This window comes from Chiloscyllium punctatum, chromosome 19, assembly GCF_047496795.1.
Source record: "Chiloscyllium punctatum isolate Juve2018m chromosome 19, sChiPun1.3, whole genome shotgun sequence".
In the NCBI taxonomy this organism is placed as follows: Eukaryota; Metazoa; Chordata; class Chondrichthyes; order Orectolobiformes; family Hemiscylliidae; genus Chiloscyllium; species Chiloscyllium punctatum.
The window spans coordinates 44,017,414-44,279,253 of record NC_092757.1 but is presented as its reverse complement, the minus strand read 5'-3'; the positions used below and the strand labels follow the sequence as shown (position 1 = coordinate 44,279,253).

The window sequence follows — 261,840 nt, the reverse complement described above, 5'->3', positions numbered from 1 at the left end:
AGATAAAACTAAAGTCATGCCTTTATGCCCATGATTATTTTAAGAAGTGACATCTCTTCCATACCAGCATCTTGTTTTAGCAGTCAATCCAGAAAACACCAAAATTAATGTTAAGAGCTTTCTTGCTCCAGGAGTAAGTGTGAACCTATCAGAAAACGTCAGTGACATGATGCAGGGTGATATTGGGAACCATCAGCTTCACTCACTTTGATTCCACTTTCTAAAGGTGCTACGAGTGGTTTCCAGCAACTTGGATATAGCAAGAACTGCAGATCCTGGAGAGTCAGAATGGATAGCAAGTTGAGCTGGAGAAAGCACAGCAGGTCAAGCAGCAGAGGAGGAGCAGAGTCAATGTTTCAGGTCAGAACCTTGCGTCAGGACTCAATGATGAAGGGTTCTGACCTGAAATGTCGACTCCCCTCCTTTGATGCTGCTTAACCTACTGGTAGTCTTCACCAACTAGGATTAGACCATTTTAAGATGTGCAAGTAGGGTTGTGAGATTAGGTAAAAGCTAACTTTTCCAGGGTAAAATGAAAGTGTTATCAAATATAGAAACACAGATGGCTAATTAAAGCCTCAAGTAGCTGCCTCCATGTCACAGATGAACAGACAACCCCAAAAGGTACAAGATGTTGGCCAGATGTTGACAGGAATCATACCCAACAAACTCCCTGAAGTGGGGCCTCTTGTGACAGATATAACCAATCCATCACTACTCTGGTGATCAAAGTGAATGGGCTATTTGATACAGCTAGGTAGAAACATAAACTGTGTGGAGGATACAAAGAATTTGAAATTGGGATATAGACAAATTAAGTAAATGGGCAATCATCTGCAGATCAAGTATAATGTGATTAAATGTAAGGTCATCCAGTTTGGAAAGAAGAATAGAAAAGCAGGAAATCGTAAGACTGCAAAATGCTGCAATCTCTGTGTCCTTGTACGTACATTGCAAAAAGTGATTATACAATTACAGCAACTAATTAGAAAAGCATATAAAATGTTGGCTTTTGTCACTTGGGCATAGAATATGAAAGTAAGGCAATTTTGGTACAACTATAGAGACCATTGGTGAGAATGATCCTCCACTACTGTGGACAATTTGGATCTTTTTACTTGAGGAATTTAATTGCACTGAAAGTAGTTCAGAGAAGCCTCACTCAGCTGTTTCCTGGGATGAAGGGATTGTCCTATGAGGAAAGATGGAACCGATATTCAGAGTTTAGAAAAATGTAATGTCATCTTATAGATTCTGAGGGGGCTCAATTGGGTAGATGGTGGGGAATGTATCCCACCAAGAGGCAAGTTAGAATGAGGGTACACAGTTAAAAATAATAGTCTCCCACTTGAGACTAACCTGAGGGAGGTTTCTTTCTGTTAGACAGTAGTTGGTCTTTGGCATTGTTTCATAAACAGAAGTGGAAGCAGCATCATTGAATATGTTGAAGGCTGAGGTGGATTTTCATATGTAAGGGAGTTGAGGGTTATGGGAATAGATAAGAAAGTTCAAGAACTTTTATCTCATGGGCACAGGAATTACACAACAGCAATGTTTGAGTTTCAAAGCAAGGTTTATTATCTGGACTTGAGGACTCATCAGCCTTCAATTGTTGGGAGTTAGGGGATTGAAGGTGTGAGTCACACGCTGCTTAATTTTTTTTGGGGGGGGGGGGGTCCAAAAAACAGTTCTCTTATAAAACACAGGATGAGAAATGTAGAGGGGCATTCATGCAAGAGACAGAGCTTGTAGTGGAGGCACCCTTGATAAATTGCATTGCCTCAAACTGATTTTTATAGTCCAATATAGGATAAATCCATCCAAGACTACTGATGTCTGAAAAGCAAATGATTACAGGCCAAGAAACAAAATTATCACCATCTACAGTTGGAGATGGACAAATCAGTTGGCCATCAAATGTACAACTGTTTTCCACAGCTGCCATCCTTCAGGAAAAACGCAAATCAGTGACCCTTCGACCATCTCAAAAATCCTATGGCTCTCATCTAACATGAGTAAGAGAGACCTGGCCAATAGTAATACCTCAACCACTATTAATAAAAATAAATTTATCTGGTCAGTTTGTGGCATCTTACTGAGTACAAATTGGCTACCATATTTCCCTTCCACAATGACAACACTTGCAATGCCTACCAATTGTTTTGAGCCCTTCGAGGGTTCCAAAAAGTGTTGTGAAAAGAAAATTCTTTCCTTTGGAGAAAGCCTGTACTTGACTATCTCCTATTGCTCTCTAATTTTAAATTCTCTGAAGAGTAATGGACACACCCTTTTGAAGTAAATTCCTTGTGGAGTGATTTGGCATTGACAATTCTCCCCTCCCTTTGGCACAATTCCTATCCAAAGATTTGTGGTCTTTTGATAATACGAGTCTTTGTAAATTCATCCCCAACTTCTTTCAGTATTGGGTTCCACATTCAGAGTAATTTTGTTTCAATCTAAGTGGAAACCCCCCCCCATGACAGTTGCTGGTTCTGCAATTTCATTTCCAATGTGATAGTGAAGGAAGAACGTGTATTAGAGCCCATATTTTCAAATAATAATCTGAGTTGCAAGGTGGATTCCAATGATCTTCATTGTGATTTAACGCTCAGTCCCAGCACAACAAAAAACGGTACACAAAGCTTCAGAATGTCTGAACTTATACAGTTTAAATTTAGAACAGCTTGATTAAATAATTCTAGAGAAACAATAAATTGTTCTTTTGTATGTAAGTAATTGCAGCTGCACATTATTTCTCATTTAAGTAACCTTGATTATACAGAGTTATTATTGTTCTATGTGCGGAGACGATATGAAACACATACTTTCCCACACGATTGAACTATTACCAGCCATGTTCAGCATTAGCCATTGAAGGCATTGGTCGTTTGTACTGCTCAGTCATGGGCAGCCCTAATGATCCTGCCTTTGATCACTTCCTTAAGCGAAACAAGTCCTTGATGCACAACTGGTTACATCCTGCCAATTGACTACCTACCCATTATCTCTACTTTCTGTCGCCTGCCACTCAAACAATCTCCTAGCCCTGTCAGGAATTTGCCCTCAATTCTCTTGGCTCCTACCTACTTAAGTGGACTTTGTCAAATGCATTCTGGAAGTCCATGTAAACAACATCTATGGACATTATTCCCTGACAGCTACCTTAGTCCCCTCTTCAAAACCTCTGCAATGAATTTGTCAGGCACGACCTACCTGTCATGTGGCTCCCCTTGATTAACTCAACAATTTGAGGTGCTCATTTATCCCAGCCTTGACGAGAGATGCCAACAAATTCCCTGCCAGAGGTGCTAGGCACCATGGTCTGCAATTCCCGAGTTTTCCGGGTTCTCCTCTCTTAAAAAGCGCGACTGACACGTGCAACAATCCAATCCGGAGGGACGACTCCTGGATCTCAGGAATTCTGAACGATTGCAGTTCGGGCTTCTATGAGGCGCATGTCGATTTGTTTTAACACCCACCGATGGAACCCGCCTAATCCCAGGCATTTGTCACCCTTTGATTCCAGTCATTTCCTCATTATCGATGTTTTATTCACCTTCATTTTATTCGGTTGCTTTTCCCGATCCACTTTTCATTTCACCGGGACTTCTGGCAAGCTATCCTCCTTTTCTCCTGAAAATTCCGAGGTAAGGGGAATGATGGAACATCTCGACCATTTACAATGTCCCCACCTTCTCCTGACCACCCGCTTTCCCTTTAGGGCAGCGGAACATTTCTTCTCGATTTTGATGTCCCTGGAAAGATTCCGATCAAAATTCCTTTTGGGAGCTCTTTTACACTGCTTTGTGTCTTTCCTGCTCTCTGGATCTTTCCCAATCAGCAGGATCTATGCTGATATTTTTGTCCATGACTGTTTTCTTCTGTGAAGCAGAGCTTTCCCTCTCAGGGGTATCAACTGGTTTCCTATTGTCTTCAATGTTTCTTTAAACATCCTCCCGTCATCTTCAGTTCTTTTAGCCATCAGCAGATTTTCCCACCTTATCGTGGAAGGTCTCTGCCTCATCTCGGTCAAGGTGGCTTTACCGAACTCTCCAACTCCAGCAGCATAGAACATAGAACAACACAGCACAGAACAGGCCCTTCGGCCCACAATGTTGTGCCGAACATTTGTCCTAGCTTAAGCACCTATCCAATTACCGCTTAAAGGTCACCAATGATTCTGACTCTACCCAGAGAGTGGTGGGGGCATGGAATGCACTGCCTGTGGGAGTGGCAAAGAACCTACCCCTGACATCCCCCCTACACCTTCCACCCTTCACCTTAAATTTATGTCGCCTTGTAACACTCTGTTGTACCTGGGGAAAATGTCTCTGTCTACTCTATCTATTCCCCTGATCACCTCATAAATCTCTATCGAGTCACCCCTCATCCTTCACCGTTCCAATGAGAAAAGGCCTCGCACTCTCAACCTATCCTCGTATGACCTATTCTCCATTCCAGGCAACATCCTGGTAAGTCTTCTCTGCACTCTCTCCAAAGCTTCCACATCTTTCCGAAAGTGAGGCGACCAGAACTGCACACAGTACTCCAAAAGTGGCCTAACCAAGGTCCTGTACAGCTGCAACATCACTTCACGACTCTTGAACTCAATCCCTCTGCTAATGAACTCTAATACACCATAAGCCTTCTTACAAGCTCTATCCACCTGAGTGGCAACTTTCAAAGATCTATGAACATGGACCCCAAGATCCCTCTGCTCCTCCACCTTACTAAGAACCCTACCGTTAACCCTGTATTCCGCATTCTTATTTGTCCTTCCAAAATGGACAACCTCACACTTGACAGGGTTGAACTCCATCTGCCACTCCTCAGCCCAGCTCTGCATCATATCTAAGTCCCTTTGCAGCCGACAACAGCCCTCCTCACTATCCTCAACTCCATCAATCTTTGTATCATCTGCAAATTTATTGACGCACCCTTCGACTCCCTCTTCCAAGTCATTAATAAAAATTACAAACAGCAGAGGACCCAGAACTGATCCCTGTGGAACTCCAGTTGTAACTGGGGTCCAGGCTGAATATTTACCACCTACCACCACTCTGACTTCGACTTGTTAGCCTAGCCAGTTCTCTATCCAACTGGCCAAATTTCCCTCTATCATACCTCCTGACTTTCCGCATAAGCCTACCATGGGGAACATTATCAAATGCCTTACTAAAATCCATTTACACTCCATCCACTGCTCTAACCTCATCCACATGCTTGGTCACCTCCTCAAGACCTACCCTTCACAAATCCCTGCTGGCTGTCCCTAATCAAGCACTGTCTTTCCAGATACTCATAAATCCTATCCTTCAGTACCCTTTCCATTACTTTGCCTACCACTGAAGTAAGACTAACTGGCCTGTAATTCCCGGGGTTATCCCTATTCCCTTTTTTGAACAAGGGCACAACATTCGCCACTCTCCAGTTCCCTGGTACCACCCCCGTTGACAGTGAAGACGAAAAGATCATTGCCAATGGCTCTGCAATTTCCTCTCTTGCTTCCCACATAATCCTAGGATATATCCTGTCAGGCCCGGGGGACTTGTCTATCCTCAAGTTGTTCAAAATGTTCAACACATCTTCCTTCCTAACAGGTATCTCTTCTAGCTTACCAGTCCGTTTCACACTCTCCTCTTCAACAATAAGGTCCCTCTCGTTTGTAAATACTGAAGAAAAGTACTCATTCAAGACCTCTCCTACCTCTTCCAACTCAATACACAGTCTCCCACTACTGTCCTTGATCGGACCTACCCTCGTTCTCGTCATTCTCATGTTTCTCACATAGGCGTAAAAGGCCTTGGGGTTATCCTTGATCCTACCTGCCAAAAATTTTTCATGCCCTCTTTTCGCTCTCCTAATCCCTTTCTTCAGCTCCAGCCTGGCTATCCTGTATCCCTCCAACGCTCTCTGAACCTCGTTTCCTCAACCTTATGTAAGCCTCCTCCTTCCTCCTTACAAGACATTCAACCTCCCTCGTCAACCAAGGATCCCTCACCCTACCATCTCTTTCCTGCCTGACAGGTACATACATATCAAGGACAAGTCGTATCTGTTCCTTGAAAAAGTTCCACATTTCCACGACATCCTTCTCTGACAGCCTATGCTCCCAACTTTTGCTCCTCAGATCCTGTCTTACAACATTGTATTTACCCTTCCCCCAGTTGTAAAACCTACCCTGTTGCACGCACCTATCTCTCCCCATAACCAAGGTGAAAGTCACAGAATTGTGGTCACCATCACCAAAATGTTCACCCACTAACAAGCCCATCACTTGTCCCATTTCGTTACCAAATACAGCAGATACATGCTTTGTGCTTTCAAACACTGCCTTGAACTTGATAGTGCTATCATCGCTCTATGATAAGTGGCCATGCACATCTAGCTCACTCATTAATTCCATCTCATTACTCATTAATAAACCAAATACTGCTTGTCCACATGAAGCATATAGGACATAATGCAGTGAGAAACAGTACCGGCAATACACCAGACATGCACTACCTTTCTGACAAATGCTTGACTCCCTCTAAATCTGTGTTCACGTTAAAATCCCTCATGAGTAGCACTCTGGCTTTGTTCCATATTGGATGCTGCCTGAACTGCTGTGCTCTTCCAGCACCACGAATCCAGTATTTGGTTTTCAGCATCTGCAGTCATTGTTTTTACTTTGTTACATATTGCCTAGTTTTGTGCATTTTTACCATCCAGGACTTCAGAGCTGCTACCAGGCGGTCTGTACATAACACCTATTACAATTTTTGGATTTCGACTATTCCTCAGATCCACCCACACGGTCTCCACTGAATGCGTTTCCTTCATTATGTCCTCCCTCATCATTGACAGAATTTTGTTTCTCATCATGGAGGCTACTCCACCACCTCTGCCATTTTCCATATCCGTCCTATACCACTATCCTATAACCTCGGTCTTCACAATTATCCTTCTGGAGACCACCTTTCGCTTTGCTCGATCTGCAGAACACTCTCCGCGGTCAATATGTCACACCAGAGAGCTCCACCATTCAAACTGATGACCATCGATCCACCTCAACTGTACCTCCCTTTCAGAATTCCCTCAGATATCAAAACCCCATCCACTGACACTGAAGTATCCTCAACAGTAGAACCCACACCACACTCTGGAGAATATTATTCTAAAGATTAACAACACAATAACTGTCGAAGGTTCACCTCATCTCAGTCTGAAATTATAGGAAATACAGTCTGAAAATCCAAGTCATTGGCACCGATTGCTTCTGCTTTATCCACCCGACTGTTAATGAACACAACATTCTCTTGCATTTGGTCCAACAGGAGTTCCCTTTCTTCAAAGCATCTTGACAGTGTCTTCAAATGGTATGATTATCTTAGTGCACGGTTAAGATTTCCAAAGTAATATCCTTACTCACTAATGTCCTTCTGTCATCCTTAATTGTCAGGGGCTACTCCTCTTTCCAAATCCCACCTTACTATTGTTAATAGTCTGCACTCTGGAAACGTTATTTCTCTACTTTGGTCAACTTGTAACTAAGGCACAGTGATGTCAATTAGATCGAAATATTCATCACCATTTGTGCCATTATTAGGCCGATCTGTTTGTGAAGGCTTCGGATGTTAGAGAATAAGCCTTGATTTTTGTACCTGGCATTTTAAATACTCACTCTTTACACTTATCTTATTATTTGCTGCTGATGTGTAATAATAATCATTACAAGGATTGAACTTGCTGTGTTTGCTGACCCATTCTTCCTGCCGTAACCATATCGATCCACCGTTGTATGAACTCGACCGGTGAGTGCAGATATTGTAAAACACCCTTCACCTGACAAGCCCTCACCACAACGTTGTTGCTTTCAGACCCTATCCACACCACTAGTTAGACGATTGTTAGAAAACAGGGGAACGCTGACATCGATCAGGGAAGTGTGATCATCGAAAGTGAGGCATCACTTAACAAAAACCACGGTTTGTGCTCTTCAATAAAATACTTGCTGCTTTGGTGTTCCTGGTGCGTTTGCTCCAATCTCAAGCAGTAATGATGTGTTTGTGTATTGGGGGAAGAAGCTGAACAATGAAATTGTTCAAGAAAAAGTGAGACCGAGAGACTGAGTGAGTAGTTAAAAGGACGTTGCTTGATGAATGGGAGTGTGAGAGTGCGAAGCTGTGAGCAGCCTCTGGTGGCTGCAAAAGCCTACTGCACCTGGTATTCCCAGGCGGTCTCCCATCCAAGTACTAACCAGGCCTGAGTCTGCTTAGCTTCCGAGATCAGACGAGATCGGGCGTTTTCAGACTAGTATGGCCGTAGGCACAGACTGCTTCCATTTCTGCTTCCTTAAAGGCGCACACTGCTACATTTACAACAACATTTTGCCATTCAATCATACTGCACCAAAACATTTCTTTTTCCTTTGCCTTTCTATTCTCCCATCTCCATCTTCAGTTCCTCTACTTCACCCTAGACACACACACACACACACACACGTTTATTACACAACAGGATCAACTCTTTCACACTCACTCCACTCCATTTCATTACATGCCCATCCAAACTGCTTCACAAATAAACTCCTTTCCAAATTATAACCACAGCAACATACACACACCACAACGCTGTTTAGCCCCTACAACCTCTGCCTCCATTCAAACATCATGGCTCAGCTCTTGCCCAACTTCATATACAAGCCTCTGGCCCTTCGTACTGTGAGAAACAAAGCTCACACACCTCAATAATTGCAGTCCGAGACAAAATCTGAATCAGCAGTGTCCTTTATTTTACACTTGCAAGTGGGTGAGATGTCCAGTGCCTATAAGGTAGAGGACATACACACCAAGTTCAATTCATACATAATATTTATATGATTTGATGTCTTTTGTTTTACATTGCTCCTCCCCTGCTTACATCGTCCACTTCCCTAAGACCAGCCCCCCTTACCCCTGTTTATCTCTTGCCTTATCCAGCCTTGTCTGTGACAAAATGCTTATTTCTGGCCTCACAAGCCTGTTTGACCTCATCCTGCTGTAGGTCATTGTTAGGCATATTCTTTCTTCATCATTATCTACCCCCTTCATCTGTGCCTTTCCCGAGGCTGTTCCGATCCCTTTGACCCTTTTAATTGGGGTTTGTTTCTGTGTTTTTGTAAAAGTGGGAAGCAGATGTTTATACCTACTGTTTGTACAGGCGTATCTAGCTTAACTTCATCCCCTCACAACATCTTATCTATTTGCCCGTAATGTCTACCATTGTTTTACTGGCACATCTCATTCTAACATATAATTGTTTTTGTATTAGCTAAAATTGTATATTTCCTCCACATCGCTTCCATTCTTGTTGACTCAGCTCGTGGCTAAAACAATTACACACAGGTGTGAGTTCATTTTACTTTGTAAAATGGAATTGCAGAATTGCAGAAGTAACATTAATTTACCTATATCCCACAATTTCCCCCTTTTCTTTAATTACCATTTGTTATCTTCTGCATTTTTCTTTTAGGGGCACCTGTTTCAATCAGTCTTTGGGTAGGCCCTCGTATACAGGGTATGATACAACAGCCAATGGCTACCAATACCCCGACTACTACTATCAGGGAAGGAAGGATAGAAACCACCATCCCCTTCTGCCTTCCAATCCAGGACTCAAGCCATCCTGTGAGAGATGTGTCTACTCTTGGATTCTCAACCAATTCCTCTGCTAAGGTAGTCAATCCTCTTAAGGCCCAAGTAATTGAACCATCAGGTGCAGTGTTATTAGGAATAAAGGTACAACAACTTCCTCCTAACATCACACACACACACACACACACACACCCTTTTTCTGCTAAAATCCTATCAAGGGCCATTCTATTTTCCCATGCCATCCTACACACACACACGATGTGTGATTTCCAACTGCGGCAGAAAACGGGGGGGGATCTTTTGCATCTGTCTTCTCCAAGGGAGGGAACATCAGAGATAGGGAGGTACAGTTCCTATCATTCCATGCAGTCTCATCCTGATACAGGGCTATCATACATTTCATGCCCTTCCTGTCTCCCTTCCACCCGAGCGGAAACGGAACCCCCTGGGCCACTGGCCGACCGGAGGCACATGCATAGCAATTGCTTTTGTTCAGACTTTTCACAGTATACTTTACCCATTCAACCCAGGCATTTGCATCCCTGTACCCAGTTTCTATTTCAATGGTCTGTTTCAAGTCCTTTACCTCTATAAATTTTACTACTTTAGAATCATCGGGAGGGGTGAAAGATTGTATCTTATTACCCAGTATTTCTACCCGTTTTCCCTGTCCTACGCTAATTCGAAAACAATAGCCCAAGAAATCCTTCCCATTTGCTTTCATTTCTATCCCAAACGTTTCATTTCATTGTATCTCATAGGTGCCCCCCCCCCACCAGGATTGTTTCGTGCCATGTGGTTTTCCTTATCGTTAGGTATATTGGGTTACACTTTTTATCAGGACAATCACGAGCTGGTCGGAAGGGGGCCCGGTGTACTGTGATGAAACCATTATACCAAGTACCATCCCCAAGGCCATCCCCATAGGACTTAAGATGTACCTCAGAGCTGCGGTACTGTCTCTGATTATCTACATCCCCACAATTTACTAAGCTGCATACATCAGCGTCTATTACTTGTGGATTATCAGATTCAGGAACCGTTAATAATACATATGAAAATGATATTTGACGAAATCCCAATACTAAAAGGGCTAGCATCATAATTTTAGCAGCATTCCCAGTATTCTAAATATCATGCTGAAGCACCAAAAAGACTTAATATACAATCTTACAGAAATAATCCCACGCTCGCGTCACCACTGTATAATTAGTTACTCAAAGTCTCTTTGAGTAACTAATGAAGGTAGGCTAGCCAGTCATATTAGAAATAATAGTAAAAGTTTCTTTCAGTACATAAGAAACAAACGACAGGCAAAAGTAGACATTGGGCCACTTCAAACTGATGCAAGAAGCCTAGTGATGGGAGATAAGGAAATAGCAGGAGAACGTAACAAGTACTTTGCATCAGTTTTCACAGTAAATGAGTACATGAGTAATATCCCAAAAATTAAGGTGTCACGGGGCTGAGTCGTAATGGTTGCCATTACGAAAGAGATAGTGCTAGAAAAGTTAAAAAGTCTTAAAATTGATAAATCTCCTGGCCCCGATGGGATACACCCTAGAGTTCTGAGAGAGGTGGCTGAGGAAATAGCAGAGGCATTGGTTGAGATCTTTCAAGAGTCACTGGAGTCAGGAAAGGTCCCGGATGATTGGAAGATGGCTGTTGTAACCCCCTTGTTCAAGAAAGGATCAAGGCAAAAGATGGAAAATTATAGGCCAATCAGCTTAACCTCGGTTGTTGGTAAAATTCTAGAATCCATCATTAAGGATGAGGTTTCTAAATTCTTGGAAGATCAGAGTCTGATTAGAACAAGTCAACATGGATTTAGTAAGGGGAGGTCATGCCTGACAAACCTGTTGGAATTTTTTGAAGAGGTAACAAGTAGGTTAGACCAGGGAAACCCAGTGGATGTGGTCTATCTAGACTTTCAAAAGGCCTTTGATAAGGTGCCACACGGGAGGCTGCTGAGCAAGGTGAGGGCCCATGGTGTTCGAGGTGAGCTGCTGGGATGGATTGAGGATTGGCTGTCTGACAGAAGGCAGAGAGTTGGGATAAAAGGTTCTTTTTCAGAATAGCAGCCGGTGACGAGTGGTGTCCCGCAGGGTTCGGTGCTGGGGCCACAGCTGTTCGCATTATATATTAATGATTTGGAGGAGGGAACCGGGGGCATTCTAGCGAAGTTTGCTGATGATACGAAGTTAGGTGGACAGGTAGGTAGTACTGAGGAAGTGGGGAGGCTACAGAAGGATCTAGACAGGTTGGGAGAGTGGTCCAGGAAATGGCTGATGGAATTTAACGTGAGCAAGTGCGAGGTCTTGCACTTTGGCAAAAAGAATAAAAGCATGGACTACTTTCTAAATGGTGAGAAAATTAATAAAGCCAAAGCACAAAGGGATCTGGGAGTGCTAGTCGAGGATTCTCTAAAGGTAAACATGCAGATTGAGTCCGTGATTAAGAAAGCGAATGCAATGTTGTCTCTTATCTCAAGAGGGTTGGAATATAAAAGCAGAGATGTACTACTAAGACTTTATAAAGCTCTGGTTAGGCCCCATTTGGAGTACTGTGTCCAGTTTTGGTCCCCACACCTCAGGAAGGACATACTGGCACTGGAACGTGTCCAGCGGAGATTCACACAGATGATCCCTGGAATGACAGGTCTAGCATATGAGGAACGGCTGAGGATACTGGGATTGTATTCGTTGGAGTTTAGAAGATTAAGGGGAGATCTAATAGAGACATACAAAATAATACATGGCTTGGAAAGGTGGATGCTAGGAAATTGTTTCCGTTAGGTGAGGAGACTAGGACCCGTGGACACAGCCTTAGAATTAGAGGGGGTCATTTCAGAACAGAAATGCGGAGACATTTCTTCAGCCAGAGAGTGGTGGGCCTGTGGAATTCATTGCCACGGAGTGCAGTGGAAGCCGGGACGCTAAATGTCTTCAAGGCCGAGATTGATAGATTCTTGTTGTCTAGAGGAATTAAGGGCTACGGGGAGAACGCTGGTAAGTGGAGCTGAAATGCGCATCAGCCATGATTGAATGGCAGAGTGGACTCGATGGGCCGAATGGCCTTACTTCCACTCCTATGTCTTATGGTCTTATAGTCTGAGTTTCAGCGGGTCTTGCGTTGATTCGGCTGTCCAGACTTCTTCCTCAACTGGAGATTCCACTGGCCCTTTGATCCGAGTGTAGTGAGTCCAGCCTTTCCCCACCGTCCTTATTGCCGTTTCGGTCGTCAAAAGAGCCTGGTACGGCCCTTCCCAGTCCGGCTGCAATTTAGTCTCTGTCCATGATTTTACTAAGATTCAATCGCCCGGCTGGATGGGATGAACGGTGAATTCAAGGGGTGGAGTCTGTGCCAATAAACCCTGTTTCCTGAGGAAAGACAAAGAGGAGGACAAGCCCAGTATATACTTCTTTAAGAACAACTCTTTAGTTTCGGGAATTGGCAATTCTCCATTCGTTCCAAAGTAAGGTAATCCAAATAAGATTTCATCGGGGGATAGTCCCAAATCTTTCCTTGGGGTTGTTCGTACTCGCAAGAGAGCTATAGGTCAACATTTGGTCCAAGGGAGTCTGGTTTCTATTATCAATTTAGAGAGCTGTCGTTTGAGTGTTTGGTTCATTCTCTCAACCCTTCCCGATGATGGCGGGTGCCACGGAGTATGGAACTCCCAGGAAATTCCCAACCCTTTCATTACCCCTGTAACACTTTAGAGGTAAAGGGAGTTCCTTGGTCGGAATCAATATGGTTCACGAGCCCATATCGGGGAATTATGTGCTCCAATATTGTTTTCGACACTCCACTCGCAGTGGTGGTAGCTAGGGGGTATGCCTCAACCCAACCAGATAGATGATCTACTATGAGTAGCATATATTTTAGTCTCCCTACCCTGGGGAGTTCAGTATAATCTACTTGTATACTCTGGAAAGGTCTCAATCCTGGGTCTCTTCCAGCCGGGGTCTGTTTTCTCAAGACTTTCTTATTTACCTTTCTGCATATGATACATCCCTCACATATTTGTTTAGCAATTGTATATATTCCTTTACATCCATATTCCCTAAGAACTAAATCACACATTGCTTGTACTCCCCAATGGCTGCCTTGGTATAGGACAGCCATAATCTCTCACATCATCATTTTGTTTAACATTTCCCTTCCATCAGGTAACCTCCAATGCCCGTCTGCTGTTTTTACAGCTCCTAAATCTCTCAATTCATTTTCTTCGCTTTCAGTAAATATAGGAGTTTCCCTAGGACCTGGGACAGTAGGTATTAGGGAATGGATCACCACTTCTTGTGGGTTCAGGGCTGCTTCCTTAGCCACTTCATCGGCTAATCTATTTCCCCTAACTTCTAGTTCATTTCCTTTCTGATGACCATTTACATGCACTACTGCTATTTCTCGGGGGAGTAATAGGGACTCCAAGACTCGTTTAATCAATTCTTCATGTACTAATTCTTTCCCTCGGCTATTGATCAGCCGTCGTTCCTGCCATATCTTACCGAAGGTGTGCACAACACCAAATGCATATTTAGAGTCAGTGTATACTGTTCCCTCTTTATTCTCTAATGCCCCAAGGGCTCTTTCCAATGCATAGAGTTCACAAGTCTGAGCTGACCACCCATTTGGCAACCGTCCTGCCTCCACCACACTACTGTTTGTCCCGTCTCTACGACTGCATACCCATTATGTCTTTTCCCTTCAGTCACCCGGGATGATCCGTCTATAAAAAGTCTAGCCCCTGCATGAAGTGGAACATCTCTCAGGTCCATGCGGACCTTAGTTTGGTATTCTATAATGTCAAGGCAATCGAGCCCTGGATTCTGAGGAGATTCTCCTTCCCCTTTCCAAAGAAAGGCAGCTGGATTTAAACAATTGTCAGTGACCAACACTAGATCATCCTTTTCTATTAATATTGCCTCATGTTTCAGAATCCGCGAGTCTGTCAACCATCGCCCAGCTTTTTGGTTTAGGATCGTTCTCACTTGGTGTGGAGTGCTTACTATTAGGGCTCCCCCAAATGTAAGCTTTCTGCTTTCCTCCACCAACAGTGCAGTGGCAGCCACAGCCTGCACACACTCAGGCCACCCCCGGGATACTGGATCCAGTAGCTTCGAAAGATATGCTACTGGTTGTCTCATTCCTCCCCACCTCTGGGTCAATACTCCCAAAGCCGCTCCCTTATCCACGGTAGCAAAGAGGTGGAAAGGTTTATCTAGAGAAGGGAAGGCTAACACGGGGGCATGGGTCAGATCTCTCGAGTTTCTCAACTAGTTCTTTTTCCTCATCATCCCAACATAGACATTTTGGTTCCCCCTCTAATAGTTTGAGATATAATTTCTTAGACTTCTGTGCATAGGAATCAATCCACAATCTGCAATATCCCATTAGACCCAAAAATTTGCGTAACTCCCGTTTAGTGCTGGGCTGTGGCATTCCCACTATTCCCTCTATCTGTTCCGGGCTTATCTTTCCCTTTCCCTCACGAACTAAATGTCCCAAGTATTTCACTTCTTGCTCCACATATTGTAGTTTGTTTTTAGATACCCTCAGTCCCTGCTGACCCAGGAAATTCAATAATTTGTTAGTGGCTTCTACTACTCTCTCTCTTCTTTTTCCTGTTACTAAGGGGTCGTCTACATACTGCAACAGGGTAGTCCCCTTGCGGCTGCTAAATTTCTCCAATATTTGTTCTAACATCTGTCCAAATAAATTCGGGGATTCTGTAAACCCCTGGGGAAGCACAGTACACCGGTATTGCTGTTTCTGTCCTGTCTTAGGGTCTTCCCACTCAAAGGCAAACAAATTCCTACCTTCCTCTGCCAAGGGACAAGCCCAAAAGGCATCCTTTAAATCTATCACACTAAACCATTTGTCGTCATGAGGGATCTCACTTAATAAGGTATAGGGGTTTGGCACCACTGGGTGCCTGATCTGTACTATTCGATTTAATGTTCTCAAATCCTGCCCCAATCGATAAGTTCCATCGGATGTCCACACTGGTAGTATTGGGGTATTATAAGGAGACATACATGGCTCCAACAGTCCATCTCTAATCAATCCTTCAATTACTGGCTGCAGTCCTCGTTTACCTTCTATGGAAATGGGATATTGTCGCTCACAGACAACGTCCCCTTTTCCTTTTTTAAAATTTACTTCAAAGGGAGGGATCTGTAGTTTTCCACGATTCCCTTCCCTAGCCCATACAATAGGGTCTATCTCTCTCTCCACATCCTTTGTCAACATTGCCTTTGTACAACTAATTCCTTTTCCTGAATTCCAATCCCCAGTCCTAAGAGGATAATTAAATCTCTCCCTAATAAGTTACTTCCGATATCAGGGATATACAACAGTTCCCCTGTGACCCTATCCTTAGGACCTTCTATCATCATAGGTTCAAATACTGGAACAGTAAATCCTTCCCCTTTTACCCCCGAAACAGTAATTGACCATGTTGACATTCCTACTTTCTTTGGTTTAACATTCAGCGATGACCGTGCTGCCCCAGTATCTACTAGGAAGACGACCTCTTCCCTACAGGGTCCCACCTTCAGGTTTATCAAGGGTTCCTGGTGGGTCCCCGGGGGCAGGAACCCCTGACACCCCTATTCTTCATCAAAATTCATAAGCGGAATTGCCCTCTCTTCCCTTTTCAGAGCAGGACATTCCTGCTTAAAGTGCCCTATCTTTCCGCAATAATAGCATCCTGCCTGTGGAGTCCTCCAGCTCTGCCCCTGTCACTCGAACCCTCTATCAAACGCTCCCCCTTGTCCTCTCTGTCCGACATGCTGCCACGCACCGCTCCGGTTGGTCACTATCGGTTCCATTCTTTTCTTAACTATCTCATCAACCGCAGCTACCATCATTTTCACCTTCTGTTTCTGTCTCTCATCCTCTCTCTTTACAAACACTTTCTGTGCCTCTCTGAACAATTCATCTAATGGCTTTTCACTCCACCCTTCTATCTTCTGTATCTTTCTCTGTATGTCTGGCCATTCCTTTGTCACAAAATGTACTTTCAAAAGACCCTGTGCCACTAGGTCGTCAGGGTTCATTCCAGAATATTTCCGCATTGAGTCTCTTAATCTTTGCAAGAAAGCTGAGGGAGTCTCACCTTTCTCCTGTCTAACTTCAAAGGCTTTAGTCAAATTCTGTGACTTTGGAACTGCCTCTCTTATTCCTTTTAGAACCAGGTCTTTGAATTCCCTCATTTCTTCTCTATGCTCCGGATTTTGATTTTCCCACTGAGGGTCTCTGAGGGGAAACGTCACCTCTCCCTGTCCAACATCCCCATCTCCAATCGGATGTTCCCCGTCCCATATTTTAATGGCTGCTCCCCATATAAGTCCCCTTTCTTCCCCAGTAAATAGTATATTCAAAATAGACATTAACTCAGCCCAGGTATACAGACTGGGCCCAAACATTGATCAATTTGTTCAGACAACCCGACCGGATCCTCAACCAGGACCTTCATTTCTTTTTTAAATGTTCTGACCTCCCCACTGCTGAGGGGGACACTTACAAACCCAATCTCTTTGTCCCCTATTGGTACCTCCCAAAGGGGATAAGTCATTACGTTCTTCCCCTTTTTCTTTTTTAAAGAAATATTGCAGTATTTCTAGCTCCCCATAACTTCAAACACCAATTCATCAATTCATGCTTGACTAACTTTAAAGCCTGTTCCAAACTTGTAAATATATTTATATATTTACGTTCATTTATTCAGTATTTAATATTCAAAATGTAAAATGCATACAGTTCTCAATTTTGAAATCCATTGTACTCACCCAGTTTTAGTCCCTTAATTTAAATCCAAAATTAGTGTTCTTAAGTAGTGCTGACCAATCATTGCTCAATTACAATACTATAGGTTGTGAAATAATCAGAGCTGCCTTAAAAGAATTTGTCTATTCAAGTTAAAAAAAAACCTCTAATGCATGAACAATGGCCGAATCCAAGGTCACAGATATTAACCATAGAATTTTATTTTTACTACAATCTAATGTTGAACTGAAACTTCAACTGTCCTCCATAAATCGCTTTTATGTAAAGATAAAAGAAATTAGTTAGAAACTGATAGTAAGGCAGTTATGACCTGTGAGAAGAACAGGAGTTATCATTCTTTTTTTTCATGATCTCTATAGAATCCTTCACCTTTAAAGAAATCATGTTAAGTTTCCATAATAAAAATCAGATTCAAAACAGTCCCGGAACTCAAGCTCCAGGGAATAAAACGCAAACATTCAATCACCAACAAACAAATGTGCATTCAAACCAAATCACAAAGGGTTAAACTTTCTACCAGCTGTACAGCTCTTTTCATTCTCTCTCTCTCTCTCTCTCTCTCTCTCTCTCTCTCTCATTGACAAATAAATTCAGATATTTACAAACCCAGTCTTTGTCCGACCTGTATTTTGGCCAGAAGAGGCGGGACGAAGAATGGATTCCTTAGTCCATACGAAGCAACAATATTTAATCATCTTTTTCCCCTGTACAAATATTATTTTGCCAATTCCACAACATCCTCCCCAAAGGACTTTCTGGAGGTATGTTGTAAGGGACCCCGCCTCCATTTCCATTGCTTTTTCCTTCTTTTGTTTTCCCGGAGGCTTTTTCCTTACCCACGGCACAACCCATATTGAGTTCCTTCGTTAGTCCCTTATTAACTACTAAAACTCAATCCCGGCCACCAAGGTAATACTTAAAAGTCAGGTTTCTTACCTTGGTCTGTGCAGAGAGTTGCCTGGCCCCTTGTCGCCGTATTTTCTATCGAACGCCTATCCCTGTCTGATTCAGACGTCTCTCTTGTGGGATTCGTACCAGTCGCCCAAGGGAGCAGACCAAACCAGGACACGAGACCGCTCCTCAATGGGGAACGGGACGCGTCTTCCCAGTGTCCAAGGCCAGCCACTCCCCCCGGTGATGGAAGAAAATCCCGCACAGCCCCCAATTGTGAGAAACAAAGCTCACACACCTCAATAATTGTAGTCCGAGACAACATCTGAATCAGCAGTGTCCTTTATTTTACACTTGTAAGTGGGTGAGATGTCCAGTGCCTATAAGGTAGAGGACATACACACCCAGTTCAATTCATATATAATATTTATATGATTTGATGTCTTTTGTTTTACATTGCTCCTCCCCTGTTTACATCGTCCACTTCCCTAAGACCAGCCCCCATTACACCTGTTTATCTCTTGCCTTATCCGGCCTTGTCTGTGACAAAATGCTTATTCCTGGCCTCACAAGGCTGTTTGACCTCATCCTGCTGTAGGCCATTGTTAGGCATATTCTTTCTTCATCATTATCTGCCCCCTTCATCTGTGCCTTTCCCGAGGCCGTTCTGATCCCTATGACCCTTTTAATTGGGGTTTGTTCCTGTGTTTTTGTAAAAGTGGGAAGCAGATGTTTATACCTACTGTTTGTACAGCCGTATCGAGCTTAACTTCATCCCCTCACAACATCTTATCTATTTGCCCGTAATGTCTACCATTGTTTTACTGGCACATCTCATTCTCACATACAATTTTAGCTAATACAAAAACAATTATATATTTCCTCCACAACGTTTCCATTCTTGTTGACTCAGCTAGTGGCTAAAACAATTACACACCGGTGTGAGTTCATTTTACTTTGTAAAATAGAATTGCAGAAGTAACATTAATTTACCTATATCCCACAAGGATCAACTCTTTCACACTCACCCCACTCCATTTCATTACATGCCCATCCAAACTGCTTCACAAATAAAATCCTTTCCAAAGTATAACCACAGCAACATACACACACCACAACGCTGTTTAGCCCCTACAACCTCTGCCTCCATTCAAACATCATGGCTCAGCTCTTGCCCAACTTCATATACAAGCCTCTGGCCCTTGGTACCTTTGCTTCACAAACATTTATCTCCCTCACATTTCAATAGAACAACTCCTCCAGCATCAACTGCTCTTTGTCAGAAAATGATGGGTAAAATCCACCATCCGATGTGTGCACGATGGCTTCCTCACATCTCTACGCAACCCTCTGGCCCTAAGTCTCACGCTATGTCCCTTCATTCTACAATCCCCAACCAGTAGAAATCATTTATCGTTATCTACCTTCTCTTTTCCTATTCATGTCTTCAAGACTTTCATCACACCACCCATTAACATTCTCAATTCTACAGACCACAGCCCTAAATGATATGATCTCTCCTTCCATCTTAACCATGCAAGTCCAGGTATCATTCTTGTCAATCAATATTCTACTCCTTTCAGAAGGTGTGCGGCCCAGATCCGCTCATAGTACTCCAAGTGGGGTCTATCTAACCAGGGTTTTGTAGAACTGCAGCATAACTTCGCCATCCTTCTACTCCAGTCCTCTACTTAAAAAGGACAGCAATCTGTTCGCTTTCTGGATTATTTTCTGTACGTGTCCGTGACATTTTAAAGTTGTGTGCACCTGAAACCCCAAGTTTCCTTGGACATGCACTTCATACCATCCCGAAAAATACCTTGATCTGTCCCTTCTTGATCCAAAAATGGATAGCCTCACTATTGCTTTCATTCTAATGCTTTTGCCACAGTTTTGCTTATTGACTTAAGCAATTTTATGCTGTCATCTACACAGTCTACAATGCAGCCTAATTTATGCAGCCACAAATTAGGATAAGACTTCCTGTGCCATTATCCATTCCCTTAACAAATAACATCAATAATTGAGGCCCTAACACAAGTCCTTGTGAGACACAACTGGTTCCATCCTGCCAATTGACGACCTACCCATTATCTCTACTTTCTGTCACCTGCCACTCAAACAATCTCCTAGCCCTGTCAGGAATTTGCCCTCAATTCTCTTGGCTCCTACCTACTTCAGTGGACTTTGTCAAATGCTTTCTGGAAGTCCATGTAAACAACATCTATGGACATTATTCCCTGACAGCTACCTTAGTCCCCTCTTCAAACCCTCTGCAATGAATTTATCAGGCACGACCTACCTGTCATGTGGCTCTCCCTGGTTAACTCAACAATTTGAGGTGCTCACTTATCCCAGCCTTGATTAAAGACTCCAACAAATTCCCTGCCATAGGTGCTAAGCTCCATGCTCTGCAATTCCCGAGTTTTCCGGGTTCTCCTCTCTTAAAAAGCGCGACTGACACGTGCAACAATCCAATCCGGAGGGACGACTCCTGGATCTCGGGAATTCTGAACGATTACAGTTCGGGCTTCTATGAGGCGCTTGTCGATTTGTTTTAACACCCACCGATGGAACCCGCCTAATCCCAGGCATTTGTCACCCTTTGATTCCAGTCATTTCCTCATTATCGATGTTTTACTCACCTTCGTTTTATTCGGTTGCTTTTCCCGATCCACTTTTCATTTCACCGGGACTTCTGGCAAGCTATCCTCCTTTTCTCCTGAAAATACCGAGGTAAGGGGAATGATGGAACATCTCGACCATTTACAATGTCCCCACCTTCTCCTGACCACCCGCTTTCCCTTTAGGGCAGCGGAACATTTCTTCTCGATTTTGATGTCCCTGGAAAGATTCCGATCAAAATTCCTTTTGGGAGCTCTTTTACACTGCTTTGTGTCTTTCCTGCTCTCTGGATCTTTCCCAATCAGCAGGATCTATGCTGATATTTTTGTCCATGACTGTTTTCTTCTGTGAAGCAGAGCTTTCCCTCTCAGGGGTATCAACTGGTTTCCTATTGTCTTCAATGTTTCTTTAAACATCCTCCCGTCATCTTCAGTTCTTTTAGCCATCAGCAGATTTTCCCACCTTATTGTGGACGGTCTCTGTCTCATCTCAGTCAAGGCGGCTTTACCGTACTCTCCAACTCCAGCAGCATAGAACATAGAACACAGCACAGAACAGGCTCTTCAGCCCACAATGTTGTGCCGAACATTTGTCCTAGCTTAAGCACTTATCCAATTGCCGCTTAAAGGTCACCAATGATTCTGACTCTGCCACTCCCACAGGCAGTGCATTCCATGCCCCCACCACTCTCCGGGTAAAGAACCTACCCCTGACATCCCCCCTACACCTTCCACCCTTCACCTTAAATTTATGTCGCCTTGTAACACTCTGTTGTACCTGGGGAAAATGTCGCTGTCTACTCTATCTATTCCCCTGATCATCTCATAAATCTCTATCGAGTCACCCCTCATCCTTCACCATTCCAATGAGAAAAGGCCTCGCACTCTCAACCTATCCTCGTATGACCTATTCTCCATTCCAGGCAACATCCTGGTAAGTCTTCTCTGCACTCTCTCCAAAGCTTCCACATCTTTCCGAAAGTGAGGCGACCAGAACTGCACACAGTCCTCCAAATGTGGCCTCACCAAGGTCCTGTACAGCTGCAACATCACTTCACGACTCTTGAACTCAATCCTTCTGCTAATGAACGCTAATACACCATAGGCCTTCTTACAAGCTCTATCCACCTGAGTGGCAACTTTCAAAAGATCTATGAACATAGACCCCAAGATCCCTCTGTTGCTCCACCTTACTAAGAACCCTACCATTAACCCTGTATTCCGCATTCTTATTTGTCCTTCCAAAATGGACAACCTCACACTTGACAGGGTTGAACTCCATCTGCCACTCCTCAGCCCAGCTCTGCATCATATCTAAGTCCCTTTGCAGCCGACAACAGCCCTCCTCACTATCCACAATTCCCCCAATCTTCGTATCATCTGCAAATTTACGGACCCACCCGTCGACTGCCTCTTCCAAGTTATTAATAAAAATTACAAACAGCAGAGGACCCAGAACTGATCCCTGCGGAACTCCACTTGTAACTAGGCTCCAGGTTGAATATTTACCATCTACCACCACTCTCTGACTTCGACCTGTTAGCCAGTTCTCTATCCAACTGGCCAAAATTTCCCTCTATCCCACGCCTCCTGACTTTCCGCATAAGCCTACCATGGGGAACATTATCAAATGCCTTACTAAAATCAATGTACACTACATCCACTGCTCTACCCTCATCCACATGCTTGGTCACCTCCTCAAAGAATTCAATAAGACTTGTAAGGCAAGACCTACCCTTCACAAATCTGTGCTGGCTGTCCCTAATCAAGCAGTGTCTTTCCAGATACTCATAAATCCTATCCTTCAGTACCCTTTCCATTACTTTGCCTACCACCGAAGTAAGACTAACTGGCCTGTAATTCCCGGGGTTATCCCTATTCCCTTTTTTGAACAAGGGCATAACATTCGCCACTCTCCAGTTCCCTGGTACCACCCCCGTTGACAGTGAAGACAAAAAGATCATTGCCAACGGTTCTGAAATTTCCTCTCTTGCTTCCCACATAATCCTAGGATATAGCCCTTCAGGCCCGGGGGACTTGTCTATCCTCAAGTTGTTCAAAATGACCAACGCATCTTCCTTCCTAACAAGTATCTCCTCTAGTTTACCACTAGGTTTCACACTCTCCTCTTCAACAATATGGTCCCTCATTTGTAAATACTGAAGAAAAGTACTCATTCAAGACCTCTCCTATCTCTTCCGACTCAATACACAGTCTCCCACTGCTGTCCTTGATCGGACCTACCCTCGTTCTCGCCATTCTCATGTTTCTCACATTCGCATAAGGCCTTGGGGTTATCCTTGATCCTACCCGCCAAAGATTTTTCATGCCCTCTCTTAGCTCTCCTAATCCCTTTCTTCAGCTCCCGCCTAGCTATCCTGTATCCCTCCAACGCTCTCTGAACCTCAATTCCTCAACCTTATGTAAGCCTCCTTCCTCCTTACAAGACATTCAACCTCCCTTGTCAACCAAGGTTCCCTCACACGACCATCTCTTTCCTGCCTGACAGGTACATACATGTCGTATCTGTTCCTTGAAAAAGTTCCACATTTCCACAACATCCTTCCCTGACAGCCTATGCCCCCAACTTATGCTCCTCAGATCCTGTCTTACAACATCGTATTTACCCTTCCCCCAGTTGTAAAACCTACCCTGTTGCACGCACCTATCTCTCTCCATAACCAAGGTGAAAGTCACAGAATTGTGGTCACCATCACCAAAATGTTCATCCACTAACAAGCCCATCACTTGTCCCAGTTCGTTCCCAAATGCAGCAGATACATGCTTTGTGCTTTCAAACACTGCCTTGAACTTGATAGTGCTATCATCGCTCTATGATAAGTGGCCACGCACAACTAGCTCACTCATTAATTCCAACTCATTGCTCATTAATAAATCCAATACTGCTTGTCCACATGAAGCATATAGGACATAATGCAGTGAGAAACAGTACCGGCAATACACCAGACGTGCACTACCTTTCTGACAAATGCTTGACTCCCTCTAAATCTGTGTTCACGTTAAAATCCCTCATGAGTAGCACTCTGGCTTTGTTCCATATTGGATGCTGCCTGAACTGCTGTGCTCTTCCAGCACCACGAATCCAGTATTTGGTTTTCAGCATCTGCAGTCATTGTTTTTACTTTGTTACATATTGCCTAGTTTTGTGCATTTTTACCATCCAGGACTTCAGAGCTGCTACCAGGCGGTCTGTACATAACACCTATTACAATTTTAGGATTTCGACTATTCCTCAGATCCACCCACACGGTCTCCACTGAATGCGTTTCCTTCATTATGTCCTCCCTCATCATTGACAGAATTTTGTTTCTCATCATGGAGGCTACTCCACCACCTCTGCCATTTTCCATATCCGTCCTATACCACTATCCTATAACCTCGGTCTTCACAATTATCCTTCTGGAGACCACCTTTTGCTTTGCTCAATCTGCAGCACACTCTCCGCGGTCAATATCTCACACCAGAGAGCTCTACCATTCAAACTGATGACCATCGATCCACCTCAACTGCACCTCCCTTTCAGAATTCCCTGAGATATCAAAACTCCATACACTGACACTGAAGTCTCCTCGACAGTAGAACCCACACCACACTCTGGAGAATATCATTCTAAAGATTAACAACACAATAACTGTCGAAAGTTCACCTCATCTCAGTCTGAAATTATAGGAAATACAGTCTGAAAATCCAAGTCATTGGCACCGATTGCTTCTGCTTTATCCACCCGACTGTTAATGAACACAACATTCTCTTGCATTTAGTCCAACAGGAGTTCCGTTTCCTCAAAGCATCTTGACAGTGTCTTCAAATGGTATGATTATCTTAGTGCACGGTTAAGATTTCCAAAGTAATATCCTTACTCACTAACGTCCTTCTGTCATCCTTAAATGTCAGGGGCTAATCCTCTTTCCAAATCCCACCTTACTATTGCTAATAGTCTGCATTCTGGAAATGTTATTTCTCTACCTTGGTCAACTTGTAACTAAGGCACAGTGATGTCAATTAGATCGAAATATTCATCACCATTTGTGCCATTATTAGGCCGATCTGTTTGTGAAGGCTTCGGCTGTTAGAGAATAAGCCTTGATTTTTGTACCTGGCATTTTAAATACTCACTCTTTACACTTATCTTATTATTTGCTGCTGATGTGTAATAATAATCATTACAAGGATTGAACTTGCTGTGTTTGCTGACCCATTCTTCCTGCCTTAACCATATCGATCCAGTGTTGTATAAACTCGACCGGTGAGTGCAGATATTGTAAAACACCATTCACCTGACAAGCCCTCACCACAACGTTGTTGCTTTCAGACCCTATCCACACCACTAGTTAGACGATTGTTAGAAAACAGGGGAACGCTGACAGCGATCAGGGAAGTGTGATCATCGAAAGTGAGGCATCACTTAATAAAAACCACGGTTTGTGCTCTTCAATAAAATACTTGCTGCTTTGGTGTTCCTGGTGCGTTTGCTCCAATCTCAAGCAGTAATGATGTGTTTGTGTATTGGGGGAAGAAGCTGAACAATGAAATTGGGCAAGAAAAAGTGAGACCGAGAGACTGAGTGAGTAGTTAAAAGGACGTTGCTTGATGAATGGGAGTGTGAGAGTGCGAAGCTGTGAGCAACCTCTGGTGGCTGCAAAAGCCTACTGCACTTGGTATTCCCAGGCGGTCTCCCATCCAAGTACTAACCAGGCCTGAGTCTGCTTAGCTTCCGAGATCAGACGAGATCGGGCGTTTTCAGACTAGTATGGCCGTAGGCACAGACTGCTTCCATTTCTGCTTCCTTAAAGGCACACACTGCTGCATTTACAACAACATTTTGCCATTCAATCATACTGCACCAAAACATTTCTTTTTCCTTTGCCTTTCTATTCTCCCATCTCCATCTTCAGTTCCTCTACTTCACCCTAGACACACACACACACACACACACACACACGTTTATTACACAACAGGATCAACTCTTTCACACTCACTCCACTCCATTTCATTACATGCCCATCCAAACTGCTTCACAAATAAACTCCTTTCCAAATTATAACCACAGCAACAGACACACACCACAACGCTGTTTAGCCCCTACAACCTCTGCCTCCATCAAACATCATGGCTCAGCTCTTGCCCAACTTCATATACAAGCCTCTGGCCCTTGGTACCTTTGCTTCACAAACATTTATCTCCCTCACATTTCAATAGAACAACTCATCCAGCATCCACTGCGCTTTGTCAGAAAATGATGGCTAAAATCCACCTTCTACTCCAGTCCTCTACTTAAAAAGGACAGCAATCTGTTCGCTTTCTGGATTATTTTCTGTACGTGTCCGTGACATTTTAAAGTTGTGTGCACCTTAAACCCCAAGTCTCCTTGGACATGCACTTCATACCATCCAGAAAAATACCTTGATCTGTCCCTTCTTGATCCAAAAATGGATAGCCTCACTATTGCTTTCATTCAAATGCTTTTGCCACAGTTTTGCTTATTGACTTAAAATTGCAAGGGGATATTGATAGATTATGCTGTCATTTACACTGTCTACAATGCAGCCTAACTATGTGTCATCCACAAATTAGGATAAGACTTCCTGTGCCATTATCCATTCCCTTAACAAATAACATCAATAATTGAGGCCCTAACACAAGTCCTTGTGAGACACAACTGGTTCCATCCTGCCAATTGACTACCTACCCATTCTCTCTACTTTCTGTCGCCTGCCACTCAAACAATCTCCGAGCCCTGTCAGGAATTTGCCCTCAATTCTCTTGGCTCCTACCTACTTAAGTGGACTTTGTCAAATGCCTTCTGGAAGTCCATGTAAACAACATCTATGGACATTATTCCCTGACAGCTACCTTAGTCCCCTCTTCAAACCCTCTGCAATGAATTTGTCAGGCACGACCTACCTGTCATGTGGCTCTCCCTGGTTAACTCAACAATTTGAGGTGCTCACTTATCCCAGCCTTGATTATAGACTCCAACAAATTCCTTGCCATAGGTGCTAAGCTCCATGCTCTGCAATTCCCGAGTTTTCCGGGTTCTCCTCTCTTAAAAAGCGCGACTGACACGTGCAACAATCCAATCCGGAGGGACGACTCCTGGATCTCGGGAATTCTGAACGATTACAGTTCGGGCTTCTATGAGGCGCTTGTCGATTTGTTTTAACACCCACCGATGGAACCCGCCTAATCCCAGGCATTTGTCACCCTTTGATTCCAGTCATTTCCTCATTATCGATGTTTTACTCACCTTCATTTTATTCGGTTGCTTTTCCCGATCCACTTTTCATTTCACCGGGACTTCTGGCAAGCTATCCTCCTTTTCTCCTGAAAATACCGAGGTAAGGGGAATGATGGAACATCTCGACCATTTACAATGTCCCCACCTTCTCTTGACCACCCGCTTTCCCTTTAGGGCAGCGGAACATTTCTTCTCGATTTTGATGTCCCTGGAAAGATTCCGATCAAAATTCCTTTTGGGAGCTCTTTTACACTGCTTTGTGTCTTTCCTGCTCTCTGGATCTTTCCCAATCAGCAGGATCTATGCTGATATTTTTGTCCATGACTGTTTTCTTCTGTGAAGCAGAGCTTTCCCTCTCAGGGGTATCAACTGGTTTCCTATTGTCTTCAATGTTTCTTTAAACATCCTCCCGTCATCTTCAGTTCTTTTAGCCATCAGCAGATTTTCCCACCTTATTGTGGAAGGTCTCTGCCTCATCTCGGACAAGACGGCTTTTCCGAACTCTCCAACTCCAGCAGCATAGAACATAGAACAATACAGCACAGAACAGGCCCTTCGGCCCACGAGTCTGGATTAGTGGTGCTGGAAGAGCACAGCAGTTCAGGCAGCATCGAAGTAGCTTCGAAATCGACGTTTCGGGCAAAAGCCCTTCATCAGGACTAAAGGCAGTGAGCCTGAAGCGTGGAGAGATAAGCTAGAGGAGGGTGGGGGTGGGGAGAGAGTAGCACAGAGTAGAATGGGTGAGTGGGGGAGGGGATGAAGGTGATAGGTCAAGGAGGAGAGGGTGGAGTGGATAGGTGGAAAAGAAGATAGGCAGGTCGGACAGGTCCGGGCAGGTCAAGGGGACAGTTACTGAGCTGGAAGTTTAGAACTATGGTGAGTTGGGGAAGGTGAAATGAGGAAACTGTTGAAGTCCACATTGATGCTAAGGGGTTGAAGTGTTCCGAGGCGGAAGATGAGGCGTTCTTCCTCCAGGCGTCTGGTGGTGAGGGAGCGGCGGTGAAGGAGGCCCAGGGCTTCCATGTCCACGGCAGAGTGGGAGGGGGTGTTGAAGTGTTGGGCCACGGGGCGGTTTGGATGATTGGTGCGTGTGTCTCGGAGATGTTCCCTAAAGCGCTCTGCTAGGAGGCGCCCTGTCTCCCCAATGTAGAGGAGACCACATCGGGAGCAACGGATACAATAAGTGATAATAGTGGATGTGCAGGTGAAACTTTGATGGATGTGGAAGGCTCCTTTAGGGCCTTGGAGAGAGGTGAGGGAGGGGGTGTGGGCACAGGTTTTACAGTTCCTGCGGTGGCAGGGGAAAGTGCCAGGATTGGAGGGTGGGTTGTTTGGGGGCGTGGACCTGACCAGGTAGTCACGGAGGGAACGGTCTTTGCGGAAGGCGGAAAGGGGTGGGGAGGGAAATATATCCCTGGTAGTGGGGTCTGTTTGGAGGTGGCAGAAATGTCGGTGGATGATTTGGTTTATGCGAAGGTTTGTAGGGTGGAAGGTGAGCACCAGGGGCGTTCTGTCCTTGTTACGGTTGGAGGGGTGGGGTCGGTGGGTGGAGGTGCGGGATGTGGACGAGATGCGTTGGAGGGCATCTTTAACCACGTGGGAAGGGAATTTGCGGTCTCTAAAGAAGGAGGCCATCTGGTGTGTTCTGTGGTGGAACTGGCCCTCCTGGGAACAGATCCGGCGGAGGCGGAGGAATTGGGAATACGGGATGGCATTTTTGCAAGAGATAGGGTGGGAAGAGGTGTAATCCAGGTAGCTGTGGGAGTCGGTGGGTTTGTAAAAAATGTCAGTGTCAAGTCGGTCGTCATTAATGGAGATGGAGAGGTCCAGGAAGGGCAGGGAGGTGTCAGAGATGGTCCAGGTAAATTTAATGTCAGGGTGGAATGTGTTGGTGAAGTTGATGAATTGCTCAACCTCCTCGCGGGAGCACGAGGTGGCGCCAATGCAGTCATCAGTGTAGCGGAGGAAGAGGTGGGGAGTGGTGCCGGTGTAATTACGGAAGATCAACTGCTCTATTTAGCCAACAAAGAGACAGGCATAGCTGGGGCCCATACGTGTGCCCATGGCTACCCCTTTGGTTTGGAGGAAGTGGGAGGATTCAAAGGAGAAATTGTTAAGGGTGAGGACCAGTTCAGCCAAACGAATGAGAGTGTCGGTGGAAGGGTACTGTTGGGGACATCTGGAGAGGAAAAAAAGGATGGTTTGGAGGCCCTGGTCATGGCGGATGGAGGTGTAGAGGGATTGGATATCCATGGTGAAGATGAGGCGTTGGGGACCAAGGGAAACGGAAGTCTTGGAGGAGGTGGAGGGCGTGGGTGGTGTCTCGAACGTATGTGGGGAGTTCCTGGACTAGGGGGGATAGGACAGTGTTCGGGTAGGTAGAGATGAGTTCAGTGGGGCAGGAACATGCTGAGACAATGGGTCGGCCAGGGTGGTCAGGCTTGTGGATCTTGGGAAGGAGGTAAAACCGGACAGTGCGGGGTTCCCGGACTATGAGGTTGGAAGCTGTGGGTGGGAGATCTCCTGAGGTGATGAGGTTCTGTATGGTCTGGGAGATGATGGTTTGGTGATGGGGGGTGGGGTCATGGTCAAGGGGGCAGTAGGAAGAGGTGTCCTCGAGTTGGCGTTTGGCTTCAGCGGTGTAGAGGTCAGTGCGCCAGACTACCACTGCGCCCCCTTTATCCGCTGGCTTGATGGTGAGGTTGAGATTGGAGCAGAGGGATTGGAGGGCTGCGCGTTGAGGGTGAGAGGTTGGAGTGGGGGAGGGGGGGGTCGACAGGTTGAGGCGGTTAATGTCCCGGCGGCAGTTGGAAATGAAGAGGTCGAGGGCAGGTAATAGGCCAGCGCGGGGTGTCCAGGTGGATGCAGTGTGTTGGAGGTGGGCAAAGGGGTCCTCGGAAGGTGGGCGGGAGTCCTGATTGTGAAAGTAAGCTCGGAGGCGGAGGCGACGGAAGAATTGTTCGATGTCACGGCGTGTATTAAATTCATTGATGCGTGGACGGAGAGGGATGAAGGGGAGTCCTTTGCTGAGGACTGATCGTTCGTCCTCAGTGAGGGGGAGGTCTGGGGGGACGGTGAAAACTCGGCAGGGCCGGGAGCTGGGATCTGGTGTGGGTGTAGAGCTGGGAGTGGGGGCGGAACCTGTAACTGGAGTGGGTGTGATGGTGGGGGGAATGGGGGTGGAGTCATGAGCAGGGATAGTGTTCCCTTTGGGGTTCTGGGGTGTGGGGATAGTGACAGTGGAGTGTGTGGGGGGCATGTCAGCAGAATGCAGGTGAGTGGCGCTGGTGGGGGTGGAAGTGGTGGTGCCCACGGCAGTAGGGGTGGCGGGAGTCACTGAGCATGTGGCATCAGCGATGATGTGAAGGGCAGAAGTGGTGTCAGGTGTGATGCATGAGGAATTGTCAGGGGTGGAAGTGGCCATGATGGGGGCGGAAGTGACATCATCAATCAGCCTGGGGGTGGTAGCTGCATCAGCTGCATGGCTAATGGTGGAATAGGTTCCAAGGCCAGGGGAATCTTCTGGAATGTTTGAGGAGCGCTGGTTATGGAGGTGGGTGGATAAAAGTTTGTTGTACTTACAGTTTTTGATGTTTGAGATGGAATTGAAAAACTGTTTGTTGAGAGTATGAATTCTCCTGAGGATATAGTACAGAGTGGCTCCTTTGCAATTCTGAGAGAGTGTGGCCCTCAGCTGAGGCAGGGCTGACTGGAGAGAGGTTAGGTGCTGGCGCATTGCTGCAAGCGTGGAGCGGAGGATGTTGTGTCGAACATTTGTCCTAGCTTAAGCACCTATCCATGTACCTATCCAATTGCCGCTTAAAGGTCACCAATGATTCTGACTATGCCACTCCCACAGGCAGTGCATTCCATGCCCCCACCACTCTCTTGGTAAAGAACCTACCCCTGACATCCCTCCTATACCTTCCACCCTTCACCTTAAATTTATGTCCCCTTGTAACACTCTGTTGTACCAGGGGAAAAGGTTTCTGACTGTCTACTCTATCTATTCCTCTGATCATCTTATAAACCACTATCAAGTCACCCCTCATCCTTCGCAGTTCCAATGAGAAAAGGCCTAGCACTCTCAACCTATCCTCGTACGACCTATTCTCCATTCCAGGCAACATCCTGGTAAGTCTTCTCTGCACTCTCTCCAAAGCTTCCACATCTTTCCGAAAGTGAGGCGACCAGAACTGCACACAGTACTCCAAATGTGGCCTAACCAAGGTCCTGTACAGCTGCAACATCACTTCACGACTCTTGAACTCAATCCCTCTGCTAATGAACGCTAATACACCATATGCCTTCTTACAAGCTCTATCCACCTGAGTGGCAACTTTCAAAGATCTATGAACATAGACCCCAAGATCCCTCTTCTCCTCCACCTTACTAAGAACCCTACCGTTAACCCTGTATTCTGCATTCTTATTTGTCCTTCCAAAATGGACAACCTCACACTTGACAGGGTTGAACTCCATCTGCCACTCCTCAGCCCAGCTCTGCATCATATCTAAGTCCCTTTGCAGCCGACAACAGCCCTCCTCATTATCCACAACTCCACCAATCTTTGTATCATCTGCAAATTTATTGACCCACCCTGCGAATCCCTCTTCCAAGTCATTAATAAAAATTACAAACAGCAGAGAACCCAGAAATGATCCCTGCGGACCTCCACTTGTTACTGGGCTCCATGCTGAATATTTACCATCTACCACCACTCTGACTTCGACTTGTTAGCCAGTTCTCTATCCAACTGGCCAAATTTCCCTCTATCATACCTCCTGACTTTCCGCATAAGCCTACCATGGGGAACATTATCAAATGCCTTACTAAAATCCATGTACACTACATCCACTGCTCTACCCTCATCCACATACTTGGTCACCTCCTCAAGACCTACCCTTCACAAATCCGTACTGGCTGTCCCTAATCAAGCAGTGTCTTTCCAGATAGTCATAAATCCTATCCCTCAGTACCCTTTCCATTACTTTGCCTACCACTGAAGTAAGACTAACTGGCCTGTAATTCCCGGGGTTATCCCTATTCCCTTTTTTGAACAAGGGCACAACAGTTGCCACTCTCCAGTTCCCTGGTACCACCCCCGTTGACAACGAAGACGAAAAAATCATTGCCAACAGCTCTGCAATTTCCTCTCTCGCTTCCCACATAATCCTAGGATATATCCCGTCAGTCCCGGGGGACTTGTCTATCCTCAAGTTGTTCAAAATGCCCAACACATCTTCCTTCCTAACAAGTATCTCTTCTAGCTTACCAGTCAATTTCACACTCTCCTCTTCAACAATAAGGTCCCTCTCGTTTGTAAATACTGAAGAAAAGTACTCATTCAAGACCTCTCCTATCTCTTCCAACTCAATACACAGTCTCCCACTACTGTCCTTGATCGGATCTAACCTCGTTCTCGTCATTCTCTTGTTTCTCACATACGCATAAAAGGCCTTGGGGTTATCCTTGACCCTATATGCCAAAGATTTTTCATGCCCTCTTTTAGCTCTCCTAATCCCTTTCTTCAGCTCCCGCCTGGCTATCCTGGATCCCTCCAACGCTCTCTGAACCTAGTTTCCTCAACCTTATGTAAGCCTCCTCCTTCCTCCTTACAAGACATTCAATCTCCTTCGTCAACCAAGGATCCCTCACACGACCATCTCTTTCCTGCCTGACAGGTACAAAAATATCAAGGACATGTCGTATCTGTTCCTTGAAAAAGTTCCACATTTCCACAACATCCTTCCCTGACAGCCTATGCTCCCAACTTATGCTCCTCAGATCCTGTCTTACAACATTGTATTTACTCTTCCCCCAGTTGTAAAACCTACCCTGTTGCACGCACCTATCTCTCTCCATAACCAAGGTGAAAGTCACAGAATTGTGGTCACCATCACCAAAATGTTCACCCACTAACAAGCCCATCACTTGTCCCGGTTCGTTACCAAATACAGCAGATACATGCTTTGTGCTTTCAAACACTGCCTTGAACTTGATAGTGCTATCATCGCTCTATGATAAGTGGCCACGCACAACTAGCTGACTCATTAATTCCATCTCATTACTCATTACTAAACCCAACACTGCTTGTCCACATGAAGCATATAGGACATAATGCAGTGAGAAACAGTACCGGCAATACACCAGACATGCACTACCTTTCTGACAAATGCTTGACTCCCTCTAAATCTGTGTTCACGTTAAAATCCCTCATGAGCAGTACTCTGGCTTTGTTACATATTGGATGCTGCCTGAACTGCTGTGCTCTTCCAGCACCACTAATCCAGTATTTGGGTTTCAGCATCTGCAGTCATTGTTTATACCTTGTTGATTTTAACCCTACTGTGAATCCTCTTGCAAGGATGCCTGCCTTGAAGAAGTTTTCCTCCTCTCTCTACAAGAATCTCAGGGAGTCCCTCTCCCACTGCAACTCCCAGGTCATTTCCTCTGCTCTGAAGCTCTTCAAACATGTTGTGAAACAAACTCGGTACTACAGCCACATTTGCTTCCTCAGTGCATGCCTCCGTAACCAACTCATCCCACACGGACTCCAGACCACCTTTAAACCAGCAGAGTTCGGACCCGAACAGGACAAACAGTACAGACTACAGATTCAAAAACACCAGCAACAGTTCTCCTTCAGGATGCTCCGCTCCACGCTTGCAGCAATGCGCCGTCACCTAACCTCTCTCCAGTCAGCCCTGCCTCAGCTGAGGGCCACACTCTCTCAGAATTGCAAAGGACCCACTCTGTACTACATCCTCAGGAGAATTCATACTCTCAACAAACAGTATTTCAATTCCATCTCAAACATCAAAAACTGTAAGTACAACAAACTTTTATCCACCCACCTCCATAACCAGCACTCCTCAAACATTCCAGAAGATTCCCCTGGCCTCGGAAACGCCATTAGCCATGCGGCTGACGCAGCTACCACCCCCACGCTGAGTGATGATGTCACTACCGCCCCCATCATGGCCGCTCCCACAGTCACTTCCGGCCCTCACATCATCGCTGATGCCACACACTCAGTGACTTCCGCCACCCCTACTGCCATGATCATCACCACTTCCGCCCCCACCAGCGCCACTCACCTGCATTCTGCTGACACGCCCCCCACAGACCCCACTGTCACTATCCCCACACCCCAGAACCCCGAGGGCAACATTACCCCAGCTCATGCCTCCACCCCCATTCCCCCCACCATCACACCCACTCCAGGTACTGGCTCCGACCCCACTCCCAGCTCCACACCCACACCAGATCCCAGCTCCCGGCCCTGCCGAGTTTTCACCATCCCTCCAGACCTCCCACTCACTGAGGAAGAACGATCAGTCCTCAGCAAAGGACTCACCTTCATCCCCCTCCGTCCACACATCACTGAATTTAATACACGATGTGACATCGAACAATTCTTCCGTCGCCTCCGCCTCCGAGCTTACTTTCACAATCAGGACTCCCGCCCACCTTCCGAGGACCCCTTCGCCCACCTCCAACACACTGCATCCACCTGGACACCCCGCGCTGGCCTATTACCTGCCCTCGACCTCCTCATTTCCAACTGCCGCCGGGACATTAACCACCTCAATTTGTCTACCCCCCTCCCCCACTCCAACCTCTCACCCTCAACGCACAGCCCTCCAATCCCTCTGCTCTAATCCCAACCTCCCCATTAAGCCAGCAGATAAAGGGGGCGCAGTGGTAGTCCGGCGCACTGACCTCACACCGCTGAAGCCAAACGCCAATTCGAAGACACCTCTTCCTACTGCCCCCTTGACCATGACCCCACCCCCCATCACCAAACCATCATCTCCCAGACCATACAGAACCTCAGGAGACCTCCCACCCACAGCTTCCAACCTCATAGTCCGGGAATCCCGCACTGCCCGGTTCTACCTCCTTCCCAAGATCCACAAGCCTGACCACCCTGGCCGACCCATTGTCTCAGCATGCTCCTGCCCCACTGAGCACATCCCTACCTACCTTGACACTGTCCTATTCCCCCCTAGTCCAGGAACTCCCCACATACGTTCGAGACACCACCCACGCCCTCCACTTCCGTTTCCCCGGCCCCCAATGCCTCATCTTCACCATGGATATCCAATCCCTCTACACCTCCATCCGCCATGACCAGGGCCTCCAAGCCCTCCATTTTTTCCTCTCCAGACGTCCCCAACAGTACCCTTCCACTGACACACTCATTCGTTTGGCCGAACTGGTCCTCACCCTTAACAATTTCTCCTTTGAATCCTCCCACTTCCTCCAGACGAAAGGCATAGCCACGGGCACACGTATGGGCCCCAGCTATGCCTGTCTCTTTGTTGGCTATGTAGAACAGTTGATCTTCCGTAATTACACCGGCACCACTCCCCACCTCTTCCTCCGCTACATTGATGACTGCATTGGCGCCACCTCGTGCTCCCGCGAGGAGGTTGAGCAATTCATCAACTTCACCAACACATTCCACCCTGACATTAAATTTACCTGGACCATCTCTGACACCTCCCTCCCCTTCCTGGACCTCTCCATCTCCATTAGTGACGACCGACTTGACACTGACATGTTTTACAAACCCACCGACTCCCATAGCTACCTGGATTACACCTCTTCCCACCCTATCTCTTGCAAGAATGCCATCCCGTATTCCCAATTTCTCCGCCTCTGCCGTATCTGCTCCCAGGAGGACCAGTTCCATCATAGAACACACCAGATGGCCTCCTTCTTTAGAGACCGCAATTTCCCTTCCCACGTGGTTAAAGATGCCCTCCAACGCATTTCGTCCACATCCCGCAACTCCGCCCTCAGACCCCACCCCTCCAAATGTAACAAGGACAGAACGCCCCTGGTGCTCACCTTCCACCCTACAAACCTTCGCATCAACCAAATCATCCACCGACATTTCCGCCACCTCCAAAAAGACCCCACCACCAGGGATATATTTCCCTCCCCACCCCTTTCCGCCTTCCGCAAAGACCGTTCCCTCCGTGACTACCTGGTCAGGTCCACGCCCCCAAACAACCCACCCTCCAATCCTGGCACTTTCCCCTGCCACCGCAGGAACTGTAAAACCTGTGCCCACACCCCCTCCCTCACCTCTCTCCAAGGCCCTAAAGGAGCCTTCCACATCCATCAAAGTTTCACCTGCACATCCACTATTATCACTTATTGTATCCGTTGCTCCCGATGTGGTCTCCTCTACATTGGGGAGACAGGGCGCCTCCTAGCAGAGCGCTTTAGGGAACATCTCCGAGACACACGCACCAATCAACCAAACCGCCCCGTGGCCCAACACTTCAACACCCCCTCCCACTCTGCCGTGGACATGGAAGCCCTGGGCCTCCTTCACCGCCGCTCCCTCACCACCAGACGCCTGGAGGAAGAACGCCTCATCTTCCACCTCGGAACACTTCAACCCCTTAGCATCAATGTGGACTTCAACAGTTTCCTCATTTCCCCTTCTCCCACCTCACCATAGTTCTAAACTTCCAGCTCAGTAACTGTCTCCTTGAATTGTCCGGACTTGTCCGACCTGCCTATCTTCTTTTCCACCTATCCACTCCACCCTCTCCTCCTTGACCTATCACCTTCATCTCCTCCCCCACTCACCCATTGTACTCTGTGCTACTCTCTCCCCACCCCCACCCTCCTCTCGCTTATCTCTCCACGCTTCAGGCTCACTGCCTTTATTCCTGATGAAGGGCTTTTGCCCGAAACGTCGACTTCGCTGCTCATTGGATGCTGCCTGAACTGCTGTGCTCTTCCAGCACCACTAATCCAGTATTTGGTTTTCAGCACCTGCAGTCATTGGTATAACTTTGTTACATATTGCCTAGTTTTGTGCATTTTTACCATCCAGGACTTCAGAGCTGCTACCAGGCGGTCTGTACATAACACCTATTCCAATTTTCGGATTTCGACTATTCCTCAGTTCCACCCACACGGTCTCCACTGAATGCGTTTCCTTCATTATGTCCTCCCTCATCATTGACAGAATTTTGTTTCTCATCATGGAGGCTACTCCACCACCTCTGCCATTTTCCATATCCGTCCTATACCACTATCCTATAACCTCGGTCTTCACAATTATCCTTCTGGAGACCACCTTTTGCTTTGCTCAATCTGCAGCACACTCTCCGCGGTCAATATCTCACACCAGAGAGCTCCACCATTCAAACTGATGACCATCGATCCACCTCAACTGCACCTCCCTTTCAGAATTCCCTGAGATATCAAAACTCCATACACTGACACTGAAGTATCCTCAACAGTAGAACCCACACCACACTCTGGAGAATATCATTCTAAAGATTAACAACACAATAACTGTCGAAAGTTCACCTCATCTCAGTCTGAAATTATAGGAAATACAGTCTGAAAATCCAAGTCATTGGCACCTATTGCTTCTGCTTTATCCACCCGACTGTTAATGAACACAACATTCTCTTGCATTTAGTCCAACAGGAGTTCCCTTTCCTCAAAGCATCTTGACAGTGTCTTCAAATGGTATGATTATCTTAGTGCACGGTTAAGATTTCCAAAGTAATATCCTTACTCACTAATGTCCTTCTGTCATCCTTAAATGTCAGGGGCTACTCCTCTTTCCAAATCCCACCTTACTATTGTTAATAGTCTGCATTCTGGAAATGTTATTTCTCTACCTTGGTCAACTTGTAACTAAGGCACAGTGATGTCAATTAGATCGAAATATTCATCACCATTTGTGCCATTATTAGGCCGATCTGTTTGTGAAGGCTTCGGATGTTAGAGAATAAGCCTTGATTTTTGTACCTGGCATTTTAAATACTCACTCTTTACACTTATCGTATTATTTGCTGCTGATGTGTAATAATCATCATTACAAGGATTGAACTTGCTGTGTTTGCTGACCCATTCTTCCTGCCTTAACCATATCGATCCACCGTTGTATGAACTCGACCGGTGAGTGCAGATATTGTAAAACACCCTTCACCTGACAAGCCCTCACCACAACGTTGTTGCTTTCAGACCCTATCCACACCACTAGTTAGACGATTGTTAGAAAACAGGGGAACGCTGACAGCGATCAGGGAAGTGTGATCATCGAAAGTGAGGCATCACTTAATAAAAACCACGGTTTGTGCTCTTCAATAAAATACTTGCTGCGTTGGTGTTCCTGGTGCGTTTGCTCCAATCTCAAGCAGTAATGATGTGTTTGTGTATTGGGGCAAGAAGCTGAACAATGAAATTGGGCAAGAAAAAGTGAGACCGAGAGACTGAGTGAGTAGTTAAAAGGACGTTGCTTGATGAATGGGAGTGTGAGTGCGAAGCTGTGAGCAACCTCTGGTGGCTGCAAAAGCCTACTGCACCTGGTATTCCCAGGCAGTCTCCCATCCAAGTACTAACCAGGCCTGAGTCTGCTTAGTTTCCGAGATCAGACGAGATCGGGCGTTTTCAGACTAGTATGGCCGTAGGCACAGACTGCTTCCATTTCTGCTTCCTTAAAGGCGCACACTGCTGCATTTACAACAACATTTTGCCATTCAATCATACTGCACAAAAACATTTCTTTTTCCTTTGCCTTTCTATTCTCCCATCTCCATCTTCAGTTCCTCTACTTCACCCTAGACACACACACACGTTTATTACACAACAGGATCAACTCTTTCACACTCACTCCACTCCATTTCATTACATGCCCATCCAAACTGCTTCACAAATAAACTCCTTTCCAAATTATAACCACAGCAACAGACACACACCACAACGCTGTTTAGCCCCTACAACCTCTGCCTCCATTCAAACATCATGGCTCAGCTCTTGCCCAACTTCATATACAAGCCTCTGGCCCTTGGTACCTTTGCTTCACAAACATTTATCTCCCTCACATTTCAATAGAACAACTCATCCAGCATCCACTGCGCTTTGTCAGAAAATGATGGCTAAAATCCACCTTCTACTCCAGTCCTCTACTTAAAAAGGACAGCAATCTGTTCGCTTTCTGGATTATTTTCTGTACGTGTCCGTGACACTTTAAAGTTGTGTGCACCTTAAACCCCAAGTCTCCTTGGACATGCACTTCATACCATCCAGAAAAATACCTTGATCTGTCCCTTCTTGATCCAAAAATGGATAGCCTCACTATTGCTTTCATTCAAATGCTTTTGCCACAGTTTTGCTTATTGACTTAAAATTGCAAGGGGATATTGATAGATTATGCTGTCATTTACACTGTCTACAATGCAGCCTAACTATGTGTCATCCACAAATTAGGATAAGACTTCCTGTGCCATTATCCATTCCCTTAACAAATAACATCAATAATTGAGGCCCTAACACAAGTCCTTGTGAGACACAACTGGTTCCATCCTGCCAATTGACTACCTACCCATTCTCTCTACTTTCTGTCGCCTGCCACTCAAACAATCTCCGAGCCCTGTCAGGAATTTGCCCTCAATTCTCTTGGCTCCTACCTACTTAAGTGGACTTTGTCAAATGCCTTCTGGAAGTCCATGTAAACAACATCTATGGACATTATTCCCTGACAGCTACCTTAGTCCCCTCTTCAAACCCTCTGCAATGAATTTATCAGGCACGACCTACCTGTCATGTGGCTCTCCCTGGTTAACTCAACAATTTGAGGTGCTCACTTATCCCAGCCTTGATTATAGACTCCAACAAATTCCTTGCCATAGGTGCTAAGCTCCATGCTCTGCAATTCCCGAGTTTTCCGGGTTCTCCTCTCTTAAAAAGCGCGACTGACACGTGCAACAATCCAATCCGGAGGAACGACTCCTGGATCTCGGGAATTCTGAACGATTACAGTTCGGGCTTCTATGAGGCGCTTGTCGATTTGTTTTAACACCCACTGATGGAACCCGCCTAATCCCAGGCATTTGTCACCCTTTGATTCCAGTCATTTCCTCATTATCGATGTTTTACTCACCTTCATTTTATTCGGTTGCTTTTCCCGATCCACTTTTCATTTCACCGGGACTTCTGGCAAGCTATCCTCCTTTTCTCCTGAAAATACCGAGGTAAGGGGAATGATGGAACATCTCGACCATTTACAATGTCCCCACCTTCTCCTGACCACCCGCTTTCCCTTTAGGGCAGCGGAACATTTCTTCTCGATTTTGATGTCCCTGGAAAGATTCCGATCAAAATTCCTTTTGGGAGCTCTTTTACACTGCTTTGTGTCTTTCCTGCTCTCTGGATCTTTCCCAATCAGCAGGATCTATGCTGATATTTTTGTCCATGACTGTTTTCTTCTGTGAAGCAGAGCTTTCCCTCTCAGGGGTATCAACTGGTTTCCTATTGTCTTCAATGTTTCTTTAAACATCCTCCCGTCATCTTCAGTTCTTTTAGCCATCAGCAGATTTTCCAACCTTATTGTGGACGGTCTCTGTCTCATCTCGGTCAAGGCGGCTCTAGCGAACTACAATAAACAATGAAGACTGGATACTAGAAAATAACAAAAAGGCAAAACAAATGTTCTGTATCAGAGTACATTTAGCAATCAGAACAATGTAAACAAATTGATAACTCACATTGAATTAAATAAATATGATCTGATAGGCATTACAGAGTCATGGTCTCAGGTTGACCAAGGTGGGATCCTAAATGTTTAGGGGTATTTGATATTCAAGAAGAATTGGATACTTTGAAAAAATGGAGGTAACGTTGATCAAGAATGGCATTTGTGCAATAGTTAGAGATGTTTGTTCAGGAAATCAGAATGTAGAGCATGGTTTGGGTAGAGATGAGTAATGACAAAGGAATGATAGGAGTAATCTCCAGAAACCACCATGTTGAATAAATTACACAAGAAGAAATCGTATGTGCTTTCAATCAAGGGACAATAATTACAAATACATTTAACCTACACATGAACTGGAAAAATTGAATTGGCAACAGTAGCTTAGATGAAGGATTCATAGAATGCTTTTGCGATTGTTGCCCTAAGAAACATATTTTGGAATTGACCAGACAACAGGTTATACTGGTATTCTGTAATCTGACAGGATCTTGTAATCTGACAGGATATAAAATCAGTATTTTAAACATAAAGAAGTGCATCTTTGTGGGAATGAAAGCTAAACTAACTGATGTGAATTGGCATATTACACAAGGTGATAGATTAGCAGAAACAGACAGGGGAGCCAGTGAAGTCAGTGGCATAGCTAGAAATATCACTGAATAGTAATCCAGCACACCAGGTTAATACTGTGGTTTGAATCCCACACTTGCAGATGGGGATGTTTGAATTCAGTAATAGTCTGGAACTAAAAGTTAATGTAATGGTAACCATTACTGATTGCTGCAAAAATATAGAATGTAGGGAAATAGATCTTGAAAAATGTCCATATTACACAGGAGGAAGTGCTGGACATCTTGAAATGCATAAAAGTGGATAAATCCCCAGGACCTGACCAGGTGTACCCTAGAACTCTGTGAGGCTAGGGAAGTGATTGCTGGGCCCCTTGCTAAAATATTTGTATCATCAATAGTCACGGGCGAGGTGTCGGAAGACTGGAGGTTGGCTAACGTGGTGCCACTACTTAAAAAGGTGGTAAGAACAAGCCAGGGAACTATAGACCAGTGGCCTGACGTTGGTGGTGGGCAAGTTGTTGGAGGGAATCCTGAGGGACAGGATGTACATGTAATTGGAAAGGCAAGGACTGATTAGGGATAGTCAACATGGCTTTGTGTGTGGGAAATCATGTCTCACAAACTTGATAGAGCTTTTTGAAGAAGTAACAAAGAGGATTGATGAGGGCAGAGTGGCAGACGTGATCAATATGGACTCCAGTAAGGCATTCGACAAGGTTCCCTATGGGAAACTTGTTTGCAAGGTTAGATCTCATGGAATACAAGGAGAACTAGCCATTTAGATACAGAACTGGCTCAGAGGTAGAAGATAGTGGGTAGTGGTGGAAGGTTGGATTCAGATTGGAAGCCTGCGACCAGTGGAGTGCCACAAGGATCGGTGCTGGGTCCACTACTTTTTGTCATTTATATAAATAATTTAGATGTGAGCTTAAGTGGTTTTAGTTAGTAAGTTTGCAGATTACACCAAAATTGGAGGTGTAGTGGACAGCAAAGAAGGTCATATGTAAAATCTATGTTCAATGGTTTCCCATAGGCCAAGAAATCTGTCATCCTTAACCGGTTATGCCTAGATGTGAATCCAGGCCACAGCGATATTATTGACTTTTAACTGTCCTCTAAAGTGGCTGTATCAAGCCACTCAAATCTAGGGGGCAAATAATTGTAGACAATAAATGCTGGCCCAGTCAACAGCACCCACATCCCATGAACGATTAAAAATAATTAAGGTACTCTTTCAGGACACTGAGAATAAGCATATCCTTACTATAAAGGGAAAACTCTAAATGGAGGACTCACTGACTGTGGAAAACTAAATAAGTTAGGGAAAGAACTACACTTGAGGAAAAAAAAACATATAACTGCCCAAAGAGGAGCAGCAGGTCGAAAGCTCAATCAGAATATAAAGAATAGAGGAAATGACTTAAATGTTAATCAGGTTGAAAAAAATGTAAAAATAGATAACAAGGTAGTTTATACAGTATTTGAAAGGGAAAATAGTAAGTGCATGGGTAGTCATCCAAAGAGTGAGAATGAGTTAACAGGAGATAAGGAAATGGCCGATGAAATCATCAAATATTTTGTTTCTATCTTCACTATGAAGGATACAAAAAACTTTCTAGTGAAAGCTTAAACAGGAGGCAGGAACTTAGTGAAATTATAATCAAGAGAGAAACAATTCCACATTACTTGCCATTACTACTTCTCTTGGACCTTCAGTTCACAAAAATCCACCAAGATCATATGTAAAATCACCATTGATCCAGCTATAAATGCCTTTGGGGGAAAGAGTTCACAATATTTATCCAGTCTTGCAGATGGAAGTGTTTTCTAATCTCCTGAAAGATATGCACTAAGACAAGACTTGGGTTCATCAACCGGCAAAAATACTATTTAATTAATTTCACCCCTACCTGAGAAATATTAAGGATAAAAAGACCCTCTTGGGAGTTATCTACAGGCTTATGTCTTATGGCCCCCAAACAGTAGTCTGGATGTCGGATGTAGGTTGAATCAGGAGCTGAAATTGGCCTGTCGCAAAGATGTTACTACAGTTGTTATGGGGGATTTCAACATGCAGGTAGACTGGGAGAATCAGGATGGTATTGGACCCCAAGAAAGAGACTTTGTGGAGTGCCTCAGAGATGGATTCTTAGAACAGCTGGTGCTGGAGCCTACCAGGGAGAAGGCAATTCTGCATCTGGTATTGTGCAATGAACCAGAATTGGTGAGGGTCCTCGAAGTGAAGGAACCATTGGGAAGTAGTGACCATAACACAATAAGCTTCAATATGCAATTCGAGAGGGAGTGGGTACAATCGGAAGTGACAATATTTCTGTTGAATAAAGGGAACTATGGAGCTATGAGGGAGAAGCTGGCCAAAGTTCAATGGTGTAATACCTTAGCAGGGATGACAGTGGAGGAACAATGGCAGATATTTCTGTGTATAATGCAGAAGTTGCAGGATCAGTTCATTCCAAAAAGGAAGAAAGATCCTAGGAGGAGGCATGGGTAGCCGTGGCTGACGAGGGAAGTTAAGAAACATATAAAGTTAAAAGAGAAAAAGTATAACATAGCAAAGATAAGTGGGAAAACGGAGGACTGGGAAGCTTTTAAAGAACAACAGAGGATTACTAAGAAGGAAATACGCAGAGAAAAAATGAGGTACGAAGGTAAACTGGCCAATAATATAAGGGAGGATAGTAAAAGTTTTTTAGGTATGTGAAAGGCAAAACAATGGTTAAGGCTAAAATTGGGCCCTTGAAGACAGAAACAGGGGAATATATTACGGGGAACAAAAAAATGGCAGAAGAATTGAATTGGTACTTCAGATCTGTGTTCACTGGAGAAGACACAAGCAATCTCCCTGAGGTAACAGTGGCTGAAGGACCTGAACTTAAGGGAATTTATATTTGCCAGGATTTGGTGTTGGAGAGACTGTTAGGTCTGAAGGTTGATAAGTCTCCGGGGCCTGATGGTCTACATCCCAGGGTACTGAAGGAGGTGGCTCGAGAAATCGTGGACGTGTTGGTAATTATTTTACAGAGTTCGATAGATTCGGGATCAGTTCCTGTGGATTGGAGGGTGGCTAATGTTGTACCACTTTTTAAGAAAGGTGGGAGAGAGAAAGCAGGAAATTTATAGACCAGTTAGTCTGACCTTACTGGTGGGAAAGATGCTGGAGTCTATTATAAAGGAAGAAATTACGACACATCTGGATAGTAGTAACAGGATAGGTCAGAGTCAGCATGGATTTATGAAGGGGAAATCATGCTTGACTAATCTTCTGGAATTTTTTTGAGGATGTAACTCTGAAGATGGACGAGGGAGATCCAGTAGATGTAGTGTACCTGGACTTTCAGAAAGCTTTTGATAAAGTCCCACATAGGAGGTTAGAGAGCAAATATAGGGCGCATGGTATTGAGGGCAAAGTACTAACTTGGATTGAAAGTTGGTTGGCTGATAGGAAACGAAGAGTAGTGATAAACAGCTCCATTTCAGAATGGCAGGCAGTGACCAGTGGGGTACCGCAAGGATCAGTACTAGGACTGCAGCTTTTTACAATATATATATATTAATGATATAGAAGATGGTATTAGCAATAACATTAGCAAATTTGCTGATGATACTAAGCTGGGTGGCAGGGTGAAATGTGATGAGGATGTTAGGAGATTACAGGGTGACCTGGACAAGTTAGGTGAGTGGTCAGATGCATGGCAGATGCAGTTTAATGTGGATAAATGTATGGTTATCCACTTTGTTGACAAGAACAGGAAGGCAGATTACTACCTAAATGGAATCAATTTAGGTAAAGGGGCAGTACAGAGAGATGTGGGTGTTCTTGTACACCAGTCAATGAAGGTAAGCATGCAGGTACAGAAGAAGGCTAATAGCATGCTGGCCTTCATAACAAGAGGGATTGAGTATAGAAGCAAAGAGGTTCTTCTACAGCTGTATAGGACCCTGGTGAAACCACACCTGGAGTAGTGTGTGCAGTTCTGGTCTCCAAATTTGAGGAAAGAAATTCTGGCTATTGAGGGAGTGCAGCCTAGGTTCACAAGGTCAATTCTGGAATGGTGGGATTACCTTACACTAAAGGACTTGAGGGACTGGGCTTGTATACCCTTGAGTTTAGAAGACTGAGAAGGGATCTGATTGAGACATATAAGATTATTAAAGGATTGGACACTCTGGCAGCAGGAAACATGTTTCCGCTGATGGGTGAGTGCCGAACCAGAGGACACAGCTTAAAAATATGGGGTAGACTATTTAGGACAGATGAGGAGAAACTTCTTCACCCAGAGAGTGGTGGCTGTGTGGAATGCTCTTCCCCAGAGGGCAGTGGAGGCTCAGTCTCTGGATTCATTTAAGAAAGAGTTGGATAGAGCTCTCAAACATAGTGGAATCAAGGGTTATGGAGATAAGGCAGGAACAGGATACTGATTAAGGATGATCAGCCATGATCATATTGAATGGTGGTGCAGGCTCGAAGGTGCAGGAGTAGGCCATTCTGCCCTATTGTCTATCCAAATTTGAATGGATAAAGCCCTATCTTGTATCTTCTGCTACCCTTTTGTTGTTGTAAGTGATAATCTCCTTGTACTCCCCCTTGTCCCAATCCTGTTGTATCTCCCTTTGCAATAGATCAGCTATACCCCTTCCTCCCCTCCACCTGAAATCCACTGACATCGCTGAAACTCACCTGTAATCAATGTGCTGTCTGGCTTCACAAATCTTAATTGCCAAATCAGCTAAAGAATTGATAGGCTATATCTAATCCAAACATGCAAACTACATAAAGGTCCTGAGAAGTCAGGTTGAGAACCATTGTTAGAAATAGAGCCCAGCATTCCTTTAGCCACAAATTATTTTCTTAACAGATCCATGTAAACTTAAATACACACAGGGACCCATAGGTAGCTTCACAAAAGGGGAATCATGCCTGATTTTGAGCAGGTAATAAACAGGATAGATAAAGGGAAACCAGTAGATGCAAAATATTTGAATTCCAAAAGATGTTCAATAAGGTATTTATATAAAGCTTTTTAATGTAACAGACCATTGTGATGGTGGTAGTATATTAGCTTGGATAGAGAATCAACTAATTAATCGAAGATAGAGAGTTAGGATGGGGGGCATTTTCAGGATGGAAACCTGTAACTTGTGGAATGCCATAGGGATCAGTGCTAGAGCCATGATTATTTACAATCTTTATTAATGACTTAGTTGATAGAAATGAACCATGTGGACAAGTCAATAGGCAAAAACTTGGCAGATGGAATATAATGTGGGAAAATGTGAGGTTTGCATTTTGGCAGGAAAAGAGGTGTTGAATAATATTTACATAGAAACTTGGAAGATAGTAGCAGAGGTGGGCCATTTGACCCGTTGAGCCTGCTGTTACGTTCAATATGGTCATGGCTGATCATCGAGCTCAACATCTGGATCCATCCCTCTCCCCAAAACCTTTGATCCCTTTAATCACAGGAGCTATATCTACCTACTTTTTGAAAACACATCATGTTTTAGCCTCAACTACCTTCTATGGTAGTGAATTCTACAGGCTCACTTATCTCTAAGTGAAGAAATGTCCTCATCTCAGAATTTAAAGGAAAAGATTGCAAAAAGCTGCAGCAAAGGGATTTAGGAGTAAGTCAGTGTGCATATATCACAAAAAGCTAGCAATCAATTTCAACAAGTGATCGGCAAAGGGAATGGAGTATGAAACTAGGGAGGTCTTGCTGAAACTATTCAAAGCACTATAAAAACCACATCTAGAATACTGAACTGTTTTCATGCCAGACCTAAGGAAAGATTGACTGACTGATATTGGAGGCAATACAGAAACGTTTCACTAGGTTGATCCTGCATTTGCAGGGATTTTCTTATGAAGAGAGGTTGAATAGGTTTGGCTTGTAGTCATCTTAGTTGAGAAGAATGAGAGGAGATCTTACTGAAACATACGAGTCATGCAAAATGGAAACTGACCCTTCAGCCCAACCAGTCCATGTCAACCACACTGCCATTTCCAAAAGGATGTGGATGCTTTGGAAGGTGCAGAGGAGATTCAACAGTATGTTGCGTGGTATGGAGGGTACTAACTATGAAAACAGGTTGAGTAGATTATGAATACTTTCAATTAAAAGATAGAGGTAGGTGGGACCTGACTGAGGTCTACAAAATTATGAGAGGTATAGATAGGGTAGACAATAAGAAGCATTTTACCAGAGTGGGAGTCCCAATTACTAGGGGTCATGAGTTCAAGGTGAGAGGGGAAAGGTTTAAGGGAGATATGCATGGAAATTTCTTAATGCAGAGGGTGGTGGGTGCCTGGAACACTTTGCCAGCAGAGGTGGTAGAGGCGGGCAAAATAGCATCATTTTAAGATTATCTAGACAGATACATGAATGGGCAGGGAGCAGAGAGATACAGATCCTTAGAAAATAGGCAACAGGTTTACATAGAAGATTTGGATTGGTGCAGGCTTGTTCCTGTTCCTGTGCTGTAATTTTCTTTGTGCTTTGTTCTAACCATAATCTCAAACTAAACTATTCCCACCTGCCTGCATATGGCCCATACCTTTCCAAACATTGCTTATTCATGTACTTCTCCAAATGTCTTTTAAACATTGTAACTGTACTCAGATCCACCACTTCCTCACATGAACCACTCTGTGTAAACAAAGTTTCCCCTCGTGTCTTTTTTAGGTCTTTCTCCTGTCAACTTAAAAATATGGCCCCAATCTTTCCACCGAGAGGAAAAAGACACTTGCTGTTCACCTTATCCATACCTCTTAAGATTTTATAAACCTCAAAAAACCTCAACCTTCTACATGCCAGTGAAAAAGGTATCCCATCTCTCCTTATAACTCAAACTCTCCATTCCCAGCAGCATTCTAGTAAATCTTTTCTGAACCTTCTCCAGTTTAATGATATCCTTCTTATAAGAGGGCAACCAGAACTCCAGAAGAGGCCTCATCAACGACCTTTACAACTTCAACACGCCATCCCAACTCATATACTTCATTGCCTGAGCAATGAAGGCAAGTACACTAAACACCTTCTTAACCACCCTGTCTACATCTGATGCAAACTTCAAAGAATTATGATCCTGTATCCCAGATCTCTCTATTCCAAGATGCTACTTTTAATTATATAAGTCCTGACCTTATTTGTTTTACCAAAATGCAAGACCTCACATTTATCCAAATTAAACTCCATTTGCCACTCATAAGCCGATTGACCCAACTGATCAAGATCTCATTGTAATCCTAGACAACCTTCTTTACTGTCCACTAATTTCGGTGTCATCCACGTACTTATCGTTGCAAAGATCCATGCCTTCTATATTCTCATCTAAATTATTTGCACAAATGACAATCAAAAGTAGTCCCAGCACTGATCCTTGGGAACACTGCTGGTAACAGGCCTCCATTCTGAAAAACAACCCTCCAACAACATATTCTGTCTCCTGCCATTAAGCCAATCTTGTACCCAATTGGCAAGCTCACCTTGAATCCCACGTGATCTAATTTTACTAATTAGTCCATGTGGAGCCTTTATTGACGTCTAACTAACAATATCTACCACTCTGTCCTCATCAATCTTCCTTGTTACTTTCTCAATAAACCCAATCAATTTGTAAGATACTAATTCCTCACACAAAACCATGCTGACTATCCCTATTTATTCTTTGCCTCTCAAAATGCATATAAATCCTATTTTTCAGAAACACCTAGGATTCTATGCAAGGTTTCCCTCTTCTCTGGGCAACTTTATCTGTATCTGTCTGTGGGTTGTGTAGCTCTTTGGTTCTGCCTCTCCACTCGTGTGTCGCTTTATGTATGTTTGTATCTCTAGGTGTCTTTAGGTATGTGTGTTTCATGGTATCTGTTGATGTGTGTGTGGGACTGTCTCTTTGAGCATCTCTTTGTATGAGTGTGTGTACCTCTGGGTGTGTATGTCTCTGGCTGGATTTCTCTCTGGGTGGGTGTTTGTGTTTCCAGGTGAGTGTGTCTCTGTTGAGGGGTGTATGTCTCTTGGTGAGTATCTATCTGGGGGTGACTGTGTATCTCTGGTGTGTGTCTCTCTGGGGGTGGGAGTGTTTCTCCAGGGGGTATTCTGTCTCCAGCTGAGTGTCTTTCTGTGTGTGTGTGTGTGTGTGTCACTCTGGGTGTGATAATATGTGTCTCCAGGTGAGGGTGTCTCTGGGTGTGAGGGTGTGTCTCTAGATAAGTGTACCTTTTGGGGATGGGGTATGTGAGTGTACCGCTTGGCGTGGGGTGCATGAGTATGTCTTCAGGTGTGTGTACCTCTGTGGGTGGGGGTATGCGTGATCTGGATGAGTGTACCTCAGGGGTGGGGGATTGTCTCTGGATGAGTGCCTCTCTTGGGGTGGGGGTATGAGTGTGATGTGGATGAATGTGCCTCTGGAGGTGAAGTATGTAAGTGTATCTTTGGGGATGGGGTTATGTGAGTCTACTTCTTGCGGTGGCAGTGTGTGCATGACCCTCTGGAGGTGGGGCTGTTTGCATTTATCTCTGAGGATTGGTGTGTGAGTGTAGCTCTACGGTTTGGGGTGGGATGTGTGAATGTGCTTCTGGGGATTGGTTGTGTGTGTGTGCCTCAGGAGATGGGAGTGTGCATGTACCTCTGGGGATGAGTATGGCATGTGTGAGTGTTTGTCAAGGGGTAGGGGTGTGTGCATACACCTCTTGGGGGCTGGGGGGAGGGAGGGGATGTAGGTGTGTACCTCTGCTGGGGGATGGTGAGGTATGAGTGTACCTCTGGGGGCGGGGGAAGGGGAGACTATGATCTGGGCGAGTGTACCTCTTGGGGGTGAGGGGGGGTGACTATGATCTGGGTGAGTGTACCTCTTGGGGGTGAGGGGGGGTGACTATGATCTGGGTGAGTGTACCTCTGGGGGTGAGGGGGGGTGCCTATGATCTGGGTGAGTGTACCTCTGGGGGTGAGGGGGGGTGCCTATGATCTGGGTGAGTGTACCTCTGGGAGTGGGGGGGGGGTGACTATGATCTGGGTGAGTGTACCTCTTGGGGGTGAGGGAGGTGACTATGATCTGGGTGAGTGTACCTCTGGGGGTGACCCCTATGATCCGGGTGAGTGTACCTCTGGGGGTGGGGAGTGGCTATGATCCGGGTGAGTGTACCTCTGGGGGGTGACTATGATCCGCGTCGCTGTACCTCTGGGGGTGAGGGGGGTGACTATGATCTGGGTGAGTGTACCTCTGGGGGTGACTATGATCTGGGTGAGGGGGGTGACTATGATCTGGGTGAGTGTACCTCTTGGGGGTGAGGGAGGTGACTATGATCTGGGTGAGTGTACCTCTTGGGGGTGAGGGAGGTGACTATGATCTGGGTGAGTGTACCTCTGGGGGTGGGGGTGGGGGTGGGGATGGGGTGACTGTGATCTGGGTGAGTGTACCTCTGGGGGTGAGGGGGTGACTGTGATCTGGGTGAGTGTACCTCTGGGGGTGGGGGGGTGACCCCTGTGATCTGGGTGAGTGTACCTCTGGGGGTGGGGGGGTGACTGTGATCTGGGTGAGTGTACCTCTGGGGGTGGGGGTGAGGGGGGGTCACCCCTGTGATCTGGGTGAGTGTACCTCTGGGGGTGAGGGGGGGGTGACTGTGATCTGGGTGAGTGTACCTCTGGGGGTGGGGGTGGGGGTGAGTGGGGGTGGGGGTGAGGGGGGGTGAGGGGGCGTGACCCCTGTGATCTGGGTGAGTGTACCTCTGGGGGTGAGGGGGGGGTGACTGTGATCTGGGTGAGTGTACCTCTGGGGGTGGGGGTGGGGGTGAGTGGGGGTGGGGGTGAGGGGGGGTGAGGGGGCGTGACCCCTGTGATCTGGGTGAGTGTACCTCTGGGGGTGAGGGGGCGTGACCCCTGTGATCTGGGTGAGTGTACCTCTGGGGGTGGGGGGGGTGACTGTGATCTGGGTGAGTGTACCTCTGGGGGTGGGGGGGGTGACTGTGATCTGGGTGAGTGTACCTCTGGGGGTGGGGGTGAGGGGGGGGGGTGACTGTGATCTGGGTGAGTGTACCTCTGGGGGTGGGGATGGGGATGGGGTGACTGTGATCTGGGTGAGTGTACCTCTGGGGGGTGACCCCTGTGATCTGGGTGAGTGTACCTCTGGGGGTGGGGGTGAGGGGGGGTGACTGTGATCTGGGTGAGTGTACCTCTGGGGGTGAGGGTGAGGGGGGGGGGGTGACTGTGATCTGGGTGAGTGTACCTCTGGGGGTGGGGGGGTGACTGTGATCTGGGTGAGTGTACCTCTGGGGGTGGGGGGGTGACTGTGATCTGGGTGAGTGTACCTCTGGGGGTGACTGTGATCTGGGTGAGTGTACCTCTGGGGGTGGGGGGGGGGTGACTGTGATCTGGGTGAGTGTACCTCTGGGGGTGAGGGTGAGGGGGGGGGTGACTGTGATCTGGGTGAGTGTACCTCTGGGGGTGGGGGGGGGTGACTGTGATCTGGGTGAGTGTACCTCTGGGGGTGGGGGGGGGTGACTGTGATCTGGGTGAGTGTACCTCTGGGGGTGAGGGTGAGGGGGGGGGGTGACTGTGATCTGGGTGAGTGTACCTCTGGGGGTGGGGGGGGGTGACTGTGATCTGGGTGAGTGTACCTCTGGGGGTGGGGGTGAGGGGGGGGGTGACTGTGATCTGGGTGAGTGTACCTCTGGGGGTGGGGGGGGGGGGTGACTGTGATCTGGGTGAGTGTACCTCTGGGGGTGGGGGTGGGGGTGGGGATGGGGTGACTGTGATCTGGGTGAGTGTACCTCTGGGGGTGGGGGTGGGGGTGGGGATGGGGTGACTGTGATCTGGGTGAGTGTACCTCTGGGGGTGGGGGTGGGGGTGGGGATGGGGTGACTGTGATCTGGGTGAGTGTACCTCTGGGGGTGACTGTGATCTGGGTGAGTGTACCTCTGGGGGTGGGGGTGTGTGACTGTGATCTGGGTGAGTGTACCTCTGGGGGTGACTGTGATCTGGGTGAGTGTACCTCTGGGGGTGGGGGTGGGGGTGGGGATGGGGTGACTGTGATCTGGGTGAGTGTACCTCTGGGGGTGACTGTGATCTGGGTGAGTGTACCTCTGGGGGTGGGGGGGGGGTGACTGTGATCTGGGTGAGTGTACCTCTGGGGGTGGGGGGGGTGACTGTGATCTGGGTGAGTGTACCTCTGGGGGTGGGGGGGGGTGACTGTGATCTGGGTGAGTGTACCTCTGGGGGTGGGGGGGGGGGTGACTGTGATCTGGGTGAGTGTACCTCTGGGGGTGGGGGTGAGTGACTGTGATCTGGGTGAGTGTACCTCTGGGGGTGGGGGTGAGTGACTGTGATCTGGGTGAGTGTACCTCTGGGGGTGGGGGGGGGTGACTGTGATCTGGGTGAGTGTACCTCTGGGGGTGGGGGTGACTGTGATCTGGGTGAGTGTACCTCTGGGGGTGACTGTGATCTGGGTGAGTGTACCTCTGGGGGTGGGGGGGGGGTGACTGTGATCTGGGTGAGTGTACCTCTGGGGGTGGGGGTGACTGTGATCTGGGTGAGTGTACCTCTGGGGGTGACTGTGATCTGGGTGAGTGTACCTCTGGGGGTGGGGGGGGGTGACTGTGATCTGGGTGAGTGTACCTCTGGGGGTGGGGGGGGGTGACTGTGATCTGGGTGAGTGTACCTCTGGGGGTGGGGGTGACTGTGATCTGGGTGAGTGTACCTCTGGGTTGCCTTTTCTGGTCCTTGCTGTCCATCTGCCCCGCCCATTTCGCCAGCCCGGCCTTTTCTACCAATAGGAACCTTCGTCAGAACCATCCAATCCGGAGCGAGGCCGGCTTCCCCACCAGCCAATCAGCTGCCAGGGCTGGCAGTTTGAACCGAGAGACCGAGCCGGAGCCGTTAGTGGCGCGAGTGTCCGACATTTACTGCCAGAGGGACATAAATATATACATTATATATATATATATATGTACACACACACACACACACACACACAGATAGTCTGAGACTGAGATCCCCACACACACCCCGTGACGGGCCTACACCGACCTCGGCGCTTGCCTACGGCCGAGTCCCGCCCAGGAGCGGCTGGATCTGGCAGTTCTCACCCGGAATGACCACGAAGGAGAATTGGGACCCACAGCGGCTCGGGAGTAGTAAGAGGGTAAGGGTGAGGGGGGTGGGAGAGGTAGGGACCGGGCCGGGATGTTTGGGGAGATGGGGTTTAAGTCAGTGGTGAGCGGGGAGAGAGAGAGGACTCTCTCCACCGAGTGAGGGGGATCGGTCTAAATCAGGAGTTACGGATGTCTTTTGACTCTTTTCTTCCTTCCACAGACATTTACTCCGAATAGGTTGTGCAGTCCAAAGCCTTGTCTGAAGAAGCAGCTGAGTGGATCTTTCATTCCTGTGTCACCGACCGCCACTTTCTCAAAAAACATGTCCAAAGTTGCTGCTGTGGTACCACAGACAACAGGTACGGTAGTAGGTTTACCTGCGCCATCACCCACACATTCACATAAGCTACACGAACCTGGGTCAATTCACATACGAAACGTCGACTCTCCTGCTCCTTGGATGCTGCCTGACCTGCTGCGCTTTTCCAGCAACACATTTTTCAGCTCTGATCTCCAGCATCTGTCGTCCTCACTTTCTCCTGGGTAAATTCACATACGATTTAGTGATACTGGGTATTTTCACATGGGATACAAAACATTTTTGCTTCAATTGAGCTGATGCCTTATCTTAATATTAAATCAGGGTATGCGAGAGATTAGATTAGATTAGATTAGATTACTTACAGTGTGGAAACAGGCCCTTCGGCCCAACAAGTCCACACCGCCCCGCCGAAGCGTAACCCACCCATACCCCTACATCTACATTTACCCCTTACCTAACACTATGGGCAATTTAGCATGGCCAATTCACCTGACCTGCACATCTTTGGACTGTAATGTAGGTTCTGTATCTGAAAGCAGTTCTGACTTCCTCTCCCAGTAGGATAAGTACACCCCTATATTCTTTCCATTGCAGCTCTCTCCTACTCCAGCCATGTATCATTTGCATATATTGGAATGATTTACAAATTGATATTCGAACTGTTTGTGTACCTTATGCATGTATCTTCCTTGGCTGTCAAGTCCAGGGATAGAACTTGAACTTGTCAGTTTCTAGCTCAGAGACCGGACCATCATTCTCTGCCCCACAAGATATTTCCCTTGAGTGCTGTCTGATTCAGGACGATTCTTGTGACATGAGCGTTGTACTTCCTCCAAGGCCAATGTAGGGTTGCAAGAATGATATCTGGCAAAAGTTAACATCTATCTCCGATTTCAAATTGACTACTGATCAAGCATCCACTGTCCTTTGTGGGAAAAGAGTTCCAAACATCCACCACCCTTTCTGTGTAGAAATGCTTCTTAACATCACTTCTGACCTCCATGCTAAGACTGTGTCTCTTGTTCTAAAACTTGCAATCAGTGGAAATAGTTTAACTACCCTCTGTGTGTGTTAATATCTTGAAGACTTTGATTAGATCATGATTAACCATTTAAATTCTAAATCGGATCACCCTGCTACCTCTGTCCTAGGTCAGATCAGTCCTTAGCTTTTTAAAATTAGGTCTGTTTTCTATAGAATTCAGAAGGTTAAGGGGTGATCTGATCAAAGTCTTCAAGATGTCGAGAAGATAAAATTGAAAGTAAAAATAAACAAACTATTTGCTCTGGTTGGAAAATCTAGAATGTGGGAACATAGTCTGAGAACTAGGGCCAGACTTATCAAGAGAGATGTTAGGAAGCAGTTCTAGACACAGAAGGTGTTACATAAGCTTCTCTTTTCATTAACTTCCTTAATCATCATTAACTTTTTTGACTTGATCCTGCTTTGAAAGATCAAACAATAATTTCTTGCCAAATTAATGTTCAAAGTTCAGTCATGCTTGTTAGGAAATGTTGGCAACTTCAATGGTGTTTGGAAATGCAGAGTATTGTTTTCTGGTTTTTGATAGGCAGATGATCCCTGTGAAACTTAATTTGTAATTTTTGAGAAGGTATCAGATGTAGTGCAGTGTGCCTATGGATGTGTATATTGACTTTCAGAAGGGCTGTTAATACAGTTGTGGATTACGGAACCTAACCCTATTTTAGTTAGGAAGTAGTGACAGAGTAAGTATGTACTCTGGATGTAGCAGGATATGATGTCTGCTATATCAATGAATTCTACGCTAGGATCTCCTATTTAAATTACTTGGAAGTGAGAACTATATATTGAGGTTTGTAAGTTAGGTGGCTCAGTAAATTATCTCGATGAGAGAAGAAAGTTACAATGGGACATTAATAGATACTTTCCCCACAAAGCAGGAAGGTAGGTAGCTGGATGTTCACTGAAGATGAAGCAGAACAAGGATTTGTATTACAGATGTCAGATTGACAATGCAACTGAGAACTAGGCTGAGCTTTTTTACTAAACCTCTGAAATAAGAGACAAAACAGAGCGTATAAGATGCTGCCAACTAACAATTGAGAATTTAAATGTCTCTTGCAATCATATATGTAGTAAAAGAGCAAGGTTGGGGCCAATTTAGGTACCAAAAATAAATATCTCTGCTTTGAGCAAACTACATGTCTGAAGTGCTGATTTTTTTTTTTACATATCTTTACCAAGAAAGAGTGCCATATTTATAGTAAAAAAGTACTTTAAATGCATGCTGGTCTGTTTAACCTCTAAAGGGAAAGATTGGTTACAGCACAGAAGGAGGCTTGGACTGATCTTCTGAAGGAGTGATTCATTTGGTGTCATTCTTTACAGCCCTGCAATTTTCTCCTCTGTTTTGCAACTGAACCTACCTCCACCACACCCTGACAGTGCCTTCCAGATCCTAACTATTGGGTACTTACTGTGTGAAAAATTGTTCTTTCTCCATGTCTCAATTGTCTTTTTCAAATCCGCATAGTGTCCTTCAATTCTCAATACATTAGTGGGCGGCATGGTGGCACAGTGGTTAGCACTGCTGCCTCACAGTGCCAGAGACCCGGGTTCAATTCCCACCTCAGGCGACTGACTGTGTGGAGTTTGCACGTTCTCCCGTGTCTGCGTGGGTTTCCTCCGGGTGCTCCGGTTTCCTCCCACAGTCCAAAGATGTGCAGGTCAGGTGAATTGGCCATGCTAAATTGCCCGTAGTGTTAGGTAAGGGGTAGATGTAGGGGTATGGGTGGGTTGCGCTTCGGCGGGGCGGTGTGGACTTGTTGGGCCGAAGGTCCTGTTTCCACACTGTAAGTAATCTAATCTAATCCACTGCTGGGAACAGTTGCTCCCTTTCTATTCGGTCCAGGCCCCAGGAAATTTTAACATCTCTATTGAATCTCCATAGATTTTCCATCTCTAAGGTTAAAAGCCACAACTTCTCCAATTAATTTATGCAGCTGAAATTCCTCATCTCATGAATCTCTTTCTATGCCCACTGTAATTCCTTTGAATCCTTCTAAAGGGTCATGCCCAGTATGAGTAGTGATAGTCTAATGGAAGCTAAACCAATGATTTATACAAGTTTATTATAATTACCTTTCTGTACTCTATGTCCCTAGTTTAGAAATGTCATGATTTTATATGACGTTTTTAACTACCCTCAACCTGCATTACCGCTTTCAATGATTTGTCCTTTGTTCCTGTACCTCCTTTAGAATTGTATAACCGTATTAAATTGCACCACTTCATTCTACCTATTGAACTAAAGCACTGCGTTTCTCCACATTCAGTCAGGCTGTCTGTCCTCTGGAAGAATGTAAATGTGTCAGAGGCAGTTTAGAGAACACTTACTCGGCTAATACCTGAAATGGATGAGTTGTCTTATTGGACAGGCAAACTTTGTATTTCCTGGAGTTTGACTCAGAGGTGACTTGATTGAAGCAAGATCCTAAAGGGTGTTGAGATGGTGGAGATGGAAAAGAAGTCTCCTCTTGTGGGAGAATCAAGAGCTACAAGATTGGTATTTTAAAATATAAAATGTCGCCAATTTAAGATAGATGAAGTAACTTTTTTTTTCCTCAGTCATGGAGTTGATAAAAACAAAATTGATTGTTTTTGAGGCAGAAAGGAATAAATTCCTATCCAGCGACAGGTGAAAGGTTATCAGCGGCAAGTGAATTTGAGGTTACACATTCCCAATCGGGTCCGTCAGATTTTACAAATGGTACGACAGACTTGCGATGCTGGATGCTATTTTGCTCCATGCTCATATATATTCAAAAGCGAGTTAAATCCTAGAAATAATGTGCATGATAATGGGAAAGAGTTGGTGAATGGTACGGAGTTTTTTTTTGTTTTAAAATATTAAAGCAGAGTGTTGCGACTGCTCGAAATCTAAAACAAAAAAACTGCTGGAGAATCTGACAATCTGGCAGCATCTGTGGAGAAAGAGAAACATGATGATTCAAGTTCAATATATCTTTTTGGAACTCACCAAATTATGCTCAGTCAGAGAGCTGGTGCTAATAAGAAGTGCTGGATTTTGCACCTTAAGAACAATTGTGCAATTCTGTACATTATCCTCACAGTTACAATACTTCCAAGATTAAGTTGGATCCAAAATTGGCTTTATCGTGGAAGACAGTGGTGATAGATTGGAGGCCTGCTACAAGAATCAGTGCTGTGTCCCTTATTGTTCATGGTATTGTGAATGATACAAAGATTGGGTGGCTAGTTAAATGGGGAAGAAAGTCTTTAGTTACAGGAGGATATAGATTGATTGGTTAGATGGGTTGATCGATGGCAGATGGAATTTAATTCTGATAAATATGAAGTGATGCATTTTGGAAGAAGTAACAAGGCAAGAGGGTATTCAATGAATGGCAGGACACTAGAAGCTCAGATTTTGGAGTGCTTGTCCACAAGTCCCTGAAGGTAGCAGAGCAGGTTAATAGGGTTGTTAAGAAGGCATATGGATATTTGCCTTTGAGTCATGGTATAGATTATAAGATCAGGGAGGTTATCTTGGAGCTGAAAAGGACTTTGATTAGGCCACGCTGGAGTACTGCAGTTGAGGAAATATTTTCTCACCTAGTAGAAGACCATCATTCATGTCATCTGTGACTGGCAATTCTTGGACCAGGACATTTTGTTTGTCCCAATCATGTCAGTGACACCAGAAGGAATACATTGCAAAAGCGTAATGTTAAACCAAGGTGAGTCATCTTCTCGATTTAAAGGCTTGATCACCTGCAAATGTTCCATAATAATAGGCAGCAAACCAGTAATCACCTCCCAACCCTGCCAGGTTTGGGTCTGTACTCCAGTACTTTACTAGTGTTTACTGGTAAGGCTCGTTGTAATGACTGGATTAAGTGGCCTGCCTGGGCATCATTGTTAGGTAATCTCTCCTTCAAGTCCTCTTAACTACAGACTGGCCCTGCACCACCCTGACCCATCTGTTTGTGCTACTTGGTAACTTCAGTGGACAGGATCATACAGCAAGAGCAAACCAGTCCAGAGGAGTGGCATTTATATATCCTTTGGACATATTGAACAAATGGGGCCAGTTTCTCCTTGCGGTCAGGGGTTTGGTTCATTATCACTTCTTGAGGCTTTCAGGGGACAAATGTTGAGAGGGTGGTTAGTTGGCTTTGACAGCCCTAGGATTCAGAGTTCAAGATTTACCAGACCCCCACCCCCTTCAAGATTTACCAGACTGTTTCCTGGGATGGCCCTTGGTTGAGGAAGATTCAGGATGCTCATCGCCGTGATTTTCGGATATGAAGTTGGTGACTTATACTGGACCCTTCAACTTCAGAGTAAGGGGGAGGTTTAGAATCGGGGGTGTGTGGGGACTGTCAGGAGATATTCAGGGCTAAGAGGGATGAGGAATGGGGATTTTATCCCAATCAGTGTCATCCTCTTCTTCAAATAGTGTAGGTATGCCAGGCTTAGGCTCGGGATCCAGTAGACATTTGATTTTTTTTTTACAGTGCTGTTGCTTTAACTCTTTTTTTTTATTTTCCTCAGCCTTAGTGACCTTACACTGTTCTCCCTGTTCCCTTTTTTCACCTCCCATCTACTCATTCACACTCAGCTTTTGATGTCTCTGGGCTTTTGGGAGTTCCATCTGCTGTACATACCTCTATTCCCCATCACATGCATTATTCCTCCAACTCGCCAATTAAATATCTTTTACTATTGGCTTTATCTTTCCATTCTTTATTAAATAATTTCCACTTTTTCTCAATTTTTCTTTCAAGTTAGGTTTATCACCTGTTCACAACAGGCCATATCCCAGGTCCCTAGTTTCCTGACCTATACAGAGGGTACAGAATCCAGTCTTAAATGTCATATACATAGTATAATAAAGTGTCTAAATAATAAATTTTTATTGACATAGTAACATTTCTAGTACTTCCATTTCAAATTTTCTAAACTTTAAAATAAGTTGATTAAGTATTATTTTGTCCTAAAATTTTCAATTGAACAAAAACATCTCCTGTTTTGGCTGCTGATCTTTGTTCATGCCCACTATTACAATTTCCCCAAGAGTGAACTTTCTTTTGCAACCTTTGTTTTCAATTCTTTAAATTTTCCTTTTTGCCTTGTCATTGATACATTCAATTTGAACATCCAAGACCTTCATGACTCCATATTATCCAGAAATAGCTGTGTATTCAAGAATTTCTTAAACATAACTCCAACAATTAGATTTTCCTACTCTTAAGCTAACTTATCATGTAACACAAAATCAAACTGGCTACAGCACAGAAAGTTATTCAACTTGTTGTTTCAATGCCAGTTCTGTGTGTGAGGAACACAGCAAATCTCACCCTCCCTTAACTTTCTTCTCTTGGTCTGCTTCCTACACTTTCCCTCATTGCATTTACGTCTATCGCCAACTGCAAGTACAATGCTCAATTTGTTTTAAGGGATGGTCCAGGTGAACATTAATCATTACAGCCATGCCTCAAATTAACCATGAGGCAATGACACAGATTGCTGACAATGTAAACAACCAAATGAAATAGCCAACTAGTTCTGATTTTATAATTTAGGGCTAATACAAATGGTTTAAAGTATATTGACTATTATAGTCGTATTTTCAAATTAAGAGATGGAAAGGGAACAAGTGGCTGAGACATTTCACTGTTAATTAGAAATCCATTTTATACCAAATCCACAAAGCATTCTGAACTGTTGTAGGTCTGATTTAGACCACTGACACTATAATTTAACCCTCATTAATTCCACAGATTTTTAAAGGCACCAAAACCACAAATGCAAATTAATATGATCAAGCCCACATAGGAAATGAATATTTTAATGTCTGTGAGCACAAACATACTAATTTATAACCTTAGAGATAATTGATTTATCATGCCTGTTTTTACATCACAAAGCATAGAACAAACTCAGAACTGAATAAAATGTCATTTACAGCATAAAATGTATCTTCAGTTAACCAAGTGACTAAACAGTAAATATTATGCTTTCATGTCAACCTATCTGAAACAGTCAAGAAGCAATCACTCTCCATAACTATGTATACTGACTGAAATCCCTACATCTTAATCCCACAGCAGCAGACTACTTTTCCTTTCTAGAGAAGGGAGAGTTTTTTTTTTAAATAGCCTAGAGAGATTTTTATTATGCTAGCATCACCATTTATAGATCTACAATAGCACTTGCAAGGACAGGTGTCTCTGCATCTCCTTCTATAACCAAATATCATTCAACGTCACCCTCACATCATCTTCGGTTTTTTTCAGATTTTAGAAAATTTTACCAAAATGTAGTTAAAATAGGATTTCAATTTTTGCATTGTACACTTTACAATGAGAAAATTGTATAATCAGAAGAATAGCTTACCCATTAAACTACTATTTGGAATTTCACTCTGGCCAGACAATAAAATTCCAAGCGTGATAAATTCTAATTCAAAGAGCATTTTTACTGATCTTTACAACCCAATTTTTTTAAAAATTAGCATTTCCTAGCAGATTTTGCTTTATACTAGTACTGATGATTAGTTCCTCAAAAGGACACTGTTAACTGTGTATGACCCAAATTGATACAGGGACCATCTGCATTTTCAAATTACCATTGATTTCCAAAATGTAGACTTAAACCAAAATGTTTCCAGATCTCTAGTTTCCAGGGGGCAAAAAAAAATCAAATATTATACAAGACCCCATGTAAACACCAACAAACAAAAATACATTCAAAACAGACCACAAAGAGTTAACACTTAATTCAGTGAATGCAACATCAAAAGCTGTTGTCTCTCGCCCTTTTGGTTTCTTTGCCTTTTTGATATTTTTCAGAATTTCTGCCAATTATTTTGTGATTGCAATTAAAAGTGCCATTAGTTGGAAATGGCTTCTCAGTTCTTTGTGTCTATTTCAACCATTTGTTGAGGAAGATTTTGTTTTGGAATCGGGCCTGTAATGCACATATATATTAAAGGTGTTCCCTTCTGAGGGTACGCCTCATGAGAGCATGCAGACACATAAATGTTGATTTAAATCAATTGTGCAATCATTCAAACTGGATGTCCTTTAATTTCTTTATTACAATTTACCAAGTTGCCCAATTCTCTCTCACAATTTACCAAAATGTCTAATTTTTCTGAGGGGCCTCTAATCCCTATAAATCACTTTCCTGGTTAGGTATTCTCTCTCACAACTACAAAGAGGGACTGTCCCATTGTTTGCAGCAGAGTAAGAAGTCATAAGCTACAAATTTCAACCAGCCACATCAATACTATGAGATGAGAAATTTACCAAGCCTGCTCTCCTGTTTCTATTATCTCCTAATTTCAATTGGCCATATCAGAAAGAGGCAGCTCTCTAACCCAAATAGTCAGATAGTGGCGACTACTTCCCTGACTGGGGTCCCCTGTCCCGATTCTTTACCTCCGGAACAATGCAGAATAACTAATGTCACCCTTCAGCAACCGAGAGCAACCTCCATTGTTTTTTTTAAAAAAAACCCTTCTTACTTTATAATCTTGGTCTGGGTGGTTTGTTCAATCCCTTCAAGGTACCAATCCCATTAGGTGAGGGGCAGATCATCTGTCCAAACACAAGGAGTGGTCGGAGGTAAAATACCTCTGGGTGCCTTACCATTCTATTATGCTCGATACAGACTCTCAGTCATTTATTCAGCCCAGAGAAATGTTTGCCAACATAGGGAACAAGTCATAGCACCAAAATGTTGACTCAAAAGAAGTCTCGAACCACACCGGTTTCAATTTCAACCAACTCTTTATTTCAGTTAAGCCGGCAAGAGATCAAGAATCTATGGCCCAGAGTATCAATCAACATATCTCTGGATGGACTAATAATAGATCTCTGATCTCTAGCTTAAAAGCAGTATATTTCTCCCAAACTTTGAGTATATTTTATAGTCTTCATGGGCGTAACTAATTTACTCTTTCTCATTCCCATGTGATTTAAGGTTATTACCTCTAGCAGAGTTCTCATAAGTAAAACGTAGATAAAGCAAGCTGGTTAACAATGTTCTAGTGATCAGACTAATCATAGTACTGGGAAGAAACATCTCCAAGGTTATGCAGAGACTTCTGCATTCTTGCAATTCATGTTCTCACAGTTACTGTGACTGCAGGTGCCATTTTGAACACAAGGCAAATTATTAGATTAGATTTGATTACATTACAGTGTAGAAACAGGCCCTTCGGCCCAACAAGTCCACACCGACCCGCTGAAGTGCAACCCACCCATACCTTACCCCTTACCTAACACTACGGGCAATTTAACATGGCCAATCCACCTGTGCAAGATAGAGACTTACAAAATGGAGATTTTTAACCGTTGATTCCCCAATACTTCAGTCCCTTCAGGGTTCCTTCACCTTCAGCTCCCTTATCAAAGCTGCCTCATTAAACATTGCCATATCTGGAATTGCCTGTTTCCCATTAAGCTCTATTACAAATTGCCTCAAACATTTTGTAGATATTCTGCACATTCCTTTTCTTGGGATCCACTACCAACTTAATTTTTTCTAGTTCACCTGCATATTGAAGTCTTCCCCCAAGATTATTGTAATAGTGCCTTTCTTATGTGACTTTTCTGTCTCCTGATTTTATTTCCTTCGCCTGACGACTACTAGGGGACCTATACACAACTCTTGTCAGGGTCTTTTCTCCTTTGGGTTGCTCGCTTTACCCTTAGATTCTACAGTTTCCAACCGTATTTTGCTGCTTGTTATGGATATTTTAAAATTTTCATTTCTTAGTAGCAAGGCAACTCCACAGCCTTTGCCCATTGGCTTGTCCTTTTTGAGAGGACACATTTATCCTTGGATATTTAGTTTCCTTGCAGCCACATCTGTGATACTTATCAAATTTCAATCTGAGTTACGTGGTCATGTACCTTTTTTATATACTGAGCACATTTTAAATAAAACACCTGTCAGCCCTCCATTGGAAAACCCACCCGGTTGCCATCTGCTGTTTCTGAAGTTAGATTCCTGCCCCTTTCCACATTCTGTGCTATTACCCATTCTGGAAACTTTAATAACCTCACCTGAGGCTAACCTATATATCCATATATTTGGATGCACACACCTATTTTTAAAGTCCCTGTGATTATCCTATTTGGTCTTTCCACTTGTATCCTCATTCAGGTGGAGCCCATCCTAATGGTATAGTTGTGCTATCTCAATAATATGCCAGTACTCCAGATATCCCGAAAATGCAACATTGTCCACTTAAATGTTGAAGATTAGATTTTTGAAAGTTGAAATTAAACTTGTGCACCAGGTCATCCACCCACAAGTTGTCAATGTTCTTTTTAAAACAAAATGTTGCATGGAAAATCAAGTTACATGGTTTTGATCTTTTCTGCAGCACTGGGATCTGGAGTTCAAAGAGTACTGGCAGAACCAGAAAATCAGCAGCAGTTAGTTAAGTGAGTAACCTTTTTTCTGTTCAGTATGAATTCTGTTGTTTCTTTGGGAGAGCTGTGATTAATATCCAATTCTGTATTCATCTTTAGCTACTGAACAAGAGTTATTATACATCAAAAAGCAAATAAGTTGGCTGTTGCTTGTTTCAGGATGTTCTAATGACATGAACTATTCTATTACCAATGCCATGTACTTCCTGAAATGCATCGTACATGAGGTCACATACACCATAATCTTTAATACATTGGCCAAATCCACAGGAATTGTGCTTTATTTTTCCAGCAGGCAGTGCTTTGAATAGTGATGCAATGGTGGGACACCTGGCTAGTTTTTCTCTCCTTGGATCAAAACTGCAGAGACTAAATTACACCATGCTTGATGGTGGTTCTTGTATGGTGAGTCATAGAGTTCTACAGCAGGGAGACTAAAATGTCCATCCACACTAATCCCATTTACCTGCACTTAGCCTATATCCTTCTAAACCTTTCCTATCCACGTATTTGTCGAAATACCTTTTAAATATACTGGCCTGAACCACTTCTGCTGGCAGCTTATTCCATATGTGTACCAACCTCCTTATTTTTTTTATAAAAAGTTGCTCCTCAGGTTTCCTTTTTATTCTTTCCTCACTAACCTTAAACTGGTGCCCTCTAGTCGTCTTCTCCCACCCTTGGTAAAAGATTAGATTCCCTATAGCGTTGAAACAGGCCCTTCTGCCCAACAAGTCAACACTGGCTCTCCAAACAGTAACCCACCCAGACCCATTCCCCTACTCTATATTTACCCTGACTAATGCACCTAACACTATGGCCAATTCACCTGACCTGACATCTTTTGGGCTGTGGGAGGAAACGAGAACACCCAGAGGAAACCCACGCAGACGTGGGGAGAATGTGCAAACTCCACATAGAGTCCCGAGGCGGGAACTGAACCTGGGTCCCTGGCGCTATGAGGCAGCAGTGCTAACCACTGAGCCACCATGCTGCCCTTGAGTGCCTTTACCCTATCCATGCCTCTCTCAGACTTGTACATTTCTATAAGAATTCTCTCCCCCTCCCCAACCCCAACCTGTCTTCTAACACTTGAAAGAAAACATCCTAGCTTGTCCAACCTCTCCCTATAACTCAGACCCTTGAGTCCTGGCAACATCCTTGTAAATTTCTACTGCACTCTTTTTCCAGTTTAATAACATCCTTCCTATAGCAAGGTGACCAAAACCGAACACAATACTCCAACTGTGGCCTCACCAATGTCCTGTATAACTGCAACATAACCTTCCAATATCTACACTCATTGCCTTGACTGATGAGGGCCAATGTGACAAAAACTATCTTCATTGCCCTGTCTACCTGTGACTCCACTTTCATAGAGCTGTGTACCTGAACTCCAAGATCCCTCTGTTCCGTAACACTCCTTAGGGTCCTACCATTCATCATGAAACTCCTATCTTGATTTGACTTTTCAAAATGCAAGCTCTCAGACTTATCTATATTAATCTCAATTTGTCATTTCTCAGCCAACTTACCCCAGTTGATCAAGGTCCTGTTGCAATTTCTGAGGACCTTCCTCACTGTCCACGATACTACCTATTTGTGTCATCCGTGAACTTATTAATCATGCCTTGTACATTCTCATCCAAATCATTTAATATAGATAACAAACAGCACTGACCCCCAAGGCATTCCACTAGGCACAGGCCACCAGTCTGATACGCATCCTTCCACTATTACCCTCTGCTTCCTACCATCAGGCCAATTTTGTATCCACTTTGTCAGCTTCCCCTGGTTCCATACAATCTAACCTTCCAGAACAGCCTACCATGTGGAACCTTATCAGACGCCTTACTGAAATCCATATAGACTACATCGACTGCCCTGTTCTCATCAACCTTCCTGATCACAAAGAACTCAACAAATTTATGAGGCATGATCTCCTTGGCACAAAGCCATACTGACTATTCCTAATCAAACCATGTCTTCCCAAATGCATCTATATATTGTCTGTCAGAATCTTCTCAAGTAAACTACCTTTAACAGATGTTCGGCTTACTGGTCTATCGTTCCCAGGTTTTTCTTAGCAGCCCTTAAGGGCATAATATTCACTACCCTCCAATCTTCTAGGACCTCACCTGTGTCTAAAGATGATGCATAAATATCAGCCAGAGTCAATGTAATACTTGGAACAACAGGTAGCTTTTGATTTGTTTAGACCAGGCCAAGATAAGACATTGTAGTAGGTGAATCGAAATGTGATGGGATAAGTAGGTAGCCCCACTGGCTTATTTTCCCTGGAGTCAGTGACTTGGATAAGTTTTCAGTAGTCTGAAGTGATTTATGCAAATGGTCAGAATTCTCATTATTCTCTAATTGAAAACAGGTAATTTGAAAGATACAGGTCAAGTTTTGCAGAATAAGAAGTTACCGTTGATTAGGCACTGCCACATCTATGTGCAATGTACTACAACTTCCGAGGATCATTTGAAATCTCCGTAGTTTAAATGCCACAAATCTACTGAATAATCCTGGTTTAAAAACCCTCAAATGCAGGAATTTATATAAAAATGTGCTTTATCCCAGGTCTGAGTCTTTAATTTTTACTTTTAAGTCCCTTCACCTCTTTGCTCCTATTGTAGTAATCGGAGTCCCATACTAAATAAATGTCTTTGAATTCAGAAGCTGGTCCATTGATGACTTTGATATTGGACGTCCTCTTGGAAAAGGCAAATTTGGAAATGTGTACATGGCTCGTGAACGGGAAACTAAGTTTATCCTGGCACTGAAAGTGCTTTTCAAGTCTCACCTTGAGAAAGAAAATGTCGAGCATCAACTCCGAAGAGAGATTGAAATTCAGTCTCATCTCAAGTAAGTCGATTTTCTTTTTTTTTGTAAGTAAATGTTACTAGCCTTTGCTGCTTAAATGTTTTGTCTTTTCTGCAAAAATAATTTTTATTTATTTTATAAACTCTGTTCCTCTATGTAGGAGGATGCCATTCAGTCTCTTAAGCCTGTTCTGCTGTTGCTGATCTGCATCGTATCTCCATTTATTTGTTATGTACTATTCAGTTGACCAGCCTCAACACTTTTTTTTTGCGGCGGTGGGACCACTTCAGCGAGTGATCCTGGGCTGTACCCTTTGGGGCATTGTTATTGACTTCAAACGGGCACCAAACATTTTGTCTCTGGACTTTATTCTCTGTTCCCGGCCATATAATTAACTGACAGTTCTCTCATTCAACATTTACAGCTATATGGGAAAACAAAATCGCACAACTGAGATCATGATTTGTTTTTCTATAAAGTTACCAAGTGTTTTGTTTGTATCTGAATATATAAATCATCTTTTTTCTCGTAAAATCAACCAAAAAATGGATCTGCCCAAATCCAGTCATGAAGCTCTGAGTAAGTTTATCAACACTGTGAAACAAACATTGTTTCTCATAGACCTTTTGTTTCTCAGATGGGTATATGATCTGTGACGATTGGTTATTCATTGCTAACAGCATTCTATGTGCATATTTTTAAATTTCAGGCATCCAAATATATTAAGACTTTACAACTATTTTTTCGATCGAACAAGAATTTATTTAATGTTAGAATTCGCTCCTCGGGGAGAGTTGTACAAAGAGCTGCAGAAACGAGGCTGCTTTAGTGAACAACAGAGTGCCACGGTGAGTGAACATGAATAAATGATATACATTGCGAATTGAAAAGTTTGTTATTGTATTTGTATTTCTGTTGTCTCCTGATGTTTTGAACCTCCGTAGTGCTAATTATTTAGTTGCAGGGAGGATAATGAGCACCAATGGTCACAAATGAATATTTTAAGACCTGGAGTAGGTCTTTGTAACTTGACCAGGAGATGTTAGAAACCAAGAACCTTGATTATCCAAATGAAATGGGCAGGCGGTAATTTGAGTGCTGGTTATCTGGCAATGCATGTCCTAATGCCATTTAACCGATAACTGATCTGTTGTAAACGAATGGTAATTTGAGTGCTGGTTAGCAAACATTTCTTGGTTAGCAAACATTTGTTATCTGGCAATGCACACCATAACGCTGTTTAACTGATAACTGAATGCCGAGTTGCCTACTGCCATTTTTTATGGGACCTTGTGACCATCTTTGGATAACCCAGATTGTACCGTTCTGCGAAATGTCTAACTTGCAACAGCAGGTTTTAAGGTTCTCCCTTCCAAAATAAACTTCATATTTTCCCACGTTATACCCTATTTGTCAACATTTTGCTTCATTTATCAATTTAGTTTTCTCTCTCTCTTTAAACTGTTTGTATCCCTCTTGCAACCTACCTTTAAACCTATTTTGACATCTGCAAAGTTGGCTACAGTACATTCCCTTCCTTTCTCCAAGTCATTAACATTTGTGGTCCCAGCACCATCTTCTGTGGAATCCCACTGGTCACAAGTCACCAATCTGAAAAAGAATCCTATATCCCCACTCGCTGTTTCCTGCCTATTAGCTAATTAGTCAATTCTATTCTATCATTACCACCAATACCATCGGTCTTAACTTATGACTTGATCTTTGTCTGGTTCTTTTGAACGTCTTCAAATACAACATATCTACTGATTTTTCTCCACTACCCACTCTGGATGTTCGAAGTATATTCACTATAATGAATAATGCACAGTATCTGTTTCAACTCCTTTGCCATTTCCTTATTCCCCAAAACCATCTCCGTAGATTCATTTTCTAAGTGGATTTTGTTCACTTTGACACCTTTCTTTCTCTTTATATATTTACAGAAGCTCTTACTGTCAGTTTTATATTCCTTTCTAGTTTGCGCTTGTGTTTTTTTTTTGTCCTTTTTTTTTAGCCATCTGCTAGATTCTCAATTTTAAAATCCCAGTCTTCAGGGCTATCACTGACTTTGGTTTCCTTTCTTAACTCTCCTTTCCTGGTTAGCCATAGTTGGTTTATCTCTTCCTTTTACTGGGTTGAGAAGCATGAATTACTTCAAATGTCTACTTCTGATAAATTAGCAGCAATGACAGTCAGCAATCTGCCCAGTTCACTTTCACTCACTCAAACCTCATTTCATTGTGATTCCCTTTATTTAAGTTAAGCACAATTGTATATGGCCCAAATTTCACACTCAAACTGAATATTGCATTCATAAGGCTATGATCACTACTTCCTTTACTTGGAGATCATTTATTAATCCTACCTTATTACCCATTACCAGATTCAAAATAGCCTGCTCCCTGGTCAGCTTTATGATACATTGCTGTAGGAAAATATCCCTAATGCACTCTACGAATTCATTGTCACAGCTACCCTTACCAATTTGATTAATCCAATCAACATGAACATTAAAGTCACTCATTATTGTTCTATTGTTTTTATATGCTCTTATTGATTTTTATAGCCTTTCCTACAGAATGGCTACTGTTTGAGAGTCTGTACAGTACTCCTACGTTCTCTTTTCCTTGCTTTTTTTTAACCTTCATTCAAATGGACTGCACATCGGAGTCTAGATCATCTCTCTCAACTTTCCTCATTACATCTTTTTTTTTAAACAGTGCTACCTCATCAGTCATAGAGACATATAGCATGGAAACAGACCCTTTGGTCCGCTCATCCATACCAACCAGATATTCTACATTAATCTAGCCCCATTTGCCCCATATCTCTCTCAATCCTTCCTAGCCTCCTCCTTCACCTCTAGCAGCTCATTCCATACACATGCACCATACTTTGTGTGAAAAAGTTGCCTCTTCTGTCCTGTGTAGATCTTTCCCCTCTGACCGTAAACCTGTGCCCTCTAGTTTTGGACTCCCTACCCTGGGTAAAAGATCTTTTACTATTCGCTCTTTCCATGCCTTTCATGATTTTATAAACCTCTAATGTCAGCAAGCATCCTCTGACACTTAGTCCCAGCATATTCAGCCTCTCCCAGTAGCTCAAACCCTCTGACCCTGGCAACATCCCTTTCAAGTTTCACATTTTTCCTATAATAGGAGACCAGAATTGAACACCGTACTCCAAAGGTGGCCTAACTAATGTCCTATGCAGCCGCAACATGACATGCTGATTACTATACTCAGTGGACTGACCAATAAAGGCAAGCATACCAAATGCCATCTTTACAACCGTAATTCCACTTTCAAGGAATTATGAACCTGCACCCTAAGGTCTCTGTGTGGCAACACTTTCCAGTTTCTTACCATTTAATAGTATAATTCCTGTCCAATTCTGCCCTCCCAAAATGGAGCACTTCACATTTATCCAAATTAAACTCCATCTGTCATTCTTTGGCCTGTGTACCATCTGATTAAGGTCCCATTGTAATCTGAAGTAACTACCTCTGCTGTCCACGACACCTCCAATTTTGGTATCATCTGTAAACTTACTAACCATACCTGTTATATTCACATCCAAATCATTTTATATGAATGACGAAAAGTGGTGGAGCCCACCACCTTCCATCCCTCCTGTCTCCCTGAAATGTCAAATACCTCTGAATGTTATGTTCCCAATTTTGATTTCCTTGTAACCATTTTTTTTCCATATTGGCTATGAGAATAATTCATTTAGCTTGATTTGCACTGTCTGTCTCTCTCTACCTTTTTTGTTTCTTCATATAAAAGCCTTTAAGTTTGTTCTGTTATTGAATTTCCAGCACATTTATGGTTCCTTGGTACAGTATGACATTTCACACAGTCCTGTTCCTTCCTTTTTTTTTGTATTTTCTAGTAATAATCCTGATCACTAATCTGCATTCCTACCTTCCCCTTTACCTTTTTTGAGTTTTGTAATTGCCCATGCACCTGAACCCACCCATTGACTGACATTCACTCACTCTCTCTGGTCGCAGCATGATTGAAATGGAGCCTATCCCATCAGAACAGACCCCTCATTCCCCAGTACTGGTGAGAGTGTCCCATAAATTCAAATCTGCTTCTCTCAGACCAGTCTTTAAACCAGGCATTTACCTCCTTTTTAAATTTGTTGATTCAGTGCCAATTAGCTCCTGGCTCAGTTAGTAACCTAGGGAGTTGTTTGTATTTTGGCTCTGCTTTTTAAAATTTTTAGCCCCTGCAGAACTTCTCTTCCTACATGAATCGCAACAACTGGATCTTTTTCCCCCTCACTTAAAGTTCCTCTGCAGCCCAGATGAAATCTTGAACCCAGCCACGCAACCCAATCTTCAAGACTCTCAATCCTGGCCATGGAGAACACTGTCCCCTGATTATATTATCCCTAATTACGATTGCATTTCTCTTCTGCCCCTTCTTGAATGGCTCCCTGTATCACAGTACTATGGTCAGTTTACAAGCTCAAGGACTGAGGCTCCTGAAGCACTGCCTCTGCGATTTCCTCTACCTGCCTTGCTCATAATCGTACTCTCTTGTCCTGAACTACCTCAAATTCAATCTGTAGTCAAATGGTCTGGCTACCTCCTGAAAGTGAACTCTCTTCCTCTTCCCTGATGTCAGTGTTCAAAGTTCAGATTCCAGCTCAGTTGAGCTGGAGTTCCTCAAGCAATGAACATTCACTACACACTTGCTAGGGACCACAATGGGCTCCACTAGTTCTGGTGCCTGGCTCTGCACCTCTATTTTGTTTACTTTGTTTTTTTTTGTTTCTTTTGGTTGTATTCTGCAAATATTTCTCCTATTTACCCTCCATCTGAAAGTAACCTAAAATAGTAAAATTAGCAGCTATTACCAACCAATGGACTTGGTATTCTTGTGTCCATATCACTGTTTGCTTTATGCTTTGCTTCATTTTATCCTGTTGAAAGACCTTTCAAACTGAGAGCTAAGAATGCAAAAAGCACCTCTTTCCTCTGCACCATATTCCCATGCTGCTGCAAAATCTCTGAAGTACATACTCTGGCCTCTCTCCTGAGGTCATCTCTGCTTCCTCATTATGCAGACCTTCCTTCGCTTTTTACAGACTACCTCTGCCTCTGATTGAGACCCATTGTAATTTTTTTATTGTCGTGCCAGAGCTTTAACTCAAAAGTATTCACTGGATTACAAACCATCGACCACCTCAATTAATTTCCAAATGGTGACTGAATTTAACATTGGTTATAATGGTGCATTTGATCTGCCTTATGTTCCTGACTACAATCTGATCATTTTATAAAAGTGTTATTTCACTTTGCTTGGAAGAACAGAAAGTGGATTGATGCTGAATCCTTTTTTTTGTTTCTTTTGAATATTGCAGTACATGTTGGAACTGGCAGATGCATTGCTTTACTGTCATTTAAAGAAGGTGATTCACAGAGACATCAAACCAGAGAATCTACTGCTTGGTCTGCGTGGGGAGTTGAAAATAGCTGACTTTGGCTGGTCTGTGCATGCTCCTTCATCCAGGTTTGTGTGAATTGTCATTTATAGTGATCAATTTGTAAATGCATAATAAATATCTGGTCATTATCATGTCCAGTGACAAGACTGGTGTTCTCAGAGCTGTATGAATGTGCAGCTGTGCAGTAATCAGGAATGTAAATAGGGAGCAAGCATTTTGCATATATGTAGTGTTCCTTTTTGTGTTGTATACTTATTTAGCTATCTTAAAGGAACTGCACAGTGCAACCAGCTGGTGAGTCTCAGCACCTATTGCAAGAGAGGAATAAATAAGTTATAAGTTCATGGATTGATGTAGGTAAAACCAAAAATACTTCCTCTGGCTCAAAAGCAACATCTCCAAGAGGATGGAAGTCTTTGCCCAATTTTGGCACTGAGCTGAGTTCCTATCCTACACCTGATTTGTCACCTAAAACCTCTTTCCATCTTACACAGGTCCTCATTTCATGGCATAAATGTACAACTGTCCATCACCCTCCCTGCTCTTTGCAGTCTAAGCTTATCTAGATCACAACTGTCTGTGGTGTAGATAACCCACATGACCATTTTCCCTAAAATTCCTAAATTTTAATTGAAGGCCACAGAGCCAAAACTTTAATGTCATTCTTCTCTGCAGATGCTGTCAGACCGGTTGAACATTTTCAGCATTTTCTATAAATTGTGATTCCCAGGAACTGCTGTTTTTCTCTTTCCAGTTTTGTTCTGGTCAGGCTCAGCAAGGCTCCTATATTCCAGTGAATGATTAAAAGATGTGCATCCTTATTCAGTTCCTTCCAAGTGGTTTTTTTTGTCATACTGCAATGTCTTCTGCTCCATACAGACTACTTGTTCTCAACTCCTCAAACAATGGGGTAATGTGCTCACTCCCAGGAAATCTCTCAAAATCCTTGTGTCTTAGAATTCTCCGTCTCTGCTTTTCAAAGCTTTTTATCTGACTTCACTTTCCCTCTTGGTGCCAGTAGTATGATGGTAAACCTGAATAGGAGTTTAAAAATGTATTTCATTTAGATTAGATATTAAAGGTGTATTTGAAGCTTTTGCCCAGCATGTGGTTTAATCTGATGAGGAAAAACTATCTTTACCAGTAACCTCTATCAATGATTCAATCATTGACCAATAGCAGTATTCAGACATTGACTTTACTGCAAGCAAAATCCAGAGTTGATGAGCTGCTTCCAGGTTTTGTCTGACCTTTGATTTGATCAATAAGGGGTGGCACTGCTGCCTCACCGCACCAGGGACCCTGGTTTGATTTCTGCCTTGGGTGAGTGTGCAAACTCCACACAGACATTCTCCCAGAGTCTGCATGGATTTCCTCCAAATGCACCAGTTTCCTCCCACAACCCAAGGACGTCCAGGTCAGGTGAATTGGCCATGCTAAATTGCCCATAGTGTTAGGTACATTAATATGGGGTATGGGAGTGGGTCTAGGTGGTTACTCTTCAGAGGGTTGGTGTGGATTTGTTGGGCTGAAGGGCCTGTTTTCATAGTGTAGGGAATCTAATCTAATCTAATAAATCAAATCCCTGCAGAAGAAAGACTTTATGTGGCACTTTGGATTACCTGCCTCCAGAGATGGTGGAAGGGCGTTTGCATGATGAAAAAGTGGACTTGTGGTGCCTGGGCATTCTGTGCTATGAATTCCTGGTAGGACACCCTCCGTTTGAATCATCGTCTCACCAAGAGACCTACAGGAAGATCTGTAAGGTAATCGGCTATCAGTCGAGATTTTAATAATTTTAGGCTGTTCATATAGAGGTCAGTTATGTCTAGTGATACATTTGGAGCACTGCTGTTCTGATGCTTGTGAACACCCTGATAGTCATCTTATTAGCTCATCAGTAAGAATGTGCTGTTTGGGTGTGTTGTTTACAAGTCCACTATTGCTGTATTTTCAATTGGTCCTCAAACTGAATCAAATAACCAACACATGAATTTTTTTTCCAGGTTGAAATCCATTTTCCATCCAGCATGTCAGATGGTGCTAAGAGTCTGATCAGCCAATTGCTTCGACATAATCCAGTCCTGAGACTTCCCCTCAAGGGAGTGATGGAACATCCATGGGTGAAAGCCAATGCCCGGAGGCTCCTTCCACCAGAATGTACAGCCAGTGGTGAGAATGAAGGACCTCACTAACCCTGGGGAATGCTAACATGTATGCTAAGCCATGTAATTAGCAATCCTCACATGTAAATATACAACTGTTTTATACTTTCTCTACCCTTGATCCTCCCTTGGTCTGGTTTCAGCTGTTTATCTTCTAAAGTTGAAGCTGACTTTTTTGAGAATGTAGTATCAGTCTTCACAGAAAAGCTTCAGGCACTTGGTGGAACACAGATCTTGAATACTGCTGAAAAGAGACCTGTTGCTGAAGATTTTATCTTTATGCTCGTAGGACAAATTTCAAACAATCTCAATTTATAGTATAGGAAAAGTGTGGCAATTGGTGACAAATTTCTTGTCAGCAACATTCAAATAATTTGATTTTGGTTTCAAGTTCTTGTTTTAACATTTTTCTTAACTGTTGAGGGCCTTGAGTTCTTTATTGTAAATCATGTTCCCATCCTGGCATTCAGTCTCTCAGCTTTGTTGCTTTTGTGTAAATGAGTGACCAGTTCTGAAGCAAATCCAATGTGTATGAAACATGTATTTGCTGCTTCAAGAGAGCTGATTGAATTGTGCCAGACTCAATTAGTTTGGGAATTGTTTCTCTTTGCTGTATGTAGTCACTAAATAAACTTGACATTAGTGGATTTTATACAGCGAGTATTATAACATTTTTAGTCAGCAGTCTGGGGCTGTGGCTCTGAAAACAGATTAATATTCTAATGGTCACTAACTTCCTGCTGTTTATTGGTAAATAAAAATATCCTGAAATTACTTGCCTTTGTAGCCTGATCTTCCACACTGTTGGTGGAAGTACCTGTACATGTCAAAAATTGAGCTTGGTGCAGTAGCATAGATGTAACAGGTGTGTAATATCACCTATTTTAAATGGCAAATTGATCCACAACTTTTAAGAACCATGGCAAAGGCTTAAAGTTAGTTTGGAAACAAACATTTTTATTTGCCTAATTCTATAACTGAGACTCCATTTCTCTTTGTCTTCTAGCAGACCTCTTATGAGGTTAACAGCTACATTTTAAGGATAGATTGTCTTGCTAATTTTAAATAGACACAAATGCCTGGAGGAATTAGGTCTTATAGCATCCGTAGGGAGAGAAGAGTTGATGTTTCAATTTCCTGGGCTTTCAGCTCCCTCATGTTATAATTTTGTTTTGCTGCATATCATAGAGCACAGAACAGGCCCTTCAGCCCACGATGTTGTGCCGACCACTGATTCTCATGTGATGTAAACCTAATATACGAATTCTCAAATTGCTGGACATGCATATGGTCACAAGTCTCTTAAATATCCCCAATGACCTCGCTTCCACAACTGCTGCTGGCAACTCATTCCATGCTCTCAACAGTGTAAAGAACCCGCCAAAGGTCACATTGCACCTTTTTAACATGTAAATTTGTGAAGCATCTCAAATATTTACATTATCAAACAGTAGATAGCTACCTGTGCACTTGATCACAGCAAGTATTTAGCAGCATCCTAAATGAAGAGGTATGGGCTTGGGAAGACAAAAAGGAGTTTGAAGGGCTTATGCCTAAAATGTTGATTCTCCTGCTCCTTGGATGCTGCCTGACCTGCTGTACTTTTCCAGTAACACACACTTTCTCTGATCTCCAACATCTAAAGTCCTCACTTTCTCCACATATCTCTGGTACTATAAAACTTGAAGTTGGGGTTGTAACTTCTCCAAAGCCATCATGCTCTTTTGTACCCAGAGTTCAACATATCACTTGAACCAGGACTGAATTAATTTCCTGTTGGAATAAAAATAAAGTACTGGAGAAACTCTGATTTCTCTCCAGATGCTGCCAGACCTCCTGAGTTAATGTTTTGAGTTCATTCAGTTTTACTTTCTTCCTGGCTTACTATCATCGATCGAGTTGTCTCACACTGCCAGCTCTGTAACCAGCATAGGTATCTAGCTATTGTCAGTTCCAAAAAGATCACTGGACTTTGCTTTCTGTTTTTGTTTCTGTGAAATCTTGTTACTTGAATAACAGCTGGAAGCCTGAAATCACTGAATTCCAGAAGGCAGTGAGATAGCTTTTCTGGGATCAAATCAAAAGGTAATGTATTTAGAAGGCATTAAATATATTTTTCATAGGGGAACTCTGAGGGAAGTAGTTTACAGCATATGTTTTTAAATTGTTGAGCACTTAGCTGACAATATTTATGAACTGACACTGGTTTGAGGGAATATTTCACAAGAAGATAGTTCAGGAGCCAATTTTTCTGCAAGATGGGTGAACAAGACCTAGATCCTAAATTATTCTAGAATCAGGTCTACACAATCATGAGGAACAGCCAGACAAAGTGTAAAATTTACAGGCTGATAAGGATAAAATGCTACAAGTTTCAAGTAAATGGTTCAAACGTAATGCTAATTAAAAATCAAAGCCTAGTCTATCCATAAGAAACTCCTATTGTTAAAGACAACCAAAGAAGAATAGAACATGACAAGTTCAGAAGGAGCTGCAGATGTAGTAGCAAGATTCCCAAACAAACATTTTAAGTCTGGATGAAATGATTTATTAACCTTTACTCTATGAACACACTTTACTCCAGCAGCTTTTTATTTTAAACACTTTCTTCATAAGGACACCTTCAGTATAGTTAAATTGGTTACATTTTAAATCTGTAAACAGCAGAACTGTACATCCACACTTGCACAGGACACTAATAGCTTGTGTTGGTAAGACATGACTTTTCTTTCAAAGTGCCCTTGGAACTTACAGGGAGATGTCGGCAGTTAGATCAGTGGTGAAACCACAATAAGTAAATACAGACATGCTATTATCAAGGGAAACTGCACATGAGTGTTCCAGTAATGGACAAGGGAACACATGAAGCATATTACCCTTTACCTCCTCTTGCACTGTACTTCTAGTTGCCAGGAATTAGATATTGCTAAATCATCTATGGCTGATCAAAGCTTAAGTTCATTTATGTAAGAGGAACCATTAATATATATACACATTTAAAAAAAATTCTGTGGAGCGCATCTAATCCAGTCAGATCACACTTACATCATGTTTAAATCAGAAAGGACTGAAGTGCCATGCTCTTAGTAATGTACCATGTTTCTATTTAAAGCAAGCACTGAGGTTATGTTGAATTTAATTTTTAAAGGCTTAAAGGAAAAGTTCACATATACAAGTTTAAAACAAGGCATTATTTTTTTCCTTGAATAAACAGCTATAATCAACAAATGTTTTCAGGGGAGAATTAAATGCCTTCCTGTTCAAAATGGGTTTAAAATTGCAATCACTTTTCCCATTGTCTCCTGTTCCTTTTACCTCTCCCAGATCATCATATCATGATTCAAAAATATTATGGACATCCTCATTTTTTTCTGCAATCACTGCTGCCAATATACTCTGTTGAGAATACAATGAAATATTAAATGCCATTTCTAAATGTTACCAATATGTATTTTAAAATGCCATCCTGCGCCATGGATCTTAACAGTTTACAACTCTAGAATTTGCCCAGATAGTAAATTCAATTCTATGCTTAAACAGCCGTTCACAGTAAGTGATGTGAAGTCATCTACATCCCCAGTACTGCAGTCAGTTTCCTCATTGTACCCTATTTAAGTTGTATATTTGGGGCATGGAAATCAGTCATGCTGTGTACAGAATCCAAGGCCAGTCATCAGTCAAAGTTCAAACTTTAATCATCTGAACGCTCTTTAAATGTGGCCAGATGACAAGTTTTAGAAACCTAAATTATCATCTTGCACATACATCAGGAACTAACGAAAATATAAAATCTGCTGGGCAGTCCAAGTCTTCTAATCAGATTACTCTAAGCCTTCAGTTTCTCTCATCAAAGATAATAAAGGAAGGGCTAAATCAAGTGTGATTACATCATTTTATATCCCATCCTAAAACAATATCCTCAGAAGAACTAGCTGAACAACAATTCTGTATGCTGAATAAGAGTTCAACTGGTAATATTTAGTTCCAATATTGTGTATTTGTTTGCAAAAGTATTGAATCCTAAGGGTTATAGTCAACCAAATTGTTTTTTAAAATCATTAAAAAACTGGTGCAATTGCTGCTGTCTATATAAAGTAAGTCAGCAATTTTTAATCAATGAAAATTAGTTAGGTCTTTTCTCCCCATGAACTTGTGCAGTGAGATGCATTTTACACAGTTCTAGAAAACTGGCAGGCACAGCAAGTACAATAAATACAAATTCAAATGAAACATCGTCTGTGAGTTCGAGGAGCTGGCAATGCTGAGAGAAGGTGAGCAGATTCTGGAGTTAGTACCATTTGTAAAAAAAAAGAACGAACTGGTTAAACCAAAACGTTCACACTTTTCGGAGTACTAAACACTGAAGTTTCACAAGTAAAAGCATGAGCTGAAAGGATGTGACCGTCTGATGCTGTTTTAGTGAATGTACATGAAACACAAGAAAGGATCAAATGGTATAAATAGCAGAGCAATACATTAGACATGTTTACTCCAGCAAAACTGGGAATTCTTGTATCAGTGATTTTCAAAGATTACGCACAGCATACACTTGTTGATCTTTTCTCATCATAGGAGTTAAATTTAAAATTTCAGTAGTGTTCCCCTGTTGCAATGTCATGAATTGGGAATCTAACTGCAGTCAGGCACCCTGTACAAAGTCAATCTAGAAACATTTACACCTCAATTACTGCATTCTATTAATCCATAGGTTCTGATCCTTCAGAGTTAAATAAGAATTAACATGTTTCTACAAAGACAGGTGTCTGGTTGAGTAAAAACTATTGTAGCCTCAATTTCCAGGGTTTAATGTCATGTCTCTGGGAGCTGATTAATATCTGTCAGTTTTGTGTCATTTAGGATGACACGGACATTATCTAGGGTGTCCGCCTGGCGAATCCGCTCCAATTGCACCTATTAGGAGAAATGAAAAGAAAACAAATATTGGTAGTTGTTCACCATGACAGACGTCTTTGAAACCACAATCACATCATGAATGAACGCAGTCACTTATTCCGTTAATTTGGAATCGGACAAAAAGTGAAGAGAAACTTTTGAATTTTCATTTTAACACAGTAGAGATACAGAAGGAAATAAATCATAAAGATATTATACTTGTACTTTACAATAAAAAAAAAGATAGCTTAGCAGCAAAGCCTCTGATCCTGTTGAGTAAAAATCAAGAAAGGAGGGACTGCAGGGTTGAAAGAATGAACCATCAACAATCAGAAGACAATTCAGATGTTGTCTTGGGTTTCAACACAAAGGAAACCACACAAATTAGGTTATTGCAGCTGGGGTCAAGACAACAAGCACTCAAATCATTAAGATTGGTATATTTCTAGTGTACAATTCCTCAATTTAAAACTCCTGAACCAACTCAGCATTAGATGTCTCACTTAGCTGCAATGTACAATTATTCAAGGCTAGAAGATGGGACTGATTTATCCCTAATTCAGCCTCAGCTGAGATCTGGCTTATTTCTACCCCACCCATTTAATGGTTATGAGAAAGGATTCCTTACCTGTAACGTTTGGGAGAGTTTCACAAAATCTCTCTGTACTTGTTCACTGACATCAAGCTCAGTCTGTAACCTCTGACCCTTATTCTTCTCTTCATACAGCAATTGTTCTAGGCTGGTCTGAATCAAAAATGAAATAAACTTTTGTTTTATTACAACTCTTAAGTACTATCATCCCGTGCATTTTTGAATTACTCTCACTGGTCATCCCTGGCTGTCTGTCCCAAAGAGGGTTATTTATTCAGATTTGTATCTGAGTAAATTCAGTACGTTCACTGAATCCTCTTGCTAAAAATAATAACAGAATAATAGCACTTTGGGTGGTATAATTCTTTATTGCCACTGCTAAACAAATTGATTAAACAGTAAAAAGACAACAGACATTTGGCAGCAGATAACCCTAAACAGCTATAGTACAAAATAAGGTATAATATTTTTTACACAAAATCTATAAAATTAATCTCTTTTACAGAATGTACTGTGCTGTAGATATTAGTATTAGTCAAGCCTCAAGAGAAGCGTTCTCCTCAGCCAGATGTTTGAGACAGGCCCCCATAGTTCCATCTAACATTCCAGTGCATAAGAAGGGATGGGATGCATTCTAGGAGGTGTCAATTATCATGGGATCTTTCCATTCCAACCAACAGGACAGAACATGTCTGACCCCTTAACAACACTACTAAAACCTCTTGTACAAATTGGTCATAATATTTGATCAGTAATACCACTGGTTGAGCTTTTTGGACCTGAAGCTTTGAAAAGTGCAATCAAAGTTTGACCAACCCCTCCAACACACAGAATGCTCTGCCATTAAGATCAGTCCATCTTCTACTTGTTCATTTCAATGCAAGGTTCATGAGCATTCAAACCTGTGGCCAGTTACAAGCCACTGGGGTGTTTTCCTGACTTAGTTAATTCCACTGACCACAACTGAGAAACATGCTCCCCTCAATTCATACTTGTGGATTTAGAACTCTGAAGTACAGAGGTATATGATCACAGGATCTATAGTGTGATAAATGACAGTGACATTTTATTACTTCACATACACTCTCCAATTTGCACCTAGATCATGAGTGCTGATCAGTTACAATCCGAAACTGCTTAACCTCCAGTCTCCCAAGGTTAGTTGCCCACCCGCCGATGTGTGACAGAGAAAAGGAAATAATTTGTATTTACATAATATCCTGAGGCTAGGTGCTGCTGGTCTTTTTTGAAGAATAATAACTGAGGGGCGACACTAGAGACTGTCAGTTTGGATTTCACACTCAACCTTCACTGAAGGGCATGAACATCCAGAATCTTCTGGTTCAGAAGTCAGGGGGTTACTGCATCACAGTGGACATGTACTGATGCAACCTTTAAGGTATATTCTACATTTTAAAAAATTAGAATATGTTAATGATTCCACTTGCTTCATTAAAGGTTACACGTTAGTTGTGAAGTTCTTGCAGTTGATTAAATACACAATCCCTAACATGAACAGAATTGTAATCCTGACACAAGGCTAGCTACCTGATGAGGAGCACTCCAAAGGTTTGTGCTGCCAAATAAATTAGTTGGAGTATAACCTGTTGTTGTGTGATTTTTAACCTGATACAAGACACAATAATACATGCAGTACTGGTTTCCACCAACTGATGGTGCAGATAAACACAAAAAGCTGGATTCAATATATCCAATCACAGAATCCCTACAGTGTGGAAGCAGGTCATTTGGTCCATCACCTCCACATCAACCCTCTGAAGAGTATCCCATCCACATCCACACTGCTACCCTATAATCCTGCATTTCCCATGGCTAATCTACCTAACCTACACATCCCTGGTCACGATGGACAATTTAGCTTGGCTAATCCCACACTATCTGCATTTCTTTGGTCTGTGGAAGGAAACCCATGCAGACATGAGAATGCGCAAACTCCACACACTTGCCAGGGTGGAATTGAACCCGGGTCCATGGTGCTGTGAGCCACCGCAATCTAACAAATTTCTGCTCTATCAACTTTCTCTCAATATTATCGTGTCATTGAGGAGTTCTTGCAGCATAATGTTAGTGTCCCTGCCTCAGGTCCAGAAGTGGTTCAGGTCCCACCTGCTTCAAAGGTGTGTAGTAACATCTCTGAACAGGCGGATATAGAAAATATCTCAACATGTCATTGGCAGTATTGTCAAGTTGCACTTATCTCCTGACTTCACAGCAACTTGGTCCAAGCTTGGACGAAAGAACTGAACTCCTGAAGTGAGGACAGTGTGACTGTCTCAACATCAAGGCAGCATTCAAATGAGTGTGGCATCAAAGTCAATGAGAATTAGGGAGGGAAAATTCTATGCTGGTCGAAACAAAATAACTTATGGTTGTCAGTCTCTCAGCTCCAGGATATCTTTGCAGGAGTTCTTTAGTGAAGTGTCCCATGCTCAACCATCTTTAGAAGCTTCATCAATGACTTTTGCTCCATCATAAAGTCACTGATAATTAATCACACAATGTTCAGCACCATTTCTGACTCCTGAGACACTGAAGCAATCCATGTCCAAATGTAGCAAAAACTGGACACTATCCAGGCTTGGGCAGATAAATTACAAGTTATATTTCCATCACACAATTACCAGTAAATGTTTAACTCCAACAAGACAGAATCCAACCATCTCCCCTTAATATTCAATGGCATTACCATCGCCGAACCCCCTATCAAAATGCAGGACCAGACTTTCTAATATTGTGACAACAACAGCAAGTAGGTGGTGAGGAATTCTACGGCAAATAACTTACCTCCAGTCTCCCCAAAAGCCTGTCCACCATCTGCAAGGCACAAGTCAGGAATATGATGGAATACTTTCCAATTACCTGGAAGAGCGCAATTTCAACAATACTCAAGACTTTCAACATCATCCAGGACAAAGCAACCTGTTTGATTAGCACCCCATTCACCACCTTCAATATTTGCTCCCCCCTCTAATGACACTCAGTGGCAGCATTTTGCACCACTACAAGATGCATTTCAGCACTCACAAAGCATCCTTTGCCAGCACCTCCAAACCCACAAGCTCTACCACCTAGAAGGACGAGGGATAGATATATTATATATATAGTAGATTCATGGGATCACCACCACCTGCAAGTTCCTTTCTAATGAGGCACCATCCTGACTCAGTACTATATCACTGTTCCTTCAGTGCTCCTGGCATTCTCTCCCAAACCTGGGGATCCAAACAGTACAGCAGTTCAAGAAGGCAATTCAACACCATCTCCTCCAGGACAATTAGGGCAACAAATACTGGACTTGTCAGTGACGGCCACATCCCATGAAAGGACTTTAAAAATCTTAAAATACCAATGATTCCAGTTTGCTGCAATACGTTTGAACACAAAGGATTGAAGCTACTCCAAGCTTTCTAATCACAAGTTGGACCGAAAAATTCTAGAAATAAGAAATGGAAATGAGAAATTTCAGAATGTTACTGAACTAAGCAACAAACTGGCAGGAATCAATTCATCAAAATTACTCTCGGCCAGAGATTGGCCCAAATCCATAAGTGAAAAAATATTTCAGAGTATTATTTAATTCTTTAATCTTTATTTAAAGGATTGCATTGAAGACTGAAATGCATTTAATTTGCCAATGCATAGGTTTTGTTACAAATCAACCTGCTCTGTGAATTCCGCAGTCATTTTAAAGAAAAGAGAAACCTCTCTCTGTTCCAGCAGGACGGTAGCCTAAGTAATTGAAAGTAAAAGCTCAATTTTACATTGAGCCTATAGCTAGAATCTACATGGCCAGGATGATGTGGAGAATACTTCTCCACATTGTCAAATAACATGATGGAATCTTTATGATCATCTGATGGAGAAAACTTGGCATTGGTTTAACATCTCACCAAAAGATGCTATCTCTATTAGTATGGCACCCCCTCGGTACTGCACTGGAGCAAGTGGGGCAGGAGTGGTAGCAGCTGTAGAACTGGTAGTAAGGCAGCCAGCCAGAGGTTTGCAGAAGTGGAGGAGAGATGTGTGCAAAGGGGTTAATATAAGGAATATAAAGAGATTCAGGAGACTTGGAGGTTTTCATTGCAATAAGACAGGAGGTGTAAAAGCAAATTGTTGAGAGCGGAACGTAAACTAGTGGGACTAACAGGAACACATAAGGAGCTTTCCGAAAAGTCAGCACCTGTAAAGGAAATGTATGGTAAACTAGTGACACTACTGCAAGTGTCAGGAATTTCCACAGGACAAGGTGCATGAGAAAGTGGAACTTGGAGAAAACTCATGCATCAATGTTTTTAACATGAAAGAAAGATAAGGATGCTAAGGATTACAAGAGGTTTATAATTGAAGGGGAAATCACTCCATTTTTGACCAAGCGCGAGTCTAAAGTGATTCTTAACATGGGAGATATTGTTCAGCTCAGAGCTTACTGTTAGCAAAGGATTTGAAACTTCCTCCAGAAAGTTCACAGAGTCATGGTATATTAAGAAATCATGTTGAGGGAAAATTTGTACCTTTCCCATTACATTAAGTGCATTAAAGATTGTGCTCTGATAACAGGATCATGTGTTGGAATTGTTCCTAACTTACCAATCTAAAACATAGGTTTAATATTGGGAAATAATATCACGGATGATATTCTGTTTTCACCAGTTGGAAAGGAGTGATCCAATTCTGAAACTGCTCCTGAGAATATGTCATCTGCCTATTTGTAATCCAGCTGAGCAATCCACACAAGGGCTGTAGAACTGCCAAGTTAGATCTTTCAATCAAAAGGACTGCAACAAAATTGTGTCCTTGAAGAGCCAATGTCCCTTGACACTGAAAGCAGTGTTGCTAGTATGGAGATATGAAAACAACAGGAAAGTCGCTAGTTCCCAAAACACTGTTGAAAATGACAAGCAGGCTGGAGAGGTACAGTTTGTAAACTGCATGGGAAACTACACATGTTGAAAAGGGGATTCTAAATTTGGAATGTGGAGGGTGTGAATATTACTTGGAACAAATTTCATAAGGTAAGCATGAAACTGGATCAGAAGAAACAGAAAGCTATCAATATGCAAAGATAAAATCTGAAAGAAATGTAATATAGAACAATAGAGCACATGCAGGTCCTTCAGCCCTCAATGTTGTGCCAGCCTTTTATCCTGCTCTAAGATCAGACTAATCTATACATCCTTCATTGAACTAACTTCTATGTGCCTATCCAAGATTCGCTTAAATGTCCCTAGTGGAACATGAAAAGCATCTCAATGTTATTATGAAGTAAACACAAAAGGAACTTTTAATCAGGATAAAGATGCTTATGTTGGCATGCACAGATGCCATTCTGAATTTATTCTTTTAAAAATGAGAAAGTACTTGATTGAGTTCTGAAAATTAACTGAAAGGTGGAACTGAAGCATTCTTTGCAGAGCGAAGGAAGAGCCCAAAAAAATAATTGGCACTAAGTTATCTCGATGATATGAAGCATACATCACACTAATATTCTTGCATTTGTCTGAGTTAAGGTTTATAGAAGGAAAAGAAGTATAGACTCCATGTCAGAAGTGTTGATTTTTTGGTGTACTTGCTCGAAAAGCAAACTGAACTGCATAGGCTCTGTGGTAGTTGGAGTTCTTAGGGAGTTCATTCTGTAAGAACAAGCAATCATCATGCAGATATTGCAGAAATAAGCTATATTGATGAAAAGGCAACCAAACTACATTAAGTCATTGAGTCAACTTCCACAGGGGTCTTCAGAAACACCCACTTTTTCCTCAACGGAGGATTCCCTGCTACTGTGGCTTACCCATGCCTGACCCACTTCCCAAACACCTGCCCTCAGCCTGTTCTTCCCATTTGCAATACTGATAGGGTCCCTCAGAACTCAATTTCCACACCACCAGCATCCACACCCAAAGGATTATATGCTGCTATTTCTGTCACCTCCAGTGGATGCCACAGCCAGACACATATGCCCCTCCCCTCCCCTTCCTTGTCAGCCATCTGTAGGGACCATTCCCTCCGGGACACCTTGATCCACTCCTCCTCTGTTCCCAACACCTCCCCATAGCACCTTCCCAGGCAATTACAAAAGTTGTAATATCTGTCCGTTTACTTCCTCCCTCTACCCTATCCAAGGCCCCAGACAAACCTTCCAGGTGAAGCAGCAATTTTCCTGCACTTCACCCAATCTAGTCCGATGTATTCATTGTTCACAACGTGCTCCCCTACACTGGGGAGATGAAATGCAGACTGGGTGACTACTTTGCAGAACACCTTTGTTCTATCTGTAAAAGTGACCCTGAGCTTCCGATCACCTGTCATTTCAACACATCACCATGTCCCCATGTGAGGCAGGCCTGCTGCAGGGTTCCAGTGAGCATCAACGCAAACTCAAAGAATAGCATTTCATCTTCCGCTTGGTACCTTGGAGCCTTCAGGACTGAATACATTTTATAGTGTGAACACCTCCTTCCACGTCTTTTACCCAGTCCCACATCCCATGTCCTGTCATGAGATGGATTGCTTTCTGCACAGCCGACCCATTTTCACCCACCATTAGTCCCCATCATCACCTACTTCGCTTTTCTTTTTCCCTGGCTTACCTTCCAACCACCCCTTTGTTTGCCGAACTTATTTCCCCATCTCTCTCTCTTCTCTCTGGGCTCTGTCACCACCTATCTTCTCACAAAAGGGATCTCTCCAAGTCAACGAAGGCTCTGATCTATAGGCTATCGGGCTGAACACCCTTATCTACTGCAAGGAAACCTGGACTGTTTACCAAGGTTCACATTAAAATCCTCGAGAGATTCCACTAGTGGTGCCAACATCGAATTCTGTGAGGACCACCAGATGGACAGAGAATGAAACCTCTCTCTCAGCAGGCTCTCTTCTCCCAGCTTTCAGTTAGTCAACATTCAGAGTGTGGACACTGGAAAATATACAGAATACGCTCAAAGTTGCCTTAGAGTACGGAAACATTGACAACATTGCCTGCAAGGAGAGTGCTGCTGACCACCTCAAGACTCATCAAATCAACCACGAGGAGGAATGGCAGTGGCAGAGGAAGGAGAAGGAAGCCAACCCACTTGGAAGCTGTGAATTCCACTGCCCTATGCAGCAACATGCCTCCGTATCAGAAAAACCCACGGATCAAAAATTGAGCTTCTCAGTCACCCAAAGACTCTTCTGGCCTGACAACCATCATTCGCAGAGTTCTGAGAAGATTTGTAGGTTGGGTTGTGGATGAATTGGTGGATTCATTCGCTGAGTTGGTGCGTTTTTCTGTAAATGTTTCGCTAGGTAACATCATCAGTGCATCTTTGATAATAAGGTGCTGGTGCTCTGCTGGTATTTATATGTCTCCGTTTATTGGCACTTGCAGTTCTGTATCTGAGTGGTTTGTATATGGGGTCCAGCCCTGAATTCAAAAGGAGTGCTGATACATTCATTGTAGATTGTATTCCTATTCTAACTTGCATAGTATTGTTCAAAACCATGAAATCTTGTAGTTTTATTCCCCTGGAAAGCCTTCTGATTTCACCTTTTGTTTAAAAACAAAAGGCTGCTGGTCCCTAATTGCAGCACAATTTGTTAGTCTGGTCTGTGATCACAACACTGAATTACTTGAGATGCTGTGACTGTGTTATAGGCAAACATGATCTCATCAGTGTATGAAAAACTTAACTTTGGTGATGGCTTTTAGGTACAGTATACAAATGTGCGTCAGTTATTTTATGAAAAAAAGCAACAAAATGCTCCTCCTCATCCCTGATGTCTTCTAAGAATTTAAAGACTGGCGTGCCTAGGAAATTAACACTTTAATTGAATATTGTGGCTTTAGGTTTAATTGATTGGTAATGATCATTGAGGATTTCAATTAATTGATCAAATAACCCATACATCAATACAAATACAGAAGGTAATGTTACTATACAAACACATCAACTAAAAGGAGATAGAGAATGAAAAAGTAGCCCCTAAACTCACCGCAGAAAAATACATTGAAAACTCCACACCGAATGAAGTTTTATCTGGTAAAACATAGAAGTGTAGACATTGGGTGCAGGAGTAGACCATTTGGCCCTCTCAAGCCTGCTCCACCATTCAATATGATCATGGTCAATCCCCTGTCTCAATGTTATATTCTTGCTTTCTCTTCATATCCCTTGAAACCATTAAATCAAAAAAATTACAGATCCCTTTCATGATTATTATTCAGTGACTCAGCCTCCCCAAACTCTGTGGCAAAGAATCCCACATGTCCATCAGCTTTGAGTGAAAAAACATTTCCTTATCTTAGTTATAAATGATGCACTTATATCCTGATATTATGTCCCTGCTTCTAGACAACCTAACCAGGGAAAACATCCTCCTGCATCTAGTCTGTCCAGCTCTGTTATAATTTTATAGAGTTCAACCAGATCCCCCCTCATCCTTTGAAACTCTTGTGAATACAGGCCCAATAAATCTCTCCTCCGAGGACATTCCTGCCATCCCTTTATCAGTCCGGTGAACATCTGCTGCACTCACTCTTTGGCAAGTAAATCCTCTCTTTGGTACTTCGGCAAATGAAAAGGCCAATGAATCCACCTTGAACAGACTTCTGTAAGTACCTTCTATCCTTGCCAGTCCCAAATGAATGACAACACACAAAGTGAAATCACCAGGTTAACCCCAACTCTTTGAATGCACGGTGTTGTAGTTCTCACCTTTGCATCACCCTCCTTCTTCAGTTGTTCTTGCAAGCTGTTATTCACCTCTTCAAGATTGTCCAGGTACTGGATCTTCTCTTGCATTCTGGCTTCCAGCTGAAAACAAATGCAGTTTGTTTTTATTAAGAAGATAGAATGTTTGTGCTTTCCACTAGTATCATAGAGTCCGGACAGTGTGGAAACAGGCCATTCAGCCCAATAAGTCCACACTGCCCTCCGGACAGTATCCCACCTAGACCCATTCCCCTACCCCTATTATTCTACATTTCCCCTGATTAATGCACATAGTGTTCAGGGATGTGTAGCCTATGGGAAATTTAGCTTGGCCAATTCACCTAGCCTACACATCTTTGGACTATGGGAGGAAACACATGCAGATTTGGGGAGAATGTGCAAACTCCACACAGACAGTCACCTTAGGCCGGGATTGAACCCGGGTTCCTGGCGCTGTAAGGCAGCAGCGCTAACCACTGAACCACCGTGCTGCAAGAAGTGAAAGATAGAAAGGGAAATACGATAGGGGCATTTACGGGACTTTTAGGTAAGCACCATGAATAACCAAGGATTGGAGGGATATATGGACCAAGGGCAGGCAGAAGAGATTAGTTTAATTTGGTGTCATGTTCGGCACAACATCATCAGCCAAAGGACTCATTTCTGTGTTGTACTCTTCTATGTTGTATGAAAACAGGAATTGCAAACAGGCGTTATCAATAATAAGTTCTAATCGTGGTTTAAAATGAGTGAAGTTTTCCCCAAGTTACAGCACTGTTCTGTTGCCTGACACATTGAAGAGCACATTGTCTCAATAACATTCTTTCAACCATGAACCTCCAAAAAGTTGCAGATCACACTGAAGACCATCGACAGTGAAGCGCATGCTGTTTAACCGTGGTTTGGAGCTGATGGTGCTAACCAGCTCACCAATCTCAGTGAAAATCAACCAGACATAAAGTCATGGAGTCATAGAGATGTACAGTACAGCAACAGACCCTTCAGTCCAACTCGTCCATGCTAACCAGGTATCCTAAATTAATCTTGTCCCATTTGCCAGCATTTGACCCATAATCCTTAAAAACCCCTCCTCTTCATATACCCATTCAGATGCCTTTTAAATACTGTAATTGTACTGGCCTCCACCACCTCCTCTGGGAGCTCATTCCACACACACATCACCCTGTGTGTGAAAAGGTTGCCCCTTAGATCTCTTTTAGATCCTTCCCTTCTCACCCTAAACCTGTGCCCTCTGGCTTTGGACTTTCCTACCCTAGGAAAAAGGACTTGGCAATTCACCTTATCCATGCCCCTCATGGTTTTATAAACTTCTATGAGCCTCAGCCTCCAATGCTCCAGAAAAAATAGCCCCAGCCTATTCAGCCTCTCTCTATAGTGCAAACCCTCCAATCATGGCAACAGTTTTATAAATCTTTTCTGCACCCCTTTCCAGTTTAACAACATCCTTCATTTCACAGGGAGACCAGAACTGAATGCAGTATTCCAAAAATGCCCTAACCAATGGCCTGTACAGCCCTTGTAACATGACATCCGAACACCAATATTCAATGCACTGAGTGTGCCAATTGCCTTCGTCACTAGCCGGTCTACCTGTGACTCCACATTCTGCATTCCAAGATCGCCTTTTTGGCAACACTCCCAGGTGTATAAGTCCTGCCCTGATTTGCATTTCCAAAATGCAACACCTCACAATTATTAAATTTAAACTCCATTTGCCACTCCCATTTGATCAAGTCATTTCTTGTAATCCATATAACCAATGGAAAAGTGCCTTGCGCACCATATGCTGCCAGAATGTTGAGCTGTGTGTGTTTGTATATCCCATGCACTACATACAGCCAGTAAGCTGGGTCATGTGTGTTTAAATATCATTTGCACTACATACAGCCAGTTGTAATATTTCAAAACACACTGGTGGGTTGAGAACTTCCCTGTTTCAAGGTAAGTCTTCCAGCCCATCTACCCACAGTATTTTTCTTTGGTCTATTCCAAATAACCTTGCTACTGCTTTTTGTCTTTAGGTCAATTAAAGCTTTCTGTTCTATTATCCATGTCAGCAATATGTTCCAAGCACTGACCACCGTTTTTTATTAAAATAAAAAGTTTTTTTTGCATTCCCTGATTTGTTGTGTTATTTGTAAAGTTAACTGCTTCTCTAACTTCTACAGTCCAAAGAAAAGTTCACTTCCATCAATTTAGTTTGAGGTGAATAGATTATATCCTCTACCTCCCACCAGGTGGCACAGTACAGCATGAGCTGCTCACTCAGATTAGCCTCCCTAACAGCTGCACCATTGGCAGTGCACAAAGCTCACAGCAAGTTAAAGATAAACAAAACAAAACTTTTTCTGATTCCACGACCGCTTCAGTGTTAGGCATTTTCACGACAGTTACTAGTCTAAACGCAACAGCAGAGCAACTTTGAACAAAAACTAACCCTCACCTGATCTTTATCTGCTTTCACTCTCTCCAATTCAGTTTTTAAACTGGAGTAAGATGCTGAAAGGTAAAAGATTAAAGGGAGATTGTTTAGTCCAATATCTCTGTAAATGACAAAGAATGGCACATTTCACTGTTAATGCTGTACAGCAGCAATATATTAAGCTAAGCAGCGTGTGAACACAATGATGAAGAATGCAATTGTGCAAGTGTAACAAACACAGAGCTAGCCCATCATCTGTGAAAGGAAAAGGCAGGTTACAGTTGTGACCCATACAGGCTGAAGGCAAAGCCTGAAAGACTAATGCTGTATTTACGTTTCAGATGCTGGCAGGGGTGATAATGAATATCCAGTGCCTGCTTTCATTACAGATTTTCAGCTTCAGAAATGTTTATTTATTTAAATATCATTCCTTATTAATTTGATAAATGCTGATTGACAGAACAGAATGAAGTTGAATTGTCACAGTCATATATGTGTGGGGTGCTTGTGGGTGTGCAGGCCAGGTGCTAGCCTATGAATGGGTTTAGTGTGGTTGTATGTGAGTGAGAGGGTCGGGGGAGGGGGGAGGGTGTGTCTGTGTATAAAAGAGCAGCATCTGTGGGTGAGGGAGATGAGAGAGTTGGGAGGGTTTTGTGTGCTAAGAGTGTGTGGAGTGGATATGGGGAGGTGTGAGATGTGTAGGTATATGTAAGGTGGGGGTGTTTGTGGAGGTGCATGTGTGGGGTGGGTATGTGTGAGGGTAGTTGTGAGTGTGTGGGGAGTGCTGGTGATGCTCACCTTGCTGATACTGACATTTAAAATCAGTTTTTTTTAAATGGTAAATATATCAGCAAATTGGGTTGGGAACTGTAGAAACATCCAGTTTAAATCATATCCTCGTTTATGGGTGAGTTAATTTTAAATTCATGTAATTTCAAAATGAACCCTACAGGTCCCTACTACCTCCAGGAATTGTACAGAAGGGACACACAGTCATATTGACCAGTATAGAGGTCCTCTATACTGTCTATTTCACATACACAGGGACTGCTGTTCTTGACAAGAGAGACTTGGACTGCTGTTCTCTATAATGGAGAGGTGCAAACAAAGATTTATAGGTAGGCAGGCAAATAGATCGGAAAGTGGCAGATTGATGTAGGGAAGTTAGAGAAGATGCTTTTGGGGAGAAAGGATAGGGATATGCAATATCAACTTATTGCACAGTTTGAGAAAGTATACAGAAATATAGACATCTGGGTTCATGTGTATAGATCTTTAAAGATGGCAGGATATGTTATCAGTAGTTAGCAAAGCAATTGGGAACTTGGGACTTCATAAACAGAGAAACTGAGTGCAAAGGAATGCTGTTTAAAACTCTAGTTGGATCACTCCTGGATCCAGTTCTTTATCCTCACACCTTAGCATGAAACAAATAGTATTTCAAATATAAGAGGGGTCAGACATAGGGCAAATGCAATGCAGTTGGAGATGGGTTTGAACTTCATGCTGATAGATTCCTAATATTCACTGAACAGGCTAATGGCATAGTCATAGAGAAGGACAACACAGAAACAGATCCTTCAATTCAACTAGTCCTTGCTGATGGGACTAGATTTATCTAGGATATCCCATTTGCTAGCATTTGGCTCTTATCCTTCGAAATCTTTCCTATTCATATACCCATCCTATATGCCTTTTAAATGTTGTAATTGTACCAGCCTCCACCACTTCCTCTGGCAGCTCATTCCATACAAGCACCATCCTTCACATGAAAATGTTGCCCCATAGGTCCCTTTCCTCTCTCACCTTAAACCTATGCCCTTTCGTTTTTGACTCCCCCAGCCCAGGGGAAAGACCCTGTCTATTTACCTTATCCATGCCCCTTATGATTTTGTAAACCTCTATAATGTCACCTCTCAGCCTCCGATGCTCCAGGGAAAACAGCCCCAGCCTATTCAAGCTCTCCCTATAGCTCAAACCTTCTAACCCTCACAATATCCTTGTAAATCTTTTCTGAACCCTTTCAAGTTTCACAACAGCATGGAGACCAGAATTCCAAAAGTGGCCTAACAAATGTCTGTCTTGAACAATGCAGCACACTCTCAGTCCTGTAATAGTCGTCAGCCTAGATTAATGGTCAAGTCTTATAGTGGAGGCTTATTCAGAAGCTGGTATGCCATCATTAAGTACAATTGAAGTGCCTATGCTAGCACATTACTCTAGAACAAACTCTACCAAAGTTATTCTATGGCTTTACAATGTAGTGGCCAGATCCTATTTGAGTACAGGTTTATAAGCTAAAAAGAACTATAAAAAGATGTGTATTGATGGGAATGAAGAATAAAAGTGCAAAAAAAAAAGTTTTGAAACATAAGATAGGATAGGATAGTGAAGAAGGCGTTTGGTATGCTTTTCTTTATTGGTCAGAGTATTGAGTACAGGAGTTGGGAGGTCATGTTGCAGCTGTACAGGACATTGGTTAGGCCACTGTTGGAATATTGCATGCAATTCTGGCCTTCCAACCTGTCCACACTGACTAGATATCCCAACCCAATCTAGTCCCACCTGCCAGCACCCGGCCCATATGCCTCCAAACCCTTCCTATTCATATACCCATCCAGATGCCTCTTAAATGTTGCAATTGTACCAGCCTCCACCACTTCCTCTGGCAGCTCATTCCATTCCAAGACCGATACGACGTATCTCTATGTTGGTGGGGTGGTAGGTGAGGACCAGTGGGGTCTGTCCTGGTAGCAATTGGAGGGGCGGGGTTCAAGGGCGGAGGAACGGGAAGTGGAGGAGATGCGGTGGAGAGCATCGTCAACCACGTCTGAGGGGAAATTGCGGTCTTTGAAGAAGGAGGCCATCTGGATTGTTCGGTATTGGAATTGGTCCTCCTGGGAGCAGATGCGGTGGAGGCGAAGGAATTGGGAATATGGGATGGCGTTTTTACAGGGGGCAGGGTGGGAGGAGGTGTAATCTAGGTAGTTGTGGGAGTCGGTCGGTTTATAGTAAACGTCCGTGTTGAGTCGGTCATCCGAGATAGAAATGGAGTGGTCTAGGAAGGGGAGGGAGGAGTCTGAGACAGTCCAGGTAAATTTGAGGTCGGGGTGGAAGGGTGTTAGGTAAAAACAATGACTGCAGATGCTGGAAACCAGATTCGGGATTAGTGGTGCTGGAAGAGCACAGTAGTTCAGGCAGCATCCAAGTAGCTTTGAAATCAAAGTTTCGGGCAAAAGCCCTTCATCAGGAAGGGTGTTAGTAAAGTGGATGAACTGTTCAACCTCCTCGTGGGAGCACGAGGTAGCGCTGATACAGTCATCGATGTAGTGGAGGAAAAGGTGGGGGGTGGTGCTAGTGTAGCTGCGGAAGATGGACTGTTCCACATATCCGACGAAGAGGCAGGCATAGCTGAGGCCCATGGTTACTCCTTTGGTTTGGAGGAAGCGAGAGGATTGGAAAGAGAAGTTGTTCAGAGTGAGGACTAGTTCAGTCAGTCGAAGGAGGGTGTCAGTGGAAGGGTACTGGTTGGTTCAGCGGGAAAGGAAGAAGCGGAGGGCTTTGAGGCCATGCCCTGTGGCTGAACATTTTAACTCCCCCTCCCACTCCACCAAGGACATGCAGGTCCTTGGCCTCCTCCATCGCCAGACCATGGCAACACGATGCCTGGAGGAAGAGCGAATCATCTTCCGCCTAGGAACCCTCCAACCACAAGGGATGAATGCAGATTTCTCCAGCTTCCTCATTTTCCCCTCCCCCCACCTTATCTCAGTCCCAACCCTCGGACTCAGCACCGCCTTCTTGACCTGCAATCTTCTTCCTGACCTCGCCGCCCCTACCCCCTCTCTGGCCTATCACCCTCACCTTAACCTCCTTCCAACTATCCCATCCGCAACACCCCTCCCCCAAGTCCCTCCTCCCTACCTTTTATCTTAGCCCGCTTGGCACACCGTCCTCATTCCTGAAAAAGGACTTATGCCCGAAACGTCGATTCTCCTGCTCCTTGGATGCTGCCTGACCTGCTAAGTCAACGTGGGGCCAACAGACAGGCTGATTTCCTGAGTTCTGATATTGGTATTATTTATTTTTAAGTAGCTGAAGAGTTTACTAAGTTTATGCATTCAAATCAAGCTCTCACTTCCTGATGTCAGACTGAACTTACTGGTGAGAGGGAGAATGTTTGTATTAAAGCATTCAATGCAGTCAGCACTTGGGGCTGACCTCAGTGGGAAGGAGGGAAGTTATAAACTACAGCAAGCTGTTAGGCATGAGATGGAATACAGCCAAGCCAAGCCCAGCCCAGGAGTGTAGCAGGGCACAGGCCAGTTATGGAAGATGCCCAAGGTAGGTGGGTTAACAGAGGGGAACATGCACAACCATCATGACAATCAAGAAAAGTTAAAGCAGTATTCCCCCAAATCTCTTTCCAATTGTTCCTAGATAACCATGGTTACTGGTTCATTAATACTGAACAATACAGATCAGACAGATATCAAATCTGCAGTGAGGTGTGGCAATTTCTGTACAACAGAATTTGATCTAAATTAGTTTTAATAACACTGGCTTTTTAACCAACATTTAGTGTCAACAGCCCTAGCAAATTATACAAGTTCCTAAAGCTAAGTCACTATGACTCTGTGAGGCCAGTCAGCCTGTTTGAAACTAGTATTGTTTGTAACGTCACAGATATTTACATCACAACGCAACAGCAGAGACTAACAAAATCAAATGCCTCCACAAAATAAACCAAGTTAGATCCAACAGGATGTACTGTTCCTAGCAATTAAAATGATAGAGCTGCCTGCATATTTAAAGCACAGCAACTTGAGATTGTCATAAATTCAATGTTATTTCACTGACAATCAATGGAAAGGTGTTACATATTACCAGACATGTCATGTACGATGCTGAGCTGAGGGAAAGCACTGCTAATTTTCTCCCATTTACCTATCAAACTTGCTCTGAAATCAGCCAGCTGTAACTGTAACGTACTCAGGAGGTATTTGACCTCTGTTGTGACCTCTTAAAGGTAACATGACCAGAATTGCGCTTGTTGAACTCTAGACATGCATCACAAAGTTGTGCAAGCACTCAGGAATCACTAATTAAAACAGAGTAATGCTTTCATTGTGGCACGGTCTTGGATTACTACCTGACCTTTATGCCAATCTGTTTCATTGCTTTATTCCAACTTCCATTGCAATGATTTAAAAAAAAGTAACCAGAAAGTAAACTACTGCTGAGAAAACCAATCTACCTGGTAGGCAAATAAGAGATCAAGACAAGTAATAGCATTGCTGGAAAAATGATAATTTATTTCAAACTTTTCTTCTTGCTGACATCAGGACAATTTGAAGAACATTAATTTAAAGAAAACCAAAAACCTCACGAAAGAAGAGTCCCGATTAGTTGGCAATTAAACTCCGAGGGGCATTGCTGTGGAAAATGCGCCAATTAATGATCGTGGATTTACCTGTCAGGTTTTGTTTAAGTTTTAAACCAGGTAGGTTGATTCTGATTGGTCAGGGCATTGCACCGAGAAATGAAATGGTGAACGGCTATCACTTATTTCGTTGAGTTGAAGCAGGCGCCATGTGTTATTAGCATATCTAGCTTTCAGTGTACTCAAGAGCACTACACGATGAGTCTAACTGATAATCCTAAATTGACTGTCAGTGTAATAATTCTCACCCTCCATTATCCACTAAATGTTGTCCAACTGCAGATCCACATCTAACTTGAACACATGGGCTGGTTGAGATACGCTGATCTGATCAGCATAGCCATTATCCAACATCCCAATTTCATCAAGTTTTCATCGTCTCAGTGTCTACGTATGAGATTGCTGATAAAGGCAATCTTCTACAGCATAGGACTGTAGCAATTCCAAAGTGTACAATGAAGGCAGGTGTGCAGTAGGGAGTAGTACAGGACCCCTCTACTGTCGGGATTTCTCAACAATGACATAGATAAAAGAGAGCTCATTTGATTCTTCCATTTCAAATGTGAATCTGAGTGCAAGTTAGACATGCAAGAATTTCCCTACATACAGATGCAAATTCAAATATAAACATACATACAGTTGGTTCTGTTATAACGCATGTTGCTTCAACGTGAATTAACTTTAATGCGGTTGAAGACTTTAGGCCGTTACTTACAGAAAGTGAACTTTATTTACCTGTATTGGCTATAATGTGATTCCAGCCCCATTAGCTTGAATCGCTCAGGTTTCTCATAACGCGCGAATGCTCGAGAACTGCACTATCACGTTGTATCAGGATCAAGTGTACTGGAAGTATGTAAGAGGTGGGAGAAGTGCAGTGTGCAGTATACTGGAAAACATACTTACTAATGCATAGGTCCCTATTCTTTGCTATGCCACTTGCTATGCCTGTTTCAACTCGAACACAATAGATGATAAGCATTTGTTGATTCATTCTTAGGACAATGGTTCAAATTTAAACAAAGGCTGAGAGTTCATCGTGATTCATTGGTACATTCTTCTTTGCAATGCATCTACAAGGGGTAATTGCAAACCAATCAGCACTCTCCTCTCATGCAGAATTCTTGTGAATTATCCTGATAAGTGCAAGATCAAACACTTCAATTAAAAAATGCACTTTTTAAAGCATTATTCAGATTCTGTACAGCCAAATTACAAATGCAGTGTTGAAAGGGTCAATTTTAAAACTCATGATCACATTAGTCAGTAAAATATTCCATATTAACTTCAATGGCACAACAGAATACACTATGAATCACCCATTTTATTCAGACAAGGATGCAACAAGACATTGTCAACTTTGAAAAAGAATAAAGAATTGATTAAATAATAGCAAAGATTATGGTTCAAAACCCACAAGATTTCAGGAAGGAAGAGACAAGTAAGTGTGGGTAACAGCAGAAGGGGACTGGACTTCAGCATCGTGTGGATTTGGAGAAGATCAGCATATAGGATAGTGCCTGTGAAGTTTAGAATGAATGAGACATTCAATCAAGCACTGCGAATGTATCAATGAGATACATTTTCTGGTCTTTTAAATCACTTTTTGCTGTTTCAGCACTATACTTTATAATGACAATGGCTATGTGACCTCCATGCGTTTTGCATACCATATTGTAACCTGTCAACTGTTGTTAGTGAGCCAGCTAAGCAAATCTCCAGCAGGCAAAGTTAATTGACAGGTATAATGTAAGACAGCATTCACAGGCTTCATACCTTCCAAGATGTCTAGAGTTAAGAAAGTCATCAATCAGGAACAGGTACAAAAAAAATTAGAAACAAGAAACACAAATTAACAAGATTATACAGGTTTAAAAAAAGAACTTATTCAAGGCTACTTAATATTTAATCAATTTCCTATTCCAAGGATGTAGAATAGATGTTGTGGTTCTGTTCGCTGAGCTGGGAATTTGTCTTGCAAACGTTTTGTCTCCTGTCTAGGTGACATCCTCAGTGCTTGGGAGCCTCCTGTGAAGCGCTTCTGTGATCTTTCCTCCGGCATTTGTAGTGGTCTGAATCTGCCGCTTCCGGTTGTCAGTTCCAGCTGTCCGTTGCAGTGGCCGGTATATTGGGTCCAGGTCGATGTGCTTATTGATTGAATCTGTGGATGCATGCCATGCCTCTAGGAATTCCCTGGATGTTCTCTGTTTGGCTTGCCCTATAATAGTAGTGCTGTCCCAGTTGAACTCATGTTGCCTGTCATCTGTGTGTGTGGCTACTAAGGATAGCTGGTCATGTTGTTTCGTGGCTAGTTGGTGTTCATGATACGGATCGTTAGCTGTCTTCCTGTTGTCCTATGTAGTGTTTTGTGCAGTCCTTGCATAGGATTTTGTACACTACATTGGTTTTGCTCATGCTGGGTATCGGGTCCTTCGTCCTGGTGAGTTGTTGTCTGAGAGTGGCTGTCGGTTTGTGTGCTGTTATGAGTCCTAGTGGTCACAGTAGTCTGGCTGTCAGCTCAGGAATGTTTTTGATGTATGGTAGTGTGGCTAGTCCTTTGGGTTGTGGCATGTCCTCATTCCATTGTCTTTCCCTTAGGCATCTGTTGATGAAATTGCAGAGGTATCCATTTTTGGCGAATACATTGTATAGGTGTTCTTCTTCCTCTTTTTGCAGTTCTGGTGTACTGCAGTGTGTTGTGGCCCTTTTGAACTGTCTTGGTGTAACTTCTTTTGTGTGTGTTGGGATGGTTGCTTTCGTAGTTTAGGACTTGGTCTGTGTGTGTGTGGCTTTCCTGTATACCTTTGTGGTGAATTCTCCATTCGGTGTTCTCTGTACCATCACATCTAGGAATGGGAATGGTCCTTCTTCGCTGGTGAATCGGATTCCTGTGAGTGTGGCATTGATGATCCGGTGTGTGTTCTCTATTTCTGTGTTTTTAATGATTACAAAGGTATCATCTACATACCTGACCCAGAGTTTGGGTTGAATTTGCGGTAAGACTGTTTGTTCTAACCTTTGCAGTACCGCTTCTGCTATAAGAATAGATTCTAATCCTGCCTTTTTCAGAATTTATTTTATACACAACATTCCACTGGACTCTAATGTGCAGAAGCTGTCTGTATTTGTCTAAAATCAATGAAATCCCTAACTTTTCAGGCCCCAGGGCAGAACTTCACTTACTATTCCCCACTTCTAACTGATCTGTTGCCATGATGGCACATCAAGCGGTCAGTTGAGCTTGGTGAGGAGATTCCAGTTGACAGAGCACAGACAAGAGAGGCAGTGGGCAGGGGAGAAAATAGAGAAAGCATGTTATCGCCTGTGGGTCTTTGCTGACTCCCATCTTGCCTTTTGAAGTTGACCATACAAGGACTTTCCAATTTAACATTCTCATGCTGTGATAGAATCCATTAACAATGCCACTCCATCCCTTCCCCTATATCTCCCAAAAACATTGTAGCCACAAATATTAACTTTTCAGACTTGTTAAAACCTAACCCACCCAATGTTATTAGACCCCCTCAATCGTCATTAAGGTTTCAAATTCTCCAGTTGTTTTCAAGGGAGCCCTCTGGTACTGCAGCCAAGCAATGAAATATTGACAACAATATGGAATGTTTCTCTAGCACCACTGCCTTTTCAAAGTTGTCCTTTATCCAGTCATACCAACTCACCTCAATGCAAGAAAACGGCAAGTCAGAAGTGTTTTTAACTTGGTGAAATATGTACTGTCTGCATTAAACATGGCAAAATGCACATAGCAAAACATTGCACTACTTTTTGAAGAGACGCCTGACCTAGAAGACTGTAGCTGCAGTTTCAATTTGGTGCGAAACCAAACCAAGAAACACAACTTCATGCTGAGCCAATTACTTGCTCCTCTTTTTGACTAGTGTCTCTAACTGAACACAGACTTTTCACTCTACAGCACCAGAGAAAATTATCCAGCCTAACTCGAGCTCTGCTTCTCCAGCAGCAGGCCACATTAGGTGACCTAAGCCGAATAAGCAAAAATCACTTCATCACTTTATCCCATGCTGTGGTAATGTTCCATCACTCAGCCATGTTTGAGAAAAACCATCATGAGTTATGCAGCACCAGACACTGCTCATATTAAGCTGTTCCTTTAACTGAACATAATTACTGATAGTCTATCAAAAGACCATACATTTCATATCATGTGTATCTCTTTATTATACTAACAATGTGTTATTAAACCAGAGGCCTTGTCTAGTGAATTAGAAACAAGAGTTCAAATCTCCGAACTGTAGAAAGTTTAAATCCAGCTATGTTGGAATTAAAATGGCCATAAAGTAATGGTAGTCATTTAATTGCCAGGTTGATACAAAAACTTAGCAGGATCTTTAATGTTCTTTAGGGAACAAAATCTGCTGTCCTTATCCATGCACACTATTTGTGACTCTAGACTGCCCTCATTGACTCTTAAGTTGCCTCTAAAATGGCCTAGCAAACCAGTACAACTCAGCACCAAAGCCTCGAGAGCAATTAAGATTGCACAGTTAAACAGTTTTTTTTCTCAGGAGAAATCTCATCACATAACTGTAATTTAACAAGTACATAAACACTTCATTGATCCGATGGTTGTACAATAAAATGTTTACTTCAAACTGAGAAATCTAAGTAATAGATTGATGCATATTTTCCAAAATAGTATTAATAGAAAAAAAAATTTAAATGTTATTTGGCAGCATTTATCATGTGCATTTAAAATTAAGCACTTGACAAACCCACACTTTCCATTATACAGCCTGTTGCATTAGTTTACTATGGACTTAAAGATCCATCCACAAAATGTGGAACCACCCAGATAATAGAAACTGCAAACGCTGAACATTTTTAAAACATATGCACGTTACATTTTGATTTTTACTTACCAATCTCCTCTTTGCAACTATCTATTTCCAGCTGTAGCGTTTCTTCAATGTTCTCCTTCAGACACTGTTCTGCCTGTATCTGTTCCTTCAGGAAAAGGATTTCTGCCTTGAGTTTCTCCTCTAGGTGATCAGCTGCTGTCCGCACACTGACAATATTTTCACGATATGTCTGCACTAGTTCATGCAGTTCCTGAAATAAAGAGACAAGTGTTCAAACAGTCAGCACTCACTGGCATATCCCATCAGGTAGGTAAAAACAATGACTGCAGATGCTGGAAAGCAAATACTGGATTAGTGATGCTGGAAGAGCACAGCAGTTCAGGCAGCATCCAACGAGCAGCGAAATCGACGTTTCGGGGTCCTGATGAAGGGCTTCTGCCCGAAACGTCGATTTCGCTGCTCGTTGGATGCTGCCTGAACTGCTGTGCTCTTCCAGCACCACTAATCCAGTATATCCCATCAGCCAAGGAACTGCAGCTGAGGAGGCAGTCAGCTGAATAGTTCCTCATCCACCTCCACTCAGGGATGGCCACCACTGTCATACACCAAGCAGCCTGAAAACAACTTTATTTCCTTTGACCTGTTGCCACTCCAGAGCAGTACATTCAAAACTGGAAATTTGGATAGCTGAAGGCAGTCAACCTCTGCAGCATCTAATCTCTCCCAGCCTGAATGCTGCAATACAAACTGGGAAGGAAACAGAAAGGTATTTTACCTTAAAATACTTGGTAAAAACCAGGAGGGAAGGTGTGCAGTATTTGCTCATTAACGTAGTGAGTTGCGATCTACTGCTTGTCAGGGTGGCAGAGGCAAGAAACACTACTAGCTTTCAATGGGAACTGGATGTAGATCCGCAGGGAAAAGATGGACAACGATTGGGGCTAAGTGGAGAGCACTTTTAAAGAGAAGTTGAGGAGGCAACTACAGACCAAGCTATTTTATATCGAGTAGCTAATTCCATTCGTTGTTTGTTAATTTTTCTTAGACACACTCTGATGTCCAGTGATACATGAACTCAAACAGCAAAGGCAATAACTGTGCAGATTCACTGCTGTGCCAGTTAGCAGTTTAGGTTTCCTTCTCTCTCCCCTTCACTGACAATGTGGTCACTACCTTTTGTCTGCCTTCCTCCTTTTAAAAGTGCCATTGTCTTGACCTTTTTTTCCCCCAAAGTTCCAATACAATGCAACAGCATGTAAAACAGCATGTAATTGCTGCTCCTCGTATGGGAGGTAATCACCTCTAACACCAAAAATACCTCAAAAAAGGAGCAGCTCTTAATACCACAAATTTTTTTCCATCCTCCATCTTGGATTACTCAGAATCCGATCTTTGGTAGAGACACTGCAGTGATTACAAAAGCAATTAGCAAAAGCCAATGTGGTCAAATTAATCATCATAGTGAATGTTTCCAATACAAGGGGAAAAAGGACTCAAGTAACCTTTCACTCAGAAGGCAATATACTAGGTTATATGTAAACAGGAAGAGCTATAAGTTAAATAATACACCAGGGTCAAGAAATAACTAGATATTTTTCTGATGAGATTATTGCGGTGGAAAACAGTGAAGTGTTACTGCATAATTGGCCTATATCAACATACGGCTACTGCTTAGGTATGGCAAGCACTTTGGACCAAAAGAATTGGCATAGAATACTTAGAACTCAATCACTACTACACTTTAGTGGAACTCCAGCTGGTCTTTTGGAGGTTATGATAGGAACTGAAATGTGGGTTGCTGACTTTCCTGGCCCTACCATACATTATTCTTTGTGGCACAGCTGTGGAGCACAAACTGATAAATCAAAAATTAGCTCAAAGGCCTTCTCAGGGGTCTACAGGTGGCACTCTAAAAATGAAGTGAAAGTTCAGAATTGAAATTATAGAATCATACAGGAAAGACAGACACCATTCAGTCTATCATACCTTTGTCAGAGCTATCCAATTAGCCTCAAACCATAATCTTCATGCAATGCTCTGCAAACAATGCTTTTCAAGTATGTATCTATTCACTCTTCAGAGTTAGTTCTGGAACTGCATCCATTATATTTTAAATAGTATATTGCAGATCAACATAATTTGCTGCATAAAATAAGTGGCTTCTCAACTTCCCTCTGGCTCTTTTGCCAATTATCTTCAATTTGTTTTCTGTGTTACAGGCCATCCCACCAGTGAAAATAATTGCCCCAATTTACTCTATTTAATCCTCTCAACTTTCTAATAACTTTATTAACTCCTCCTTAACCTTGTCTGCTCTAACCTTAACCATAATTGCAGCTCCTCCAGTCTCTCCACATCACTGAAGGCCTTCATCTCTGAGCTGAACATCCTCACAAAAACATTTAGCACTGAAGGAGGGACACACGCACTAGCTACTTTATAGAAAGCCATCTAACATTTGTCCACAAGCTCCAGAATACCACGCTGCCAGTATCAAGCACACTAGCCAAATAGCAGCCTTCAAGCCCTTCAATAATATATTACATGACTCATGTATTTTAACCAAATGGGCTTCAGGCACCAAGGATCACATTTGTGGCTCCATATTGTCTTTGTAAATTTAAATGTATATTTGGGTTTTGTTCTCTGTAAGTGCTTCCTATTCAATTACAAAGTAACAGGCAATCAAGTTTGAAAAGTGTCATACTTGGTCTGAATAAATATTTTCTTTGCCATGTATACACAATCAACTTAGAAATGTTCACTAATAGTATCTGAAAGCCATATGAACTATGTTTCTCTGTTGCTTTAACCACTTCAAAGTGAATTAAATAAATTAATATACTGTTTGCAACTGGATTTTCTGGGCTTATATGAATATACAATAAATACCACCTCAATCTAAATTTTCTCCTTCTTGCCCTTTTAAGCTGCTTACTGATTTTATGGGTTGGGCAGCTCCCTGCTCTTTCCTCCTGTTTACCACTCTTCATCTGAGAGACAAAATTTGATAAAAAAGACAAAACAGTGAAAGCAGTGGCAGACTTCTCAGCTGATGAAAGACAAATATAAAATGGGTGCTATGGAAGCTCATGGTGGGAAGCCTGAAAAAACCTGCACTCAGAAATGGCCGAGCCCTTTTTCAAGTATCTCTCCTGCTGTCATTGAGCTTCTCATCCACATGAAAAATGACCCAAATGTCCAGTTTAGGCCATTCACAAAACAAAATCTGCAATGAGTAGGGCACTCATTAGATCTGTCCCACTTGGGGTTCTTCAGCTTAAAACAAGAAAAGATCAGGTTTCTATAAATGTTGCTGTGGAGCCAACTCAAGTGAAATATATTGCTATTCCTTCATTGTCACTGAGTCAAAGTCCTGGAGTTCCCTGTCTAACGGAATTGTGAGTCAACCCACAGTACGTGGGTTGCAGCAGTTCAAGAAGGCAGCTCACCACAACCTTCTCATGGGCAACTAGGAATGGGCAATAAATGCTCGCCCAGCCAGCAATGTCCACATCCTATGAATGAATTTTTAAAAACTTCCCTGAATCTGCCACTATCACGTACTATTAACCTTACTTGGAATATTGCATACAGTTGTGGGTCACCACACTACCTGAAGGATGTGGATGCTTTGGAGAAGGTACAGAAAAGTTTTACCAGGATGTTGCCTGGTATGGGGGATTTTAGTTATTAAGAAAGGTTGGCTAGACTGGGTTTCCTTTCACTGGAACGGAGAAGATTGAGAGGCTACCTAATAGAAGTTTATAAGATTGTGAATGGCATGGATAGAACAGGAAGTATGAGGCTTTTTTCCCCAGGGTAGAATGGTCAATTACTAGGGGACACAGGTTCAAAGTGCGAGAGGATAAGTTAAGAAGAGATATGTGAGGCATACCTTTCACACAAAGGATGGTAAGTGCGTGGAACCCATTGCCGAGGAGGTGGTGGGAGCAGACACAATAGCAGCATTCAAGAAGCACATGAATAGGAAGGGAATAGAGGAATACAGGTCCTGTAAGTAAAGACAGTTTTAGTACGGAATGACAAAATGTGGCAGTGCAGGTTGGAGGGCTGAAGGGCCTGTTCCTGTGTTATATTGTTCTTTGTTCCAGAGCCTTGGTTTTTGCCAGAGTACATGTCTATTTTGCCAGACATTCAGGCAAAGGTTGTATGAGGGCATGCAAGAGTGCTAGAAGCTTGTACAAGTTAAGCACTGTGCCAATTATTTCTAGTTTTACAATACTTTTGCTTTTGAAGCGGGGGGGGGGGGGGGGGCATTTAATTAAGAAACACCACTTGTCTGGGATAAGTCAGGCCATAATACTTTAAGTTGCAACATGTTTTCTAATCACAATGCTCATTTGCAACCATTCTTGAAGAGTCCATTAGATGACCCATCTTGGCATTGTCTAGTAGTTCCCCATATCACACATACCAGTCTACTGCCAGTTCAATTCACTCCATGTAATATCGAGAAATAGTTGGAGGTACTGGATACTGCAAAGGCTAGTGGCTTAGATAACATTCAGGCAATAGTACTGAAGACTTGTCCTCCAGAACTTGACACTCACCTAGCCAAGCTCTTCCAGTGTAGTTACAACATTAGCATCTACCCAACAACGTGGAAATTACCTAGGTACATTTTGTAGACAAAAAGCATGAGAAATGCAACACGGTCAATTACTGCCCCATTAGTATATATTCAATCAGTAAACTGATGGACGGTATCAACAGTGCTATCAAGCAGCACTTGCTCAGCAAAAACCTGCTCAGTGACACCAGTTTGGGTTCGACCAGGGGCACTCAACTCCTAAACTCATTACAATGTTGGTTCAAATATGGACAAAACAGATGAATTCCACAAGGCAGGCAGGAATGACAGCCCTTGACTGAGTATTGCATCAAAGGGTCAATGGACATCAGGGACAACTCTCTGCTGATTGGAGTCATACCTGGCACAAAGGAAGATGATTGTTGGAGGGTGATCATTTCAGCTCCAGAATATCTCTGCAGGAGTTCCTCAGGGTAATGTCCAATGCCCAACCATCTTCTGCTGCTCCATCAATGACCTTCCCTTCATTATAAGGTTAGAAGTGGGGATGTTTGCTGATGATTGCACAATGCTCAGCACCATTCACAACACCTCAGATAGTGAAGTAATCCATGCAGAAATGCAGAATCTGGATAATATCCAGGCTTACGCGGACAAGTGGCACCACACAAATGCCTGACAATGACTATCTCCAATAAGACAAAATCTCAATCCTGCACTAATAACATCCTGGGGGTTACCATTGATCATAAGCTCAACTGGACTTGTCACTTAAAAACAGTGTCGACAAAATCATATCAGAGGCTAGGAATGCTATGACGAGTGACTCACCTCATGACTCCCCAAAGCCTGTCCATCATCGACAAGGTGTAAGTCAGGAGTATGATGGAAAACTCCCGACTTGCCTGCATGGGTGCAGCTCCAACAACACTCAAGAAGTTTAACACAATCAAGGACAAAACAACCCACTTAACTGGCACCGCATCCACAACTACAACCACCACCAATACTTAGTAGCAGCTTTGTACACCATGCACTGGAGAAATTCAAAGATGCTTAGACAGCACTTTCCAAACCCACTACCACTTCCATCTGGAAGGGCAAAGGCAGCAGATTAATGGGAACACCACCCCCTGCAAGTTCCCCTCCAAGCCATTCATCATCCTGGCTTGGAAATATATAGCCATTCCTTTACTGTTGCTAGGTCAAAATCCTGGAATTCCCTCCCCAAGGTCATTGAGGATCAGCATACGGACTACAGCGATTTTGAAAGTATCTTACCATCACCCTCTCAAAGGCAATTAGAGACTGGCAATAAATGCTGGTCAGCCAATAATACTCACCTCCCATGAATGAATAAATACAAATGCAATAAACTAAGGGTTATGGGAATGAGGTAGGTAAAATCTGTATAAGCGTTCAATCAGCCATGATTGTATCAAATGGCAGGGCAGGCTTGATGGGGTGAATGGCCTACTTCTGTTTCTATGTTCCTCAATCTCCCAGAAGTAGAGATCTAAGTGGTTAGAGTGAATGAGGAAGGAAATTATTTGTAAGATGATTGCATTGGGGCTGAAAGTGGATGTGTCTCTAAGACCTGATGGTTGCCTCCCAGAATGCTGAAACAGAAGACCTTTGAGACAATTGATATATTGATTACCTTCTAAAATTCTATAAAATCTGGAATGATTCCTGAAGTTTAGATAATAGAAATGGTGCCCTACTATTTAAGAAGGGAAAGAGAGAGAAACAAAACAGCTGACCTGACAGCCTCAGATAAAGGATCTGATAAATAGACACTTGAATAATAATTAACTGATGATTGACAAACTCAGGGGGAGTTTTTTTTTGAAGATATTACAAGCAAAATTGATAAAGCAGAGCTGATGCATATATTTTGATAAGACATTTTGATAACATTCCCTGCAGGAGAATGGTTAGAAAAATTAAAGCATGTGGAATAAGTGGAAGTGTACTGACAAGGATTGGCCAACTGACAGAAAACAGAATAGGAACAAATGGGTCAGTCTCACATTGGCAGGCCGTGATTAGTGGGATACCACATGGATCAGTTCTTGGGCCCCAGCTGGTCATGACATACATATCAATGATTTGTAGATTGGGACAAAATGCAGTATTTCCAAATCTGCAGATGATACATAGCTAAGTGGGTTATGCGGTAGGTGTAAAAGTGGCTTCAAGAGGCTTAATGGATGGGAAAGAAGATAACAGATTGAATATAATGTGGAAAGATGCACTGTCATTCACTGTGTTAGGAAAAACAGCACTGCAGAGTTTTTCTTAAAATTGTAAGAGGTTGGAATGTATAAATGTACAAAGGAACTGAGGTGTCCTTGTTGATAAGTCGTTGAAGGCTAACATGTAGGTGCAGCAAGCTATAACAAAGGCTAATAAAATGTTAGCCTTTATCACAGTAAGTACAGGAGTTGTGAAGTCTTCCTTTACTTGTATAAAAGCTTGGTGAGTACTGTGTGCAGTTTTGGTTTCTATCTCAAGAAAGGAATTATTGCCACAGAGACACAATTTAAAAATAAGGAGGTCACAGTTTTGAGATAAGGAGAACTTTGTTAACTTTTGGAGTTGTGAACTTTTGGACTTTACTACCACAAAGCATTGTGAAAAGTCAGTTTTTGAGTATGTTTAAGGTAGAGAATGATAGGTTTGTGATTAACCATGGTATACATGGTTATCTGGAGAGGGTGAGCAGAAGCCATTGAAGTATTCATTCAACCACGGGGGAGATAATGGCCTAGTGGTGTTATTGCTAGAATATTAATCCAGAGTTCCAGGTAATGTTCTGGGGATCTGGGTTTGAATCTTGCCATAGTGTTTGGTGGAATTTCAATTCAATAAATGTCTGAATTAGGAGTCATTGAAGCCATTGTTGATTTTCAGAAAAAACCCCATCTGGTTTACTAATGCTCTCTGAGGAAAGAAACCGCTGTCTTTACCTAGTCTGACCTACATGTGATTCCAGACCCACAACAATGTTTGATTTATTGTTGTCACATGTAAAGAGATACAATGAAAAGTGTTGTTTTGCATGCTATACAGACAGATCATACCTTACAAAGTGCATCAGGTGAATGGAACACAATGCAGAATACAGTGTTCCAGCTGCAGAGAAGGTGCAGTCAGAGAGATATCAATATTAACATTTGAGAAGTCCATTTAAAATCTGATGACAGTGGGGTAGTTCTTGAATATATCTGCACATGTATTCAAACTTTTATATCTTCTGCCTGAGTTAAAAAGATGGAAGAGAGCACAACTGGGGTTGGAGGGGTCTTTGATTATGTTGGTTGCTCTCCCAAGACAGCGAGAAATATATATGGAGTCAATGGATGCAAAGCTGGTTTGCATGAACGTGTGACAAAGAAGATTGAAGGAGGCAGAGTGGTGGACAATATGGACTTCAGTACAGCGTTTGACAAGGTTCCACATGCTAGAGTGGTTTAGCAAAGTTAGATCACATGGAATACAGGGAGAGATAGACAATTGGGTACAAAATTGGCTCGAAGTTAGGAGACAGAGGCTGTTGGTGAAGGCCTGTGACCTGTGTTGTGCTGCAAAGATTGGTGCTGGGTCCACTGCTTTTTGTCATTTATATAAATGACTTGGATATGAATATAGGAGGTATGGTTAGTAAGTTTGTAGATGACAACAAAGTTGGTGGTGTAGTGGACAGGAAGAAAATTACCTCCGAGTATGACAGGACATTGAACAGATTGGTAAATGGGCCAAGGAATAACAGATGGAGTTTAATTGAGATAAATGTAAGGTACTGCATTTTGGAAAGGTAAATCAAGGCACGACTTATACACTTTATGGCAAGGTCCTGAGGAGTGTTGCCGAACAAAGAGACCTTGGGGTGCAGGTCTTGCTTGAAAGTGGAGTCACAGGTAGACAGGGTGAAGGAGGCATTTGGTATGCTTCCCTTTATTGAGTATAGGAGTTGGATTGTCATGCTGCGGCTGTACAGGACATTGGTTAGGCCATTTTTGGAATACTGCATACAATTCTGGTCTCCCTGATATACAAAAGATGTTGTATAACTTGAAAGGGTTCAGAAAAGCTTTTGAAGGACATTGTCAGGGTTGGAGGGTTTGAACTACAGAGGAACCTCGATTATCCGAATATCGGATTATCCAAAGGTGATCTCAAGGTCCTGATAGAAACATTACATCAAAGAGCTGCTTCAACCCTGATTGCATCTTTTGTTTACAGGTACAATGATTAAAACGAACTTGGCTCACTGAAATGCTGCCGAGAACAGTCCTGGTACCGTCTCGAAATGACTGACCTCCCGCCCTCTCTGTCTCACCCCACATTTTCTCTGGAGTCCTACATAGGGGTGAACCCTAAACCCCCCCTTCCCTAGATAATCTCCAAACATTGTCCTGTACAGGACAGAGTGGGAACTTGTCAAAACGTGTGTGTGTGTGCGCACGCACGCAGTATTTTGGAGACTTACCCTCCAAAGGCAGTCTTATTGTTGGTGTACAGTCCGGCTGCCAGCAGGGGAGGGGGGAGAGATGGATGGGGGTGCGGGGTTGGGGAGCAGGGTCTCGCATGCAGTGGGCTGCTGCCTAGTCTCCTGAACAAGGAGCAGGCTTCACAGAAAGCTCTGAGCCCCAGAGGAAATCAATTAACCAAACAATCAATTGACCGTACAAAATAGTGCCTGCCCATCTTGTTTGGATAACCGAGGTTCCTCTGTTTCCAGAGAGGCTGCATAGGCTGGGGCTATTTTCTATGGAGCATCCAAGGCTGAAGTTTATAGAAGTTTATAAGGTCATGAGGATCATGGATAAGGTGAATAGTCAAGTTCTCTTCCCCAGGTGGAGGAATCCAAAACTAGAAAGCACAAGTTAAAGCATGGATTCTGGGTAATCCAAGATGGAGGACGTGAAAAATTTCAGGCTGTAACAGCTGCTCCATTATTGAGGTAATTAGGTTTGGAGGTGATTTCCTCAAATTCCAGGAGCTACTGTTTTATATGCTGTTGCATTGTTTTGGAACTTTGGGAAAAATAAAAGTCAAAACAACAGCAGTTTTAAAAGGGAGAAGAACAGACAAAGGAAGCACATGGTGAGGTCAGTGCAGGAGAGAGAGAGAGAGAGAGAGAGAGGGAGAAAGAAACTGACACAGCAGTGAACCTGCACAGTTACTGCCTTTGCTGTTTGAATTCATGTATTGTTGGATATTGGAGTGTGTCTGGGAAAATTAACAAACAGTGATATTCACAACTAATCTTGGAAGAACTGTATGGGCGAAGTTTACAGCACAGAAGCAGATAAGTGTATTGTTTTAGGTGTGACCTACAGAAAGTCTGCAGGAGTAGAGTGGGTTCTTTCTTGATTATACGTTTTTTGAGATAGGTCTCTTGATTAACCTTAAAATATGAGCCATAACTATTAACTTAACCTGGGCAGTGTTTTGTAGAGGAATAAGACAGTGTTATTTTCTGGGTCGGTAGATTGTGAAGGAGCAAAAATGGCCTTTAGTAGAGTGATATGCGCTTCTTGTCAGATGTGGGAGTTTAAAGAGAGTTTAAGAGTTACTGCGGATTATATCTGACATAAATGCTGTAGGTTGCAAATCTTATCAGATCGAATGGATCAGTTGGAGAGACAATTAGAAGTAATGATGAATTTGCAACAGCAACGGTATGTGATAGATGGCAGTTATAGGAAGGGATGGAAAGTCTCAGAGACAGTCACATAGATGGGTTAACTCCAGGAAAGGTAAGAGAGGTAGGCAGCTAGTGCAGGAGCCTTCTGTGGCTATACCCATTTCAATCAAGTATGCTGTTTTGGAAAATGTAGGGGGTGATGGATTCTCAGGGAACGTAGCACGCAGCCACGTTTCTGGTATTGAGGCTGGCTCTAATGAAATGAAGGGTATGTCGGGTTTCAAGAGATCAATTGTGTTAGGGGACTCTCTAGTCAGAGGTACAGACAGACGTTTCTGTAGCCAGCAGTGAAAAATCAGAATAGTGTGTTGCTTCCTTTGTGCCAGGATCAAGGATATCTCAGAGAGGTTGCAAAATGTTCTCAAGGGGGAGAGGGGCCAGCAAGAGGTCATTGTCCACATTGGAACCAACGACATAGGAAGGGAAAATGTTGAGATTCTGAAGGGAGATTACAGGGAGTTAGGCAGGTATTTAAAAAGGAGGTCCTCGAGAGTAGTAATATCTGGATTACTCCCAGTGCTACTAGCTAGTGAGGGCAGGAATAGGAGGATAGAGCAGATGAATGTATTGCTGAGGAGCTGGTGTATGGGAGAAGGATTCACATTTTTGGATCATTGGACTCTCTTTTGGGCTGGAAGTGACCTGTACAAGGACTGTTTGCACCTAAATTGGAAGGGATCTAATATACTGGCAGGGAGATTTGCTAGAGCTGCTCGGGAGGATTTAAACTAGTAAGGTGGGGGCCGGGGAGGAGGAGGACCCAGGGAGATAGTGAGGAAAGAGATCAATCTGAGATTGGTAAATTGAGGAAATCTGCTTAATTGAGGAAATCTGGTTAGAATGGACAAGTTGGTCTGAAAGGTCTGTTTCCACGCTGTACATCTATGTGACTTTATAACTGGGCTGTGTTCACAACTCTCTGTAGTTTCTTGCAATCTTGGGAAGAGCAGTTGCATACCATGCTGCATCTGAATAAGTTGGTAAGAGTCTTTGTCAACATGCCGAATTTCCTTAACCTCCTGAGGAAGTAGAGGAGTTGTTGTCGCATTGATGTGGGTGGACCAGGACAGATTGTTGGAGATCACCACTCCCAGGAACTCGTCACTCTCGATCATCTCCACCTCAGCACCACTGATGCAGACAGGGCCGTGCCCTCCACTTTGTTTCCTGATGTCAATGACCAGCTCCCTCGTTTTGCTGATGTTGATGAAGGTTGTTGTCTTTACATCATGCCACTAAGCATGCAAATCTCTTTCCTGTCATTGAGATCCGACCTACAATGGCGGTGTTGTCAGCATCTTTTTAAATGGAGTTGGGATGGAATTTGGCCACACAGCTGTGAGTGTAAAAGGAGTATAGTAGGGAGCTGTAACACTTAACTGCCTCCTGGATAACTAGGGGTGGGTAATAAATGTTGACCTGGCTAGGGGTGCCCACATCTTGTGTATGAATAAAAAAAAACGCAAAGGTGAAGACTATATTGAAGGATGGGGCAGGCCTACACCTGTTCCTACATTTTTATGACTGAAGCTTGATGTGTTAAACAGCCTCCTTTTGTGCTGCATAATCTCTTCAAAAAAACAGCAATAAATGGGGAAAAGAAAGCACATCAGCAAGGAACACTTTTGAACAACTCCTTATTTACTTAGTGCTATTGACAGACTTTGAAGAGCTCACTGACCGCTAGAACAGCACATGGCACCATTTTGCCAATTTGGAATGGGGAGTATAGAAGCCACAAAGATTACAGGTTAAAATCATAGAATAGAATCCCAACAGCCTGGAAAGAGGCTATTCGGCCCATTGGGCCTGCACCAATCCTCAGAAGAGCTTCTTGCCCAAACCTAACCTTCTATCTGATCCCCATAACCCTACATTTCCCATGACCAACACACTGAGCCCACACATATTTTGGCACTGTGGGCAATTTATCATGATCAATCCATCTAAATTGCACATCTTTGGACTGTGGGAAGAAACCTGAACACCCAGAGGAAACCCATGCAGACACAGGGAGAATGGTTGTGTGTAGTTTGCATGGTAACCCAAGGTAGGTCTCTGGCACTGTGAGGCAGCAGTTCTAACCACTGATCTACCATTAAGCAACAGAGGAACACTGCACTTCATTTTCAGAACTGGGAGAAATGGACTGCCACAAGCAGACTAGTAGCAATAGAAGTATTAAAAATAGGAGTAGGAGTAGTACATTCAGCCATCTGAGAGTGCTCTGTTATTCAATATGATCATGACTGAGAACCCCCTACTCAGTAGCTTGTTCCCACTTTTGGCCCAATACCTCTTGATCCATTTAGCTCCAAGAGTTGTATTGAAATCCCGCTTGAAAACTTTAATGTTTTGGCCTCAACCACTTTCTGTGGCAGAGAATTCCATAGACTCCCCACTCTCTGGGTGAAGACATTTTTCCTTATCCCAGTCCTAAATGGTCTACCCTATATCCTGAGACTGTGATCCCTGGTTCTAGCCTCCAGTCCTGCACTTACCCTGTCTAATCCTGTCTCAATTTTATAGGTTTCTATAAGGTCAGTCCTGCCATCCTAGGAATCAGTTTGCAAACCTTCGCTGCACTCCCTGCGACAAGAAGATCAAAACTACACACAGTACTCCAGGCCCAGTCCCACTAAGGCCCTGTACAATTGCAGCAAGATATTCCTACTCCTGTACGCAAATCCTCACAATAAAGGCCAACATACCATTTGCGTTCTTCATCACCTGCTGCACCTGCATGCTTACTCTCAATGACTGCAGTGCAGGGACACCCAGGTCTCACTGCGCCTTCCCCTCTCCCAATCTACTGCCATTCAGATAATAATTTGCCTTCTTGCTTTCCCTACCAAAGTGGAACAACCTCAGATTGTACTTCACCCACCATGCAGTTGCCCGCTCACTCAACGTTCCCAAATCATAGCGGAACATCCTCCTCACAGCTTATCTTTCCACCTAGTTTTGTGTTGTCTGCAAACTTGGAGATATTACATTTAGTTCCCTCCTCTAAATCATTTATGTATTGTGAATTCAAAGTTTGTGAGAAGATTCGTAGCTCGGATGCTCACTGTTGTGGTTCTGTTTGACGAGCTGGGAATTTGTGTTGGAGTATTGTGAATAACTGGGTCCAAGCACTGATCCTTGTGGTACCTCACTAAATACTGTGTGACACTCAGACAATGAGCTGTTTATTTCTACTCAGCTTCCCATCAGTGAACCAGTTTTCTATCCACATCAGCACCCAATCCCCAATCCCACGCATGTTAATGTTACATGCTCATCTCTTGTGTGGGACCTTACCAAAAACCTCCCTGAAAGTCCAAGTAAACTACTGGCTCCTCCTCTTCAACTCTGTTGGTTAAATCCTCAGAAAGTTCCAGTAGATTTGTTAAGCAGGATTTTCCTTTCATAAATCCACACTGATTCTGCCCAATCCTATCACTGCTTTCCAAGTGCTCTGCTGTTAACTCGTTTATAATGAACAGTAGCACTCCCCCCATAGTTGATGTCAGGCTAATTTGTCTATCATTCCCGGTTTTATCTTTACCTTCTCTTTTAAATAATGGGATTATGTTAGCTACTCTCTAATCCATAGAAACTGTTCCAGAGTCTAGAGACTCTTGAATGATGACCACTATTGCAGAATTATCTGAGTGATGAGACAGTAAGCTATCAGTAGCTGAAATTGTGTCTAGCAGCTGACCAAACGGAAGTGAGAGTTCAAAGTTACACACACAAGCTCCCTGCCAATTGTCACATGTAGAATTGCAAGCTGTCAATAATAACAGAACTTTTTGACACAGGCACCTACACCAAATAAAACGATGACTTCCTAGAACTGCTTGACATAGCAGTAAATCCTCAATTGCTTAGCCAATACATTTTTGGTTAGAAGGCAAAGCTGCACCATGCCATTATTATTCTGTTTCATTGATAAAGTCATAGAATCATACAGCATGGAAACCAACCCTTTGGTCCAACCAGTCAATGCCGATCATAATCCCAAACTAAACTAGTCCCACTTGCCTGCACTTGACCCATATCCCTCCAAACATCTCTTATTCATGTACTTATCTAAATGTCTTTTAAACATTATAATTGTACCTGCATCCACCACTTCCCCTGGAAGTGATATGAAGGATATGAATCACTCTCTGTATACAAAATTGCCTCATGTCTTTTCTAAATCTTTCTCCTCTTATCTTAAAAATATGATGTGGCAATTCGGGTTTTAGTTCCTGAAATGAATTTACAGGCTACTAAACTCCTTAGAGCCTAAAATTGTCACAATAGTGATCACAAATCTCCCTTGATTGAAGCACATGACCAAAACAACAGTAGCTCCAAGAGACTGGAGTTGAAAATACATAGAATGGATACAAGAACTGAAATAAACAATCTATAATGCAGCCTGGCATTCCTGCAAAACTAATTTTCCCCAAACTAATTCAATCCATGTCTCACTTCCACAGTTATCATTAACAAGTTAATATACTGATTTTTCTCATTTATATATATTCATTCACCTCCACAGTGTCTGGTGGAATGAAGTTCTCTCCCTGAAGAACAGACGAGTGTAGGCTGTGCTTCCCCTGAAGACTCTCGTTTTCCTTCTGCAGTCTCATTAGTTCCTCAGATACTTGTTCTCGTGACCGTATCAATACCGCCTTTAGGAAAGGCAACAAAAATTACAGAATAAACTGTTGAACATCAGCTTTAAGTCAGTAAAACCCAGAGTCGTCAATTTTTAAACAGAAATAATGGTCTGGAAAATAATATGATGAACACATTTACTATAAACCTAAGGATGAGACAGCTTAGGCCTTTCAGTCCCTTGAGCTTGCTCCACCACTCAATAAGATCATGGTTGATTCAACTGTGACCTCAACTTTCCTATGTAACCCCCAATAACCATTGTGTTCAGTCAATCAAAATCCTAACTTAGCATTAAAATATTCAATGACCCAGCCATGATTGCTTTCTGGAGAAGAAAATTCCACATAATAATAATCCTTTGAAGGGTTCCTCATCTCTGCCTTAAATGGGAAACCCTTTATTTTAAAATGTGTACCTAGTTGTGAACTCTCCCAGAAGGGGGACATAAGACATCACCAGATCAAAATCTCCTCAGGATCTTCTAAGTTGCGATAAGAGTACCTTTCATTCTTCTAAATGCTAATCCAGTCTGTCCAATCTTACCTCATAATTCAACCTCTTCATGCCAGAAATCAAGTCAAGTTCACCTTTGCTGAACTGCTTCTAATGCAATTCTCTCCTTTCTTAAATAAGGAGTCCAAATCTGTAGCACTCAGATATGGTCTTAACAACACTCTATAGCACTACAGCAAATTCCCCTGCTTTTATATTCATTACCTTTGCAACAAACATTAACAATCTAATTGCCTTCTTAATCATCTGCTATACCTGCACACCAATGTTTTGTCATTCCATGTACCAGGATACCCAGATCCCTATGAGCCTCAGAGTTCTGAAAATTCACTCCATTTAAATATTATATTGCTTTTCTATACTTCCCACAAAGGTGGACAAGTGCACATTTTCCTACATCATCCCCATCTGCCAAATGTTCACTCACTCACTTAACCTACCTATATCCCTTTACAGACCACTTCACAACCTCATCTTTTAACCATCTCTGAACCATCAGCAGTGGCAGCTTCAGAGGCAGGTTGGTTACAGAGTCAGCCAACCTGTGAGCCCAGGAGCAGGACACTTGCTTCTGCATGGATTGGGACTCTGGCAGCGGCACGGTGCGGGCTGGTGTAGCCCGGAGTGGGACTCTGGCAGCGGCACGGTGCGGGCTGGTGTAGCCCGGAGTGGGACTCTGGCAGCGGCACGGTGCGGGCTGGTGTAGCCCGGAGTGGGACTCTGGCAGCGGCACGGTGCGGGCTGGTGTAGCCCGGAGTGGGACTCTGGCAGCGGCACGGTGCGGGCTGGTGTAGCCCGGAGTGGGACTCTGGCAGCGGCACGGTGCGGGCTGGTGTAGCCCGGAGTGGGACTCTGGCAGCGGCACGGTGCGGGCTGGTGTAGCCCGGAGTGGGACTCTGGCAGCGGCACGGTGCGGGCTGGTGTAGCCCGGAGTGGGACTCTGGCAGCGGCACGGTGCGGGCTGGTGTAGCCCGGAGTGGGACTCTGGCAGCGGCACGGTGCGGGCTGGTGTAGCCCGGAGTGGGACTCTGGCAGCGGCACGGTGCGGGCTGGTGTAGCCCGGAGTGGGACTCTGGCAGCGGCACGGTGCGGGCTGGTGTAGCCCGGAGTGGGACTCTGGCAGCGGCACGGTGCGGGCTGGTGTAGCCCGGAGTGGGACTCTGGCAGCGGCACGGTGCGGGCTGGTGTAGCCCGGAGTGGGACTCTGGCAGCGGCACGGTGCGGGCTGGTGTAGCCCGGAGTGGGACTCTGGCAGCGGCACGGTGCGGGCTGGTGTAGCCCGGAGTGGGACTCTGGCAGCGGCACGGTGCGGGCTGGTGTAGCCCGGAGTGGGACTCTGGCAGCGGCACGGTGCGGGCTGGTGTAGCCCGGAGTGGGACTCTGGCAGCGGCACGGTGCGGGCTGGTGTAGCCCGGAGTGGGACTCTGGCAGCGGCACGGTGCGGGCTGGTGTAGCCCGGAGTGGGACTCTGGCAGCGGCACGGTGCGGGCTGGTGTAGCCCGGAGTGGGACTCTGGCAGCGGCACGGTGCGGGCTGGTGTAGCCCGGAGTGGGACTCTGGCAGCGGCACGGTGCGGGCTGGTGTAGCCCGGAGTGGGACTCTGGCAGCGGCACGGTGCGGGCTGGTGTAGCCCGGAGTGGGACTCTGGCAGCGGCACGGTGCGGGCTGGTGTAGCCCGGAGTGGGACTCTGGCAGCGGCACGGTGCGGGCTGGTGTAGCCCGGAGTGGGACTCTGGCAGCGGCACGGTGCGGGCTGGTGTAGCCCGGAGTGGGACTCTGGCAGCGGCACGGTGCGGGCTGGTGTAGCCCGGAGTGGGACTCTGGCAGCGGCACGGTGCGGGCTGGTGTAGCCCGGAGTGGGACTCTGGCAGCGGCACGGTGCGGGCTGGTGTAGCCCGGAGTGGGACTCTGGCAGCGGCACGGTGCGGGCTGGTGTAGCCCGGAGTGGGACTCTGGCAGCGGCACGGTGCGGGCTGGTGTAGCCCGGAGTGGGACTCTGGCAGCGGCACGGTGCGGGCTGGTGTAGCCCGGAGTGGGACTCTGGCAGCGGCACGGTGCGGGCTGGTGTAGCCCGGAGTGGGACTCTGGCAGCGGCACGGTGCGGGCTGGTGTAGCCCGGAGTGGGACTCTGGCAGCGGCACGGTGCGGGCTGGTGTAGCCCGGAGTGGGACTCTGGCAGCGGCACGGTGCGGGCTGGTGTAGCCCGGAGTGGGACTCTGGCAGCGGCACGGTGCGGGCTGGTGTAGCCCGGAGTGGGACTCTGGCAGCGGCACGGTGCGGGCTGGTGTAGCCCGGAGTGGGACTCTGGCAGCGGCACGGTGCGGGCTGGTGTAGCCCGGAGTGGGACTCTGGCAGCGGCACGGTGCGGGCTGGTGTAGCCCGGAGTGGGACTCTGGCAGCGGCACGGTGCGGGCTGGTGTAGCCCGGAGTGGGACTCTGGCAGCGGCACGGTGCGGGCTGGTGTAGCCCGGAGTGGGACTCTGGCAGCGGCACGGTGCGGGCTGGTGTAGCCCGGAGTGGGACTCTGGCAGCGGCACGGTGCGGGCTGGTGTAGCCCGGAGTGGGACTCTGGCAGCGGCACGGTGCGGGCTGGTGTAGCCCGGAGTGGGACTCTGGCAGCGGCACGGTGCGGGCTGGTGTAGCCCGGAGTGGGACTCTGGCAGCGGCACGGTGCGGGCTGGTGTAGCCCGGAGTGGGACTCTGGCAGCGGCACGGTGCGGGCTGGTGTAGCCCGGAGTGGGACTCTGGCAGCGGCACGGTGCGGGCTGGTGTAGCCCGGAGTGGGACTCTGGCAGCGGCACGGTGCGGGCTGGTGTAGCCCGGAGTGGGACTCTGGCAGCGGCACGGTGCGGGCTGGTGTAGCCCGGAGTGGGACTCTGGCAGCGGCACGGTGCGGGCTGGTGTAGCCCGGAGTGGGACTCTGGCAGCGGCACGGTGCGGGCTGGTGTAGCCCGGAGTGGGACTCTGGCAGCGGCACGGTGCGGGCTGGTGTAGCCCGGAGTGGGACTCTGGCAGCGGCACGGTGCGGGCTGGTGTAGCCCGGAGTGGGACTCTGGCAGCGGCACGGTGCGGGCTGGTGTAGCCCGGAGTGGGACTCTGGCAGCGGCACGGTGCGGGCTGGTGTAGCCCGGAGTGGGACTCTGGCAGCGGCACGGTGCGGGCTGGTGTAGCCCGGAGTGGGACTCTGGCAGCGGCACGGTGCGGGCTGGTGTAGCCCGGAGTGGGACTCTGGCAGCGGCACGGTGCGGGCTGGTGTAGCCCGGAGTGGGACTCTGGCAGCGGCACGGTGCGGGCTGGTGTAGCCCGGAGTGGGACTCTGGCAGCGGCACGGTGCGGGCTGGTGTAGCCCGGAGTGGGACTCTGGCAGCGGCACGGTGCGGGCTGGTGTAGCCCGGAGTGGGACTCTGGCAGCGGCACGGTGCGGGCTGGTGTAGCCCGGAGTGGGACTCTGGCAGCGGCACGGTGCGGGCTGGTGTAGCCCGGAGTGGGACTCTGGCAGCGGCACGGTGCGGGCTGGTGTAGCCCGGAGTGGGACTCTGGCAGCGGCACGGTGCGGGCTGGTGTAGCCCGGAGTGGGACTCTGGCAGCGGCACGGTGCGGGCTGGTGTAGCCCGGAGTGGGACTCTGGCAGCGGCACGGTGCGGGCTGGTGTAGCCCGGAGTGGGACTCTGGCAGCGGCACGGTGCGGGCTGGTGTAGCCCGGAGTGGGACTCTGGCAGCGGCACGGTGCGGGCTGGTGTAGCCCGGAGTGGGTCTCTGGCAGCGGCACGGTGCGGGCTGTTGTAGCCCAGAGTGGGAATCTGGCAGCGGCACGGTGCGGGCTGGTGTAGCCCGGAGTGGGTCTCTGGCAGCGGCACGGTGCGGGCTGTTGTAGCCCAGAGTGGGAATCTGGCAGCGGCACGGTGCGGGCTGGTGTAGCCCAGGGTGGGACTCTGGCAGCGGCACGGTGCGGGCTGGTGTAGCCCAGGGTGGGAATCTGGCAGCGGCACGGTGCGGGCTGGTGCATCCTGGAGCTGGATTGTAACAGTGGAGAAGGAAGAGTTGGACTTCCTTTAAGTTATCTTTCTTTAATTTTAAATTTTATTTTTAAGTTAACGTGAGTGGGACCCACGCACAGCGATGGCACACACTTTTCACTGTATTCAATATTGAATACACGTGATAATAAATTCAAATACACTTTCCCAGACCACTGCATGGTATTGAATTGGCTTGCTTTGAAATGGCTATTTAATGATAAGGCTATGATATAAACAAATGGTTTCAGTTATGTAATGCCCTTTCACATCCTTGATCAATAGAACAGACAAACCTTTTCAGCTAATTGGCAGAAGGAAACCTCTACTTAAAGTACTGCTCAACCATTACTGCCCAGTGAAACAACCATTAACTCCCAGTTATATAACTCACTGCTCTATTAAAATAGGCACAACCAAAACATATGATTCTGCCTCCTGGACAGATGCAACATACCATTTGCTCCTGGGTGCTTCGCTTGGCTTGGGAAAATAACTGCTGTAAGCTGGTAAGCAAGGTGTCAGCATCTTGTGCACGCTGGACCAGTCGAGTGACCTGGGAGAATAAAATACAAGAGATGAGGTATGTTGAAGCAAGGAATGGACTCCAATAAAATAGACCCTTACTACTGCAGCTAGTGGTGATTTCCATCAGCTTCACCTGCCCTTCTACAAAGAAAGACAACTGGATCTTACACATCTACACCAAGGCCTGGTTTCCTTGTCTTGTCTGAGGCAGAGCACCCCTGGCATTCAGATATTCTCTCAGAAGTGTTGGCCTGGATTGTAGGGTTTAGGAATGTAACCTTAACTCTGTCTTCTTGTTTGGAGACAAGCATGCTACTGATGGAGTCGCTAAAAGAGCACTAAAATGCTGAAAAAAGCATTGTTTGGATTAGAATCACAGAATTAATCACCCATTGAGTCTGGCAGATTCTCTGGATGAGCAATTCCTAGCTTCTCCCTATAACCCTGCACATCCTTCGTTTCAGTAGCAATCTAAATCTGTTTTTAGCATTTTAGTATTTTAGTTGAAGCAGCCTCTGCCATGCTCTTTGGTAATGCATTCCAGACTTGGACTACTCACTGTGCGAGAAGGGATCTCCTCGTGTTGTGATCAAAGGTGTGTGTAATATGGTATTTACACATATTAATACCAGTTACTTTTAAGAGTTTGGATTTTAAACTAGTGACAAGTTAAGTTTTGGTCTGTTTGTGTGAAGAGATTTTAAAATTAAGTCAGTCAGTCATTTTGGAATTATGATTTTTGGAATTTTGGAATTAAAACCAGTATGTTCCCCCTGGAATGTTTTTAGTTCAGATCAATGTGTTTGGTTAGAAATCTGCACTGGTTGTTCACAACTGAGATGTCCAAGATGTCAGTTAGGTGAATGTTCCAAGGGAAAGGCTTCATAGCTCGCAGGACAGGAACTGAGGGAAAAGTAATTGTGATACCTCTAGATTGGGCAGGGATGGAAACTTACTTCAGGTTGTGAATAACTGTAAAATGATGGTGTTGGCTAGTAGTTAGGATTTTGTTTTGCAGGATGTTTGAAATTTTTAAAACTGTCTTATGTTTAGATAGCATGGTTTGGTCTATTTTATTTTTATTTCTTTGTGTAATACTCTTTTGTATTATTATTCTGGAGTATTCTTAAAACCAAATCTGTAGACATGTGTGTTTACTTTTCTGTAAAAGACAACCACATTAAGTTAATAATTGATCAAGCCAGCTTTAGTTCTGGGATCTGACCTGTCCGGTAATAACATCAGCTGAAATCATAACAACGCTGCTTTTGCTTCTTTGACCATTACTTTAAATCTGTGTCCTTTCACTTTCAAATAGGCATCTTCATAACTGAAAAGTTACACAGCCCTGGAACAACTTTCATGAATCTTTTCTGAATTCTGTCATCATTCCTAAAGGGTGGTGTCCAGAATTGGACGCACCACTCCAGTTGAGGCCAAGCCAGTGTTCAATATAAAATCTTTGCTCCTGCGTTCTATTAATAAAGCCTAGGATATTGTATGCTTCATTACTCAGACCAGAAACCTCCAGTGACTTATACACATATACACCTAGGTCTTTCTGCACTCACATTGGAGCTGTACCCTTTATATGTAATTGCCTTTCCATGTTCTTCCGACCAAAAGGAATCACATCACTATTCTCTACACTGGACATCATTTGCCATATGTCCATGCATTCAACCAACTTGTCCACAAGAAATAAGCAGTGTTTTGAAAACATGTTTCTGCAATAAAAACACTGTTTTGCTTGAGGTAACTGATGCAGTCTTTTAGGGTTTAAATAAAGTAGTTCAGCAGAGTGTTTTAGAATAACATTTGAAAATCATTGATCTAGGATAAGAATGGAAGTAGTGCTTGATGTTATTGCTGAGGTACAGAATATACCAGTTGATTTAATTGATTTTTAACCAAATAGGGTCCACTGGATGGCTAAGTGAATTTATTGAGTGGTCAAAAGTGCAATTTTACATTTTTATAGTTTCTGTCGCAATATTCAAGCAAATCACAGTACTTTCCAGCCAATGATGATCTTTTAAAGTGTAGACACTGTAATAATATAGGAAGTGGGGCTGCTGGTACTTACATAGGAAGGTCCCACAAACAGCACTGACATAAAACATCACTTCAACTTTCTTGTTGAAGTAAAAGCAAAATACGATAGACATTAGAAATTTGATTCATTCACAATGTTGCCTGTTCTGCTGAATATTTTCAACAGTTTATTTTTTATTGGTGATGTTGGTTGAGACAAACGGTGACCATTTTCTTTGAATAGAGTCATGGATCTCTACTCTCCATGGGTTCATCTAAGAGGAAAGGTGGGGTCTAATTCACTTGTTTGAAAATCACCTGCAGTACAACTTGCTCTCAGTATTGCTTAAAGTAACAGCGTGGCTTACAGGAAGTATCTGGATTGGCTTGGGTGAAGTAGGTGAGTATGTTAACATACAAGTTAAGTTAACCTTAACAGTTAAAACATTGCTACATAAGCAATGACAGATATTTAAGGAGCTGCTTCATAAAATGCAATCAAGGTGGATTTCATAGATAAAGATTTTACAAGAAAAGCAAACTGTCACTAAGGAAGTTAAAGACGGTATCAAATTAAAAGATTGGTGTTGGGTAGAAGATTGGGAAGACTTTAGAAAACAGCAATCAAAAAGTACAAAATATTACCTAATTTCTGACTTTATTGTGAGAATAAATTAGGAAGAAATTTTAAGACATTTCCTAGTAGTAGTACAGATATAACTATCTTGATGGCTTGTCATTACTTGGATTCATATGCTTACTGTAAGTTTAATGTGGAGATGCCGGTGTTGGACTGGGGTGGACAAAGTTAAAAATCACACACCAGTTTAGAGTCCAACAGGTTTAATTGGGAGCACTAGCTTTGTGATTTTTAACTGCTATAGGTTTGACCTTGTTGCATTCATATTATTTTACTGGATTTGGAGGACATGGGGAGTAGTATGGGAAATGATGTTGTCAAATATTGCAAACTAAATTTGTCACTTTAACAGGTACTTGTATTTTATCACAGACCACAATACACAGATCCACAATGGACATTAGTAATTTTCCTTTGCTGCCATTTGTCGATTTCACTGGAATAATTGAATATTTGTGAAAGTGATGATTCAATGACCTAAATAGCTAGATTGTGTTCAATTCTGCTACTCAATGCTGCTAGAACCTGATTCCAAATAAACACCTACTACAAAAAGCTTTTATCAGCAAGTCACTGTATCTAATTTCAAGTATTAGTAATGCTACGTCTGCTCCTGGTACCTGGCTACTAGTGTCATCGGAGCTCTGTTTGACATAATCCTCCAGCTCCTGTTTCTCCTTCATTGTTCTCTCAAGCTGCTCATTTGCCTGTCGCAGCATCACCTGCAGTTTCTTTACCTGCAGTTAAGCAGATAAACACAGTATCAGAAAGAGTCCACTGTATAAAATCATTTTTGCACAAGACAAACTGATTTCAATGAGGTTTATATTCAATCTCGTGAGGAACAGAGGACGTCACTGATCTAAGTGAATGGAAATAGTTAATGCTCTGTGAGGAAAGAATGTGAGCACATGCGAAGGGAGAGAGTGTGCAAGAGACAATCAGAGAGTTATTAAGTGCCTCATGGAAAATAATCGACAGAAAGTGAGAATCATAAAGCAACACAGAGCTTAAAACATTAATGGTAATCATTAACTTGTCTGCCCTCAACAAGTGATGATTGGCTCATGTGACCACAATTTTGGTTTCCAGTGAATACAAAACTTTGTCAACTGTTTTAAAAAATAACTTTGTTCTTAAATTTTTTGAATACATTAAGCAGTAGATGTTTCCACTGGCAGGTAATACATTGGCCATGAACTACATTCAGATTGTACAATTTACACTATGTGCCCTTCTCTCTCACACAAGAATTTTAATCATATATGTCAGAATTACCAGTATAATATTGGTATATGCTTTCTCTCACACTTAGTTCTTGTATTTACTCTCAATAGAATTGGTTCATAAGCAGCTAAAAAAAACTGAGAAAAACACAACATTCAACTTTAAACGCGCAAATCTCAGGGAGTTAGTTGGTTATATTTCCACAACGGAACACTTTAATGTCAAGAACACCAATCAGTGGGATGCTGCAAACTTTAGAAAGTGTTGAAACTTACTGTAAACCTATAGCTTTCTAGGCACAGTTCACATTTGCTGCAAAATATAGAGTATCTGGCTTTATTTCATGAAAAGCTTATGATCTAAAAATCTCTGGTTTATAAATGTAGAAATTTGCTGAAAATAAATTACACGTTTGCACAAATACATCGCATATCATTACATTCCTGTACCGAAATTAACCAGCCTTCTGGTCCCGTTCTAGTGCCTTGGCTGGAATTTCCATCCTACTTCCCACAGTGATCAAGGATGCATGAAAAATTGCCAACACTTTTAAAGTTCCCATTACATATTTTTTATCCTATCCAATCATTATTGCTATGTTGGCAGAGTCCTCTTCAAAGTCTCCATGATTTATTTCTTTGTTTCTCTTTACAGCCTAGGAAACATTTCATCTAGGTTTGGCAATTATCTAATTCCATCCAGTATTTCACAGCCCTCACCATCTTCAGCAACAATGCTTTCGTCAATACCCCTTTTTTCAAGCCAAGGACACAGTATTCATTAAGAACCACAGGGGCAGCACAGAGGCTCAGTGGTTAACACTGCTGCCTCACAGCGTCAGGGACCTGGGTTCGATTCCAGCCTTGGGCAACAATCTTTGTGGAGTTTGCACATTCTCCCAGTGTCTGCGTGGGTTCCCTCCGGGTATTCCGGTTTCCTTCCACAATCCAAAGATGTGCACATCAGGTGATTTGGCCATGATAAATTGTCCATAGTGTTAGGTGCATTAGGCAGGGGTAAATATAGGGTCAGGGTGGGTTACTCTTTGGAGGGTTGGTGTGGATTTGTTGGGCCGAAGGGCCTGTTTCCATTCTGTAGGGAATCTAATCTAATCAAAAACCATGCCCACATCTTCCACACTCACCCTCAAGGTTATATTTTTGGACTAAAATATCCTCTACACAGTTATCTTTATTTATCTTGTAACACTTTGTGCATTTATAAATTAGCTTTGGATTATCCTTGATTTAGAGAAAGTGAGAACTGGAAATGCTGGAGGGTCAGAATCGAAAAGTGTAGTGCTGGAAGAAGCACTGCCGGTCAGGCAGCATCCGAGGAGCAGGAGAGTCGACGCTTTGGGCATAAGCCTGTCATCAGGAATTGGGGGAGGGTGCTGAGAGATAAATAGGAGGGTGGGAGTGGGAGTAGGGGAAGGTGGCTGGGAATGCAAATAGGTGGATGCAGGTGAGGAATGATTTGATAGGTTGGTGGGGAGCATGGAGCAGATAGGTAGGAAGGAAGTTGTACAGGTAGGACAGGTCAAAAGAGGGGTGCCAGGTTGGAGGGTTGGATCTGGGAGGGTGGGAGGTGAGGACAGATTTCGAAACCAGTGAAGGCAACGTTGATGCCATATAGTTGAAGGGTCCCAAGACAGAAGAGGTGCTCTTCCTCCAGATGTCCGGTGGCTTAGATTTGGTAGTGGCGGTGGCCCAGGACTTGCATGTCCTTGGTGGAGTGGGAAGGGAGTTGAAGTGGTTGGCCACAGGGCAACGGGGATGGTTGGTGCGTGTGTCCCAGGGATGTTTCCCAAAACGCTCTGCGAGTTGGCATTCTGTCTCCCTGACATAGAGGAGACTACATCAAGAGCAACGGATACATAGTAGATGAACTGGATGGATATGTAGGAAAACCTCTGCCGGATATGAAAAGATCCTTTGGGGCCTAGGATGATAGTGAGTGGGGAGGTGCAGACACATGCTTTACACCTCTTGCAGTAGCAAGAGAAAGTACTGGATGTAGAGGCTGGGTTGGTGGGGAGCATGGACCTAACAAGGGAGAGAATGGTATCTGCGGAATGCAGATGGAGGTGTGGAGGGAAATATGTCTCTGGTGATGGGGCAGAAATGGCGGAGGATAATGCGCTGTATCTGGATATTAGTGGGGCGGAAGGTGAAAACCAGGGGGTTCTATCCTTGTTATGGTTGGAGGGCTGGGGTTCAAGGGCAGAGGTGTGGGGAGTGGAGGAGATGTGCTGGAGGGTATTGATGATCACATGGGAGGGGAAATTGCAGTCCTGGAAATAGGAGGCCATCTGGGATGTCCTGGAACGGAATTTTTCCTCCTTGAAGTAGATACTGTGGAGGCGAACGAATTGGAAGGGATCGTGTTTTTACAGGCGGGAGATGGGAGATGATGTAGTCCAGATAGGTGTCGGAGTTGGTGGATGTCTGTGTTGAGTCAGTTGCCAGAGATGGAGAGGTCCAGGGAAGGGAGAGAGGTGTCTGAGATTGTCCAGGAGAACTTAAGGTCAGGGTGGAAGGTGTTAGTGAAGTTGATGAACTGTTCCACCTCCTAGTGGCAGCATGATATGGTGATAATACAGTCATCAATGTAGCAGAGGAAAAGGTGGGGAATGGTGCCAGTGTAACTGCGGAAGATGGACTGTTCCACGTATCCTATGAAGAGGCAGCTATAGCCGGTATCCATGGCTATCCCTTTAGTATGAAGGAAGTGGAAGGATTCGAAGGAGACGTTGTTGAGGGTGAAGACCAGTTCCCCACATTCCTGATGAAGAGCTTATGGTTAACTCTCCTGCTCCTCGGATGCTGCCTGACTGGTTGTGCTTTTCCAGCACCACGCTTTCTGACTGAGGTCTAGTTCCACCAATTGGATGAGTGTGTTGGTGGAGGGGCATTGGTTGGGTCAGTAGGAGAGGGAGAAATGGAGGGCTTGGAGACCTTCGCCATGGCGAATGAATGTGTAAAGGGACTGGATGTCCATGGTGAAGATGAGATGTTGACTCAAATTGCCATTATTTTTTCATGCCCTCTCTTTGTTTTGTTAATTCACTTTTTCATTCCACTCCAACACTTTCTAGGCTCCTCCTGTTTTCTTTGCACATTTAACTCTTGATGTCTAACAAACTTCCTCTGCTTGCCTTGTTCAAACCTGCATATACTTTGACATCTTGACCACCTAATTTAGGTGTTGCCAATGAAATTGCACATAGAGCTCTCTTATTCTTTCATTACGCTCCCCACTTGCCTGGAATGGTACAGCTTCATCAGCACAATCAGGAAAATCTTGACACCATCAGGAAAAACACCTTGTTTCAAAGGCATCCTACCCGTTCCCATTGATAAACAATGGCAGCAGCATGTAGGTTTACAAGATGCACTGCAACTCAGAAAACCCTATTTCAACAGCATTGCCAAAACCTGTGACCTCCACCAGATGAAGGTCAATGTCAACAACTACATAAGAACACCTCTACCTGCAAAGCCCTTCCAAGTCATCCAACAGCCTGGCTTGGAACTATATTTTCATTCCTTCATTGTTGTTCAGTCAAAATCCTGGAATTCCCTTCTTAACAGCACTAAGAGTCTCCTTATATCCAAGAAACCGCAGTAGTTCAAGAAGACAACTCACCACCATCTTCTCCAAGACAATTAGGGATGGGTGATGATGCTGGCCCAGCCAGCAATGCCCAGATTCCATGAACAAATACAAAAAAAACAAAGTAAATTGATAAATATAGGTGACAAGGTCAGGGCCTAGTAAAGATCTCTGGGGAATCACCACTTGCTACATCAACAGGATTGTTCCCTCCAGCTGGGCTGAGCTGTTCTGAAGAAAAATCAGATCAGATCAGATTCATAACATTATCTCTTTTTCGCTCTACAGATGCCTGACCTGATGAATTTCTCCAGAATTTTATGTTTTTATTTCAGATTTCCAGCATCTGCAGAATTTTGCTTTTATTCTTCACAGTGCCAGAGTTTGGCTTTCCTAAATGTGACAGGCTGGGTTTTGTTAGAAAAATCAAAGGAATTACAGAAAATGACCAACCCAATCACTGAAGCACCAATCACACAATCTAATTTCATATCTAAGTCATGCTGCAGGAAATTCCTTTGAGGACATTCTTTACAGGCAGCTTTTAGGAGCACAAATTGGTATTTTAAACTGCAGTGCTCCCTTCTCATGTGTTTCGGAAACAATATGCACCATTCGTGAATTACAGTTCCAGGCTCGGAGAGAAATTTAATTTACTTCAACCAAATTGGTTATTTTCACCTACTTTTTGGTTGGAATTTGTCGGGGGTGGGGGGTAATTTAAGACTTAATCACTCAGTTTTTTGTTGGCCATTGGTTCAGTAGATAGTTTCCTGCTCTTTTAGGTCGAATGTCTGAGAGGTCAGACGGTCCAGAGTATCTCACGCATGTGAAATTTAATTATGTTGTATATTAAGTAATTATCGCACACTACTTCACCTAAAAATACATTGCCGTACTATGACCCACAGAACATGTGCTGCTGAGATGCCTTTTAAGGCTGCAGGTGGCACATCCCAAGCACATGAAACACACAACCATCTGCATTTTGCTGTCAGTAATAAAGTGATAACATGTACCACTGACATCAAACAAAGCTGGCACGGTGGCACAGTCGTTAGCACTGCTGCCTCACAGAGCCGGAGACCCAGGTTCAATTCCCATCTCAGGTGACTGACTGTGTGGAGTTTGCACATTCTCCCCATATCTGCGTGAGTTTCCTCTGGGAGCTCTGGTTTCCTCCCACAGTCCAAAAATGTGCAGGTTAGATGAATTGGCCATGCTAAATTGTCCGTGGTGTTAGATGAAGGGGTAAATGTAGGGGAATGGTTGTGCTTCGGCGGATTGGTGTGGACTTGTTGGGCCGAAGGGCCTGTTTCCACACTGTAAATAATTTAATCTAATCTAAAGCTGCCCACAAAGATTAAATGGTGTCTATGCCAGAAATTTCCCTTTTATCCAGAAGTTAAATCTGTAAATCAAGGGGGCATCTTGACATGCAGCAATAGTCACATCAACAGGGAGGCAGCTAACTAATCAAAATGTAAGTCTCCACAGGTTGAAAGATAATAGACATTTAACATTGAAAAATAGGAATCATAATGGCGAAATTTGAAGTTTAATAGAAAATTAGTTCTTCAGGGTCAGTGAACAGGTTTAGTAGTTATTATCAAATTAGAACTTTCATTAAAAGCTGAGTCATTTAATAAGTACAATATTTTGCAGTGTTTTTACAACATGATTAATGTCAATTAAATGTACGTTCTTGTTCACTTACGATTGTAACGGACATGGTATCCTTTGGGAACGTGTACATCATACTAGAAGTAAAATTACCAAAAACCAATTTACTCACGTCTTGTGAAGTTGCAATCTTTTTAAGTGGGACATTGAACAGTTTCGCAGCCATTACCATAGTAAATTCAAGTCGTCGTGCTATAATTAACACCTTTATTCCCCGGTCACTTTTGATTTTGTATTCTCTTTCTTCCATTCGGATTTATTGCTGTGCAATTTTGAACCAAAGTGTGACAACTGATGTGCACACGAAAGCATAATATTGAGACTCCATGGCAACGTGAATGCAACATTAAGAACCTAGAAACATAATTGCACTCATATTTTGAAGTCATCCATTCTGTCCTAATTATTATATAGTATAAATGACTCCATCTAGATTTGTAGACTCAGAGATATACAGCAAGGAAACAGACCCTTTGGTCCAACTTGTCTATGCCAACCAGATGTCCTAACCCAATCTAGTCCTACCTGGCCCATATCCCTCCAAGCCCTTCCTATTCATATACCTATTCAGATACTTTTTAAATGTTGCAATTGTACTAGCCTCCACCACTTCCTCTGGCAGCTCATTCCATAAGTGGCAGCTCATTCCATACACATACCACCCTCTGTGTGAAAATGTTGCCCCTGAGGTCTCTTTTATATCTTTTCCCTCTCACCCTAAACCCAGGCCCTCTAGTTCTGGACTCCCCCGCCCCAGAGAAGAGACTTTGTCTATTTATCCATGCCCCTCATGATTTTATAAGCCTCTATAAGATCACCCCTCAGCCTCCAACGCTCTAGGGAAAACAGCCTCAGCCTGTTCAACCTCTCCCTGTAGCTCAAATCCTCCAACCCCTGCAACATCCTTGTAAATCCTTTCTGAAGCCTTTCAAGTTTCACAACATCCTTCCGATAGGAAAGAGACCAGAATTGCACGTAATATTCCAAAAGTGACCTAACCAATGTCCTGTACAGCTGCAACATGACCTCCCAACTCCAGTACTCAATACTCTGACCAATAAAGGAAAGCATACCAAACACCTTCTTCACTATCCTATCTACCTGCGATTCCACTTTCAAGGAGCTATGAACCAGCACTCCAAGGTCTCCTTGATCAGCAACACTCCCTTGCACCTTACCATTAAGTGTATAAGTCCTGCTAAGATTTGCTTTCCTAAAATGCAACACCTCACATTTATTTAAATTAAACTCCATCTGCCACTCCTCAGCCCATTGACCCATCTGATCAAGATCCTGTTGTAATTTGAGGTAACCTTCTTCACTGTCCACTACATCTCCAATTTTGGTGTCATCTGTAAACTTACTAACTATACCTCTTATGCTCACATCCAAATCTTTAAATAAATGATGAAAAGTAGTGGACCCAGCACGGATCGTTGTAGCACACCACTGGTCACAGGCCTCCAGCCTGAAAAACAACTCTCCACCACCATCTTTGAGCCAGTTCTGTAACCAAATGGCTTCCTCTCCTTGTATTCTATAAGATCTAACCTTGCTAACCAATCTCCCATGGGGAACCATGTTGAACGCCTTACTGAAGTCCATATAGATCATGCTCACCATTCTGTCTTCATCAACCCTCTTTGTTATTTCTTCAAAAAACTCAATCAAGTTTGTGAGACATGATTTCCCACGCACAAAGCCATGTTGACTATCTCTAATCAGTCCTTGCCTTTCCAAATACATGTACATCCTGTCCCTCAGGATTCCCTCCAAAAACTTGCCCACCACCAACATCAGGCTCATTGGTCTATAGTTCCCTGGCTTGTCCTCATCACCCTTCTGAAACAGTGGCACCACATTAGCCAACCTCCAGTCTGCCAGCACCTCACCTGTGACTATCGATGATACAAATATCTCAGCAAGGGGCCTAACAATCACTAATGAATGATCTGTGCAAAAAAACAATAAAAACAACAGGAGAAACTTTTCCATGCACTGAATAGTTAAGATCTGGAATGTACTGTGAGTGCGAAGGCAGCAGGTTCAGTCAAGGCACTCAAGAGGGAATTAGATTATTATCTAAAAAGGAAGAATGTGCAGCAGTACACTGGGAAATGGCTTTGATGTACTGCTGACTCTAAGCCAGCACTGACACAAGGCCAAATACCTACCTTCTGTGCTGCAACAATTCTGAGATCCAGTAAACTGTCACTTGAAGTGACTGAACAATCACATGTTTGCATATGCAACTTTCACTGCAAATTAGGACAAAAGAAGTTGCAATGTAAAGAATTATACTAAAGGCACAGAGTTTAAATTTTTACTGGCTAAAATTGTTGAATCATTATCGGTGTGGAAGAAAATTCAGCATTCTGTAGCAAGGAATAAATATGTTACATTTTACAAATCACCTTCAAAGCTGGTTGTTTGAACCATTTCTGTGTTAGCTTGCCAAAAACAGGAGCTCACCACTAACCTGCTTATGAGGATATTGCTACATTTGCACTGTAAATATGAATGAATCTCATCACAGCTATTTCACATATTGCTCCTGCAGAGAACTAATATGGCACGATGGAAAAATGGCTGCCTCTGCTGCTTTCAATGCAGCCTGTAATGATGCGATTCATAACGTGAACATGAAATTCAGCTTTTGATGCCCAGAAAGAGAACTGAAACTGTGGACTTTCACTCCAGCACACAATAAACTATTCCTGGAGGTCACCCATTCCATTTCCTAACCACTGAATCCTTCCCTCTCCCAGATAATTGCCTGAGACAATTGCCTGGTGTCACAGTTAACTGAGATGAGATAATGACCACAAACCTTAAACTAGGACAGTATATTTCCATCTCTGTAAACATTGCCCAACTCAAATTACCTGCTGCTGAAGTCTTTGGCCATACCTTTGTTATTTCCAGACTTGACTTCTTTTTATTCTCTCCGGAGAAGCAAGCATTACTATCCATCCCTAATTGCCCTTGAGAAGGTGCTGGTGAGCTGCCTTCTTGAACCATCATCAACGTGCTGTAGGTAGATCTACAATGCCATTAGCAAGAGGATTCTATCCTAAAGCATTCCTACTTAGTCTTCATATTCTACCCTCCATTAACTGACCTGTACCCTAACTTGCAGCAAATCAAAGTCATTCACCACCTCTGGGCTCACTAACCTGTACTGGTTCCAGATTAAGCAACTCCTCAACTTTAAACTTCTCATTTGTGTGCCTGAATGACTTTGCAGCCTCACCTTTCCCTAGCTCCAAGCTTCGACATCCCTGCAACCCTCTGAGGTATATGCACTCCAACTCTGAATCCTTGGCATTTCTGAATTTAATCACCGTCATGAGCATCTATGCTTCTAAAATTTCCTCCATTAGCCTCTATTTCTGCTTTAAGACAAGTTGTAAAACTTACCTCTGAGCAAATGTTTGGTCAGCCACACTCATTTGGCTTATGTAGGTAGCTTGATGCCAGAGTTTGTTTGAAAATGCTCTGACAAACTTAAACATGTTTTATTACATTAAATGTGTTGCTGTGAAATGTGAGCCATTAATGAGGTAGTGAGGCAATTTTAAATTTAATTTTTTGATTCTCCTTTCAATCAGGTCTTTCCCCTGTCAATTTCTCTTCCTGTATGTAAATTGACTATAACTAACCCCATTTTCTTCTCCAATATTCTCAAAGTTTCCTTTTCTATCCTTACATTCTAATGAATTAGAAGACAGACCAGTGAACTCAATGTTCAGGAGGTCCCAAATGCCACATGAACCTCGCTGCACCATTATCAGCTCATGTTCCATGATAGAAAAATCATGAAATCTGAGGAGTGTGGTTTAAAAAAAAAATCCATCTCATGGCTCTAATTGTAAGATGGCTCACTCTAGCAACTTCTGGGCCATTTGACAACTCGTTTTACAAAGAACAAAAAACATTTCAGCCCAAGAACAGGCCCTTCTGCCCTCCAAGCCCGAGCCAATCCAAATCCACTGTCTAATCCTGTCGCTCAATTCCTAAAGATCAGTATCCCTCTGCTCCCCACCTACTCATGCATCTGCCCAGGTGCACCTTAAGTGAATCTACCAAGTCTGCCTCTATTATCTCTGCCGCAACACGTTCTAGACACCCACCACCCTGTGTGTAAAGTACTTGCTGCGTGTATCCCTCTTAAGCTTTTCACCTCTCGCCTTAAAAGCTTGGTCTCTCATTATTGAATCCTTCAATTTATTATGAGAGTTAACATAAACCTTGCCACATTAGTTAAAACTCTCAGTTGAAGACAAACTCACACAAAAATATTTATGCTTGTATCGAAAGAATTATTGTTAACTAGTACCGGGTAAACTTTTCTTTTTACTAACTCAAGCACTGGTAATTTTCACCTCCTTAACCAATAGGTGGGACTGAGGCCATTACAACACTCCAGCTGTTTCCCTCATTTGCACATGGTTGCATAACAGCAAAATATGTCTGTGCTTCTTCACAACAGTATTATTAGACAACATTTGACATTGAGCCAAATGTGGTGATTAAGCAGGACGGGGCCAAAGATTTTCGCAGAACCATACAGGAGGAAACGTCGAGAGGTTTAAAGAGGGAAATCTAGAGCTTAGGGCATAGACAGCTGCCATTGGTGGGTGAAGGAAGTGAAAATGCACAAGGAGAGCAATGCAGAGCCCTCAGACTTATAGGGATGGATGGGGTTCCACAGTCAGGGAGGAGCAACATCATGGACTCACCTGATAATCAGCATGAGAATTATAAAATCTAGGTGTTGTTGGAGAGCCAATGCAGGCCAGTAACCAGAGGCATGATGGGACTTGGTATGTGTTAGGTAATTTAGTTTTCGGACAAGTTTAGATGTATGAAGAGTAAGATTAGGTGGTGGTCAGGAGAATACCGGAATTGCTCAGGCTGGAAATAACAAAGACAATGAAGAAGATTTGTTCTTAATATAGTGACAATATATATCAGATCTCCAGAACTGAGTTAGGGTGGGGTTGCATGTATGACAAAAGGCTGATTCCAATCATGAAGTTGTGGTAAAGTGTGGTTTGGGCATTCCAGGTTGAGTGGAACATAGCAGGAATGTAATTGGGATGAAACTTAAGACTTTTTATTTTGGTGTCAACTATTTTGACCTTCCTAAAATTTGTTCATGGAATATGGCTACATTAGGTAAAAACGAGGGCTGCAGATGCTGGAAACCAGATTCTAGATTAGAGGATGCTGCCTGAACTGCTGTGCTTTTCCAGCACCACTCTAATCTAGAATATGGCTGCATTGCCTATTCCCAATTGACCTTCAGCGTCAGTGAGTTGTCTTCACGAATTGCTTGAGTCCTTCAAGCATGGCAACATCCACAATGCTTTTAGGGAGAGAGTTCCAGGATTTTGACTCAAAGCTGTAGAAGGAACAGTGATATAGTTCCAAGTCAGGACGATACTAGCTTATTATTGGATAAATAGTAAGGCATGTGATCAGATAGAAGAAAACTGGCGTAGACTCTCCCTTCAGTAAAAAGTATTCCAAGAGAAATAAAATTAAGGTGAAAGATTTTATGCCATATGATTTGCAAAAGATAAAAACAAGTAGTTAGAAAGGACATAATATTGGTTTCAAAGATTTATCTCAAGAGGACAAAGAAAATTAATCACCACTTCTGACTAAACTGCAGATGAAATACTGCTCCTAATGCCTGAAACAAAGATGCTAATGATTCCGTCAGGAATGAGAACCAAAGGATGGTCAGTTATACAATATCAGGACGTTTCTTATTGGATTAGGAGCAGAAACGCAGCAGGAGATTAGTTCATTTTGCAGAGAAGTAATCCCTCACAACAGTCCATCTCACCTGGTCCCGGGTCTCAGCCTCCTGTACTTGGATTCCTTGGAGCTGCTTCTCATAATTTGAACACATGTCACAGCGGCGGCCCAGCTTGTTTCCAGCATTCTGTACCTGCAGGGAAATAGTACAGTGAAAAGTGGGCAGATGGCAATTAGCATATACAGTATAAATACAGGCTGAACTGAACCATTCCAACAAATGCAAAAATACTCATTCCCATTCAGAAAGGTGGATTCACCTTGGAGAAAGAAGTATTTTTAATATAAGGACACATGGAAAAAGGAATTATCATCTCCCATATCTCAGGAAACAGAGCAACAAGGTGCTAGTCTTTCTATCAGAGCACTAGAAACTGCTAATGAGATATCTCCAAAAATGGCACAAGGCAATAATTCTTTGTTGTTATCAGTTGTCTCTGCCTTGGGCAGCACTTGGCTACCATTTCTTCAAAGCTGCACACCAGAGGTCAGTAACTCACTGACACTAATGCTGCTTCCTTACCTTGCTGGAGTTCCAACCTGCTGCATTATTAATCGTGAGTACAGAAAACGCATGCAGCACAACTCTTAACCCTTCAAACAGCTCATTTAGCTTATACAAAAAGAAAATTAGGAGTTATCCTTTAATAGGATCAAAATTGACCTCAAGTCAACTAACGGAGTAGGAATACAAACAGCACAGTTCAGGTACAAAAACTTTCTCCTGTCCCAAAGGTTTAGTTTTGGGGATTAAATGAGGGGTGAGAAATAGGTGTGAGGAAGGGTAATATAAAGCCAAGTTGACTGAGTGAAGACATAAACAAACTATCAAGTGTAATCTACAAACATTTACAACTGCATCTTCTGCAATGACGCGGTGGTGAGGTAATGGCCCAGTGATGCGAGAGTAATAGAGATGTACAGCATGGAAACAGATCCTTCAATCCAACTCACCTATGCCGATCAGATAACCTAAATTAATCTAGTCCCATTTGTCAGCAATTGGCTCTTATCCCTCAAACCCTTCCTATTCATGTGGCTATCCAGATGCCTTTTCAATGTTGTAACTGTACCAGCCTCCAACACTTCCTCTGGCAGCTCATCCCATACACGCACCACCCTCTGAATGAGAAAGTTGCCCCTTATGTCCCTTTTAGATTTTTCCCCCTCATCTGAAACCTATGCCCTCTAGTTTTGCACTCCACCACCCCGGGGACAAGACCGTGTCTATTTACCCTATCCAGGTCCCTCATGATTTTATAAAGCTCTATAAGGCCACTGCCTCAGCTTCCAACACTCCAGGGAACATAGCCCTAGCCTTTTCAACCTCTCTCTGTAGCTCAAACCCTCCAACCCTAGCAATATCCTTAAAAATTCTTTCTGAAACCTTTCAAGTTTCACAACATCCTTCCTATAGCAAGGGGACCAGAACTGAATGCAGTATTCTAACTGTAGCCTAACCAATGTCTTGTACAACTGCAACGTGACCTTCCAACTCTTTACTTGATGCACTGACCAATAAAGGCAAGCATACCAAACTATTCTGTCTACCTGGGACTCCACTTTTAAGGAACTATGAACCTGCACTCCATAGTTAGACCTATTAACCTAGGGACCCAAGTAATGTTCTGAGGACCTTGGGTTCAAATTCCACCATGGCAGATGGTCAAACTTGAATTCAATAAAGAATCTGAAATTGAGAGTCTGATGATGATTGTTGGAAAAATCTCATCTGGTTCATTAATGTCCTTTAGGAAAGGAAATCTGTCATCCTTACATTCGACTTACATTCGACTTCAGACTAACAGCAATCTGGTTGACTCTCAACTGCCTTCTGGGTAATTGGGGATGGGCAATAAATGCTGGTCTAGCCAGAGATGGCCACATGCAGTGAGTGAATTAAAAGAAAAGATCGGACTTACATCCCAAGCAAGAGAGTTAGGTACATTTCAGAAGGCGGAATTAGATGATGTCATGGACAGAAACAGAAATAAAAATTATAACTCAAATACAATACAAGCTATTGTATTGGAAATTTCAACCATTGTACATAATCACTCATAATTGGTTGCTGGTTATGTATCAGTTTCATATTGTTTGCATAATATATTTAAATCTACATCCAATTTAATTAACTGCATTAATTCTTAGCACATTTAGGTCAGTTTTCATCTAATTTTCATTACATCTTTTTATATATGACAGGATACCTAATGATAACGCATGTAATAATTAATAGCACCTTCACTAAGCTTTCAACTGGAAAATAAAATTCTTATAAACAAAACAACTTTAACAAATTTGCTATGTGTAATTTTTATTCTACCTATATGATCAAATAAATAACATGTGGAACAATCTATAGATACCCAAAAATTACTGAGCACATCTTTTGACCCAGATGGTAGCGACAGTTTTCAAAAATTAACTACATCAAAAAATTCCCTCATAACTTCAAAGTATTGATGTGAATTATCACTAATTGCAAAGAAATGCCATAATTGTGTCAAAACCATAATCTGCCTTTTACAAAAAAACTCAACTGTTAAGAGGAAATCTGCTTTTCGAATCTCGAAACAAAACTGGATTAAACTGGGAAAGAGGTAGGTGTTCAGTGACTGCTTCCAGCTGTAGTGCCAGAGGGGATCATTGCTTACATGTTTTGAGGCAGGATAAACATTGTATTACACATTACATGGCATGGGCCTGCTGTTTTTCTGCATATATTTCATTTGCAAATATATTTGCGAGTAATCAGGAGACATGGTAGCCAAAGTCCAGTGTAAGATGGATATTACCTAATTCTAGGCTATTCCATTCTAGACACACATGGCTACTTGGATCAATTTGCAGGAAGCAAGGATCAATTCTGAAACACTCTTCTTTATCCATGAGATGAATTTGTTAGAAGAAAGGTAAAACAGCAAGCGTCAATGCAACAATCATCACTTATAAGAGTTTATACACTAAAGCTTTGACCTGAAATTTGCAATCTTTTTAGTAGCATACACATTCAAGGAAACACATGAATAAGTTTAGCTTAAAGTGTTTAAAAGACTTTGCAAACAAATTGCAACAGGATGTAAACTTCACATGAGGCCACCTGAATGTTTGAAGTTAAAAGTTTAGTGTTTAAAGTACTCACCTCCTGTTGTAACAAATTCCATTCTTTCTCACTGACCATTCTGTACCCACTAGGAGCAGTATCCACTACCTGCGTAAGACTTGACAAAAGAGAAGCAGTCTCCTCTTGCTCCGGTGTGAGTGCTTTGATTGCTTTTTCTTGATCTTTTGTCAGTATGAAAGAACCAGACATCTGGAAAGAGCCAACCGAGACTGTATCAAAGTTCTCAGAAACAGAGTCTGCTCCAACCAATGGTCCAAAGTCTGATTCATCCAGATTTCCTGCTGATTTTGCCTTGTGTCCACAGCCCAAGCTCTTTGATTGCAAGGAACTTGAGGTGCCTAGACTATCAGTGGACTGCACCCTTCTTAAGCTCTCTCGGAACAGCTCACCCTCCTGTTTAATAGCAGAACCTGCCACTGATGCTGACAAATCAGAATCCAAGGAATGCACAGAACCATGTATACTATTTCCACAAATCTGGAAAAGAAAGCACAAAATGCATTTGAAATGCCAAATGGCAAACTGTATTGTTTCCAAGTGACACAAATAGCATTTCCCACAGCATCTTATTTTTGCTCTTACAACATCAGTCTGGCACACAATGTCTGCAGTCACTCGGGAGGCAAAAGATTGAGAGTTGGGCACACAAGCCAGATTGTTATTACAGTGCAGTATTAAGGGAGTGCGTTACTCTCGGATCATCAATTACAGCATTGTGCCCAAATCCATACACCAGGCTTCAGGAAGGAGCGATGGCTTCAAAAATCATAGAATCCCTACAATGTGGAAACAGGCCATTTTCTCCAGTAAGTCCACATCAACTCTCCAAAGAGCATCCCACCCAGATCCACTACCCCCCCCCCCCCCCGATAACCCTGCACCTTCCTTGGCTAATCCACCTAACTTACATATTCTTGGACGATACAGGTAATTCAGCACAGCCAACCAACCTAACTTGCACATCTTTGGTCTGTGGGAGAAAACCTATGCAGACATAGGGAGAATGTGCAACCTTCACATATACAGTCGCCCAATGCTGGAATTGAATTTGGGTCTCTGCCGCTGTGAGGCAGCAGTGCTAATTAATGAGCTATTGTGCAAGCCCACTGTGCTGCCATTAAAAGGGTGTAAAAAGGTTCTAATTGGTTACAAGGGTTGAGGGACGTTAGTTACACGGGTAGACTGGAGAAACTGGGGTTGTTCTGCTTAGAACAGAGATGATAGAGAGGAACACTGATAGAGGTCCTCAAAATTATGACAATTTTAGATGGAATAGATATAAAGGAATTGGTGTGGACTTGTTGGGCTGAAGGGTATGTTTCCATACTGTAGGGAATCTAATCTAATTTTTAAAAAAAATTATCCCACTGACAGAAGAGTCAAGATCCAAAGAACACAAATTTAGTGATTGACCAAAGAACTAAAGGTAACATGAGGAAAAACTTTTTTATGAAAGTGGTTGTAAACTGGAATGCATTTTCTGGGATCATGGAAGAGCAGCTTCAATCAATGCTTTCAAAATGTAATTAAGTAAAGGTATAATAAAATAAATTGTAGAGCTAGGGGAATGGGAGAAGGCCCAACTGCTTTTCTCTCTGGGTTCTATCCCTATTTATTGTTTACTGTTTCTCCCTATCACTTCTCTAGCATGTACCAACCTTTTCCTAGCCACTGTCAGTTCCGCAAAAGAGTCCCTGCTTTCTTTCTACAGGTGCTGTCAGACCTGCTGAGTTTTTCCAGCAATTTTTGATTTGTCTTGATTCTATGAACTGCAAACAAAACTGTTAGGCCAAAGGAGTTATTATAGTCAGTACCCAATTTTGCCCTCAGCAAATATCCACAAATAGCTTCTCAGTGCACACTGATCAAGAACTTTGCACAATGACCAGAAAGTCAGATACATTTACTGTCCTACGTCGAGAAGGCGGAGTCTGATTTTAGTATTCCAGCTAGCCTGATCTACCTCGAGACATAACAGAGACTGAACTGCAGCCTCACTCCACTTTGTAAATTCCCTTCTTACCAAATGGTGCACTCCCATACTGAGACATTGTAGAAGCTGCCATTCACCTTCAATAACTGCTATGGGAATTTACAGAATCAACAAGAAATACACAAAAATGTTTTAGAACCATCGCTGTTGCACTATTAGAGAACTAACCTCTTCAACATCTAACACGCCGAGAGATTTGGCAGGAGATTCTACATGTGACTGGGAGCTCATTATGGAGCCTTCTTCCTCAATCTCTGGCTGTTTACTCTCCTTGGCTTTCTTGAGGTTCTGCTGTTCATCTTCTGCCTGAAACAGGAATATTTACTTCAGAACATGAGATGCTTTTAGCAATGCAGCCAGTCAGATTTATCCCTTCTGCTATTCAGGCAAATATTAAAGCATAGATTTAAAGCCTTTCATACTTGCTCCTTGTTTTTCAGTTCTTCAACCTGTCGAAGCTGCTCTGAAGTGAGAACGTTCTCCATGCGCTGCATATCCCTCATCAGAAGCCGCTGGGACTCAAGGAATTGGTCATTGGCACGCTGCCATGTATGTTTCAGCTGGTTGTACTGCTGTCTCTCTTGCTCCAAACGATGACATACTGAAGGAAACATTTAAAGAAAAACTCAGTGAACTACTGGCTTCCAATAACTTTCAGAAACAAGCCAAATGTCACCACTTGAATTAAGCTAAATTTTAACAATGACAGCTTTCAGCATTTATATAGTGCCTTTAATATAACAGAATATTTCAAGTTGCTACACCGGAGCATTATCAAACAAATTTTGATCTCAAGTCCCTTAAAGTGAGAGAAGGCAGATGACCAAATGCTTGGTTGGAAAGGCAAATTTTAAAAGGAACATCTTAAAGAAGGAAAGAGAAATGAATAAGTTCAAGGCGGTCACTCCAGAGCTTACAGCCTATGTAGCTGATAGCAGCAGCTTGAAATATTCTGCTATGTTAAAGGCACTATATAAATGCTGAAAGTTGTCAGTGTTAAAATTTAGCTTAATTCAAGTGGTGACATTTGGCTTGACATTTGGTGTTCAAAATTGATCATGCTCAGATTTTCAGAATTGGAGATGCACTAAGATCATGAAAGAGTTGTGTAGTTGGGAGCAGAATACATAGATTGAGAGGGGCAAGGCTACAGAAGATTTTGAAATTAAGAGGTGAATTTTAAAAGAGGAATTGGCAGATAGGGAATCACTATATTTCAGGATGTGGAGGTGCTGGTGTTGGACTGGGGTGGACAAAGGTTTTTAAAAATCACACAACGCCAGAGCAGCGCTCCGAAAGCTTGTACTTCCAAATAAACATGTTGGACTATAACTTGGTTGTTGTATGATTTTTAAACTATATTCCAGAAAGCACAGGGTATGACAAGTGATCAAGATTACAAATTAAGACTTTGATGCCAGTTATAAATGATCCCAAATTTAGAAAATGTGCGAAATTGAAGGCCAGCCAGAGAAGAATGTTCCCTCCTAAACTGGAGGGTTGCACAGCAATTTGCAAGTTAGCGTGCAGGCCACACACAAATTAGCCTTGTTACGTTAACATGCATATAACACTACACAACAAGATTTAAAAGCAACCATGCATTTAAAAAACTCCCCTACAAGCTTTCAAAAACTTACAGAACTTGCAGCTAGAGAGTGTTAAGTTATTTAAATACTTTACAGGCATGGCAGCTGTAGAGTCAGAGCAAAACTACTGAAGTGGAAGAGGATAGTTTCTGTGAGATAATTAGGTATGTAACCAAACGCTCAGCTTGGGTTTAAATAGACACCAAGCTACTCTTGTTCAGTCTCAGTTATTTATTGGAGGAAGAGTTGAAGTTGATAACTAGGAAACAGATACTGCAGTGGGAACTGAAAACAATGACTTTGATCTCCACAATATTCGGTCACAGGAAATCTCTGTTCATCTAATACTGAATGTTGGACAAGTAGTGTGACAAATTTAAAGCAATGCAAGGGGAAAGGGAATTGATGATGGTGAAGTAGATTTAGGTATGGTCACCGTTCATGTTCAGCTTGACATTGTGTTTTCAGATGATTTCATCCAGGCTGCATATAGATGAGAAGTAGATGACGACCAAAGGTGCAGTTGCGGATCTATGTAAATATATCTCAAAAAGTTATTTCCATGCTCAAAGATGACTCAAACTAGGTGGATGCAGAGTTGTGAGGAGAGTGCAAAGATACTTCAAGGGGATTTGAATAGGCTAAATGAGTAGGCAGAAGTTGACAGATGGAACACAATGTAGAGAGATGAGAGATTTTCAATTTTAGAAGCAAAAGACAGAAATACCAAGTACTTCTTAAAACAGTTAGATGCTGCGGTTTGAACTTCAGGTGCCCTCACTTGTGACTCACTAAAAGTTAACATGCAGATACAGCAAACGAATAAGGTTCTGGATGTAGGCTTACTCGCTGAGCTGGAAGGTTCATTTCCAGACGTTTCGTCACCCTACTTGGTAACATCCTAAGTGGGCCTCTGGGCAAAGCACTGCTGATGATTCCTGCTTTCTATTTATATGTTTGGGTTGGTGATGTCATGTCTTGTGGTGATGTGGTGATCACCACAGGAAATGACATCACCAACCCAAAGAAATCCAAACATATAAATAGAAAACAGGAATCATCAGCAGTGCTTTGCCCAGAGGCCCACTTAGGATGTTACCAAGTAGGGTGACGAAACGTCTGGAAATGAACCTTCCAGCTCAGCAAGCAAACCAACATCCAGAACCTCAACCTGAGCTAAAAATCTTCTCAAAACTTGCTAAAATGAATAAGGTGGCAAATGATCTGGTGGGCTTAATTTGATCAGGCAAGTGACAGTGTCTTACTGCCATTATACACCGTTTGGAGTACAATGTGCAGCTTTGGTATTTTTACCCAAAAAAAAAAGATATATTTGCCAAAGGAGGAGGGGTGCAACAAAGGTTCATCAAACTAATTGCTGCCACAGAGGAAGTGACCTATGAAGAAATATGAAATAGACTAGGCCTATATTCTCTGCAGTTTAGAAGAGTGAGAGCTGTTTTCTTACAACATTCAAAGTTCTTAAAGATCGATAGGATAGATGCAGGAAGTATGTGAGTGGGTGCAAATGGGGGGGCACAGTATTATTGTAAGTGGCAGGCCATTTCAGAATGAGGTAAGGAAGAATTTCTTCACTGAGAGCCTGTGAATTGCTGGAATTCTCTAACTCAGTGGTTTGTGGAGGCTTTGTGATCAAAACTGGTATTGATAGATGTTTACATATTAGGACTATTAAGGGCTATGAGGATTGTGCAGGAAACTGGTGCTGAAATAGATCAGCCATGAACTCATAATGGTAGAGCAGACCTAAAGGACTGAATGGTCTATTACTCTTCCTATTTCTTACATTCTTAGTCACAATAATCTGGCTATACATTTATAAGAAAGAATGGAACCAGATGAAGGTAGTCCAACCCATCTAAGTAACAGATATGATGTTTAGGAGGTAGATGGTATGGTCGATGGTATCAATGGCTGCAGATACGTAGAGAAGGTGGTAGTTAACTGTGGTTATAATATATGGATGTCCCTTAAGAATCCTTCTTCTGAAATTTAAAGTTTCTGGATTCAATGTCAGTTATTAATATCATTCCTTTTTCTTTAACCTCCATCTCAAGTCAACTAATCTAACAGTTACAGTGTTGAAGCACTAGACTTAAGATTCTAACTTAGAATGAATGACATGGAATACATTTCTATTACGAATAGAGAAAGGTCTTTACACAAAGGCTGAGACCAGCAATACCTTGAGGCAGTATGTTCTGGGAATGGCTGTCTTATGAAGGATGTCTGGACAGGCTGAGTTTGCTTTTTTTCTAAAGCAAGAGGTGATTTAATTGACGTTTATAAGACACTGAATGGCCTTAACAAGGTGATTGTAGAAAGGATGAGAATTAAAGGAGATAAGTTTTAAACTTAGGGGTGTTTTAAAATTAGCTCTTTGAGGACAGATAGGAGGGATTGTTTTCTCTCAGAGAGCTGTACAACTTTGGAACTCTCTGTCCCAAAGCAATTACAGTGTTATTGAACATTACTATGGCAATGATAAATGGATGCTCATTAGGCAAAGGAATCAAATGTTACCAGGACAGATGGGAATATGGAATTCAGAACACATACAGATCAGCCATGATGTTATTAAATAGAGAGTAGGTTAGAAGGGTTGAATGTCAAACTTCTGGGTCCTGATTAACATGCACATATGACTTGGGTCTGCAATGTCAACTGGTGTGCTTTTCAAAGCTAGCAGTTGGAGAAAGCATTAAACAAGGCCTATTGCCTTATTCTCTTATATCCCTGCAGATGAGTTAGTTCAAGACAGTTTTATTATTATTACAAATTACAGGAGAGGATTTACAAAGTTTTGGGAATGGCTTAGTCCACGGTCAAATATTGGGATTTGGTTGAATAAAGGGGGAGTTATTGGGGATGGAAGCATTATTCAAATAAATACGAACTTCAAAATAAAATTACAGCTATGGGGAAGTGTTCTTTTGAATTCAGGAATTGCTTTCTCAAGTTTGATCCGAAGCTTTATTCTAATCCCAGGGACATTTTTTCCGTTTAACACATTATAGCTTAAAGTATTAGTTCTCTTCTTTCAATTACCTTCATGCAGTTCTTTACGCAGCTTCTCAGCATCTTCCTGCAGAACACTTTTCTGAGTGTTGAGGACAGCAACGTACATTTCCAGGTCTGTCCTACAGGACTTCTCAGTTTCTAGATAATGATTCAGCTCCTTAACCTGCTAAGCACATGGGGCATCTCAGTCTCTTTGTAAAACAGTGACAACATTCATTTGGACATTCCTTTGTCATTTTTGAATGAGTTTAATTCTTTTCCGTTTACCTAGTGAAACAAACCTCCTAATTCTCACACTATTACAAAGTTTAATCTGCGTCACTGTATGATTCCCATCTATTTAAAACACACCTGTATATTTTGGAAACAGTTCAAGTTAGGAACATTTTAGTTAAGTTTAAAACTGTGTTTTTAATTAATATAATCTAATGAATGTTATGAAGATACTTGCAAATCAACTTGAGGGGGTGGAGAGAAAAATAGATACATGAAACAGGGAATAGGGAGCAGTGTGTGCAACAAAATCAACATTTCTCATTGAATAATGTGGCACAGAAAAAGGCCATTCAGTCCATTTACTTGTGTTCACTCTTTGAAAGTCCTTGCCACCCCTCTGTTCATTCCCGAGCTGAGCTATTATTCTCAAGCATCTGTTCCTTTTGAAAACTGCTGATTTAGATTTAGATTACTTAGTGAGCAAACAGGCCCTTCCGCCCAACAAGTCCACACCGATCCTCCGAAGAGCAACCCACCCAGACCCAGTCCCCTACATTTACCCCTTCACCTAACACTACGGGCAATTTAGCATGGCCAATTCACATAACCTGCACATTTTTGGACTTTGGGAGGAAACTGGAGCACCCGGAGGGAACCCACGCAGACACGGGGAGAATGTGCAAACTCCACACAGACAGTTGCCTGAGGTGGGGATTGAACCCAGATCTCTGGCATTGTGAGACAGCAGTGCTAACCACCGTGCCATCATGCCACCCTTATGCTTCCATCATCCTTTTGGCAGTGAATTCAGATCATAAGAATTTGCTACATAAAGAATTATTGCTACTTCCTACTAGGTCTTCTGTGTCAACTGTAAGGAATGGAGGGAGGAACTCAAGAAAATTGCAATCACCATGGAACTCCAAATTGTTGGAGGTGTGGACTGACAGGTTTCTGGGTAGAGGTTTATAAAATCATGAGGGGCATGGGTAGGGTAAATAGATAATGTCTTTTCCCTGGGGTGGGGGAGTCCAGAACTAAAGGGCACAGGTATAAGATGAGAGGGGAAAAATTTAAAAGGGACCTAAGGGGTATTCTTTTCAGGCAGAGTGGTGTGTGTATAGAATGAGCTACCAGAGGAAGTAGTGGAGGCTGGTACAATTACAACATTTAAAAGCCATCTGGACGTGTATATGAATAGGAAAGGTTGAGAGGAATACAGGCCAAGTGCTGGCAAATGGGACTAGATTAGATTAGGATATCTGGTCGGCATGGATGATTTGGACCAAAAGGTCTATTTCCGTGATGTACATCTCTATGAAGAATTATCTGAGGTTATTAAAAGAAGCAGCCAGTTGGTTTTAATTTTCTGAAATTCACTTGACGCAGGAAAGATCTTATTAGACTGAACAATAGCAAATGTTAACACCTTTATTCAAAGAGGCAGGCAGAAAACAGGAAACTACAGGCAAGTGAGCTTAACATCAGTCATAGGAAGATTGAAGATGCTAGTATTAAATAAGCTCTGATAAAAAAATAGAAAACTAGAAGATAATCAAACACAGTCAACATAAAATTCTGCAGACAGAATATAGGAAATTAAGGAGATTAGAAAGTAGGTCCTTGAGGAAATATCAGAAATACTCCCGGTACCATATGCTTGACAGAGTAGATATAGGAGGATAGGGCAGATGAATGTGTGGCTGAGGAGCTGGCGCACAGAGCAGGGATTCACATTTTTGGATCATTGGGATCTCTTCTGGTAGAAGTGACCTGTATAAGAAGAATGAGTTGCGCCTTCATTGGAAGGGAACCAATATCCTTGTGGGGAGATTTGCTAGTGTGACTCAGGAGTCTTTAAACTATTAAGAGGGATGGGGATGGGTTGGGGTAGGATGGGACCCATAGAGCTAAGTCTGAGGCTTGTACAGTAGAGAAGGGGGAAGCAAGTTAAATAGTCATGGCAGAAAACAAGGAAAGACTGATAAATTAAACAGGATTTATTTCAGTGCAAGAGGCCTGACAGATAAGGTAAGTTAACTCAGGGCAGCGTTGGGAACATAGGACATAGCTATTACAGAAGCGTGACTGAAGCAGGGGCAGGACTGACAGCTCTGATGTTTCAGAGTATAGATCTATAGGAAGAATTGAAAAAGGGGGCAAAAGAGGAGGGGAATGGCATTTTTGGTTCAGGATAACATTACTGCTGCACTTAGCGAAGATATTCCTGGGAGAACATCCAGTGAATTTACAGAGGAACCTCTATTATCCGAAGGCCACAGGTGGGAGTATTTCATTCGGTTAATCGAATCCTGGGTAACTTAGTTTATACAAGCTCTGGGACCTTGCAATCTTGCCGGATAATCCGAAATTCGGATAATCGAATGGCGGATAATCGAGGTTCCTCTGAATAAGAGTGGAACTGAAAAATAGGAAAGGGATGATCATCTTATTGAGATTATACAATAATCAGCAGGAAATTGAGAAGCAAATCTGTAAGGGGTGCTCAGATATCTAAGTATAATACGGTTGTAATGGTTGGGGATTTTAACTTTCCAAACATAGACTGGGACTGCCACAGTGTTAAGGGCTCAGATGGAGAGGAGTTTGTTAAGTGTGTACAAAGAAAACTTTCTTTTTCTTATTCAGTACGTGGATGTACCTAGTAGAGAAGAAGCAAAACTTGACCTTGTCTTGGGAAATAAGGCAGGGCAAGTGACTGAGGTGTGAGTGAAGGGGTACTCTAGGGCCAGTGATCATAATTATATTAGTTTAAAATAGTTATGGAAAAGGGTAGACCTGATTGTAAAATTGAAGTTCTAAACTGGAGTAAGGCCAATTTTGACTGTATTAGGCAAGAACTTTCAAAAATTGATTGGGAGAGGCTATTCATAGGTAAAGGGACGTTTGGGAAGCAGAGAACTTCAAAAATGAGATAACAAGAGTTTAGAGACAATATGTTCCTGTTGGTGTGAAGGGCAACACTAATAGGAATGGGGAATGCTGTATGACGAGAGGCATTGAGGCTCTGGGCAAGAAAGAGGAGGAGACATAGGTCACACACAGACCGCTAGGATCAACTGAACTCCTAGAAGAGTAAGAGAGCAGTAGGAGTATACTCAAAAGGAAAATCAGGATTCTAGAAGGACGGCATGGTGGCTCAGTGGTTAGCACTGCTGCCTCACAACACCAGGGACCCTGGGTTCAATTCTAGCCTCGGGCGATTATCTGTGTGGAGCTTGCACATTCTCTTCATGTCCGTGTGGATTTCCTCTGAGTGGTCCAGTTTCTTCCCACAGTCCAAAGATGTGCAGGTTAGGTGAATTGGCTATGCTAAATTGCCCAAACTGTTAGGTGCATTAGTCAGAGGAAAATGGGTCTGGGTTGGTTACCCTTTGGAGGGTCGGTGTGGTCTTGTTGGGCCAAAGGGCCTGTTTCCACACTGTAGGGAATCTAATGTAAAGTACATTAAGTACAAAGGCGTAACTGGGAGAGAATACGGTCCCTTTAGGATCAACAAGGCTGCATATGTGTGGAACCACAGGAGATTGATAAGATACTGAACATGTATTTCACGTCAGTATTTACTGTGGAGAAAGATATGGAAGCTAGAGAAGTTGGGCAAATAAATAGTGATATCTTGAAAAGTGTCCATTTTACAGAAGAAGTGGTGATGGACATTTTAAAACACCTGAAGGTGGATAAATGCCCAAGACTTGAACAGGTGTATCCCAGAATACTTTAAAAAGCTAGGGAAGACATTGCAGGCTACTTGCTAAGATAGTTAAAGTAACAGAGTCCTACAACACGGAGACAGGCTCTTTGGCCTAAACTGGTCCATGCCAATCAAAATGTCTGTCCACACTAACCCCATTTTCCTGCACTTGGTCCATATCCTTCTACTCTTTTCCTTTCCATGTATTTGTCCAAATGCCTTTTAAATATTATTAATGTACCGCCACAGTCAGTTTTGCTGGCAGCTCATTCCATATGCGTACCGCCCTCTGTGTAAAAAGTTGCCCCTCAGGTTCCCTTTTATTCTTACCCCTCTAACCTTAAACTGATGCCCTCTAGTCCTCAATTCCCCAACCCTGTAAAAAAGATTGAGTGCATTCACACTATCCATATCTCTCATGATCTTATATACTTCTAGAAGGTCGCCCCTCAGTCTCCTACACTGTAAAGAAAAAGGTCCTAGCTTGTCCAACCTCTCCCTATAACTCAGACCATTGCATCCAAGCAACATCCTTGCAAATTTCATCTGCACTCTTTCCAGTTTAATAACATTCTTCCTATAACAAGGTGATCAAAACTGAACACAATACTCCATGTACAACCGCACCAATGTCCTGTGAAACTGCAACATAACTTCCCAACTTCTATACTCAATACCCTGACTGATGAAGTCCAGTATAGTGAGAAAAAGAACAGAAAATGACATCACCACAGAAAATGACATCACCACAGAAAATGACATCACTGACCCATGGAAATCTAAACACATAAATAGAAAGCAGGTCATAGCACCAGTGCTTCACCAGAAGCTCACAGATGATGTTACCTACTATGGTGATGAAACGTCTGAAACCTTCCAGCTCAGTGAACAAACTTACATTTAGAAGCTCAAACTACACTACAAACCTTTTCAAAACTCGCTAACACATATGGGCGCAATATGCTAAAACTTGCCCAAAAATGGGTGTTGTATTTTGTAAGGTTAATAGAAGGGCCATGGAGAGTGTTCCCAAACAAACGGTCCTAGTGGTGCAGATGCATAGTTTCATCAAAGTGGAGTCATAAACAGATAGGATGAAGACGACAATGTTTGGCATACTTTCCTTCATTGGTCAGTGCATTAAGTATATGAGTTATGATATCATGCTGCAGATGTACAGAACATTATTAAGATTAGAATGGTGCTGGAAAAGCACAGCAGGTCAGGCAGCATCTGAGGAGCAGGAATATTGACATTTTGGGCAGGAGCCCTTCATCAGGAATGAAGGGCTGATGAAGGGCTACTGCCCGAAACATCGATTTTCCTGCTCCTTGGATACTGCCTGACCTGCTGTGCTTTTCCAGCACCACTCTAATCTTGACTCTATTCTCCAGCATCTGCAGTCCTCACTTTCGCCCAGAACATTGGTTAGGCCACTTTTAGAATATTGCATTCAATTTTGGTCTCCCTGCTATAGGAAAGATGTTCTTCAACTTGAAAGGGTGCTGAAAAGATTTACATGAATGTTGCTGGAAATACAGAGGTTAAACTATAGGGTGCGGCTGAATAAGGTGGGGCTTTTTTCCCTGGAGTGTTGGAGGCTGAGGAGTGACCTTGTGAACATTTAAAAAATCATCAGGTGGCTTTTTTCTCAGGGTAGGGGAGTACAAAATTAGAGGGCATAGGTTTAAGGTGAAAGGAGAAAGATTTAAAAGGGGCTTAAGGTGCAACGTTTTCCATGCAGAGGGTAGAACATGTATGGATTGAGCTGCCAGAAGTAGTGGTGGAGATGAGTACAACTATAACATTTAAAAGGCATCTGGATCAGTACATGAATATCAAGGGTTTGGAGGGATATGGACCAAGTGTTGGAAAATGGGACTCGATCAGTTTAGGACATGGATGAGTTGAGCCAATGTGTCTTTTTCCATTCTGTATAACTTTATGACTGCATGGCTTTGTGAAGAAAAGAAAATCATGTCTAAAGAATTTATTCCAGCTCTTTGAGGAAGTAGATGTGTAATGTGTGAAGGGCAACTGCTATATACACTGTGGAATGCAGAAGGCTTTTGGTAAAGTGTGACATCAAGGATTATTGTGGAAAATAAGGGCTCATGGGACTAACATGTTGGTATGGAAAGAAGATTGGCTGGCTAAAAGGTAGACATAAATAATTTTACCAATTGGCAAGATCTAACAAGTAATGAGCCACAGGGATCAGTGCTGGGGCCTCAATGTTTTACAATTTCTGTAATGATCTGGATGAAGGGACTGAAGGTATTGCTGAGAGATACAGAGAGACCTCATTAACATTCCCACTAAACTGTGCACACAACCACAGCTGCTCCAATCAGTTGCCATGCCGATCTCAGCAGTTCCAGAAGTTGCTACCCCACATGAGCCTTGAAGGTCCGTACAGTGGATAATAAAACTAGTGGGAACATTGGAACTTGGTGTTCTGGGTCATGAATCATTGAAGGTTAGTATGCAGGTACAGCAAGCAATTAGGATAGCTAATAAAATGTTATTATTCATTCAAAGGAACTGAATACGAGAAAAGAAAGGCTATGCTTCAATTACACAGGGCGTTAGTGAGACACTATCTGAACCCATAACTGTGTTAGTCCCCTTAATTAAACGAGGATGTAAATGCAGTGGTAATAGTTCAGAGAATGCTCACAAGACTAATACCAAGGGTTGGGTTGGCTTTGAGGAAATGTTGGACAAACTAGGCTTGTAGCTGGAGTTGAGAAGAGTAAGAGGTGATTTGCTTGAAGCTTAGGAGATCTTGAGTAGTCTTAATGGGGTGTAGGTGGAAAAGACACTTACTCCTGTGGGAGAATCCAGAACTAGGAGTTATTGTTTACCGATAAAGAATCACCTTTTTAAAGGCAGAGATGAGGAGAACCTTTTCCCCATGAGTTGCCATATGTCCTTGGCAATGTTCTCCGATTGGCATTGGCATGTTGATTGTGGTATTGTGTTCTGGTTCCAGACATTGCTGATGCATACAGGTCTCAGAGGTCTGCGCAGTCAGAAAGAAAGGACCACTGGTCCTTGTAACTCTCTTCCACAAAGGCAGTGGAGTAAGTCTTTCAATATTTTTAAGGTGGTGGATTCTTAACCTTCACCTCCTTGTATGTTATCAGAGTAGGTGAGAATACGGAGCAATGAATCAGCCGAGATCTTATTGAATGGCAGAGCGGGCTTAAAGGGTTAAGTGGCCTACTCTTGCTCCTAATATATATACTTGCATACAATGCAAACATGTACATACATACAATGGTTACTGACTCTCCTGTCAACGCAAACAACTTCTCCCTACACTCTGTCAAAACCTTTCCACTTGAACTTCTGTATTAAGTCTATACTTAATCTTTCCTGCTGCCAAGAGAACCATCCCAGTTTCTCGAGTCTCTCCATATAACTTAAGTTCATCAACTCTGGGATTAATCTAGCAAGTCTACTCTACACCCTCTCCAATTGCATAAGCTTTGTTCCAAATTTGACTGTATTTAGCATCTTTTATGTTCAAAGTACATCACAAAGTTCTAAATAAATATAAATAACTCTAAAGTATAGTCATTGTTATAAAGGTAAAACCAAGTATTTTGATTACGCGGACTTTTACGACACACCTTTGAGGCTTCTAGTTCTTTGACTTTTTCCTCAGCTGTTGACAGCTTTTCTTTGAGAGCTGCTATCTCCTTCTCCATGGGCACTACCACTGACCGCAACTTCTCAGCATCTTCCTGAGCCTGTTCATTGAAATAAATTTATAATTATTGTGACTGTCTCTACTTTGAGAGCTAATAAATAAATAAATACACAGCCAAGGCTCCAATACGTACTCCAAATCACCCCCAACAAAATGTCACATGCAAAATGTGTAATTGGCTTGGAAATAATTTAATTGAAACAAATTTTATACCAAATTATTGCCTTGCATAACTAAGACTGCTTTAGATTATTCCCCATTCCACATTTCATGATCAACATCACTATCATTTCAAGATTTACAGCTGAACATACTCACTTTCTTCATGTCATTTTCCAAGCTGTCTTCTTCACGTCTTTCAGACAATTGCCTCCTTAGGTCAGCCAACTCACGTTCCATTACTTCCTTGTACTGCCCCCATTGAGTGCGTTCCTGCTCCAGCCGCTGATGAAATTGAATCTCATACTCTCTCACGGTCTCTGCAGCAGAGATAGAACACAGATCAAAAGGCACCTCTTACAAACTTTACCCAGCTTTCCTCCTAGTTCAACAAGAAACACCAAGAAGCAGAATCAAATGGTTTCAGTCAGATAACTCAAATATAGAAGTTGTTATTATTTAATCCAGTGGCAAAAATGAACAGCTTTTAATTATTGAAATCATCCAAACCACAGCTAATTGACAGGAACAGAGGGACTAAGTCATGGCTCAGTGTGACCAAGATTGCACTTGGAGTGATGGGGTGAAGAAGGCCAGCGAGGACAAGTAGTGCTTGTGAAGCAGAGATTTGATAGCCTATTTGGCCTCAAAGAGATTCAAGGTTAACTCCTATAACAATGCAATTATAAAATCACAACTAAAAGAGTTAACAGCATCATGGAAACTTATGGGAGTGTCAATCAGGGTTCATTTGTTAGCAATTGCCCAATTAACCACCCTCTGAAAATGGCCTGCTAAGTGTCAACTGCATTTCTGTGATTATGAAGTTTCAGAATAATATTCAGTCAAAGTTGTCACAAATAATGGGTGGAATGTAAGAGGTGATCAGGTGATCATAAAAGAAAGAACTGTGAATGCTGGCGATCCGAGACAAGTAAAAATAGAAATTGCTGGAGAAACTCAGCGGGTCTGGCAGGATTTGTGGACAGAAAACAGACTTAACACTGAGTTCCATGAGTTTTCTTAAGAAGTTCTGAAAGAGGATCACTGGATTCACTCTGTTTTCTCTCTATAGATGCTGCTGAGTTTCTCCTGCAATTACTGTTTTTGTTTGTTTCAGCCCAGATAGATCCCTGCTTCAGTGAGTTCAGAGAGAAAAGGGAAGATAACCTACATAGGAGAAAGGAATTTTATTCATTACCTTTCATTATAGCCTGCATTGAAGCAACTTCTTCTTGCCACTGCTTCTTTACGTCATTGATTGCTTCCTGCTTGGTGGTCTCGGAAACTGTAGCTACAGCTTTAATGTTCTCCATGTCAGCCGTTGCCTCCATGAGTTGGACTTGCAGCCGAGTAACATCACCTTCTGCTGACTGTAACGCAACATTCTGCCGCTTCAACTCCTCTAAACAAGCCAAGATTAATTTTCAGTGTTGACATTAAAACCTCATGGATTAAAAAGTCCCCATAATACTCAACAAGTTTGCAAGGACACATGAAAAGAAACTCAATCCAATTTGTGGGCTGCCAGAATTCTGCTGTTTCATAGGCAGCACTTGGGTTCATTCGTAACTATGGTGATGTAATCATAAGCAGCTTACCTTCCAGGTATCCAGGTAACCCTTCTGGAGCAATAACAATACTAGTGCAGATAAGTTCATATCAAATGCAAGCACACAATTCCAAAGTACTAATCAAAGTTAAGCATTATACAAAGGCTGTGAAGTATAACAAAAAAAGTTCTTAGAAATTAAATCTCAAACATTAAAAGGAAAACAAAGTTTAGATTTTATGACTGAGGCTTTAAAAAAACTTTTTAAAAAACTGACTGATAGACAAAAAAAAAGTTTAGAGGACCTGGCGGAACTAAAACTGAGCATTAATGCGTAGGTTATCAGTGAGTAAATGCTACTTGGTAGCTTTTTCAATGACACTGTCCATCACTTTAATTAAAATTGAGAGTAGAATAATGGGCAGTAATTGGCCAAGTTGAATTGCCATGCTTATGTGTCCAGGATGTACCTGAGAAACTGTCCACATTACCCAACAAGTGCCAGTTGTGTGGCTGTACTGTAACACAGGAGCTGTGGATACGTCTGCCTTCAGTAATATTGCTGGAATGTTCTCAGGGCCTATGGCTTTTTCAGTAACTAGTGTCTTCAGCTGTTTCGCCATATCATGTGGAGTGTTTGAAATTTCCTGAAGGTTGATACTGGGGTCCTCAAAAAGAGCAGAAATGGATCATTCACTTGACACTTCTGACTTGTAATGTTTATAAATACCTTGTCTTTCACAATCATGAGCTGGGCTCCTCTGTCATTTAGGATGGGGATATTTGTAGGGCCCCTTACTCCAGTGAGATGTTTTATTGGCCATCGCCATTCATGGACTGGATGTGGCAGAGCGTAGATCTCATCCATTGGATGTGGGGTCACTTAGCACTGTCTATTGCATGTTGTTTGCACTGCTTGGCATGCAAGTCACAAGTACAGTCACGAACATATGCATCTACTAGAACTGGTATGTGAAGGAAGAGGACAAAGGGAAGGGAGATGGTGTTTAGATGGTAATCTGCAGGATTCTGTGCCCATCTCTGATCTGATACCATGAGATTTCATGGGGTCTGGAATCAATGTTGACGATTCCCAAAGCAACTTCCTTCTGACTAGATACCAGACACTGCAGTGCTGGTGTCAGGGGCACTGTCTATAAGGCATGAGTCCACGATAATGACTGTCAAACTCTTGCATGACTAGTCTGTGGGATGTCTCCCCCAATTTTGGCACAAGTCCCTATTTGGCACTAAGGAGGACATCGTTGAACCAAAAAAGGTTTGACATTGTCATTTGCGGTTCTTTTGTCAATCCAGGTGGTAATCCTGTTTCATTCCTTTTATCAGATTTTACAGCAATTAGGTACAACTGAGTAGCTTGCTAGGCCATTTCAGAGGTCATTCAAGACTCAATGACATTGTTCTGGATCTGGAGTCACATATAGGCCAATTAAAGACAGCAAAATGTCTTTCTCTAAAGGGCGTTAGTGAAACAGATGAGTTTTCACAACTATCAAAAGTAGTTTCATGGAATTAGACTAACTTTTAATTCATATTTGTTAAGTGATTACAAATTTCACTCTGTATATTTAACCATGTTTCCAGAACATTAGGCTGGGTTTCTGGATTACTAATCCAATGACAATACTACTGCAGCAACACAGTCCACAATGCCAAGTAGATGTCAGTGTTGTAATTGTACTAGGATTTGGCTAGTTCCGCCACACATTTGGCAGGCCCTATATTTCTTGATAGCATGTGCAATGATTCAAATCAGCTGAAGACTGGGACTGTGATGTGGGGATCTCAGGAGGCATTGACGTGTATTTCATGTACTTCAGCCTTGTACCTTACACTGATGCCCTATGTTCCCTCATCATTGAAGGTGAGGATATTTCTGGAGTCACTTCCTCATGTTGGTTGTTAATTGTCCATCACTCTCATAAATGTGAAAGTTAGGCGCAGATACAGCACACTCAGCCCCTTGAGCCTGCACTGCCATTTAAGAAGTTCTTGGTTGCCTTTCACTTCCTATAAATAATCTAACTCTGCCTTATACAAACAATTAGACTGGTAAGACTGCACACAGAAGGTGGCACAGTGGCTGACTGGGTAGCACTGCTTGTCTCACAGCGCCCAGGCTACTGTCTGTGCAAAGTTTACATATTCTTCCCGTGTATGCATGGATTTCCTCCAGACGCTCCAGTTTCCTCTCACAATCTAAAGGTGTGCATGTTAGGTGGATTGATCATGCTGAAAGCCCATAGTGTCCAGGGATGTGCAGATTAGCCACTGGAGATATAGAGCTGCAGGGAAAGGATGAGGGATAGATCTGGGTCAGGTGCTCTTCGGAGAGTTGGTGTGTACTTGATGGGCCAAACGCTTCCACACTGTAGGGATTCTATGATTTATGCAGAGCTTTGCAAGTAATCCCGAAAATACAATAAGACGTCATAATTCTTCTCGGCATTTAGTACTATCTTCATGGCTACTTTCTGTTGGCTATCGCTCACTGTCACTTGCAAGTCAAAAAATTGTTGTTCTTATCCCATCCCAAAGAACCAAGTACACAAACCTGGCTGAATTTCCAGCACAGTCTGGAGAGCGATTATTTATCTTTGAACTATTATCACTAAACGAGGACAACAGCCATTGGGACTTTGCTGAATGCGAATTGGCCGTTTTCCCCATATTATTGCAGTACCCATATTTCAAAGTACTGATCAGGTGTTGAAATACTTTGATCCATTCTGATGTTGTAAACATGATATATAAATGAAAGTTTTTTGTTTTCTTTAATGATCAATCAGTCCATCCTAGATTTGAGATAATAGATACAAAAAAGCAAGTGGTTTCAGGGTTGAACTCATCTCTGCAGATCAGTGGACTGCAGTGTAGGGGTCAGGGAGTTGAGGGTGTAGGGGTAGCTGGTGGTGCTGATTGGTGTCGACTGCTTGCCAAATTTATTCCAATGAGGGCAGAGGATCATCCCTGTATCTTTCTCTTTAAACATGTAACCATAAATTTATGCCAGTTATCAGACACTATCAGATTCAGGCCTCTCACTTTCCAGAAAAATATAAGACGACCTGGTTGCCAAGGCAGGGCAACAGGGAATGAAAACTATATAACGTAGAGTGGGTAGAAGGGGGAAAAAGACATTAAAAGGGGTTTTAAATATTTCTCCCCTACTTTTCACATAACTCTCAGAATATTTTCCAAGACTTTTACTTATGCTTCTCCTTCCATTTAAGGAGGTATGAGATTCAAAATACAGGGTCTCCAAGTTAAGACAGAAATGAGGAGGAAATTATTCTTCAGAAGATTGTTGGCCCTTGGATTTCTCTTCTCCGGTGAACAATGGAGAGTGGGTCATTGAATATATTCAAGGTGGAGTTAGGTAGATTTTGGACTGATCAGGAAATGGAAGATTATGATAGGTTTAGGAAAGTGAGAGGGCAGAATGGCCTACTCTACTCCTATTTCTTATGAATTTTTTAATACATTTGTCACTGATTTAGATGTGTAGTTCTTCATTGAACCATCAAAAGGAATATCAAATTTGTTCAGACAATTGTCTTCAAACATTCATAATCACTTCACGCACTACCACAGCATCATAACAACTGGAAACAAATTTCAAGATCAAATTATCTTCCATCTTTCAAGGATCAGCATAATGACAGTGGAGTTTTTTGCTAATATACACAGAACTAAAATAGTAAACAGAAGTAATTAGCAGTGACAAACAAGCTAACACTTGAGTGGACTGATAGGAAAGCAAGTCATTAGTTGTCAGCCACAGGAGATGGGGGAGAAACTAAACAAGTATTTTGCATCAGTGTTTACTGTGGAAAAGGACATGGAAGATATAGAATGTGGGGAAATAGATGGTGACATCTTGAAAAATGTTCATATTACAGAGGTGATGGTGCTGGATGTCTTAAAACGCATAAAAATGGATAAATCCCCAGGACCTGATCAGGTGTACCCTAGAACTCTGTGGGAAGCTAGGAAAGTGATTGCTGGGCCCCTTGCTGAGATATTTGTATCATCGATAGTCACAGGTGAGGTGCTGGAAGACTGGAGGTTGGCTAACGTGGTGCCACTGTTTAAGAAGGGTGGTAAGGACAAGCCAGGGAACGATAGACCAGTGAGCCTGATGTCGATGGTGGGCAAGTTGTTGGGAGGGAATCCTGAGGGACAGGATGTACATGTATTTGGATAGGCAAGGGCTGATTAGGGATAGTCCACGTGGCTTTGTGTGTGGGAAATCATTTCTCACAAACTTGATTGAGTTTCTTGAAGAAGTAACAAAGAGGATTGATGAAAGTAGAGTGATCTATATGGACTTCAGTAAGGTGTTCGACAAGGTTCCTCATGGTTAACTGGTTAACAAGGTTAGATCTAATGTAATACAGTGGGAACTAGCCATTTGGATATAGAACTGGCTCAATGGTAGAAGTGATGTGGAGGTGCTGGCGTTGGACTGGGGTTTAACTGGACAAAGTTCAAAATCATGCTACACCAGATTAGAGTCTTAAACTTTCAGAGCGGCGCTCTTTCATCAGGTAGCTGTGGAGCAGGATCATAAGACACATAATGTAAGGTAAAAGATTACAGTGTCATGCAACTGAGATGATATATTGGACAAGGAGAAAGTGAGGACTGCAGATGCTGGAGATCAGAGCTGAAAATGTGTTGCTGGAAAAGCGCAGCAGGTCAAGCAGCATCCAAAATGTCGATTCTCCTGTTCCTTGGATGCTGTCTGACCTGCTGCGCTTTTCCAGCAACACATTTTCAGTTCAGATATATTGGACAAACCTAGATTGCTGTTAAGTCTTTCATCTTTTAGAGTGGATTGCAGGTTTTGGTTCATTAATATGTTAAAACCCAGAACTTCTTCGAAGTCACATTCTCAAGATAACATAGGGTTGTATTAAAAAAGGTGACCTCTCAGCTCAGACAATGCATTAAAGGTGTGAGGTTGGAGTCTGTCTGTATTCCAATCTTGAATCAGACTGGCTCTAATTCCAAAGTAGGAATTTATAAAATGTTGCGTGGATTGGTTGCCTGCAGGTTGTGTGCTTTATGAGGAAAATAGAATGTACCTGCAACTTGGTGTTATGTAATTTTTAACTTTGAAGGTGGAAGACAGAAGGTAGTGGTGGAGGGTTGCCTTTCAGACTGGAGGCCTGTGATCAGTGGTGTGCCACAAGGAACAGTGCCGAGTCCACTGCTTTTCCTATTTCACACAAATGATTTGGATGTGAACATAGGAGTGTAGTTAGTAAGTTTGCAGGTGACACCAAAATTGGAGGTGAAGTGGACAGCGAGGTGGGTTACCTCAGAGTACGACAGGATCTTGATCTGTTGGGTCAATGGGCTGAGAAGTGGCAGATGGCGTTTAATTTAGATAAATGGGAGGTGCTGCATTTTGGAAAGGCAAATCAGGGCAGGACTTAATGGTAAGGTCCTGGGGAGTGTTGCTGAACAAAGGGACCTTGGAGTACAGGTTCATAGTTTCTTGAAAGCAGAGGCGCAGGTAGATAGGACAGAGAAGGTGGCATTTGGTATGCTTTCCTTTACTGATCAGAGCATCGAGTACCGCAGTTGGGAGATCAGGTTTTGGCTATACAGGACATTGGTTAGGCCACTTTTGGAATATTGTGTGCAATTCTGGTCTCTCTCCTGTCTGAAGGACATTATGAAACTTGAAAGGGTCAGAAAAGATTTACAAGGATGCTGCCCGGGTTGGAGGATTTGAGCTACAGGGAGAGGCTGAATAGACTGGGGCTGTTTTCCCTGGAGTGTCGGAGGCTGAGGTTTATAAAATCATGAGGGGCATGGATAGGGTAAATAGACAAGGTCGTTTCCCTGAATTAAACAATGTAGATTTAGGGTGAGAGGGGAAAATTTTAAAAAGGACCTAAGGGGCAACGTTTTCACACAGAGGGTGCTGAGTGTATGAAATGAGCTGACAGGGGAAGTGGTAAATTACAACATTTAAAAGGCATCTGGATGGGTACATGAATAGGAAGAGTGTAGAGGGATATGGGCCAGGTGCTGGCAAATGAGACTAGATTAGGTTAGGATATCAGGTCGGCAAGGACAGGTTGGACCAAATGTTGTAATTTAGATTAGATTACTTACAGTGTGGAAACAGGCCCTTTGGCCCAACAAGTCCACACCGACCCGCTGAAGTGTAACCCACCCAGACCCATTCCCCTACATTTACCCCTTCACCTAATACTATGGGCAATTTAGCATGGCCAATTCACGTAACCTGCACATCTTTATGATTGTGGGAGGAAACCGGAGCACCCGGAGGAAACCCACGCAGACATGGGGAGAATGTGCAAACTCCACACAGTCAGTTGCCCGAGGCTGGAATCGAACCCGGGTCCTTGGCAATGTTAGGCAGCAGAGCTAACCACTGTGTCATTGTGCCGCCTAATTTCAACATTAACAGCTCACGTTGAGACATTAGGCTACAGTCATCAACATCTGGCTTTTATACAGCACATTTAAGTAGTAATCTCAAAGCACTTTATAGAATGTTTTCAAACACAATTTAACACAATGATATTAAGACAGCTTTTGGTCAAAGTAGGAGGCTTTAAGGACTCTCTTTTCTATTCATATGAAGTTAGAGATAGATAATTTCAGAATTTATGGTTTATGTAACTACAGCTATACCTGCCAATGACGGGATAAACAAACTCAGAGGTCACAAAGGCCAGGGTGGAAATAGTGCAGAGTGTTGTAGAGCTGGAGTTCAACTCATGAATACAATTATAGGTGAGGTGATGTTCGAACGAGATCTGATGTAGATTGGAAAGCAGAGGAATTGGTGTAAGTAAAAAAAAAATCAAAAGTTTGAATAAGTTGAAGTTCATAAAAGTTTTTTAAAATTACTCGTCTGCAAACATCCAGACATTTCCCGGCTAGACAGAATGAAATAAACAAAGCACGAGATGCTTGCATAGACAAATTTCATCTAATCCCAATTTGTCTGAAAATGCTTGATTTTGACTCCCTTATATGGAGAGCTCAGGGAGATCAACTCATTTCAAATAATATATTTTCCATTTGCATCAGCTCATCTGGTCTTCCTTTGTGCTTCATCTGCTCTATTTTTAAAATTTTACGTTCATCAAATACCCTCATATTATTCAATCCTAATAAAAACTTTAAGGTGTTTGTAATTTTTCAGATGACAGAACCCATCTGAGATAGAAGCAAAACTACACTGTCATTCCATCTGCTCCAAAGCTAACACTGTGCCTCAAGTTCAGAATTAATACAGCACAGAGGGAGGCTATTCAATCGGTCATGCCTGCATCAAACTCCGTATGAGCAAATGAACCTAGCGACACACTCTTGCATTCTCCCTACAGCTTTGCAATCTTCTTTTTCAAGTAAGCATTCCTCTGAGTGTCAAGATTGAATCCACTGACACCACACTCTTAGGTAGCCTATTCCAGACCTGAATGACTCTGTATGAAAAACATTTGCCTCATGTCATCATTGCTTCTTTTGCCTAAAATCTCTGTCCTCTCGTTCTTGATCCTTCAACTACTCTGTCCAGATCCCATATCATTTCAAAAACCTTGACAAAAATCTCTCAACTTTCTCTTTCCAATCTATCTACCTTTCCAACCTATCTGCATAACCAAATTTCCTCTCCCTAGAAGCCTTTTTGTGATTCTTTACTGCATCCCTTTGTAACGCTATTATGCACTGAACTGGATGCAATATTCCAGTCCAGATTAAAAAAGTGTTTTGTACAACTTTCTTGCTGTTATACTCCATATACCTAGTAATAAACAGAGCAAGTTGTATGCTTTATTAAACAAACGCTCAACCTGTCCTGCCACCTTCAGCGATTATGCAGATATACAGGCTGGTGCCACTGCTCCTCCACTCCCTGTGGAATAACACCCTTCCTGCCTTTTCCAAGTTGTTTCTAGAAGTTAAGAGGAAAACACCAATCTGTTTCTAATCATATGAAGTGCAGGCAGCATCCGAGGAGCAGGAAAATTGACGTTTCGGGCAAAAGCCCATCATCAGGAAACATCCTAATGCTTCCTGATTAAGGGCTTTTGCCCAAAACATCGATTTTCCTGCTCCTTGGATGCTGCCTGAACTGTTGTGCTTTTCTAGCACCACTCTAATCTAGAATTTGGTTTCCAGCATTTACAGTCATGGTTTTTATCTAATCATATGAAGTACAACCTTTAAAAAGACAAAAATACAAACCAGGAATCATTAAGTAAATTGAGCACCTTTTTAGTTGACATCTAATTCTTAACTTCACACAGTTCTCAAACGTAGATTCTTTTAAGTGACAAACAGTATCTGTTCCTCAACATTGCCACATCTAAACCTTTCATTAGGAGCAATTTCGAATCCTGGTTAATTCACCAGGGGGAATGTGCAAATCATTTGTCAATATATAAGTAACTTCTAACCTTCTTTCGCGAGGTACAGCTCCTTGAATTTTGCCCTTTTCTGGTTAAACTCGAATTCCAACTGCTGCTTTGTTCGCAAGAAATCAGCCTCGGCCTTTTCCAACTCAGCTAAGCGCTGCCGAAGTTTTGCGACTGGAAGACAAACAGGATAGCCAGATAAACAAGACATCACGAACAACTGGTTGAACCGTGCAGGAAGCCAACTCCAAACACATCAACACTTACAAAACCAGTTCTGCTGAAACAGGTGGAATGTGACCATTCTCAAAAATATCAGAAGAAAACCGGAATGGTCAGAATGAGTTCACTTCCAATGAAGATATATTTAGCCAGGTTATAATCCACAGATGTACAACTCAACGACTAAAACAGTGATCAGAAATGGTTTTAGCAAGTGCCCAATGGTGGAAACTAAATAAAAACCATTTCAAATAATCATTTCATAATGTTAAAAAAAACCCTATGGAAGTGAAATCGACCCTTTCAAACCAAATACGCAACTACCAATTTTTTTTTCTGGTTTTAAAAAGGAGGAAACTTTGGGAGCTTTTGCAGAGCTTAAGTACAAAGTTTCTGTCTGATGTAAAAGTATTGACGTAATTTAATTTTCCTTTATGCCCGAGGCTAGTCTGAAATATGAGCACAGTGGAGATAATGATACTAAACAGGAGGGTGAAAGGAGTAATGACACTCAGAGGGGCCAGAGCATGGTTAGAGGATCCATGTGACTTTAGCAGGGAAGGAGGTTGGTGGTGAGCTAGATGTCGCTATGCTTACTTGAAGGAAAAGGATTGGTGCTGGGTCCACTTACTCAATTTACTCATTTAAACGATATGGATGAGAACATAAGAGGTATGTTGGTAAGTTGACACCAAAGGATGAAATCAAAATTGTTGGTATAGTGGACAGTGTCAAAACCACAACACAAGGTTATAGTCTAACAGGTTTAATTGGAAGCACTAGCTTTTGGAGCACTGCTCCTTCATCAGGTGGTTGCTGAAGGAGCACCTCATGCAGCAGCGCTCCAAAAGCTAGTGCTTCCAAATAAACCTATAGGATTACAACCTGGTGTTGGATGATTTTTAACAGAGATCATAGGCAGACAGATCAAAGGATCATACAATTGGTATAAATGGAGTGAACAAATCTAAAACGGCTGATGGAGAACTCTGTTAGAAAGGAGATGCAAGTTTAGATTGATAAAGGTGCAAATTCAGAATGTTTCAAGTCACTGCCCCGAGATAGTCAAAGGTTATCAGTGTCTGCCTAACTTTCCAAACTTCAGTCAGGCAGAGATACAAAAGGGGGAATCTTGAGTCAAACACTGGACCGTAGATGTGAGGCCTCATTCAGAAACTGCCTCAGAGTTTTAAACCAGGTTGGCCTTATTCCAAAAGCATGAATTTATAAAAATGCCACAGTAACTGTGACTACAAATTGTGTGCATCTTTTAAGAAAATAGAATGTATCTGCAAATAAACAGTGACCGGTGCTGGGTCCTCTACTTTTTGTCATTTACATAAATGATTTGGATGTGAGTATAAGAGGTATAGTTAGTAAGTTTGCAGGTGACACCAAAATTGGAGGTGTCCAACATCTTCAGGTTACAACAGGATCTTGACTAGATGGGCCAATGGGCCGAAAAGTGGCAGATGGAGTTTAATTCAGATAAATGCGAGGTGCTGCATTTTGGGAAAGCAAATCTTAGCAGAAATTATACACTTAATGGTAAGGTCCTAGGGAGTGTTGCTGAACAAAGAGACCTTGGTGTGCAGATTCATAGCTCCTTGAAAGTGGAGTCGCAGGTAGATAGGATAGTGAAGAAGGCGTTTGGTACGCTTTCCTTTATTGGTCAGAGTACTGAGTACAGGAGTTGGGAGATCATGTTGTGGCTGTACAGGACATTGGTTAGGCCACTGTTGGAATATTGCATGCAATTCTGGTCTTCCTATTGGAAAGATGATGTGAAACTTGAAAGGGTTCAGAAAAGATGTGCAAGGATGTTGCCAGGGTTGGAGGATTTGAGCTATAGGGAGAGGCTGAACAGGCTGGTTTAAAAAATGATCAGGGGTATGGATAGGATAAATAGGCAGTCTTTTCCCTGGGATCGGGAAGTCCAGAACTAGAGGGCACAGGTTTAGGGTGAGAGGAGAAACATTTAAAAAGAGACCCAAGGGTCAACTTTTTCACACGTGTACATGTATGAAATGAGCTGCCAGAGGAAGTGGTGGAGGCTGGTACAATTGTAACATTTAAAAGGCATTTGGATGGGTATATGAATAGGAAGGTTTTCGAGGGATATGGGCTGGGTGCTGGCAGGTGGGACTAGATTGGGTTGGATCGAAGGGTCTGTTTCCATGCTGTACATCTCTGTGACTAGATTAGATTACATTAGATTAGATTACTTACAGTGTGGAAACAGGCCCTTTGGCCCAACAAGTCCACACCGACCTGCCGAAGCGCAACCCACCCATACCCCTACATGTACTCCTTTTTACCTAACACTACAGGCAATTTAGCCTGGCCAATTCACCTGACCTGCACATTTTTGGATTGTGGGAGGAAACCCACGCAGACACAGGGAGAACGTGCAAACTCCACACAGACAGTCGCCTGAGTCGGGAATTGAACCCGGGTCTCTGGCGCTGTGAGGCAGCAGTGCTAACCACTGTGCCACCCACAATGTGATTTGCCCCATGTGTGCACACATGTGTGAGGGAGCAAGAGGGAGAGAGCGACAGAGTGAGTGTGCGAGAGAAAGCGCGAGCGAACATGCGAAAGAGCGTGCAAGAGAGAGACAGCAAGCGAGGGAGAGAGAGAGAGACAGTGTGCAAGAGTGAGCAAGCGTGTGAGAGAGAGAGCACACGAGGTAGAGAGAGACAGAGGCAGACAGAGAGGGTGAGCGAACGTGAGAGAGAGAATGTGAACGAGCGAGCGTGCACGGGAGAAAACGTGCAAGAGAGAGCACGTGAGTGTGCGAGTGAGTGAGCTTGTGAGAGAGAGAGAGACAAAGTGAGCATGTGAGAGACAGCGTGAGCGAAAGAGAGAGACACAGAGAGAACAAGTGCGTGACAGAGAGAGAGAGCACTTGCGAGCGAGAATGCACCCGGTTTCTCTCGCTCAGGCACACAAGCGAGACTGGAGCCGGGTACCTGAGCGAGAGAGGGGCTAGCACCCCGGCGAGACTCAGACCAGGCTCGCAAGCAAGAGAGAGAGAGAGAGAGTGTGTGTGAGATAGCCAACGAGAGAGTGTGCAAGAGAGAGTAAGTAAGTGTGAGAGAGAATAAGCACGTGCATGCAAGACAGACAGAGATTGTGAGTGTGCAAGAGAGATAGAATGTGAATGAGCGAGAGAGTGACAGAAACAGAGAGAGCGAGCGGTGCGACAGAGAGATGGAGTGTTCGAGAGAGAGAGACAGCGAGTGAGAGGGAGCGAGAATGCACCCGGTCTCTCGGGTGCCCAAGCGAGAGACAGAGAGAGAGAGAGAGACTAGGCGCGCGGGCAAGAGACAGATCTGGCACATGGGTGACAGGCAGAGTGCGTGAGATGACCAACGAGAGGCAGTAAGTGTGCGAGATAAGAGTGTGAGCGTGCAAGAGAAAGAGAGAGCACGGGTGTGCAAGAGAGGAAGAGACAGACAGAGATTGTGAGCATGCGAGACAGAATGTGAGTGACGGACAGAGAGAGAGAACAGGCACGGAGTGGGGGGGTGGTGGAGGTATGCAGAGTGTGGGGCGGGGGTGGAGTGTGAGGGTGGGGCGGTGTGTGAGGGGGCAGAGTGTGAGAGAGATTGTGAGAGAAAGGGATTGTGAGAGAGAGAGATACACTATTCTGTATCTTCAAAATTTTCCTTATGTTTTGACAGCATCAACTTTGATAAATTGTTATGACCTCTCTACCTTAATTGGTTGGAAATTAAAAATCAGACAACACTAGGTTAAAGTTCTACAGGTTTATTTGGAAATACAAGCTTTTAAAGCTAGTTCTTCCAAATAAACCTGTCGGACTATAACCTGGTGTTGTGTGATTTTCATCTTTGTCCACCCCAGTCCAACACTTGTGTCTCCAAATCTTAATTAGTTTGTACAGTTTTGGATTACTTATTACACTCTGACGGACACACTCTTTCTCACACTCACACATGCACATATACTCCCTGACACTCTTAATCAGTCCAAACTTGCACCTCCTTTCAAACAGCATTCTCCATCAGCCGTTTTAAGTTTGTTCACTCACTTACACCAATTGTATGATCCTTTGATCTCTGTGTGTTGGTGTGCCCTCTCTGCACCTGACGAAGGAGTGTCGCTCAGAAGGCTTGCGATTTCAAATAAAGCTGTTGGACTATAACCTGATTTTGTATAATTTTTTACTTTGTCTACCCTAGTCCAACACTGGCACCTCCACATCATAGTGGACAGTGAAGGAGGTTATCTAAAGAGTATTCATGGATCCTGGTCAACTTGGCCAGTGTACTGAGGAATGGCAGATGGAACTTAATTTGGATAAATGCCAGGTGCTGCATTTTTGTAAAAGAAATCAGGTCAAGACTTACAGTTAATTAAAAGCCCCTGGGAGTATTTTCCAATAGAAAGACCCTGGGGTTCAGGTGCTCAGTTCCTCAAAAGTTGTGTCACAGGGTGGGGAAAGCAGTGTTTGGCACGCTTGCTCTAACCATCAGAGCACTGAGTACAGGAATTGGAATGTCATGTTTCAGCTGTACAACGCACTAGCAAGGCCACATCTAGAGTACTGCACGCACACAATTCTGGTCGCACTGCTATAGAATGTAATTAAACTGGAAAAGGTGCAAAACAGATTTATTAGAGTATTGTTAAGACTGGAAACTTGAGTTTTAAAAGAGAAGCTGGATAGGCTGAGATTTTATTTGCTGGAGCACAGGAACCTTATCGAATTTATAAAGAGGGGCATATAGAACGTGAAAAGCCATGGTCTTTTTCTAGGGTAGGAGAGTTCAAAACATAGGTTTAAGGTGAGGGTGCAAGAATTAAAGAGAGACCCAAGGGACAGAGGGTACTTCATATATAGAATGAGTTGCCAGAGGAAGTGGTAGAGGTAAGATTACAATATTTAAAAGACATTTTGACAGGTACATAGACAGGAAAGGGTTTAAAGAAATATGGTCCAAACACAGGCAAATGGGACTAGTTCAGTTTAGGAACCTGGTCAGTATGGTGGCTCAGTGGTTAACACCGCTGCTTCACAGTGCCAGAGACCCTGGTTCGATTCCAGTCTCAGGCAACAGTCTGTGTGGAGTTTGCACATTCTCCCAGTGTCTGAATGGGTTTCCTCTGGGCGCTCCAGTTTCCTCCCACAGATGTGCAGGTTAGTTGAATTAGCCATGCTAAATTGCCCATAGTGTTCAGGGATGTGTAAGTTAGGTATGTTAGGGGAGGGGAATAGGTCTGGGTGGGATACTCTTTGAAGGGTTGGGCCAAATGGCCTGTTTCCACACTAGGGGTTCTATGGCATGGATGAATTGAGCCAAAGGGTTTACTTCTGTGCTGTATGACTCTAAAAGCAGATCCGATATAAGTTAGTGTTGCAAGAGTAGAGCTCACATACAAAGAGCATGGAGCTGGAGAATAATAAAGGCAGGAAACACAGAGGTTTGCATGAAATGTGAAAGGGAGCATATGCATCTTGCATGTCACATCCCTGGGATACATGAGCCCTAACAAGGCTGGTGTTATGAGTGGACATACCATGGTACAAAGTAAGAACGACAATGCAGCAATCCAGCCAACTTGTACTTTATCAAAATGAAGCTGAGAACTGCAACAAGGATAGTTTTAGAGAATTGGAGCTAACAGGAGATAATACAGTGGATTATGGCCTTAACTGGGTGCATTGGGGGAGGTGGGGGATCAAGAGATGAAGTATTGAGAAACGGTTCTATAAATTGTAGATGGAAGTAGTTGGAGTGACTAATTGACAGTGAGAGAAGGAACTGCGCTCAGAGTAACACAGGATTACTCAGAGGTCCGTAACCTCTGGATTCAGCTTAAGGTTGATTGCACCAGAGTCCCAGCTGGGCACTTCTCAGATAGGTGATGTTAGGGCACAAAAAGGATGATTTTAGATCTGTCATTATTAAGAGTGGGAGAACTCTGCCTCATTCAGGTATTCAGATAAACACAAATAGGAACTTTGAAAATTGTTGTCCACAAACAAGTAAATAGACTGGGTAGTTTGATACCAAACAGAAACTAGTGCAGAGAAATCTGAGATGATACACATTAATGGTAAGTATAAGCAAAGGAGTATGCGAAATGGAGCAAAAGTAACTTCAGAATTCTAGGTTTTATAAGTAGTAATAATTTCACTTTGCTTTAGCATTCAGTAAGATGCTAAATTCAGAAAATTGAAAATAAATTCAGACAACATTGCAAAATAGGTTGGCCAGTCAGCATGTGAAGAGAAGACAGTCTGCGACATTTCAGAGGTATACTCTTCATCAGACCGGTAACTAGGTGATGTAATGCTAAACCCCTATAAATCATTGACCAGCCTACAGTAAGAAAATGGTGTTCAGTTTTAGGCACCTTATGAGGAGCAATGTCAACAGCAAGTTGATATTAATGTTGATATTAGGAGTAGAGGAAGATAACAAGACATCTGATATAGAAAATTTTGACAATATAAACTAGAAAAAAAGAATTTCCAAAACTATAGTCAGTAATGTCTACCAAAAGAAGGTAGACATTGGTATGACCACCCAAAACAGAATCTATAAATAGAAATGAGAAATGGAAGTGGATAAATATTTTTAGATTAGATTCCCTACAGTGTGGAAACAGGCCCTTCGGCCCAACAAGTCCACACTGACCCGCCGAAGCGTAACCCACCCAGAGCCATTCTCCTACATTTACCCCTTCACCTAACACTACAGGCAATTTAGCATGGCCAATTCACCTGACCTGCACATTTTTTTTGGATTGTGGGAGGAAACCGGAGCACCCGGAGGAACCCACGCAGACACGGGGAGATTGTGCAAACTCCACACAGAGAGTTGCCTGAGGCGGGAACTGAACTTGGGTCTCTGGCGCTGCGAGGCAGCAGTGCTAACCACTGTGCTACCATGCCACCCATAAAGAGGCTTTTTGCTGAACAAGTAAAGAGATTGGATAGTGGAATAGAATTTTGCTGATGTTTTCAGAGAGCTGGCTCGTGTGTGATGGACTACATGGACTCTTGCCAGAGATGTAATAATCCATTTGTCAGAGCAAGAGCACAGGTGCTTATAAGGCTCAAACAAATCAGTTCCAGAGTTGACTGAAAGCAAGTGAAAGCAGAGTTCTTTGGGCATTTGTCAAGTGGCATTGTGTCCTCCACTGGACCAGAAAGCCACAGTTCAAGTTCCAAAGCTCTGTTATAACATGCCTGAACACGTAGATTAAAAATACTCAACAATCAAGTTCTAAATTTGGTGGTTTGATAACTTGGTAATGGTTTCTTTTTTAAATTAAAAAAAAACGGAGTTCTACATTCCTATCCATTTTGATCTGGTTCCGTCTGTTGTTTCGCTCCCAGACGTGTGTTCATTATTAATAACGTGTGTTCATGTTTATTAATTTGAAAAATTGCCAAATTGGCATTGGGTTTCTTTAAAAAAACTGAGCTCTTAGGAGGGCCCGAATGATGCGGTGGTGACTTGACCTCTAAGTCTGAAGATCAGGGTTGAAGTCCCTGTGGCTTGGAGAGGTACCATACTGTTTCTGAACAGATTAAAACATTTACTGGGGCTCTTGTGGTGGTAGTGTCTCGATCCCTGGGTCAGAAGGCTCAGGTTCAAAACCCATCTGAATCAGACGTGCTTCTTCGTACATTGGGAGAAAGTGAGGACTGCAGATGCTGGAGATCAGAGCTGAAAATGTGTTGCTGGAAAAGCGCAGCAGGTCAGGCACATCCAAGAAGCAGGAGAATCAACGTTTTGGGCATGAGCCATTCCTGAAGAAGAGCTCATGCCCAAAACGTCGATTCTCCTGCTCCTTGGATGCTGCCTGACCTGCTGTGCTTTTCCAGCAACACATTTTCAGCTTCTTCGTACATTGGACAAGTTGATTTAAGTAGCTGAAAACTGAGGTTTTCCTCAATGAAGTGTTGACTTCTGCACAGGGAAAGATGGAAGCTGACATTTGTTCTATACTGTAAATTTAACAATAAAACTTAAATAAACTATTAATCTGAATGCTTTTTGAAGCCTAATACACCTAATATATGGATATCTCGAATTAAGAACTATCAACCAATGAAGACACAAGCTTCATGGCGAAACCAGAAGGAAGCAGTAAATGTCATCAAAAGCTGACCCCATGAGCAGTATGTGGAGATGGGGCAATGACCGTGCACCCATCTCCACATTTCTTGTTTCTTTGCCACATTCACCTGTGGCATAGCAATAGAAAATCCTGGGACTGCTCGGCAGGTCAGACAGCAGCTGTGGAGAGAAACATGATATTTTGGGTTGGTGATCTATCATTTTCATTATGCATAAGTTATTAATGGTTTCTCATGGAGTCAGTGATACTTCACTGTACTGTACTACAATAATACATGAACTGCTGCAATGCTTAGGTGAAAAATATTGGAACCTATTCTCAGGGCTAAGTTTGAGCATCATTCATTCAATTTCTAAGAATTTACACAACTGTGTAATGTAATTTGTACTGATATCTCTACATTTTGGGATACAGCAATAAACTGCTAGAAAACAACTTACTCAGGCATTTGACATCTTCCTTGCAACTGCCATAGAGACAGAGTTAGAGAGGACCACAGCACAGAGGAAAGCCCTTCAGCCCACTGAGTCTGTGCCAGTCTAAAATAAGTACCAATTATTCTAATGCCATTTTCTAGCACTTAGGTTATAGCCTTGTCTGACTTGGTATCAGAAGGGCACATCTAAATCCTTCCTAAATGTGACAAGGGTTTCTGTCTCTTCTACCCTACAGACAGTGAGTTCCAGATTCCCACCACCCTCCAAGTGAAAAATAGTTTTTCTCATATCTCTCTAAACATTCTGCCTTATATCTTAAATCTATAAACAATGAATAAATATCAAATAGCCAATAGATCACTGAGAAAGCAATTCTCTGACTTTTAGAGTCATAGAGTCCCACAGCACAGAGACAGGCCCTTTGGCCCAAACTGGTCCACGCTGACAAAAAATGTTTACCTACACTAAAACTATTTCCCTGCATTTGGCCCATATCCTTTTAAACCTTTACTTTTCACGTATTTGTCCAAATGCCTTTTAATGTTGTTGATGTACCCGTCAACAACCTCCGCTGGCAGCTCATACCATATGCGTACCATCCTCTGTGTAAAAAAGTTGCCCCTCAGGTCCCCTTTTATTATTTCCCCTCTAACCTTAAACTGATGTCCTCTAGTCCTCGAATCCCCAACCCTGGGAAAAAGACTGAGTGCATTCACCCTATCCATGCCTCTTACGATCTTATACACCCTCCATAAGCTCCCCTCTCACTCTCCTATGCTTGAAAGAAAGTAGCCCTAGCTTGTCCAACCTCTCCCTATAACCAGACCCTTGTAAATTTCTTCTGCACTCTTTCTAGTTTAATAACATCCTTCCTATAGCAACGTGACCAAAACTGAACACAATACTCCAACTGACGCCTCACCAACATCCTATACAACTGCAACATAACTCCCCAACTTCTACACTCAATGCTCTTCACTGCCTGTGTTGACCTGTGACTCCACTTTCAGAGAACCGTGCACCTGAACTCCAAGGTCCAACTGTTCCACAACACTCCTTAAGGCCCTACCATTCACCATGAAACTTGTACTTTAATTTGACTTTCCAAAATGCAAGACTTATCGAAATTAAACTCCATTTGCCATTTCTCGGTCCACTTCCCTAGCTAATCAAGGTCCTGCTGCAATTTCTGATAACCTTCTTCATTGTCCACAATACTGTCATCAGCAAACTTACTAACCACACCTTGTACATTCTCATCCAAACCATTGATATAGATAACAAACAGCGATGGGCCCAGCACTGGCCCCTGAGGCAGTCATCCAAGTCTCCAGTCTGACAAGCATCCTTCCACTATTACCCTCTGCTATTACCAGTGTCCCCAATTTTCAGGCTCCCCCTCAATTCCATGCGATCTAACCTTCCAGAGCAGTCTACCATGTTGAACGTTATCAAAGGCCTTACTGAAATGCATACAGACTACATCCATCACATGCCCTCACCAACCTTCCTGGTCACTTCATCAAAGAAGTCTAATAAACTTGTGAGGCATGATCTCCCACGCACAAAGCCATGCTGACTATTCCTAATCAAACCGTGTCTTTCCAAATGCATGTATATCCTATCCATCAGAATCTTCTCAAGTAACTTACCCACTACAGATGTGAAGCTCACTGGTCCACAGTTCCCAGGATTTTCTTTGCAGCCCTTTTTGAATAAGGGCACAACATTCGCTACCCTCCAGTCTTCCGGGACCTCACCCATTGCTAACGATGATGCAAAACTATCAGCCTGGGCCTTCACAATTTCTTCTCTAGCCTCTTGCAGGGTTCTTGGATATATCTGGTCAGGACCAGGAGATTTATCCATCTTCATGCATTCTAGTACGTCCAACACCTCCTCTGTGATATGGACTCTCCCCAAGATATGACCACTAACTTCCCCAAGTTCCCAAGTCTTCATGCTTTTCTCCACTTTTCTACTTGCTGCTTTTTTAAATAGTCGCTGAGTTAAGCACATCTGTTATGCTGCATTGCATTTCAAGATGGGCTTGCCTCAGTATATTGAGAATTCATTTCCTGTTGCTGCTGTCATAAGTTATTCACTAATATCAATGTTGAAATCAAATGTTGAAGATTTTGATACCCCACAGCAGATGGGAGCTAGGAATCAAAAACTTCAGTCTCCCTCAGTAATTACTCCGCTAATGGACGAAAGCTGTTCAGAACAGTTTGCCTTCACACAGTCACATGACCATCAGCTGTTCGAGACAATTCACTAAACAGACAGGGAGTGATCATGCCAAGACAGCCCCCTAGACCTTAAGAACCGGAGTTCAAAAATTTAAGTGAACTTTCCTATTCCGGGGCACTCAGCTAGTAGATGAGATCAGAGTGGAAGAAATTGTGGAAAACTCATGAATATTTAACTTCCACCAGCTTCTTCCATTCTATGGTATCTCAGCTCAGGCTGAAATGAAATCAAATCAAATCAATACCAGAAATTTAAAATCTGAATCAAGATTCAAATATAATCAGGAGATCCAGATACTTAATAACTCAAGCAATATTATCAATGAAAATTCAGCAGAATGTATTAAAACATAGTCCTTCAACAAATCGCTTTCAACTGTGTAAGATACTCAGTAATACAATTTGAAATTTCCTGTTCATCTAACAGAGAAAAATTATTACTAGTGGTGGAAGAGATGCAAGTAATCCAAGGAGATACATTCCCTTCACCTCCATTCCGATACACTAAAATAAGCCTGCAATAACAGCAGAATCTTTCATGCCATAGACACAAACTAAAGTTGAAAAATCTCAATCAGAACCTATTCTAAAAATCAAAGTTGTTACAATACCAAACATATTTTTATTAAAACAGAGTAATGCATATACTAGGAATGGATGCTGGGAAAAGATCAAATGGCAACTTTTAGAAGAGAATTTGATGAACAAATGAAAGGGAATAACATACAGGGCTATGAAACTTTCAAAGAGCTGATACAAACATAATGGGCTGATGACTTCCCTCTGTTTTGCACCATCCCATGATGGAAAATGGAAATACTGGCCCATATCAATTATTGGATCTTATGGGCAGAGGAAAAAAATGGATTTGCAATTAATAATATATGAGCACTGAAGCATTCCCAAGTAAATGACCATCTCTTATTCAAGTTTATCCGCAGTCATTTTGATTCCATTAGCACTCATGCTAAACCAAAATATTCTTCTTTTCACTCAAGCCACTATCCACCTTGTTTTAGCACAACTATATTAATAGGATTTTGGAAGTTTGTAAAGAATGAACATAGCTTTTCTCAGAGTGATACCTTTACTTTAAAAAGCTTTGGGTCACACTGATATTACTGAGGCTTAATAATAACCTCAGCACAAGGTTTCTTCTGAAACAGCTCCTTTTCAAACCTAAATCTCTTTTAACATCAAAACCACATTACATTGTTGTGCTGCAGACCTCAATAAATCTGCTGGAATAAAGCCATCTCATTCCACAGAGAACGTAACAAGTTACCAGCATTTGATACTGAGCATGTCTATCAATGTTAAACAGACACAGATAGTAAATAATAAAGACAATTTGTTTTTTGGCATATGCTCTCGCATCCTAGATTAAAAAATTACAAGTTAATTAGCTTGGATATCAGCTCAGAATCAGCTTAACACAGTTGGTTGTACACCTTAAGAGTTAGAGAAGTTTCAGATTTAAAATCCAATTTCCGGCTTGAAGTATTATGAAAATAGAGAATCAATAAACTAAACTGCTGCATTTATTTTGTTGTTGTATCCTGTTAAAAAAAATCAATCTAATATTTTCTGCTTGAATATTGTAGCCTGACAGAATGATGTTTCCTGCCTTTCAGAGTGGACTGCAGAGCTGAGTGATTAGCTTGTGTAGAAAGACTGCTGAAAAACAATAATTATTAATTGTGTGACATGACATGTATAAAAGTGTAAGTCCTCAGCAGTAGAAGGCATGGATCTAAATTGAATATGTTGCGAATACACAAGAAAAGACTAAGAGCCTCGTTCGTATAAAAGCAAAATACTGTGGTTGTTGAAAATCTGAAATAAAAACAAGATGTCGGAGAAACTCAGACTGGCACCATCTGTGGAGAAAGAAAGAGTTAACATTGAGCCTGATGTGACTCTTCTTCAGAATCAAATCAGACTTGAAATGTTACCTCTATTTCTCTCTCCGCAGATGCTGCCATTCGCTGGCATTTTGCTGACTTTCTCCAGCATTTTATGTTTTTATTTCTGAAAGAGTTTGGTAATCAGGCACATTTGTTTGAATTCCCAGAGTTTGAATCAGCAGCTTTGATTTGGAGGTAAGAGCGGCCTTAACTGAGTTAAAGAAACTTGAGACTTGAGTGTATAACTCTAGAAACTTGAGTGTGTAATTTTGGCGCACATTCTACACTGTTTGAAAGACAATTTCTGGTTTAAGGTATTATGAAAATCAGGCATCAATAAACTGATCTGCTGTATTTATTTTGTTGCTGCATCTGTAAAAAAGCAATTTATTAACTTTCGCTTAAATACAACTTCTAGTGTTAAACTGAAATCCTGCTTGTATTGCCAGTGGACAAAACTAAATTCACAGCAGTATTCAAAGAAAGCAGGGAAACCTTTGCCTGGTATCCCAAAAAAAATTACCTTCTCATTTTGAATCTTGCCAGTTATCTCATTATTTTTTGTGGTAACTCACTATAAACAAATTGCCTGATGCTATTACAACATCAACATTACCAAAGTACTTCATGACCTCTGAAACACCTTGAAAGTTGCTGAGAATATAAAAAGCATGATATAATGCATGTTCACTTTGCCATGTGAACTTGCAGACCAACCACAATATGACTTCAATCAACACTGAGAAATGGATCAGAAATTATGTGTGCCAAGGCCAAATGACAGAAAAGATTTGCAAGAAAATCTGTGATTATATTTGTGAGATGAAGAGTTCAGTTACTAATTCTAACATGTAATTGTAAAAGAATGCCAGGTGAATTCAGTTAGCAATGCTATGAAGAAGCAGACTTAACAGCCAAATTACCATTTTTTATGACAGTGAACCGATGAAAAAAACTGAACATTCATGCACAACCTATGACCAGATGATAGCCTAAAAACAAACACAAAAGTTCAGCTCTTAAAGAGAGTTACTATCTTTCTCTCCAACATCTGCATAACTTTTAATAATTAATTATATACTTGATGTAAATAAAATAGAACGTAGACATGTCCAAAAAAGGTTCATGGCACTGTATCCACGAAAGCACCCTTCAGCAGGCAAAATGTCTTAGTGTGCAAATCTTATGTGGAAAAATATATCCAAAAACAGAAAGTAAACCTCTCCCTGCTTTGAATACAAACTTTCAGAATTTGATTCTGAGCATCAATATTTCTTCAGTAATAAAAATTAAGAAGAGTTAATAATTCTAAGGCTTGTTTTGTTATTCCTTAACAGAGCCAGTGGACACCTACAGTTGCCACTGTAATTGAGACAGTGAGGAGGCAATTTTACTGGCAGTCTCCTCAATGAAGACAGTTGTTAAAAGATTGCCTTGTGTAGCTTGAGTTGTCCTCATTGTCCTTTCCTCATTACGATTCCTTAATAGTTAATTCACACCATGCTTAATATTACAAACCTTTACTTTTAAATTAGCATAATATTTTACAAATATAAATTAGGAGCAGAGATAGACCTGAGACTATGTATAAGGTATAAACAGGTAGGAAAAGAGTTAAATTCTGAGTTTTGTGAAATAAGAGGTTCCACTGAACATGATTCAAATGAGATAAGAACTTACAGTTAACAATGGGGTGCTGCAGGCAAGGGTAAGGGTATAACAAGGGGGAAAAGCATTCACTATGTAGAACCATTTAACAATATTGCAACCATTCAGTATTAGCGAGTTTTGAGAAGATTTGTAGCTCAGGTTCAGGTTCTGGATGTTGGTTTGCTCGCTGAGCTGAAAGGTTCATTTTCAGACGTTTTGTCACCATACTTAGTAACATCTTCAGTGAGCCTCTGTACAAAACACTGCTGATGATTCCTGCTTTCTATTTATATGTTTGGGTTTCTTTAGGTTGGTGATGTCATTTCCTATGGTGATGTCATTTCCTGTTATTTTCCTCAGGGGATGGTAAATGGAGTCCAAGTCAATGTATTTGTTGTTAGAGTTCCAGTTGGAATGCCATCTTAGAAACCTTCAAGGCCATCAATAATACCCTTACTGGCATAAAATGCAGTAAAAAGGAGGAAAACAACAACAAACTGCCATTACTAGATGTCGCAGTAGAGCGAACAGCCAATGGGGAGCTTCAAACCAGCGTCTACAGGAAAACAACACAATACAGAACAAATATTGAACTACAAAAGCAATCATCTCAACATCCACAAACGAAGCTGCATCAGAACATTATTTCACTGAGCCAACACATACTGCACTACAGAGGAACTATGCAGAGCAGAGGAAAATCACCTATAGTGTAATCAAAAAGAATAGGTACCCAATGAACACAGTCTGCCAATTTCTCAGCAACAAACCCAAACAAGCAGACAAAAACCATGTCCAGAAACCCTAGGCACTCTCCCTTACATCAAAGACATCTTAGAAATGACTGCCGGACTACTCAGACCCCTTGACATCATGGTAGCCCACAAACCCACCAACACACTTAAAAAGCAACTAATGAATTTCAAAGATCCTATACAGACAACACGCAAAACTAATTTCATTTACAAAATACCGTGCAAGAACTATAACAAACACTACATTGGACAAACAGACAGAAAACTAGCCACCTGGATATATGAACATAAAATGACATGACCCTCTCTCACTAATATCCTTACAGATAAGGAAGGACACCACTTCAGTTGGGACAACATATCCATCCTAGGACAAGCCAAACAGAGACAAGCATGAAAATTCCTAGAAACATGGCATTCCAACTGGAACTCTTATCAACAAACACATTGACTTGGACCCCATTTACCACCCCCTGAGAAAAAGAACAGGAAATGACATCACCAAGCCAAGGAAACCCAAACATGATTCCTGCTTTCTATTTACATCAGCAGTGCTTCACCCAGAGGATGACTGAAGATGTTAGCTAGTAGGGTGACAAAACATCTGAAAATGAATCTTCCAGTTCAGTGAGCAAACCTACATTTACCATTCAGTGTGAGGTCAGTTTAACAAGGTGAAAGTATTCATTACGTGAAGCCAGTTATTCATTGTATAACAGCAAATGGCTTAATCTTTACTATTGATATTTGTTGATTGTAATGGTCACCCAATTAATATATATGTTGCCTTATCTGGATGTGTCTCCCTGTAAAATGACTATATAGTTCATTGAGAAACCGCTCTTACAGAGAGGACTGTGAACTCACATCTCTGCACGTGGGCAATCGTTCTCTCTCCCTCCAGTGCCTGGAGTAAAGATGAAGGAGGTAAAACTATACTGTCTCTGAGTGTTTTGCTTCGACTGAGGGGGGCAGTGGGACAACAGACCATTCAGTCTGTCAAGCCTACTCCACACAGTTATTCTGCTAGTAACTCACCTCCACATTTCTGCCTACCCAGAAATCCTTTGACTCCATTAGTCAAAAATGTATCTACCTCTGCCTTCAAAACACTATCTCAAGGCTTCCACCATTCTCTCGGGAAGTGTGTTCCAGACACTTAGCCCTTTTCTTCATCTTCATCCTCAATGGAATACCCTTAATTTTAATTGGTGGTGCTGGCTCGAAGGGAGAACGGCCTACTCCTGCACCTATTGTCTATTGTCTTAAACTGTGCCCATAATAAAACTGTACGCAGTACTCCAGATATGATCTAAACAACATCACTACAGCTGTGGCAAAACAACTCACTTATTCCTCTTGTAATAAATGACCTCTTTTTGTCTTCCAAATCACTTGCTGAATAGCAACATTTTATGATTCATGTACCAAGACACTCATATGCCTCTACACCTCATTATCTTGAGTTTGTACAAGATGTTGGTAAAGCCTGTTCTGGAGTACTGTGTCCAGTTCTGGTCTCCCTGTTATAGGAAGGATATTATTATGCTGGAGAGGGTTCAGAAGAGTTTCAGAAGAATGGAGGGTATGAGTTACAAGCAGAGGCTGGGACTTTTTCTACTAGAGTATAGGAGGTTGAGTGGTGACCTTATGGAGGTTGAACAATAATGAGTGATAAAGGTATTTTGAATAGCAGATGTCTTTTCCCCCCGGAGATTTCAAGACTAGGGGGCATATTTTTAAGATGAGAAGAGGAAGATTTAATAAAAGAGGAGGCAATTTTTTTTTATATAGAGGGTGGCTCGTGTGTGGAATGAACTTCGAGAGGAAGTGGTGGATGCAGATACAGTTAAACATTTAAAAGACATTTAGATAAGTGAGTAAATAAGAAATGTTTGGAGAGATATGGACCAGGCAGGTGGGACTAGGTCAGGTTGGGATGGATTGGTTGGACTGAAGAGTCTGTTTCTGTGCTGTATGACTCCATGACCTCAGAATTTTGCAAAATCTCTTTTTAAATAATACACTGCTTTTCTGTTTTTCCTACTAAAGTGGACAAGTTCATATTTTCCTACATTATTCTTATGCCGTTTTTTTCCATTCGCTTAACTTTATCTATCTCTCTCTCTTTATAGATCCCTGATGGCAACTTACATTCCGACATATTTTTTGCATCAACAGTAAGTTTAACCACCATCATTCCTTGGGGGCTCTGAAAGTGTAGGGGCAGAGTCTCACCTGCTCCAAAAGGTGTGTGATAACATCTCTGACGAGGCTGATTAGAAAATACCTAAATTTGGCTCCTCTACTCAAGGGATTAATATAAATAATAAATAGTCAAAGCCCTGGCACTGATCCTTGTGTCCCTGCACTTGTCACATGCCAACCCAAAGCTAACCGAGTCTCTACCCCTGTGACAATGTCATTTTCAAAATTATTAGTTTTTATTTTGCATTGTAACCTTTGTTACACCTTGTCAAATATCTTCTGCAAATCAAATATCTTCTGCATCCTTCATCCACATTGCTTGTTAAATCATCAAAAAGTTTCAATAATTTAGTCAAATGTGATTTCCCTTTCATGAATCAATGTTGAGTGTGCCTGATTGCATAGTGATTCTCCAACTGCCCTACTAAATCCTGCTTAATAAAATATTCCAACATTTTCCTATGAACACTTTCAACAAAGAGATGGTAATTACATGGTTGTTTAACTGGTACAACCAAGAAACTGCACAGGCAAAATTCTTTGAAAGACACAGGAGGGAACATGTATGAAACTACCACTTCAGTTATAACTCAATGGTCGAACAAGAGAAGTACATGTATTATTGCCACACTAAAAATGTAGGTGAGGAAGCAGCCGCTAGGTGAACATAATACAAATGTACAGTTTGCCATTGTAATTTTAGATTCCTTGAGTGATTACAAACATTTATATTATGGTACTAAACAAATAAAAATCGAAGTAAGTGGATGGCCACTGTCAGGTACAATATGATATTAAATCCAAACGGCAATGTTGAAGTAGACAGCCAACTGCATTTGACAAATCTGAAGTGATATGCACTTTATCATCTCTCTGCCTTTGGAAAAACTCTTCCCATAAACAACACAAACACATCTGATCTGCAGGAAAGCCACATCACAGCTCTCCTATAGTTAATTAAGATTTCAAACATCTTTTAGTAAAATTCTATCCAGCAATGTAACTGGAAACATAACAAAAAGATTTTCGGAAATACAATATGTCTAATCTCTTACAACAGTTCTCAATTTTTCTCATGGTTGCTAATGTAGAAAAGAATGATGGCATTGGGTGGTGCAGGGGGTGGTAGGCAAGATCACAAGAGGGAATAAAGAATTAGGATAAACAGGAAATAGCTATTTCCACGTAAGCAATCAACTGAAGTATGACTGCACTATCTAAAGACTATATACAAGTTTATAAAAATTAAACACCTCTTCAACAATCCACCACCCCCTGCACCACCCAATGCCATAATTCTTTTCTACGTCAGCAACCATGAGAAAAATTGAGAACTGTTGTAAGAGATTAGACATATTGTATTTCCGAAAATCTTTTTGTTATGTTTCCAGTTACATTGCTGGATAGAATTTTACTAAAAGATGTTTGAAATCTTTAATTAACGATAGGAGAGCTGTGATGTGGTTTCCCTGCAGATCAGATTCTATGCTGTGCTTGTGTTGTTTATGGGAAAAGTTTCTGCAGAAGTGTCGTTGGACTCAAAATCTTAACCCTGCATCCTCTCCCCAAATGCTGCCAGACCAACTGAATTTCTTCAGCAATTTTTGTTTTTGTAAAGGAATTTAGAGTTCTGTATTTCTATTGGTTGAAAAATGTAATTGATTTTAACAAATTCTTAAAATTCAGAATGCCTCAAACTGGAGTGAATCTTCCAGTGTGAAACGGCACTAAATCAAAAAGGTCAAACCATGCAGATGCAGTGATAAGATGTAAAACCACAGCCTAACCTCTGACATTAGATAGGTACAAAGGGTGTAGTTTGTGGTGGAACCGCTGTGGTGTGGCAAGGGCGATCCTGGATACCCTGAAAACTGGGAAGGAGACTCAAAATGGAATTTAGCAGCCTAAATATATTACAAACAATACCTAGAAAAACCAAAGTGGAGGACAGACCTGGATGACCCCAATGTCACCTGGTAACAGGCTGTTTGCAAGCTAAAGCTGGAAAAAGATATTTTATATTCCACTCTAAAATGTTCAGATAGGAAATTGTCATGGTTACTAAAGGGCTCCCCTTAAAATATAAACAAACAACGATGAATGAATTAAACTAATTATGTGTAATTGCAAGCCATACACAAGAATTACCTAAAATATTTACATACACAAGAATGCAATATCTACATTTGATGAATTACTATTCCAGATAAACTGAATGTCATCATTTATTGAACTGTATGCCTGTCCAAGTGTCAGTGGATTCATGTCACACAGACTTAAAGACAGGAAGTTGTGTCACTGTTTATTATTTAGGTTTTGGATTAAACTGAGTGCAAAGGAATGGGAGCAAACTATTATACAAGGGAAAAATTAAGCTGCAAATGATTGGGTTAAGTGCCTGCCAAATTGTTTTTGAATTTCTGAGTTGGGTTTGTTTTCAAACTACCTCAAAATGTACTTTTTGTGATTTAATTACATTCACCAATTACTTGGTCTACTATGATTCCTGTTTAAGCAGTATGAGGATTTGTCCCATGGCTTAGTCCTCCCCCGGTCTCAGGATCCACCTTCAATCTCACAACCCTGTTAAGGTTTCTGTGATCCCTTGCCCATTTCAGATTTTAATCATTTCATGCCATGCTTCCAAGCTCTCAATCCCTCTCTAAACCTTGCTGCCTTTCTTTTAACTATTAAGGCCACACCTTATAAGCTACTGTTCTGACTAAACTTTTGCTCATCTGTTTTATATAGTAGTATCAAATGACATTGTATAATTTGTGTTCCACTAGTAAAGGTGCTATAAAAATGAACAGAAATTGTTATTGGGGTAATAATAGAAGAGAAAAAGATGGCTGACAACTGAGCAGGGCTCAGAGCTTATCTGTACAAAGTCATGAATCACACGACATCAGGTTATAGTCTAATAGGTTTATTTGAAACTGCAAGCTTTCAGAGACCCCGCTCCTTCCTCAGGCAGTTAGTGACAGAGAATACATTGGATGCAGAATTTATAAGTAAAAGATCAAAGGGTTATACAACTTATGTGAATGTTTTGGACAAACCTAGATGGCTATTAAGTTTTTACTCAGTTTAAATGGAGGTACACATTTAAATTGATCAATATGCAAATCCCAGAATTTTTTTCAAGTCACTGCCCCAAGATAACTTTAGGTTTTTATCAGAATAAAGGTCACACCTCAGATAAGACAATGCATTTTAGGTGTGAGGACATGTTTCAAGTCTGTTTATATCTCAGCCTGGAGTCAGACTGATTTTATTTCCAAAGTAGGAATTTATAAAATGCTACACTGACAGTCACTTTTTGAACAAAATAGAATGTATCTGCAAATACAAATTTGCAATGCAAATTCACCTCATAGATATGTGTTTGTGTGCACATGTGGGGGGAGGGAGGGGTGTAAGAGAGTGTGTGTGCATGTGTGAGGGAGAGTGGGGGAGAGTGTGTGGGTGTGTGCTTGAGACAGAGTGTGCGCGAGTTTGTGGAGGTATATGCCTAACAGGGAGTGAGGGTGCAAGTGTGTGTGTGTGTGTGTGTGTGTATGAGAGAAGGTCGGTGTGAGTGCATGTTTGTGTGAGAGAGTGTATGTGTCCTTGATGGCTGAAGTGCTCCCTCACTGGGAGGGAACATCCCTGTTTGGCGATTGTCGTGCGATGTCCACTTGGGTACAGCAGGTACTCAGGTGACTCAGCCAATGTTGTCTATCTCGTACACTGCAGGCAAGGATGCCCCAAGGCATAGTATATTGGCAAGAAAAGCAGATGCTACAACAACAGATGAATAGATACCGGCAATACTGGCAACAATTGCCAGTTCCCTCCCAGTGGGGGAGCACTCCAGTCGTAAAGGACATTTAGCTTCGGACCTTCAGGTAAACGTCCTCCAAGGCGGACTTTGGGATATTCAAAAACACAGAGGCTGATAGCGATGTCCCAACCGGGATCTTGGGTTCATGTCACATTGCAGGTGACAGCACCACATTATACACTCTGATACACAGACACCAATACACACTCTCTCACACAAACACAGTCATACAAACCCTCTCTTAAACACACATACTTACACTCTCACTCTCTGACAGGCATAAACTCCCTCACACTCGCACACATTCTTTCTCAAGCACATAAATGCACACAGTCTGTCAAGAGTGCGTGTGCACACACACACACCCTCTCTCTTAGAAGTGCATGCACCCACACGTGCGCGCTCTCTCTCTCTCTCTCTCTTCTCCCCATATATATATATAACATACCTGTAAATCTAGGGGGTGAATTTGCATTTGCAGATATATTCTATTTGTTCAAAAAGCACATGATCTATAGACAATCAGTTAATATGGCATTTTATAAATTCCTACTTTGGAAATGAAATCAGTCTGACTCCAGGCTGAGATACAAGCAGACTTGAAACATGTCCTCACACCTAAAATGCATTGTCTGTCCTGAGGTGTGACCTTTATTCTGATAAAAACCTGAAGTTATCTTGGACAGTGACTTGAAAGAAATTCTGGGATTTGCATATTGATCAATCAAACCTGCACCACCATTTTAATAGAGTGAAGACTTAATAGCCATTCACGTAAGTTGTATGACCCTGATCTTTTATTTCTAAATTCTGTGTCCAATGTATTCTCTCTCACTAACTGCCTGAGGAAGGAGCAGGGGCTTTGAAAGCTTGAGGATTCAAATAAACCTGTTAGAACATAACCAGGTAATGTGTGGTTTTTGACTGTGTCCACTTAAGTCCAACACTGGCACCTCCACATCATAGTTTGTGTGTAAACTATGGCACACTAACTTTACAGAATGCACAAGGATCAAACAAAGATATGGAATACATTAGCATGGGATTATTTGTTTTGGCCCAGTGATCCAATATCACCATTTTGCTTAATTTTCCAACTACGAGATAACAATGACAGCTGCTATATGCCCAAACCAAAACAAGACTGCACCTGGCAACATATGCATGGATAGATTTCAACCGTAAGACCAAGGTGAATGAGCTTTCAAATTGTGCGTACAGCTGATAATAACTGATGGGATTAGTGTATTAGTGAGTTATGTTCACGAATTAGAAAAACAGAGACAAAATCTGTTTGGATAGAGCTAAGAAAAGCAAGGGCTGAAAACATTGGTAGGAGTGATTTACAGACCACCAAACAGTGGTAGTAATGTAGAGTGTGGTGTACATCAGAAATTAGAGGTTCATGTAGCAAGGAGAATGCAGTAACTATAGATGACTTCAATCTGCATGTAGAATGGGTAAGTACAATGGACACCAATGTGGTGGGTAAAGATTTCCTGGAGTGTATATGAGACAGTTTTTCAAAGCGATTTTTATGGAACTAATGAGAGCATAGGCATTTTTACATCTAGTGTTATGCAGTCAGAAAAGCCTCATATCTCAATATAACAGAACCTTTTGGGAATAGGGACTGTAGTATGATAGAATTGTGCATTGATCTGTATCTTTTTCAGACTTAAGCCAAAACTATGGTCTTATATCTAAACAAAAGTAATTATGAAGATACAAGGCGGATGTTGCCTGTCGTGGATTGGAAAGCCATATAAAAATGTTTGACTGTAGGTAAACAATGTTAATTCTTTAAAGACTAGCCAATTACTTTCCAAAAACACACACTCCTATAAGGCAAAAATACCCAACGAGAAAAAAAGAAAGAGAGCACTCTGGTTAACACTGAAAGTTAAAGATTACATTAGATCAAAACAAATGATTTGTAAAGTTGCCCAAAAAGGTTGTAAGCCTTTGGGAAAACTGTGGAAATCAGTGAAGGGATTACAAAGAAATTGATAGAGAGAATAGGGTATGAATGTAAAATAGCAAAAGCAAAAACAGATTGTAAAAGATGGTAATTTTTATTAACATACCTATATATAGAAAAGACAAATTTTAACATAGGGTCTTAGAATTTTACAGCAGAAAAAGAGGCCTATCAGCTCATGGTGCACCTGCTGGTCATCAGGCACCCATGTACTCTAGTCCCTAAAGTGGATACACAGAGATTCACCAGGATCTTGCCTGGTTTGGAGTGATTCAGCTATGCAGAAAAACTAGATCAGCAGAATGGCTGACGGACACATGATTGAGGTATACAAAATTATGACAGGCAGAGGAAGGTAGATAGGAAGATGTTGTTCTGCTTATCAGAGGGATTACTAACTGGAGGGTATAAATTTAAGGTAAAAACGATGTTTAGAAGGGATTAAAGAAAAAAGATTTCATCACCCAGAAAGGTGGTAGGTACCTGGAAGTCACTTCCTGAAAGGTTGGTAGAGGCAGAAACCATGACATTTATGTATTTAGATGATCACAAAGTGCCATGACACGTCTAATAATGTTCAAAGTAAAAAAATCACAAAACACTGTTATAGACTAACAGGTTCATTTGGAAGCAGTAGCTTTTGGAGCACTGCTCCTTCATCAGGTAGCCCTCATCAGGTAATAATGTTCACACATTTGTTAATAGTGAACATAATAGGATGAAGCTAATGGGGTATTTGAAACAGCCAGTAAGATTCTAGACTGTGTTTGAAGTTGATTTTAATATGATGAGAGAGAAAATCTCCAAAGAAATGAGACAAATTTGTTAATGGACAGAATAAATCAAGTATTGAAAAATAATTTGATAGATACAGAACAGTCTATACTTTTAAGAGACTATAGCTCTGCTATTAAAAATACTGATGTCTATTGAGATACAAGAAACAAGTTCAAACTGCAAGAAAAAGCATAAAAATGCAAAAAGGAAAGCAGATTCATGTAAATGGAGATAGGAAGGTGACAAAACAGATGGCAAGAGGTACAAGAAGAATACAAGCATGAAAAGAAACTTGCAAAGGATGTGAATACAAGTACTATTTTTCTAAACAACAAAACAAAGAGGGTGGTCAGGAGCAATATCGATTGTTAAAACTGTGAATAAAAATGAATATATAGTAGATACGCTAACCAGTTACTTTGAATTAGTATTTTCAGCAGAGTTGGCTTACTGGACACCACAAAGAAGCTCACATTAAATTAGAGACTGGGAATCACCAAAATTTGCTTTATCCATTACTATATATTTTTAAAGTCATGTGCAAGAAATCCCCAGATCAAGACGGCTTCTAACCAAAGATTTTGTCACAGTTGCCCTCACTATCATCTTCCAAAGTTCTCAGATTGGAACATGACACATGTGACTCAGTTACTTCAGCAAGATGATCGGGAAAACAGAGAATTGTAGACAGGTTAGTCTAACATTTGTTGTTAGGAAATTATAATAGTCTATGGTTAGCATAGCATTGAAAGCCTAGAAAATGGTTAGCTGGTTAGAGACAGCCAATCTGTATTTGTAAAGGGTAGGTTATTCCTGATAAAGCTGATTCAACGTTTTCAACAGGTGACTGAAATGAAGGAGAGAGAAATGGCTAGATGCTTTGTGTCCTTTATGACACTATATATCAATTAATTTAACTAATTATTCTAACCTTCAGAAATATAAGCCTAGTTTGTTGATTCCACCTTCAAAGAACATTCCCCTCACCACATGAACCAAGCTAGCGAAGCATTATTGTACTCTCTCAGACAGTTATATCCTTCCTTAAGCAAGGAAATCAACACTGCACACATCATAATTGTATTGAAATTTTGTCATTCTTTGCCTCCAAACTCTAAAATAAAAGCTAACCTAGAACTTACCTTACTAATTATTTGCTCCACTTGCATGTTAACTTTGTGATTTATTCACAAGGTCACCCCTATAACTTTTACTGTCTCTTGCCATTCAAAAATAATCTTTTAAAAGGGTACCATTTTTCCTATTAAAGTGACTATGTTTACACATTGCTGCAGAGCATTCCATCTGCCATATCCAAAGGCCACTTTCCAACCTGCCTATGTCATTCTGCAGCTCCTCTGCATCTTATACAGTCATAGAGCTGTAGACCGATAGAGCACGAAAACAGACCCTTCAGTCTAACTTGTCCACATTGACCAGATATCCTAAATTGATCTCGTACCATTTGGCCCATATCCCTCTAAACCCTTCCTATTCATGCATCCATCCAGGTGCCTTGTTAAATATTATAATTGTATCCATCTCCCAAGCTGCCTCTGGCAGCTTGTTCCATACAGACACCACCTTCTGGGTGAAAATGTTGGTGCTCAGGTGCCTTTTAAATCTTTTCTCTCTCCCTTTAAACCTATGCCTTCTAGTTTTGGACTCCCTGGGGAAAAATGACTTTGACCATTCACCCTATCCATGCCCCTCATAATTTTATAAACCCCTGTATGGTCACTCCTCAGTTTCCGACTCTCCAGGGAAAATTGCTCCAGCCAATTCAGCCTCTTCCGAAAGCTCAAACCCTCCAATCCAGGCAACATCTTTGTAAATCTTTTCTGACTTCTTTCAGGTTTAACAACATCTTTAGTCTTTTGTTTAAGTAAAGGAATTGAACTCATTGTTGTTGTCACTCTGCTTCACAAACCAAGCGCCCCACCAAGTGAGCTTACCAAACCCCTCCATGCAACCACAGCTGATTACAGATGACTCACCCAAAATATGCTTTTCTTTCCATTTTCTGTCCTGTAACCAATCCTCAAATCATACCAATACAGTACCCACAATTCCATCCATCATATTTTGTTTAATAATCCCCATCTAACTGTTGATCTTTACATCCAACAGTTGTATATAAAGATACATACAACCTCCATCTAGAGGGTAGAAGTTAGGCAACAGCGACATAAATTCATGACACAAAAGTACATCAGAATACTGTAAGCATTTCTTCGCACACTACTTCAGAGGGTTATACCTAGTTTTGGTGTGCCTGAACAATAGCTGGCTTCCAAGAGTAACATTACAAGAAGAGTTTACACAATCGTTGGAATTTAAAGCACAGATGGCAGAGATAGAGAGATACAATGCAATTTGGAAAGTCTAGTACTAAGATGTATGACAGATCATTTAAGAATAAAGTTGAGAAACACATCAGCACACAAAAGATACTGGAGATTTGGAACTTTCTTCCACAAAAGGAACGTGATCATAAGAAATGGGAGCAGCAGTAGGCCATTCGGCCCACTGAACCTGCTTCCTCCATTCAATATGATTGTAGCGGAACTGACTGACTGTGGTATTTACTCCACTTTTTTACCTATTCCACATAGCCCTTAATTCCCTTGTAGACCAAAAATCTGAATAATTTCAAGGCTGAGTTAGACAATGACCCAAATGTGCCAAAGACTTCTCCTCAGAGAGAGAAATTCCTCTTCACCTTAAATAAGATACCTTTTATCCTTAAAACTGTGCCTCCTAATTCAAGATTTCCTCATGAGAGGAATCATCCTCAAATTTAAGTCCAACTGGTTTCTTGGCTTCCGAAAACTTCCGTGTCTTGCTTGGTGAAACAGTAAATTTTATGAGTAAGAGTTAAGGAGGCAAACTTAAAATGAAACACTGCTGAATCAAAGAGTAAGTAACTGCAACCTAAAGTGAAGGAATCAAACAATGCTTCCACACCCATAAAACCAAGTCTGCTGAGTGTGTGTTTAACTTATATGAAAACAGCCACCTCATAATTATGTCTCCAGAAAACACTGAAGTAGTGGAAGGATTTGCAGAGCAATGAACCATGTAACAGGCTGTGATCTGAAAATTCCTTCCCTGGCCATTGCCACCTTTTTTCTAGACTATAATTAATCCTGTGGAGGTCTTGTGCTGCAATATTCTTGCCCGAGTCTGAAACTCCCATCTCAGAACTTGACAGCCAAGTTCATAATATAGACAAACAGATTTGAGTATCGACTTGTAAATCCTTTCAATATATGCCAAGAGCTTATAGTAAGATCAGGAGACATTCCTAAATGCAGAAAATAGAAACGGGAGGAGGCCATTCAGCCCCTTGAGCCTGCTGCCATTCAATATGATCACACCTGATCATCCATGTTCTCACTTTCACCCCACATCCTTTGATCCTTTTAGCCCAAAGAACTATATCTATCTTCTTGACAACATAGAACATAGAACAGTAATGCACAGTACAGGCCCTTTGGCCCACGATGTTTTAGATTAGATTAGATTAGATTACTTACAGTGTGGAAACAGGCCCTTCGGCCCAACAAGTCCACACCACCCCGCCGAAGCGCAACCCATCCATACCCCTACATCTACCCCTTACCTAACACTATGGGCAATTTAGCATAGCCAGTTCACCTGACCTGAAACCGGAGCACCCAGAGGAAACCCACGCAGACACGGGGAGAATGTGCAAACTCCACACAGTCAGTCGCCTGAGGCAGGAATTGAACCCAGGTCTCTGGCGCTGTGAGGCAGCAGTGCTAACCACTGTGCCACCGTGCCGCCCATGTTATGCCAAGTATTTATCTTAATCTAAGATCAACATAACCTACACATCCCTCAATTTACTGCCGTTCATGTACTTGTCCAGTAGTTGCTTAAATGTCCCTAATGTCTCTGATTCGACTACCACTGCTGGCAGTGCATTCCACGCACCTACCACTCTCTGCATAAAGAACCTAGCTCTCATATCTCCCCTATACCTTCCTCAAATCACCTTAAAATTATGACTCATGAAAGCCATTTCTGCCCTGGGGAAAAGTTTCTGGCTGTCTACTCTATCTACGCCTCTCATTTCCTTGTACACCTCTATCAAGTCACCTCTCTTCCTTCTTCTCTCTAGAGTGAAAAGCCCGAGCTCACTCAACCTCTCTTCATAAGACAAGCCCTCCAATCCAGGCAGCATTCTGGTAAATCTCCTCTGCACCCTGTCCAAAGCATCTACACCCTTTTTTATAAATGACCTGGATGAGGGCATAGAAGATGGGTTATCAAATTTGCGGATACACTAAAGTTGATGGAGTTGTGGACAGTGCCAAAGGACATGGGTTACAGAGGGACATAGATAAGCTGCAGAGCTGGGCTGAGAGGTGGTAAATTGAGTTTAATGCAGAAAAGTGTGAGGTAATTCACTTTGGAAGGAGTAACAGGAATACAGAATACTGGGCTAATGGTAAGATTTTTGGTAGTGTGGATGAGCAGAGAGATGCCCATGTGCATAAGATCCCTGAAAGTTACCACCCAGGTTGAGAGGGTTGTTAAGAAGTTGTAGGGTATCTTAGTTTTTATCGGTACAGGGATTGAGTTTCGAAGACTTGAGGTGATGTTGCAGCTGTGCAGGACTCTGGTGCGGCCACACTTGGAGTATTGCGTACAGTTCTGGTTACCGTATTATAAGAAGGATGTGGAAGCATTGGAAAGGGTGCAGAGGAGATTTACCAGAATGTTGCCTGGTAAGGAGGGAAAGTCTTATAAGGAAAGGCTGAGGGACTTGAGGCTGTTTTCATTAGAGTGAAGAGGGTTAGAGGTGACTTAATAGAGGCATACAAGATGATCAGAGGATTAGATAGAGTAGACAGTGAGAGCCTTTTTCCTCAAATAGTGATGGTTAGCTTGAGGGGACATAGCTTTAAGTTGAGGGGTGACAGATATAGGATAGATGTCAGAGGTAGTTTCTTTACTCAGAGTAGTTAAGAGTGTGGAATGCTCTGCCTGCAACAGTATTAGACTTGCCAACTTTAAGGGCATTTAAATAGTCACTGGATAAATATATGGATGATTTGTAATAATAGGCTTTAGCTTGGTTTCACAGGTCAGTGCTTCATCGACGGCCAATGTTCTATGTTATAAAAGGCATCTGGATGGGTATATAAATAGGATGGGTTTAGAAGATATGGATCAAGTGCTGGCAAATGGGACTAGATTAGGTTAGGATATCTGGTAGGTATGGATGAGTTGGACCGAAGGGTCCGTTTCCATGCTGTACATCTCTATGACTCTAAGTCTCTACCACTGGTCCTGCCTCAACTGAAATGGGAACAAACCCAAATTTGATCCAGACTGACCCCTCAAAGACTCTTGTGTTTTGTGGCAGCATAACTATTTAGCACGTGAAGATGAGTCATTAGATTCTAACATTTGTTTCTGTCTACATAGAGGCTTCCAGCACTTTTGATTTTTGTGTTTATTTCAGATTTCCAGCATCTGATGTATTTTGTTTTTATTACACCTTTAGCATGTTGTAATCTGGAGCTATAGATAGTGATGGAGGAGACTCCAATGTCTTCTCTTCACCCGATGTCTCTATGACTGATTATAAAACAGACTGGAAACCAGTGACAGGATTGGGAGGTGCCAAAGATTAACGAAAGGGAAATCATGCTTTATAAATCCTTTGGAATTTTTCGAGGATGTAAGTAGTAGAGTTGAAGAGATTGTTTGGGGGGTGGGGGGCGTGGTCTATGGATGTGGTTTCCTGGACTAACTTGCTATGATTTTACAGATTCTTGGTGAGACCATACCTGGAGTATTTTGTACAGCTCTAGTCTCTTTATCTGAGGAAAGACATTCTGGCTACGCTGGGAGTGCAACAAAGACTTACCACACTGATTCTTGACAGAGCGGGACTGACTGGATTTGTTAGAACTATATTCACTGGAGTTTAAAATAATGAGTAGGGACCCCTTATAAACTTTGAAATTCTAACAGCACTTGACTGGGTAAATGCAGGAAGGATGTCCCTGACAGCTGGAGTCAGGACCATGGGTCAAGTCTAACAAAACAGGGTAGTCCATTTAGGCCCATTACCCAGACAGTGGTGAGCCTGTGGAATTCTCGGTCACAGAAAGTGGTTGAGGCCAAGCTATTGGATGTGCCAGGGTCTGGGATGTTTCTGATTGTGCCTACGATATTCTGAAGGGGGAGGGTGAGCAGCCAGAAGTCATGGTGCCAAAGGTACGGATTAAAAGTGTGTCTGTTTCAATGCAAGGAGTGTTCGGAATAAGAGTGATGAACTTAGAGCATGGATCAGTACTTGGAACTATGATGTTGTGGCCATAACAGAGACATGGATTTCACAGGGCAGGAATAGTTGCTGGATGTTCCAGGGTTTGGATCTTTTAAAAAGAACAGGGAGGAGATAAAAGAGGAGGGGATAAAAGAGGAGGGGAGTAGCATTGTTAATTAGAGTGCATCACAACTGCGGAAAAGGTAATTGTTGAGGAGGGTTTGTCTACTTTGTCAGTATGGGTTGAAGTCAGTAACAGGAAAGGAGCAGTCACTTTATTGGGGGTTTTCTAAAGGCTCTCCAATAGCAGCAGAGAGATGGAAGAACAGATTGGACAGCAGATCTTGGAAAGGTACAGATGTAACAGAATTGTTGTTATGGGTGACTTCAGCTTCCCCAGTATTGATTGTTTGTTAAAAGGCTTCCCATTTTCCAGCAGTCCATTTACCTGCGAACATCAGCTTTTGAAAGCTCTTGCCTAATACTATCAAAATTGCCCTCCAATTTAGAACTTCATTTTTTAGATCTGGTCTATCCTTTCCCATCACTATTTTAAAACTAATAGAATTATGGTCGCTGGCCCCAAAGTGCTCTCCCATTGATGCATTAGTCATCTGCTGGATTGTGGCATTGTGGACTAGACCTGACTTTGGACAAAGAACTAAAGAAGTATCAGCCATTTTTGCAGAAGGTCTTATGGGTTTCATTTGATCAAGCGGGACAGCTCACCACTGTCACTGGACACGAGCATCCTAATTCATGTTTGTAGTCCAACATATCACAAACCTCAGACTAGCTGCACCTCCTGACTCTGAGGTGGCAGGTTTGTTCCACTATACACCTAAACCATTGTACAGTACACAACAGTTCACTAAACACATTAAAACAGCCCAATCAAGCGACACATTTTGATGCATTATTGCATACAGCGTAGCTCTTCACAACAAAACAAAAACAATTTTTCTTCAATTGTTAAATGTTCATGATGTATGAAAGTGAACATTTATGCCAATAACGGAGCATGAATAATGACAGTGGCTGAATGGATTTATTATTAAACATGTTAGGTCATTTGAGGATGATGGTTTACCTCAGTAATGCTTTTAGGTCTAAAAGCAGTTCCCACCTCATCTACCAAGGCAAGGCATGTGCCAATGGCAGGAACATTTATTTTCACTAGCCTACCACTATTTTCAGCAGACAAAATGATGGGAAATTATACTTCTGGTTTAAAGATGTGGCTGGTTGAATGGGAGAGTTGAACATTGTATTTTTTTTTTAAAAAGAGGCTAGGAAAGAAAGGATAAGGAGAGTTGGGAAATTAGCTGGTATTATGCATATTAAATAAACCTTGCTGAACGATAAAGAAACATGCATCACAATCCTGAGGTTTTGTTCTACCTCACCTATCTGCTCGATTGATCTTTAGTTGCTTTTTGACAATTCACCAAGGGGAAAAAAGGATCTTAGCATTGAGACAAAAAGCTTTAAGTTCAGTTTAATATTTGAATTTTAAACACAGAGTTTAATGTATGTTCAGTTAATAAAGCCCAGAGAATATTCAAACCCAGCAGAATTCATACATGAATGTATGTATCAAAGAGTAAAATTAAAGTCACTGTTGTCTTACTGAACTATAGGCTGCTCTCTCATTAGAGAGAGAAGTCTGGTGGTGATTTGACCTGTGGGTCACCATGCCTCAGGTAAGGCAAGAGGTTAAGAAGGAGAATCCTTCATGGTAACCTCAGCTAACTTCAGAAGGTCAAGAATCAACTTGGATATGGCTTTAAGTGCAAACCGATTAAGTTTTTATTATGTATATATTATACAATTGCTACGTCAATACCAAGTGTGATCTCCAAGTAGAGCACTTAGCAAGAGGAAGAAAATTGAACCAGCGTGACCAGATATAATTCAATCTCTACTTTAAAGTTAAGCAATTAATCTTTAGTTTTATATTTGCTTTAGAAATGAAAACGATCACATTAATAATGGTGGTTTGATTATGCAAATTTAAGATGCTCTGATAGAATATCCTTATATAGACCAGGTGGCAGACTAATCACTCTAAATTCAGCAAATGAGGTTCTTCCTTGGCTTCAGAAATTTACAGTCACTAAACAAACAAACTAAATCAAATTCCAAGTTGTGACATTGCAGTGCATCCATTGAGAAGGAAGATTAGTGTGACACACTTAAACTGTCAATTGAAACATACAAAACAGGAACAGAAGTAGACTTACTTGCTCTTATGAATGCTATGTGCATTCAGAAATATAGCCTTTGGTTTTGTCTATTATCTTTACACTATCTTGTATTGATTGTTGATGTACTCTTATGTTTCTTTTCTCCTGCTGCTCCTCCCTGCCATTCCTTGACCATCATTTCCCATATTTTCCTCTCTCAACTTGTCTCTACTCTTTGAAGGGGGTTAGTTAGCTCAGTAGCTGGACAGCTGGTTTGCAACGTAAATGAATGAAAACAGGTGGGCTCAATTCCTGCACTAGCTGAGGTTACCATGAAGGATTCTCCTTCTTAACCTCTTGCCTTACCTGAGGCATGGTGACCCTCAGGTCAAATCACCACCAGACTTCTCTCTCTAATGAGAGAGCAGCCTATAGTTCAGTAAGACAACAGTGACTTTAATTTTACTCTTTGATACATACATTCATCATTCCACATATGATCCCTGACCCTAATTATTTAGGTTAAACCTGCTCGACTTCCCTAGTTAGGTGATTCACAATAACACTGGTCCAAGCAAGTTCAGGTGTAGTCCATCCCAAAAGTAAGCTTCCACTTTCCCCAGTACTGGTGTAAGTAGCCCACAAATCAGAATTCCAATTACAAAAGCTGACAGAAGAATGTGTTAATTCATTTAATAGATTTCTGACATTGGATCACTTAGAGCGTCACATAACACAGGAGACTGTCACCATAATGAGTACTGGGGAGGGTTGGGGTTGTCCATTTGTGAAATGGTAAACCATCTGTCTTCTTCAAGCACGTACAAAAAAATCCCATGTCACTATCTTGACAAAAAGTAAGGAAGTTTTCCCCAGCATCCTGACTGTTAACCCTTAATCAACATTCCTAAAATGGCTATTGTAACATTAATATCACAAGGTCTGCAATCTTGTGTCATATCTGACAGGGGATTTTCTACTCAATGTTCAGCATGGTGGCTCAGTGGTTAGCAACACACAGCACCAGCGACCTGGGTTGGAATTCAGTCTCGAGCGACTGTCTGTGTGGAGTTTACACATTCTTCCTGTGTTTGCGTGGGTTTCCTCTCTCAGTCTAAAGATGTGCAAGTTAGGTGAATTGGCCAAGCTAAATTGTCCATAGTGTTCAGGGATGTGTAGGTTAGGTGCATTAGTCAGGGGTAAATGTAGGGGAATGGGTCTGGGCAGTTACTCTTTGCAGGGTCGGTGTGGACTTTGTTGGGCTGTTTCCACACTGTAGGAATTCTATTCTACAAAACATCCAGCTTCACTCCATCACCATAACCACCACCTTCAATACAACAACATCTGGTCATTACCATGCTGCTGTTTGTTGGAGATTACTGTTTAAAAGATTTGCTGCCATATTCCCTGCATTACAATAGTGACCACGCTTCCAAAGTACTTAGATTAGATTAGATTCCCTACAGTGTGGAAACAGGTCCTTTGACCCAACAAGCCCACACCGACCCTCCGATCAGTAACCCACCCAGTCCCATTTCCCTCTGACTAATGCACCTAACACTATTGGCAATTTAGCACAGCCAATTCACCTGACCTGCACATCTTTGGACTGTGGGAGGAAACCAGAGCACCCAAAGAATGTGCAAACTCCACACAGTCACCCGAGGTTGGAATTGAACCTGGGACCCTGGTGTTGAGAGGCAACAGTGCTAACCACTGAGCCACCATATTAGTTGACTGTAAGACCTCGGTGATCATAAAAAGTATGACCTTTTTACAACTGCTTGTTTCACACCCTGCCTCAGTTCATCTGCTGATGGGAATTTATACCTTTGTTACTTCTAGACTTCACTATTCCAATGCCTTCTTGGTAGGCCTCCATCTTCCATAACACAATCTTAGGCAATCCAATAATTCTGCTGCCTATAAAACAACTTGCACGAAATCCCATTCACCCCTAAGACCACAGAACGAAAAGACATAAGATGTAGGAACAAAATTCAGCCATTTGGCCCATCAGGTTCTGCTCTGCTATCCAATTTCTCAACCCCACTCTCCTGCCTTCGCCTTGTAAACCTTAATCCCCTTAACAATCAGGAACCTGTCTTAAAAATACTCAATGATTTGGCTTCCACAGCTCCCTGCAGCAATGAGTTCCACAGATTAACTACCCTCTGGCTGAAGAAATTCCTCCTCATCTCAGTTCTAAAGGATTGTCCCTTCACTTTGATGCCGAGCCTTTGTGTTCTAGTCTCTCCTACTAGTCAAAACATCTCTTCCATGTCCACTCTATTCAAGTCTCTCAGCATTCTGTATTTCCCTCTCATCCTTCTAAACTCTCGAGTACAAACCCAGGATCCTCAACTAGCCCTTCATCCTCAGGATCATTCCTGTAAACCTCCTCTAGACCCCCTCCAACGCCTACACATCCTTCCTATATACAAGTACCAAAACTGCTCACAACATTCCAAATGTGTTTTAACCAAACCCTTACACAGCCTCAGTAGAACATCTGTGCTCTTGCATTCTAGCCCTCATGAAGTGAATGCTAACATTTGTGCTAGTAGCCTACAAATCAGAATTCTCATTACAAAAGCTGATATAAAAATGGATTTTATTTAAAGCATTAATGGGAAATGCACTATGTGCAAAGTTCTTCATTCATTTGTCAGAATCATTGGCGACCTTTAAGCGGCATTTGGATAGGTACATGGATGGGTGCTTAATCTAGGATAGAAGTTCGGCACAACATCGTGGGCCGAAGGGCCTGTTCTGTGCTGTATTGTTCTATGTTCTATGTTCTATGTATCTGACACTGGATCTCAGAGAATCACATAACACAGAAGACTACCATCACAGCAAGTATTGGGAGGGTACGGGGTTGTCTATTTGCCTTCCTAATTTCCAACTGAACCTGCAATGTTAACATTAAGAGAATTCTGAACTAGGACTAAGTCCTTCTGTGCTTCAGTTTTCCAAAGCCTTTCCCCATTTAAAAAGTAGCCTATGCCTCTACTCTTCCTACAAAAGTCCATAATCTTACACTTTCCCATCTGTCACTTCTTTGCCCACTCACCCAATATATCAGAGTCCTGCTGCAGCCTCCCCATTCCTCAACACTACCTGTCTCTTCACCTATTTTGTGTTATCTGCAAAATTACTATATATATATATATATATATATATATCTCAGAGTAATAGTCCAATATTTTTGACTACTTTTTAAGGGTAAATTTATTACATGGATACTACTTTTGAGGGGCTGAAATTCATGCCCATCAAAATTCATATCACATCATTAACAGAAGCCCAATTGATCTCTCAACAAATGAGGAAAAAAAATGAATTCTGAAAACCCGGAGTGGAATTTAATAGTTAGCAGGCTGTAAGACAGAGCAGAGTGGAACAAGTGGTAGACTGCAAGGCTGGAGCGGGTTGTGATGGCCGGCACACTGACTCATAAACATTGATCTGTTATCTGTGAAAACCTAGGGTCACATTTTACACAAGATATATGGAAAATTCCAGATTATTTGGCCAAATATAGGGGGTCCACTTTTACATGAGATCGACTATTATTCAGGTATATAGGGTAGCAACAATGCCCACAGTTCCTTCATCCAGTTTGATAATGTATAATGAGATGACCTTCCCGTAGCCGGTCATTATAACACAGCGTCCCCCTTGCATATCTACATGTCCACTCTCAGCATGCTGCAGTGTTCCAGTGAATCCCAGCACAAACTGGAGGAACAACATCTCATCTCCACATGAGGCACTTTACAGCCTTCTGGATTAAACATTGAATTCAACACCTTCAAATTGTGAACATTTCTTCCCTTTCTTTTAGCTTGTTATCATGTCCTCCCCATCTCCCATACTACTTATTGTCCTTTCCAGTCTGGCAGGAGACACACCACTGTTCTGCCATTCTCACATTCCAATCACTTAATCTGAACTAACAATATATTTTCTCCATCAGCACCCTACACCCCCCTCCCCCCTAACTATAGTATAAATGTTGTCCCCTTCACACTTAACTCTTCATCCGAGCTGAAGTAATCTCGATGAGAAACATTAGCTTGAAGGAAGGGGAACCTCTGTTCTCCATCTTGTCGGCGGTCCCATTGTGTGTGCTTCCTACGCAGAGGAGTTGGGTTGCTACAATCCATATGTACAAGCCCCACGTCCCAGCAGCTGATGTCCTGACCTTCCTGAGAAGATACGTCCAGGTCGAGGATGAAAGCACCGATGTGGTCGATCCTTTCAGGATCTGGACCAGCAAGCGGCGGGTCAGGGTAACCCTGAGGGTTGATGCCAGTGGGAACATCCTCCACCTACCCTCCAGCTTTGCAATCGGAAGAAGCAGAGGTTACCTGACGTGCGCAGGGCAGCCGAAAGTGTGCCGTACCTGCGGGAGGTCAGGCCACATGGTGGCAGATTGTAAGGTGACCGTCTGTCAAAACTGCAAGCAGGAAGGCCACCCGACCAAGGGATGTAAAGAGGCCAAGAACTGTAATCTGTTTGGAGAGGCAGGCCACATGTACAAGACCTGCCCAAGACGAGGGGCCGCCACCTACGCACAGATGGCCGGAGGTGGCAACACAAGCCGTGGACTGCACCAGGCCAGCAAGGTCCCACAAAATAGCATGGGAACAGTGTCTGGTGGCACCCAGAAGGAAGGGCAGGCTGGAGCAGAGCAGACTGCAGACAGCGGGGAGATGCAGCAGCCGATCCAAGCTCCTTCAAGACAGATGGAGGAAATGGAAGAGGAGGGAACAAAGGAGACAGAGGATTGGATTACTGTCAAAAGCAGGAAGAGGAAACCTCGCCAGGTGCCCAAAGCCATCCAGCAAAGGGGGAAATGAAACCTACACGATGAGGATACAGGCAGCTTTTCGGATGGTGAGGACGGGTGTAAGGAGGGTTGTCATCAGAGGAAGAGACAGAACGCTGCAGGGAAAAGGAAGGGCAGCACCGCCCAAACAGGAAAAGACTATCCCTCTGAGGGGACAGGTAAAGACCAACCCCCACACGATGAAAACCAAGAGGTATCCACTGCTGCACAGCTCCACATAACTGGCCCCAGAGTGGAGCTGGACAGTTACCTCAGCCTTGAGAGGGTCCAGCAGTTTGCCGTCACCTCAGGGATGCACACAGCCACCCCACAGAGGCAAGATCAGCAGCAAATGGACACTGGTAACCTCATAAACTGTTAGAATGGGGATAAAAATTGCCAGTATCAATGTGCATCGCATCAAATCTGTTACACGATGTGGTTCTACGATGGCCTTCCTGGTCAATGTTAAAGCCGACGTCCTGTTCCTGCAAGAGTGTGGGATACCGCACCTCAGCAGCTACAGGAGATGGCCGAGCTTGTGGGCCCATGGGCCATCAGTTTGGTCGGGGGGGGGGGGCAACGATAGCCGTGCCTCCGGCCTGGGTATCCTTTTGTGAGGAGGCAACTTCACCATCTCCGAGGTTAAGGTGGTGGTGGGTGGCTGACGTCACATACAGGAATGCTCCCCTGAGACTGATTAATGTGTACACCCCAGTGGGTAAGAGTGAACAGTTGGCCGTCCTGCAGCAGCTTCCACTGTTGCTGGCTATGTCCAGGCTGGTCATTCTGGCCGGAGACTTCAACTGTATCATTGGTGCAGATGGACGATCCAGCTGTGTGTGGGGGGGGCGGGGGGGGGGGGGAGGTGGAAGAGACAGTGAACTGGTAACCACGTCCACAGTCCTGATGGAAACGGTCAAAGATGCCAAGCTGCACAACGTCTTCAGCACCCCTGCAGACAAAGCGCAGCGTAGATACATCTGGTCACGGGTCCTGAATGTGGATTACAATCTTTTGTCAAAGGTTATCGCCAACCGGGTCAGGTCTGCTCTGGGGTCGGTGATTCACCCTGACCAAACCTGTGCTGTACCGGGCAGGAAGATCACTGAGAGTCTCACACTCCTCAGGGATACGATCGCCTACGCGCAGGACAGAGGGTCGGACACCTGCCTCATAAGCCTGGACCAGGAGAAAGTCTTTGACAGGAATCACACACTATATGAGAGATGTTCTCTCCAAAATGGGCTTTAGGGAGGGAATCTGCAATTGGATCAGACTACTTTACACCAACATTGTCAGTGCAGTCTCAAACAATGGGTGGGAATTAGATAGCTTCCCAGTCAGATTTGGAGTCAGGCAGGGCTGCCGTCTCCCTCCTGCCTTGTTTGTGTGCTGCATAGAGCCATTTGCCAAGTCCATCAGGAAGGATGCGAGCCTGAGAAGGGTGACTATTCCTGGCAGCGGGCCTACAAGTTAAGGCCTCCCTGTACATGGACGACGTCACCGTTTTCTGCTTGGATCCGCTGTCCGTGCACAGACTCATGTGCACATGTGACCAGTTCGAACGGGCCTCGGGGGCCAAGGAAAACAGAGGCAAGAGCGAGGCAATGCTCTTCAGGAACTGGGCCAACCAATCCTCGAGCCCCTTCACCGTCAGGACTGACCACCTGAAGGTGCTGGGTATTTTGTTCGGGGGGGGCTGGGGCGTGCGCCAAGTCTTGGGAGGAGCGTATCAGCAAAGTGAGGCAGAAAATGGGCAGATGGAAGCTACGATCGTTCTACAATCGCAGAAAAAAACCTGGTCACCAGGTGTGAGGCACTTTATACGTGACACAGGTCTGGCCTATTCCCAGAACCTGTGCTGCTGCAGTCACCCGGGCCACCTTCCATTTTATATGGAAATCAAAGAGATGGACCGGGTCCGAAGGGACTCTATGTATAAAGATCTGGGCAACAGGGTAAAAAACACACCCAACGCCACCCTCACCCTGATGGCTACCTTTGTATGTGGCTACATCAAGCTGTGCGTGGATCCCCGATACGCAAACACTAAGTGTCACTATGTACTGAGGTTCTACCTGTCCCCGGTATTGCAAAGGATGGGCTTGGCTCGCTGCCGCGGAACGCTCCAAGTAGTTGGACCGTTCTGTATCACCTGTCCTTCGTGGAGACGTTTATGAAGAAAAACACCTTTGACCACAAGTCCATCAGGAAGTGGTCAGCACATAGTGTCCTTGAGACTCTTCGAGAAAAGGAGACGGTGGATCCTATTGATGGTTCCCTGAGCAGACTGTCAAAAGTCATTTTGCAGAATGCCTCATCGCCAGAACTTTCCAACAAGCACCAAGACATGGCTTGGCTGGTAGTGAGAAGGGTTCTGCCTTTGAGATCCTTTATGCACGCCCGGACTCTCTGTCACATACCTCCTTCTGGAATGTGCCTATGCAAAGGAAGCCTGGAGAGGAATGCAGTGGTGTTTGTCGAGGTTCGTCCCGAACAGTACCGTGACATGGGATTCCGTGCTCTACGGTCTCTCCCCGGGACGCACACCGAGACGAACATTAACTGTGCCTGGAGGATCATCAACTTGGTGAAAGACGGTCTCTGGGCGGTCCGAAACCTGTTGATCTTCCAGCTGAAGGAGTTGACCCCGACTGAGTGTTGCAGACCGGCACATTCCAAGGTCCAGAACTACATGTTGAGGGACTCGCTGAAGCTTGGGGCAGCTGCCGCCAAGGCACGATGGGGAAAGACCACCGTGTAACATATGCCTGCCTAAAGAAGAACAGGGGGCCCGTGCAGTCATTTGGGCTCCGCTGACGCCTCAGCAGAGGAGCTGGATAGTCAATGTACAGACTTGTATATATGGAAAATAAACTTCAATGTCTGTATGTAAAGCAATGTAATGTGCGCACAAGAATGGCATGACCAATTGTATAGTGATCCAAATAATTTTATGTATAAAGTATATTTTTGAAATAAAAAAAAGCTTGCTCTCTCTCCATGGATGCTGTCTGACCTGTTATGATATCCAGCATTTGCTGTTTTCATCCTCCCTCAGTCTATTTCTTCTTCCTTGCGATACATTTCTGCTGTCTCCTCTGAATTACCCCCAGAAACTCCTGCCAAGGCTGCTCCAACATCTTCCCTGCTAGGCTCCTCTTCCAATCAACGCTGACCAATTTCTCCCTGTGTCTCTGTACCGTTACATCTGATTCAATCTTCTCGCTCTCAGATTGCAGGATGAATTCTACCATTTTATGGTCACTGCCCCAATTGGTTCATTAACTTACAGCTCCCTTATCAAATGTGCCTCATCACCAAGTCAAGAATTGCCTGTTCCCTAACGGGCTCTACCACAGCTGTTCATAAAAAAACATTGCACAGACATTCCACAAATTCTTTTTCTTGAGGTCTGCTACCAACCTGATTTTCCCAGTCCACCTGCACATTGAAGTCCCACGTGATTATTGTAACAGCACCTTTCTTATGTGCCTTTTCTATCTTCTGATTTATTTTCTTCTCCACATTCTGACTACTGCTAAGAACCTGAACATAACTCCCAACGTGATCTTTTTTCCTTTGTGGTTGCTCAACTCTGCCCACACAGATTCTATGCCTTCTGACTCTCTGTTACTTCTTGCCATTGATTCAGTTTCATTTCTTATTAACAAGGTAACCCTGTTCCTATGCCTATCTGCCTGTTCTTTAGATAGAATGTGTATTCTCGGATATTAAATTCACAGCCCTGATCCTCTTACAGCCACATCTCTGTAATAACCACATCACACCTGCCAATTTCAATTTGCACTACAAGCTCTTTTACATTGTCTCGAATACTGCATGCATTTAGCTGCAACACACTTGTCCTGTATCAACAATTGCCCTTTCATGGTTGCCATTCCATAAACTCTGTCCTATTACTTGTTTTGGAAACTTTCACAACCTCTGCTGAGCACCCTCCCTTTAGATTAGATTACTTACAATGTGGAAACAGGCCCTTCGGCCCAACAAGTCCACACCGCCCCGCCGAAGCGCAACCCACCCATACCCCTACATCCACTCCTTACCTAACACTACGGGCAATTTAGCATGGCCAATTCACCTGACCTGCACATCTTGTGACTGTGGGAGGAAACCGGAGCACCCGGACGAAACCCACCCAGACACGGGGAGAATGTGCAAACTCCACACAGTCAGTCGTCTGAGGCGGGAATTGAACCCGGGTCTCTGGCGCTGTGAGGCAGCAGTGCTAACCACTGTGCCACCGTGCCGCCCTTTAACTTTTTCCATAATTTTCTATGCAAGTGAACTCACCGCCTACTGTTTAGTTTAATGCCCGAAAAAGAGGCCTAGTTTTGCAATGCAGTTTGCAAGCACAATTTAGGTGCAACCAGTCCCATTGGAACAGCTCCTTCCTTCACCAGTACTGGTGCCAATGCTCCATGAATTTAAACCTGTTTCTCCCATACCAATCTTTGAACCACGCTTTAATCGTGTTGACCTTGCTCCAATCTGCTTGGAGCTCAGGTACTAATACAGAGACTACTACCTATTTAGTTTTGCTTTCTAATTTAGCCCCTGGGCACTCATATTCCCTCAGCAGAATCATTTTCTACCTATATCATTGATACCTTTATGGACCATGATAACTGCATCTTTTCCCTCACACTCCAAATTCTTCTGCAGCTCAGAGGAGATATCCTGAACCTGGGCATCAGGCAGGTAACACAGCCTTTGGTACTCTCAATCCTGGCCACAGAACAAATGCGAGGTCTTGCACTTTTGGCAAAAAGAATAAAAGCACAGACTACTTTCTAAACGGTGAGAAAATTCGTAAAGCCAAAGTACAAAGGGATCTGGGAGTGCTAGTCGAGGATTCTTTAAAGGTCAACATGCAGGTTGAGTCTGTGATTAAGAAAGCGAATGCAATGTTGTCACTTATCTCAAGAGGGTTGGAATATAAAAACACCATTGTGCTACTGAGACTTTATAAAGCTCTGGTTAGGCCCCATTTGGAGTACTGTGTCCAGTTTTGGTCCCCACACCTCAGGAAGGACATACTGGCACTGGAGCATGTCCGGCGGAGATTCACACGGATGATCCCTGGAATGGTAGGTCTAACATATGAGGAACGGCTGAGGATCCTGGGATTGTATTCATTGGAGTTTAGAAGATTAAGGGGAGACTTAATAGAGACGTACAAGATAATACATGGCTTGGAAAGAGTGGATGCTAGGAAACTGTTTCCGTTAGGTGAGGAGACTAGGACCCGTGGACACAGCCTTAGAATTAGAGGGGGTAAATTCAGAACAGAAATGCAGAGACATTTCTTCAGCCAGACAGTGGTGGGCCTGTGGAATTCATTGCCGCAGAGTGCAGTGGAGGCCGGGACGCTAAATGTCTTCAAGGCAGAGAATGATAGATTCTTGTTGTCTCGGGGAATTAAGGGCTACGGGGAGAATGCGGGTAAGTGGAGTTGAAGTGCCCAGCAGCCATGATCGAATGGCGGAGTGGACTCGATGGGCCGAATGGCCTTACTTCCACTCCTATGTCTTATGGTCTATACTTTTGAGTATACTATCCCCAACTACAACTACATTTCTCTCTTCTCCCCTGTCTTGAATGGCTCCCTGTACTTCAGTGTTATGCTCGGTTTGCTCCTTCTCCTTATAGCCCGTGCACTCATCCACTGTTGCAGTGCTCAAACCTCAGATTCTAGCTCATCAACTCTGAGCTGGTGTTCTTGCAGAAGTGGCAGCACGATGGCACAGTGGTTAGCACTGTTGCCTCACAGCACTAGAGACCCGGGTTCAATTCCCGCCTCAGGCAACTTTCCGTGTGGAGTTTGCACATTCTCCCGTGCCTGCATGGGTTTCCTCCGGGTGCTCCGGTTACCTCCCACAGTCTAAAAATGTGCAGGTTAGGTGAATTGACCATGCTAAATTGCCCGTGGTGTTAGGTGATGGGGTAAATGGAGAGGAATGAGTCTGGTTGGGCTGCTCTTCGGTGGGTCGGTGTGGACTTGTTGTGCCGAAGGGTCTGTTTCCACACTGTAAGTAATCTAATCAAGTGGTCACTATTAACCACAATGGGGTCCACCAGTTCCTTATCATTTCCTTCCCCAACATCTCCTTAAAAAGAGGTCAAAATAATTGAGCTGTAAGCCCTAATGGGCTTCCCTTCAGATTTTCTTCAGGGCTAATTTTTGATTTTGTGTCTTCCTTGTTCACTCTCCCTAATTATATTTATTAAGTGATATAGTAACTAGTAACAATATTCTGCTTTTGAGTTGCCATGTGGGGCATATGGATTCTCAGAAACAGAATTTAAAATAATCAATAATCTTCATTATCAAACACATCACTAAAGTTAAACCTACGTCCAATAAAAAAAATATTAAATTTCCTCGGCATCGCAGCATTTCAATTCGTACAAGAGAATAAGGATAACAATTTCTTTTTCGAAATAACTGACATGTTTCTACTCAAAAAAGCTACCAGATGAAACACATCTTCTGCATATTCTCAAGGTCACAGTTGATGCGTTTTCATTGCACATGCCGGAATATTTTAAGCATGAGGTTTTTCTGCAACTTAGATCACAATCTCAGATTTAAATTTAACAAAGGAGGGTGCCTGTAAACAGGAAAGTGGCTTGAAGTGTGTATACTTCAATGCAAGAAGTATACGAAATAAGGTAGGTGAACTTGCAGCGTGGGTTGGTACCTGGGATTTCGATGTTGTGGCTATTACGGAGACATGGGTAGAACAGGGACAGGATTGGCTGTTGCAGGTTCCAGGGTTTAAATGTTTTGGTAGGGTCAGAGGTGGGGGTAAAAGGGGGGTGGTGTGGCATTGCTTGTCAAAGATAGTATTACAGCGGTGGAAAGGACGATGGATGAAGACTCGCCATCTGAGGTAGTTTGGGCTGAGGTTAGGAATAGGAAAGGTGAGGTCACCCTGTTAGGAGTTTTCTACAGGCCTCCTTATAGTCCGAGAGATGTAGAAGAAAGGATTGCGAGGATGATTCAGAAGAAGAGTGAAAGTAATAGGGTGGTTGTTATGGGGGACTTTAACTTTCCTGATATTGAAGCTATAGCTCGAGTTCGTTAGATGGGTCGGTGTTTGTCCAATGTGTGCAGGAGGGTTTCCTGACACAATATGTAGACAGGCCAACAAGAGGTGAGGCCATACTGGATTTGGTTCTGGGTAATGAACCAGGCCAGGTGTTAGAATTGGAGGGAGGTGAGCACTTTGGGGACAGTGACCACAATTTGGTGACTTTTACTCTAGTGACGAGAGGGATAAGTGTGCACTGCAGGGCAAGAGTTATAAGCTGGGGGCAGGGAAATTATGATGTGGTGAGGCACGACTTAGGATGCATGGCTTGGAAAAATAGGCTTCAAGGCAAGGGTGCAATTGATATGTGGAGCTTGTTCAAGGAGCAACTATTGAGTGTCCTTGATAAGTATATACCTGTCAGGCAGGGAGGAAAGGGTCGTGTAAGGGAGCCATGGTTTAATACGGAATTGGAATCCCTTGTTAAAGGGAAGAGGGCGGCCTATGTAAAGATGAGGCGTGAAGGTTCAATTGGGGCTATTGAGAGTTATAAGGTAGCCAAGGAAGGATCTGAAGAGAGAGCTAAGAGCAGCAATGAGGGGACATGAAAAGTCCTTAGTTGGTAGGATTAGGGAAAACCCAAAGGCTTTCTATAGGTATGTCAGGAATAAAAGGATGACTAGGGTAGGAATAGGTCCAGTCAAGGATAGGAGTGGGAAGTTGCGTGTGGAGGCTGAAGAGATTGGGGAGACATTGAATGAATACTTTTCGTCAGTATTCACTCAGGAACAGGACATTGTTGCCGATGTGAATATTGAGTCACGATTAATTAGAATGGATGGCCTTGAGGTATGTAGGGAAGAGGTGTTGGAAATTCTGGAAAGGGTGAAAATAGATAAATCCCCTGGGCCTGATGGCATTTATCCTAGGATTCTCTGGGAAGCAAGGGAGGAGATTGCAGAGCCATTGGCGTTGATTTTTATGTCCTCGTTGTCTACAGGAATAGTGCCAGAAGACTGGAGGATAGCAAATGTGGTTCCCTTGTTCAAGAAGGGGAGTAGGGATAACCCTAGTAACTATAGGCCGGTGAGCCTCACTTCTGTTGTGGGCAAAGTCTTAGAGAGAATTGTAAGGGATAGGATTTATGAACATTTGGATAGGAATAATGTGATCAAGGACAGTCAGCATGGTTTTGTGGAGGGCAGATCGTGCCTCACAAAACTTATTGAATTCTGTGTGAAGGTGACTAAGGAGGTGGACAAGGGTAAAGCGGTAGATGTGGTGTATATGGATTTTAGTAAGGCATTTGATAAGGTTCCCCATGGTAGGCTACTGCAAAAAATACGGAGGTATGGCATCGAGGGTGAGTTGGAGGTTTGGATTAGGAATTGGCTGGCTGGAAGAAGACAGAGGGTAGTAGTTGATGGTAAAGGTTCATCTTGGGGTGCAGTTACTAGCGGTGTTCCGCAAGGATGTGTTTTGAGACCATTGCTGTTTGTCATTTTTATAAATGACCTGGAGGAGGGGCGAGAAGGTTGGGTGAGCAAGTTTGCGGATGATACGAAAGTCGGTGGAGTTGATGACAGTGAGGAAGGATGTGGCAGGTTACAGCGGGATATAGATAAGCTGCAGAGCTAGGCAGAAAGGTGGCAAATGGAGTTCAATGTGGGTAAGTGTGAGGTGATTCACTTTGGTATGAGTAACAAAAAGATGGGGGGACTGGGCTAATGGTCGGATACTTGGTAGTGTGGATGAGCAGAGGGATCTTGGTGTCCATGTACACAGATCTCTGATAGTTGCCACCCAGGTAAATAGTGCGGTGAAGACATATGGCGTACTGGCTTTTATTGGTAGAGGAATTGAGTTCCAGAGTCCTGAGGTCATGTTGCAGTTGTATAAGACTCTGGTGCGGCCGCATCTGGAGTATTGTGTGCAGTTTTGGTCGCCATACTATAGGAAGGATGTGGAGGCACTGGAATGGGTGCAGAAGAGGTTTACCAGGATGTTGCCTGGAATGTTGGAAGATTGTATGAGGAAAGGCTGAGGCACTTGGGGCTGTTTTCATTGGAGAAAAGAAGGTTTAGGGGTGACTTAATAGAGGTGTACAAGACGATTAGGGGTTCAGATAGGGTTGACCACGAGGGGGCATTGCTTTAAGTTAAGGGGTGGTAGGTATAGGACAGATGTTAGGGGTAGATTCTTTACTCAGCGAGTCGTGAGTTCATGGAATGCCCTGCCAGTAGCAGTGGTGGACTCTCCCTCTTTATGGGCATTTAAACGGGCATTGGATAGGCACATGGAGGATAGTGGCCTACTGTAGGTTAGGTGGGCTTGGATCGGTGCAACATCGAGGGCCGAAGGGCCTGTACTGCACTGTATTGTTCTATGTTCTAACTAATACAGTGCTAATCACAGTCGCACTGCAATATTTCTCCTCACACAGTACCTCCCGGGTTTATATAGTGTTCAGCTTAAAAAGATTAAAATTAAACTTCAAAGATTTCATTATTTCTGATTTAAAGTTTTCTTGGCCCCAGCTAGCTATTTTTTTGACAGGTTAAAACTGTTTTCTCTCCTTTGCAAACTCCTTCTACCCCAATCCAGCACTGCATCCACCTTCTACTGCATGCCCTCCACCCTCTCAGATCCAACACCAGACTGCGGATCCGGCTTCCCACGTCAAACCACCAAAGTTTACTGACAAGTCACTGGCTCAACCCACCGCAAGCCACTTTGCTTCCTCGCTGCTCCTCCAATCACAGGCTGCATCTCTCCCATACTTGGTGGTAGTAAACCTATCAACAGCAAACGTGTTTGTGAAGCGGCCTGTTATTGGAGGATCATGAGGAAAACAGAACCTCTAATTGGAGCAGTAGTTCCACACAGTCTCTGCTTCTCTTTCGTACGGGCGTTGCTCTGATTGGTTGTCCCTGTAACTGATTTACCCCCCCCCCCCCCCGCCGCCAGGTCTTTTGGGGGGCTGTCAGAGGTAAGTTCACCCACAGCCCCCGTGTACCCCTGTATCGAGTGTTAACTGCAATCCTCCCCGCTTCTCCTCTGCTTTCAAGAAGCTCCTTAGCAGCTCTGTCTTTGACCAAGCTTTCGGTCATCTGTCGATCCAAGTGCTTCAGTGTCTGATTTTGTTAGTTGATGTTATGAAGCACCTCGAAACGTTTTAAATATAACATATAAACGCAGGTTGTTGCTCTTTGTGCCACCCCAACGTGTATAAAATGATCCTACTTTACAACAATTTCATTGGTTACAAAGCATTTTGGAACATAATGTTGTAAATCATATATACATAAATATAAAATCAACACTGCTTATTTTGTTAAACTGAGTCTGTTTGAGTCTGAGTTAGCTCACCCTTTCTTAAATTTATATCAGTGAAGTAGCCACTGTGTGGTGGGATTGTGAGGATGAGGGGATCATGGGCTTTAATCTAAGGAGCCTTTACGGTTCCTTCATGTTAGCTACATTTGCATTTTTCTTCAATGCTGAGTTGCAAAATAATCCTGTCTAGATTTTCCAACAAGAATAAAGCCAAAAGTTTTCTTAAATATGCATCAGCTTAAATAATTTGTCACCTTTATATGCTAAAAGAGTGGAGCAAAGTATTCAAAAGTCAGAGTTGTGATTACAAATTACAATCACAGTGTCTTATTTAACTGTCCTATCTCAGTTCATTGTAGCTCCTTTTCATTTGCTTTGGACACACAAGTTTGTGGGGTGAATTTGTACTTGCAGAATTGTATTTTATTTTGCTCAAAGACTGCATGAATCCATAGAAGATTCTGTAAATCCCCTTTTTAGAAATAGAATCAGTATGAACACTGGGGCACAGACAGCCCCACACAGGGCAACTCACACCCTCAATGCATTATCTGAGACAACATAGCATCTATTGTTAAAGTTCACTTGAGAATGTAACTTTTAAAAATGTTGAGATTTACAATATGAAAGAACTGAAACCAACATGGTCATTCTAAAAGATGAGAGACTTAAACAATCAGTTGCATCACACTATAAACGTTTGCTATAAATTGTGTGTTTTATGATTTTATACTCCACAACCACCTGAAGGAGCAGCACTCTAAAAGCTAGTGCTTCCAAATAAACCTGTTGGACTATAACCTTGTACCGTGCAATTTTTAAACTTTCATTTGCTATTAGCTCTTGTTTGCCTAAAATAAGACTCAGGCTAACCACCATTAGCAGCTCATCCTACAATAATTTATATAGCCTTTAACATAATGGAACCTAACAACAGGTTTCAAGGGTGGTATGTAAAATAATGACACTGAGACATTGGCTCAGTCAAAAAAGTAGGTTTAAGGAGTGTCCAAATGCAGAAAGCCAATTGGAATGGTTTCAGAAAGGAATTCTAGGCTGAGACCATGCCATTGCCCCAGACCACAACATGGCAGGGCAATAATTAACATTATCAATTAACGGATATTATTGAAAATGTGAATGATCCCCCAGTTTAAATGAATTTAAACAAAACAAATCAGGCCTTGCCTTTTTAAAAAATATACATATCAGCAGATAATTTGAGCAAGAGTCTACAGACGAAGAGCACAATGTGCATTGCACAGTTAGCCAGAGATTAGCCTTAGCCTTATCCTTAGCCTGTGAGTCTGAGTCGGAGTCTGACATAGATTAACAGATTCCTGCAAAGTTGTAGCTATGGTTTTGCAATGAAGTTTGGTAAGAGAGTCCACTTAACAGCCAGCCACCTGACTCTCCATTACAGTCTGTAAACATTCAAATGCAATCACAACAGTGGACCACATCAAACACTCCCTTCCCCAACTGCATTATATTTTACCCATCACTAACCGACAAGATGGACAATATGAGAGGATCAGGGTTAATAGAGACCTTAGTGGGTTTTGAGCCTTAACTGCAAAGAAGAATAAGCTGAGGCTGTTTTCCCTGGAACGTCAGAGGCTGACAGGTGACCTTATAGAGGTTTATCAAATCATGAGGGGTGTGGATAGGGTAAATAGGCAAGGTCTTTGCCCTAGGATGGAGGAGTCCAGAACTTGAGGGCATAGGTGTAGGATAAGGGGCAAAAGTTTAAGATGCAACTTTTTTAATGCAGAGAGTGGTGCATGTATGAAATGAGCTGCCAGAGGAAGTGGAGGAGGCTGGTACAATTACAACATTTAAAAAGGCATCTGGATGGGTATATGAATAGGAAGAGTTTGCCAAGTGCTGACAAATGGTTAGTATTTTAGGGTATTTGGTCGGCATGCACAAATTGGACCAAAGGGTCTGTTTCCGTGCTGTACAGCTCCGTGACTCCAAAAATAAAGCAATTTACTTCCAAGCTTGTTTACATTACACCATTAAACCAATACAGCCAAACAGGTTGGCAGTGCCAGCCAGATAAAGTCAATTGCTAGATGACCAACTGGAATGGGAACTGCCCAACAAATTGTGCAACTCAGGACACTGTTTAATCATGTCCAGGACATTAGGGGAAAAGTGAGAGGCATATCAGGTAGAATGGAAGATCAGACTGCGTATCCAGTGACACTTGACAGTGTCTGCAGAAGGGAGTGAGATGTATCAGCATGCAACAGTTCAGTTAGTTGGACAGAGGTGGATGGAATTCACACGATTTAAGGTCACCAAGGAAGGTGACTGCAGAATGACAAGAATGACCATTGGAGGGGACAAGCAGGGGGCCTGGCTGGGAGAACAAGGAACAGGAAGCGATTGGAGGGGCAAACTGGAATGAGGGGTGGGCAAGTGGGGTGGACGGAAATGGTAGGGAGATGGGGTAGAGGGTGGGTGGAGTGAACAGGTCGAGAAATGAGGGAGGGAGGAGTTGGAAGGGAGGGAGGAGTTAGGGGGCATGGAGACGGGGGCAAGAAAGCAGAGGGTGGGAGGTGTTGAGAGGACTGGGATGGGGGTGTGAAAGGGTGGGGGGGGGAAGTGGGGGTGTGAAAGGGTGGGGGGGGGAGTGGGGGTGTGAAAGGGTGGGGGGGGGGGAAGTGGGGGTGTGAAAGGGAGGGGGGGGGAAGTGGGGGGTGTGAAAGGGAGGGGGGGGGGAAGTGGGGGTGTGAAAGGGTGGGGGGGGGGAAGTGGGGGCGTGAAAGGGTGGGGGGATGGGGGTGTGAAAGGGTGGGGGGGGTGTGAAAGGGTGGGGGGGGTGTGAAAGGGTGGGGGGGGTGAAAGGTGAAAGGGTGGGGGGGGTGAAAGGGTGGGGGGGGTGAAAGGGTAGGGGGGTGAAAGGGTAGGGGGGGGTGAAAGGGTAGGGGGGGGTGAAAGGGTAGGGGGGGGTGAAAGGGTAGGGGGGGGGTGAAAGGGTAGGGGGGGGTGAAAGGGTAGGGGGGGGTGAAAGGGTAGGGGGGGGTGAAAGGGTAGGGGGGGATGGGGGTGTGAAAGGGTAGGGGGGGATGGGGGTGTGAAAGGGTGGGGGGGGGTGAAAGGGTGGGGGGGGTGAAAGGGTGGGGGGGGGTGAAAGGGTGGGGGGGGGGTGAAAGGGTGGGGGGGGGTGAAAGGGTGGGGGGGGGGTGAAAGGGTGGGGGGGGGTGAAAGGGTGGGGGGGGTGAAAGGGTGGGGGGGGGTGAAAGGGTGGGGGGGGGGTGAAAGGGTGGGGGGGGTGAAAGGGTGGGAAAGGGTGGGGGGGGGTGAAAGGGTGGGAAAGGGTGGGGGGGGGTGAAAGGGTGGGAAGGGGTGGGAAGGGGTGGGAAGGGGTGGGAAGGGGTGGGAAGGGGTGGGAAGGGGTGGGAAGGGGTGGGAAGGGGTGGGAAGGGGTGAAAGGGTGGGGGGGGTGAAAGGGTGGGGGGGGTGAAAGGGTGGGGGGGGTGAAAGGGTGGGGGGGGTGAAAGGGTGGGGGGGGGTGAAAGGGTGCGGGGGGGGTGAAAGGGTGGGGGGGGTGAAAGGGTGGGGGGGGTGAAAGGGTGGGGGGGGTGAAAGGGTGGGGGTGGGGGGGGTGAAAGGGTGGGGGTGGGGGGGGGTGAAAGGGTGGGGGTGGGGGGGGTGAAAGGGTGGGGGTGGGGGGGGGTGAAAGGGTGGGGGTGGGGGTGGGGGGGGTGGAAGGGGGTGGGGGTGTGTGGAAGGGGTGGGGGGGGTGTGGAAGGGGTGGGGGGGTGGGGGAGGGGGAAGGGCGGGGGGGTGGGTGGAGTGAAAGGGTGAGGGGGTGGGGGTGAAGGGGTGGGGGGGTGAGGGGGGTAAAAGGGTGGGGGGTGTGAGGGGGGTGAAAGGGTGAAAGGGTGGGGGGGGTGAAAGGGTGGGGGGGTGAAAGGGTGGGGGGGTGAAAGGGTGGGGGGGTGAAAGGGTGGGGGGGTGAAAGGGTGGGGGGGCGCAGGGGGTGAAAGGGTGGGGGGGGCGCAGGGGGTGAAAGGGGTGGGGGGGGCGCAGGGGGTGGGGGTGGGGGGTGAAGGGGTGGGGGTGAAGGGGTGGGGGTGAAGGGGTGGGGGTGAAGGGGGTGGGGGTGAAGGGGTGGGGGTGAAGGGGGTGGGGGGTGGGGGGGTGAAGGGGTGGGGGGGTGAAGGGGTGGGGGGGTGAAGGGGTGGGGGGGGTGAAGGGGTGGGGGGGTGAAGGGGTGGGGGGGTGAAGGGGTGGGGGGGTGAAGGGGTGGGGGATGTTGGGGGTGGGTGGGGGGGGGTTGGGGGGGGTGGGGGGGGTTGGGGGGGGGGGGTTGGGGGTGGGTGGGGGGGGGTGGGTGGGGGGGGTGGGTGGGGGGGTGGGGGTGTGGGGTGTGGGGGTGTGGGGGGGGGGGGGGGGGGGGGGGGGTGGGGGGGGGGGGGTGGGGGGGGGGGGGGGTGGGGTGGGGGGTGGGGGGGGTTTGGGGGGGTGGGGGGTGGGGGTTTGGGGGGGTGGGGGGTGAAAGGGTGGGGGGGTGGGGGGTGAAAGGGTGGGGGGGTGGGGGTGGGTGGGGGGGGTTGGGGGTGGGTGGGGGGGTGGGTGGGGGGGGGTTGGGGGGGGTGGGGGTGTGGGGGTGGGGGGGTTTGGGGGGGTGGGGGGTGGGGGTTTGGGGGGGTGGGGGGTGAAAGGGTGGGGGGGGGTGGGGGGTGAAAGGGTGGGGGGGGTGGGGGGTGAAAGGGTGGGGGGGTGAAAGGGTGGGGGGGTTGGGGGGGTGAAAGGGTGGGGGGGGTGGGGGGTTGGGGGTGTGAAAGGGTGGGGGGGTGGGGGTGAAAGGATGGGGGGGGTGGTGGGGGTGAAAGGGTGGGGGGGTGGGGGGGTGAAAGGGTGGGGTGGTGGGGGGTGAAAGGGTGGGGGGGGGTGAAGTGGGGGGGTGAAAGTGTGGGGGGAGTGAAGGGGGGGTGAAAGGGTGGGGGGATGGGGGGGGATGAAAGGGTGGGGGGGATGAAAGGGTGGGGGAGTGGGGGGAGTGGTTGGGGTGTGGACGGTGGGCATGGGGGCGTGGGGGGCATGGGGTGTGGTTTGATGGGGTGGGGGGGTGGGGGGGTGGGGGTGTGAAAGGGTGGGGGGGGGTGTGAAAGGGTGGGGGGGGGTGGGGGTGTGAAAGGGTGGGGGGGTGTGGGGGGTGGATGTGGGTGTGTTTGGAGAGTGTGACTGCAGGGAGGCGGAGGGCGTGAGGGTTATTGGTGGGGAGGGTTGGGGTGCGGGAGGGAGGAGGAATGTGGAATGGGAGACGTGGGAGAGGAGTACAGGAGGTATGAGAACAGGGGCAGGTATGGAAGGAGTTGGTGATGGGGGTGGAGGGAGGAGTGATGGGGTGTGCAGGAGGGGAGAGACATGTGGCAGAGTTTCGAAGAGCGATGTGGAGTTTGGAGGGTGTGGGTGGGTGCAAAGGATGGGAGTCTTGAGGGGAAGGGGATGTGGATGTGTGACAGGTTGGGGATGGGGGTTGGAAGTGTGAGGAAGGGGGGGATGGTGCTATTTGAGGGAGAGAGTTTCGTGGACTCAGACTGTGTGTAATTGGTGTGAGTGTGGGTAAATTAGTGTGTGGGGGTTGGGGACTGAGGATTTGTAGAGTGGTGTGGGGGATGTGAGTGGGTGGTTTGAAGGTGGCCATGAGTTGTAAGGTGAGGGGTGTTGAGGTAGGAGAGTGGACTTGGGCTGAGAGCCTGTCTGCTCCATGCTGGAGTTGATCAGTATTCTCTGGATACACTGCTTTCTCCAGAGAATACCTCCCCAAGGGGCTCCCAACAGACAGGTACAGCCACCCATATCTCCAAATCCCCCACCCACCAGGGGTAGCCCACTGTCTCCACACCCCCCATCCCCCAGGGGTAGCCCACTGTCTGCACACACCCCACCCCCCGGGGGGTGGGCCCGCTATCTGCATACACCCCAACCCCAGGAGGAGCCCGCTACCTGCGCATCCCCTACCCCCGGGGGGAGTCTGCTATCTCCACTCCACACCACACCCCCCCACCCCCCCGGGGGGGGAGCCCGCTATCTCCACACTCCCCCACCCCCCCGGGGGGGAGCCCGCTATCTCCACACCCCACACCCCCCACCCCCGGGGGAGGGGGAGCCCGCTATCTCCACACTCCCCCACCCCCCCGGGGGAAGCCCGCTATCTCCACACCCCACACCCCCCACCCCCCGGGGGAGGGGGAGCCCGCTATCTCCACACTCCCCCACCCCCCCGGGGGGAAGCCCGCTATCTCCACACCCCCCACCCCCCACCCCCCCGGGGGGAAGCCCGCTATCTCCACACCCCCCACCCCCCCGGGGGGAGCCCGCTATCTCCACACCCCCCACCCCCGGGGGGAGCCCGCTATCGCAACACCCCCCACCCCCGGGGGGAGCCCGCTATCTCCACACCCCCCACCCCCGGGGGGAGCCCGCTATCTCCACACCCCCCACCCCCGGGGGGAGCCCGCTATCTCCACACTCCCCACCCCCCCACCCCCCCGGGGGGAGCCCGCTATCTCCACACCCCCCACCCCCCCCGGGGGGGGGAGCCCGCTATCTCCACACCCCCCACCCCCCCGGGGGGAGCCCGCTATCTCCACACCCCCCACCCCCCCCGGGGGGGGAGCCCGCTATCTCCACACCCCACACCCCCCACCCCCCCGGGGGGAGCCCGCTATCTCCACACCCCCCACCCCCGGGGGGGGAGCCCGCTATCTCCACACCCCCCACCCCCCCGGGGGGGGAGCCCGCTATCTCCACACCCCCCACCCCCCCGGGGGGGGAGCCCGCTATCTCCACACCCCCCACCCCCCCGGGGGGGGAGCCCGCTATCTCCACACCCCCCACCCCCCCGGGGGGGGAGCCCGCTATCTCCACACCCCCCACCCCCCCGGGGGGGGAGCCCGCTATCTCCACACCCCCCACCCCCCCGGGGGGGGGAGCCCGCTATCTCCACACCCCCCACCCCCCCGGGGGGGGAGCCCGCTATCTCCACACCCCCCACCCCCCCGGGGGGGGAGCCCGCTATCTCCACACCCCCGGGGGGGGAGCCCGCTATCTCCACACCCCCCACCCCCCCGGGGGGGGAGCCCGCTATCTCCACACCCCCCACCCCCCCGGGGGGGGAGCCCGCTATCTCCACACCCCCCACCCCCCCGGGGGGGGAGCCCGCTATCTCCACACCCCCCACCCCCCCGGGGGGGGAGCCCGCTATCTCCACACCCCCCACCCCCGGGGGGAGCCCGCTATCTCCACACCCCCCACCCCCCCGGGGGGAGCCCGCTATCTCCACACCCCCCACCCCCCCGGGGGGAGCCCGCTATCTCCACACCCCCCACCCCCCCGGGGGGAGCCCGCTATCTCCACACCCCCCACCCCCCCCGGGGGGAGCCCGCTATCTCCACACCCCCCACCCCCCCGGGGGGAGCCCGCTATCTCCACACCCCCCACCCCCGGGGGGAGCCCGCTATCTCCACACCCCCCAACCCCCCGGGGGGAGCCCGCTATCTCCACACCCCCCACCCCCCCGGGGGGAGCCCGCTATCTCCACACCCCCCACCCCCGGGGGGAGCCCGCTATCTCCACACCCCCCCCCCCCCCCGGGGTAACGGGGGGCACTCTCCCAGCGGGATCCAGGGCCTCAGTCAGACGCCGATCCTGCAGCCACAGTCGGCCGGATGTGTACTTACTTTCCAGCTGCTCCGAGGGTTGCGGCTCGGCCATTGCTCTGGTGAATGGTGAAACGGTAAAAGGATGTGCGGGCGGCGCTGTCAGCGGGAGGAGGGAACACGATCCCGGATCCCGGAGCCGGGCCAGCGACAGACCCAGCCCGCCGCCATATTGACAGGACCGAGTGCGCAGGCGCGGGGCCGGGCCCGGGAAACCGGGGGTGGAGGGGGGTATTGGATGGAGAGGCGTGTGTGTGTGGGGGGGTGGGTGTGATGGAGTGGGGTGTGTGATGGAGTGGGGTGTGTGTGATGGAGGGGAGTGTGTGATGGAGTGGGGTGTGTGATGGAGGGGTGTGCGTTGGGAGGGCTGGGTGAGATGGAGGGAGGTGTGTAATGGAGGTGGGTGTGTAATGGAGGTGGGTGTGTGATGGAGGTGGGTGTGTGATGGCGGGGAGTGTGTGATGGTGTGTGTGTGATGGAGTGGGGTGTGTGATGGAGTGGGTGTGTAATGGATGGGGTGTGTGATGGAGGGGGGTGTGATGGGGGTGTGTGTGTGATGGAGGGTGTGTGTTGCGGTTGTGTGATGTGGGTGTGTGATGGAGGGGGGATTGTGTGATGGATGGGGTATGTGATGGAGAGGCGTGTGTGTAATGGAGGAGGTGTGTGATGGAGGGGGTGTGTGATGGAGGGAGGTGTGTAATGGAGGGGGGGTTGTGTAATGGAGGGGGGGTTGTGTGATGGAGGGAGTGTTTGTGATGGAGGGGGGTGTGTGATGGAGGGGAGTGTGTGATGGAGTGGGGTGTGTGTGATGGGAGGGTGTGATGGAGGAGGGTGTGTGTGTGGGGGGGGGGGGTGTGATGGAGTGGGGTGTGTGATGGAGGGGTGTGTGTGATGGGAGGGTGTGTGAGATGGGGGGTGTATGTTGCAGGTGTGTGATGTGGGTGTGTGATGGAGTGGGGTGTGTGATGGAGGTGGGTGTGTGATGGAGGGCTGGGTGAGATGGAGGGAGGTGTGTAATGGAGGTGGGTGTGTAATGGAGGTGGGTGTGTGATGGAGGTGGGTGTGTGATGGCGGGGAGTGTGTGATGGTGTGTGTGTGATGGAGGGGTGTGTGTGTGATGGAGTGGGGTGTGTGATGGAGGGCTGGGTGAGATGGAGGGAGGTGTGTAATGGAGGTGGGTGTGTAATGGAGGTGGGTGTGTGATGGAGGTGGGTGTGTGATGGCGGGGAGTGTGTGATGGTGTGTGTGTGATGGAGGGGAGTGTGTGATGGAGTGGGTGTGTAATGGATGGGGTGTGTGATGGAGGGGGGTGTGATGGGGGTGTGTGTGTGATGGAGGGTGTGTGTTGCGGTTGTGTGATGTGGGTGTGTGATGGAGGGGGGATTGTGTGATGGATGGGGTATGTGATGGAGAGGCGTGTGTGTAATGGAGGAGGTGTGTGATGGAGGGGGTGTGTGATGGAGGGGGTGTGTGATGGAGGGCTGGGTGAGATGGAGGGAGGTGTGTAATGGAGGGGGGGTTGTGTAATGGAGGGGGGGTTGTGTGATGGAGGGAGTGTTTGTGATGGAGGGGGGTGTGTGATGGAGGGGGCTGTGTGATGGAGGGGGGCTGTGTGATGGAGTGGGGTGTGTGTGATTGAGGGGGGTGTGTGTGATGGAGTGGGTGTGTGTGATGGAGTGGGTGTGTGTGATGGAGGGGGCGTGTGTGTGATGGAGGGGGTGTGTGTGTGATGGAGGGGGAGGGGTGTGATGGAGGGGGTTGTGATGGAGGAGGGTGTGTGTGATGGGGGTGTGTGTGATGGAAGAGGGTGTGTGTGATGGAGTGGGGTGTGTCTTGGAGGGGGTGTGTGTGATGGAGGGGGTGTGTGTGATGGAGTGGGTGTGTGTGATGGAGGGGGCGTGTGTGTGATGGAGGGGGTGTGTGTGTGATGGAGGGGGTGGGGTGTGATGGAGGGGGGTGTGTGTGATGGAGTGGGGTGTATGATGGAGGGGGTGTGTGTGATGGAGGGCATGTGTGTGATGAAGGGGGTGGAGTGTAATGGAAGGGGGTGCGTGATGGAGGGGGGTGCGTGTGATGGGTGGGTGTGATGGGGGTGTGTATGTGAGATGGGGGGAGGTGTAATGGGGTTTGTGATGGAGGTGGGGTGTGTGATTGGGGTGTGTGTGTGATGGAGGGTAGTTGTGTGAAAGAGGGGGGTTGTGTGATGGGTGTGTGTGATGGAGGGGTGTGTGTGATGGAGGGGGTGTATGTGGTGGAGGGGGTGTGTGTGATGGGGGTGTGTGTGATGGAGGGGAGTCTGTGATGGAGGAGGTGTGTAATGGAGTGGGGTGTGTGATGAGTGGGGTGTGTGATGGAGTGGGTATGTGTGATGGAGGGGGTGTGTGTGATAGGGGTGTGTGTTTGATGGAGGGGGTTTATGTGATGGAGTGGGGTGTGTGTGATAGGGGTGTGTGTGTGATGGAGGGGGTGTATGTGATGGAGGGGGTGTGTGATGGGGGTGTGTGATGGAGGTGGAGTGTGTGATCAGGGTGTGTGTGTGATGGAGGGGAGTTGTGTGAAGGAGGGGGGTTGTGTGATGGGTGTGTGTGATGGGGTGTGTGATGGAGGGGGTGTGTGTGATGGAGGAGGTGTGTAATGGAGTGGGGTGTGTGATGAGTGGGGTGTGTGTTTGATGGAGGGGGTGTATGTGATGGAGTGGGGTGTGTGTGATGGAAGGGGGTGTGTGTGATGGGGATGCGTGTGATGGAGGGGGGTGTGTGTGATGGGGGTGTAATGGAGTGGAGTGTGTGTGATAGAGGAGGTGTGTAATGGAGTGGGGTGTGTGATGAGTGGGGTGTGTGTTTGATGGAGGGGGTGTATGTGATGGAAGGGTGTGTGTGATGGGGATGCGTGTGATGAAGGGGGGTGTGTGTGATGGAGGGAGTGTGTGTGATGGGGATGCGTGTGATGGAGGGGGGTGTGTGTGATGGAGTGGTGTGTGTAATGGAGTGGAGTGTGTAATGGAGTGGGGTGTGTGATGGAGGGAGTGTGCGTGTTGGAGGGGGCGTGTGTGGTGGAGGGGTGTGTGTGATAGAGGTGTATGTGTGATGGAGGGGATGTATGTGATGGAGTGGTGTGTGTGATGGAGGGGGCGTGTGTGGTGGAGGGGTGTGTGTGATAGAGGTGTATGTGTGATGGAGGGGGGTGTGTGTGATGGAGGGAGGTGTGTGTGATGGAGGGAGTGTGTGATGGAGGGGGGGCGGTGAGATGGAGTGGGGTGTGTGTGATGGAGGGGGGTGTGTGATGGAGTGGGGTGTGTGATGGAGGGGGGTGTGTATGATGGAGTGGGGTGTGTGTGATGGAGGGGGGGTGTGTGTGATGGAGGGGGTGTGTGATGGAGGGGGTGTGTTGTGATGGAGGGGGGTGCGTGATGGAGAGGGTGCGTGTGATGGAGGGGGGTGTGTGATGGAGGGGGGTGTGTGATGGAGGGGGTGTGTGTGATGGAGGGGTGTGTGTGGGATGGAGCGAGGGTAATGGGGGGGTTTGTGATGGAGGGGTTGGTGTGATGGAGGGAGGTGTGTGATGGAGGGGGTGTATGTGATGGAGGGGAGTGTGTGATGGAAGGGAGTGTGTGATGGAGTGGGGTGTGTGTGATGGAGGGGGGTGTGTGTGATGGAGGTGAGTGTGTGATGGAGGGGAGTGTGTGAAGGAGTGGGGTGTGTGTGGAGTGGGGGTGTGTGATGGAGGGGGTGTGTGAGATGGATGGGTGTGTGTGATGGAGTGGGGTGTGTGTGATTGGAGGGTGTGTGATGGGTGGGTGTGATGGGGGTGTGTATGTGAGATGGGGGGAGGTGTAATGGGGTTTGTGATGGAGGTGGGGTGTGTGATCGGGGTGTGTGTGTGATGGAGGGGAGTTGTGTGAAGGAGGGGGGTTGTGTGATGGGTGTGTGTGATGGGGGTGTGGGTGATGGAGGGGGTGTATGTGGTGGAGGGGGTGTGTGTGATGGGGGTGTGTGTGATGGAGGGGAGTCTGTGATGGAGGAGGTGTGTAATGGAGTGGGGTGTGTGATGAGTGGGGTGTGTGATGGAGGGGGTGTGTGTGATAGGGGTGTGTGTTTGATGGAGGGGGTGTATGTGATGGAGTGGGGTGTGTGTGATAGGGGTGTGTGTGTGATGGAGGGGGTGTATGTGATGGAAGGGGTGTGTGATGGGGGTGTGTGATGGAGGTGGTGTGTGTGATCGGGGTGTGTGTGTGATGGAGGGGAGTTGTGTGAAGGAGGGGGGTTGTGTAATGGGTGTGTGTGATGGAGGGGTGTGTGTGATGGGGATGTGTGTGATGGAGGGGGTGTGTGATGGGGGTGTGTGATGGGGGTGGGGTGTGTGATCGGGGTGTGTGTGTGATGGAGGGGAGTTGTGTGAAGGAGGGGGGTTGTGTAATGGGTGTGTGTGATGGAGGGGTGTGTGTGATGGGGGTGTGTGTGATGGAGGGGGTGTATGTGGTGGTGGGGGTGTGTGTGATGGGGGTGTGTGTGATGGAGGGAAGTCTGTGATGGAGGAGGTGTGTAATGGAGTGGGGTGTGTGATGAGTGGGGTGTGTGATGGAGTGGGTATGTGTGATGGAGGGGGTGTGTGTGATGGAGGGGGTGTGTGTGATAGGGGTGTGTGTTTGATGGAGGGGGTGTATGTGATGGAGTGGGGTGTGTGTGATGGAGGGGTGTGTGTGATGGAAGGGGGTGTGTGTGATGGGGATGCGTGTGATGAAGGGGGGTGTGTGTGATGGAGGAGTGTGTAATGGAGTGGAGTGTGTAATGGAGTGGGGTGTGTGATGGAGTGGTGTGTGTGATGGAGGGGGTGTGCGTGTTGAAGGGGGCGTGCGTGTTGGAGGGGGCGTGCGTGTTGGAGGGGGCGTGTGTGGTGGAGGGGTGTGTGTGATAGGGGTGTATGTGTGATGTAGGGGATGTATGTGATGGAGGGGAGTGTGTGATGGAGGGGTGTGTGTGATGGAGGGGGGTGTGTGTGATGGAGGGGGGTGTGTGTGATGGAGGGGGGTGTGTGTGATGGAGGGAGGGGCGGTGTGATGGAGTGGGGTGTGTGTGATGGAGGGGGGTGTGTGATGGAGGGGTGTGTGTGATGGAGGAGGGGGGTGTGTGATGGAGGGGTGTGTGTGATGGAGGAGGGGTGTGTGTGATGGAGGGGGGGTGTGTGTGATGGAGGGGGTGTGTGTGATGGAGGGTGTGTGTGATGGAGGGTGTGTGTGATGGAGGGGGTGTGTGATGGAGGGGGTGTGTTGTGATGGAGGGGGGTGCGTGATGGAGAGGGTGCGTGTGATGGAGGGGGGTGTGTGATGGAGGGGGTGTGTGTGATGGAGGGGTGTGTGTGGGATGGAGGGAGGGTAATGGGGGGTTTGTGATGGAGGGGTGGGTGTGATGGAGGGAGGTGTGTGATGGAGGGGGTGTGTGATGGGGGAGTGTGTATGATGGAGGGAGGTTTGTGATGGAGGCGGTGTGTGATGGGGGTGTGTGATGGAGGTGGGGTGTGTAATGGGGGTATGTGTGTGTGATTAAGGGGGGTTGTGTTATTGGGGGGGTTGTGTGATGGAGGGGGGTTGTGAGATGGATGGGTGTGTGATGGAGTGGGGTGTGTGTGATGGGAGGGTGTGTGATGGGTGGGTGTGTTGGAGGTGTGTGTGTGAGATGGGGGGTGTGTGTTGCGGGTGTGTGATGTGGGTGTGTGATGGAGTGGGGTGTGTGATGGAGGGGTGTGTGTGTGACGGAGGGGGTGTGTGTGATGGGTGTGTGTGATGGATGGGGTGTGTAATGGATGGGGTGTGTGATGGAGGGGGGTGTGATGGGGGTGTGTGTGATGGGGGGTGTGTGTTGCGGTTGTGTGATGTGGGTGTGTGTGATGGAGGGGGGTGTGATGGAGGGGTGTGCATGATGGAGGGGGGTTTGTGTGATGGGCGTATGTGATAGAGGGGGTGTGTGATGGGGGAGTGTGTATGATGGAGGGAGGTTTGTGATGGAGGCGGTGTGTGATGGGGGTGTGTGATGGAGGTGGGGTGTGTGATGGGGGGTGTGTGTTGCGGGTGTGTGTTGCGGGTGTGTGATGGAGTGGGGTGTGTGATGGAGGGGTGTGTGTGTGACGGAGGGGGTGTGTGTGATGGGTGTGTGTGATGGGTGTGTGTGATGGATGGGGTGTGTAATGGATGGGGTGTGTGATGGAGGGGGGTGTGATGGGGGTGTGTGTGATGGGTGTGTGTTGCGGTTGTGTGATGTGGGTGTGTGTGATGAAGGGGGGTGTGTGATGGGAGGGTGTGATGGAGGGGGGATTGTGTGATGGAGGGAGTGTGTGATGGAGGGGGGTGTGATGGAGGGGCGTGTGTGACGGAGGGAGGTGTGTTGGAGGGGTCTGTGTGATGGAGTGGGATGTGTGAGATTGAGGGGGGGGGTGCGATGGGGGGGTTGTGTGAAGGAGGATTGTGTGTTATGGAGGGGGGGTGTGTGATGGGGGTGTGTGTGTGATTAAGGGGGGTTGTGTTATGGGGGGTTGTGTGATGGAGGGGGGTTGTGAGATGGATGGGTGTGTGTGATGGAGTGGGGTGTGTGTGATGGGAGGGTGTGTGATAGAGTGGGGTGTGTGATGGAGGGGTGTGTGTGTGACGGAGGGGGTGTGTGTGATGGAGGGGGTGTGTAATGGATGGGGTGTGTGATGGAGGGGGGTGTGATGGGGGTGTGTGTGATGGGGGGTGTGTGTTGCGGTTGTGTGATGTGGGTGTGTGTGATGGAGGGGGGTGTGTGATGGGAGGGTGTGATGGAGGGGGGAGTGTGTGATGGAGGGAGTGTGTGATGGAGGGGGGTGTGATGGAGGGGCGTGTGTGATGGAGGGAGGTGTGTTGGGGTGTGTGTGATGGAGTGGGATGTGTGAGATTGAGGGGGGGGTGCGCGATGGGGGGGTTGTGTGAAGGAGGATTGTGTGTTATGGAGGGGGGGTGTGTGATGGAGGTGGGGTGTGTGATGGCGGTGTGTGTGTGATTAAGGGGGGTTTTGTTTTGGGGGGTTGTGTGATGGAGGGGGGTTGTGAGATGGATGGGGGTGTGTGATGGAGGGGGGTGTGTGTGATGGAGGGAGGTGTGTGTGATGGAGTGGGGTGTGTGTGATGGAGTGGGGTGTGTGTGATGGAGGGGGGTGTGTGTGATGGAGTGGGGTGTGTGTGATGGGAGGGTGTGTGATGGGGGTGTGTGATGGGGGGTGTGTGTTGCGGGTGTGTGATGTGGGTGTGTGATGGAGTGGGGTGTGTGATGGAGGGGTGTGTGTGTGATGGAGGGAGGTGTGTGATGGGAGGGTGTGTGATGGGTGGGTGTGATGGGGGTGTGTGTGTGTGATGGGGGTGTGTGTGTGTGATGGGGGTGTGTGTGTGTGATGGAGTGGGGTGTGTGTGATGGAGGGGGGTGTGTGTGATGGAGTGGGGTGTGTGTGATGGGAGGGTGTGTGATGGGGGTGTGTGATGGGGGGTGTGTGTTGCGGGTGTGTGATGTGGGTGTGTGATGGAGTGGGGTGTGTGATGGAGGGGTGTGTGTGTGATGGAGGAGGTGTGTGATGGGAGGGTGTGTGATGGGTGGGTGTGATGGAGGGAGTGTGTGATGGAGGGAGTGTGTGATGGAGGGAGTGTGTGATGGAGGGGGGATATGATGGAGGGGGGTGTGCGATGGAGGAGGGTGTGTGATTGAGGGGGGTGTGTGTGATTGAGGGGGGTGTGTGTGATGGAGGTGGGTGTGTGATGGTGGGGAGTGTGTGATGGCGGTGTGTGTGATGGAGGGTAGTGTGTGATGGAGGGGGTGTGTGATGGAGGAGGGTGTGTGTGATGGAGGGGTGTGTGTGATGGAGGGGGCATGTATGTGATGGAGGGGATGGGGTGTGATGGAGCGGGGGTGTGTGATGGAGTGGGGTGTGTGATGGAGTGGGTATGTGTGATGGAGGGGGTGTGCGATGGGGGTGTGTGTGTGTGATGGGGGTTTGTGTGATGGAGTGGGGTGTGTGTGATGGAGGGGGCGTGTGTGTGATGGAGGGGGTGGGGTGTGATGGAGCGGGGGTGTGTGATGGAATGGGGTGTGTGATGGAGTGGGTATGTGTGATGGAGGGCGTGTGTGTGATCGGGGTTTGTGTGTAATGGAGGGGCTGTGTGATGGAGGGGGTGGGGTGTAATGGAGTGGGGTGCGTGATGGAGGGGGGTGCGTATGATGGAGGGGGGTGCGTATGATGGAGGGGGGTGTGTGTGATGGAGGGGTGTGTGTGGGATGGAGGGAGGGGTTGTGATGGAGGGGGTGTGTGATGGGGGTGTGTGATGGAGGGGGGTGTGTGATGGGGGTGTGTGTGATGGAGGGGGGTCTGTGATGGAGTGGGGTGTGTGTGATGGAGTGGGGTGTGTGTGATGGAGGGGGGTGTGTGTGATGGAGGTGGGTGTGTGTGATGGAGGGGGTGGGATGTGATGGAGGGGGGTGAGTGATGGAGTGGGGTGTGTGATGGGGGTATGTGTGTGTGATTAAGGGGGGTTGTGTTATTGGGGGGGTGCGTGTGATAGAGTGGGGTGTGTGTGATGGGAGGGTGTGTGATGGGTGGGTGTGATGGGGGCGTGTGTGATGGATGGGGTGTGTGATGGAGGGGGGTGTGATGGGGGTGTGTGTGTGAGATGGGGGGTGTGTGTTGCGGGTGTGTGATGTGGGTGTGTGATAGAGTGGGGTGTGTGATGGAGGGGTGTGTGTGTGTGACGCAGGGGGTGTGTTGATGGGTGTGTGTGATGGAGGGGGTGTGTGATGGATGGGGTGTGTGATGGAGGGGGGTGTGATGGGGGTGTGTGTGTGAGATGGGGGGTGTGTGTTGCGGGTGTGTGATGTGGGTGTGTAATGGATGGGGTGTGTGATGGAGGGGGGTGTGATGGGGGTGTGTGTGTGATGGGGGGTGTGTGTTGCGGTTGTGTGATGTGGGTGTGTGATGGAGGAGGTTGTGTGTGATGGGGGTGTGTGTGATGGAGGGGGTGGGGTGTGATGGAGTGGGGTGAGTGATGGAGTGGGGTGTGTGATGGAGGGGGTGTGTGTGATGGAGGGGGTGTGCGTGGTGGAGGGAGTGTGTGTGGTGGAGGGGTGTGTGTGATAGGCGTGTATGTGTGATGGAGTGGATGTGTGTGATGGAGGGTGTGTGATGGAGTGGGGTGTGTGTGATGGAGTGGGGTGTGTGTGATGGAGTGGGTTGTGTGTGATGGAGGGGGTGTATGTGATGGAGGGGAGTGTGTGTGATGGAGGGGGGTGTGTGTGATGGAGGGGGTGTGATGGAGGGGGTGGGGTGTGATGGAGGGGGTGCGTGATGGAGGGGGTGCATGTGATGGAGGGGGGTGTGTGATGGAGGGGGTGTGTGATGGAGGGTGTGTGTGTGATGGAGGGGGTGGGGTGTGATGGAGGGGGTGTGTGTGATGGAGGGGGTGGGGTGTGATGGAGGGGGTGCGTGATGGAGGGGTGTGTGTGATGGAGGGGGTGGGGTGTGATGGAGGGGGTGCGTGATGGAGGGGTGTGTGTGGGATGGAGAGAGGTGTAATGGGGGGGTTTGTGATGGAGGGAGGTGTGTGATGGAGGGGGGTTTGTGATGGAGGGGGTGTGTGATGGGGGTGTGTGATGGGGGTGGGGTGTGTGATCGGGGTGTGTGTGTGATGGAGGGGAGTTGTGTGAAGGAGGGGGGTTGTGTGATGGGTGTGTGTGATGGAGGGGGGTGTGTGATGGGGGACTGTGTATGATGGAGGGGGTTTGTGATGGAGGGCGGTGTGTGATGGGGGTGGGGTGTGTGAGATGGAGGGGAGTTGTGTGAAGGAGGGGGGTTGTGTGATGGGGTGTGATGGAGGGTGGTGTGTGATGGGGGTGTGTGTGTGATGGAGGGTGTGTATGTGGTGGAGGGGGTGTGTGTGATAGGGGTGTGTGAGATGGAGGGGAGTTGTGTGAAGGAGGGGGGTTGTGTGATGGGGTGTGATGGAGGGTGGTGTGTGATGGGGGTGTGTGTGTGATGGAGGGTGTGTATGTGGTGGAGGGGGTGTGTGTGATAGGGGTGTGTGTGATGGAGGGGGTGTATGTGATGGAGGGGAGTGTGTGATGGAGTGGGGTGTGTGATGGAGTGGGGTGTGTGATGGAGGGGCAGTGTGTGATGGAGTGGGGTGTGTGTGATGGAGTGGGGTGTGTGATGGAGTGGGGTGTGTGTGACGGGGGTGTGTGTGTGGAGGGGGTTGTGTGATGGAGGGGGGTTTGTGTGATGGGCGTATGTGATGGAGGGGCTGTGTGATGGGGGAGTGTGTATGATGGAGGGAGGTTTGTGATGGAGGGGGTGTTTGATGGGGTTGTGTGATTAAGGGGGGTTGTGTGATGGAGGGGGGTTGTGTGATGGAGGAGGTGTGTGATGGAGGAGGTGTGTGATGGAGGAGGTGTGTGATGGAGGGGGGATTGTGTGATGGATGGGGTATGTGTTGGAGAGGCGTGTGTGTGATGGTGGGGGGGGTGTAATGGAGGGGGTGTGTGATGGCGGAGTGGGTGTGATGGAGGGAGGGTTGTGTGATGGAGGGAGTGTTTGTGATGGAGGGGGGTGTAATGGAGGGGGTGTGTGATGGCGGGGTGGGTGTATTTGGGTTGTGTAGGGGAGGTGGATGTGCGATAGGGATGTGCATGATGTAGGGGGTGTTTGTGATGGAGGGGTGTGTGTGTGATGGAAGGGGGTGTGTGATGGAGGGGGGGGTTGTGTGATGGAGGGGGGTGTGTGATGGAGGGGGGTGTGTGATGGAGGGTGTGTGTGTGATGGAGGGGAGTGTATGATGGAGGGGGTGTGTGATGGCGGAGTGGGTGTGATGGAGGGGGGGGTTGTGTGATGGCGGAGTGGGTGTGATGGGGGGGGTGTAATGGAGGGGGTGTGTGATGGCGGAGTGGGTGTGATGGGGGGGGTGTAATGGAGGGGGTGTGTGATGGCGGAGTGGGTGTGATGGGGGTGTATGATGGGGATGTGCATGATGGAGGGGTGTGTGTGTGATGGAGGGGGGTGTATAATGGAGGAGAATGGGATGGCGGGTTTGATGGAGGGCTGGGTGAGATGGAGGGAGGTGTGTGATGGTGGGAGGTGTGTGATGAAGGGGGGGTTGAGTGATGGAGGGAGTGTTTGTGATGGAGGTGGGGTGTGATGGAGGGGTGTGTGTGATGGAGGGGGGTTGTGTGATGGAGGGAGTGTTTGTGATGGAGGGGGGTGTAGGTGATGGAGGGGGTGTGTGTTATGGAGAGGGTGTGTGTGATGGAGGTGGGTGTGTGATGGTGGGGAGTGTGTGATGGAGGAGGGTGTGTGATGGTGGGGAGTGTGTGATGGAGGAGGGTGTGTGTGATGGAGGGGGGTGTGTGTGATGGAGGGGGTTGTGTGATGGAGGGGGTTGTGTGATCGAGGCGGTGCATGTGATGGAGAGTGGTGTGTGTAATGGAGGGGGTGTGTGTGATGGAGGGGTGTTTGTGGGATGGAGGGAGGTGTAATGGAGGGGGTTTGTGATGGAGGGAGGTGTGTGATGGAGGCGGAGTTTGTGATGGAGGGGGTGTGTGATGGGGGTGTGTGATGGAGGTGTGTGATGGAGGTGGGGTGTGTGATCGGGGTGTGTGTGTGATGGTGGGGAGTTGTGTGATGGAGGGAGTGTTTGTGATGGAGGGGGGTGTAGGTGATGGAGGGGGTGTGTGTTATGGAGAGGGTGTGTGTGATGGAGGTGGGTGTGTGATGGTGGGGAGTGTGTGATGGAGGAGGGTGTGTGTGATGGAGGGGGGTGTGTTTGATGGAGGGGGTTGTGTGATGGAGGGGGTTGTGTGATCGAGGCGGTGCATGTGATGGAGAGTGGTGTGTGTAATGGAGGGGGTGTGTGTGATGGAGGGGTGTTTGTGGGATGGAGGGAGGTGTAATGGAGGGGTGGGTGTGATGGAGGGAGGTGTGTGATGGAGGCGGAGTTTGTGATGGAGGGGGTGTGTGATGGGGGTGTGTGATGGAGGTGGGGTGTGTGATCGGGGTGTGTGTGTGATGGTGGGGAGTTGTGTGAAGGAGGGGGGTTGTGTGATGGGTGTGTGTGATGGAGGGGTGTGTGTGATGGAGGGGGGTGTGTGATGGGGGAGTGTGTATGATGGAGGGGGTTTGTGATGGAGGGGGGTTGTGTGATGGGTGTGTGTGATGGAGGGGATGTGTGATGGGGGAGTGTGATGGGGGTGTGTGTGTGATTAAGGGGGGTTGTGTGAATGGGGGGGTTGTGTGATGGAGGGAGGTTTGTGATGGGGGTGTGTGTGTGATTAAGGGGGGTTGTGTGATGGGGGGGTTGTGTGATGGAGGGGGGTTGTGTGATGGATGGGTGTGTGTGATGGAGGGGGGTGTGTGTGTTGGGAGGGTGTGTGATGGGTGGGTGTGATGGGGGCGTGTGTGTGATGGGGGGGTGTGTGTTGCGGGTGTGTGATGTGGGTGTGTGATGGAGGGGGGTGTGTGATGGGGGGCTAATGTGATGGAGAGGGGGTTGTGTGATGGAGGGGGTGTTGTGTGATGGAGGGGGGTGTAATGGAGGGGGTGTGTGATGGCGGGGTGGGTGTATTTGGGTTGTGTAGGGGAGGTGGATGTGCGATAGGGATGTGCATGATGTAGGGGGTGTTTGTGATGGAGGGGTGTGTGTGTGATGGAAGGGGGTGTGTGATGGAGGGGGGGGTTGTGTGATGGAGGGGGGTGTGATGGAGGGGGGTGTGTGATGGAGGGGGGTGTGTGATGGAGGGTGTGTGTGTGATGGAGGGGAGTGTATGATGGAGGGGGGGTGTGATGGAGGGGGGTGTGTGATGGAGGGTGTGTGTGTGATGGAGGGGAGTGTATGATGGAGGGGGGGTGTGATGGATGGGGGTGTGTGATGGAGGGGGTGTGTGATGGAGGGGTGTGTGTGATGGAGGGGAGGTGTGTGATGGAGGGGAGGTGTGTGATGGAGGGGAGGTGTGTGATGGAGGGGTTTATGATGGAGGGTGGGTGTGATGGGTGTGTGTGTGAGATGGTGCGGTGTGACGGAGGGGGGTGTGTGATGGAGTCGGGGTTGTAAGGGCCGGGGGATGTGTGAGGCGGAGGGGTGTGATGGATGGACACGTGTGATTGGGGGGACGTGAGGGATGGGTGTGTGTAATGGCTGGGTTGGTGTGTGATGGAGGGTGCTGTGAGGGAGCAGGGTGTGAGGAATGGGTTTGTGTGGTGGAGGGGGATGTGTAGGGGAGGTGGATGTGTGATGGTGGGGGTGTGAGGGAGGAGGGTTGTGATGGTGGGAGGGTGTGAGGGAAGGGCATTTGTGATTGCAGGGGTGTGAGGGTGAGATTGTGAGGGGGGTGTGTTGTCAAGGTGTGTGTGTGATGGTAGAGGGTGTGAGGGAGGAGATTGTGAGGGAAGGGGGTGAGTGAGGGAGGGGTGAGTGTGACGGCATGGGTGTGAGGGAGGGGTGTGTGAGATGGAGAGGGGTGTGTATGATGGCATGGATGGACATACTGGCATTGGAACGTGTCCAGCGGAGATTCACACGGATGATCCCTGGAATGGTTGGTCTAACATATGAGGAACGGCTGAGGATCCTGGGATTGTATTCATTGGAGTTGAGAAGATTAAGGGGAGACTTAATAGAGACGTACAAGATAATACATGGCTTGGAAAGGGTGGATGCTAGGAAATTGTTTCCGTTAGGTGAGGAGACTAAGACCCGTGGACACAGCCTTAAAATTAGAGGGGGTAAATTCAGAACAGAAATGCAGAGACATTTCTTCAGCCAGAGAGTGGTGGGCCTGTGGAATTCATTGCCGCAGAGTGCAGTGGAGGCCGGGACGCTAAATGTCTTCAAGGCAGAGATTGATAGATTCTTGTCTCGAGGAATTCAGGGCTACGGGGAGAATGTGGGTAAGTGGAGTTGAAATGCCCATCAGCCATGATTGAATGGCGGAGTCGTCTCGATGGGCCGAATGGCCTTACTTCCACTCCTATGTCTTATGGTTTTATGGATGTGAAGGAGGGGTGTGTGTGATGGAGAGGGGTGTGTGATAGCAGGTGTGTGAAGGAGCGGCTCTGTCTGAGAGCAGCAGGTGACAGAGCAGCGGTGACATTAGGGACCATGAGGTTGCCGGGAAGGTAAGGACTTAGTATATATTTGGGCAGCAGCTAAACCCGAGATACTACATGTGTATTACCTCCCTCCCACCCCCCACCCCTAACTGGAAGAAACGGACTCCATAAGGTAAGCTTTTTTTTCTTTTATATATTTAAGTGCAGTGTTTGGTATTAGTTAGTTGAGTAAAAGCTAAGGCTTACAATGGCAGAGGACCTTAGACCCGTGGCATGTGCCTCTTGCTTGATGTGAGAGCTTAGGGACGTGGCTGATGTCCCTGACTCTTACACTTGTAGGAAGTGTGTCCAGCTGCAGCTCTTGTTTGACCACATGATGACTCTGGAGCTGTGGATGGACTCACTGTGGACTATCCGTGATGCTGAGGAGATCATGGATAGCATGTTTAGTGAATTGGTCTCACCGCAGATTACAATTACTCGGGAAGCAGGGCAGCGGTAGACGTCCGGTTCATGGCCATTGCCATTCGATGCCTTAAGAATGGTGGTGCTCGGACCCGAGATAGTGCACCAGTTGGAGGATGCCCAGGTGTGCGGCAGAATCCCCACTGTGCTCACCCCTGCCCGGATGGAATTTCACATTGGCCCAGGGTCCCATACTTCCCCCGGAACCTGTGCCCCACAACCTGAGCCGCCTTTGGAAGTTTAGTTTTGTCCCTTTTTAAGGAAGTATCACGGCGGGCCCTGTATCGACTGCTGCTGTACACCGTCCACCTCCTTTCCCTCATCCACCACCCAGACACGTCTTGGGGTGCCCATTTGTCACCGTGCGGTGGGGATCCCCAGTGGAGGGCTCCCCCTTTCTCTCAGGGATCTGGGGTGGAGGGTGCTGCATGTAGCGGTCCACTGCAACCGTAGATTGCGGTGGTTCACGGACTCCCAGCCCAAATGCTTGTTCTGTGGTGCTGTGGAGTCCGTGGACCATGTGTATATTGGGTGTGGGCACTTGCACTCCCTTTTTGATTTTCTTAAAAACCTTCTTCTCTGTTTCTGGTTGCACATCAGTCCAACGCTCCTGATCTTTGGGCATCCTGTGCAGAGAGGGGAGGGCAGGTCAGAGGACCTCCTCATGGGTCTACTCCTGGGCCTGGCCAAACTGTCCATCAACAGGTCCAGGCAGCAGGCCTTGGAGGGGGTGGTTAGGGCTGACTGCCTGCCCCTCTTCCACGGTTATGTTAGAGCCAGGGTGTCCCTGGAGAAGGAGCACATGGTGTCCACCAACACCCTTGAGCAGTTCAGGGAGTGGAGTGTATTATTTCTCCCTCCAACTCTATTTTGATTTAATCCCTGCCCTCCCCTTCACTGTTTGATCATGCAGCATTGCCTTTTGATGTGAAGTCACTGCTTGTCACTGGCCACTCGGGTGTTTCCTTTCTTCCTGGTAGTGGAAATTGAATAAAGATTTGTACACCTTGTGTCTTTCACTGTGTCTCACACCTGCACACATACAACAAGGGTGCTGGGGAAAAGGGAGCGGGAAAAAGGGCCATAGTCATAGGGGATTCTATTCTAAGGGGAGTAGATATTGGTTCTGTGACCGAAAATGAGTCTCCCAGATGGTATGTTGCTTTCCAGGTGCTCGGGTCAGGGATGTCACCGATTGGCTGCAGAGTATTCTGAAAGAAGAGGGTGAACAGCCAGTTGTCTTGGTGCATGTAGGCACCAACGATACAAGTAAAAAATGAGATGAGGTCCTGAAAGCAGAATTCAGGGAGCTAGGTGAGAAGTTAAAGAGGAGGACCTCAAAGGTGGTGATCTCAGGATTGCTACCAGTGCCATGTGCTCGCCAGGGTAGAAATGAAAGAATAGGCAGAATGTACATGTGGCTTGAGAGATGTTGTGGGGGGGAGGGGTTCAGATTTGTGGGACTAGTTCTAGGGAAGGTGGGACTATTACAAATTGATGGTCTACACCTGAACCAGATTGGAACTAAGGTCGTTGGGGGAGCTTTTGGTACTGCTGTTGGGGAGGGTTTAAACTAATGTGGCAGGGGGCAGGGAACCAGAGGAGAAGACTAGTAGACAGTGAGGTGGAAACTAGGGACTGTAGGGATCATGAAGTTAGCATTACCAAGGGGAAGTGTAGGCAGAGAGCAGATGAACGCAAAGGAACTGGTGGTCTGGAGTGCATATACTTTAATGCAAGGTGTATAGTGGGTAAGGCAGACAAACGTAGGGCTTGGATTAGTGCCTGGGAGTATGACGTTATTGCAATCACAGAGAAGGAAGGGCATGACTGACAACTAAATGTTCCAGGATATAGATGCTTTAGATGGGACAGGGAGGGAAGTAAAAGGGGGAAGGAGTTGGATTAGTGGTCAGGGATGATATTACAGCTGTACTAAAGGAGGACTCTATGGAGGGCTTGAGCAGTGAGGCATCATGGGTTGAGCTGAGAAACCAGAAGGATGCAGTTACATTGTTGGGGCTGTACTACAGGCCTCCCAACAGTGAGCGTGAGGTAGAAGAACAAATAGGTAAACAGATTATGGAAAGATATAGACACAACAGGGTGGTGGTGATGGGAGATTTTAATTGACTGGGATACACTTAGTGTCAGAAGTCTGGATGGGGCAGAATTTGTAAGGAGCATCCAGGAAAGTTTTCTAGAGCAGTATGTAAATAGTCCGACAAGGGAAGGGGCCATATTGGACCTGGTATTGGGGAATGAGCCAGGCCAGGTGGTAGAAGTTGCAGTGGGGGATTTCTTTAGGAATAGGGACCACAATTCTGTAAGCTTTAGAATACTCGTAGACAGATCAGCATGGTCTTAAGGGAAAAGTACTAAACTGGGCCAAAGCCAATTATATTGAAATTTGGCAGGAACTGGGAAATGGGGATTGGGGACAGCTATTTGAAGGGAAGTCCACATTTGATATGGGGGGGGGGGGGGGGGTGGCTTTCATAGATAGATTGAAGATAGTGCAGGATAGGCACGTCCCTTTGAAAACAAGGGATAGGAAAGGCAAGATTCCTGAACCATGGATGACAGGAGAAATTGTGCGACTAGCCAAGAGGAAAACGGAAGCATACATAAGGTACAGGCAGCTAAGAAGAGAATGGGCCCTGGAGGAATATTGGGAGAGTAGAACCAATCTTAAATGAGAAATCCAGGGGGCATGAAATAACTTCAGCGAGCAGAATTAAGGAGAATCCCAAGGCCTTTTATTCATATATAAGAAGCAAGAGGGTAACCAGAGAAAAGTTTGGTCCACTAAAGGATAAGGAAGGAAGTTTGTGTGTCGAACCTGAGAAAATGGGTGAGATTCTCAGTGATTACTTTGCATCACTGTTCAATGAGGAGAGAGACATGAATGTTGAGATTAGAGCTAGAAGTTTGTTTACTCTGGATCACGTTGACATAAGGAGAGAAGGTGTGTTGGGTAGGCTAAAGGATGTTAAGGTGGACAAATCCCCAGGGCCAGACGGGATCTATCCCAGGTTGCTGAGGGAGGCGAGAGAAGAAATAGCTGGGGCCCTGACAAATATCTTTGAAGCATCCTTAAACACAGGTGAAGTGCAGAAGGACTGGAAAGTTGCTAATGTTGTACCCCTGTACAAGAAGGATAGTTGGGATAGTCCAGGTAACTACAGACCAGTGAGCCTGATGTCAGCGGTAGGAAAGTTGCTGGAGAAGGTACTGAAGGATAGAATCTATTTATATTTGGGAGAGAATGGGCTTATCAGTGATAGGCAACATGGTTTTGTGCGGGGAATGATGCATTTTGGAAGGTCTAATTCTAGAGTGAAGTATACTGTAAAAGGAAGAGCCTGGGGAAAGGTTGATGAGCAGAGAGATCTGGGAGTTCAGGTCCATTGTACCCTGAAAGTGATTGCATAGGTGGATAAGAGTGGTCAAGAAGGCATATGGTATGCTTGCCTTCAACAGGGTATTGAGTATAAGAGCTGGTAGGTCATGTTAAAATTGTACAAGACTTTGGTTCGCCTGCATTTAGAGTATTGTGTACAGTTCTGGTCACCACATTACCAAAAGGACATGGACGCTTTGGAGAGGGTGCAGCAAAGGTTTACGAGGATGTTGCCTGGCATGGAAGGTGCTAGCTATGAAGAGAGATTGAGGGAGTGAGGGATGGGTGTGTGATGGCAGGGAGGTGTTTGATGGTGAATGGTGTTGGGGGTCTGTGTGAGTGATGGAGAGGGGTGTGATGGCAGGGGGTAAGTGATGGCGGTGGTGTTATGGAGGGGATGTGTGTGATGGGAGGTGTGCAATGGCAAGGATTGTAAGGGAGGAGGGGTGTGATGGCAGGGAGTATGAAGTGTATGAGGTGGTGGTTTTGAGAGAGGGGGTGTTAGGGAGGACAGTATATGATGGTGGGGATTGTTTGGGAGGGGGTGAAGGTGGTCAGAGTGTGTGATGTTGAGGGGTGTGACATTAGGGCGATATTATAGAGGGGTGGTATGTGATGGTGGAGCATATTAGCGAGGGTGTGTATATGTCAGCGGTGTAAGGCGGGGGTGTGTGATGGTGGGGGTTGTTAAGGACAGTGGGTGTGTGATGGTGGGGGTTGTTAGGCAGAGCAGATGTGTGATGATGGGCTTGTAGGGAGAATGGGTGTGTGATGGCAGGGGTGTTAGGGAGAGGAGTTGGGTGGTTGCGGGGGAGTTAGGGGTGTGTGTGATGGCAGTGGGTGTTAGGGAGGGTGGGTGTGTGTGATGGTGGGGCTTGTTAAGGAGGGTGGGTATGATGGTGGGGATTGTTCGGGAGGGCGTGTAACAGTGGTGCAGGTTTGATGGGGAGTGGGGTTGGTGTATGGGGGATGGAAATGTGATCGAAGGTGATGTAGGTGGGGTAATGGTGTGGTTGAAGGGGGTATGATGTGGGGATGGTAGTGAATAAGGATGGTGATAAAGGGAAGAGGGAGAAAGATATGTGTTAAGGAGATGAAGAGGATTTGGGAGCAGTATAAGCCAGCTTTTCCTCATTCTTACTGCTCCCAAGGCCAACCTTTCCCCTCTCTGACAGGATGTGGAGAGAAAGAGATGGTCGAGTGGGGAACAAGGGGTAAAATGTGTTGGAGAAGGGTGAGGAATAGAAATGGTTGAGATGGTGCTTGAAGGGAGGGGTATGGATTGGTGGAGGAGAGCAGGGGAATGAAAAGAATGGATGATGAGGGAGAGAAAAGAAATATTAGTGATGAGGAAAAAGTGAGATACAGAATATAACAGAACACAAAACAGAGGTGGGACATTGTGCATGAACAAAAAATCATAATAACCAGATAAAAAGTGACTAAGTAAGAGAGTGAATAAAAGAGGCAGAGAAACATAGAGATAAACTGACAGTGGAGAAACAGTGAAAACATGATAAGCAATGTATGAGAAATTGAGAATTAAGTACTGTAGCAGGCATTATTTGAAAGAAAAAGTGATAGTGAGAGGCAGAATGAAAGAGATTTGGAGAAACAGAAGGAGAATCAGCCTGAGAAAGTGATAAATAAACTGAGAGTATGGAGGAACATTAAAAATTAGGAGCAGTTTTAGGCAATTCAGTCCTTGTAACCCACTTGTAAGATGATCATGGCTGATCTTATCCTGATCTCACCTCCACTTTCCTGACTGCCCTCCATAGCCCTTTATCCTGATTTTTAAAATCAGAAACACATCTCTTTCTTGAAACTGTGGGCTAATGGTATGATTCTTGGTAGTGAAGATGAGCAGAGAGATCTCAGTGTCCAGGTACACAGATCCTTGAAAGTTGCCACCCAGGTTGACAGGGTTGTTTAGAAGGCATACAGTGTTTTAGCTTTTATTAATAGAGGAATCAAGTGCCAGAACCATGAGGTTATGCTACAGCTGTACAAGACTCTAGTGTAGCTGCACTTGGAGTATTGTGTCCAGTTCTGGTCACCGCATTATAAGAAGGATGTGGAAGCTTTGGAAACGGTTCAGAGGAGATTTACTTGGATGTTGCCTGGTATGGATTAGATTACATTACAGCGTGGAAACAGGCCCTTCGGCTCAACAAGTCCACACTGACCCGCCGAAGCGCAACCCACCCATGCCCCTACATTTACCCCTTACCGAACACTATGGGCAATTTAGCATGGCCAATTCACCTGACCTGCACATCTTTGGACTGTGGGAGGAAACCGGAGCACCCGGAGGAAGCCCACGCAGACACGGGGAGGGCGTACAAACTCCACACAGTCAGTCGCCTGAGGCGGGAATTGAACCTGGTTCTCAGGCGCTGTGAGGCAGCAGTGCCTCCCACTGGAGGGAAGGTCTTACGAGGAAAGGCTGAGATGGAGAGAAGGTCTTAAAGGAAAGGCTGAGGGACTTGAGGCTGTTTTCGTTAGAGAGAAGAAGGTTGATACGTGACTTAATAGAGACATATAAGATAATCAGAGGGTTAGATAGGGTGGACAGGGAGAGCCTTTTTCCAAGAATGGTGACGGTGAGCATGAGGAAGCATAGCTTTAAATTGAGGGGTGATGGATATAGGACAGATGTCAGAGGTAGTTTCTTCACTCAGAGAGTAGTAAGGGTATGGAATGCTTTGCCTGCAATGGTAGTGGATTCGCCAACTTTAAGTACATTTAAGTTGTTATTGGACAAGCATATGGACGTACATAGAATAGTGTAGGTTAGATGGGCTTCAGATTAGTATGACAGGTCGGCGCAACATCGAGGGCCGAAGGGCCTGTACTGCGCTTTAATGTTCTATGTTAATTGATTCTGCCTCTACTGCTGTCTGGGACAGTGAGTTCAACACAATCACAACTCTGTCAGATGTGGTTTCTCCTCATCTCAGTTTTGAACCTACTTTCTGTCACTCTTTCTCTATGCCCTGTTGGTTGAGACTGTCTCACAAGGGGGTGATCACTGCGAACCTGATCAATCTCCTTTAGCATTTTATATACCTCAGTCAGATTTCCCTTCATTCTTCTGAACTCCAGCAAGTTCAAGCCCATTCCTCATACAATATCCCTTTCATCCCTGGATGAGAAACAGTGTAAGAGTAAAAGGTTGGAAGGAACAGTGAAAGCACAGAATAATGAATGAGAGAAATAAAGAGTAGCGATGGCAACAGTAAAAAGTTGACAATATGAAAATGAGTGAGAAGTTGTGAAAAACAGACAGCGAATGAGAACTTGAGAGAAGGATAAAGTGATTACCAAAGGTCATCAAAAGTATCTGTTATCTCTTTTACATCTGGTTGATTAGATAAGATTTGATTCCCTACAGTAAGGAAACAGGCCATTTGACCCAACAAGTCCACACTGACCCTCCGGAGAGTAACCCACCCAGACCAAATCCCTTACGCTATATTTACCCCTGACTAATGCACCTAACACTAGGCAAAAGTGAGGACTGCAGAAGATGAAAACCAGACTCTAGATTAGAGTGGTGCTGGAAAAACACAGCAGGTCAGGCAGCATCCGATGACCTAACAGTATGGGCAATTTAGCACAGCCAAATCACCTGGCCTGCACATCTTTTGGATTGTGGGAGGAAACCCGTGCAGGCATGGGGAGAATGTGCAAACCACACAGACAGTCACCCGAGGCAGGAATCAACCCCAGGTCCCTGGTGCTGTGAGGCAGCAGTGCTAACCGCTGAGCCACCATGCTGGCTATAGTGTGATTGATAGCGTCAAGCAATAATGTGGTCAGCTACAGTCCCATTTGAATACAGAAGTGTTCAGCATCTTATTTAGTATCTTGTCTGGAACTTAAGAATTGTTTTCTCTAAGGTATCAAATTTTGTGTTCTATCTGTTACAACTGTGACAGGAGGAATATTGTTATTGTATATTGTTGTACTGAAGCTTTTCCCATGCTTGTGCTGTCAAAGTAGAGGGTTTCTGCATTTTGTGATAAAACAAAGGATTCCCATCTTCTGTGAGTAAAATGGATGATTCCTGCCTTTTTCACAGCTTCTCTGGATATATCCAGAGAAGTGGATAATCACACTTTCATAAATTTCTGTTTCTGTAAGGCTTTGCTAAATGAATCTTGCTGTTCGTGGCTTGATAAGACAGATCTCATTGCTTTAACAAAGTTCCTAGATGATTCCTTTTATCTGTGATGCTGGCAATAATTTCTGTTGTTCCATTGTTTTCTCCCGGACAAGTCACATTGTATGCGGTTCAATTAAATGCTTCCTGCTTTTAAGTAATGGATATCTCACCTTTTCTATGGCCTCCATTATCACCTAACTTTCTTCTTTCATTAAACTTTGTCTGCTGAGTATTCTAAATTCTTCTTTCCATAGAATCTTAGAATCCCTTCAGTGTGAAAGCAGGCCATTTGACCCATCAAGCCCACACTGCCCCTCCAAAGAGTATCCCACCCAGACCCAAGCCCCTACCCTATTCCTCCAACCCTGCATTTCCAATGGCTAACCTCACATCCTGAGACACAACGGGCAATTTTGCATGGTCAATCCACCTAACCTGCACATCTTTGGACTATGGGAGGAAACCGGAAGACCCAGAGGAAACCCATGTAGACACAGAGAGAATGTGTAAGCTCACATTCACAGTCACCCGCGACTGTGATTGTACCTGGGTCCCCGGCTTTGTGAGGCGCTGGGTCCCTAACCACTGTGCCACCATGCTGCCCCTTTTATCCCTTTAATTCTGGCTTCACAATGTTCCCAGGTCAGCAATTTCATTTTAAATTGCTTCTGTAGTATTTGGCTTCCCTCACTATAGTCGTGTTTCGTTATGCCTGCTTGCAACATTCACAAAGATCAATCTGAACAGTGAGAACTTTGCTTATTTCTTAATTTTCCAGGCTATAAACTGCACCGTGCTTTTAGAGGATATGCCCCAATATACACACAGACACACCAAGGATTTCACCTTCAATCGTGGAGCCTCTGGCGTCTATTTCCTCTCTGGCTAAACCTCAACTCAGGACCATTCTTACAGATTATTAGCACACAATGCCATCTGTAACTATCTTAGAACATAGAACATTGCAGCGCAGTACAGGCCCTTCGGCCCTCGATGTTGTGCCACCCTGTCATACTAATCTGAAGCCCATCCCACCTACACTATTCCATGTACGTCCATATGTCTGTCCAATGACGACTTAAATGCACTTAAATTTGGCGAATCTACTACCATTGCAGGCAAAGCATTCCATACCCTTACTACTCTCTGAGTAAAGAATCCTCTACATCTCTGGGACTATTCGGAGGCCTATAGAAAACTCCCAGCATAGTGACTTCTTTCCTGTTTCTATCTTCATGGGACTCCTGTTCCAAATCTATGGAATTTCAAAATCACATTCCCAGTATTCCTCACCAGATTTGATATGCTCTTTACTGCTTGGATTCTGTCTATTTGGGTCTTACCACACCATGCTTTTCTGCAGGGCTCTCAAATGATCAGCTTCTTTAGCTGCTGACCATCTGCTGGAGCAATCTCCTTAAAGCTACAATAAAAGCAAAATACTGAAGATGCTGGAAAAAACTCAGCATCTGTGGAACAAAATAAACAATTAATCCTCTGAGTCTACGATGACTTCTTCAGGACTGTGTCTGAAGAAGCTTCAGATTTGTACACTGCAGCTAAATAGACCCCATACCGCTTGCCACCATGTTGTAAAGTAAATTCTCACCACAAGTCATCATGATGTCATAGCGATGTACAGCACGAAAAAAGACCCTTCGGTCCAACCTGTCCATGCTGATCAAATATCCCAACCCAATCTCGTCCCACCTGCCAGCACTCGGCCTATATCCCTCCAAACCCTTCCTATTCATATACCCATCTAAATGCCTCTTAAATGTTGCAATTGTACCATCCTCCACCACTTCCTCTGGCAGATTATTCCATACACGTACCATCCTCTGTGTGGAACAGTTGCCCCTTAGATATCTTTAATATCTTTCCCCTCTCACCCTAACCTATGCACTCTAGTTCTGGACTCCCCCACTTCAGGGAAAATACTTTGTCTATTTATCCTATCCGTGCCCCTCATAATTTTGTAAACCTCTATTAGGTCAACCCTCAGTGTCCGATGCTCCAGGGAAAACAGCCCCGGCCTGTTCAGCCTCTCCCTATAGCTCAAATCCTCCAACCCTGGCTACACCCTTGTAAATCAACTAGGTAAAAACAATGACTGCAGATGCTGGAAACCAGATTCTGGATTAGTGGTGCTGGAAAAGCACAGCAGTTCAGGCAGCATCCAAGGAGCAGGAAAATTGAACTTTCAGGGTTTTGTCCGAAACATTGATTTTACTGCTCCTTGGATGCTGCCTGAACTGCTGTGCTTTTCCAACACCACTAGCCCAACATCTTTGTAAAATCTTTTCTGAACGCTTTCAAGTTTCACAACATCTTTTCGATAGGAAGGAGACCAGAATTGCACACAATATTCCAACAGTGACCTAGGTAAAAACAATGACTGCAGATGCTGGAAATGAGATTCTGGAGTAGAGTGGTGCTGGAAAAGCACAGCAGTTCAGGCAGCATCCGAGGAGCAGTCCTGTACAGCCGCAACATGACCTCCCAACTCCTGTACTCAATACTCTGACCAATAAAGGAAAGCATATCAAATGCCTTCTTCACTATCCTATCTACCTGCGACTCCACTTTCAAGAATCAATGAACCTGCACTCTAAGGTTTCTTTGTTCAGCAACACTCCTTAGGACCTTACCATTAAGTATATAAGTCCTGCTAAGATTTGCTTTCCTAAAATGTAGCAGCTTGCATTTATCTGAATTAAACTCCACCTGCCACTTCTCAGCCCATTGGCCCATCTGATCAAGATCCCGTTGTAATCTGAGGTAACCTTCTTCACTGTCCACTCCACCTCCAATTTTGGTGTCTTCTGCAAACTTACTAATGATGTAAATTACATCTGTTAGCTTGGCTGCAACCATCGTCTTGTAGTTATTAGTTCCTTCCAGTGGACCTCCTCCTATTCCAGCACTCTGTGTGGTTAGGCCAGTGCAGCAGATCACAAAATGTGAGGAACCCATGAAGGGGCCACACTGAAAGATAATCATCAACCCATCTGCTAACTGCATCAGAACTGCCCCTTCAGGAGGCTAATGGCCTGTTCTACAGTGGCTGGTATACTGAGGTAAAAGTGACTGCATGGCCTCAGTGCATCAGTGTGGGGCTTCACACAGGGATCGACAACCACCTCTTCCAAGGTATCCCATAGCCCCCCAGGAGACATCCATTGAGTCCATGTGAGGGGTGGGGGATAGGGATGAACAGCTGCGGCACACAGTAACCTGAGAATGACAGTTGCAGGAAAGTGAGCACCAGAAAGTCTATGTGATAGTCATACTGTGGGTGAAGAGTTAATAAATGGATGCTCTTCCTGCTCATGAATGCTGTGAACTGAGATGATGCAGCTTTGATGGACACCCACGTGTACTCAATCACACCTTGTCCCTGAGGAAATCCAGCTATTGAGGCAAATTCCACTGCCCTTTGTACCTGAAGTGGCTGCATCTGTCCCTGAGCTGGTAAGACCAGATTGCCTCAGGAGGGTTCATCTGTCACTTAAGACAGCCAGCTCTTGGAACATGATTGAAGTTGGAATGATCAAGGCCACAGGTATCTTGATAGTCACTGAAATTAGGGTAGTTCCTGTATCTTGTAGGCTAAAGGTCACCATCTAGTTAGTCTTTGCTTTGATAGGCAACGTCGTCAATAGCATTGCTTCTCCTACATGATCAGGAAGCAGATAGTAGTCTACAGGTGTCACGGATATTGGTACAGTCTACAAACATAACTGATAATGTTATACTGTATAGGTGTCACAATGATAGGCTGCAGGCACCAAATCTAAATGTGTCACGGATGATGGTGGTACATCTCCACAGCCTCTAGGTGTCATCAATGGTAGTAGAATCTACATGAGTCACAGTTGGTGGTACAGTCTCAGGAACCATGAATGGGGATACAGTCTACAGGTGTCACAGTTGTTAGTACAGTCTAGGGTGTCACAGATGGTGTTACACTCTACCTATGCCATGGATAGTGGTACAGTCTAGATACATCACAGATGGTGGTACAATCTACAGGAGTCATGGATGGTGATACAACCTATAGGGTCCACAGCTGGTGGTACAGTCTACCTGAGTCACAGATGGTGGTACAGTCATTTTTTGCCTCCTCCTCTCTCTCAACCAGCATCACTACATTCCCTGACATCAGGTTAAGAGGGTAGACAAAGAAGTGGCAGTTGAAATATGATGTGGAAAAGTGTGAGGTCATGTACTTTGGTAGGAAGAATAGAGGCATGGACTGTTTTCTAAATGGGGAGAAAATTCAGAAATCTGAAGAGCAAAGAGGCTTGGGAGTCCTAGTCCAGGTTTCTCTTCAGGTAAACTTGCAGGTTTAGTTAGGAAGGCAAATACAATGTCATTCATCTCAAAAGGATGAGAATATAAAAGTAGGGATGTACTTCTGAGGTTCTATAAGGCTCTGGTCAGACCACATTTAGAGTATTATGAGCAATTTTGGACTTCATACCTCAGGAAGGATGTACTGGCTTTAGAGTAGGTCCAGAGGAAGTTCATGAGCATGATCTCAAGAATGAAAGGTTTAACATATGAGGAGCATTTGAGGGACTCTGGATCTATACTCGATGGAGTTTACAAGGATGAGGGGGGAATCTGATTGAAACTTACAGAATTCTGAACAGCCTGGATAGAGTCGACATTGGGAAGATGTTTTCACAGCTTTAGAGTAAAGGGAACACCCTTTAGAATGAAGGAGAAACTTCTTTAGCCAGGGAGTGAATCTGTGGAATTCATTACCATAGAACGCCAGATCATTGAGTATATTTAAGAGAGAGAGAGATAAGTTCTTGATGGCTAAAGGGGTCAAAGGTTATGGGGAAAAAGCAGGAAAATGGGGTTGATGAATCTTTCAGCCATGATTTAATAGCAGAGCAGACTTGATGGGCCAAATTGCCTAATTTCTGCTCCTATGTCTTATGGTCTTATCACAGCTTCAACTATACAACTTACTCCTCTTCACTGTGCTCATGAACTTTTGAGTGAGGACCTCCCAGGTCTTTAACCAACTTGACCTTGACCATCCATTTTAATTCCCCCTCCCACTCCCCGGCAACATGTCCATCCTTGGCCTCCTCCACTGTCAGAATGAGGCCAAATGGAAACTGGAGGAACAATTGTGGCTGTAAGAGCTTCTCCTTTTTTGAGGTATTTTAGATGTTGGAGGTGATTTCCTTGAATTTCAGGAGCAGCAATTACTGTTTTATATGCTGTTGCATTGTTTTGGAACTTCAGGGAAAAATAACAGCATTTTAGAAGGAGAAAGACAGACTGTGACTGCATGGTCAATGAGGGACAGAGAGAAAGAAACCTACACTGCTAACTGACACAGTGAACCTGCACAGTTACTGCCTTTGCTGTTTGAGTTCATGTATCTCTAGACATCAGAGTGCTCTAAGAAAAATTAACAAACAGCGAAATTCACAGCTGACCTTGGAGGAACCTGTGTGGGAGAGCTCATAGCACAGGAACAGATAAGTGCGTAGTTTTTATGTGCAACCTTGCTGCAAGTCTACATTAGTGAGTAGAGTGGATTCTTTCTTGATTATATATTTTATTGAGATATGTCCCTTGATTGAATTTTAAATATAGAAACCATAAATACTAAGTTGGTTTGGAGCACTCTTTTTTTTAGAGCAAAAGGATGATGTTATTTTTCAGGTTTGTAGATTGTGAAGGAGCAAAGATGGCCTTTAGCAGAATAATATGCTCTTCCAGTCGGATGTGGGAGTTTCAGGAGAGTTTCCATGTAACTGATGATTATATCTGCAGAAAGTGTCTTTGGTTGCAAATTCTATCAGATCAAAGGATCAGTTGGTGCGACAGTTAGAGGCAATGAGGAATTTACAAGCGGTAGTGGGTGTGATTGATGGCAGTTATAGGAAGGGAGAAAAACCACAGATCCAGTCAGGTAGGTGGGTTAACTCCAGGAAAGATAGGAGGGGTAGGCAGTTAGATTACTTACAGTGTGGAAACAGGCCCTTCGGCCCAACAAGTCCACACCTCCACGCCGAAGCGTAACCCACCCATACCCCTACATCTACATCTACCCCTTACCTAACACTACGGGCAATTTAGCATGGCCAATTCATCTGGCCTGCACATCTTTGGAGTGTGGGAGGAAACCGGGGCACCCGGAGGAAACCCACGCAGACACGGGGAGAACGTGCAAACTCCACACAGTCAGTCGCCTGAGGCGGGAATTGAACCCGGGTCTCTGGCGCTGTGAGGCAGCAGTGCTAACCACTGTGCCACCATGCCGCCCGCAGTTAGTGCAGGAGTCTTCTGTGGCTATCCCCGTTTCAAACAAGTATGCTGTTTTGGAAAATGTAGGGGGTGATGGATTCTCAGGCGAATGTAGCACGAGCAGTCAGATTTCTGGTATTGAGACAGGCTCTAATGTAATGAGGGGTACGTCAGGTTCCAAGTGATCGATTGTGATAGGGTACTGTCTAGTCAGAGGGCACAGACAGACGTTTCTGTGTCCAGCAGCAAAAAATCAGAATTGTGTGTTGCCTCCCTGATGCCAGGATCAAGGATATCTCAGAGAGGGTGCAGAATGTTCTCAAGGGGGAGAGGGACCAGCAGGAGGTCATTGTACACATTGGAACTAATGGCATAGGAAGGAAAAAGGTTGAGATTCTGAAGGGAGAATATAGACAGTTAGGCAGGAATTTAAAAAGGAGGCCCTTGAGAGTAGTAATATCTGGATTACTCCAGGTGCTACGAGCTAGTGAGGGTAGGAATAGAAGGATAGAGCAGATGGATGTATGGCTGAGGGGTTGTTGCAGGGGAGAAGAGTTCACATTTTTGTATCATTGGAATCTCTTCTGGGGTAGAAGTGACATGTACGAGAAGAACGAGAAGTTCCACTTGAACTGGAAGGAGACTAATATACTGGCAAGGAGATTTGCTAGAGCTGCTCGGGAGGATTTAAACTAGTAAAGTGGGATGGTGGGACCCAGGGAAGTAGTGAGGAAAGAGATCAATCTGAGACAGGTTCAGTTGGAAAAGGAGTGTGTCAAAACGTTAGGGCAGGCAGGAACAAAGGAGGAGAAAGTGAAGACTGTAGATGCTGGAGATCAGAGTCAAGAGTATGGTGCTGGAAAAGCACAGCAGGTCAGGCAGCATCCGAAGAACAGGAGAATCAATGTTTCGGGCATAAGCCCTTCATCAGGATTCTCTCTGCCCCATTAGAAACATGGGACTGGGATATCATAGCAATTACAGAAATGTAGCTCGGGGATGGACAGGACTGGCAGCTCAGGAATCCTGAGGGACAGGATCTAAATGTATTTGGAAAGGCAAGAACTGATTAGGGATAGTCAACATGACTTTGTGCGTGGGAAATCAAATCTCACAAACTTTTTGAATTTTTTTGAAGTAGTAACAAAGAGGATTGATGAGGGCAGAGCTGGGGATGTGATCTATGTGGACTTCAGTAAGGCGTTCGACAAGGTTCTTCGTGAGACTGGTTAGCAAGGTTAGATCTCATGGAATACAGGGAGAACTAGCCATTTGTATTCAGAACTGGCTCAAAGGTAGAAGACAGAGGGTGGTGGTGGAGGGTTGTTTTTCAGTCTGGAGGCTTGTGACCAGTGGTGTGCCACAAGGATCGGTGCTGGGTCCGCTACTTTTCATCATTTATATAAATGATTTGAACATGAACATAGGAGGTATAGTTAGTAAGTTTGCAGATGACACCAAAATCGAAGGTGTAGTGGACAGCGAAGAAGGTTATCTCGGAGTGCAATGGGAACTTGGTCAGATGGGCCAATGGGCTGAGGAGTGGCAGATGGAATTAATTTAGATAAATGCGAGGTGCTGTATTTTGAATAAACGAATCTTAGCAGGATTTATACACATAATGGTAAGGTCCTGGGGAGTGTTATTGAACAGAGATGCTGGAGTGCAGATTGATAGTTCCTTGAAATTAGAGTCGCAGGTAGATAGGATAGTGAAGAAGGCATTTGGTATGCTTTCCTTTATTGGTGAGAGCATTGAGTATAGGAGCTGGGAGGTCATGTTGCAGCTGTACAGGACATTGGTTAGGCCACTATTGGAATATTGCATGCAATTCTGGTCTCCTTTCTATTGGAAGGATGCTGTGAAACTTAAAAGGGTTCAGAAAAGACTTACAAGGATGTTGCCAGGGTTGGAGGATTTGAGCTACAGGGGCAAGGCTGAATAGGCTGGGGCTGTTTTCCCAGGAGCATCAGAGGCTGAGGGTTGACCTTATAGAGGTTTATAAAATCATGAGGGGCATGGTTAAGATAAATAGACAAGATCTTCTCCCTGGGGTGGGGGAATCCAGAACTAGAAGGCATAGGTTTAGGTTGAGAGGGGAAACACATAAAAGAGACCTAAGGGACAACATTTTCATGCAGAGGGTGGTGTGTGTATGGAATGAGCTGCCAGAGGAGGTGGTGGAGGCTGGTACGATTCCAACATTTTAAAGACAACTGCATATGAGTAGGAAGGGTTTGAAGGGATATTGGCCAAATGCTGGCAAATGGGATTAGATAAAGTTAGGATATGTGGTCGGCATAGATAAGTTGGACCGAAGGGTCTGTTTCCATGCTGTATATGTATATGACTCTATAATACCCTATATTTTGCCTGGGAAGCTTACAGCCCAATGGTCTCAACATCGATTTCACCAGCTTCAAAATCCCTTCTCCACCAGCCTTATCCCATAAGACCATAAGACATAGAAACAGAAACTAGGCCATTCAGCCCATTAAGTCTGCTCCATGGCTGACAAGTTTTTCAATCCCATTCTCCTGCTTTCTTCCCATAGCCCTTTATCCCCTTGATAGTCAAGAACCTATCTATCTCCATCTTAAATAAACTCAATGACCTTGCCCACAGCCTTCTTTGGCAGTGGATTTCATAGATTTGCTCTGGCTGAAGATGTTTCTCCTTATCTCTATTCTCCTTATCTCTATTCTGTGGGCGGCACGGTGGCACAGTGGTTAGCACTGCTGCCTCACAGCGCCAGAGACCCGGGTTCGATTTCCGCCTCAGGCAACTGACTGTGTGGAGTTTGCACGTTCTCCCCGTGTCTGCATGGGTTTCCTCCGGGTGCTCCGGTTTCCTCCCACAGTCCAAAGATGTGCAGGTCAGGTGAATTGGCCATGCTAAATTGCCCATAGTGTTAGGTAAGGGGTAGATGTAGATGTAGGGGTATGGGTGGGTTACACTTCGGCGGGTCGGTGTGAACTTGTTGGGCCGAAGGGCCTGTTTCCACACTGTAAGTAATCTAATCTAATCTAAAATGTCTTCCCTTTACTCGAAGGCTATGCCCTCAGATCTTAGTCTCTCCTACCAGTGGAAAATCTTCCCAACATCCACTCTGTCAAAGCCATTCAGTATTCTGTAAGTTTCAGTTAGCTTTCCCCGTGCACACCGCCCCCCCATCCTTTTAAACTTCATCGAGTATACGAGTATAGACCCAAAGTCCTCAAACGTTCTTTATATGTTAAGTTTTCCAGTCCTGGGACCATTCCCATTACCCTCCTCTGAACTTGCTCCATGGCCAGTGCATCCTTCCTGATATATGGACCCCAAAACTGTGCATCCTGCTGAAGGGCTCATGCCCGAAACATTGACTCTCCTGTTCTTTTGATGCTGCTTGACCAGCAATGCTTTTCCAGCACCACGCTTTACGGCAATCACAATCACCCCCTACCTGCATCCACCTATCACCATCCCACCTACCCTTCCCTCAGCCGTACCCCCCCCCCTCTATATACGTCTATGCTCCCTCCCTCTCCTCAGTCCTGACGAAGGGTTTTGGCCTGAAATGTTAACATTTCTGCTCCTCAAATGCTGTCTGACATGCTGTACTTTTCCAACTTCACATCTATTGACTCTAGAATCATACTTTCCGTAAATGCAGAAGTGACTTGACGCATTGCTGTAAGTAAACAAAGTCCAATTATCGCTCTCTATGACAGCACACTCAATGTGACAGCTTAACGTCCTCAGTGGTAGGTTTGTGACTAGCCACAGGCTCCCTTGTGAACAATACGTTGATTGTCTGTATTTCACTCAATGGCCAGTGCAGCTGCCTGTCCTGCTTCAATGAGGCTGTGGCACAGTGTGGGGCCTTGCATCTTTGGAAAGATTGCATATATGAGGAAGTAGCCCACTCAGATTGATTTTAAGGTGAATTGATGGGCCACCAAATATAGCCCAGAGGGACCAACACAGTGGACAAGTCCTCTTGTGCTATCTCGCTGACTCAGCCAACTGTCAACCCAGAGCAAAATCCAGACCAGAGAGAGAGAAGAAAAACAGAGTATAGACTGTCTAACAAAGGGATGGGCAGATGGGATCATAGTGAGAGACAGACTGAAAAATGAAATAGTCTGAGAGTTGGAGAATCAGAAACACAGAGAAGGAGATGGGGAAATGAAGAGCACTCATCACTGTAAATGAATTGTGGCTGACTGAGACAACCAAGACCTAAAAGATGCAGCTACTTTACTGTGGTAGATGGTGACAGAACCATTTCAAAACAGGGAAAAACCTATAAGGTCTCAATCATGCCCATCTACCATGGTGCTTCTGTCCGTGACAATGGAAGTGACCACCACACAGTCCTTGTATAGACAAAGTCCCATCCTCACACATACTTGGAAAGGCAAGGACTGATTAGGAATAATCAACATGGCTTTGTGCGTGGGAAATTGTGTCTCATTAACTGGATTGAGTTTTTGAAGAAGTGACAAAGACAATTGATGAATGCAGAGTGGTGGGCATGATCCATATGGACTCCAGTAAACCATTTGACAAGGTTCCTGATGGTAGACTGCTGAGCAAGGTTAGATTTCATGGAATACAGAGAGAACTAGCCATTTGGATATGGAACTGGCTCGAAGGTAGAAGACAGACAGTGGTGGTGGAGGGTTGCTGTTCAGACTGGAGGCTTGTGACCAGTGGAGTATCAGAAGGATCGGTGCTGGATCCAGTGCTTTTCCTCATTTATATAAATGATTTGGATGTGAACATAGGATGCATGGTTAGTAAGTTTGCAGATGACACTAAAATTGGAGGTATAGTGGACAGCAAAGAAGGTTACTTCAGAGTAAAATAGGCCAATGGCTCGAGGAGTTGCAGATGGTGTTTCATCTATATAAATGTGAGGTGCTGCATTTTGAAAACGCAAATCAGATCAGGCCTTATACACCATTAGTAAGGTCCTGGGGAGTGTTGCTGAACAAAGCAACCTTGGAGTACAGGTTCATAGTTCTGTGCAAATGGAGTCGCAGGTAGATAAGGTAATGAAGAAGGTATTTGGTATGCTTTTTTGTCAGAGCATTGAGTATAGGAGTAGGGAGGTCATTTGTGGCTGTATAGAACATTGCTTAGGCCACTTTTGGAATGCTGCGTGCAATTCAGGTTTTCCTGCTATAGGAAGGATGTTGTGAAACTTGAAAGGGTTCAGAAAAGATTTACAAGAATGTTGCCAGGGTTGGAGGGTTTGATCTCTTGGGAGAGGCTGAATAGGCTGGGGCTGTTTTCCCTGGAGCTTTGGAGACTGAGGGGTGACCTTAGAGATTTATAAAATCATGAGGGGCATGGGAAGGGTGAATAGCCAATAGGGGTGGGGGAATCCAGAGCTAGAGGGCAGAAGTGAGAGGTAAGATGAGAGGGAAAAGATTTAAAAGGGACCCAATGGGCAGAGGGTGGTGTGTATATGGAATTAGCTGCCGGTGAAAATGGTGGAGGCTGGTACTAATACAGCATTTAAATGTTGTAAGACACAACTGAAACCAACAAGTTCATTCTAAAAGATGAGAGGCTTAACAAACAATCCAGGTCTTTTTCAATATATAATTTCAGTTACATCACACTGTAAACTTCTGCTATAAACTCTGTGTCTTAAGACCTTATACTGCACAACCACCTGATGAAGAAGCAGCACTCCGAAAGCTAGTGCTGCCAAATAAACCTGTTGGACTATAACCTGGTGTTGTATGATTTTTAACTTTGTCCACCTCAGCCCAACACTGGCATCTCCAAATCATAACATTTAAAAGGCATCTCGATGGGTATGTGAATAGGAAGGGTTTAGATTAGAGTGGTGCTGGAAAAGCACAGCAGTTCAGGCAGCATCCGAGGAGCAGTAAAATCGATGTTTCGGGCAAAAGCCCTTCATCAGGAATACAGGCAGAGAGCCTGAAGAGTGGAGAGATAAATAAGAGGAGGGTGGGGATGGGGAGAAAGTAGCATAGAGTACAATAGGTGAGTGGGGGAGGGGATGAAGGTGATAGGTCAGGGGGGAGGCTGGAGTGGATAGGTGGAAATGAAGATAGGCAGGTAGGACAAGTCATAGGGACAGTGCTGAGCTGGAAGTTTGGAACTGGGGTGAGGTGGGGGAAGGGGAAATGAGGAAACCGTTGAAGTCCACATTGATGCCCTGGGGTTGAAGTGTTCCGAGGCGGAAGATGAGGCGTTCTTCCTCCAGGCGTCTGGTGGTGAGGGAGCAGCGGTGAAGGAGGCCGAGGACCTCCATCTCCTCGGCAGAGTGGGAGGGGGAGTTGAAATGTTGGACCACGGGGCGGTGTGGTTGATTGGTGTGGGTGCCCCAGAGATGTTCCCCTAAAGCGCTCTACTAGGAAACATCCAGTCTCCCCAGTGTAGAGGAGACCGCATTGGGAGCAACGGATACAATAAATGATATTAGTGGATGTGCAGGTAAAACTTTGATGGATGTAGAGGGCTCCTTTAGGGCCTTGGATGGAAGTGAGGGAGGAGGTGTGGGCGCAGGTTTTGCAGGTGGCAGGAGAAGATGCCAGGATGGGAGGGTGGGTTGTAGGGGGCGTGGACCTGACCAGGTAGTCACGGAGGGAATGGTCTTTGCGGAAGGCAGAAAGGGGTGGGGAGGGAAATATATCCCTGGTGGTGGGGTCCGGAAATGTTGGCGGATGGTTTGGTTTATGCGAAGATTGGTAGGGTGGAAGGTGAGCACCAGGAGTGTTCTGTCCTTTTTACGGTTAGAGGGGTGGGGTCTGAGGGCGGAGATGCGGAATGTGGACGAGATGCATTGGATGGCATCTTTAACCACGTGGGAAGGGAAATTGTGGTCTCTAAAGAAGGAGGCCTTCTGGTGTGTTCTGTGGTGAAACTGGTCCTCCTGGGAGCAGATATGACAGAGGCAGAGGAATTGGGAATACAGGATGGCATTTTTGCAGAACGTAGGGTGGGAAGAGGTGTAATCCAGGTAGCTGTGGGTTTATGAAAAATGTCGGTGTCAAGTTGGTCATCATTAATGGAGATGGAGAGATCCAAGAAGGGGAGGGAGGTGTCAGAGATGGTCCAGGTAAATTTAAGGTCAGGGTGGAATGTGTTGGTGAAGTTGATGAATTGCTCAACCTCCTCGCGGGAGCATGAGGTGGCGCCAATGCAGTCATCAATGTAGTGGAGGAAGAGGTGGGGATGGTGCTGGTGTAATTACAGAAGATGGAACTGTTCTACATAGCCAAAGATGTCACTTCCGTCCCCATCATGGCCGCTTCCACAGCCACTTCCGCCCCTCACAATTCCTCAAGCACCACATGTGACATCACTTCCGCCCCTCACACCATCGCTGATGTTACACGCTCAGTGACCCGGGCCCCCCCCCAACCACTGCCAAGTAGTTGGACTGTCCTGTATCACCTGCCCTTCATGGAGAAGTTTATGAAGAAAAGCACCTTTGACCACAAGTCCATCAGGAAGTGGTCAGCATGTAGTGTCCTTGAGACCCTTCGAGAAAAGGAGAGGGTGGATCCTATTGAGCGGTTCCCTGGGCAGACTGTCAAAGTCATTTTGCAGAATGCCTCATCGCCAGAACTTTCTAACAAGCACCAAGACATGGCTTGGCTGGTGGTGAGAAGAGTTCTGCTGGTGAGATCCTTTATGCACGCCCGGACTCACTGTCGCACCGCACACTGCCCTCGAAGCGGCTGCGGAGGGGACGAGCCTGTCACACACCTCCTTCTGGAATGTGCCCACGCAAAGGAAGTCTGGAGGGGAATGCAGTGGTGTTTGTCGAGGTTCATCCTGAGCAGCTCCGTGATGCGGGACTCCATGCTCTATGGTCTGTTCCCCGGGACACACACCGAGGCGAACATCAACTGTGCCTGGAGGATCATCAACTCGGTGAAAGACACTCTTTGGGTGATCCAAAACCTGTTGATCTTCCAGCTGAAGGAGTTGACCCCGACTGAGTGTTACAGACTGGCACGTTCCAAGGTCCAGGACTATGTGCTGAGGGACGCGCTGCAGCTGGGGGCAGATGCTGCCAAGGCTCAGTGGGGAAAGGCCACCATGTAAGGTCTGCCTGCCTAAGAAGAACAGGGAGCCCACCCAGTAATTGGGCTCCACTCACACCTTAGCAGAATAGATGGACTGTCAATGTACTGATGTGTACATACAAATGATTAATTCCAATCTCTATATATAAAGAAATGGAATGTATATGTATGTATGGCATCACCAATTGTATAGATATCAAAATAATTTTATGAATAAAGTATATTTTTGAAATAAAAAAATTAACAAAAGAGAGAGAGTCTGTTAGAAAATGTGGTTGTGGCTTAGAAACAGCAGACTATCAGCAATGAGATCAAAGTGTTGCTGTAAAGGTCACAGTGCATTATTTGGTGAGTGTCAGGCTTCGCTGAGGGAGACAAGCAGCATTAATGGTTTGGAGTGGGCATTGTACATTGGGGAAACCGAGCAAAGGCTACGACAACGGATGAATGGGCACCGCACAACAATCAACAGACAGGAGGGTTCCCTCCCAGTTGGGGAACACTTCAGTGGTCCAGGACATTCGACCGTGGACCTTCGGGTGACGATCCTCCAAGGCAGACTTCGGGTCAGGCAGCAGCGAAAAGTGGTCGAGTAGAGGCTGATAGCTAAGTTCAGTACCCATAGGGAGGGCCTCAACCAGGACCAGGGGTTCATGTCACATTACAGGTGATCACCATTGCACTACACACACACACATACACACAAGCACTCCTATACACACAGACACACATATACACAGATGCGCACACAGACACCCACACACACCCTTACAGACACACACACTCCCACACTCACACATGCACCCCCTCACAGACCTAAGACACTCTACACTCACTACACACACACATACACTTTCTCGCACTCACAACCCCCACCTCAGACAGACACACACAGAGACAGACAAAGACCCACATGCACACATATATTTTGTGGGGTGAATTTGTACTTGCAGAGTTACATTGTACTTCGCTCAAAAACTGCATGCATTCATGTAGAACTCTGAGCTCAAAAACTGCATGAATTCATGTAAAACCCTGTTATCTCACTTTTTAGATTAGAATCAATCTAAACATCATGGCATAGACAGAGAACACAGGGGGCCAACACCTTCAACATATTGTCTAGCTATCACCATTGTTAACAGCTAACCTGAGAATTCAACTTTTTTTAAAAAAGGTTTAGTGATTTACACATAAAAGAAGTGAAACTATTGTGGTATTCAAACAGATGAAAGACTTAACAGACAATCAGTTTTTCAATGTATAATTTCAGTTACATCACACTGTAAATTTTTGCTATAAATTCTGTGTTAGGATTGAGCCCTCCACTATCACCTGATGAAGGAGCTACGCTCTGAAAGCTAGTGTGCTTCCAATTAAACCTGTTGGACTATAACCTGTTGTTGTGTGATTTTTAACTTTGTACACCCCAGTCCAACACCGGCATCTCCGAATCATGACAGGGGGTTAACACCTTCAACATATTGCCTAGCTATCACCCATTGTTACAGCTAACCTGAGAGTGCAACTTTTAAAAAAGGTTTTATGATTTACACATGAAAGAAGTGAAACGATCGTGGTATTCAAACAGATGAAAGACTTAACAGACAAACAGTTTTTCAATATATGATTTCAGTTACATCACACTGTAAATTTTTGCTATAAATTCTGTGTCTTAGGATTGAGCCCTCCACTATCACCTGATGAAGGAGCGATGCTCCGAAAGCTAGTGTGCTTCCAATTAAACCTTGTTTGACTATAACCTGGTGTTGTGTGATTTTTAACTAGCAGCATTAAGCTATGGTAAGCTAAGGTCTTCCTTCTCTTTTAATCCAGTAGTTACAACAGGGCGAGTAGTGACATTCAGTGGAGTGGTATACTCTTCCTGTGAGATGTGGGTGGTCAGGGAGAAGTAAAATGTCCCTGACAACAATGTCTGCAGAAAGTATGTCCATTTGAAGCTCCTTTCAGACTATATGGATTGATTGAAACAGGAGGTGGACTCACTGAAGAGCATATAGGGGACTGAAACTTTTATAGAAAGGAGTTTAAGTGCAGCCAGGTAGATGGGTGACCCATAGGAAGAGGCAGGTAGGGTAGTGCAGATGTTCCTGTGGCTATTCTCCTCTCAACCTGGAATACCATTTTGATACAATTGAGGGGATGGCCTCTCAGGAAATAGCAACAGCAGCAGCCAGATCAGTAGCGCCATGACTGGCTTTGTTGTACAGTTGGGAGGGTCAAAGTGTAGGTGAGCATTTCTGTTCCTGGCTGCAACATTCAAGGATGGTGCATTGCCTCCCCGGTGACAGGGTCAAGGATATCTGTGAGCAGGAACAGAAAAGGGAGGGTGATCAGCCAGAGGTCATGGTCCATATTGGTATTAATGACATAGCAGGAAGAGAGATAAGGTCCTGCAAAGGGAATTTAGGGAGTGAGGTAGAAGGTTGAAAAGCAGGACCTCTAGGATTGTAACCTCTGGATTAGTCCCTGTGCCATGCACTAATGAGGCCTGAAATAGGAAGATAAAACAGCTGAATGCATGGCTACAGAACTTATGTAGAAGGGAGGACTTCAAATATCTGGACCTCTTCCAGGCAGGAGGGACCTGTACAAGAAGTGGGACTCGGGAGAGTTTAAGCTAGTGTATCAGTTGGGAACTCGAGCAGTAGGTCACCATATGGGGTGATTGAGGACAAGGTAGAGTTTAAGTCAAGTAAGTTTAATAGGAAGAACAGGCAGGGCCACGTTAACAAACATGGCGAGACTAGTGGTCTGAAGTGCATTTATTTTAATACAAGGAGTAAAGCAGGTAAGGCACATAAGTTTAGAGTCTGGATTAGTACATGGAGCTATGAAGTTGTAGCCATTACAGAACAAGGGGCACAGTTTAAAAGTAAGCAGGATGCCACTTCGATCTAAAATGAGGAGAAAGTAATTTATACAGAACTATCAAAATTCTGTATCACAAAGGACTGTAGAAGCTCAGTAATTAAGTATGTTTAAGATATGGATTGACAGATTTCTGATTATCTATTATCTATTATTATGTATATGGCCATGGGGTGGATAAAAAGTACTGAAGTATTCAACCAGCCACAATTACTTTGAATGGTGCAGCAGGCTTGACTCCTGCTCTTGTCTTCCTGTGTTCCAAGAGGAATTCACAATTCTCTATTGACTTTCAGAGGTTTGATGACCTTCATAAACTTAATGCTGGCTTGGTGCCCTAGATAGATGATTGAGAGAATGGGGAAAGTCAATTATCTCACCACCTTCAACCTGACCAAAGTGCACTGACAATTCCTCTTAAATAGAGTAGGTTTGCAAACCCTGAGGGTCTTTCCTGTCATTGCAAAGGGGCTGCAGTGATATCATATACAAGATACAATGCAGCAGTCTGCCAAAAGTCCTTGGACAGCACTGTTCCAAATCCATTGCATCAGTCACCTATAGAAGGATGAGGGTAACTGACACATGTGAAAACTATCTCCTGCAGGATCCCCTCTTTGCTGGGCTAAAGGAGGAATGAAGGACAGTGCTGTACAGGGAACCACCATGGACTTTAGGTGTCACTGTCATTTCAATGTCACTCTGGATACACTGTAGCACAAGCAATGGCTCAAGAAGACCTCCATCTTCTCAAAGATAATTAACAATGGACAATAAGTGCTGCCTCAGCTGTAATGTCTATGTCCTACATAACTAATAAAATAAATATCAATGCGGAGACCATTAGTATTCCACCCACTGTAGTTAGTATAGATGATTGGGAATAAATTTCAGTGATTGGGAGGTAGAACAGTGACTGACTTGTTCAATGTCCCTGTTATTCTGTTCCCTAAATTGTGCCACATTGATACAAGTATATGTAGACATTTTCTAATCAACCTGTTCACCTCTGGAGCAGTTGGGTCTTGAACATGGGTTTCTTGGTAGGGACACTACCAATGAACCGCAAGACCATATCCCAATGCTTTCCAAGTGATTTTTTTAGTCGATTGAAAATGCATCAGAGTGTAGATACCTCCACTAGGGGTAGCACAGGCACTGAGAATGTGAAACTGAGCTTCCTGAAAGACAATATTAGCTATTTCACCTTTGTAATTTAAATTACGGTGGATTGTAACCCTTTTGTCCTCATTCTTGGTAAATTCATTTTGAGATGCATGAGATTGACTGTGGTATATTTTTTAGTAGCTTTTTCCTTCTCTCTATAAATAATTGATAGATTGTAATTGATGGAAAATGTTGTTGAATTGGAGAAGGAAGACATGCCTTTAAATTCAGTCCAGTCTTAGAAGCCATAGCAACAAACAGTTCACCTGGAATAACCCTGGTAGTGAGAGATGACAGACGGATACACTGTCAGAAATTCTTATTATTTTGATCAAGTGAAGTGAGTCACTTTCAGCTTGTGAAGGAAGAACTTGCATTTATGTAGCACCTTCTCGCACTCTTAGGATATTCCAAAGTGCTTCAGTGAATTGCTTCTGAAAAGCCTATCACTGTTGTTTTGAAGTCTAAGCCAAAGACAATGGCCAATTAATCTGACACCAAGAGAAGGAGAATTGCTTCAGACAGAGGACAAAATGCACTGTTTTTTTACACAGAACCACTGTCTTTATTATCTTTATAATTGACTGAACAAGCAGATAAGGACATTGAGTTTAACACCTTGTCTGAAATATGGCCTGTCCAAAATGTCAGCCAGTTGTGTGTCTCAAGTCGCTGGAGTGGAGCTTGAAAACACAATCTTCAACCCACGTACTGTCGGTAAGGGATACTTCAGATACATTTATCCATTATTCCAAATCATTTTATTTGTTCAAGGGATGTTGCTATGACTGAGAGAACCACCATTTGTTGTCCATTCCACAATAAAACAAAGAACTGCAGAGACTGGAAATCTGAAACAAGTACCAGAAATTACTGGAGAAACTCAGCAGGTCTGGCAATATCTGTGGAAAGAAAACAGAGGTAACATTTCAATTGGACTGACCCTGATTTGAGTTCTGACCTGAAAGTTTAACTTTGTTTTCTCTCCAGAGAAGCTGCCAGACCTGCTGAGTTTCATGAGCAATTTCTGTTTTTGTTCCTACTTTCCTGACACAGAGTGATTGTGATTCAGAACCATAGAAATGATACAGCATGGAGGGGAGCCATTCAGCCCATCTTGTCCGTGCCAACCCCAAAGAACTCAGGTGCCCTTTCTAATCCCATCCTCCTGCACACAGCCCATAGCCTTGCAGCTTATAGCGGTTCAGGTGCAGTTCCAAGTACTTTTTAAAGAGTTTAGGGTCTCTGTTTCCACCACCAATCCAAGCAGCAAATTCCAGATACCATGCACCCTCTGCTTAAAAAAATGTTTTACCTCCTTTGGGGTGGCACAGTGGTTCAGTGGTTAGCACTGCTGCCTCACAGCACCAGGACCCTGGGTTTGATTCCCACCTTTGGCGACTGCCTGTGTGGAGTTTGCACATCCTCTCCAAAGTCTGCATGGGTTTCCTCTGGGTGCTTTAGTTTTCTCCCACAGTCCGAAGATGTGCAGGTGAGGTGGCTTGGCCACGCTAAATTGCCTATGGTATCCAGGGATGTTAAGTTTAGGTGAGTTAGCCATGGGAAATGCAGAGTTACAGGGATAGGATAGGGGAGTGTATCTGGATGGGATGCCCTTCAGAGGGACTCAGGCCGAACGGCCTGCTTTCATGCTGCACGGGTTCTCTTA

The 261,840-nt window shown here is 44.6% G+C and overlaps 2 protein-coding genes and 3 non-coding genes across 8 annotated transcripts; 1 reads left to right on the top strand and 4 right to left on the bottom strand.

Moving 5' to 3' along the window:
- Positions 1 to 8,193: 8,193 nt before the first annotated feature.
- Positions 8,194 to 8,312, bottom strand: LOC140491733 (5S ribosomal RNA). The gene has a single exon (XR_011963404.1). It is a non-coding gene; the product is annotated as a 5S ribosomal RNA (ribosomal RNA).
- Positions 8,313 to 25,590: 17,278 nt separating this feature from the next.
- Positions 25,591 to 25,709, bottom strand: LOC140491748 (5S ribosomal RNA). Its single transcript, XR_011963419.1, has one exon. It is a non-coding gene; the product is annotated as a 5S ribosomal RNA (ribosomal RNA).
- A 12,815-nt stretch (positions 25,710 to 38,524) lies between these two features.
- On the bottom strand, positions 38,525 to 38,643 carry LOC140491679 (5S ribosomal RNA). Its single transcript, XR_011963360.1, has one exon. It is a non-coding gene; the product is annotated as a 5S ribosomal RNA (ribosomal RNA).
- Positions 38,644 to 53,146: 14,503 nt separating this feature from the next.
- Positions 53,147 to 75,389, top strand: aurkb (aurora kinase B). 2 transcript variants are annotated; one of them, XM_072589297.1, is made up of 8 exons: positions 53,147 to 53,435; positions 53,606 to 53,744; positions 64,113 to 64,173; positions 66,847 to 67,032; positions 67,700 to 67,838; positions 72,367 to 72,515; positions 74,042 to 74,216; positions 74,457 to 75,389. In XM_072589297.1, exons 1-8 carry the CDS (start codon positions 53,385 to 53,387, stop codon positions 74,643 to 74,645), a joined length of 1,089 nt encoding a protein of 362 aa, XP_072445398.1. In that variant the 5' UTR covers positions 53,147 to 53,384; the 3' UTR covers positions 74,646 to 75,389. The 2 variants fall into 2 exon arrangements, with proteins under 2 accessions (XP_072445398.1, XP_072445396.1); XM_072589295.1 differs by having other exon boundaries at positions 53,148 to 53,435; positions 66,844 to 67,032.
- A 1,800-nt stretch (positions 75,390 to 77,189) lies between these two features.
- rabep1 (rabaptin, RAB GTPase binding effector protein 1) lies at positions 77,190 to 219,842 on the bottom strand. Of its 3 annotated transcripts, none has more exons than XM_072589292.1 (18): positions 219,672 to 219,842; positions 164,136 to 164,267; positions 155,311 to 155,514; positions 154,269 to 154,429; positions 153,871 to 153,990; positions 146,329 to 146,467; positions 142,093 to 142,271; positions 141,839 to 141,976; positions 139,696 to 140,154; positions 136,579 to 136,683; positions 124,817 to 124,933; positions 121,452 to 121,550; positions 116,336 to 116,476; positions 101,596 to 101,785; positions 91,276 to 91,331; positions 88,815 to 88,913; positions 80,137 to 80,253; positions 77,190 to 79,526 (listed from the first exon to the last, which is right to left on the bottom strand). In XM_072589292.1, exons 1-18 carry the CDS (start codon positions 219,703 to 219,705, stop codon positions 79,425 to 79,427), a joined length of 2,592 nt encoding a protein of 863 aa, XP_072445393.1. In that variant the 5' UTR covers positions 219,706 to 219,842; the 3' UTR covers positions 77,190 to 79,424. The 3 variants fall into 3 exon arrangements, with proteins under 3 accessions (XP_072445393.1, XP_072445394.1, XP_072445395.1); XM_072589293.1 differs by having other exon boundaries at positions 146,329 to 146,464; XM_072589294.1 differs by lacking the exon at positions 124,817 to 124,933.
- Between the last annotated feature and the right edge of the window lie 41,998 nt (positions 219,843 to 261,840).

What these genes read in the sequence shown, in the direction of transcription:
- aurkb (XM_072589295.1), top strand. Translation starts at nt 53,385, where the DNA reads ATGACCACGAAGGAGAATTGGGACCCACAGCGGCTCGGGAGTAGTAAG. An exon ending in TGTGGTACCACAGACAACAG is followed by an intron (nt 53,745 to 64,112) that starts GTACGGTAGTAG and finishes TCTTTTCTGCAG; the next exon opens with CACTGGGATCTGGAGTTCAA. An exon ending in GAAATTCAGTCTCATCTCAA is followed by an intron (nt 67,033 to 67,699) that starts GTAAGTCGATTT and finishes TTTAAATTTCAG; the next exon opens with GCATCCAAATATATTAAGAC.
- rabep1 (XM_072589292.1), bottom strand. Translation starts at nt 219,705, where the DNA reads ATGGCCGAGCCGCAACCCTCGGAGCAGCTGGAAA. An exon ending in AATGCAGGCTATAATGAAAG is followed by an intron (nt 154,430 to 155,310) that starts GTAATGAATAAA and finishes TCTCTGCTGCAG; the next exon opens with AGACCGTGAGAGAGTATGAG. An exon ending in AGAAGGAGGGTGATGCAAAG is followed by an intron (nt 80,254 to 88,814) that starts GTGAGAACTACA and finishes TTTTTGATTCAG; the next exon opens with ACCAGCCTAGAACAATTGCT.